This window comes from Neopelma chrysocephalum, unplaced genomic scaffold (genome assembly GCF_003984885.1).
Source record: "Neopelma chrysocephalum unplaced genomic scaffold, ASM398488v2 Primary Assembly neopelma1_63, whole genome shotgun sequence".
NCBI lineage: Eukaryota > Metazoa > Chordata > Aves > Passeriformes > Pipridae > Neopelma > Neopelma chrysocephalum.
Window position 1 is genome coordinate 826146 of NW_020897720.1, and position 283191 is coordinate 1109336.

Here is a 283191-nt window from a genome sequence, read left to right on the forward strand (position 1 = left end):
GATATCCTGGAGTTCCTTGAGGCACTGGAAGGGCTCCAAGGTCTCCCCAGAACCTTCTCTTTTCCAGGCTGAACCATGGAAGTTCTGGAGCAGAGCCTTGAAGATCCTGGGATAAATTAGCCAGGCTGACAGCTAAAAGCCTTTTGGTCCCAAAGGGAATTCAGTTCAAAGCATTTCTAAAAGGAACTTCTGAGCTTCCATACCCAAGTTGCCGTGTGTGTCAGGAGGAGACTCCCACCACATCAACCACAGCTTGTCCCTCTCCTGCTGCCACTCCCAGGCTTGGCTGTATCCAGATGCCAGGGCAACCATTGTCCCCTCCATCAAGAGACCAGATGGATCAGTATCCGCAGGAACACTTGTCAAGGAGCTCCTTCTGTGGGGTTTCAACCCAGGGGGAAGTGCCCTGGAAATGCCCTTTTTATTCTTGTCCCAGTCCTGCGGAGTTTGTGTCAGTGGAACCTGGGACATCACAACCAGGAAGAAAGTACATGGAACCATTCCCACATTAGTTTTGAAATTCTAGGTGACTCGAATAGATGAGTCTTACTATGAAATGATTGGGTTTCTTTCAATACTGGCACAGGCTACCCAGGGCAGTAGTGGAGTCCCCAACCTGGGGGGATTTAAAAGACATGTGGATGTGGCACTTGGGAGCCCCTGCTCCAAAGTGATTTCCCATTTCTGGAGTCCTTCGTGGGATGAATCCAATCCAGGACTGTCACAATTTTTAAACTTAACAGAAGTAACTTGTGAAGTGGCTTGCTCTTGTTCTCAGCTAAATGTGTTTAAAACTAAGTTGTTTCACACTGAGAAAGTGTGAAAACTTTTATTCTTTAAATAAAGCCAGGATTAGGGAGATTGGGCTTTTTTATTTTTATTTTTTAAATAAACAATGACAGGGCAGTCATGGAATGGTTAAACCTCCTCAAAGAGAAACAGCGGGAGCTTTTGGGGCAGAAATCAGTACTGGGAGCTTTAGGCAAGCCCTGAAGTCTTTGTGCCCGTATTCCCAGGACACCCTCCTATCAGGGAGTTGTAGAGAGGGAGAAGGTCCCCCCTGAGCCTCCTTTTCTTCAGGCTGAGCTCCCCCCACTCCCTCAGCTGCTCCTGGTGCTCCAGACCCTTCCTCAGCTCCATTCCCTTCTCTGGACACACTCCAGCCCCTTTGTGAGGGGCCCAGAACTGACCCTGGGACTTGAGATGTGGTCTCAGCAGTGCAGGGGACAGTCATGGGACCTGGAGGGGACCTGGAGGAGCTATTTAAGGCATTTTGAAAAGCTTATTTTCAAAGAAAATGGAGCATCTGAGATGCTCCAGCCCAAGAAAAAGATGGCTGAGGTCTGAAGCCATCAGTGATTCGGGGAGGAGGAAAGGGCTGGTTCATGTCCCTCCCAGCACAAGAACAGTGACACCCCAACCAACACCAGCCTGTGACAGCTCCAAAATGAGCAAAAATGGTTTCTCCACCCAACACTGATGATCCTTGTGGGCCCTTTCCAAGTCAGGATATTCCTGATTCTAGGAAGCTGCTTGGCTGAGCGAGTGAGAGACGATGTGTGCTTGGGAGCTGGAGGAAGCAGATCCTGCTGCCACCAGATTTTACCCAGCACACAGTGGCTCCTCACTGCACCAAAGACTGGCCTGGCTCACACACAGTATTGCAGAGCACTTTATTTTTGCTATTCTGTGTCAATAAAGCAGCCCCATCGCACAGGACCTTCTGGGGGACACTGTTGGTGCAACTGCAGCACTAAAAGCACCGACTGCAGCAGTTTTTAGCCAGGGGACTGAAAAAAAGGGACCAAAGCCACTTTTGACACCAGCCTGGCATCAGAACCCCATCCCTGCAGGTATCCCCAGTGAAAAGCTGTCACTGGGCACCCTGCCCTTGGGGTGGAGCCAGCAGCTCTACCTGCTCTTGCAGGGCAATGGAAAAAAAGGGGATTAAAGGAAGGAAGCGCTGCTGCTGTGCCCATCCTGAAGAGCTGGCTCTGTCGTGCTGCTGCCTGCCTTCACCCAGGGCATGCCAGGGAAAACAGGGTGTTCCTGGCCTGGCTTTTGGCTGGGGACATTCCATGTGCATCCAGCACCTGCTCTGACCACCTTCAGCCCCCACATTGGTGGCCCCAGCTCGTGGGGTCTGAAGGGATTAATCCCCCTCACACCTAAGGCATCTCATGCAGAGCAGCCCATGGGTCTCCAGGGGGTCAGAACTTCAAGCAGATTCGCAGCATCCTACTGATCTCAGTGAGGTCAGCAGTGTTTGTAGACTGCTTTACAAAGTGTCAGCTTCTGTACCCAACTAAACCTCAAGCAGGTGTCCACACCAGCCTGGTTGGAGATGCCTTGGCACTGGTCTGGGAAGGTCCTTGCTGGGTTTTTTTGTGCAGCTAAAATCTTTCAGTGTCACTCATGACTTCTTGTTCCCTCAGGCAGAGGGAAAACAGCAAACAGGGACAGAGGGAACTTCGATCAAGGCACTGTCTGGAAAAGCAAATTGTTGGCCAGAGCAGGGCAGGGAGGACAACGTGGGCAGTTCTGGTGCTGCCACTTCTTGTTGGCTGTGCAGGGGCACTGGGCAGCACTGGGTTCTCTGTTCCCAGGCGAGCTCAGATGTTGCAGGTGTCCCGAGGAGGCCACGGAGATGCTCCAAGGGCTGGAGCCCCTCTGCTCTGGAGCCAGGCTGGGAGAGCTGGGGGGGTTCCCCTGGAGAAGAGAAGGCTCCAGGGAGACCTGAGAGCCCCTTCTAGTGCTTAAAGGGGCTCCAGGAGAGCTGGAGAGGGACTGCGGACAAGAAATGGAGTGACAAGACAAGGGGGAATGGCTTCCCATTGACAGCAGGAAGGGTTAGATGGGATATTGGGAAGAAATTCTTCCCTGTGAGGGTGGTGAGGCCCTGGCACAGGTTGCCCAGAGAAGCTGTGGCTGCCCCATCCCTGGCAATGTCCAAGGCCAGGTTGGACAGGGCTTGGAGCAACCTGGGCTAGTGGAAGGTGTCCCTGCCCATGGCAGGGGGTGGAATGAGCTGAGCTTTGAAGTACCTTCCAGCCCAAACCATCCTGTAGTCTAAGATTCTGTGGAATCTTATTCCTGGAGTTTAGTCTCAGTTCTCAGACTGGACCCCACATCTTTGCTCTGAACAGAAGTGAAATAGGCAGAAATACTGCAGGTGTTGGTGCGTTGAAGGTAGAACCAAAAGCAAGAGGGAGGCTCTGTGGGCAGGAGAGCCACCAGCTGCTTGAAGTGACCTGCAAAAAGGAGTCTGGGAAGCCAGGCAGCCCCTCCACAGCACTGCAGAGCCAGACAGAGCAGGCTGTGCAAGACCAGCTGGAATGGGACAACCTTTCTCCCAGCGCCGGAGGAGGAAGTCATTCTCCTGGTGTTTTAGCCAACCTTTGTGTTGGCAAAGCAAATAACATGTTGGCTGTACCCACAGGCCCTCCTGGGGCTGGGAACACTGGACAGATGGTTTGCTGGGGTTTCTAAGGTTCCACCAAATCAAGCAGCTCACTGCCAGTCCCTCCAGGCTCCTGTTCCTTCCTCCCACCCTCTGGGTTTGAAAACGCTTGAATTGTGTCCAGGGAAAGGCAGTGGAGCTGGGGAAGGGTCTGGAGCACCATGAGAACTGAGGGAGCTGGGGGGGCTCAGCCTGGAGAAAAGGAGGCTCAGGGGGAACCTCCTTACTCTCTGCTACTCCCTGACAGGGGGGGGGAGCCGGGGGGTGGATGAGCTCTGCTCCCAGGGAACAAGGGACAGGACAAGGGGAAACAGCCTCAAGTTGTGTTGGGGGGGGTTAGGTTGGATATTGGGGAAAATTTCTTCATGGAAAGGGTGGTCAGGCACTGGCACAGCTGCCCAGGGCAGTGGTAGAGTCACCATCCCTGGAGGGATTTAAAAGCTGTGTGGATGTACCAGTTGGGGACATCATTTAATGGTGGCCTTGGCAGTGCTGGGTTAACGGTTGAACTTGATGGTCTCAAGGGTCTTTTCCAATCTAAGTGACTCTAATATTCTAATTAAATGTGACCTGTGGGCACATCTGAATCAAGATCCTTGTGCTGTGGGCCTGCAACAGCCTGGGGAGCCCCTGGCAATGTGGGTCTGTGGGGACTGTGAGGGTGTCGTGGTGCCCAGGGGCATTCCTGGGCAGAAAGCAACGGCACCCAGAGCACATTCTAGACAGTCACGCCCTTGCTCAGCCTGTATCCACCCAGTTTGGCTCCATGGAGGCTGCAGGTGACCATGCTGAGGGTTTTGCTGAAGTGAAAGTGCTCCCTCATCCTCACAGCCAGTTTTCCTGCCATTCCGGGTAGTCAGGTTGGTCAGGTGTGACGTGTCCTTTGTGAATCCCTGCTGACTGTTCCCTTCTCATCCTTCAGGTGCTTGGCACTGATTGCTGGGAGGATTTGTTCCCTCACCTTCCCAGGGACAGAGGTGACGTTGGGCAGGCTGTAGTTCACCTGCTGGAGCTGGGTGTGAGGTTTGCCCTCTCCCATTCAGCAGGAACATCCTGATTGCTACAACCTTCCAAAGAGATCAGAGAGGAGCCTTGTCAGGGCACCATCCACCTCCCTCAGCATCCTTGAGTGCATCCCACTCGCTCCTATGGGCTTGTGTATGTGTCCCCTAATCCATCTTCCTCCAGGATGGGAATGCCTCACCACTGCAGACTCCACCACTAGAACCAAGGAACTGGAAGGCTTGAGGGCATCCCTGGCTGCAGGAAGCCCCTGTGGTGTTGCCAGCGCCCATGGGCACTGCTTCCCAAGCCGGCATCTCCTGGAGGTGTGTGGAGTGGGGGGATCCAGGGCACTGTGAGTCACCCTCTCCTAGAAGGAATTTCATTCTGTTTTGCCCCTGGCAACCTGCTGTGTTGAATCAACACAATCTCTGAGATCTGCTGCCCTTAATAAATTAATCTCAAGAAATTCTGGTTTCCTTCCTCATTCCAGTTCATCTCAGGCCGTCCTGGCAGATACTTTGGGGCTTTCCAGGTGGAATAAACTCACGGATATCGAAACCTGCCACATCCACCCGGAGCTCCCCAAGTGCCTGGATTCCCGGTGGGCTGAGATTTTGCGGGTGCCCTGCGTGGGAGGCTTCTGGCGCACTCTGCAAACTGCCCACTGCTGCCACAGCTCCTTTCATTTTCACTTTCCTGGGCGTGGGAGCTTCAAAAGCCTCCGGGTCTGTGTCTGCAGCACCTCCGAGGGGAGCCACAGCTGCCCGGGCGGGAGCGCAGAGTCCCTTAACCCGCAGCCCAGGAAACCCAGCACGGCCCGCGCTGGGAGCTGGGAACCGCTCCGGTGAGTGCCAGTGGATCAGGGAGGGCTGGCACCGGTTTGGGAGCGGGGCGGCCAGCCAGGCTTGGCTCTGCCGGGCCCGTTTGGTCCCGAGGGACATCCCCGAGGGCGGGAAGCGTAGGGGAACCTCCCCAGCAGCCCGCGAAGTGTTGGGCGCTCTGGGGCTCTCCGGGGGAGCGCTGGATGCACCGCGCCTGACCCGCTCTCGCCCTCTCCCCGCAGTGCTGCGCTGGGGACGAGCCGGTGCCGACCCCCGTGTGTGGCGCGGATGTCCCGCGAGTGGCGGCGGCCGAGCCACCCCCGTGCCCCGCAGATCCCGCGGGCGCGGGGCGGGCGCGCTCAGCGCGCCGTGTACCTGCTGCTGGCGCTGTGCGCGGCCGCGCTCTACCTGGCCGGGGAGCCCCTCGTGCCCGCCGCCCGCAGCCTCACCTGCCACTTCGCCACCCTGCAGATCGGGGCGCTGCTCAAGGGCGCCTGCTACCTGGCGGAGGAGATCTTCCACCTCCAGTCCAGGTGAGCCATTGAGAGCGGGCGGGTCTGTCTGCCAAACTCCTGGGACTGCCCTGGAGGCAAGGGCATTGCGCCCTCCGGGTGCTGCGGGTTTGCTCTCTGTGGCAACGCTGTGCTGTGCCCTCCATCGCCCTCCTGCCTCTCTCATCTCTTCCTCTCTCTTCTCTCCCCCTCTCCCACCTGTCCAGCTCCCTGGTGTGCCCTTTCCCTGGGGAACAGATCCCGGCCCCAGCCTTTCCCCACCACCCAGTACTGCAGGGCAGGGGGCTGCTGTGTCCCTTTGCTGTCCAGGGTGACACACCATCTGCTCCCTCTGAGTCCCAGGGGTGCTGCACGGGACCCAAGCCCTCTCCTGGGGTGCACTGGGCAGGGTCCCCCAGGGCTCCCTGGCTCCGTACTGCCCTGTAAGATCGATGGCCTTGGCTGGGAGGTGGGATCATCCAGTGTCCCGTGGGCTGCAGATGCTGGGTGGGTGGCCACCAGCCTGACTCCTGTCTCCCTCTCCCACCCAGGCACCACGGCAGCTTCTGGCGGGCCCTGAGCACGTGCTTCCCCCCGCGCTGGCACGGGTCCATGCTGCTCCTCTGCGGCTCAGCCTACGTGGCTCTCCTCGGGGATGGGCAGCCCCTCGGCCTCCAACTCGGCCTGGCCAGCCTGTGCCAGCTCCTCATCCTCGCCCTGGGGCTCCAGGTAAGGCTCCAACACCTCCAGCCTGGCTGGTTTCCTGGGAGCCCTTCAGTGCTGAGCAGCTCTGGGGGCACATCCCCAGCTCTGTGTGGCCCCCGCATGCCCAGGCCACCCACAGGCAGCCTGGCAGAGGGAGGAACACCCTCAGCTCAGCCCTGCAGAGCTGATCTCCCTGGCCTCATGCTGCCACATGCATTGGCATGAGTGCCATGCTGCCTCCTAATGAGCACAGCCACTCCGGGGGGGCTGGCAGAGCCCCCCTGACACAAAAAACGGGGGTATTTTACATCTGTCAGTCAAGCTGGTGCTTGTGGGGAAAGCACAGCCTGTGTGTTCTCCAGAGGGTTAATTACCAGTGTGCTGTGGGGGCAGAGCCAAGCTCCACGTCCCTCTGCAGCTTTGGGAGGGCTCTGCTGTGCCCCTGCAGTGCTGGAAGGGGAGGGAGGTCACACAGGCTGCTTTGGGCACCTAAATGAACACGCAGAGCTGGCAGGGGCCACTGGGAATCCTGATGTCACTGGGATATCTCCTCTCCCATGCTGGGAGCACTGGGCAGACGCACAAGTTGCCCAGACACAGGATCCCAATGGATGGTGCAGCCAGGAAAATGCCCAGCTCACCCCCACCCCCTCCCTCCCAGCAGGGGCTGTGTGGGCTGTCAGGGGCTCTGTCCCACTGCCCAGTGTGGTGCTGGAAGGGGGCAGTGGAGTTGCTCACTCTCCCGACCTCACTGGAGTTCTCCAATCCCTGTGGAGAACTGACTGTCATGGAAGGGCCCAGGTGGCTCTTTCATCCTCTGGTCTGTCTGTCCTTCCCTCACAGAAGCCTTCAGCAGTGGAGGTGTCTGAGATGTCCGAGAGGTCCAAGCAGAACGTCGCCCATGGGCTGGCCTGGTCCTATTATGTTGGGTACCTAAAAATAGTCCTGCCACGTACGTAGCTGTTTCCCTGCATTCTCGTGCCTACAGATAGAAATAGCTCCTAATAACAATCCTCCCACTTTCACAGTGCTAGCAGGGAGATGGGGAGCAAGGCAGAAGGCAGCTGTACTCACACCAGACCCCTCTGCCTGATGTTCTCTTCCACCAGGGGTGAAAAAGTCCATGGAGGAATTCAGCAGCGCCAACCCCAACCTGCTGGTGTGCAGGAAGACCTGGAGGCTCCACATCTTGATCCCTCTGAGCTGTGATGTCTATGATGACCTGGAGAAAGCTGACAGCAACATCCAGTACCTGACAGACCTCAGTGAAACCACCATGGCCCGAGCTGGCACCAAAAGGAGGGTCTACAAACACAGCCTCTATGCAATCAGGGATGAAGAAAACCAGGTATAGTGAGAGCAGCATTGGGACCATTATCCCAAAGGTCTTCCTGGCCTCAGAAGTGGCTGTAAGGGCAGTGTTCCCTCTCCTATTAGACACTCCCAGCTTTCAGCAGGCTTCCATGGGATGGAGAGGTCCTGCTCCTGCACCCCTTCCTCCTGGCTGCCTCCTCCCAGGCTCAGCCCTTGCAGGGATGCTGGGCTCGCTTAACCCCTCCTGGAGTTGATTTAAGTCCAGAAAACTGAGGAGAAAAAATCAGATATGGGCTACAGAGCATCAATTCCCAGGGGATGAACGAGTGTTTCCCTGTGCTGTGGAGAGCTGCTTGGAAATGTCTGTGTGAGTCATTGTTTGGCTCCCTCCCTTTCCCCCAGTCACCTCTTTTCCAGGCTAGTGAGCCTTAAATCCCTCCATCTCACATTGCATCCATCTCCTTCCACATCTCCAGGCAGATGGGCTGTGCCCCTGCACCCTTGGAGGAGGGAACAGCCTGGTCCCACCCTGGCTGTGGATGGAGGTGAGGGCAGAGCAATGCTCCTCACCTGGGTGCCCCTGATCTGCCCTTTGAGGGGGGCTGAGCTCTGAGCTGCTGCTTTGAGAGCCTTGTCTGAGGGACCACAGAGCCTCCTCCTGGCCCTGCTCTGGGGAAAATACAGCCAGCAGTGGGATTTTCCCAGTGTTCCATCTGCCAGGCCCTGCTGAGTCACCCGGCCTCCTGGGAGCTCCAGCAGCTCCGAGCCTGGACCTAGCCTGGCCCATTGCATGTTCCCAGTAAAATCTGCCCCTCAGCTTCCTGCCCAGTCTCCCACAGCAACACACACACCCCTGGCACCTGCTCCAGGGCACGCTGCCAAGGCCAGGAGCTTCCTGCTACTCCACCTTTACCTGGGGATCCCGCCCCTCTTCCTTCTAAGTTATTTAAACTTCCCAGTTTACCCAGTGTAAGACTTACTGGTAACCCTGCTCCTCCTTGGAATGTTTATGGCCTTAACAAATCTCTCCTTGTTTGTTTGATCAGCCTCCCTGCAGCTGTGCATCCATCTTGCCCGTGTTTATCCTCTTCTCTGCCCTCCTGCTCTCCGTTAGGATGCTCAGACTTAGAATCATGGAATCACGGAATATCCTGAGCTGGAAGGGACCCACAAGGATCACCCAGTCCAACTCCTGGCCCTGCACAGGACACCCCAACAATCCTACCATGTGCCTCAGAGTGTTTTCCAAATGCTCCCTGAGCTCTGGTATCCTTGGGGCCGTGCCCACTGCCCTGGGGAGCCTGGTCAGTGCCCAACCAGCCTCTGGGGGAAGAACCTTTTCCTGAGATCCAACCTAAACCTGCCCTGACACAGCTCCAGCTGTTCCCTCAAGTCCTGTCACTGGTCACACAGAGCAGAGATTGGTGCTGCCTCTCCACTGCCCTTTGTCTGGCAGAAAAGCCACCAAGAAGGTGTGATCACAGGGAAGGGGTGTCTCTGTAGGGGACCAAATTCCCTGGGGAAAATCACCCTCCAGGCTGCAGGACAAAAGCCAGTGGCTGCACCGTGTGGGCAGAGGCAGCTCCCTGAGTCCACCTGGACCTGCCAGGCCAGTTGCTCTTTCCCTGCTCTGCACAGGGCAAGGGAACACTGGGACCAGACCGAGTGTTCCAGCTCAGAGCACCAGTGCAGGGCAGGCCAAGGAGCTGTGCAGGGGTCCTGAGGGCTCTGCCCAGAGCAAGTTCTCCCAACAGCCCTTTCCCAGGTCCCCCTGTCCCCATGCCTTTTCCTGCCGTCCCTGCAGCTCTGGCACTGTGCAGTGGAATATGCCACCCCCCTGCAGTCCCTCTACGCCATGTCCCAGGATGAGTGTGCTGCCTTCAGCCGGGAGGAGCGCCTGGAGCAGGCCAAGCTTTTCTACAGGACCTTGGAGGAGATCCTGCAGGGCTCCAAGGAGTGTGCGGGGACCTACCGGCTCATTGCCTACGAGGGTGAGTGAGGAGAAGGGTTGGGGTGTGCAGCACTTGCTCTGCCAGGCCTTGGGTGACCTCAGATCAGGACAAACAGGAGAAAGCAGGCAAGGTTTGAGCAGAGCTCGGCTGATCTCCCCACTCAGGGGGCCATGGGGGTCCCTGCTGCCATGGGAGGGAGGGGCTGCCTCACAGGGAACAGGAACATCCCCCAAGCACATCATCACCAGCCGGGTGAGGGAGGGGATTGTCCTGCTCTGCTCTGCCCTGGGGCAGCCTCACCTCGAGTGCTGGGGGCAGTTTTGGGCACCACAGTATGAGAAAGATCTAAAGCTCTTAGAGAGTGTCCAAAGGAGGGACATGAGGATGGGGAAGGGTCTGGAGGGGCCATACAAGGAGTGGCTGGGGGCACTTGGATTGTTCAGCTGGAGAGGAGGAGACTGAGGTCAGAGCTCACCAGGGTCTGCAGCTTCCTCATGAGGGGCAGCTCCATCTCTGCTCTCTGTGACCAGTGACAGGACCCAAGGGAACGACTGGAGCTGTGTCAAGGGAGGTTTAGGTTGGATGTCAGGAAAAGGTTCTTCCCCCAGAGGGTGGTTGGGCACTGAACAGGCTCCCCAGGGCAGTGGGCACAGCCCCAAGGCTGCCAGAGCTCCAGGAGTGTTTGGACAATGCTCTGAGGGACAGGGTGGGATTGTTGGGGTGTCCTGGGCAGGGCCCAGGGTTGGACTGATGGTCCTTGTGGGTCCCTTCCAACCCAGGATATTCCATGGTTCTATGATTCTAAGGACTTTTGCTGTGAGTCTGAGGAGTGTGGAGGGTGCTGGCAGTGCTAGTCAGCCCTGTTGAAGTCCCCAAAAGCACTGAGACGAGCTGTCTACCCCCAGGACAATAAGAACACTTCCTCAAGGATTAAAAACAGCAGACATCCAGGGGTAGGAGCAGCTCCCTTCCCTGCTGATGTTCCTGGGAGAAGTGGCTGGGGCTGTCGAGCCCTCCCCAGCAGTGGGACAAGTGTGTGCTGGCTCAGTGCCATTCCTCCTGACAGGGCATGGCAGGGAGCGAGGCTTTCCCTCCTTCCCATCTTCCTTTCATCTCCCATCTCCTCACCTCTGCCAGATGAGATCAGCATCTTGCTGAAATGAATATTGCTTGTATTTCAGAGGAATCTCAGTGCTCTCCCTGATGGGGAGAAGCATTTCCAATCCAATGAGGCAGTTCCCATCACAACAAGCATTACTGGGAATCCAGCACATAGTGCCTGTAATTTTACTCTCTTCCCTGCACTTTATGTTTTAATTTCTTCCTTCTGCCGTGCTGAAAGAGGGAAGTAAAGGCTGTATTTTGACTGTGCAGGAAATTCTGCATATTTTGGGGCATCTCCCAGACTCTGCTCCCTGCCCAAACCCCTGCCTGGGGCCGACCGGTGAAGGTGGGATTTGTCTTTCTTCTGTTCCAGAGCCAGGAGAAGAAGAGACCCACTTCTTGTCCAGAGAGATCCTGTGGCACCTGCGGCAGCAGCACCACGAGGAGTTCGCTGTGCACGAGGGGTCCCCCCTGTCCACCCCATCCACGGCCCTGGACTCAGCAGAGCTCAACCTGCAGATCAGTGTGTCAGACCTGCCCCAGCCGCTGAGGAGTGACGGCTTCTGACCCCCTGCCCAGCCCCTCAGTGCTGCCTCAGGGCTCTGCTCCATCTTCCCCAACCCCCTTCCCCTTCCGGCACATGCTGCCCATGGCAAAGACCCCCCAGCTCCCACTCAGACCTCCTGTGCGCTGTGGTTACTGGAGCAGCTGACTCAGGCCACAGCCCTGTGACATGCTTCCTGTTTTTTTCTACTGTTTTGTGTACAGCTCACATATTCATCTGTTGGTGTATTATTTTTTTTATATCTGCTTTGATTTGTGTTATATAAAGCATTTTTCTCTGGGACGAGTTGCAGCGTCCTAAATCTTGGGCATGATTTGCCCTTGGATAGGGAAAGGTTCTACTCCCACAGGGTGGTTGGGCACTGAACAGGCTCCCCAGGGCAGTGGTCATGGCCCCAAGGCTGCCAGAGATCAAGGAGTGTTTGGAAAATGCTCTCAGGGACAGGGTGGGATTGTCAGGGTGTCCTGGGCAAGGCCAGGAGTTGGACTGATGATCCTTGTGGGTCCCTTCCAGCTCAGGATATTCCATGATTCTGTGATACACTGTGGTGTGGCTGTGGAAATCCCAGCACAGACACATCCAGCCAGCGTGACCTGACCCATCATGTGGCTCCTGCCAGCACAAGGAGTGTGTGCAGGACTTCCAGGGTACCCTGATGGACCCTCTGCACAGCCCCACACAACATCCTCACATTCCACCCACCCGGGACAAGAGGAAATCAGGCCATGCTGCCACAGACAGTGGCAGAGCTGTGCCATGGTATAGCTTGGCAAGGACACGGAGCAGGGAGCACCCACTGCTCCATCCTCAGCTTCCCCTTCCGCCAAGAGCAGGAGGAGGGTCTTGGTGGCCAGTTCTGCCCCAGGAGGGCAGAGGAATAGGAGGCAGCTCAGTTGGCTTGTTACCCTCTGATTTTGCAACATCCCTACCCTTTGATCCTTCCCAGGACTTTGGCAAAGGATGAGGTCCCTTGGCAGGTCCCAGGTGCCTGCTCTCAGCCTGGACTTCCAGCACCAGGAATGTGACACAGCTGTGACCATCCTCTGGGATGGGCCAGGCATGGAGACCCTGGGGGACTGGGGAGCCCAGGGGCCCCAAGGAGGTGACCTGGCTGGGGATGGTGACAGTGCTGGGCCTGGCTCCCTCCCAGCTCCACTCTCAGCTTTGCCTGGAGCCAGACACACAAAAGCATCCTGGGGATGCTGCTGCCTCTGTGTACTGTGAGCCTCCAGCTGAGCCAGCTGCCCTGCCAGGGAAGGAGGGCAGAGCCAGGCACGGCTGTCGGGATCACAGCAGGGCACTGGATTTCCCTGTCACTCCAGGCCAAGGAGAAAGTGTGGCAGGTGCACTCAGGATGGGGAGATGCTGATGGGAAGGGCTGGTGGGTGCAGGCTGGGGCTGAGACTACAGCCCTGCTCCTGCCCTTGGCTGCCCAGCTCCTTTTAGAGTCACAGAATCATGGAATCATTAAGGTTGGAAAAGATCTCCATTCCCCCAGCACTGTCAAGCCCATCACTAACCCCTGCCCCAGGTGCCACATCCACATGTTTTTTGAACACTTCCAGGGACAGTGACCCCACCACCTCCCTGGGCAGCCTGTTCCAACACCTGACCACCCTTTGGGGGAAGAAGTTCTTCCCAATGTCCAACCTGAACCTCCCCCAGTGCAGCTTGAGGCCATTTCCCCTTGTCCTGTCCCTTGTTCCCTGGAAGCAGAGCCTGACCCCCACCTGGCTCCACTCTTCCCTCAGGGAGTTGCAGAGAGTGAGAAGGTCCCTCTGAGCCTCCTTTTCTCCAGGATGAGCCCCCCCAGCTCCCTCAGCTGCTCCTGGTGCTCCAGACCCTTCCCCAGCCCCGTACCCTTCCCTGGACACTCTTCAGCCTCTCAATGTCTTTCTTGAAGTGAGGGCCCCAGAACTGAACACAGAATTCCAGGTGCCTCAGCAATGCATCAGGGCTATATATGCAGAACGTCAGGGCTCCTCCATCTTCCATCCACGTGGCAGGACATGGTGGGAGATGCCTTTCCCCAGCTCCAGCCTAGTGAGCTTTCAGAGGAGATTTGGCTGCACACTGGCCCTGCTGGGAGTGGGAATTGGAACCCATTTCAGGATGCAGTAAAACCTTAATCTGCAGCCTAATCTCTGTTGCACTGCATCTGTGCAGCAGCCAAAAACGGCAGATGAGAGGGCTGTGAAGGGAGGGTTGGGACAGCAAAGGCCACTGTGAAGAGCCAGCGGGTTTGCAGGGGGACAGGGATCTTTGCTGGGGGAGAGGGAGACAGGACAGCAGGTGAGGGACCTCTGGCTTGTGGTAGGAGACACCCTGGGAGCAGGGAGAACACTGGGGTGTCAGTCCTGATCACCTGAGCAGCGTTCCCAAGGGCATGGAGCAAACACTGGGAGCACCTACTGAGATCCAAGGGGAATGCCTGGGATCAGGGCTGAGCTCAGCGACATGGGAATGGCCACGTGGGCAGCAAAGCCACCACAGTCCCCAGGGGCTCACACCTCCCAGCCCAGCGGGGATCCTCACTCCATGTCCTCTCTGGTGCCCTGCTCCCTTCCCATGGGGAAGCTCCTTATCTTGCTGGGCTGGAGGTGCTGATAAGCTCAGGCCATATTAGCAGGGGACAGGCTGAAAGACAGGCACCAGCCCCGAGGAAATGTGACAGCACAGCCTTGTTCCAGCAGCAGCAGAGCTGCCAGCAAAGGCTCAGCTCCTGCCACTGCTCAAGGGCACAGCCAGGGACAAGGTGAAAGGCTCTGCTGGCAGAGGGAGCTGCAGGATCAGAGGCAGGAAAACCAAACCTCAGGAGTGGCAGCTCGCTGCCCAAGCTGGCAAACACAGCATAACCAGTTTCTCCCTGAGCTTCCCAGCAGCACAAATAGCTCAGTTTTAGCTCTAACCTGACTCAGGACTCCCGGGTTGGAGGCAGATCCACCCCTGAGCCATGGGGAGCAGCAATGCCACCACACCTCAGCAGGGTGAGCTGGGCATGTCCCAGGGCCACCCCCACCCAGCAGCACCGGGCAGGTCCCGGCGGAGCAGGGAGGGAGGGTCACAGCCAGGATTAGCTGAGCCAGGCTCAGCAGGGCTGCACCTCCCTCCAGCAGGGCTGGGAACGGGCTCAGCTGGGATGCAGCAAGGACAGGGCTTCTCCCAGCCCTTCCTCACAGCTCAGCTGTTTTCCTACCAGGATTTGGTGGGATATAAAAGCCCAGCTCCATTCCGAGCCAAAGGCGACCAGGTTGTCCATCCTTTCTGAGGCACACTTGGGCCTTTTCTCCTTGGGGGTGACCAGAAACCCCAGGAACCCCCCAGTGACCCACCCATGAACCTGAAAAACTGACCTTCAGTTCAGAGAATCCCAAAATGGTTGGGGTTGGAAGAGCTTTACAGCCCATCCAGTTCCATGGGCAGGGACACCTTCCACTAACCCAGGTTGCTCCAAGCCCCGTCCAACCTGGACTTGGACGCTTCCAGGGATGGGGCAGCCACAGCTTCTCTGGGCAACCTGTGCCAGGGCCTTCCCCCCCTCACAATATTCCTTCCCAATATCCAATATAAACCTGCCCTCTGTCATGTTGTCCTGCAGGAACTGCTGGTGAGGCTGGTTCACCTCTGGAGGGGAGAGCAGGGACTGTTCCAGGGCTCTGCTGCCCTCAGGTGTTGTTTTTTACTGATATCCAAAACTTCCAAGTCAGCCTTGCACTAAGGGGCACTTCTCAAGTGTTGTGGTTGTGCTCCAAAAAAAGGCCTTTGCACGTGCATCAATTTATTTTATTTTATTTTTACCTTTCATGTAGTAAAAATCCTGCTTGAAGAGTGGGTGAGGAGCTGGAAGGTTCCAGTGCACACCTGCCCCTGAATAAAATTTGGAATCTGCAAAGCAAGGAAACAGCAGCTCAGCACTCAGCCTTCAGCAGTGGTTGGACCTAAACTGGCTACTAATTAATATTAATATTCATTTTATTAATATTAATGTTTCTGCTTTGGGCTGCACCTGTCACTGCCTCCTCAGCCCCTTTGCTTTTCTCTTCCCAGTGCTCAGTTGGAGCAGGATAACACACCCCAGGAATGTATCTAAATTAAGTTGCAGAGTTGCCTGACAGCCCAGAAACCTTCAGAGCCGCGTGGGTGCTGCTGTAGGACCCACAAGGGTAACACACACATAACCCGCAAAATCCCAGGGTTTAATTAAACTGTGCCAAGCACCTCCTTGGCTACCTAATAAATAATTTAAAGCCATTACATGTTGCAGGGTCACCATTGAAAGGGCTTGTTTGACTCATTACAGAGCTCTCAACATTCCATTAACCCTTATATAACATTCCATTAACCATTACTTCTTCCTAAGCAATTTACACCACTCCCCGCACCTCGAGGCTCAGCAGGAGGGTCTCTGCGATAAAGCCGAGGTTAGAAAGGACCTCAAAGTCTCTTCAGTTCCAACCCCTCCTGCCATGGGCAGGGACATCTTCCAGTAGACCAGGTTGCTCCAAGCCTTATCCAACCAGGCCTTGAATCTCTCCAGTAAACGCCCTCTAATAAACACCAACTCTGCCTTGATCTCCTCTGAGGTAAAAGGGAATTTACACCCCCTTGAGCGGCCCCGCCGTGTCCCGCACAGAGGGGGAGCCTTGGGAAAGTGGGAGACGCTCCTCCATCCCCAGGCACCCCCCGGGATGCCCCGACCGCAGTGAGGGGCGGCTGCGAGATCCACTATCCCTCCCCGAGGCAGCCCCGGAGCCCTCCGTGTCGCGCGGGGTCGGGTCGGGACGACCGCAGCTGAGTCCTCTCAGGGGGAGGTGCCTCAACATGGCGCCGGGCGGGCGGGCGGGGGAAGAAGCGCCACGTGATCCCGCGCCGCCCAATCAGCGGCAGGCACCGCCGGCAGGGCGGGAAAGGGAGGTGTCACGTGCCCCCATCAGCCAATCAGCGGCGGCGGCGGAGAGGGGGAGGTGTCACGTGTGCCTCGCGGCAGCCAATGGGCGGCGGGTGGCGGCGGCGCCAAGATGGCGGACGATAAGGTGAGCGGGGTGGACCGGGGCTGAGGGGCCGCGGGGCTTCCTCCGGCAGGGCCAGGAATCATCTCTGTGTCTCCCGCAGGACTCGCTGCCCAAGCTCAAGGACCTCGCCTTCCTCAAGGGGCAGCTAGAGAGCCTGCAGCGCAGGGTGGAGGACGAGGTGCAGGCCGGCGTGGGGCAGGTAACGCGCGGGTTCGCGGCGCTCCCTCTGAGGGGGCGAAAACAAACCCTGGGGAAAAACAACTCGCCCTGTGTCTCCCCCGCCATCTCGCCTCACTGTGCCTTCCCCCCCCGCAGGACGGATCCCTGCTGGCATCGCCCTTCCTCAAAGGCTTCCTAGCGGGGTACGTGGTGGCCAAGCTCCGGTTTTCTGCCGTCCTGGGTTTCGTGGCCGGCACCTGCACCGGGATTTACGCCGCCCAGAACTACGCCGTGCCCAACGTCGAGAAGACGATTCGGGACTATATGAACGCGCTGAAAAAAGGTCGGGACTAGCGCGGAGGAGCCCGGAGGCAGCAGGGACTGCGGGAACGGTGCTCCTCGGGCAGCGGGCACAGAGCAGACCCGGGGCTCCCGGAGGCACGTCACCCGCACCCTTCTTTTCCCTGGAAAAGGGCTTTGCACCGCAGCACTGCGGCACTCAGGGGCTGTGATGGGTGTGCACGGGGCATCACGGCGGTGGTGAGCACTCTACTAACCCACAAGGGGGCACCGAGGGGCTGCCAGCTGCCTTTTCCCCTCACCCTCACCTCCCCCGTGTGGACTGAGGGGCTGCTGTGCCCTGCCACCTGCTGTGCCCTGCCACCTGCTGTGCCCTGCCACCCACGCTGGGCCCTGGGAACGTCCTCTGTGTGGCTCCCCAGAAAGGCTTTGTAGTTCTCCTAAGGAGAGGCAGCGCCCAGGTCTCCTCCTGCACCACAAATGTAGCAGGGAACATCCTGCTTGAGTCAGGCTCATTAAATCCTTGGTTATTTGGTCTCTTCTTCGGTGTTGCAGGGTGACAGTCTTGTCTGGCCTGTCTGCACTGACAGCTGGAAATGGGAATGCTTGGGAATGCTGCCGAGGGGCCGCTCCGGAGGGGGCTGTGGGCGCTGATGCTGCTGCTGTCTGTGGCCATCTACGGCTCCCACGCCCCCCTCCTGACCCTGTGCAAGGTGGACGGGGCCATCCCCTTCAGCTCCACGTCGGTGGTGGTGCTGGTGGAGCTCACCAAGCTGGCACTGTCCCTGCTGTCCCTGCTGGGGGAGCCGCCGGTGCCCGCCGCGTCCTGGCATCACGCCGCGCCCTTCGCCCTCTCGGCCCTGCTCTACGCCGCCAACAACAACCTGGTGGTGCACATGCAGCTCTTCATGGACCCCAGCACCTTCCAGGTGCTCAGCAACCTGAAGATCCTGAGCACGGCGCTGCTCCACAGCCTCCTGCTGCGCCGGCGCCTGGGGCCGCGCCGCTGGCTGGCCCTGCTGCTGCTGCTGGGGGCCGGGGTGTGCTACAGCTGGGGGGGGCTCCGGGGGCACGGCGTTCCCGGCGGGATGCGCCTGCACGTCACGCCCGTGGGGCTGGTGCTGCTCTGCGTGTACTGCCTCATATCAGGCCTGTCTGCTGTCTACACTGAAGCCATCCTGAAGGCGCAGCCGCTGCCCCTCAGCCTCCAGAACGTCTTCCTCTACTTCTTCGGGGTCCTGCTCAACCTGGCAGGCTCCCTGTGGAGCGGAGCTGAGGGCGGGTTCCTGCGGGGCTTCTCCCCGTGGGTGCTGCTGGTGGTGCTCGGCCAGGCCCTCAACGGCCTCATCATGTCGGTGGTGATGAAGCACAGCAGCAACATCACCAGGCTCTTCATCATCTCCTGCTCCATCCTGGTCAATGCCCTGCTCTCCGTCGCCCTGTTTGACCTGCAGCTCACTCTGCTCTTCTTCGTGGCCGTGGCGTGCATCGGCCTCGCTGTGCACCTCTATTATGGAGTCACGTAGCCACTGCCTCCCTCCCGCGTGTCCAGGCAGCCCCAACCCTTCCTCAGGGCTGGGATTGTTGCTGCTGGGCGCCTGCACAGCTCCAAGGACCCCTGGACAAGGAGTGCTCTGTCCCTGCTTCCAGGGGGAAGCTGGGCCCTGCTCCAGCCCAGCCAAGCTCAGTGCCACGGGGTTCCCATGGGATCAGGTGTGCCCAGCCTCAGGGTGGGTCCTGAGCCCTGTGTGGGTGCCTCATAGTTTCAGGCTGGGCCAGGGGAGGTTTAGGTTGGCCCAGGGAAGTGGTGGAGTCCCCATTTCTGGAGGTGTCCAAGAAATGACTGGATGTGACACTCGGTGCTCTGGTCTGGTTGACAAGGTGGTGGTCAGTCACAGGTTAGACTCTATGATCTTGGAGGTCTTTTCCAACCTCAGTGATTCTGGGATTCTGTGTCCCATGTCCTCAAGCTGCTTCTCCACACCACAGTGGCCTGGGAGTGATTGGCTCTGCCAGCACACTCTACCAGCCCAGAGTGGCACTGGTGCCATTTTGGCTCCCATGGATGCTGCTTCCCCCCTCCCCATTCCTGGTGCTGCTTCCTGGGGCCTCTCCCACTTCCACAGTTTTCCAGCCCAGCTCCTGGCTGAAGCCCTGCTGTCCTCAGGTCCCGCTTCCCCTCCTTGGGCACAGTGTCTGTGTGGAACAGACAGGGAAGGGGACATGTGGGAACTGTTTCACCTGCTCCCAAAAGGGAGACACCTGGATTTGTACGGAATTCTTGGCAGGCAGAACACACCCGGGGTATTAAAGCTGCAATTCAACAGCATCTGTGTGTCTGTCCCTTGTGTCTGTCCTGTGTCTGCCCTCCCTGCAGGAAGGGGTCTGTGTCCCTTGGGAGAGGTTTGGGGGCTGGAGGTGTGTCCAAGCCTGGTGACAGTCATGGGTGAGGGGCACCTGCTTTATTCCACATGGTCCCAGCTGGGGGTTGCCAGTCAAGTGCCTGGCACAGAGCAGTTTTCCCTCCCTGGGGCACGTTTCCTCAGAGAGCAGCAGCTGGAGGGGAGGGGCAAGAGGGGAGGTTGTGCCCGGGGTAACCGCTGGGGCTGGTGACCCTCGTGCTGCCAGGCCAGCTGTCCCCACGCCCTGGGAGGTGGCTCAGGGGGTCTGTGTGGTGGCATCCGCCAGGCACCGCTGTCTGGCCTCCCGCGGGTGCCGGCTGTGCTCGGCGAGCTCCAGGGTGTCCCGGAGCAGCTCCTGCAGCAGCGCCCGGTGCCGGCGCTCCAGCGCCTCCCGCTGCTCCCCCGCCAGGCGCCGCTGGTCCCGCAGCACCTGCGGGATGCCCGGGCTGTCTGGCACGGCCCTGGCATCGCCGGGAGATGAGTGCCCAGCCCTCCCTGCTCACCTGCAGCAGGTGCTGCCTGCAGCCCTGCAGCTCCCGCTGGTGATTCCGCAGCAGGGCCTCCAGGTCCCACTCGGCCGCCTCCCGCTCCCGCAGCGCTGCCTCCAGGCTCAGCCCCAGCACGGCCACCTCCTGCTGCCAGCGCGCTGTGTCCCACTGCAGGGGACAGGGACAAGGGCAGGGCAGCTCTGGGGTGTCCCTGCTCCCTGGGGCTGCCCTCGGGAGAGCGGCACCAGGGCAGGAGACCCGAGGGCAGGGTGTTGGGGTGTGGCTGTGCCCACCTCCCCGCTGTGCTCCTGGGCTGGCCCGACCCCGGCCCCAAGCTCCTGCTGGAGGTGCCGGCAGTGCCGAGCCCGCAGCCGCTGCCGCTCTGCCCTGGCCAGGGCATGCTGGACCTCCAGGGATGGGCATGGCTGGCACTGGCTTCCTACCTGGCACAGAGTGGAGCGGGCTGGGATGGCACCGGAATCCAGTGCTGCCAGTGCGGAGCACTGTGGGCACTGCACAGGGGCCCCATGAGCTCCCACTCACCGTGTCACCCCCAGGCCGTGGCCGTGGCTGTGGCATTTCACTCTGGGACAGTTCCTCCAGCAGCTCCTGCCCTGCACTGGCTGGAGCTCTGCTGTCCCCTCCCTGGCTGCTCCTGCTGTCACCCTGTCCTGCATGGGCACAGGGGAGGAGGATGAGTGTGATGTGGAGGCTGAAGAAAGCCATTCAAATGGAGGAGGGAGGCCTTTCCCACCCTGTAGAGCCATGCTCCGTGCCCACATATCCGCCACCCAGGTGTGGGATGCGTGTCTGGCCCCGTGCTCCAGACCTTCTGGCTCCAGGGTGACACTGGTCTGGGACCCAGGCTGGCCTGGTGCTGTATTCCCTGCAGAGACCTGGTCCTGTGGGAGCAGGACAAGATGTTACAGGGACACAACCATGACTCAGGGTTTCTCCTGCACCTGGGCTGTCCCCGGGTGAGGGGGCCTGGCCTGATCTCTGCCCACCTTGGCACTGGGCTGATGCATCTCACTTGACCGGAGCACCTCAGCCACCGCCTGCTTCTTCTCCCACCTTTGACTCTTCAGCACCTGGAAAAGGGGGCTGGGGGTCCTTGCTGGGATGCTGCAGACCTCCAGGCCTGGCACAGCTCCTGGGACACATCCCACCCCTCCATCTCACCTCCTGGGCAGCCCCAGCCCCTGCTCTCAGTGCCTGACAAGGGCCTTGGCACCAGGATGAAGCCCAGACCTCACCCGAGCAGGAATCGGTGCCATCCTGGTCCCACATGGATCCAGGGGTGTTCCCCCACCTGCAGCTCCCTCAGGGCTCTCCGCAGCTGGGCCACAGCTGTCCTCTGCTCTGGGAGGGCAGTTCCAGCCAGGAGCTCCATCCGCAGCCCTCGGATCTCCCTCCGGCGCGCCGTGATCTCCTCTGCAGGGTCCCAGAGTGTGGCGGAGATGGTCTTGGCCAGCCCCTTCACCCTCTCAGCCAGCCCCAGGGCTCCCAGGATCTCCTCCCTGGAGGTGTCTGGGAGAGCAGCAAGCCCTGGGTAGGGGCCATGGGGGACACCAGCACGGGAGGTTCTGGTACAATGGGGATGAGTGGAGCCGGTGTCCAGCTTCCAATGACCACCAGGTGTTCCTGAGACCGAGTGCCAGGCATGGGGCGGGATGGGGGGAAACATCAGGGAGGGGGCACCCCGAAGTGTGTCCCTGTCCCAGGGGCTACCTGGCAGTGACACACACAGCAGCAGGAACGTCAGGCTGTTCCCCTCCAGCAGCCGCTCCACAATCCAGGGCTGGCAGCCTGTGTCAGGTTCCCTGCACGTGGGGTGAGAGACACCCTGGGATGGCACTGGCATCCATGTGCCAGGCAGGCTGAGCCCCAACCCACAGGAGCCCAAGGATGGGTTGGTCACAGTGGGAGGGAGCCCACATCCCCAAGGGGAGGTGACAACCCCTTTGGCTCCCAGCCATGGGCTCCCTCTGGGGTGTCGGAGTCTCTCCTGCTTCACCTCGAGGTATGGAATCCCCGCAGCTCACAGCAGGCACACGGGGAGCTGGAGGGGGACACGGCTCAGTCCCGGTACGTACAGCCTGGGGCAGGGCCCCGTGGCCCCTGGGGACACCAGGATCCTGAGGGCCGAGCGCTGGCACCTGCCAGCCTCCAGCTCCCGCTCCACGGTGAGAGTGAAGAGGCTGCCGGCCCTGGGGAGAGGCCAGTGTGGGAGCAGAGCTTCCAGAGCCACCCCAGCACCCCACGGCCCAATCCTTCCCTGCCAAATCCCTCACCCCTGCACTGAGCGCCCGTCTGCGAGGGGCTGCCGTGCACACCCCTGGAACAGCGCTGGGATGGCAGCCAGCCCCCTGGCATAGGCACTGATGGCAGCTTGGGCATCGGGCACGGCGATTTCCGTGGCCTCCTCCACCATCCTGGAAGCAGAGGGGGACAATAGTGAGCGAGGAGGGCCATGTCCACCCACCCCCTGCATGCCCTGGGGGATATGTGCTCCCTGGGCACCGTGTTCCCTGCCCAGCCCCACCCATTGAGGTTCCAGCCCCACCCATTGGGGTTCCAGCTCTCCAGGAGTACCTGCCCAGCCACAGGGCATCAGGTACCTACAGGCCCAGGGGTGTGACATCCATCACTTGCAGGGCTCGGCCATCAGGACGGAGCAGGTCCCAGGCTTTGTCGTGGGTGCTGACCTGGAAAGGGGAGCTGTGTAGGGCAGGGGGGCAGGAAAAGGGGGCTGCTGGCATCCTGCACTCCCCAGGGGCCTGGGCTGCTCATGGCTGTGCACAGGTGAGGGCTGAGAAGGGCTGATCTTGTGGTCACTCTCAGCTTCTCTGTCCCTGGGGCCAGGGAAGGGCAGAGCCCTGGGAACGCCCTGTGTGGAGCTTGGCAGGTCCCTGGCAGCATCCCAGAGCCAAAGGGCAGGTCCCAGCAGGGTGGCAGGAGCTGGCATCACTGCTGTGCCAATCAAAGTCACACAGAGGGACCTTCAGGCCACAGGGATCAGTGACTGGCAGAAAAACCTCAGCCATGAGATGGGCAGGAAGGGGTTTGAGGGCTCCCCTTATCCCACTAGGCTGCTGGAGCCTGGGAGACACTCCATGGGCAGTCAAGGCTTCCCACACCTAGCAGGTCCTGGAAAGAGGTGAGAAAACCTGGGATCCAAAGATCTCCAGCTCCTGGTCACCCTCAGGATGAAGGTACTGGATGTATGTAATAAATACTATAATATATAATATATATAATGTAATACATGCCCTTGGCACAGCAGGGTCTGGGCAGCGGCAGAGAGCAAATTGGACCCTCATTCCATGACATCCTACCTTGCTCCTGCCATACCTGGACCAGGCTGACTGTCTGCAGGCTCTGTGTGTCATCCCCCAAGGCCTCCAGTTCTTGGAAGATGGTGTCAATCACCTGGGGACAAGCCGGGAGCTGTTGGTCTTACACCAGGCAGGATCGGGGCCTGTTGGGTGATCCAGGAGCCCAGCACAGCTGTGCTGTCACCCCTCCCTGTCACCTCTCCCCTGGGCCCTCACCTGCCAGAGGACACTCTGGAAGGGCAGCTGTGTCCCAGGGCCGTGGGGGTCCCACAACAGCAGGGACACGCTGTAGCCAAGGGGAACCAGGGCCAGCTGCGGTCTTGCCAACTCCAGGACCTTCTCCTGGTAGGAGGGACGTATCCAGCAGAGCAGGGATGGCATGGCACAGAGGGCATTGGCATGGATCAGGGCAGGGCAACACATGATGTGGCACAGGTATCCCAGCACAGGTATCCCAGTATGGATGGCATGGCGTGGATGCACAGCATGGCATGGATGGCATGGCATGGCACCACACCAAGAGGGAACAGGGAAAGGATGAGAAACACCCACAGAGCCCCCCATGGGACCAAGCCCCATGTCCCAGCAGTGCCTGTGACCTCTGAGGAGGAGGGAGTGCCGCTGGGTGTCCCAGCCCATGGCTTGGGCCAGCATGTCCCTGGCACAGAAGGACTTGGGGCTCACAGTACCTGTCCTGCATCCAGGCGGAAAACACCATCGACAGCCAAGCTGCTCTCCTGGCACAAGGGATAATGTTCAGCTTTCCCCCATCCCAGCACGACCAGTGCAAGGTAAAGGAGGAACTGGGCACACTGGGATGGAGATGGCAGGTGTGGGACAGAGGGCCTGGCTCGGGCAGGGATGAGGGGAGACCCCCTCCCTTCCCCTGCTGTGTGGGAACCCCCAGGAGCCCTCAGGGGTGTAAGGCAGGACCAGCCCAAGACCTCAGCACCCTGCAGGGTCCCAGGAGTAGCAGGTGGTGGGACAGAGCCCTCTGCTCCCACCTGGTCCCCCAGATCCCCTCAGACCCTGGATGTCCCTGTACCTGGGGCACGTCCCTGTCCCTCCCACTCTCACCTGGGGCTCCTTCCCAGCGAAGAGGAGCTGCAGGGTGTCCTCCATGCCATCTGCCCAGCTCTCCCCCGGCCCTGAAAACACTGAGTGTGGGGTAGGGTGGGCGTTACCCCCACCTGCCCCTGCTAAGTCCTGCTCTCCTTGCAGCCTGGGGGCTTCACATCATTCCTGAGCTCTCCCACTATGGCTCAGAGCCACCAGGGTGGGGAGGACACTCCCTTCCCATCAGCCCAGGCCAGGCCCACCAGCATGGCCAGTGGTCCCAGTGCCACCACGGCTGTGGCTGCCACCCTGGTCCCCTGTTCTCTGCTGTAGGGGTTCAGGTGAAGGATCTGGGATGTCCTGAGCTCTACCTGCTGCCTGGTGGAGCCCCACGGCTGCTCGCACGCTGACATCCTGCTTGGCCTGCTGGGATAGAGGGGAATGATCCAGGGATGGAGGGGGAATGATCCAGGTCCTGCCCCACGCACTCAGCACCCACCAGGAGCTGGATGAGCCCCTGGGAGCTGAGCAGCCCCTGGCCACACCACACCAAAATCAGGGGACAGATCGCTCCAAACTGCCCTGGGATGTCCCCCACCATGGCACTCACCTCCCCGGTGTCCATGGGCACCTCAGCAGGAGCAGCAGCAGCTGCTGTTTTGGCCAGGGGATGGAGTTACACAGGGTGATATCCTGTTCTCTTGCATTATTGATGGGAGTCAGGTACAGCCATGTGGGCAGAGCCAGGCCCAGCCTGGAGGCACCGTGTTCCAGAGGCTGAGCCCTGCTGGCCAAGGGATCAGCAGGACCACGGGAGGCAAGTGGGTGCCTGGAGCCACTCACACCATTGGTGTGCTCCTGACTCCAAGAGGGACATCTCTGCAAGTCATGGATGGGAGATGAGGGACCTTGGGCTGTCATGAAGGTTTTCTAGGCACAGAAAGTGACCACAAACCACAGAAACACATTTACTGGAGATGAGTAAAAGCAAGAGAGCACAAAAGGAAACATCAAAGCTGAGGGTCTCCGTGGTCTGTGGAAACACAGATGGGGGGAGACAGGAGAGAGGTCCCAGGACATCCCCACCCCTCCTTTTGGACAGGACCAGGCACGATGAGGAGATGCACATGGATCCCTCCATTCACCACCATTCCCTGTGCAGAAGAAGACCAGAGCCCTGCCGCCCCAAAACCCCCCTCACCTGTGCCTCAGGCGTGAGGGTGATGCCAGGTGGACACAGATGGAACAGGCAGCACTGGGAGCTCCATCAGGAGCAGTGCTGGGGGCATGTTGGGACTTGGGCAGTTGGAGTTGGCCCCAGGGAAAACCTCCTTGGGAGGGTGCAGCCCTGGGACAGAGCATGGCATGGGGCTTTGAGGGGTTCCCCAGAACTTGGCTGGGCAAAGCCACAGCAGGATAATACTGTGGGTGCCTGGACCCCAGGCCCTGTTCAGCCACTCTCCTGCTCTAGCCTTGGATCTTCCCACATTCTGGTTTCCCCCCATTCCCAGCCAGCCCAGCCCATGTTTGCTCACAGGTCCCATGTACCTGTGCCCAAACAGAACAGAGAGGGAAGGACACAGAAAATACCCAGGAACTTTACCCCAGAAAATAGCCAGGACCTTAATGAGAAGGCAGGACAGGTCAAGGGGATGAAGAGCAGGGCTTGGCCAGGTGAGCCCTGCCAACCTGCAACCAGCCCCTTCTTTTAACAAGGGCCTGGAGGAACATGACAAGGGGGAATGGCTTCACACTGCCAGAGGGCAGGGTTAGATGGGATATTGGGAAGGAATTCTTCCCTATGAGGGTGGTGAGGTCCTGGCACAGGTTGTCCAGAGAAACTGTGGCTGCCCCATCTCTGAAAGTGTCCAAGGCCAGGTAAGAGGGGGCTTGGAGCAACCTGGGCTAGTGGAAGGTGTCCCTGCCCACAGCAGGGGGTTGAATGAGATGAGCTTTAAGATCCCTTCCAACCCAAACCATCCTGTGATTCTATGATTCCCCCAATCCCCATTTTCCCATGCCTTTCCCTTCCCCAGTCAACCCCTCCTTTTGTTCCTTCCCATAAGCATTCCCCATTGTCCTGCATTCCTCTGCTCTCCCTCAGCACCCCATAATCAATTTTCTCTTTACTACGAGATATTCTCTGCATAACCCAGAACAAACCCATTTTCCTCTTTTCACAAAAAGTTTCTGGTTCAACGTCTCCAAGGTCACACCAGAGGGACGTGTCCATCCATGCCTCCAGAGCTGGGGTCTTGGCTGCTCCTCCTCATTGGCATTTGTGTGTGTGGGCGTTTAATTTAGTCAGTTTTTTTCTTTGTGGGTTTTCTCCTGTGCTGAAGAGCAGCAAAGCAGCATCCTCACAAGCCAAACATCCTGGCCCAGGCACAGCCCCAGGTGAGGAGATGGAGGACCAGCAGAGGGGCCACAGAGGCTCCAAGGATGGCTGGATGGGGTATTACAAGGTGTTGTGGGGGTCTGGGCAGGGAACACCAGACCCCAGAGAGTTTTGGGGCATCTGAGTGCCGCCAGTGGGAATACAATGGAGCTGAATTCTTCTTATCCGGGGCAGGTGGCATCACAGGGGCAATGGGGACATGTTTGGGCATAGGGAGCTGGAGGTGGCCACAAGGGAGGGTACAGCCCTGGGACAGAGCATGGCACGGGGCTTTGAGTGAGGGGTGCCCCAAAACCTGGCTGGGCAAAGGCACAGCGGGATAACATTCCACAGGGCAGCCCTGGCTGGGGACACCGAGAGAGCCCCTCACTCGGGGGGCCTGTGAGCCTTCCCTTGGAGCTCCTGTTGGGAAGCACTGCTGGGAAGGCTCCGACATCTCACCCTGTGGCAGGGCCTGACCCTGAGCAGGCAGAGGGCCCCTGCCAGGCCCAGCAGGGCCAGGGCCACGCAGAGCGGGGCGACCACGGCGGCGCGGCGACACCGCAGCACCGACACCGGCACGGCCACCACCTGCCAGCCCTGGTAGCCCGGCGGGGACTGGCACGTGTAGTCCTGTGGCCAGCCCTGCCCCAGGTGCCCCGTGGCTGCCAGTGCCTGCAGCCCCCCAGCCCCGGAGCACGAGCAGCTGAAGGGGTTGTTGGCCGCAGTCACGTTCTGCAGACGCCCCAGGAGCGTCACCTCATCCCACGGCAGCTCTGTGATGGAATTGTTGTCCAGGTGGAGGGTGTCCAGCACGGGGTAATTCCTGAGGGAGGGGACGGCCTGCAACAGGTTTTGGCTCAGGAAGAGCTTCTTCAGGGAGCTGAGGGAGATGTCCACGGCATGGAGGTGGTTGTGGCTCATGTCCAGCACCTCCAGGTTGGGAGGCAGAGGTGTCAGCACTTCCTCCAAGCCAGTGTGGGACAGGTTAAAGATCCGGAGGGATGCTGGCCACTGGCAGGAGGAGGATGGGTCTGCCATGAGCTTGTTCTGGCTGAGATTGAGGTTCTGGAGCCCCTGCAGTAGCTGCACCCCCTCACACACACTGTGGTAGGACGTCAGGTTGTTGTGCTGCAGACTCAGCACCTGGAGCTGAGGGAAAGCTCCCTGGCAGAAGGCAGGTGTCAGGCTCTCATCCCCGAGGCTGTTTTGTGCCAGGTCCAGGGTGTGCAGAGCTCTGAACACCTTTCCAATGGCACAGGGCAGGCTGGTAACACTGGAGCTGGTGACAGCCAGCTCCTGCAGCGTCTCCAGCCACGTGCTCAGGCTGGAGAAGGCCTGTTCATTGCCCATCAGCGGGGCAGATGTCACGTTGTTGAAGCTCAGGGACAATATGGGCAAGCTCTGGCCGTCCATTTCATGCCAGTCACCTGTGCCCTGGAAAACACAGCTGTCAAACACCAGCTCCTTCACGTGGGTGTAGGAGAAGAACCTCAGCACGCGGGCCAGGAGGATCTCAGGCACCAGCACATCAGCAATAATTACTTTCTGGATGATAAGGGAGCCCAGAGTCTCAATGGCAGAGTCGTCCAGGTCCCTGATGGGGAAGGCTATGTATTTCTCCACATCTCCCCCCCGAAACTCCACCACAGTTGCAGCGAGGCACTGGATAAGGCTGCCCGCAGTCTCCTCGGACAGGTTGTAGCACACACAGCGCTCCTGAGTGCGGTTGAAGTAACATCTGTTTCTTCTGCCTTCTGCCCCCAACAGCCCCAGCCCCAGGAGGAGCAGAACAGCCACAGTCATGGTGAACAACCTGAAGACGAGGGGGAATGGTGAACAGCAGGTGAGGGGACTTGCGGGACTTCCATCCTGGCTTGGGCAGATTCTGCCCTGCAGAGCCACCCCTTGGGGACATGGCACTGCCCTCATTGCTCCTGCACACCCCATGGGCACCCACCTGGCTACCGAGGGCTACCTGACTGGCTATGTGACTCAGGGCAACACTCAGACCAGCAGCCAACACCCAGGAGCTACACCCGTGCCACCCTCTCTGTGGCAGGGAGTCGGTGGCACTGGTCCCATCCCACCCCAAAAGCAGGGTAGCTCCTGAGGCTCTGCACTGTCCTGCCTGGGCTGCCTTGCTGCAGGCTCCTGCTCCTAAGTGACCAGAAATGCCATGGAATGGGGAGAAACTAGAAATGCCGAGTTACGGACAGGGAAGCCAGATATGTCAGTCTGACCATGGGATGGGAGAGCCCCAGCTCTGCTTGTTCCTGTCTAATCTGGGGCAGGAAATTGCAACAGAGGGCTTCATGGTTTCCCTCTTTTCACCCAGTGATTTGATCATCACCAGCCCCCAAAGAGATGGTGGAAAATGACCTCTGAGGGTCCCTGTAGGTCCCTGTCAGCACCAGGCACTGCTGACAGGAGATTCTGGTCACCAGATTGCAAAAAAAGCAGCAAGCAAAGATTAAAGGCTCCTGAAAATGTGCTGACTCAGCTGTGTAGTCGTGGGGGGTCTTTGGGGGTCCCCAGTACAGCCTCCTGCTTCTAGCAGGTCTGTGCCGGCACCAGCCCCGATCAGCCACAGCTTTTTTTGGCCACATCCCAAAATCCTCCAAGGATGGATCCCTCCCTACCTCTCTGTGTTGCGGGGCTGCACCACCCTCCCGGGGAGAAAATCTCCTCCAGCACCTGCACCAAGCCCCCCTCACTTTGGGGGGCAGCGGGATCGAGGGTGAGTTTGTCCAGTGACTCACCAGCCGGCTCAGAAACGTTTCCTTCCCTCACGTCTGCTTCCTCTAACCGCTGCCAAATCCAGGGCTGAGGTGCCAGACACTCCAAGTTCTCAGCTCTCTCCGGCACCTGATCTTCCCCTGCCTCGGGCCGGATGAGCCCCCGGTGCCCGCGGGGGTGTTCCAGCCGCCGATGGCGCTCCCGCAGCCCGCGGTTGGACCCACGCGGTCGGGACTGACAAACACCCCGGGGCTGGGTCCCGGGCACTGCCCCTGCGCCCTCGGCGTGACTTCCTGACAGGGCAGCGCCAGACGGGCCACGGGAAGCAATGCGCCGTGAGGCAGCCGCCCAAATCACCTCGGCTTCGCTGCCCCGCGGCCGCGGGTTGGGCAGGGCTGTGCTCCGAGTGCCAGCGCTGTTCACTTTCCTAGCAAGGGGCACGGAGCAGAGTGTGGTCAGCATTCCTGAAAGACAGTCTCAGGACCAGCCCTTTCCTTCCAGATGCTCTGGGATCGCTGTGCCTCAGAGCCCACTGGCAGTGAAGAAGGGTACAGGACTGTCATAGCTGGCATCCAGACCATCCCCAGGGTTGTTCCATGTAGGATGGGGATGGGACCAGCTCCATGCTGTACAGGACACTCCCTCACCCAAGACAAGCTGGCAACTTGGCCAGGGAACTTGTATCACTTGCCCTGTGCTCTTCTGGCAGCTGGTGGCTGTGCCTGCTCCAAGGGGTTAAGACTGAAGACCACCAGGCATTTGGAAAGATCCAGGAGTGTTCAAGACACAACTGGATGTGGCACTCAGTGCTCTGGTCTGATTGAGAAGGTGGTGATTGGTGAAAGGTTGGACTCGATGATCTTGGAGTTCTTTTCCAACCTCAGTGATTCTGGGATTCTGTGATCTCTCAGGAATTTTTTCTTTCCCAGGGATTTCTCTGCCTGTGTTGGATTCAGAAAGGGCTTCAGGAAGGTAACAAAACTGCATGGTTGGACGCTGCCATTCCCAGTTTGTTGTTGGTAATGTGGCATAACACATTAGTGCCGCAACAGTTGGGGCTGGAGCTGCCTGTCCCACGCTCTCTGGCACTCCTGTGCAGAGGGATTCAGCAATTCCATGATTCCTCTTCTCCGTCCTTGGGTTCCATGAAAATCCTCCACACAGGAAGGATGTGGAGCTGCTGGAGCGAGTCCAGAGGAGACCACGGAGATGCTCCAAGGGCTGGAGCCCCTCTGCTCTGGAGCCAGGCTGGGAGAGCTGGGGGTGTTCACCTGAGCAAGAGAAGGTTCCAGGGAGACCTTAGAGCCCCTTCTGGTGCCTCAAGGAGCTCCAGGGGAGCTGGAGAGGGACTGTGGACAAGGGATGGAGGGACAGGACAAGGGGAAATGGCTTCCCATCGACAGAGGGCAGAGTTAGATGGGATATTGGGAAGGAATTCCTGGCTATGAGAGTGGCGAGGTCCTGGCACAGGTTGCCCAGAGAAGCTGTGTCTGCCCCATCCCTGGAAGTGTCCAAGGCCAGGCTGGACGGGGCTTGGAGCAGCCTGGGATAGTGAAAGGTGTCCCTGCCCATGGCAGGGGGTGGCATGAGATGAGCTTTAATGTCCCTTTTATCCCAAACCATTGTGTTATTCCATCAAACTGCTGCTGTGTGCGCCGTGGAAAAATCACTGCTGCCCTCTGAGCTCCCTTCACTGCCCCTTTTGGCAGCTCTGTCAGCTCTGGCCGGGGCTGGTACCTTTAATTTCTGGCCATCAGCTGCAAATTCCCCAAACGTCTTCCTGAGGAAGCACGAGCTCCTCTACCCCTCGGCCACCACCACCACCACGGTGGAAGATTCCAGGGCCCCGAGACGCGTTAGTTCGCATTTCTGGTGAATCTTTGGGCTTTTTTTGGCCTCAGCACAGACATCCCACCCAGCAACACACAGCTCCCCGTGCCCGGGGCGGGCTGGGGGGCCGGGTTCCGCATCTCCCCGCCCCCGGACCGCCCCGGGCCTTTTCCTCCTGCTCCTCCTCCTGCTCCTCCTCCTTCTCCTCCTCCTTCCCGATGTGGGGCCGGCGGCGGGGCCGGCGCGGCGCCGGGCGCGGTGCGGAGGAGCTGCGGGCCCGGCGGCGGGAGCGAGAGGCAGGTCAGGGAGGGTTTGTGGGTTCCCACGTGGGTGGGAGGGACGCCCCAGCTCAGCCTTGTCCCCTTAGACCCTCCCGCTCCGTCCGGCCGCGCATCCCGCGGTGCGCGCAGTGATGGCACCGCTGGGTCCTGCCCGCTCGGGGAAGCGTTTTACAGCTTAAAAATTTATTCCCGCCAACAATTCCCCATTTCTTCAGCCATCCTGCCGCGGTTTGGGTTTTCCGAGATCCCGCCCGTGTCTCAGACGGGATAAAAGGAGGCTCAGGGGGGACCTTCTCGCTCTCTACAACTCCCTGACGGGAGGGTGGAACCGGACGGGGGTCTGGTCCCAGGGAACGAGCGACGGGACAAGACAAGAGAAAACGGCCTCAAATTACACCAGAGGGTGTTTTGGTTGGGTATTAGGGAAAATTTCATCACCGAAAGGGTGGTCAGGCATTGGAAGGGGCTGCCCAGGGCAGTGGTGGAGTCACCATGCCTGGACTTGTTCTCAAAAAACAAGTAGACATGGTCCTTGGGCCGTGTTCAGCTGCTGGGTATTCAGCTGGAATACCGGGTGGTATTCAGCTGGAGGCTGAACTTGACGATCTTGCAGGTCTTTTCCAACCTTACTGGTTCTATGATCCTTCGTAAAAGCAGCCTCGGGTCCCTGCTGCTGGTCCTTGCAGCTTTGTCCCGCACCTGTCCTGCCCATTATCCCAGCTGTGGATTCGCACATCCCTCCCAGGCCTGCACAGAGAGGAACAGACAGTTTCTCCCTGGGTTAAAGGAGGAATAAGGGGCTCTTGGGCGGGATGGAAAAGCATCCTGCCCTAGGTGGGTGGTGACGGGTCCTGATCCGATTGCAGCTCTCAGGAAAGCCCGGCGGGAGGAGCAGTTGGTCAGCAAGCGGCTTCTGCGGGAGGACAGCGCGGCAGAGGAGGGGGGACAGGATGGAGCAGACGCCGTGCCGGACCCACTCTCAGAGGATGAGGTGAAGAACATGACGTTCTCTGTGGTGATGGGGGTCTCAGGGGTCTTCCCCAGCCTCAGCAGGTGAAGGAGGCTGGGCAGGGGTGGCTTTGGGAATGTTTCTGAGTCGCTGCCAGACACAGTAAGGTTCTCTGTGCCCATCTTTATGCCCTGGGTTCCTTTGCCTCCAGGATTAATGAGATGAAATCTTAATGCTGGTACTGCTGGAAGCTCACCTATGTTTTGATTCTGTGGCCAGGTCCTCGAGCTGCTTAGAGCCGTGCAGAGGGGCTCGGAGGACAGGAAGGGATCGCTCGGCCGCCTCCGCCGGGCTCTGCAGAACGAGGAGACTCAGCAGAAGTTTGTCAGGTCAGCCCGGCTCTGGTGTGGCTGTTACCACGTCCCGAGGGGCCCTTTGTCCTGGTGGCTGGGTGGGTGAGAGCAGGGTGGGAGGTGACAGCAGCCTTTGGGTCCCACCAGGCTGGACGGCAGCATCCGGACGCTGACGGGGCTGTTCACCAGCAGCTTGGCCGACATGCAGCTGGAGGCAGCCCGATGTCTGCACGAGCTGTCCCACTCCAGTGACCCCACTGTGGCTGAGGCCTGTCTGCCCGTGACCTCCTACCTCCTCACGTACCTGTCGGGACACAGCGTGGAGTTCACGGTGAGATCCGTGTTTTGGCACCAGAGGATCCTTTGGTAACAGGTGGTATTGACCTCTCTTGGCCAAACCTGGCTCACATGGGAGTGCTGGTGGGAAGGGGCCTTCTGGAAAGCCTCTGGTCCAACATTCCCCTTGGAGCAGAACTGTTCCCAGTGCCCAAGTGTTACAATCCACTCCTGAAGGTGTGGTAACTGAGGTTCTTGTTAATGATAGACCCCTTGGGTGGAATTAGAGTGAAACGACACTGAATGACTGGGGTTTGTTTATATATATATATATATATATATACATGGCAGGTTTATTTTAGAACAATTTGAGGGCAATGCAAAGGAGGTATGTAGATGTTTTGGTTATTAGCTATACAAATATAACAATATAAAAGCATAAAGATATCACTTAAGAAAATATATAAGGAAAAGAAAATAAAAATAAGAGTAGATAGGGGAGAGGAAAGATGTCACCCCCAGTGGATCCAGTGACGAGACTTGACTGTTGCAATTTCAATGCCCTCCAAAGTGGAAGTGATCAGATCCCAACCTGAGCCAGACAGAAAAAGAACCAACTGAAGCTGACACAGCTGGGAATGGGGTGGCTGGAGAGTCCAGCAGTATCTGTGTGTCTGAATTCAGCTCTGCCCTCCTCGGAGGAGGGTGTGGGACCTGAGCCTTGCTGGCTGCCCAGGGGAGCATAGACAGGGTCACTGCTCTGGTGTGTTGCAGGAGCTGTGTTTGTACACACTGGGGAACCTCGTAGTAGAAAGTGAAGCTGTGAGGAAGCAACTTCTGCCTCAGGGCATCATTCCGGTGCTGGCATCCTGCATCCAGGTGGGTGAAACAGCTCAGCCACACTTCTCCTGCCCTGCCCTAGAGAGACTTCTCTGGCTGACAGCCCCGAGTGAGCAGCCCTCTTACCAGCCCTGGCGGTGGGCACAGACCCCTCTGCAGGAAGCTGTTCCCTCGAGTGTGAGAGTCACTCCTGGGCTCTCCTGCACTCCATTTTTGGGGCTCAGCTCAACTCCTTGTGCTCCTCTCCAGCTGAATCTCTCCCACCCAGTGGCTTGCTGATACAGTCTGTAACACAGGATGCTGTAGGCCTCTCCCCTCTGCCTGGTTTGGGGCTGTGCTTTGCAGGTCTGCATTTGGGCTCCTGGACCCCTACAGCCACAGCCCAGAGAGTGTGGGGAGGGGGATGGCTCAGCTTTGGTGTGGCCACAGGTTCCTGTGTCCCTCCCAGTGCCCTCTGTGCCCCCTGTCCTCCAGGCACAGTGGGACTGTGCTGCTCAGTTGCTGGGTTGGGTCTGGCACTGTGGGCCCCCGGCTCTGCCAGGAGGGATCAACTCTGTTCTGTTTGATTGCAGTCCCCACATGAGGCTGTGCTGGAAGGTGTGGGTTATGTGCTCTCACAGCTCCTCCAAGCCAAGGAATCACCCATGGAGATCATCCCGTGAGTCTGAGTCCTGCACCTCTGAATCCTGCACCAGGATGGGCCCTGGGGCTCAGTGTGGTATTTGTGTACCAGCAACATGGGACCTTTCCCATCCCAGTGATGTTAATAGTCTAGGGCAGAATTCCACCAGAACTGTGGGGGTTTGGATGCAGATTATGGCACAGGGCTTGGCTCCTTTCCCTCAGCCTCATCCAAGCAGACAGCTGTGGTATTTTGGTGAAAGCCAGTGTGGAGCAGGGGGGGCTTGCAGGGAAATTGTGGCTGTGTTCCTTCTGCAAAGGAAAAGATCAGATTGACAGCCCTCAGTGCCAAAAATATGACCTCAGCCAAGGCATCCTGAGTGCCCCCAGGCCCTGCCATGGACAGGGAGAGCCCAAGGCTGCAGCCCTTGGCTGAGAGTCTCTTCCAGGTGTTTATTTGGAGCATGTGGCTCCCGGTGCAGGGTGTGGCATCTCCCTGCTCGGTGACCAGGTCAGTGTCTCCCTGTCGATGTCTGTCCTACCTGTGCCTCCATTGACTCTGCTTTCTGACCCCAGGCAGGTCCTGGACTCTGTCCTCCCCCAGCACATGCTTCGCCTCGTGTGCTCCGGCCTCAAGGCTGGGCTGGGAGCAGCCGTGGAGTTTGCCTGGTGTCTCCACTACATCATTTGTAGGTAAACGTGCTTTTCTCCTCGTTTTGAGTTCCCCAGAGGCAGCCAAACAGAGGCATGAAGGCTCATGGTCCTGTGAGGGCACTGGATTTCCTCCTCTTGCCCTTTTCCCTTGGGAAAGCAATTCCTCTGCCATCCTGGGTATCCCTGCCCTCATATCTGAGCACGCGTGGGCTGTTTGCAGGATCACTGAGTTCCTTTACGGGGTGGTAATGGGTGATAAACCTGAGGAGGCTCTTTCTGGTCCTGTAAAGTGCCCCCAGATCTCCTCCCCATGTCTGGAGTTGTCCCCCACGCTTCCCAAAGCAAGCTCCCTGAATCCTCACACTTCTGGGCTTGGCTCAGTGCCACTCATCCAGGCTGGTTGTGCCAGCAATCCCTGCCTGCCACCAGAGACAAGGAGTGTGGAGGTACTCAAAGAAGAGTTGGGGCTGTTGCTTCCAGGCCCGTACAGATAATTCCAGTGAATCTGATTTTTATGGGCTTTTAAACATTCTCATAAGCTCAGAAAAAACCCTGCTATTGCAACATGAAATAAGCCCTGTGATGGTTCAGGAGGGTGCTCTGAATTTCCAGGCCCTGTTGTTTGGCAAGGGGCTGTGGCAATTTTCCTTCTCCAAGCTCCAAGAGCCACCCCACTGTCCCTCCCCTTTGCAGGCACAAATCCAACACGGTGCTGCTGGCGCTGGGGGCTGTGCCCGCCCTCACCTCGCTCCTGCTCGACCTGGCTTCTGAAATCCCCCAGGATGCTCCCGAGGGCCTGGAGCTGGTGAGAGGCGGGCAGGGTGCTGGCTCTTCCCGGGATTGCTGTTCCTGGGTCCAGCTGAAGGGCTGTGTGTGTCGCTCTGTCCGTCACAGCTCGTGTGCCCCGTGCTGCGGTGTCTCAGCAACCTGTTGGCAGAGACGGGCTGCCAGGTGCGGGACGAGCGCCTGCTCATCGCCCTGTTCCTCCTCCTGCAGTGCTTCCTCCAGCAGCACCCATTCCTGGTCCAGGAGTGCCTGTGGCTGCTGAACAACCTCACGGGTGAGTGTCCCCTGGCACAGCCAGAGCACTGCTGGGACCTGCCCTGGTTTTACTGACACATCCCTTCTCGGCCCCCTCAGCGGACGATCCCTTCCTCTGCTCTGCTCTGCTCTCCCTGGACCTGCTCCCGGCCCTGCTGCAGCTCCTGCAGTGCTCCCAGATGGCCACTGTGTTGGTAAGACTTCACCTCGTGCTAGGAACAGTGGGGAAGCGTTGGAGGGTCCAGCTGACAGTGCTGGAGTTGGAGGGTGGATGGGGTGGTAGGGACAGCTTGGCAGAAGGTCTCCTGTTGTGACAGTCGCCAGCCACCTCCCCTGAAGCCAATCCAGCTGTATTTACCCCTGGCAGAGCCTTGTCCCAGCACAAGAACAGTTCCAAGGGAGGTGCTAACTTGGAGTGAGCTGGGGAAGGCTCTGGAGGACCCCAAAGCTTTAGAAGGCTTGGGGGGACATGCTGCCGAGGGGTGGGTGGCACAGCTGGGTCTGGCTGGCACGGGCATGAACAGTGCCTTGGGGTGGGCATGGAAAGGGCTTGTAAAGAGCACTGAAAATCCAGGGGGTTGGTGGGCACATGGCTTTGGGCGAGCACCTGTCAGGACAAAAAAAGCTGGAAAGAGACTTTGGACAAAGGTCTGGAGGGACAGGACAAGGGGGAATGGCTTCACACTGCCAGGGGGCAGGGTTGGATGGGATATTGGCAAGGAATCCTTCTCTGTGAGGGTGGTGAGGCCCTGGCACAGGTTGCCCAGAGAAGCTGTGGCTGCCCCATCCCTGGAAGTGTCCAAGGCCAGGCTGGACGGGGCTTGGAGCAACCTGGGATAGTGGAAAGTGGCTCTGCCCATGGCAGGGGTGTGGAACTGGATGACCTTTAATGTCCCTTCCAACCCAAACCATGCTGTGATTCCATGCCATGGGAGTTGTTCCCAGCCCTCCCCAGCCTGTCAGGAATCTGCCCCCGAGGTGTTCCCTGCTCCGTGCAGGTGCTGACTGTGCTGTGCAATATCGCGGACAAGGGACCGTTCCAGTGCCAGCGGCTGCTCCAACAGCCCGTCCTGCCCCTGCTCCTGCCCATCCTCGCCCTGCCCGACCCTGAGACCCTGGGGCAGTGCCTGGAGCTGCTGCACCTCCTCTTCCTGCACTGCCCACAGGTGAGAGCTGGGGGGGGCTCCAGGGCACAATAAAGGGTCAAGGAATTCTTATTGTGGGGGTTATTATTACGGAAGGAGGATGATTATTATAGTTTAAAAAATGCTGCCCTCAGTCACTGCCACACTACCCCCCATCCCTCAGCACTTCCCTGCCCAAAGGGAAATTGTGATGCAGAGGGTGGAAGCCCTTCTTGTGTCTCTGGGAAGTTCCTTTTCATCAACCAGGACTGGGGTTTGGGCAGGTTGTTTGTACCCTCTGGGGTTATTACGGGTGGATTCTTTTTATTCCACTGTGGTTGCTTCATTTAGTGAAGACCACAGGAAGAAATTCTTGGCTGTGAGGGTGGGGAGGCCCTGGCACAGGTTGTCCAGAGAAGCTGTGGCTGCCCCAGCCCTGGAAGTGTCCAAGGCTGGGTTAATCAGGGCTTGGAGCAGCCTGGGCTAGTGGAAGGTGTCCCTGCCCATGGCAGGGGGTGGAACAAGATGGTTTTTAAGATCCTTCCCAACCAACCATCAGCATGGTGGGATTTACCTGGCTTGGGAATGTGGTGTCCTTGAGGGCTGTGGGGAGTTCCTCCAGCCCTGTTCCCTGGGCTGTGGTGGCTGTGGGCAGACATGATCAGCTGTAGCCCCTGGCCAGCTCTCACCCCTCTCCTCTGGCACAGGCTGCTGCTGATTTCACCAGGCAAGGTGGGCACCAAGCCCTGGAGCAGCACCAGAGCACCCCAGAGCTGCAGGAGCGGGCACAGGCTCTGCTGGACATGGTCAGGCAGCCCCTGGGAGCCCCCAGTCCCTGCCACACCACACTGCCTGCCTTCTCCTAGGCCTTGCCACCTCCCTGCCCTCCCCTATGCTCCAAAGGGGAATAAACTGTCTGTCCACCCTGTGCCCAGCTTCCCGAGGGCTGCTCAGGGCTCTGGCTGCAGGGGAGTGCTGGTCCTTGTCACCACCCCAGAGCCACCAGCCCAGTGCCCCCCCAGAGCCTGGAGAGGAGCAGAGCTGAGCTGCTGCTGGTGCCAGGGAGGGTGTGAAGGGCTGGATCAGCCATTCCTTTGGGCTTCCAGCCATCACATGAAGCTCAGGGTAAGCACGTTGTGTTTATGGATTGATAAGTTAAAGATACATGTTTGACATTAAAGATCATCAGTCAAGTCTCCAGCACGTGTGTATTCACTGTCTGTCCTCATGCTTGGCTTTTCACAACACTCTCCAGGGCCTTGGCCACATCATCCACCGTCAGGTTGTTCAGTGGGATGCTCTTCTCCTTCCCAAACTCTGTGGGAAACATAAAGGTGAGATGGAGGAGATATGTTGGCCCTTTTCTGGTGCCAGGGCAACCCAAATCCTGCCTTGGGCTTCCCCAGTATCACAGTCCAGGCTCCCACCAGCACCCTTTCAGATCTACCACTCCCCAATGTCCCCCTCTGTGCCCAAGTTGTCATTGCCACCTTCTCCTTATTCTCCTCCTTTCCCTTGGAGACAAGACAAAGGAGCCAAACACCTTTCCCTGCCTCGTTTTGTTAACTTTGGCTGGGCAGAGACACATCCCAGAGCAACCTTTCAGCCTGCTCCCAGCAAAGTGCTCACCAGCACCTCAGTAAAACAGTCTGAAAAACTCCCTGTTCCTACAGCAGCCCCAGCCCAGGGCTCCATTTCCCTGCAAGTCACACACAGACAAGAGACTCCACTGGTCCATATGTTCAGTCCAGGAAATTTGTGCTTAAAGAGTCATTGCATCTCTTCAAAGGAAAGTTTCTAAATTGTTTTGGTCAAGCCCAAATGGCTTTTGGAATAAAACAAAGCCTTTACAGAAGGGCTTTTCTACTCCTTCCTTGGTGTTTCACTGACAATCCAGTGTAAATAAAGGAAAACCAGCCAAATTTTTGTGCAGTGAAGGGTGGGGGATCACAGCCACAGGCTGGAAACTACCAAAGGGCCCTTTTCTGCCTCCCCCCAGGCCACTTCCCTGAAGTGAATCCCTCTCCTGTCCAGAGGGCTCCCTCTCCACCAACGTCCTTCACTGTAACCCCTGAACCCCCACTGCTGTATCCCATGGGAATTCCTCCCTGTGAGGGTGGTGAGGCCATGGCACAGGTTACCCAGAGAAGCTGTGGCTGCCCCATCGCTGGAAGTGTCCAAGACCAGGCTGGACGAGGCTTGGAGCAACCTGATCTTGTGGAAGGTGTCCCTGCCCATGGCAGGGAGTGGAACAAGATGGTTTTTAAGGTCCTTCCAACTTAAACCATCTTGTGATTCTATGATTTTCCTCATCCCCATTTTCCCATGCCTTTCCCTTCCCAACCAACCTCCTCCCTTTGAGCGCTTCCCATAAACATTCACGGCCTTTAAGTCCCTTCCAACCCAAACCATTCCATGACGATTCCATGACTCTCTGGCTCCCCGCAGGTGCCTCCTCCCGGCGGGCACCCCACACTCACCGTACCGCGCCCAGAGCTTGGGCTGGACACCAGAGCACTCTCGGATGAGGATGGGGAAGTCGGGGTTCGCCTTCTTCAAGGTCACATAGTGCTTCTCGATGAACTCCCTGCGGGGGGAAGGAGGAGCGGCGGGTCCCCGGCGCTCAACCCGGGGGTCCCCCGGCTGAACGGGACCCCCCAGCGGAGCACCCCGAACCCCATTCCCGGCTGTCCCCCAGTCCCCGCGCTGACCTGACGCCCTGGCTGCCGGCGGAGCGCTGGCACAGGTGGATGCGGAGCTCCCGCAGCCTGACGCCCAGCCCGCCCCCGATGCCCCTCACCGCGGCTGCCGCCATCTTGTTCTGCCCTCACAACAACACGAGGGGGCGGGACCGCGGGGCTCCTCTGCCAATCGCAACGCTCGCCGCGCCGCGCGGGCCAATGGGAGCGGCGGCCACGGGAGCGCCGACCAATGGGAGTGGGTGGCGTAGAGTGCGCCGGGAGGGCAGCGCAGGGCAGAGGGGACGCGGAGCAGGGCCGGGACAGAGAGCGGCGAGCGCAGCGATGCCGGACCGCGACAGTGAGTGCGGGACACCGGGAACACCGCGACACACCCGGGAACACCGCGACACACCCGCGACGGGACACCCGGCCCTCGCGCGGGGGGTGCTGCGGTGCGCGGGGCGGGGCGGCCCGGTGTGAGGGGGAGCGGTGTAGGCCCAGCCCGGGCTGCGGGAGCGGGGGGACTCTCGAGGGGTCGGGGGGACCCCGGGCTGGTGCGAGGGACCCCCCTGGGGGGGGACGGGGTGCAGAGATTGCCAGGAAGGGACCTCCGGGGGTGAGGAGATCCCCGGGGCGCGGACCGGGGGCGCGGTGGGGCTGACGCCGCGGTGCGCTCGGGGCGGGGGTGTCGGGTGTTTTTGGGGGCGCGGGGGATGGGACACCCCTGGGAGGGCGCGGAGCCGCGGAGGTTGGGGCGGGGGGTGTCGCAGTGGCACCGGGACGCCTTTGTCCCGAGCACAAGCGGCAGCGGGCTGGGATCCACTCGGAGCTGCGGGTGGACACTGCTCCCGTCCCCGCTCCTGGGCCGGGTGGGTGGGCAGAGGGGTCGGTGCCACGTAGGCACTGTCTGAGCTCTCTCTCTCCCGTTCCTCAGATGAGCCGTTTTCCAACCCCCTGGCCCCTGATGGCCACGATGTGGATGACTCGCACTCCTTCCACCAGTGAGTACAGCTCTGGGGCACTGGGTAGCGCTGGGGTGGGACTGGGCCAGCACTATGAGACCCCAGCCCGATGCCCATCTAGAAGCCGGGATTCACTGGTGCACCCCATCCTTCAGACCCCATGCCCATCTGTACCACACAGGACCTGCTGGCAAACCCACTGCCTCCGTGGAAGCTGTCCTGCGCCAAAGCTCTTTGGGAATGATGGTTTCTGTTGCCTCTCTCCCTTGCAGATCCAAACTGACCAATGAAGACTTCAGGAAGCTCCTCATGACCCCGCGGGCTGCGCCGACATCTGCGCCACCGTCCAAATCTCGCCACCATGAGTGAGTAGGACTGTTTTACAGGACCATGGGACAATCTAGGCTTGCTTTCCTGCTTTCCCTCTGGGGCTCCATGCTCAGGTCATCCTCTCCCATGCACTCTGCAGTGGAGTATCTACAGGGGGTTTTCCTGATGAGTGTGTGAAGTGGGGAAGCACGTGGGTCAGGGCTGCTGTCAAAACCAGAATGAAGTTCATGGCTGTTAAGACACTTTGTGCAGGAGGCAGATTTGGTTTTTGTTTGGTGAAAATCAGTGCTTTCCCCTCCTCTCCCTGCTGCAGAGTGGAATTAGGAAGAAATTAGGGAGAGGGACTGTGCTTTTCCATCTTGGAGCTCCTCAGTGCCGTTCTGGGTCTGAGGGACTGTTCTCTCCACCTGCCATCCTTGTGGCTCTGCAGAATACACATGTGTTTTCTCACCCTTTTCCAGGATGCCCCGGGAGTACAACGAGGATGAAGATCCAGCTGCTCGCAGGAGGAAGAAGAAAAGGTAAATGGGAAAAGCATTGTATCAGGACTTGTCATTATACATCGTGTCCCTCCCATGGAAGGAGCTTCTGAGCTCTTGAGCTCCTAAAGAGGGATTATTTTGGAGCTTTGGAGAAGAGCTCAGCTTGAGGGCCTGTCACTGCTTGTGGGAACAGCTGTGGGAGGACAGCAGCAGGATGAGGGTGAAGCTTCACCTCCAGAAGAAGCAGAAGAGGCTCTGTGGGTGTCTGGTAGAGGAGGGAAGTGGTGGGGCATGGGTAGTGGTCACTGTGTCCTTTAGGGCACGTCTGCACAACAGGACTGTGCTGGACTCCTTCTCTTTGGAAGGGAAAGTGGAACTGCTCTTTAGTTGGCCTCAGTACAGCACTTTCCTCTTGCCTGGTGTCCTCCATGCACATTGTATCCCGTGGCAGTTTAGTGTGGGTTTGGGGAGGGTGTTGGGATCAGGACAGACACGTGGGGCCTCAGAGGCTGTTATCTGACCCCAAAAACATGAACGTGTCACTCTTAACCTGGAGGCGTTTCCCACCCCCAGCTACTATGCAAAGCTGCGGCAGCAGGAGATCGAGCGCGAGAGGGAACTGGCCGAGAAGTACCGGGACCGAGCCAAGGAGAGGAGGGATGGAGTGAACAAGGACTACGAGGAGACGGAGCTGATCAGCACCACGGCCAACTACAGGGCTGTGGGGCCCACGGCCGAGGCGTACGTGAGCTGTGGTGGGGCCTGGGCTCGCCAGCCTGATCCTTAACTGGCTTCTAACTGGCTCCATTCTCACTGCCCAGGGATAAATCTGCTGCGGAGAAGAGGAGACAGTTGATCCAGGAGTCCAAGTTCTTGGGTGGTGACATGGAGCACACTCACTTGGTGAAGGGTCTGGACTTTGCGCTGTTGCAGAAGGTGAGCGCAGACACCACCAGGCTGTTCTTCTGCCCTGCCCTCTCCCACAGGCAGAGGCTGGTAGTTCCATTTCCAGGTGCTTTGATCTTGGCAGTTTGGATTTCCCTTCGTGGGAAGGGTTGCTGAAGGGTCTGGGCGCTGGTGGCAGTGTCTGGGGTTGGCTGTAATGCGTGGATGTTCTGCACATCCAGGTACGGGCTGAGATCGCCAGCAAGGAGAAGGAGGAGGAAGAAATGATGGAGAAGCCCCAGAAAGAGACTAAGTGAGTGGCTGAGGACTTTGGACTCCTCAAAAAGGATTTTGCAGCTGCCTCCCAGAGAGGAGGAGGCAGGAGAGGCGTTTGCTTGGCTTAACACTTTTGGTTTCTGTTTTCATTCAGGAAAGATGAAGATCCTGAGAACAAAATTGAATTTAAGACCCGGCTGGGTAAGACTGTGTGGGTGTGGCTGTTCCCCACCTTTTGTTGTGCCATGAATGTGGGAAAAATCCTGGAGGGTGAATGGAGGAATGAAAACCTTTAGTCATTGGAGGGGGAGGAGTCCTGGATTTGAGGGCTGTAGGAAGTGTGTCGCTTAGGAGGCGATTCTGGTGTTGCTGATAAACTGAACGTGCTCCATGGGCTTGTCCGCTGCTCTCCCACACTTTTCCTTGCTCTCCAGGCCGCAACATCTACCGCATTCTGTTCAAGAGCAAGACCTACGAGCGGAATGAGCTGTTCCTGCCAGGCAGGATGGCCTACGTGGTGGATCTGGACGATGAGTACGCCGACACTGACATCCCAACCACACTGATCCGCAGCAAGGCCGACTGCCCCACCATGGAGGTACCCAGCTGGCCTCAGCCTGCCTTGCCTCACTGGTCTGAATAGGCCAGAGCAGGTTTATCCAGAGGGGGGTCCCTGCCAAGGGAGCAGGATGCTTCCTCGTGGATTTGCCTTTCAGGCACAGACCACCCTGACTACCAACGACATTGTCATCAGCAAGCTCACGCAGATCCTCTCCTACCTCAGGCAGGGCACCCGCAACAAGAAGCTCAAGAAGAAGGACAAAGGTACGAGCTGAAGGGAACTGAATAGGAGGACTTCAGTGCTTGGAGCAGAACCTGAGGGAATGAGACGTGTTTTGGGGTGTGCCGTTCCCTTGCTCCGTGAGCCAGTGGGCTTGGAGAACAGCACTTCCTGAGCACTGTGTCCTGAAGGACAGGCTGCTGGGAAATGACAGCTGTGAGGGTGCCTTGTGCTGCTCTGAACTTCCTGGGGAAGGTCTAGTTCCCTAGGAAATGTCCCCTGTTGGGGAGGGGCGCAATGGTTTCCTGAGGGGGCTGAGTATGATGTGGTGACATCCTCCAGGCCTGCCGCTCCAGGGGTTTGGAACCTGGACTGGGGACAGGGAAGCAGCAGATGACGTGCCTCTCACTGCTGTTGTGTCCTTGCAGGGAAGCTGGATGAGAAGAAGCCTCCTGAAGCTGATATGAAGTAAGTGTCACCCTGCCCACAGGCTTTGGGGTCACAGCTCTCTGCCTTAGGGAATGTCTTTTTGGCCCACCACGTTTGGAGAGGGCTGGGTTTGGAGCTGCTGGACCTGCAGTTTGTAGGACAAGGCTGTAGGAGGCAAGCACTGGTTTGGATTTTGGGCTTGAGGCAGGCGGGGACTGTTGCTCTGGACTACAAGATGGAGATCCAGCAGCAGAAGAGAACAGAAATACAGCGATACCTCTGACATATGTGGAAGCCGGTTCCACATCTGCTGTCCCTAGCTCTCGGTGCTGGTGCTTTGTGCTCTGTTACCAGGTTCCAGGTCACAGGGAGGTGACTGTGGCCTCTCCTCCTGCAGCACCCATAACCCCAGGCTCTTTCCCACTTGTAGCATCTTTGAAGACATTGGGGATTATGTGCCCTCCACTGCCAAAATGCCACGGGACAAGGAACGGGAGAGGTACCGGGAGAGAGAGCGTGACAGGGACCGGGAGCGCGACCGGGACCGAGAGCGCGACCGGGACCGGGAGAGAGACAGGGAGCGGGACCGAGAGAGGGAGGAGGAGAAGAAGAGGCACAGCTACTTTGAGAAGCCCAAGGCTGATGATGAGGTAACTTCTGCTCAGGAAGGACAGTCCCACCTGAGCTCTGCCCTTTGAGGAGTGGGGCTGTGGGGCTGTGGGGTTGCCCTGAGGGCTTTGGGTGCCCCTACACATGACAGTGTCAGCTCTTGCTGAGCTCTGTCTGTCCCCAGGGGTTGGTGGGTGGCTGAGTGTTTGTCCTGTCTCTCAGCAATTGAGGCAGGACTAGCACAAACCTTGTAGTGTTTGTGGTTCAGCTCTGAGGGCTTGGAACAGAGTCTGAAAGCAGAGCTGCACATCAGGCAGCACTGTCACTCGCCTGCCTTCAGCCCTCCTGGGTCACATTGTGTCTCTCTCTTCTTTGCAGCCCACAGACATCGACAAAGGTGAGTAAAGTGGTGTGGACACCTGAAAGACGTTGTACAGGGTTGGAGATTTCAGAACTGCTGTGACAGAGGGAATTGCCTGCTGTGAGGCCTCTGGGGTGAAGAATCTTGTGCGTGTGGACTGTGCAGAGGAGTCCTGTAAGCTGAGGAGGATTCCAGGGAGAAGGCTCCAGGCAGAGCTCATTGCAGCCTTCCAGCGCCTAAAGGGGGTTTATAATAAAGAGGGAGAGTGGCTTTTTCTTGGACAGAGAAGTAATAGGACAAGGGGGAATGGTCTTAAACTAAAAGATGAGAGATTTAGGTTAGATATTAGGAAGAAATTCTTCCCTGTGAGGGTGGTGATGCCCTGGCACAGGTTGCCCAGAGAAGCTGTGGATGTCGCAGCCCTGGAAGTGTCCAAGGCCAGGTTGGATGGGGCTTGGAGCAAGCTGGGCTAGTGGAAAGTGTCCCTGCCCGTGGCAAGGGGAGAACAAGATGTCTTTAAGGTCCCCTCCACCCCAACCGCTCTAACATTCCAAGTGTCCTGTGATCAGACTGGTTTGCTGCTGCTGTCCTACCTCACTTGCAGCCTGTCCTGCCTGCTACCCTGTCCCATGGAGGTTCTGCCCAGCTCCATGTGTATTGCAGTGACCTGTTCCTCCCCCTGAATTTAACCTGCTGCTCTCTCTACCCCAGGACCTGGCTCAGCCAAGGAGCTCATCAAGTCCATCAACGAGAAGTTTGCTGGAGCTGCTGGCTGGGAAGGAGCAGAGGCATATCCTTTACTGTCCATGCCAGCCTGCCTGGGTGTGGGCCCAGGCTGCCCTTGCAGGCAGGCCCTGCCCCTGCACGGCTGTGGGACTGTCTTGCCTCACCTGGGAGCAGGGAAATGCTGCCCAAACCTTGCTGCTCCTACACCAAACATGAGCTCTGCACCCTCCGATTTGGCAGTGTTGGGGCAGGAGGTGGTTTTCCAGCTGGCTGTGCTCAGCCTATAGCTGTAGGGCTTGTGGTGGTGCTTTCCTTAACTATTGTCACCTTGAAGAAGCCAGAGGACAAGAAGCAGCTGGGAGACTTCTTTGGCATGTCCAACAGCTATGCCGAGTGCTACCCTGCCACGTAAGGAACAGCGGGAGGCTGCGGGGTGGGAGTGGGGTGTGTAAAGGGGATCAGGGTGTGTGGGGGGGCTGCTGTTCTCTGGCAGCAAGAACTTGAACATCAGCCCCACTGTTTGTTGGGGGAGCAGGCCTGGCCTTGTCTGTGGTTACAGTTGACTGTTAAAATGTTCCCCCAGTCTTTGGTTCTGGCAGACCTGGCCTTTTCTTAGCTGCTCCCTGCTGTACATAGCTGCTCAGAGCTGCAGCCCCTCACAGCCTGGGAGAGGCTGAAGTGGCTGGGAATCTGAATTCTCAGGTAATCCATCTGGAGCTCTGGCCTCTCTCAATGGAAGAGGAACAGCTTTCAGCCTGTAGAGTCATCCTGGGAGCATTGGAGTGCTCTGTGGTACAGCTCACCTGCGAGACTTGCAGCCCTGGGGGTTCTTCTCTCTGATCCAGGAACTGAGTGCATTTGGTCTGAGGCCGCAAGACAGGGCTCCCACCAGCTCAAAGGTCCTGATCTATGTCCCATGGACCCACTTTAAACCCTTTCCTTGCTTTTTCCTTCCCAGAATGGATGATATGGCTGTGGACAGTGATGAAGAGGTGGACTACAGCAAAATGGATCAGGTATTTTGTCACCAGCCTTTAGAAGCAGCCAGCAAACTGGGTACTAGTGCTGGCTGAGAGGATCCCATGGGAGAGAGAAAGCCCTGGAGCTGGGTGTTGAATGTCTCCTGCCTGGAGCTTTTCAGGGAGGGGATCCAGAGCCAAGGCTGGTGGGAGGTTGAGCTTGTGGCTGGGCACATAGGGCTGTGTCAGACACCCTGACCAGCAGCCACTGAGGAGCTGCTCTGAGTTGTTCTCTCCCTGCAGGGTAACAAGAAGGGGCCTCTGGGCCGCTGGGACTTCGACACACAGGAGGAGTACAGCGAGTACATGAACAACAAGGAGGCTCTGCCCAAGTGAGTGCAGCCTATGGGAAGGGCCACCCTCTGTGGGTGGGGTGGCCATGCTGGCCAAACCTGGGTGCTGGGGGAGCTTAAACAAGATGGGTGTGCCTTGGTGAGGCCCTGAGGAGGAGCGGTGGGTCCAGGGCCTGCTGATTTGTCTTTGCTCTTAGAATCACTTTTGAGGACTCCCGCCCTGATTTCAGGGGCCAAAGCCAGGTCTGGAGTATGTGTTTATGGCTGGGGAGATGCATCCTTTTCTCTGGCAGGCTGTGAATTCCCTGCAAGCACTGAGCTGTCCTGCTCCTTCCCCAGGGCAGCGTTCCAGTACGGGATCAAGATGTCTGAGGGGCGCAAAACCCGCCGCTTCAAGGAGACGAATGACAAGGCAGAGCTGGACCGGCAGTGGAAGAAGATCAGCGCGGTGAGTGCCTGGTGCTGGGGCCTGGGGACTTAATCCACAAACTGCCAGTGTAGCCCAGGACAGCTCCCAGCTAGTCCTGCCCTCACTGTCCCAGTCATGGCACTGGGACACTGCTGGAGTGTGTGTGCAGCAGGGCCAGCTCTCGAGCAGTTGGATTTGCTCCTTGCAAGAGCATCAGCCAAATACTTTGGGCTTCAGTCAGGGGTTTTTTGCTCTGGGCTGTGCAGCAGGTGAATGTACCCAAATTATAAGTTTGGAGCCATCCAAAGGGGCTTGGAGGGGACAGACCATGTTTGGTGGCTCCCTGTTTGCCAGCTGGCAGAGCTGGGGGTTGTCCTGGGAGGGTGAGCTGGCCAATGGGCACCCCAAGAGTATGGGATGGGATGGACAACATGAAAACAGATGGTCTGTGGTGGCCAAAAAGGAGCAAAGGGGGAACAAGCTGCTCCGCTCAGCTCGCTCTGGGCTGGATCCAGTGATCTGGGTGTATCTGGGACCCTCCAGCCCCTCTGCTGAGGTTGTGAACAGCCACATTCCCTGAGGGTAATGGCACTTTGTGCTTTCTCTGCAGATCATCGAGAAGAGGAAGAAGTTGGAGGCTGATGGGTCAGTACAGTTGTGTCTCCTCAGGGCTCAGCTGCAGGGGCCCTCTTGGGGCCCCCTCACCCTTCTGTGGGGTGAAACTGTGGTCCCTGGTGCTGAACTCTGGATGGGAGGGTGATAGAGCTGCCTGCCCTGCACCCTCACCACCTTCCTGCCCCTCTCTGTCTTCCAGGGTTGAAGTGAAACGTCCCAAGTACTGATGTCTCCAGCATATCCTCCTCCCATTCCTGGAAGCCCATCCTGCTGGGTGCTGTTCCCAGAAGTGTCCTGGTGTGCTCTCCTTGCCCCACACACCGTCCACTTTCTGCTCTGGGCTGGGGGGCTCTCCCCTCTCTCCACTCTTTGCTGTAGAGCCTGTGCAGTGTAAATGTTGTACCCTTAATAAAGTTACAATAAGTTTGCATGAGCCTCTGTTTGTGTGGGCAGGAGAAGGTGCCTGGGCTGGGCTCGGAGTAGCAGGGATGCCAGGACTTCTTTTCCACCTACCAGGCACTCTGGGGGCTGACAGGGCAAACCCTGGCTAAGGGTATTTATTGTGGGAGACTTTTGGGGTGGGGGGCAGCACCCCTGGATAAAATTAACAGGTTAAGCCTATCTGGGGGCAATAGTCCCAGCTGAACATCCTGTGCCTCAGTGCAGGGAGAGGAAAGGGGACCTTCAACAGGAGTACAGAAAGTGCAAGGGCCTGAAGCAGGGGATGTGCAAGCTGCCCTGACAGCTGCTAGGGGTGGCTGTGGGTGGGTGTGATGGGGCCAGCACCAGGCAAAGCTTGTCCCCACCATGCAGGGCCAGCAGGGAGCTGGGATGGCCCCTCTGGACAAGGGCAGGGGTGTTGATGGTGGCCCCTGGCTGGGCTGGGGCCCCTCGGGCTGTGAAAGGAACCAAAGTGCCCCTGGGACGCAGCGGCAGGAGGCCCGTGGTGTGAACTGGGGAACCCGTGGGACTCCCATTGGTGAACAGTAAAAAAAGGAGGCGGAGGAGGCGAGTCCTGCTGAAATGGGGCCACAAGGGCCCACGGGCTGGAACTCGCCGGGGGGTGCCGGCCACAGCCTGGGCCGGCGATACCCCGAGCTGGTGACACCCCGAACCGGTGACATCCCGCAGTCCCGCCGGGCCGGGGCCGGTCCAAGGAGCGCTGGAGGAATGCAGGCGGTCCTACATAAGCAAAGAGGCGGTGTTATGCAAACGAGGGGCGTGGACATGCAAATCACATGGTGCCATGGCGGCCGCCATGGAGGAGGTGAGCACGCGTGGGGCTGCGGGACCCCGATGCCCCTGAGCCCCACGGCCCCGGTCCCACGGCCCCGCTGCCCCCAGGACTCCTCGGAGGAGCCGGCGGCGCGGGAGCCGCGGCTGCGGGACACCCCCGAGGACATCTGCTTCGAGGCCACGGCCAACGCCATCGCCCTGCACCCGGAGCGGCCGCTGCTCGCCGCGGGGGACGTGGATGGCGATGTGTACCTGTGAGTGGGGCCGGGGGCGTGGGGAGGGGTCCCGGCCCTGGGCACCGCTAGGCACCGCCCGCGGCTCCCGGCGAGCACTCCCCGTGCCCGCAGGTACTCGTACTCCTGCACCGAGGGGGAGAACCGGCAGCTTTGGTCCTCGGGGCATCACCTCAAGTCGTGCCGGGACGTGGCGTTCTCCCAGGACGGGCAGAGTGAGTGCGGGGCGCGTGGGGCGGCACGGGGGGCACGGCGGGGCTGGGGGCACTGACGGGGCTCCCCAGAGCTTTTCACCGTGTCCAAGGACAAGTCCATCCACATCCTGACGGTGGAGGAGGGACGGCTGGAAACGCGCTTTCCCAAAGCCCACGGGTAAGTCCGCACAGGCGGCTCATCCTGGGCCCTTCCCTTCCCTGCCGGAGGCGGGCAGGCAGAGCCCGGAGCGTTGTTCCCGGTGCTCCGGGAACCGTTATCCCGCTGTGTGATCCATGACCGTGGGCTCTCTGCAGCTCGGCCCTCAACTGTGTGCTGCCCATCGACCACCACGTCTTTGCCACGGGCGATGACGGCGGGGCGGTGAAGGTGTGGGACCTGCGCAGGGGCGATGCCATCCTGGAGGCCCGGCAGCAGGAGGAATACATCAGTGCCATGGCCGTGGATGGCAACGGGAAGATCCTGCTCACCGCCAGGTACCTGGGGTCGGGCTCCCGGTGTCCGCTGGGGGCAGCGCCCTGTGCTGTGTCCCCTGCTCACAGTGTGTCCCTTCCGCAGCGGGGATGGCACCCTGGGCGTGTACAACGTGAAGAGGCGGCGCTTTGACCTGCTCTCGGAGCCGCAGAACGGGGACCTGACGTCCGTGGTGCTGCTGAAGGTTGGCGCTGTCCCCTGACACGGAGCAGGATCCCATGGATGCATGTCCATGCTCTGAGTTTCTTGTTCTGCCTCACGTGCCCAGAGGGGGAGGAAAGTGGCGTGTGGCTCCAGTGAGGGCACCATTTACCTCTTCAACTGGGACGGGTTTGGGGCCGCCAGCGACCGCTTTGCGCTGAGGGCAGAGTCCATCGACTGCATGGTGCCCATCACGGACAGCATCGTGTGTGTGGGGTCCCTGGACGGGGTCATCAGGTCAGGGGGAGTGGAGAGACGGGGTGGGGTGGGATGGAGAGGGATGGGGAGGTGTGGGATGGGGAGGAATTGTGGAGAGGTGGGATGGAGATGGGGTGGGATGGGAAGGGATTTTGGGGAGTGGGATGGGGAGGGAAGGGGGTGGAATGGAGATGGGGTGAGGGGATTGCAATGGACATGGGGTGGGACAGGGAGGGGGTGGGATGACATGGAGAGGGATTGTGGGGGGTGGGATGGGATGGGGAGGAGTGGGGAGGAATTGGGGGTGGGATAGGTTGTGATGGGATGGGGATAGGATGGGAAGGGGGTGGGATGGGATGGAGAGAGATTGTGGGGAGTGGGATGGAGATGGGGAGGTGCAGGATGGGGATGGGGTGGGAGGGGATAGGGAGGCTGTATGACGGGCTCAGCCCTGCCCAGCACACAGGTCGCGGGGGGGAGACGGGCCCGTGGTGCCCCATTTCCCCCCGCCCGGCCCTCACCTCGTCCCGCGGTGCCAGGGCCGTGAACGTGCTGCCGAACCGCGTGGTGGGGAGCGTGGGGCAGCACCTGGGCGAGCCCATCGAGCAGCTGGCCCTGGGGCCGGGCGGGACCCTCCTGGCCAGCAGCGCCCACGACCAGAAGGTGAAGTTCTGGGACGTGTCCGCGCTGCGCTCGCTGGTGGTCGACGACTATCGCCGCAAGAAGAAGCGGGGCGGGCCGCTGCGGGCCCTCAGCAGCAAGGCGTTTGGCAGCGGGGAGGATTTCTTCGCCGACCTGCGCGACGAGCCCGAGGAGGCGGCGGCGGGGGGAGGCGACGGCGACAGCGACAGTGACTGAGCGGCCCCGCGCCGGGGGAGCCGCCCCCTCAGCGCTGCCGCCCCGCCCGCCGCGGGGGCGGGGCTTCACGCGGCCCCTCCGCACGGCGCGGCCAATCAGATCCGCGGTTTCCGGGAGTGCCCGCCCACGGGGCGGGGCCAAGCGTGTATCCTACAGCGTTGGTGGGCGGGGCGCGGGCGTTCTGATTGGCTGCGAGAGCTGCCACTCAAGTTGGGCGGTGGGCGGTATCTTAAAGGAGCAGAGGGGACTGGGCGGGACAGGACAGGACAGGACAGGACAGGACAGGACAGGACAGGACAGGACAGGACAGGACAGGACAGGACAGGACAGGACAGGACAGGACAGGACAGGACAGTGTTGCCCCGCAGTGGCTCCCTGGTACAGCCGCAGTTTTGGGGTTCGGAGGCCCCTGTGCGAGGAGCCCCGGGGATGGCCCCAGATTGGGGGGCAAGTTTGGGCTGGTGTGGCTGAGGGTCCCGAGGGTCCCGAGGGAGGGGGTGTGTGCCTTGACATAGGAGGGACCTGCTGGGTGTCCTTGGGAGGGGGGAACATGGCTGGGGTGAGAGGGACTGGGGGGGACGTGAGCCCTGGTGGAAGGGGTGGAGGGTCATGATGGGGATCTCTGGTGGATGAGGGGGCTCTGAGATGTGGGGGGGTGACAGGGATGGGGTTTCCTGGTGGATGGGAAGGCTCTGAGATGGGGGGGGATGTGGATGGGGGTCCCTGGTGGGAGTGACTCAGGGGAGGGGGTCACCACAAAGTCCCTGGTGTGGGTGATCCAGGGATGGGGGACATGGCTTAGGGTCCCTAGTGGAGGGGGCTTGGGGGGGAAAGTGTCATGATTGAAGATCCCTGCTGGATGGGGTGACTTTGAGATATGGGGGGTATATGGCTGGGTACCCCTGGTGGGGATGCAGCTCGGGGGGGAGGGGGTGGTAATTCTCGGGTTTGCTGGCATATTTGGGGCTCCTGGGATGGGGGGGAGGGGGGAAAGGGTGAGGCAGGACAATTCTCACGAGTGAGGGGCTGACCTGGGGTCCTGGGGTGCCTGGGCTGGGCAAAACAGGTCCCTCCCTTTCCTGCCCTGCTGTCCCCGGCAGCAATTAGCCCTTGTTAACTAATTTAGACATCATCTCTGTTACAAATAAACCCAGTGCCTTTCACTTCCCAGCGCCTTGTGCCCGTGGTTTGACTCTGCCTCGGCAGGTGAGGGTCCTGGCCCAGGAGGGCCAGACAGACCTCCAGGGAGTACAAACAGGCACCTAAGGGTGCACCAGGAGGCTCTTGGAGGATCCTGGGGGTCTCCAAAAGAAAGGAGGATGGAGTTTGGGTGCTGCCAAAGGGGCTTGGTAGGTTCAGATGTGCATCACAATGTGCCGTGAGTGGGGAGGGTTGGGGGCAGAGGGACCAGGACCACCCCCAGAACTGGAATCTGACTGCACCTGAGGCTGCACCTGCTGGGATGGGACTGGACAAGGCCAGAGGTGCTGCTGGAGCTGGGGGAGCTGTCGCTGAAAATCAGGAACGAATCTCGTTAATACCAATGTAGGAACAGGCATTGCTTTACTGCCTTGCTGGAATATGGCCCTGGATGCACAGTGGATACAGGTACTACCCTATTAGCCAGGATATAAAATTATTCACAAGAGTGTTACAATTTGTTACTTAAGGCGGCCACAGAGCCCCAGAAATCTGTTGGGCCTCTTGACTGATTCTCTCAGCGTTCCACTAAATGTTAGTTCTGTGTAACTGGCAATGCAGTGACCTGGAGGATCCACGACCCCTGGAACAGACACAGACCCTCAAGAAAGGACAGAGAGTCCCCCAAGATGGATATGGAACCCTCCAGGATGGACACTGGACCCCTCAGGACACACAGAGGGACACCCTGGGACAGCTCTGGGACCCCACCCCGGGGCACAGACCCCCACTGTCCCTCCTGGGCCGGGGAGAAGCAGCACAGCACCATCGTGTCCTGGGTCTCCCACCACCCTCGTGCCCCATTCGGGATTCATCTGCCTGGAGCTGGGCTGGGAATTCAGGAAAGGCTTCAAGGACTGGTCTGGCCCCACCATCACTGCACACACCCTGCAGTGAGTGGGGCCTTGGAAGGATTCAGGGGGAGCCAGGACCCCCAGCAGCCACCTCTCCCATCCCACTCAGGGGGGTGGTGGAATTCAGCCTGGAGACCCCTGGCCTCACTGTCTGTGTGCCAGGACTGCACCAGCACGGGGGACCCCCCCCAAAGTGGGGGTGTGAGGGGACCCTCTCTGGTTTGATGAGCAGCCCACCGGGCTGTGGAGGCTCCAAATCCCACCCCATCCTTTTCCCTGCCCTTGCTGCTGTGGGGGGAGAGCACCAAGGTACACTGGACAGGCAGGGAGCCGAGGATGCGGGAGGGAAAGATGACGTGACACAGCTGGTACTTCCTAGAATTCTTTAATTCCAAATGAACAACATGTGGCTGTTGGAGGAACAACATTCCTCCCAGTCCTGAGGAATCATTCATGGACAGCTGGGAATGACCACAGCTGCTTCCTGGACACGGTGCAACAGCAAACAGCCCGCAGGCACTCCCTTGGACAGCAGCTCCTCTAGCCCATGGAACGTCCGTGGGCACCACGATGGTCCCTGTGTGTGGCCTTGTCCTCACCTCGTCCACACGTCCACCATGCTGGCATCCCACACTGGCATCCTTTCCCAGCAGCTGCTGCTCCTCCAGGACATGCACTGGGCTCCTCCACCTCAGCATAAACCAATGTAAAACAAGACAAACTGGGCAGAAAAACCAACATGCCCAAAACAATGCAGAAGCTGGCTGGGGACAGGGCGGCTGCTGGGGACCAGGACAGCAGCCCTGATCCTCCAGATCCAGCTCCAAAACCGATGCAAACAATCCCAAAGAAAAGCTGGAACAGGGCTGGGGCCCCAGCAGGGCTCGGACACGGCTGGCAGCACTGCAGCCGGTGACTCAGGCTCAGTTGTGGCTCCGGCAGAGCAGCTCCCTATGCCAGCTGGGACCCTGCCGTGGAGAGGGGAGTGTCAGGCTCTGCTCTCACCCCAAACCCTCCTCTTGCACCCTCTGCTTCCAACCAGGAATCCCACCCGGAGCTCAGAGCCAGCAGGGTCCCGTCTAGCAGGGGATAGACAGTGTTTCAGCCCTGCCTACCAGGCTGGGTCCTCCCCCCAGACACACACTCCACACTCCCAGGAGACACTCCGGGACTTTGGGAAAGGTGGGGGGTTGGCACAGACACGACGTGAGGACTCACCAAAGGCTCACCTAACATACGGAGCATGTGCAGCGCCACTGCAGCCTTGGCCTCCTCGTGCCTGCTCTGGCTCTGCCCATCCTGCCGGACCCACGTGAACCCACTGAAGGGCATGGGGTACCCCGGGATCTGCACCTGGTACCAGAACAGCAGCCACCCATTGGGGTTCACCTGGACGCACTTGGTGAGGAACAAGGGCGTCCCCAGGCGCTGCCTCCTGCACGGGGTGTTCAGGTGGTCCAACATGTTCTGCACCGCTGGAGGCAGGGCCAGTGGCTTGGGCACTGCCAGGCTCTTGTCCTCCTGCACCTGGCTGGATGGTGGCCTCTCTTCCCACAGCTGCAGCTTCTGCTTCAGGTCAGGGTGCAGCCACTCCACCCTCATCCCCGATCCCCTGAGCCTCAGGTTCCCTGCGAGAGACAGGACATGCTCACCTGCCCTGCAGCATCACCCCATCCCACCCCTCAGCATCTGCTGCAGTGATCCCCAGGATTTTAGGGGCAGCCTGGCTTTAGGGACAAGGTGCAAGATGCCAAAACCAAATGCTTCTCATCTGGGGCACAAACGGGTACAAAACAGGACTTTGGCGGTCTAAGGTCCCAGCTGAATGTCTGGGAAAGGTGTCCCAGTGCAATCATGGGACGGAGCTCTGAGGGGGTAGGGCAGCTCCATCAGGAGGGTTTAAGGGACACTGAGGGGTTGGGCAGCTCCATTGGGAGGGTTTAATAACTTGGTCAACACTCTGGATATTCTGGAATGGCACTGGTGATGTTCCCCCTCTGAGCAGGCAACTTTCTGAAGACCTCCAGCAGCCTCTTCATCCCACCACCACTAGGACTTGTAGATCCAAGGGATCAACCACACCAAGAGCAGCTGGTATCCCACAAGACACAAGAGGTGTCTCAAGGCTGAAGTTACCTCGCAGCCAAGCCTGGAGGTGGGATCAACCCTTCCTCAGGGACACCAGGAAGCCCAGCCCCAGCTGCATCCCACGGCATCACTCACCTTCCATCAGGGTTTTCTTGGCCAGGGCAGCAGCCTGGTGCGAGCTGTACTTGAGCACAGCGAGCTTGGCCTGTCTCTGGCGGGGGCTGGCGTGCAGGGTGACGCTGAGGACGCCCTCGGTGGCCCTCTGCAGCGTGGCCTCCAGCTCCTGCTGGCTCACCGAGGCGGCCAGGCCGTCCACGCTCAGCTCCCGCTTCTGCGTGCTCCAGCACACCACGATGGCGCAGCCCTGGCGCACCTGGTAGCGGTTGAGGGCGGCGATGGCGTCCCTGGCGCCGCGCTGGCTGCTGTACTTGGCGTAGGCGAAGCCCCGGTTGAGCCCGCTGAAGGTCATCATGAGGCGGAACTCGTAGAGCTTCCCCACGCTCTGGAAGAGCGGGATCAGGACGTCCTCGTACAAGTCCTGCGGCAGCTTCCCGATGTACACCTCGGTGCCGGCGGGCGGCGGGTCGCCCACCCAGCCTGCGGGCACACGGCCAGGGGGGCCCGTGGGGAGAGCTGCTGTGCCCACGGGGCACCAGGGCGCCAAGCTGCCACCCTCACATACCTGGGGATGGCCCCCCCTCACATACCTGGGGATGGCCTCCCCTCACATACCTGGGGATGACCCCCCCCTCACATACCTGGGGATGGCCTCCCCTCACATACCTGGGGGTGGCCCCCCGTAGCGCCGCTGCCCGTTGATCTGCACCAGCTCGATGCCGGTCTCCTTCTCCCAGGCGAGCAGGGATGTCTTTCTGTCCTGGTTGATGCTGTTGGTCCACGTCTGAGGGGGGAGATGATTGTCAGAGCGAAATGTTTCCAACCTCCCAGCTGGGAGCATCCCAACCCCAGGAGGGAACAGCCAACCCGGTGCCAGCCAGCGTGTGGTGGAGAAAATGAACCCCTCTGCTCTCAGGAAACTGGTGAGAGCAACACTGCCCATCCCAAGGACGGCCCTGCCCACTGTCCCAGCCTGCTCCACATGACTCAGTCCAGCAACTTCGTTTAGACCCCAAGGTCACCAACAGTCCCCTACAGCCCTCCAAGGGCTTGGGAAGCCACACAGGCAGCAGCTGGTGCTGCAAGAGGGAGCTGGAGCACAGAGCCAAGGTAACCCACTGCATCATAGCAGATTTAAACTGAAAGAGAGTAGGTTACATTGGATATTGGGAAGAAATTCTTCCCTGTGAGGGTGGTGAGGTCCTGGCACAGGTTGATCAGAGAAGCTGTGGCTGCCCCATCCCTGGAAGTGTCCAAGGCCAGGTTGGACAGGGCTTGGAGCAACCTGGGCTAGTGGAAGGTGTCCCTGCCCATGGCAGGGGGTGGAATGAGCTGAGCTTTAAGGTCCCTTCCAACCCAAACCATTCCATGATTCTGTGTTTCTGTGAAATCCCAGACAGACAGGCCCAGAAAGCAAACTCTCTTCTCCCAGCATCCCCTCAGGCTTCTGAGAACATTAAGGAGAGTCTGGAGACACCACGGCTACGACACACTGTGACCTGAGAAATGTTCATTAGGCCTTGCCTTGACAAACAGCACCTGGGATAAGCTCCTTTTGAGCTTATCAGAAACAATGTGTTCCCAGGAACTGGTGCTGTCTAACAAACAGCCTTGGAAACTTGGAAACATATTTTTCTTGCCTGAATAACAACTGAAATGGAATAATATTTTTGTTATCAAACTTTCAAAGAAGGATAGTGACCTGAATTGGGGCCAGGATGGAAAATTCCTATGACTAAAGCCCACTCTCTGTTGGCCCTATAAACCGTGGTCCAAAGTGAGACCCTTTGAGCTCTCCTGGACTACAGGGATCTACTTTAAACCTTATGACTCAACAGCAGGATCCTCCATATTCCTGTTTATCCTTACCCTTTTCTATCATTTTCTCCCTACTCCCAATCTCCACACAGACAGTTTTTGGGGTTATTTTGGTTTGGACTGATTGATTTTGAATTTTTGTTTGCTTTTTCTCGGTGTCCTTTAACCACCTGGTAAGTAGTAGAGTGAATGTTGCCAACAAACTTTGTCATGCTGTTTTATATTAAATTTAGATTATATTAAACCTGTTTTTGCCAAAGCTTTTGCTGGTGATTCTTAAGCAACCTTAAAACACTCATTCACAACACATAGTCAGCAGGATGGCAAGTGATGTCACTGACTACTTACAAAAGCATGGAATAAGTCCAAATCCTAAATTCTCTGATGAATTACAATGGCTATGGGAACTTTAGGATATTGGAGAAAACATGTACCTGGATTTTCTATCATTGCTCACCCACTGTAGTCACTGTTACAAAAGGGAAAATGGTGGAACTCATAACATGAGGAGAACACGAGTCAAGACCTTAATACTGGAATTAAAAACCGTCTCAATCACTGGGACCAGTGCACCCCAAAATCCCATTACAGCAGAATGGGGTTTTGCAGAGCATGGGACCTTCTGTGACCTGTTTCAAACTGGGCCTGAGGGACCAAAGAGACCTTTACTATTCAGTTTCCCTACATTTGAAGTGACAGAATAGAAATATTCTAATGGAAAAAGAGACCTTCTTCTCTAATCCAAGCAGCAAAACAAGCTTAGAAAAATACACAAGGAACAGCCTGCACAAACCAGAGGACAATTTAATTGGCTGGAATATATTTTAAAGGGCTCTGCTCCCCCAGAAGGAGTTGCACAAAGCTCTACAGTCAGGAAATTAATTCCTACCTAAAGGCAGTTGCAAAAGGAATGGAATTAACAGAAGGACCTACTAAAGTTTCTAAATTACAAATAACTATAAATGCACATCCATTGGCATTAAAACAACCTTTTAAACCCTCACCAATTTTAGGTGCACCTCCCCTCACTGAGGGGATGCCAACAGAAGATAGTTGGTTCACTGATGCCTCAGCAAAAAGGGTAAATGGTAAATGACAATACAAGGCTGTTGCATTAAACATCAACACAAACAAACAACAGAAGAAGGTGAAGGGATGAGTAGGAGGGTTAAGAGCAGTTTTTCTAACAGCTCAGAACGGAGCAAAAATGATCTGTGTGGGCTCCTGTGCTGTTTGGGCTGGTGCCACACAGTGGCTCTGCCAGTGGGAATCCCTGAATTGGGAATTAAACAGATCTCCCATTTGGAGATCTCAAGACTGGCAAATATTATTGAATATAGCCAGGAAAACACTGTTCAAGATAGGGTGGGTTAAATCCCATGCCAAGGATAACAAACCAGCCATAAACTGGAATCAAAAGGTTGGTGGATTAACTAAAATCAGGGAGATAAAGACAGAAGACTCCCTAAATCAGAAATGGTATCAACTGGGAGAATGGTTACATCAGAAATTTGGCCACACTGATGAAGAAGCCATTTATTTTGCTGCACAGAGCAAAGGGTGGACCCTAAACAGGAAAACTTGTGACACTGTTCTCACAGAATGTCCTCAGTGTAAATTAGAATTATAATTAGATCTAATATAATTAGAATTATAATTAGCATCACCCCCAACACATTAGGAAAAGAAAAGCTTTATGATCTCCAAGGCAAATGGATTCTATGGGGCCACTCAGGCCCTCTGCAGGACACAATCCACCCTCCCAGGGGGAGAAGGAGTCTCTGGCCTGCTCATGGTACCCAAAGGCCAGGATGGGAACTGTCACTTTGGTTATGAGGTCTCCTGATTCTATCCCAAGTGATAATGGCTCACATTTCTCATGTAAAGAGGTGCATGAATAGGCCAGGATTGGGATGAATTCAAAGAAAGAATTCAGTGGATATTCTACATCCCATATTGCCCCCAGGCAAACAGAATCACAGAAAGGGCCAATAGCCTATTGAAAAAGAGCACGGGACTGAGTGGGACCAGAGCACTTCAGCGACTCCATAATGGATGTGGAGTCACATGGAGCCCCAGTGACATCAGGTGCTCCTCCTTCCATTAAAAGGGAACATCAGACAGCATTGCAACCAGGAAAACCTGTTATGGTAAAATTACCCCAAATTGGACCGGTGCCTCTGACTTTGACTAAACCTTGTGGCCCACTTGCTTGGGAAGCTCCTGACAGCAGCGGTACAAAACACAGGATTAGCGCATGGTGGAATTTCCCTTCTTTTTAATGGGGTAACCTGTTTGGGCCAACCCCACCCTGACTTGTATTATTTTACTTTTTAGGAGCTCCACTTAATAGCATGAATTTGGCAGAGGGAAATATAACCATAATATGTGAAACACAACCTCCAACCAAAGAAAGGGATATTTACTTACTCAGTTTGCAATTAGTTGAGGGTAAGTGGGCTAATATATATTGGCACAACAAAAACTAACTGACACCTCACAATGCTCCTCCCAGGCTCCTGAAATATATCAGCCAGCAACAAGTGCTATTTAGTCCTTCACGGTCCCTCAAACGAGTGGAATGATGAATGCAGGGTAATATCGCAATTAAACCTGCCTGCTCACCATTCCTGTCTGCATCCTACATTGTCATGGATGGTCCCTCAGCTCCCCAAAACCATCAAGGACAGATGTGACTGGTATTAAACAGCAGGGATGCTGAAGTCCCAGCAATCAAAATAAACTCAGTAACAAGTGATTTCTTACAAGCATTAGGAACTAACCAATGGCCTTTATAGATACAGAATGGGAAAGGACTGATGGAAAGGGTCACTTGCTAACGCTGAATGCCAAGAGGTCGGGGCACCTCCCCATCCAAGGGGTTTCATCTTTCCTGAAGATCAGAAACCACCTTTGGATGAGGGTGAGGACTCATACGGGGGAACAGGCGGTGAGAGGGGGATGAACGACCAGCCCCGCTACCCCGCGGGGAGCTTCGTGGCCCGGCTGTGTGGCTCCCGCGACGGGTCCCAGCACAGGAACACCCCTGTCCCGGCCCGGGGGGCTGCGTGGGCTGCGGGGAGAGGCAGGACCCGGCTCTCCCCCCCGAGCACCCGGTGATAACGGGGCTGCCCCGCACCCCGCCGGCACCGGCTCACCCCGGGGGAAGGTGTGGGATACGACGATTCTGGGACCAGGACTGGAGCCCATCCCCTCTGAGCTCCCAGCCAGGGCTCGGGGGCTCCTGTCCCCGCGGGAAAGGTCACCCCGGGGTGAGCTGTACCCGCACCGCGCTCCCCCCGCCCGCCGCGGTCCCGGCCGCCCCGACGGCGCCCACCTTCGCCTCCATCGCCGCCGCCCGTGCTGTTGCTCCCGCCGTTTCCCTACACCTGGCCTGGGGTCTGAGAGGGCACAGCACCGCCCTCCCGCTCCGCTCCACCCCGGACGGGCCTGGGGGTCTTGCCTTCCCTGTCCCTCCCTCCCCGCTTGCCCTTCCTTTCCCTGCCTTTCCCTCCTTTGCCATGCCTACCTTTTCTACTTGTACTCAAGGCAAGGCAAGGCGGGGGCTAAGGGGAAGGCAAGGAGTTCCTGCAAGAGGTACAGCAGCACCACCGAACGTCATAACAGAATCATCAGCCCAGTCATTAGACCCCAGATAAAAATGTCCCAAAAAGATACTCCGGGTTTGAAACTATTCACATTGACAGCTTGGAAGGCTTCTTGCTGCTTCTTCCAGTACCTACTAAGAAAGACTAATTTTGGCGGGTCAGAAACATCTGCTATGAAGAAATCATTCAAAAAATTTCCCGATGCGCAGGAGAGTGCATTGCCCTAAATCTCTGCTGCGTAATAAAACGAGGATTAAGAGCATAGGTGTGTGTGAGAGACACGGAAATATTAGTGACACCAAACTCCAAACAAATTGGCCGATTGTGGCGTCGAATCTGAGAGCTGGGACAGTTTTATCGCGCTGATGATCTCTTCGCCTCCCCAGGAAGGTCGCGTTCGCACAGGACGTTCACATTTACAGTAGTTATCATCCCATCTGATGGGCCATGAGTGCTGCCAGTGAGGGGCAGTGCAAAACTCCCCTCCCCGCCTCCTAAACCCAAACGTAGATTAACCAGCTAAACTTTGCGTTTCGTGGGCCTTCTCCCGTCCCCGGTACATCGAGACTGTGACCATCACTTCGACACACAGACATCGAAATTACAATCAAGTGTCCTCACTGGGTACACATGCGGTGAGATTTTTCGACTCTTATCCTCCCTCTTTCTTTTCCTTATACATTTTCTCAAGTGTTATTTTTATATGTTTATATTGTTGCATTACTATAGCTAATAACCGAAGTGGCTGCATACCTGCTTTCCACTGCAACCAAATTGTTCTAAAATAAACCCTACAAATTTATATATTATATAAATTTATATATTGATAAAGATTGGTTGTGCAGTGCTGTTTCACTCCAATCCTACCCAAGGGATCTATTAACAAGAACCTGGGTTACCCTCATCTTCAGGGACAGTGTAGTAGCCTTACTTATTTCTAGCAGAGGAATTCAGCCCCACTGTCCAGGACCTCAAAGAACAATTCCAAACCCTTCACAACACTGTCACTTGCTGGGCTATACTGAATTATTCCATATTGCCCCTTATACAGGCTCTGCATCTTCTCTAACATTCCACAATCCAAACGCACAATCCAAAACAGCTTTTGTGTTTCCTTGCTGAGCTCCTGCAAGTAACAGATCAGCTCTCGAAGCTCTTGCAATGAGGAGAGATCAACAAACAGCCTGTAGGATTCACTTTGGAAGGAGGCATAAGGATGGTGCAGATCAATGTGATCCCAAAAGTCTTCAGACTGCTTCATTATTCCTGCTTTTCTTCATAGAAAAACATGAAGAAGCAATACCATGGGATCTTCGAGGTCCGGATAATGACCAATATCTCACAGAACTGTGGAAAGAGGGAAAAAAAATAATACTATAAACCTTGAAGTACAGACACATCAAAAAAACATACCAAATAAATGTAAATTGAATACAAAATTATAATTATAATAATAATTAAAAAAAAAAGTTTAAAAGTTTTGTCCTTTCTCCTTAGGGAGAAAAAAAATGGCTTGTCCAGCCAGTCTGCCTCGAGTTGTCCTTTATATTTCTAAGGATAAGCTGTTTAGCTACACCACCATCTTGGTAAAAATCCAAGAAAAAGTGGAAAGGGAAATTAATGATTCACATGCACAAGGCAAAAATTCACTAGTGATCCAGATTCGAAAGGATGTGAAGAAACACACCTGGATTACCTTAAAAAATGGTGCCTTCAAGTGGAAATCCACATTAGCAATGTGCCTATTTGTGCACTGCTGCTATAAAATGTAATTAGGCTTTTGAATATCTTGACCAATAACTGATTATTCCAAGAAATTAGTAGCTCTTACCCTTCTATCTAACACCCTCTTGCTTTTCTGAAATGTATCTCAGCAAACCAAAACGCTTCCACTAGATGGCAAAATGAGACTGAATCTTCTACATGATCTCAAATTTTATTCACGGGGTGAAGATAAAAGAGAAATACATTAATATATTTGTATCGATTTTATTTCTCTGATATTTATTTGGACAACAGTAACAGTTGCAGGTATTCTACCACATGAAAGGGGATTTCCATTTTCCATTCGTCCATTTTAAAGCATCTTTGGAATCTTGCAACATTCACAATTAGGCAGGATTTCTCTTTTTCCTCATGCTCACCCTGATTAGATAAAGGTTTATAACTTCCTTCATAGAAATTTTCAGTTCATATCTTTTAATACCAAACCAGATTTTTTTTTCACTTCTCAAACCACCTGAAAGAGTAAACAGATGGTGCAGAAAACAAGTTCCCCCCTGTACTGACCCATCAGTTCGTACCACACGTGCCTGTCTCGGCGAAGCTTAATTGTTAAAACTGAGCCCAGAGCCATAAGCACTGTCTAAGGCTCTCATTCTGATTAGTAATTGCATGAAGAAGTTAATGAAGTGAACTGAAAAAGTGTTTTTCAGCTGATGCTGGACAATAGCTGTTTTTGTCTAAAGGGAAAAAATAACTCTGTAATCAGGATTATATGGCTCCCCCAACTGATTAAGTTACTAAATGTGGCAGAATATTTTCAAGACAAAGAGCCGACTGACACTGTTAATATATTCATTTTTTGGAGGGTCAAAACACACCCATCCAACATCTCCAGAAGCCAAGCCCAGCACAGTTGTACCCAGAGCACACACGTGAGCACAGACAGACAGGGCTTGTGTGACCCATCAGGGCATCTTGGACATGACCCTTCAGTCATGTTATGTCAGTAAGAGGGAGGTAGAAGAATCAAGACATTTGACAAAATCAATTCTGCATCACATGAAGTTGAGTTGTGTGTTTGCTGCACAATAGTTCAGGAAGGAGCATAAAACAGTTTCAGGTTTTGCCCATATAAAAAGTCTTTTTCTTATTCCTATTTCTAGTCCTCAGAATGAATAAATTCTGGAGATGCCCTTTCTCTAGTTCTCCTCTCATTCAGAGATTGAAAATGCGCCCTGTCCAGAGCTCTAAATGGCAGTTTTTTCATGCTTCCAACTTAATAGTCTACCATGATTTGTTAATTCCAAAATTAAGCCTCTCTCCTGATTTTGGCAACTTTAAAAAATGTGTTCTGAATCAATGTGCTTATAGATTATAAATGGTGTTTAGATGAACAGCTCCCTGTATTGAAGACTGCAGGTGTTTTGCATTTTGCCTCTCTGAATGTGAGAGGTTTGTGATCACCAGAACTTCACAATCCAGCGGTGAGCAGAGATGTCCAACAGAACATTGAGAAAGAAAATCTGCTCCCAGAACCTCAGCTCAGTGACATCTGCACCCTTCTATAACAAAACCAAACAAAACTCAACCAACTAACCAAACTGTGTGAAAGAAAAAATAATTATAATAAAGAGCTGTTCTGTTTCTTCCCAGACTTGGTGTCTTATATCTGGTTCACACAAATGTCCAGGAGCTCAAAGGCTTTATTGAACCTGGATAAATTAAAGAGTAAGAGTGATATGGGATGGGAAACAAGTGAGAGTTCTGCAGAACAGTTAAAAAAAGGCAGTTGTAGGAAATTTTCAGAACACACAGTTCAGACACTTCAGTGTCTGTCTTCACATTTCTTTCAGTGTCACACCTTGCTATTTATAAATCACTTATAATAAAGCTACCTGAAACTAACGTCTAAATATCACAGTTTGTTACACTATACAGGGGATAACAGTCAAATAGGAAGAAACACATAAAAAGTGCTCAACTTTCTCTGGAAAATGTAATTTTAATTCTGAAAGTTTAAATCTGAAACATGAAGTAGTTCATGACCCATCAGCCAGTAGAGAACAGAAAAAAAACTCAAACCCAAATAAATCAAAATAAACAAAAAGACCCCACAAACAAATTAAAAAAAAAAAAGAAAAAAAAGGAAAAAAGAAAAAAAAAGAAAAAAACCCCCTTCAGTTACTGAAAAGCAACAGAAACAAACTTCTTAACACCAATTTGTGGATGTTAAAAAGGGCATTTTTCTTTATTCAGCATGCTGGAGGTTTGGAGAAGAGCTCCTCTAATCAAATGACAGATGAACAGGGCTTTCTATTACACATCCTCTCTACATATTCATTAGATATTCTTACTCCCTTAACACATATTAATTAGTTCATTTACAGTCCTTCTGAGCTGTCAGTGGCTGTACTGGCAACTCCTAATGGCAGATCCACAGTGGACATTTTCCAACCATCCTGAGAAATGCCCACAATTCTCTTCCCCTTTGTGGCTGGGGTTGAGGGATTGTTTCTTTCTGTTCCCATCCCAGCTTCCGTTGTCCCTGGAGGGTTTGGAAACCCGGGTAAGTTACTGTGCTCTCGACTACCCACGCTCGGGGTTTTGATACCCTGTATCCACTCAAACCCGAGGGAATTCAACAGTGCCACAGTCTGATCCCAACGCTGCTGTTTAGTTTCAGTGGCTGCCAAAATGTCATCCACCTACTGTAACAAGGTTCCACCAGGTTTTGAGTTCTCCAGTTCTTTTGCCAATTGATTTCCAAATATTATGGGCCTCTTTTACCCCCCCACCCCCACCCCCACCCTGTGGGAGGACCATTCGAGTCAACTGTTTTTTCCTCCCTGTGTTTGGGTTTTCCCATTCAAAAGCAAAAAGCTCTGGACTTTCAGAACTCAAAGGGATACTGATAAAGGCATTTTTCAAATCTAATACTGTGAACCACTTTAGTGTCCAACATAATCTGTATGTTACCCATCAATATCTGCTCTTCCAAAAACCTCCTCCTAGTTTTAACAACCATTTCTTTCTCCATACTATCAAACAACACCTCTAACATGGCATCGATATCCTTCTAGTCCAGATCCTGGGTTTTAATCATCATTTTGAATGCTTTTGCCATTTAGTTTGGGTTATTTCATGGAGGGGAAGCCACTACCACCCCTCCTTGTCTGGCTCTAGTTCTTCCTGCAACCAGACTGAAATTCTCTCTCTGACACATTCTCTCTACCTTTTCTTCTAGATGTGCAAAATCTGCCTCTTCACACGCCAGTTCCCTTGCAAGATTGGTTTCTGCATCTTGATTATCTGTTCCCCCACCCAACCTGCGAGGGGGGCCAACCATGAGATCTGAGTCGTCCTCCTTATCAGGGAGATGTTTAGAACAAATTTTTCCTATGCCACGCATTGAAAAACAACATTTTAGCTGCTTCCGTTGATTCTCCTTTTCCAGGGCTCACACCAATGGGTCTGAGGGGGCTGGATTCACACCACGATGTTGCTGCCCTTCCAGATGGTTCTGCAAAGTGAAAACTGTATCAGCATCCATAACCTCATCCCACTTTGGTTCCCACCTTAAAAACAGCATTAATTGTAACAATGTGTGTTATAATTCAATGTTCCATAATGGCTACCTTTGATTACAACACTTAATTCATTTCTCCCTGGTAGCTGTTCCCCAGGAGGTCCATCAGTCTTCCTAAAATGCAGCCAAGTGGGGACTTTTTCAAAATGTCCCCTTCGGATTGTCCACTACTCATCTCTGAACAGCAGACCCAAAACATTACAGTACAGAAACAAATACAAATGCAAAACAATATTGATCGATAAAACAAAGCCAAACCAAATAACCCACCCAATGCGCTAGAAAATCCACGTCTTGTATGGGCAGGATTCCCAAAAAAATGCCTTATTATCAGCTGGGATCTTACCTGCATCCCAGACTGGTCCGGGGAGCTGTGGTCTTCTCCAGGAAAGTCCTGGTGCTGGCAGGAAGATCCAGAGATCCCTCGGATCCGTGGGAAGTCGGGCAGGGCTGTCCTATCTGGGAGGCCAAAAATGATACCAGCAGAAACAAACTTCTTAATGCCAATTCGTGGATGTTAAAAAGGGAATTCTTCTTTATTCAGCGTGCGGGATGTTCGGAGGAGAGCTCTTCTAATAAAACATGCCAAGTGACAGACAGACAGAGCTGTTTATTACACACATCTTTACATATTCATTAGATATTCTGGCTTCCTTTATACATAATCATTAGGTTTTTTACATAGCCACACCCCTGGAAGTCCTTCTTTAGTTGTCTTCATCGTCTTGACCTCAGTTCTTGAGCAGGTACAGCATCGTTGTGTCCCACTACCCAAAACTGTTAAGTTTGTTCTTTATTTTATCTTGTTCTCTATTTTTATCTTTATTTAGTTGACATCATCTTTGTTTGAGTACATCCCTACCAAATTTTCTAGGACTTCTCTAAGATTACATTGTTCCTTGTTTGAACATTCCGGGATACTGCGAGTAAAGGTTCTATTTCTTCTATCAGTTACCACAGTTCATTTTCTCAAAACAGTTCTGGTTCAGTTGTTCTCCCTGGATTCAAACCTGCTTCTGCCTCCTCTCTCTTGTAAAAAATTACACATATGCTTTGGGAAATAAACCATCTAAAGTATAAATATAAAATATTTATCTGGTTCTTTCATAACATGATAACAAAAAAGTAAACAATATTTAGTAATTGATGATGAATTTCCCTTGAGATTGACATGCATTTTTTTTTTGTTTTAAATCCTGGTATTTTGAAACAAAAACAATTATTTTCATGTAATGAAGAATCATTAGGAAGAAACAGCAACCCTGCATTTTGAAAAAGTCATATTTCACCTGGAAATTCGATCATAGAGGAAGAGCACACATACAAATCAGAGTCTACCCAAAGTGTTAAAACATTAAACAGGAACAAATTACTTATATTATCTTCCTCTGTATTACTGTTGGCATTATGGTCATCTCTATCCTTGAATCCAGTGGTGGCCCAATGAATTCATCACCTTCATCATCATCATCACCAGTATCCTCAGCTGGACCTTTAACAGAACTCTGGGATTGCTGGAAGTCCATTCATAGTACAATACAGGTGTACAATTTAAAATATATGCAAAATCCATGTTTCTGAGAAAAAATATCTCCTATTATGAATACACTGCATTTTGAACACAAAAATTTGAAAAGCATGGGATGTTCAAGAATTCAGCTCCTTGGAAAATCTGAGCCGGTCACAGAGAGGAACATAAATATTGAAAACTAAACTAATATTAAAAACAAAACTGTACCCCAGGCGATGTTGGTTACCAGCAGCTTGTTTTCCTCCGAGACATCTATTTTCTGATCTGTGAAATTCGCTCTCAAAAACTTTCAGGATTGGCAAAATCTTTACCCGTGAAGGTCTGAAATGAGCACTTCAATGTAAAAGCAGTTGAAGCTTTTTTTCTTTGTCTTAGCATTGCAAAATCACAAATGCTTTGCTTGTTGGTCAGTAAGATGTTGAAATATTTAGAGAATTGGAAATATCCTACTGGGATCAGAATCCACTCTGAGTTTGTGTATGGACAAGATGCTCTGCAACTGCAACATTCCCTCCACGAGCCTTCCTTGTGATGGGTACAATGGCCAAAATCCCACCTTGTTGGCCAGTTTACAGCGTAACTCTGCAAGTTCTGTAGAGTTGGCTTTGTTTGGGTTAAAACAACTACCTGTTTAAATAAAAAGATCATTTACAATCCGAATGTCAGAGCCGATAAGCTGTTCATGGGTATCCATAGCTCATTTGATGAACATAACAAAAAATGGGCTGAGTTAAAATAATCATAATTTCTTTAGGTGTAAGAATAGGTGGATATACTTGAAATACCACTTTTTATAAAACTTTGATGAAATAAAAATTGCCATTTTTATTGCTGTTCAGTTGTCTTTGCTGCAAAAGAACAGTTTTGGGGTTTTTTGGGTTGCTTGAATAAACATGTACCGAACAAAACCCCCACCAGAAAATAAAAGAAGGCAAAGCAGATGGAAGGCAAAGCCTGCTATGGAAGCACTGAATGGGAATACCTTGGGCTTCAGCTCCATCTGGGAATAGCAGCTCCCAGGGATGCTGGTTTCCAGCAGAGCACAGCCCAATTCTGAGGGACACAGGAGTGTCAGGGGCCAGTTGGGAGCTAAAGCAGGAGCTTTATGGCAAAAGGGAGCTGGGCCAGTGCAAGAGAGCCCTGGGGGTAACTGGAGCCTTGCAGGCCCAAGGTCTTGCCAACTGCCCCCTTGGCAGAGTCTTTCTTGGAGCTGGCAGGAGGAATCCTGTTCTTTGTGCCGGGTGGGGAGGATCAGAGCAGTTAGTCCAGACTAAGGGGTGTGGTTTTAACTTTCTTCATCTTCACCCTTAACTCTGTCAAACTTACACACTCAATTCCAAAGCCAGTGTGTTCACTGGTGGAGTTCTGTGCCTGGCAAATCCTGTATTAGCAGAGAAGTCTCATATCCAAAATCCAACATCCTTTCCAGCTGTGCTTTTGTCCCCTTCAGTGTCACAGCACAGCTGGCACTGGATGAACTGAGCTGAGCTGCACTGGCCAGCCCGGACTCCGGGCAGGAGAATTCCTCAGTCCACAGTTCCTCCTTCTCAAGCTTTCCTTGGGAGCACAGCCTTTCATGGGTCACGAGAGCAGCTCATTGCTGTCCCCCAAAGTCACCAAGTTTGCCTCCTTTTTCCTTCCCTCATCTCCAGCTTCCCTTTCTCACACCAAGCAAAGGGTTTTTTCAGTCTTTCCTCAGTAGACGCCTTTGCTGAGGTTTGCTGGGAGTTCCCTGCATTTTTTGGCAGCATCTTTAGACGAACTAGACACATTATGACATTTATGACCCCAACAGAGTGAATGTACCCGAGAAAACAATACTCTTTTTAGAATATCTCTAAATACTTACCTTATTTTTACAGCAAATAGTGGGGAACGGACATATAACCTGAGTTATTCTAGAAAAATAAACCATTCTGAAAGCTGTTCAAAGCAAGCCCTTGGCTCCACTTAGGGGCAGAACACCACCAGGAAGAGGTGAGAGAAAATGAGAAACATTGTTGCTGTTTGAAGGCAGCAGAATGTGAGCAGTGTGAATTTCCCCCCTGTGTTGCCTAAAATGGTTTGACTCTCACATTTTCAATCATCACTCACCAGACCATCACTGCATCAAAAGAACTGTACCATTGGCAGCTGCTGTTGAAGAGACACATTTTTTATGTGAAGGTTGTGCCACTGCAGGGTATAAAATGCCTTTAAAACACCAACTTTGTAAAAAGAGTGAAAAAAAAGGTCCCAGTGGAAATGTATGCACCTGATAACAGCTGTAATATCAATGTTTCTCAGCATTTGAAAATCTAAGAGTTTAAAATCCACCTGAGGAGATTGCCAACTGAATTATATAACAAATTATATTATAGAACGGACGTGTCTTGTGCTGCCTGTTTACTGTGCGTTCGTTTCTTGAAATATAAAATTGAACTCCTAAGATTCAAAGCATGTGATCAGTCCCGGCAGACAGTTAGGATTTCCCCCTCTGAAATGTGTCTAATCATCACCAAATTTCTGCATGTGTCCTGTCAAAGCTGACATTCTGCCCCAGGAACCCTCAGTGGCCCTGTTTGTTGGCTGGGGTTCATTTATTTGCCCCTGTGCTCAAGTCTACCTGTCCTCCTCCAAACAAATCACATGTGGTGGCTTCCCAGACATCCTCCCTTACCCTCCTACCCAAATCTGACTAAAGATTCTGGCACAAGTGTGGACGTTCAGCTGTTTCTCTCTTGATGTCTGTTCTCAGGGAGCAGCAGTGTTGAAATTGCCTCTCCAGGCCGAGGGGGAAACAGGAACATCTGAGACAACATTATAACTCTGGAGGTAACAGCAGTGACTCTGAAGGGAGAAAGAGGAATAATAAACAAGTGGGAAGAGTGAACAGAGGAGCAAATAAAAGAGAAAAGAGCAGTCTGGTTGGGATTGGGGGTCGTGACTCATGCGTGGTGAGTTGAACAACATTTTCCATTGGCATCTTCAAACACACACATAGGCTGGAAGTGCAGTTTAAAGTGGTTACACTGATCTGGGAGTATCGCTGCAAATTCAGATGTAGGGGTGTTTCAAGTGGTGTTTGCTCAGCAAGACTGTGTTGGCCACCACATCTGATGTGTTTGTAACATTACAAAAGAAGTTGTAGAGAAAGACAGAGCTCAAGTGCATGTGCAGCTGGGCTGTGCAAGCTGCATGGAGTCTGCATGTGGCTGTAATGTACTCACGGGGCACAGACAGGATCCAAGCAAACCATAAGAGGAGATGCATGTGCTAGAACTTCTGTGTTAGCTGCTCTCTAGACTAAATTGACTTTAGAGGTGACTGTTTTTCTCCTTGCTCAGCATCAGAATAAACAATGCTGCAATTCTCCTGTAACGTCACTAGAATAAATTTTGGCCAGGCTTATATTTTATATTAGTACAAATTATACTCCTCCTCGTGGAGGACAACTGAGAGAGAGAGACCAACCCATCTCAGAGCAAGGTATTCTGCTTTCAAGTTTGCCTGTGGAGAAAAAAGACTTTTTCATTGCTGGCTGTGAGCACACGTGGCTGAGAGAGGCTTTTGAACTGCTGGGACAGTCCTGCCTTTCCCCCACCCTCTCCCCAGGTTGCCTCTGGTTTCTTCCCCCACTTGGGGAATTGGGACTTTGTTTTGTTTCTTCTGAAAGTTTTTGATTGCACCATTTGTTGTTTATTCACATTTTGATAATAAAAAGCTGTTTCTTTTCCTTTTCCACACTTCCACCCGAAGTGTCTTAGTTTCTGAGTTGTAATCTTGTTGAACTAAGACAATTTGGGATAGAAATCAGATTAAAGGTAATGAAACACTGTATTAGAATGAACAATTAGAAATTATAGCACGGGCTTCTTCCTGTCCCTGTGCTGTAAGAAACTTGTCTCTCTGTGAAATGCAGAGGATGTGTTGGGATGTCTCAGATGGAATCGTGTAACCTCCCCTTCACCACTGCTGACAATGCACCAGGAGAGCAACTTCTCCTTCCAGGATTCTTTGACACAAGTTCATTTAGTCCTGTTTCATCCCCAAACCTGGAGGTGATGATATTTCTGTGATACTGTCAGGACACACCTCAGATGGTTCACATCACTTTAAATAAGAACCCAGAAAACACAGATGTGTTACGTGTTTGATAAGTGCTACACTGCTGGGAAGAGCTGGGACCAGAATTTCTCCAGAAATAGAAGTAAACTGCTTTATATCCGCCCGTGGATTTCAGAAGGAAAGCTCTTATATTGAATACCATGAAGACTTGTAGATCTGATCTCAAATATGTGCATTCATATGCAACACAGTTGCAGACTACAGACCCAGGATTAGAAGGCCCTCAGGGGCTGGAGACAAGGGAGCTTCTAATGAGCATTTCATTGATCACTAGAGAAAGAAGAGAAACTTTCCAGTGTTTTAGGACTATGCACCTATTGTAACTAATACAGGGCACAGATTATCACCTTTTGTGCAGGCTAATGGAGCACTTGTCGGTAGTGACCCAAGAGGGGTTCTCACCATCACAAGAAGAAAAGGCAGAATGGATATTCTGTTTTTTAAAACCAGGCCTGTTGTAATTACTCAATGTAATCTCACCAAAGGGGCCTCCTGACAGGAAGGTGCCTGAATTGGCTGTACATGACAGATGAAAGTCTTTCGTGTCCCTCTGGTAATATTATGGTTTTGTGGAGTCTTTTTCAGGCACAGAAATGCTCACAAGAGGTAGCTGAAAAATGAAGCATTGGAACAATGGCAATGTAATAATTTTTCATCTAAACGTGTCCATTTTTTTTTGTTTCGCTGAGTGATTCCTCAATTGAAGGAATTCTGACCATAATTCCATGATTCATGAATTCCTCCTGTGCAACTCCAACAATAACCTTTTATTGCAGTACAAATCAAAGAAAGATACTGGACACTTCAGGTAGTGAGGTAAATAGAAGAAGTTTCTCTTAAGTGAACATTTTCTTCTTTGGAGGGGTAAACTTGCACAGGGAGTAACCCAGGTCCATGCAGATAATACAATATTTTTATGCTGTTCAGAGTCTGTAAATAAAAGAACATTTATATATGCAATCACAAGCACACAGGGTCCATAGGAGCTGACTTATATGTAGCAGGCAGAACATTCTCACCACTTTGCTGTGCTTCCTTGTTTACTTATTTATACTCAGAGAAAGGAAGTGGTGAGGCTGACTGGCTGCAACTTTTCTGAGAAGAGACCATTTTGTGTCAGAGGAAGCAGCATCTCTCTCTGGAACCTCCTAACAACGGAGCTCTGAAGCAGAAAGAGCAGGTCTTGGACAGAACCAGCTGGGCAAGGAACTCCTGGACAGGCTGGAAGGGCTCACACAGAGGGAATCCATGGCTGTTTCATTGATAGCACTGCTATGAACACTCTCTGACCACCCGGAGGAGGAAAAACTCACCATGGACCTGCGGAACATTCCCTACCGCTCGGACGTGCTGACCTGGAACGCGGATGACTTGGCAGAGTATTTTAGGACGGTGAGTTTAACTGGGTTTTGTCTTCATGTGACCGAGGAGGAAGCTCCTGTGACATTGTCTGTGCCAGATTTAGGTATTTTACAGCGGGCACAGCTGGCAGCCACACTGAAAGCAAAACCGCCGTCAAATAAAAAGCTGAGCCAAACTGGGCAGTGAAATCTATAAATGAAGCTTGAAAGCGCTTTTTAAATTGGGTATAAGAGAAACTGGTGGCTTTACAACCAGGCCTGTTGTAATTACTCAATGTTATCTTGCCAAAGGGACCTCCTGATAGGAAGGTGCCTGAATTGGCTGTACATGACAGATGAAAGTCTCTCGTGTCCCTCTGATAATATTGATAATATTTGCAGCTATGTTATTACTTGTTGGTGTAACATTAACAGCTGTGGAAGGCTTTAAGGTGTGAAGATTACAAGTTTTCTGTAATGATTTTCAGAAGAGAGCTTTTTTTTTCCCCGAATTGCTCCATGTCACAAATGAGCCTCAATGTCTTTGCTAATGGCATCCACGGCTGGACTTGTAAAACCTGGGACACTTTGGGCTTCATTTTGAGATCACGGGAAGTTTATTTTTTCAGCAGCTCCTATAACTCTATAAAGAGAGTTTTATTTGGGGGAGTTGAGGCAAGTTTGACACTAGAATGCAAAACTGAAGCAGATCAAACACAGAGAAGTAAAACTGCCAGCTACTTACAAACCCCTAATTTTAGCGGGCAGGGGTTGGTGGCACAGGAAAGTGAAACCAAAAACTGGAGATGGAACAGATGAGATCATTATCAACAGGTAACTACAGACAAATACGAAAAACATTACAACTCTGATGCAGTGAGGGGGGTTCTATCCCCATTTCCAAGAAATTAAGAAGGGAAGTGGCTTCCTGAAAGAGCTGATCTTGATATTCTGAACAGAGATAAATGGGTTAACTGTCAGTTCTACCATAAGTGAATGTACGTGGTTACATTTATTGTTTAGTATCTGTCTTCTACTCATTGAGATAACCCCCAGGATAGAGATAATCTTGGCATTCCACATTTGGAGAAGTGAATCAGGGCACAAGCTGCTTTAAATCATCTTGAAATCTGGGAAAGACAACAGTGTCAGCCTAATTCAGCCTAATTCACCTCTCATAAGTGACCAGATCTCCCCTGATAAACTCATATAATTTCCTTTACACATATCACTAAAATTGCTCAAAGACCAGGATTCAGCTCCAAGAGGGAAAAGTATTTTTTTCTCCTTCTCAAATAAGCTAATTGTGGAATAATATTCAAAGGACAATCACCTTCCAATTTTCTGTCACCTGACATGATTTACTCATGACACAGGGTACAGTTTTCATCAATTCATTGTTGGCTTACACCTTCACACGAGCAAAATTCAGCCAGCACACACCAGGAATTTATGTGACAATACTGTGATGTATTAGGGCATGAATAAAGTCCTCACTATCTGTCAAATACAAATTCTTCATTCTTATCAATATTAACATCTAATTCATGATTCTAGGTGTGTTAACTTAAAGCCTGTGTTAAATCAAACCATGCATTCAAAAGAGGGAAGAACCAACAGACCCCAAAATTTTCAAATAATGTCAAAAGTCTTTAATTTCTTCTCTTTTTCCTTCCCTTTTTTTTTTTTAGAAAAAGCAAAAATGTTCCTATTTGGAATATTCCAAAGGTTATTTTTAATAGCTAAACAGTATTTTCCATCAATTGGCTTAAGAATGAGTTTAAGTCTCAGTCCCAAGTGTTGCAGTTGCTCCCCCTGCACAGACTTGTGCTGACAATGCCATGACAGTGCTTATTGTATGAAAGAAATAGTGCTTATTGTAGGAAAGAAATTACTCACAGGTTTAAATCCTCAGCCTGCACAAAATCTTAATCTGTATCCTAAAATATTTAGCAGAGTTGGCTCTTAAAACTATTCTCTGCTGTTTAGATGTTTTCAGGATCCATTCTCACACCAAGATTACTCCTTAAAAAGATAAATTTGGATAGAACTACGAAAGGACAACGTTCCCTGTAAGATGTTCTCTGCTTTAGGGGAATTATCCGAGCAGCACAGGATCATTTGTAAAACTTTCACTGACTAAAGTTTCAGGCAGGACAAGGGCCATTCTTCTGCCTCGAAGCCTCCAAAAATCACTTTGTCTGCCTGCTCTTTGGGTTCCTTCTGCTTTGAACCCGATCAACTTGAAATGGAAAAATGCATTCTAGCCAGATCAAAAATAGTGGTTGTGTTCTTATATTGTGCTGTTACTGTTCAAATAAAGAAAAAAAAACCAAAACTTAAGACATCTACTGGAAATGTTTAAAGCTACATGATCAACTTGTACATGACCAGCTTCTAAAATGCCCTCGTCCTAAATGTTACTGTAAAACAATATTGTGGAAAAGCTTCCCAAATATTATAAATAATTTCCAGGATTAACAAGTGGGACTTCCATCTGGAATTGGAGGCTTTTCAATCACAACAGTGAATTCTGTGACTGGGATCAGGCCTTTAGTATTCCAGGTTTTTGCTGTACTTCCTGTTTTCTGCAACTGCTCATCCCCATCAGTACCAAAATATCCATTTTCTAAATATTTCTTTGGGCCAGGCGACTGTGAGGTGGTTGGTAAATGTGAGGAATTACATCTTCCTAAATGGACGAAAATCCTCAAGTCCGCTGAAGAATCTCTGCCATAAAAATCCGTGTTTGTGGAACCAAATGAGCCATTTAGAAAGGTTGTAACACACAGAAGGGTAACTTGAAGCATCTACTCAAAGCCAGACGTATAATTAAGTGTCTTAGTTGATACTTACAATTAAGGGTGCAATAATCATCTTCTTTCCATTGACAGTTAAAGTATAAGGACTGTGAGAAAGTCGTAAGAAAGCACAGCATAAATGGACCAAGGTTTCTGGTAAGTGGAGTTATAAAATTCCTTCCTGTAAAATCCCAATCAAGTGACTGTTTTGTCTCCTCCCTATTTTGCATTGGCAGATACAGAGCACTCATCTCCCAGGTGGTTACTGAGCTGGAAATTTGGGAAGTAAATTCTTTTGCTAAAATCAGCCAGACATCTTGCTTTAAATATGGAAAGCTGGCAACCCAAGCATGTTGTTCAATATGCATATTTTTTAGTATTTTTCAAACTGACAAGTTTTAAAACCATAACCTTGTCTTGAATTCATCTATTCCTTTATAGGAAGTTCTTGTTTTCAAATATTAACTACAGAAACCCCACATTTGTTCATTGTCCTCTCATACCAAAGAAGACAAAGCCCCGTTCAGAATGACTGGCCTTGCATTGTAATCACTCCTTCATTCCTCTGGAGATAAAATTAGATTTCTTCTGTAGTAATACACAAAATCAATGAAGTTGAAGAGCATCAAAACCAGTAATCAAAGACCCAGGGGGTTTAAATCAACATTGTCCCATTGTGAATCAATGTGTGATTAGAAACTTATCGTTGCCAGTTAAAAAGATGGAAAGAACCAGACTATCCCCATGTTCCAAAGAGAATTTGTGAAGCTTTTAATTAACTAAAAAAACCACTGAATCAACTAAATCCAAAGTTTTCACAAGGCCTGAATGTGCCCTAAAGGTGAAGCTGCTCATGCTGGAAGAAGAGAGGGGGTGACTGTGCAGGAGTATCAGCAAAGCTCTGGAACATCCAGTCGGGAGTGATCTCAATCCCACTGCTGTGTGATTGAAGAAACACTCCCCCCCTCCCCATTCCAGTTTCTAAAAAGATTTTTCTCAGGCTGCCAAGGAGTCCAAGGAGTTTTCCAGCTACATGTCTTGATGTTATAGATCTTAGAACAAAACTCCAGCTAATGGTTCTCTATTTTAAAATTTACAGTTTTCCCCTGAAACTTTGCAATCGTGCACAACCTTTTCTGATTTCACTACACAGACATGAAATATTTCAATATATCTACTTCTGAAGTCACTTAAATATTATATGAATGGTAATTAATGATTTTTTATATGCAAACTTCTGTAAGTCTCAGGGTGTTCCATGAGCAATTTTGTGATGTGTACCATGTGTTTCCTTTTCAGAACATGTCTGAAAACGACATTCAGAAATTTCCCAAACTCAGAGTGCCGTAAGTAAACCCAAACCACTTCAACATTTAAAATTATTTTAGCTGGTTTGCAGTGAAAACTCCTAGGAAATATCAGGCAAATGATTTGCAAGTGATTGGTCGGAGGCCTGTTTATTGGAGTGTGCTGAGAGAAAAAGCAGAATATTCCAAAATACAAGGAGTGTTGTCATGACTGCTCAAGCACGATGATACCATACAAAAAGGTTGTCTGGGAGATGTTCAAAAGAACTTGTGCATCAATTCTTTGACTGAGAGCAACTACACAAAGGTTGAAGTTTTCTTGCAAGCATTCCCTTTGAAGTGTGATTTAACTGTTCGCTGCTTAACTGTTGACTTTAACTCAAAGGGAAAAAAACAAGTCAGGCACTGTCCACAAGAGCTGAGGAGTTCAAAGGGTTTTCATCATGTGGTTTTGTTTTAGGTAGGTGTTAAAGATAAATCAGTCTGGAACATGTGATTGGGTGTTAAACAGCTTTCCTCAGCTCCATTAGGCCTTGAGGAAGTTCTCGATTCATATGAGCAGCTTTCAGAATTTCATGGAAGTTACTAAATGAAGAACAGTAATCTCATTAAGCCAGTACTCAGAAATACAGAAATCAGCTTCTCATATTTCATGGTGAAAAAAACAAAGGGGGTTATTTTGCTGTGAGTTCTCTGCTATATATTTAAGCTGGAGGTCAGAAGGTTCCTGACCATGAGACACCTGGAGCTCTTCATGGTCTTCTAAAGAAACAAGGAGGTAAAAAAAAAAAGGCAATTCAAGCTTTTCTAACATAGCTGTTTCTTTGTTGCTCGTTTTTGATCAGACAGGGAAGGACTTGAACTTGAGAGCCTCAAATATCACAAGTTTCTTAAAATCAGATCCATATTTTCACACGACAAATATCCCAATAACAGGGATTGGTGGTGGTTGATGTGTTAGGAAGAGGGTCCAGATGTCATGAAAAAAAATTATCTGATATCTCAGAATTTTTCAACTCACTGTCAATTAAAAGCAACATTTAACAATGTTACTGATACTGAGAGACCAGATTGTGAAAAACTCATTTTACCCTCCTGTAAAGCACATTGCTTGTAATTCTCTGATATCTTGTCCCTCCTTAACAGTCCTTTGGCAAAATTGCCTGGTGTTCTTATTGTTTGAGCTTATAATTTTGAGAACTTTTGGTGATTTCCTTTCTAATTCCTGAGTCAAAAGTGGTCAGTGGGTGTTCTAATAAACCCCCCCACACAAGAGATATTATTGCCATAGGTGAAGAGATAAAATGAGATCCATCAATGTGGAGTTTCTCCTATCTCCTCATCTATCCCAACAATGCTTTGAAAATTCAATTTTCCCAGTCCATTTATCTTGTAGGTGTAAATGAACAGCCTTTTCTAGTCAGGTTTTTTGGGTTTCTCAATGAGAACTTGAAAGAATAAGAGCTTTAAAAGAAGAGTGAAGCTTGGTGCACAACTTGAGGAACTGAATAAATAAGTAAATCATTAAATATGAATGAAAGCTCTGGAACTAAGGTCCCTGTTCTCAGATTTCTCCACACTTACAAGCAAGGAAAAAAATCCTCTAGATTATTGTGAATATACCTGCAAAAAGGATGGTGTCATGTGGGGTCCTCCATATAAAACCACTGTTTAAAACAAGACTTTAGAGCTGTAATAGGGAAGAGAACTGTTTCCCACAAAAAAACCCCAAACAAAACAACAACAAGAAAACCAACAACAGTGATAACAACAACAACAGTACCACCAAGAAAAAACAAACAAACAAAAAAACAATCTAAAAGGGGAAAAAACCCCAAGCCACCAAAACTCAAACCAAAACCCCAGGATAAAATTCATGGGTAGAAGAACCTGCCATTTATTTTACCATTAATTTCATTACTTCGGATCCTCCCCATTCTCACCCAAACACAAAGTCCTTGCTGCTGATTTCCACTAGAACATATTCACAGTTTTCTTTTCTGTCATAATACAAACCTCAGCTAGGAGGAAGAGTTTTCCTACAAGCTGAAAGAGCATCAGCATATTGTAGTTACAGAGCCTGATATTTAACAGCAGTGCCGAAATCTGAGCGTATTCTGCAAAAAAGCTTAATTTAAATAGCAAATGTTACACTCCCTGTGCTGGCCAGTGAGGAAATGAATAAAAGGTCCTTGTAGAAGAGGTTGTTCCTGTAACTTTAGCAGGGTTTGACTGAGCTGCAGGGATGAGAACAGAACCCAGCGCTGCAGCCATGCAAGGTTTGCAAACCACAACCTCCCTCTGCACAGACCTCCCGAGCTGGGTGTGCAGCTTTAATAGAAAATTTTGAGCAAACCTACTGCTCAGGTCTTGAATAACACTGTGTCATTATTTGGGGATGATTCTGTGGCTTTTAAGGAGACAAAGTAGCTAGGGGTTGTCATTACAAAGTATGACAGGTCATTTCCTGAAGCTAATTAAAAAACTCCACAGTCTTCTGTTATTACTAAGAGACTTATTAAAGCCCTGTTGGGGGTGCACATCTTCATAAAAGTTTTGGCTTATTTTTAAAAAATGAAATGAAGCAAAGAAAAAGATTTAAGCACTATTTGGAAAATTAAAATCCTTAAAAAGTTTAGAATTCTCCATTAAAAGGTCTGAACTCTTTGTAGAAAAGTTTGCTAAGAAAATCAGTATTTTAATAGCATTTGGTTAAAAGACACACCTGAAGCCTCACAAACAACACACATTGTCCTGAAAGAGTGAGAGGGACACTGGTTAAACTGGGAAGGGATTTGGCATATTCCACACAGAGCAGGCACTGAATATCTGCCCTAAGCTTTAAATGAAACTCAGACCTAATTGTGAGGGTGTTACCAACATTTTGATAATAAATCTAATGAAACAAGAAGCCAATATACAGCTTAAGAGACACATGGACTTTTCCTGTTGCTCATTAACACTATTGGCAGTCACAGAGGGTCATAAAGGTTTTCAACTTGTGGATAACAAATGTGAGTCTTGAAAAATATTCTGAAGCTCATTCAGAATTCAACAGAATGTGCCTTGCTTAATGTGGTCAGAATTAACGAAGAAGAAAAAGCAAAGATCTCATTAAAAATTAAAAATAATGCTGGTGGTTGGCTGATATATGATATAAACACTGAAGTTGGTCTTTGCCACTCTATTGTTTCCTGTCTTAGAGAAAAAAATTTCCAGGTTTTCAGGAGGTCAAGGCAGGCTGTTGATGCCTTTGACTGTTCTGTGTCAAGCTGCTGGTGAACCTGAGATTTGGAATTTTCAGCCTTGCTCAGAAAGCCATAGGCCATAACACCCAAACTATATCCCATAGCACTCAAAACTGTATCCCATAGCACACAAAACTATATCCCACAGCTCTCAAAATTATATCCCACAGCTCTCCTGAAAACTTCCAGTAACAGGAAGAGCATCATTGCACTCCTGGCATGTGCCAGCTCAGTCAGTGAGCTGAGCTCTGAGTGGGACACATTCAGAGCCTACAAACATTGCACAGCCTCAAAGTTGTTCTACTTTCAGAAGAGTCAAAGTGCAAATCAAAAAATTAAGGAATCTGTGCGGCCTTTCTCTTTTTAAATGTGTGCACACATTCCCTCAGTTGGGATGCCAAAGGCTGTTGCAAGGTTTAGAACATAACTGATAATCAGTTTTAAAGCCAATATAACGTGTTGCATCTGCCTAACAGACTCTTCTCAAAAGCCAAAACGAAGACTTTTATCACCAACTAAGCTCTTGACAGGGCTCAATATGCAACTATGCAACTTCCTGGCCCTGAGGAGTTTGTATTCCATCTCTCCTACCCATCTTAAATCCTTTATCCCAACACATGTAGAGTGGATGCTACTCCTGACACCAGGATCTGCAGTTAAGTGCACAAAAGCCATTTTTGGAGGGCAGCTTTGGGGGCTGGCTGTGTGGGTTTCTTTAAACTTCAACTTCCTGCCAGTTTTAAGTTTAGCAACTGGTGGAGGAGGTAGAAAGAGAAAGAGAAGTCTGAGTAACATTTTCTGCAAGTGCTGTTGCCTTATCCTCTCCCATCATCCACTCCCACAGCTCGGAGAGCACTGTGGTTTTGGTACTTCCTTCCCCCCATGGCGACACACTCAGTGCCCCAACCTCCTGTAATAATGTTACTTGTGAAGTGTCACCCTCCTAAAATTCTCCTCCTTCTAATAACCCCTCTGAGCCATTGCTTTGGAGCATTTCAAATAAACTTGAAGTTGTATTTTAAGTAGCAAATGATTATTTTTTTTTAAAACGAGCAAGTTTTTGCTGTCGCCTTTTCCTCGAAAACCAGTTGGTGTAAACTCCCACAGCAGGCAGTCCAGGTTTAGTCCAGAAAGCTTCCAAAGACTCAGCTCTTATTCACACCCAGGGAAGTCTGAACTAAAAGAATTATTAGCTCTAAAAGCATTGATCTTCATTTTATTTCTTCAGCTAAAAACCCCCTAAATATAATGAAAGATCCTTCCTCTACCTCTTCTACAAGACAGAATAAGCCACCCACAAGTTCCATAATGCCCTTCTTGACCAAAGCACTGGTGCACACAGAGCACTGCTCACCCCAGAACATTTCCTGATGGTTCACCCAGAATTTATTATTCACACAGCAACTTCCTCATCCCCTGCAGCAGAAGGAAATTCCTCGTGCAGAGCAGAGCTGGTTCCATGGCAAAGAAGAGCAAGAGGAGCCCTGTGTCTATAACCTGGCATTTTTCTTGCTTTATACAATTTGCTTGGGTAGCAATGTAAGATTTAGACAGTTGTAATCCTTCTGAAATTATTAACACTTGTACTTGTGTGCATTTCAAAAGGGGCAAGTAGGACAATATTGGCTTCAAATCAGATGATTGCAAAGCACTGCCTTAAAAAACAACCCCAAACATTATTCCTCTGTATTTTCATACTTGGGTCCTTCAGTACATATCCTCAGTTTCTCATCCTCCTCTGCCTCCTTTTCAGACCTGAAATGGTTTGGGTTTATTGGTTTGTTTTTAGCATTACATTGCTTGAAAGCTTGTCTTCCTCCTGTCCCAGCCCAGAAGAGCAGTTACACATGAAAGATGCACAAATTAGGTCATTTGGAAAAAAACTAGGGGGCTGTTATTGCTGAGTAGCAAAACAAGTCAGAAAAGGAGAAGAAAAACAAAATAGAGTGGAAACTGCCTGGCCATAAACAAATATTTTACAATGTTGATATCAAGTTTGATTGACCCAATCTGAGACGTTGGGAAAGAATTCTACATTAAGAATTAAGTTAGGATTTTACAGAATTCAGAACCTGAGGCAAACAGACATGTTAAGTTCCAGATTTTTTTTCATACTGCTTTTATTTCCACAATTACTGTCTCTGACAGACCTAAACAACATTTTTAACCACTTGTACGTAAACAATCTGCTCTGGTTGTCACAGGACTTTCTTGGTCAGACGTTCCTCAAACAAAGAAATAAGGAGAACTGAGAATCAGAGCGTGCCTCATCACAAACTTTCTTAGAAGCAGAATAATCAAAGAGGAAAACTTCTTTACTGTCCTCTCAGTGGAGATAATCCTGTGAATCTCAGCAATGACTGTCCTGTACCCTCAGAGACTCTCTCAGGGACTCATTTAATATCAGAATTCCCAATCCTAGATATCTGGGCTGGCTGTGGGTGCCTGGAGGGATCCTGGATTAAGTATAACTTGGTTGCAGAGGAAGGAACACAAAAAGACTAGAGAGGACACAGGGTATATTTAATCCCTAGTTTTGTAACCACAAGCTCTGTTTCCTGAAGTATTACTGATTTTTCCACACAAAATCCGACAGATGCCGTGGCCATTATTTCAAGCCATGTTCTAGTGTCTGTAACACCCAGAGATTCTAAGGCTTCCTGGGTTTAATGTTAATTTTTAAACATGACACAGCAAAATGGGGTTTTATCTGGGTAAAAAAAGTCTAATTTTCAATTGAATGTGCTGTGGTGCAACTTTGCAATAAGATGGTAAAGTCAGTGTTCTTACCACATAATAAACAATTTAGTTTTAATTCAGTAAACACTGAGGGAAAGCAGCTGAGAAAATGACTTGGCTGCTTTGACAAGTGACAGGTTTCAAGGAGTTTTTTTAAACTGTTTTTGTGTTTCTTTTAAATAGAATCGTAAGTAAATTAAGTCAAGAAATAAACAGAAATGAAGGGAGGCTCTCTTTCCTTCCAAAATGGTAAGTAAAACAATTCAGTTTTCTTTTCCAAAGCTTTCAGATAGATTTTTTATTATATAAAATAAAGCTCTGTTTAGTTAATATCAGTTGTGAAGAAAAGCAAAACCTGAGCCCATGAACACCTCAGGTACTTCTGCCCTGTCCAGAACAAGTGACATGCACATTTCATACAATTTTCCACCCCGAGCACATCAATCTTTAGGAAGCCTACAAAGTCCAGACACATATTATTGCACTAATAAATCATCATTAATGCATTTCACAGACTACACATCACTACAATTTTTAATTCTTAATGACTTGTCACTGAATAAAATATTCCTGCAATAGAAAAGGAGCAAAAATTGCAAGAACATTGCATGAGAAAAGAACAATTATGTTCCTACACGATGAAAACCCAAGTCCAGTCTACATAACACAGTTTTGCATTGTCTTATCACATGATTTTACACCTTTCCATTAACTGGAGTCCAAAACTTTAATTGAAAACCATAAAAACATTTGTCAGTGTTACAAATATTTGTGAACTTGACTTTCAACACCTTGATCTGAATTAGTGAAAAAAGCTTCTATTTTCAGGACTGGGCCCCTGATAAATGTATTTACTGAGTCTGTTTTCTTCAAAGCACTTGACCTCTGACTTGAATTCTTTTCCAGAGAGTTTAGTTACATTAGGTTCCTGTATGCGAAATATGAAATAATGTGGTTTTGGTATTTTGAACAGACTTAAACTTGTCTAGATAAGCTTCATTCTACTGTTATAGCTAAATATTATAAAAATAAAAACATCAAATATTCGAGAATTGTAAATAGAAGGAATTTATTTTTTTGTGTCTTTGTTGTAGGGCCCAAACACAAAAAAGTCCTGAAAACCCAGGTAAGTGTGTACTGGCAGAGAGCCTCTGACAACAAAAAGTGTTAAAAAATTTTAAACAAAAAGTTTTTAAAACATTAAGTTAATACTTTCAGGGCAGAGTCAGTTGAGGGCAGTGGGGGTGGGAGCCAAAAATCCAAAACAACAAATAGAAATATGAGAGCATAAAGAAGATTAAGAAAAGATTAAGGAGTAGATACAGGAGAACAAGGAAGAAAAAGTGCTTTTAAGAAGAAAAGGTGGTGAAGCAAGGCCAAGCAGAGACATTTAAAGGAGAATGCCCAAACCGTCTTTCTTTAACCCAATGCTCAGTCTCAGTGTTTATATATTTCTTTTCCAACACCTCTGCCCCTGCCCTTACTCCCAGCAGGACACACTAGTAGAGAGGGAAACTGAAATTAAAAAGTCTTCTGCTCTGAGAGCTAAAATAGTCCTAAACAAAGGGATGGACAGGAAGCTGAACAGGAGCCAGAGTGTGCCCAGGTGGCCAAGAAGGCCAATGGATCCTGGCCTGGCTCAGGAACAGTGTGGCCAACAGGTCCAAGGAAGTGATTCTTCCCCTGGACTCAGCACTGGTGAGGTCACACCTCGAGTGCCGTGTCCAGTTCAGGAAGGACATTGAAGTTCTGGAGCAGGTCCAGAGAAGAGCAACAAGGCTGGGGAAAGGACTGGAGCACAAGTCCTATGAGGAGAGGCTGAGGGAGCTGGGGCTGTTCAGCCTGGAGAAGAGGAGGCTCAGGGGAGACCTCCTCACTCTCTACAACTCCCTGACAGGAGGGGGGAGCCAGGTGGGGGTTGGTCTCTTTTCCCAGGCAACTCTCAGCAAGATAAGAGGGCTCAGGGTCTTCAGCTGTGCCAGGGGAGGTTTAGGTTGGATATTAGGAAGAATTTCTTTGCAGAGACGGTAACCAGACATTGGAATGGGCTGCCCAGGGAAGTGGTGGATTCTCCGCCCCTGGAGGTTTTTAAGATGAGACTGGATGTGGCATCAGTGCCATGGGCTGGGAACCACGGTGGGGTTGGATCAAGGGTTGGACTTGATGATCTCGGAGGTCCCTTCCAACCCAGCTGATTCTATGATTCTATGATTCTCTCATTCTCTCATTCTATGATAAGAAGCCTGGGCTCATTCTGAAGGCGTTCTGTTTCAAATTGTATTTAAAGCTGGAAGTGCAGGACAAACTTGAAGTGCCAGCACACGAATCATCTCCCCCAAGGGGGGCTTTGCTCTTGGTTTGCAATTGGTGTCATTCCCAGCACCCTCCATGGCTGCTGGGCTGCCTTTGAAACACCAGCTCGTTCCCGTGACGTTGCACTGATGTTCAGAGCTCACCTGGGGCTCCTTGTGTCCTTTTTTTGGTCGAGTTATTCCATCTTCCTGCACACTAAGAAGTCTGTGCTTCTGCTTCTTCCCGCAGGGTACGCTCAGGATGATGGGGGCTGGTCTTCATTCGTGAGTATTGGCACTGACAAACCCCCCTGGTTCAATGCCTTGGCTGCTCAGCTCCCACAGATCCCCCCCCCCCCCAAATTTTATTTACCTATTTCAAGCTCTTAAAAGAGGTGGCCAGCAAAAGAAATGTTGCTGTGTTTTTCAGTGGCAAATATGTGCCATTTAATTCTTTATAGAGTTGATTTGCTGATGAATAATTTGTTTTAATCCAAGTAGACTGCAAAAGTTCCTTTTGCCTCTTGGCATTTTAGCAAACATCATTACACCTCAGCTGTTGATGCACAGGCTGGGTTCATGAAGATCTCTAAAGTTAACCAGTGCTAATTTTTTTTAGAAAATGGAGAGGCATTTAAAAAAAACCCAAACCACTCGTTACTCAGTTCACAGGAGATTTGCTGCTATTTTAGGAGCACAGAAGATAAAAGTATCATCCTACAGAGCACTTGGGCTCTGTGCCAACACAGAGGGCTCTGGAAATTTCAGCCAAGACACCAATGGAGTGGTTTTTTCTGGTGGGCACAGATATGTGCACTGACCACACTGGCACAGTGATCTCACGAGCTCCTGCAAGTCCCACCGAGCTGGTTTGGGTCTGGCCGGTGGAGGACACCAAAACCCAAATCAAAGACCTCATTTTTCCTGAAGCGTTTTTAAAAGCTGGGTTGCAGGCTGTAGAATACGTGTTAGTCAGTAAGAATGGACATCAACAGGCATCAGCTGCTGCTCCAGTGTGTTTTTGGGAACACTGGATCGTTTGCTGGTGCTTTGTCCCCAAACAAAGGCACTGTGCATTTCCCTGAGCTCTCACCTTATCCTGACCCTCCACTGCACTGGTATAAAATGATATTTGTGTCCTTTCTGAAGCTGTTCAGTGCTCCCTCCACTAGTATCAGTGTTGCCTCCTTTCCCCATTTTCTTTAAATGCAATTTTTCCCCTCAAACTCGTTGTAAAACCTTGAGATCCTCCAGAGGGAAAAATACACAGGGAAAGGCCACAAGGAAACCGCCCTGAAGTGTTCAGTGCTCTGTTCCAGCCCCACTTTTTATGCTCATTTGCCAGGAGGATGATGATGATGATGACTATGAAAGCCCTGATGAAGACCAGGAGAAGGAAGACGAGGCTGACTATGAATCCCCAACAGAAGAACCTGGGGAAGCAGAACATGACAGTGATGGCTACGAGCCCCCTCCATCCAACAATGATGAAGCCCATCACAATGTCATATTTCCTGCCAAGTCACTTCCAAGCAACACTGATTATATAGGTAATTACTGAAAATAAAGTGCTGTCGATGATTTGTAAATTCTGTTTTCACACGTTACCAGCCACGTTTTGGGTGATTGGTCGTGGGATGTAGAAGGTTTCGTGGAAGGTGCAAACCTGCCATTGGGACTGGCTGGTGTTTCACACAGTCACTGAGCTGCAGGACATGGCAATAATACTGTGGGCAACAGACTGGCAGAGGAGTCACCAGCACAGGGACAGATGGGCCTGTAACTCCCATCATAAAACAGCTGCCAATGACATCCTACAGCAATGTCTTTATGATCTACTGAGCAACCAGGTCCTTGCAAGGGCTCTTTGCCCTAAAGATCTAATGACTATTAAATGACCAAAGTCTGTGTAGGTGTTTAGTTTGGGATTTTTGTTTTCTTTAGACAGACCTTCAACAACCAGATCATCACATCAGCCTCCAGTGCCACCCCAGAGACCTGGCCCATCCCCAGGACCAGCCCCATTTGGGGCAAGAGGTGCTTCTGTATGTTCTTTTCTTAATGTTTTACCTATTTCCCATGCCAGTAACTTTTTAAATGTCCAAGTGTAATGCCATTTTTAATCAGCAACTGTACATAGAGGGAGAATTTCAGCCATCAAAACAGATTTGAACTCTGTTCCAGGGTGACCATTTTTCCAAGAAATTAAATTTCATGGGACAAATATATTAAATTAATAGGGTAGTATATTATATTATTTGGATGTTTCCTACACTGGAAATTTATATCTACTTGTGAATGTCTTTAACATATAAATTATATATTTGTAAGAGATGCCTCTCTGTTTCTTTAGTGACATTTGTAAATTAAAAAAAAAGGTTAATTCTTTCCAAGCTATTCATCCAGCAGTTGTCTAATTGAATTAAGACCACATAAAAGGGTAGGAGACTGTTTAATGAGAACCTGGATGACCCAGATTTGTCTCCTTTTATTTATTTTGCTGCTGTGAATCCTTCAAAACTGAAAGCTCTTGTGCTGTTCACAGCTGGCACTATAATAGGTTCAATGTTTGCCAGGACAGATGTACATTAGACCTACTATGTACACAAGGTAATTCTAGGATGTGATAGAAGGATTTTTGGTCTGACCCAGTGACATAGTTCATATGTAGAAAACACAGAGGACTATTGAGTGTCCTGAGCCCTCAAAAGTGTCCTAAATTGAGGCTGAGGATGAGCTTTGGAAGGCAGGTGTCTGGAGAAATCCAGGTTTGGCTGCTGACAACAAAATGCTGTTTCATCCCAGCTCTCCCAGGAGCAGAGAACAGCCCGTTCTCCCCCTGCCTCAGTCACCAGTCAGTGACTTATTACATATTTCTCCTCTTCAAATGTGCATCCACTCGTTTCAACACATTTACAAAACCAACACCTGCTGCACTGGAGGGGCAAACCCACAGCAGTGGTGTTGAAGCTCCTGTTTCTTTCCTTTGGCAATAAACACGATCCTCCCCCAAAATACAGCCCACTGGAGTATTCCCTGTGAGGCAAAACAGGTGGAAGCAATTCTGCATCCAACAAGAAGCCAAGCACGTGGGGCATTCCTCAGGAGAGCCCCTGGCTCTGTCCTTCCCCTGTGAGCTGGGATCTGCTGTGCTGCACAGGCACAGGGATGGGCAGCTGTGTGTGCTGGGTTAACACACTGAAACTAAAACAGAAAGGTGAGGACGCATTTTAACCACGTGTGAAATATCTGTTTCAGCTGCCAGCTTTCCCTCCTCCACCAAGCAACAACGACCTGGGGAGAGACAGGAATATGAAGCCTTTGAAATGTAAGTAGAGCTGGTGGGCTTCGCTCCTGCCTCCATCTCCTCACTTCCACTCACTCCTACTCTCACATAGAAGTCTCTCTTGTTATTCTAAGTCACACCAGTTCATGGCTGCACAAAATAAAGATATATTAACCTATCCCAGCCTGTTGTCTCACACAGCTGTTGTGTTTTAGCCCCAGCTCCTTCTATAGACAGAAGCACAAAGCCCTCCCTGGACCGTCTTGCTCCCCCATTTGAAAGAGAGAGCCCAGCAGCAGGTCAGTATTTGTTTTACTAATATCAATGTGATTGTTTTAATTATTGAAAATTATCACTTTGAATATAATTGATGCAAAACAACAAGGCTCAACCAGATGGACTCTAATCCACTCCCAGGCAAGGTAATCTGTTTGTGGATAAATGTTGTGAGCAGGACTTGTAAAGTGGGGGAGAAATTGTATTTAGAAAACAGCAACCCAGGGTCAGACAGGTGAACAGAAAGACTTGATGAGATCCCTGTGCAATAAAGGTTTGAGGTGACACTTAAGTGAATGAACAAGGAGATATTTAGTAGGTTAAAGGAGAATAGAGAGCTAACTCTGCACACACTGCTGGGTGTAATGTGGCAACAGACAAAAGCATGCTGAGAACTAGTAAGACTTAGAGGAAAAATTACATTTGTTTCAGACCTGAAAACCACATTGTACAAAGAATCTGAAGATATGACTCTATGATTTTTATTTATTATCTAAACTCTTTCATCGGTTTTATAATGGCTGAAAAGTATCCAGTAATTCAAAGCTGAACCCCAGCAAATATGATTGTAAAACATGCCACCTTGAAAATGGTTAAATATGCCTTTAAAAAGAGATATTGCAATTTTGCCATCACTCACAAAGCCAGAATATTTTTCTGCTTTACATCTCAGGAGGCTGAGGGCTTCAGCTTGCAAAATTAACTTCCAATATATTCAAAACTCACTGGTTTCATAGACAGCTTGATTAGTTAACTTTCATTTTTTCTAATTGTAAGCTTTTACTGTTTTCAGGGAAGAAGCCAAGTGTTCCTGAAAAGGTAAGATTTTTTTTGTTGTTGTTGTGCTTATTGATGTTTTTTGCCCGTTTTGACACACTTACACATTCAACTTCTCCTTGTTGTTTCCCAGCCTCTGGTTTCACAGCTAAGGTAAGACTTTTTCCTCTAGAAATGGTCCTTTCAGTGCCAGTATTCCCCAGTTATTTCTCAATAAGCAGTTTTTGCCTTTATTTCATCATCTTGCTCCTGCTTTAGGTCCCTGGGGGAACAGCTGGCAATGATGCCCAAACCTCCTGTCCCACCAAGTGACAGATATGAAAGAGGAAACCCCCCTCCCTTAAGGAAGCAAAGCCCTGGAAAGTAAGTGCTCATTTCACTGAAATTTAATGAAGGATAAATCAAAGTTAACAAAGATATGGACAAGCAACACAGGGTGGTACAATGTACAGGTCCTGCCTGACAGCAGGGGCTGGGGATATTGAAGATTTTGGTTGATGAATGTGTTAAACTGCAGGGAAGTGTGAATGCAGGAAAACCTCCCTCTCCAGTCCTGTCTGGAACAGCCCCATCACACGGGGCAGGACTCACTGCCAAGCTGGGCAAAGAAATCTCTGATCCCTGTTTTTTTAACACCAGCTCAGGTTCTTGCTCTAGGGAAAGTTATTTCACGAGTTCTGTTGCTGGAGGTTTTTTAGGGTGTTAGAAAAAGAAAGCTTTAATTTCCTCCCACTGATTTAATTAGCCTGCAAACCTCCTTCTTAATAGCCAGTCACATTCTCCAGCAGAACTAGATCATTCTCCAGCATTTTCTGGATAAACTGGAGGCTGGGCACTTGGACCGAGCCTAAAACAAGTTAAGAAAGTAATTGAGATCTGCTGATCAGCCAGGATAATTTATCAGAGAAACAAAGATAAAAATGAGGTCATTTATCAGAGAAACAAAGCCTGGAAAGCTCCAGCAATGTTGCCAGGTGTTATAAGTGGGTTCAAGACTTGAAGACTAATGTTTCATCATTGCAAAAACTAGTTTTAAGCTCTAATCTCATAATCAATGCATCAGTTTTCCTTGTCGATAGACTCAAGTTGGGCTAAGGACAAGCATAAGGTTTAGATTAGGGCTGAAATTAGAATTTTAGATATCTTCATGAGAAAAAAAAGGTTTGGCATTCACTGGGCCTTTCAAACTTACTATAAATTCATATTCTAGTTGAAAATATGGCCTGATGCACACAAATGAACGGGGTTGTGTTCCACCTGTGACGAGTGTTTTGTTTTCATTTCAGGCAGAGTTGGCCACCACACAAAAAAAATGAAGTAAGTGTAGTCTCAAAGCATATATTTAAAACTATATGGACTCCAATAAAATTAAGTGCCTGTATTAACTAATAATTCTGGACAAGGTAAACTTGTTTCTTTTATCAGTTGTAAAGAACACTCCTGGATCTTTCACAGCACACGGAGTGTTTTCAAACAGTTCTTCTGTGTCAAGCTCATATTCCCTGAGTACTTTATCTTAGATAAGGGAAGAATAAAACCAGATTTTTTTTTTTTTATATAACATGGGAGAAGTGATTTTGCTTGCACTAAATCTGGGGGTTTGGGGGTTTTGTTCAGCTTAAGGTGACCTGAAAGTTTCACTCTCAGATAACTCTTGAGAGCCTGTACTTGGAGGAATGAGGAAAGTTTGTATCTGCTGAGAGTTTCTGAGTGCTTTGGGTCAAGAGCCATTATGGGACATCCACCACATTACTTATTTGTAAACAATTAATTAATTAATGCAAGACCTTTAACAATTATTTGGTGTTGCAAGTATTACAGTCCTTGTATAACCAAAATCCACCAACATCCAGGTTTTGTTTTGTAAAATATTCCTAAGAACTCTGCTGCAATATGTAGCTAATGTTTATTTTCTTTTGGCTCCCCAGGAAGAAGAAGACAGTAAGTATTTCTACAGTGATTTTTCAAGCTTAAGGTCTTTCTTTGCCTTAGTTTTATTAAAAAAAATTATCTCAGAGTTGTTGCTTTAGAGCCATTTCAAAAGTCAGGTTGTGTCTGGTGCCACTCTCTGTGTGATGTTATTCACTTTGATGAGCAGAAGCAGAACTTCTTTCATGTAACAACAGTATTTATAATGCCAAATTCTAGAGTTCAGTTGGCAAAGTGACTCCATAAGAGAAGCAGAGGATTTGACCAGGTCTCTGTGAATTATCAGAGCCTCTGAGCCTCCATAAGAAATCTGAGCTGTGCAGAGCCCAGTTACCTGTTCCCTCTTGCTGGAAGTTCAGGTCTGAGGCCACTGCAGAAGGAAAATGTTTTATTTCATGCCGGGAGAAATCTCACAAAGGAATGGGGTTCAAAAGGTGACTCAAATCTGCTATTTAGAAGCAGTGTAGCAGAGAACACTTGGTTATGCACCGCCTTCAGCTCTGCTGCAGGGAAAGCACCTGAATTGTGGCTTATCCAAAACAGAAGTTAGGGAATGTAAGTGTTGCTCAAGCCCGTGCCAGTTTATTTTTCGTTTTAATACTCAATTTTAAGCTCAGCTGACCATCTGAGTTTCCAGCCTGTCACTAACACATCACAGGCTGTTTACAGGCTCTTTACTCCGTGATGTTTATCCAATTAAGCAGCAGTTATGGGACAGAATTTCTTCATTTAAGAATGTCCCCCAGAAGATTTCAGTTCCCTTCTCTCCCTCTCCACAGCTGCACCCCCGAGAGCAGCAGTGCCACAGCTGTGCCTGCCCCCCTACAGCTCCAGCTCCCTCCTGGCCAAACCTCTCAAACCTCCACCCAAGCCAGGATCCAACAGCCTGCCTGGGGCAGACAGGTTGGTTTCACCCTTGTTTTTTTATTCCTCTTGGATCTCAATCCCTTGGGAATCCAGCAAATAACAGAGTGTGTGGAGCTTCAGGGATCCCAAGCACCCAAGGCAACCATGTGGAGTAGTTCCTTCCTTAGGCTGTATCCAGTAAAACAGCCCAAATTCGCACAGAAATACCCCAAAATAGACCCAAATCCACACAGAATCACCCCCAAAATGTCCCTGAAGATCCCAAAATATTCCTAAATTCCTCAAATCCGTCAAAATCCCACGAAAATCAATCAAAATCCAGGCATATACCACCAAAATCCATGGAAAATCACCCAGAATCCTCATAAAATCATCCCCAAAATACCTCCAAATTCCCCAAAATTCAGTCGAAGTCCAGTTAAAATCCCAGTAAAATAGCCCAAAATAACACTGAAGTTCCCCCAAATTGACCCAAATCCACACAGAATCACCCCCAAAATATTCCAAAATATTCCTAAATTCCTCAAATCCAACAAAATCAGCAAAAATCCACACACATACCACCAAGATTCATAAAAAGTCACCCAAAATCCACAAATATACCACCAAAATCCGTCAAATTCACCCCAAATCCACACGAAATCATCCCCAAAATATCTCAAAATTCCTCTCAATTTTATGTCAAGGAAATATTTTAGTGCCCACACGGATTCTTGAGACATCTCTCCCTTATGGATCTGCAGGATCCATAGGAATGAGAAGCCCTTTTGGGAAGGGCTTTCTACAAAAAATGCTCCATGGTTTTCTCCAAAACCATGCAGGGTGTAGGTCAAAGAGGCCCTGCACAGTCCAGGAGTCCAAGTGCTAAAGCTGTGACCACTAATTCATTTCAGAACTAAAAAACCCACAACCTCAGTCATCTGGAATTGAATCAGAAAGAATTTCACCACCCCTTTACTAAGTGTTATCCTAATGGTTGATAATTCCTATTTAAAATTGTGAACCTGGCTTCAAATTTTTTCCTATTTTCAGCTTACAAATATTTGATTGCTCTGTCTTCATTTGCTAGATGGAGGAGCCCTTAATTAAATTTCGATTCCTGATAATCTGAATTCTGGGAGTCTTAGACTTTGCTGAGTTATCCTGGGCTCCTTGAGTCCACGTCTGACGCATATTTTCTAATCTCTGTATTTTTTTAATGGCTCTTTGATGAATTCCTCCCATTTACCATCATTCTCTGGAACTGCTGACAGCCCAGCAGAACAAATATTGCAGTAGCAATAGCCAGGTCGTATGCAAATGGAACTGTTCCTGTGATGAACACTTCTGGTTATATTCAAAGAACGTGCCAAGCATTGCTGCAGTAGAGGCCCCCATTTGACAGAGTCTCTCCCATTAATCAAGCCATGATGGGGTGTTTTTGTTCTGCAAACATAATTAGCATTTTCATCTCAGAGCCTTTTCGACAGCCCATTTAAGCAGAAGAGAAACATGAACTGTAAAGGACAAAGAGTGCAGGTTGTTTGTCCCCAGTTAGGTGAAGAAACAAAAATAATAACAAACATTGAAGATTGGGGCTCCGTTTTGAGAAGTTTTGGGTGTGGGCTGAGGTTGGCAGGGAACTCTGGGTATCATCTGGCCCAAGCCCCAGCCCAAGCAAGGTCACCTTGACCAGGGAGCCACGTCCAGACGGTGTTTGAGTGTCTCCAAGACCGAGGGCTCCTCAGCTTTCTTGGCAACCTGCTCCAGTGCCTGGTTGCCCTCAGGGTGAAGTGTTTCCTGTTCAGAGGGAGCCTCTGGAGTTTCAGTTTGTGCCCACGGCCTCTGTCTCACCACTGGGCACCACTGACCAGAGCCTGGCTCTCCTTTCAGATATTTATGAGCATTAACAAGATCCCTCCCAGGCCTTCTCTTTTCCAGGCTGAACAGCCCCACCTCCCTCAGCCTTTCCTCACATGTGGGATGCTCCAGTCCTTTTTGTTGCTGGCCCTTCCCAGCCTGCAACATTAATGAGAAATGGCATTTTTATCAACAATGTTGATGAATAGTTTTAGAAAAGCCACAAAAAAAAATGACTCTGTTACCCCTGGCTATTTATCAAGGTGTTCCCTGTGCTTCCTGCTTTAAGGGAATAAAGGAGATATTCCCTGAGAAAGCTCAACAAGCTGGAGTACTTTTCTGCATTGATCCTGATCCAAAAGTCTTAGTGGCCATTACTGATTCCCTCTACCTTATTCCCAGATCTGAGCTCCAAGTAAACTTCAAGGTGGATCCACTTACCCAGAGAAGATTGAAAAACCAAAATGAGGAAGGAGAAAACTTTCCTCATCCTGCACGCGTCATTCTGTAAAACAGGCACAAAGTCCCAATCAGATGTTCAGAGCACAGAAAGGTTGCATAGAAATGTATTTATACTGACTACTTTTGTTTTTTAAACAGTGCTAGAAACCTGTCTTCGACTGGCTCACTACCACCTCGCTTACATCCAGGTCTGTATCCTGCATTCCTTCTTTTTTTTCTGTAAGAACAGGACTGAAAGTTGAAAGGTGGTTTCAGTGATTTCAGTGCAGTTAATATATAATATTTTTTTTTCTGTGGATGTTTCTGGTTGGGCTGTGAACAGAAAACTATCAAGTTCCTGAAAGGCATCTTGTGAAACTTACTTGGTCTTTAGGGGTTTTTTCCCCCCACAAAGCTTGGGTTCCCTGCCTGGTTAAACCAGTGTCACAATTTGATACAACCACCTTTTTCAGTCCAGCAAACAGCACTGAGAGCTGAGGTGTGCTAATACTCTCACAAAAGGGAGAAAACACTTTCCATGTGAAAACACTGCTTATTTATCTCGTAATAACAAGTAAAAAATAAAGAAAACTTAGAAATCGATGGTTTTGCAGGTAATTTTTCACGTATGGTAAGAGCTGCCAATGTCCTACAGTGACAGTTTTTACTTTCTAATTGCTAAGAAGGCAAGGATTGCAAAGAGACAATGTTACTTCTGTCTCTAAAGAAACCAAGATGCTCTCAACTGAGTAACTGTGGTACAGAAACTAAAAAGGTGTCACTTCTATTTCAAGTTCATCTGGTCTTATGGAAATGCAAGAGTTCATAAAGGTCCCTGTGCACCGGGGGTGAAATTAGGCAGAGCACGTGGTGCTGATGGAGAAGCCTGAATCTGATTTCAAATTAATCCCAAACATCTAAGCACCAGGGTGATGTAAACTTTTCATGCCCTATAAAACCAAGATCCTGCACAGATGAAATTATTCTCCTGGCTTGAACGGTTTTTTTTTTCTATTTTTGTATCTTTGAAGGCAACAACAGCAGATCCCCCTCAAGAGGCCCAGCTGATGTGAGACCTCCACTGCCAATTCCCGGCAGACAGACTGTCCACCAAACAAACCCGGAGGAAGACGAGGTACAAAACATCACAAACACTGTTAAACACAGCAAATTCTCTGCTTTGGAGAGAGAACATCTTTCAGAGTTGTTTTTCTGGGCAGTAGTCGTTCTCAGGTTGCCAGTAAGTGCTTTCAGTTTTCTTTTCTGGGTCAAATTTCAACGCCTTGTTTTGTCTTCACCGAGAAAAACAACAACACAGAACAAAATCAGAAAAACACTTGTTTGCTGGGTTACTTGTTTGGCACAATTGCCTTCAACTAATATTACATATTCAGTTCTCCTCCCACAAAAGTTTGGTGAGCAAACAACTCAGCTTTGTAAGTGCATTTTTATTTCACATTTCTTTAAATAGAACAAGTTGAGAACAAACTCCTGGTCATAACACTGCTGGACAACCATACTTGTTATATTCACAGGATTTACAGCGTTACTGTCTCAGATGATGGTTAAAAAATGAAAAAAAATGAATTTAAAAACAAACAAACAAACAAAAAAAGGCAAAGGATGCCAGTGTCCAGGTGGACAAAAGAGAAAATGCCATTTAAAATATCGTACTGAAAATATTTGTTTATTTGGCTTAATTGCAGGTGTATTATAGCCAGGTCTGCAATATTTTCAAATTTATCAAAGTGAGCAAATAATTTCAAATCCTTCAGTGCCACTTCACCAGACTGTAACAAATACCCTGAAACTCGAACCTTCAGAGATTCTGCACATAAACCCAAACATCCCTCATGCTGAGATTTCTCTCTGCTTCCTTGTGTGTTGCTCAAACTACAGACTCAGTCACTGACAGCTGATTTTGTCTTTTCTCCTCTCCCCCAAACCATCCCTTAGGGCTCCCTGAACAACGAGTGGTACGTGGCCTTTGTGAGCCGGCCCGAGGCAGAGGCAGCTCTTCGGAAAATCAACAAGGTACTCTGGGAATGGCAGGTGTGGGAAATATCCCTCTATTGAAATTTAAAAAGATGGCCTAAACTTAGGAAACAAAGAAACAAGGAAGAATTTATTCAATGCATTGGGTCTTTCTCTCACTGAGTTTCTGGGGAAAAAGACCCCTTCGGTTTAAATTTTGTACATTTTATAGGTTCACAAAATCCCACCCTTTTCAGATAAGTTTTAATGTATTCATCTTTACCTAAAAAGGTTTCTTGTCTCTGAAAAGGGGCTTTCCCTTTTTCCCAATTGGTTGCAAGCCATCTCCTGTTAAAGGTGATGGATCTTTCTTTGTTCTTAGCCCAAAGAGAAAAGGAACCTCATGTACAAAATGGCCCCAAAGGATTTAATTTTTAAGAATTTTCTCGTTTCCCTTATGCCGCCGAAAGAGACCCTGATACCCAAGTTCAGGTCTTGGATCTTGGATATCTTACAACTTCACGATACGCTGATTTATATAAAAAACTGTATTTTTATTTCTCATGCAGGGGATCCTCCCACTCCCTCACTGGGTGTCCTTGTGCTCCCATGGGAGGTCAATAAAACAAAGAGGTTGCAGCACCAATGTAGGTGCTCAGAGTGAAGGATTCATCTCCAGTCTTTCCCCATAGAAAAGTTTCACACCTGATCTAAACCACCCACAAAGGCTGTTGTTTGCCAAAATCCAAGAGAACAAATTATGTGTCTCCAGAAAGCGGTTTGACCTCGCCTGTCTTAGGAGGAGTGACTTGTTCTCTGGAAATAGTTTTCTGTCATCAGTGAGGAGTTTGTCCCAAATTCCAATATTTAGGCAGCTTGAATTATAAGATCCCGCCCTTTCCTAGGCCATACTGACCAGCAAAATGAAGCACAGATTCAGACAGATGAAACCCAGGCTTATCTGTGCATGTGGAGATAAATTAAAATTATGAATATAAATGAAATAATATGCCATCACTGGGGGAGATGTGGTTACTCCACAGCACTTGCCGTGAGCTGAGGGTGACGTACAACATTCCAACACTTGGATTAAAGGCTCAGCTTGTGGGATCACATTCAGTGCCCTTAAAAAAGGGATTTCAATGGAAGACTTGTCAAGCCAGATCTGAAACGAAGAGAAGCAGAGAGAGAGTGGTACAGTATCACTGCCTTTGCCTAAATTACACAGCCACTATCATTATTTTAGGCTGTAAATGCATCACATAGGAACCTTGACTGGCACTCGGCAGAAATGAACTTCTTTTCTGGTTAATGTGATGTCAGGTCTGGCCTTTGATATTTTACTTCCTCCTTTAACGGAATCTCTCCGTCATAGAACATCCTTCCTTCCTTTCCTAAAAATCTGCTTTTGTAACGGGCAGGAAGCGTTAAGTAGCAAATTTGCAAGACAACACATTTGATGAATGACTTAAACTCTGTCACAGCAGCTTCTCTTAGCAGAAGGAAAAAGATTTCAGAAAGAAAAAACACTTAGAAGGGGTGCTCTAGTTAAGGTCGTGATCAAACCCAGGAGTGACTTCTCTTTGTCATCTGCCATTTTTCAATCTTTCAGGATGGAACATTCCTGGTGAGAGACAGCTCAAGGAAAACTGTCACTCACCCATATGTGCTGATGGTGCTGTACAGGGACAAAGTGTACAACATCCAGATCCGTTACCAGGAGCAGGAGCACTTGTATCTGTTAGGAACTGGCTTAAAAGGAAAAGAGGTACCGTGTATTTTTCACACTAATTCTCTTCATTGTGAAGGATCTCCTCTCTTATTCCTAACTGTCAGGTTTTCCTGGGATGGAATTCTTAGAGTTATTCCTGGTAGAATATTGCTAGTGCTGGAAGTAAAATCAGGTTCTCCTGTTTGCACTCAGGGGATGAAGAGATAACTTAGAATTACGGCCATTAGAGATCCACATCCCTGGTTAGGGAATGTTTATTTTCCACTGATACACCAGATGAGGGGAATAAATACAGAGCTGAGAGCAAATCCATACCTGCCAACTTTCCTTTGCTCCCAGAGTGGTGGCTCAGCTGCACCAGCAGCTCTGTGTGGATTTAACTGGCACCAGTGAGCCCAGTGACCCTCACGCTGCAGTTCTGATTGAGCCAAAACACTCTGAATTTATCTCTTTCAACTTCCAATACAGTCATCACATCAAGCAGAATGACAACAACATGTATTAAACAGACTGCACGAATTAATTATAGCTTGTACACACAGTTATTGAGCTACAGATGATGGCAGGAATGAGAACAGTTGATCTGACAGTATTTACTGGACCTTCTATATTTTTTGTAAGACTGCTAAATATTTAGAGTTTAAAAAACCTCTTTTGGTTGTACTCCTTACTAATAATTCTGACATTTCTGCCATAGCCGTCTCATTTTTTCCATCCCACAGGATTTTTCTTCTGTGGCAGATATCATTGACCACTTCCAAAGGACACCCCTTCTTCTGATTGATGGAAAAGACAGAGGTTCCAGAAACCAGTGCATGTTAAAATATGCTGCAGGACATATTTAAATAAGATCTTAATGAAGATCACACATTGTATTGAAGCCTAGTGAAGTTTGTAAACTTGAAGATACTTCCTTTTTCAGCAAACTAAAATCATGAAGTCATTAAAAATCATTTCATTTCAAGGAAAAAGGATTATGTTATTTTTTAATTATGCCTTTAAATGCAGTATGCTTTAAATGTGATTTTCCTATGATGTGTTTGTTACTGTTCACTAATCATACAGTACCTGAGAATTTTTTATTTTCCAAGATGTGTATATCCTCTTGAAATTATTTCCACACCAAATTAGAGGATCCAGGAATAAATATGCATACAAACCTCTGCTGTCATAGGAGAATAAAAACGTTAAGCTCTTTTTTTGGATGAGAACTGCAGCAGCAATTATGTTACTTCAAGTGATACGAGGTAGACCCAAACCTTGCCAAAGCTGAGGAGTGGACAAAAGACAATAGAAGCGTATTTATTCCCCAATAAATCCAACCATGTCCACTTCTGTGAAAAGGCTGTGGCTCCAGCCTGGATCTGAAGGGCACACAGGTTTCAGTGACACCAAAAGTCTCTCCCACCCCAGATGTGCAGGTGCCTGTTGGGGTTTGTGTCTGGGTTACTTGGGTGTGAAACTGGATTTTTCACAGTTTTCTGGAGAACTTGTGCACCTGCAGACACCACTTTCTGCCACACCACTGAGGATTCCAGGCTTTATCCCACACACTGGAATTATGGATCTCCTGGCATCCTCTAACCTGACTCAGAACAAGCTTTTCCCCTGTAACACAGACCTTCCTTTGGTTGTGTCTTCCTGATTAAATCCAGCAACTGCTTTTTACTGGAAGCACATCCACGAGTTTATCACGTCATCATGTGATTCCTGACTGGCAGAACACACCCAAAGCTCTTAGAAACCATAAGCAGCAGCCTAAACTTAGTTCCTCTTACACCACTGCCCTCTGTTGTACTGTGTTTTTTAAAAAAATATAACATTCTCAGATCTAAAATATAACCTGCAACTGATGACCATTGAAGCACCAAGAGTTTTCCCCTCACCTTTGTTAAGTGGGATTTATCCAACTCCTTGCCTCAGTTTTCTGATAACTTTTGTGTTCTGACAACCTTGGTTTGATATGGTAGATTTGTCACATGTTTTTTCCTTTAAAGCCATTTGTGTCTTGAAACACTGGAACCGAAATTCAAGGTAGACAAATACTTCCCATACAACCTGTAGAGTTTCTCAGACATAACAATCAGATTTCACAAACAGTTTAAATAGATGTATTTTGTAAATGTTATCTGCCTTTCTAAAATATTTAGAATTCAAAGTTAGTGAATTTCGTTTCCATGCAGCCGTGGGTCCAAAAATAAAAATGAAAAATAACATTTGAAAAATTCTTCAGCTGCAAAAAGCTGTTTCTGGCTCAATATTTTTTAATCTGGTGAAAGGAGAATCAGTTCTAATCTATGTTTTTTAAAAAATGCTAAAATTGAGAACAACATCTCCCATATTACCACTGACTGTGAATTGGTGGCTGTAATTTTATTCCACTGCACTGCCTTGAAAAATATGGCTTAAGAAACTTAGAAATACCTCCTGCAGAATTGTGTTTTATCAATTTAAAATCATCTCACAAATGAAAGAGAAACGAAATTTATACCAGCATAACCAATTCTAGCACTGCACGTTTTTTCCAGTAGAATAAATCACAGTTTTATTACTCAGATAAATATATCTGGTAAAAGAAAAAAAAATACACCAAACGTTCAAACACTCAAAGATGTCCACAAGTAAAGTGTGATTGAATATTAATTGGAATGAACTACATGAAAAGAGTGGCTGCTCAAATTTTGGGCCAGGGAGATTTCAGGGTGGAGTATTTAGGCCCTTTTTTTGTAACCAAGTGCATTAGGGAGTCACGACAGAAACTAAAACCAAAAGTACTTTTGGTTTTCCAGTAATCTGCTCTCTGGCACTTTTTTTCAGAACAAGGAAGGCAGCTCAAATGCCCAGTTGCAGTTCCTCTTTCACTGACTGTTTCTTATCCAGTTTTCCAGAGCACAACTGAGACAAAGAGGAATGACTTGACTTGAAGGAATTTCAAATCTTAGGTGCTGGTCCAACATGTCTTTGTTTAACAGGAGACAACCACACTGAAAAACTTCATGCCCAGTTTCCCAGCCTTTCTAATTAATTATATCAGTCTTTCCAGCCCTGGTGGGCTTGTTTGGGCAATGTGGGCTAAAAAAACCCCTCAAAATCAGTAATCTGCTTATGGCTTTTTCCACTCCACATTTTCTGTTTAAAATAAAAATAGTCTGAGTGTAGGAAACCATAGTATCATTGTACAGCTCAACCTTCAGTCTTTTGAGGGAAGAGGAAGAAAAGAAGAAGAAGGAGAAGAAGGAGAAGAAAGAGTAGAAGGAGAAGAGAAAAAAGAGGAAGAAGAGGCAGAAAAAGAAGAAGAAAAAAAAGAAAAAGAAAAAAAAGAAAAAGAAAAAGAGAAGAAGAAAAAGAAAGAGGAAAAGAAAAAAAGAAGAAGAAAAAGAAAGAGGAAAAGAAAAAGGAAATAAAAAGAAACTTCAGCAGTATTAATAGAAGACAACACAAGAAAATGGATGTTTAATCTGTCAAACTCCACGTCTTTTCTTCAGCTTCTCTTAAGTCTTTGGCCTTTATAGGATGGTTGAAGTTAAGAATAAGGTCACAAAGCAGGAGCTGGCTTTCCACTGAAAGACAAAGGGCAGTTTATCAGCACGGTGTTTACGGAATGGGAGATGCTCAGCGAAGGGCATCTGCAGAAAGCACTTTTTGAAGTGTTCGTCTATCAACTCATTCACAGATTTAATGGGTTGCCTTGTTTTGTTTACTCCAAGACATTTAAATTAAGATTAGTACTACTTGTATTAGAAGACTACCAGTGTTTCTGCAAATGAATGACTTCTGACTATGCAACAGGTGTTTGCCGTGGTTAATTCACCTGATTCTATTGCTACAGGTAACTACTGCTTAATTACTCTGAAGATTCTATTGCTACATGTAACTACTGCTTCATTAACTTGTCCAAACACAAGCAAATCTCTTGTTTCATTACGTGAAAACTGTTGCACCACAAAAGAAACTGATCCCTTCACAACTCTTAGAACGCCTTAAACACCCTCTCGTGTAACTGGGTGATGAAGGCAGAGTTACCATTCAGCTTCTTCAGCTCGCTGGACATTCTGTCAACACTTTTAATTGCAGCCTCGAGGTTAAACTGCCCCGCAGCAGCAGCGGTTTTGGTGCCCTGTATGAAAGAGGAACAAAACATAACTGGCAGGGTTCATAAACTCATTGAAATAGCCACGAAATTGTTTTCTTTGATTTTCTTAATTAATATTTTTACTAAAACTTCCCCTGTTTTATAATTATCCACTTAGATATGGCAAATTGCAACTGTGGCAGGCAGGTACCAAACACTCAGGGGAGGGGGGTTTTTCTGTCACTTTTTTTTTTTACAAACAGCTGCAATGAAATGAGTCCTGGCTACAATTTCCTGTCCTCACCAATATTTGTTTCGGTTTTGTTTTTTGACCTTTTTCCCGCAGAATCAAAATTGAGTCCAGTAATATCATCAGCCACAAGATGGAGCTGATGTGACATCAATGTGCATAAGGAAATGGTCACTATTAGCACTGAGTGTTAATGAACCTGCCACAACCTGCCCAGAAACATTGGTGTCTGTGCAGGTAATTAGTTTCTAATCAACATCTTTTTGCTTACTTTGGAAATCACATTCCCTCCCTTTAACATTTACTTAAAACCCAACCAAAATCTAGAGACAATTAAGACTAGAAACAGTTTGAATTAAGTATAATTTGAATTTTCAAATTTAAAAACCTTTTAAGGTTTTTTTTCCCTTAGGAAAAATATGAAAGAGAAATGCACATATTGTGTTTTCTGGCCTAGTTATAAGCTCTTTATTTATCATTCAGAAATTCTAAAAGTAAAGTCTGGGAAAACTCTGGGTGATCCATAAATAACGTTCACTATGTGGAACACCCCAGCATGTTGAGAAATATGACTAAATGAATTACCATACATTTAACATTGATTCTTTGTCTGAGCCCCTCTTCCCTTCACACAGTGGCTTTATGTTGAGTTCATCAGCCAAGGCCAAAGATCCTAAAAACACAACCCTCAAATTATTAAGGATTAATGCATATAATATATATTTGTATATATCTCATGTAAAAATACATAATAGCATTTGAAAACTATAATGATTAGACCTCATTTCCATTAGTGTTTTTTGAAAGTAGAGTCTAAGAGGTGAAACAGTTTTAATTCTTCTTGAGGAAGAATAAGAATCTTGGATTTTATTTATTTTACTTTCTTTTTGAGACAGCATTTCAGAATGTTTTAAGAGTTAAACAAGAAGTCACTAATAGTGAATAAGCCTGTATATAATGATGAAGCAATCCTCAAACATATGCCTTTTTTTTAATTGAAAGCTTTCTGAGAGACTTAAAAAGACAGTGAAATTGTTTTCTAATATCAATTTATGGAAGGAAAAGCTGAAGCACAAACGAAAAGTAGTCAAGTGTTGACTGTGATGGGGCATCTCCCCCAGGCCACACTGTGATCTGAGATTCTTTAAGTGACCTTAAAACACTGTCTGCTGGTCAGTGACAGAGCTGAGATTAAATACCAGATCCCTGGGCTCTTTCTTCCCCCATTCTTCCTGCTCCTCTCTCCTCACGGATCAGGACACCCTCAGGTGAGCTGAAGTGTGTGATCTCACTAGAGAGCTGTTTCAACACTGAAAAAAAGGGAGAAAATGGGGTCGTTATTACACCCTGGGATGTGTTTTCAGAATAGGCACAATGAAATGATAAAGACTGTGCTCAGCAACAGGGCAGACACTGAGCCCCTCTGGGAGTGCCCCCCAAATGTCCCACAGTGAGGGCACAGCTCATTTGGGCTCCCTTGAGGATGAAGCCCCTGCCCGGGGGCACCAGCTTTGATGTCCCCCTGAGCTGAGACAACCCCAGAAATCTTGAGGGTTTCCCTGCTCCCAGGCTGCCCTTCCAAGCAGCAGAGCAGAAGGGGTGTCCTGCTGGAATGCCAGAATCAGAGATAGCAGTGGCAGGTCCTTCCCAGGCTGCTCAGGCTGTGCTGACACAGCTGCCCCCTGTCCTGGGGGTGCTCCATGGGCAGGTCCCTGTGCCGAGAGCCAGAGCCAGGGGCACCAGTCCCCGCATGGCACACGGGCACAGAGCCCTCAGCTCCAGGGGCTGCTGCCCTGGGCCTTCCAGGTGTCACCTACAGGGATGTTCTGACTGTTCCTGAAGCACAGCCAGGCCCTCTGAGCACCCCATTCCCTGGCAGGAAATATCCCAGGACACCAGAAACTTCAGGGGGATTTTGGTGCTTCTCTCCTGATGCCACGGAGCCATCTGAGCTGTCCCTGAGGAAACCACCACAGCCCCTCATCATGTCTCTGCTGCTCCTTTCCCCACACACTCTTCCCCTGCTCCTGTGTGTGGTCCCTCCCACAGGAGACAGTCCTCCAAAACTTCTCCAACATGTAAAATGGTTTATGTTGGAAGGAACCATGGAGGTAATCTGGTTCCAAGCCCCTGGTCATGGGAAGGGACACCTTCCACTGCACCAGGTTGCTCCGAGCCCCGTCCAGCCTGGTCTTGAGCACTTCCAGGTGCTGGTGGGGTCTGCAGGCAGCAGCCACACAGCCCTTTCCACCAGCAGTGAGGACACAGCTGTCACCACAGCCTGGTTGTGCCCTGGCTCTTTCCTGGCAGGCACTGGGCCAAGCTGGTCCCTCCAGTTTGGAACAGCCCCCTGGTCTGGGGCAGGCAGGAGCCACCTGGGCAGGGGGATGTGCAGACCCCACACATGGGCAGCCCAAAGGCTTCACTGCCTGATGTTCATCAGCAGGGAAAGCCCCGTGGTGTGTCCCTCTTCCAGCACCTCGGGGGTCAATAGGTCGCAGGAGCCCTGGAGGAGTTATGATTTTAGGAGTGGGAGGTGAAATGTAACCACAAATGTTGCAAGGGCTGAAGAAGAAATGGAGAAGAGAGGGCTGAGGTGTCAGGGGGGTGGGGAATGGTGCATGAATTTCCTCTTGTCCTTTGAGAGCTCATTGCATGTTGCAGCAACTAATTTGTAAATAGTCGGTTCCTTTTTGTCATCAACTTAAATTTACATGGAGCAAATTTACATGGTTGATGATGAGCAAAGCTCAGATCATGAACCTCAGTTCAAGGAAGACAAGAGAGGCACTTTGCTAGACAGATTTATCAATTTAGGCTGTGTCCAAACACACAGTCAAACACTGCCCTCAGATGCACATACCTGACTTGAGTTCAAACCAACAAAACCTGCTAACTAATGAGCTGGACTTGGGAACTGCTCATTTCTTCCCCAGTGTGTGCCCTGCAGTATTTAAAGCCAGGGACACCAAGCATGGGAATGACAGTCAGCACTTTTCTTTAATTTACTGAAACCACATTTCCTGCTGCTCAGAATTCATCTGTATTTTGAATTCGCTGTTTGGCCCCAGTGGAGAAGGAGTTCCCAGTACCTCAGAGGAGAGTGGAATGACTTGGATGTGCAGTAGAGAGCAGATGGGCAGAGGAGTCAGCTGCCTACCATTTACTGACTCTGCCATTCTCTATCTTTTCATGGTGTACTTTCATAACAAATTCTTCTTTAAAAGTGAGCATTCTACGTGTATTGGTTCATGACTGTGGGGGAAGCTGAATTGCAACTCTGGTTAAGCACAATTAAACTGTGATTCAAAAAGAAAACATGATGTGCTGCTCAGATTGTGGGGCTTTCTGGAGATGAGAAACACGGAGGAGGAAACACTTCACATCTGCACTAATTCCTGTACTCTCAGTCTACAACCTCTTGCAGGACCCCAGGGCAAACAATTTGAATGTGCCCTTCCTGTGTGCCCCTAAAGAAAAAGTCCAGCAGAACCTGGTGATTTTGTGGGTAGAAAACTAAAGTATAGCTGCATACAAAAGAACACGCAATATATCTTCTCTGTATAGAAGAATCTACAAAGGTATATATAAATATAGGTACAAAAAAGTAAAATGGTAACCAGAAAGTTCCTGAAAACATTGGTGTCATTTTCTTCACTAACCTGTAAAGCAGAATGCTTCAACTGATAAGCCCCTGTTTATGTAAGTTTAGTTTCTACACTGTTTTTTTCTACATCCTATAAATAATCTTTTGCATCGTACTTAACTGCAGAAGGAAAACAGAACATTGAAATGACCAGAAAAATTATATTTAAGATACGTACAGTAAACTGAGTTGCCAGAACTAATTGGACAAATCAAAGAGAGAGGGTCTCAAAAGCAAGGCCTTTCTAAAAACAATCTTCAATAATGTGAGATATTAACAAGCAAGAAGACCAAAAGTGCAGGAAGTTGACTGTACGTGGTGTTTTCTTTTAAGAAGAAAAAAAAAGGGAGTGAGAGATATTTAATTTCTGCAGTCAAATTTACTTGGCACTGAAATACTTTCTGGGTTACTTTATAAGGTAATATTTCAAATTGAAAGGTGAAATTAATAGTGTGAATTATTGAGTTACACCTCTGAGAGGAGTGTTCTCAGCAGTGTTGCCAACAATTTCATATCAGCCTGTCAGTTATGAGCTGTAGTTTCAGCTTTCCCTGAAATAAACCCCCAGGTTTATGTGCAAAGATACACAGAGGTGAAGCTGAAGAAGTGAAGTTCTCTTTAATCACAGGCTGCTCCAACACACAAACAGCTCTGCCCCCGGAGGCTTTCGGAGAACACACTTGGTTATGGTCAGGCACCTTTATGGATGTCAGATAAAGACAGAATTACTGCCAAACCAGTTCTCTAAGGAGGAGAAAAAATTGGGAAGACTAGAAAAGTATTTGAGGATGTGAAATTAGGATTATGATGCGAACCAGCAAGCACTGCAGGCAACTAAAACACGGCAGATCACTTTAGAGAACTGCCTTCCTCAGCTCTGCAGCAAAATTACTCTGACTACAATTTCAGGCAAAATAAAATAGTTAAATACACAACCACTGAACAGAAGGGTTTCAAAACAAAGGATATACAAGATTATTTTCCTGTATAATCCCAGATGAAGTAGAAAGACAGAGATCATGATCTCATGTTGTATCTTATGATTACAAAGATGTTTTAAAGAAAATGTTCTAAAGGGAAGTAGAAAAAAAAATCTACTGACTTCAAAGTCAAACAATATTTTAATATCTATTAATAAACATCAAGAAAGTTAATTAATCTATTAATAAACATTAATAGAGTCTGTCTTTTAAGGAAGTCATATTTACAACAGGAGATGAGATATAAGGAACTCACAGAATCATCAAGGTTGGAAGAGACCTTCAAGATCATCTAATCCAACCATCAACTCAGCACCACCATAATCACCCCTAAACCATGTCCCCAGGTGCCATATAAACGTCTACTGAAAATATTACCATTTGCTGTTATTTTGAAAGCTTTATCTTTCATAAAAATGTCCTAGTGGGTCTAATAGGAGAGTTTGAAGTTTCAAGGTATGTTATTAAACTTTCACAAGAAAAACTCTGACAAAAGGGAAAATGATTTTTTACCATTGCTTCAGTATGAAAACTGTTAATCCAGATTGCAAGGAAAGTCAAGCAGAAACCAAACCAATACACAGAGAAATCACTCATCCTCGACATGTGACAGTTATTTCTGATAAAATAATGTATTTCATAAGCCTTAGAGCACGGGCTGGGTTTTGAGCAATGAAAACTGGTAAATGCTGACGGCCAAAAAAAAAAGCTGACCAGATCATGGTACAAAGAGAGTAAAACAAAAGCCAGAATTTGTCTTTAAAAGTTACAATCCAAGTTGAGACAAAGAGTGACAGGTAGAAAAGATTGCTAAGAAATGGACTTGCCTTAATACACGCTCAGGAAATAGGAAGAGTAAACCCTGGGTTAAAATGCATATTTGTGACATAGTATAATGAGTGAAACTCGTTTGCTTGGGGAGTTTTTAGCCAGAAAACGTCAGGAAATTATGCAACACACAATGTTACATTGCAATACCTCATGTTACATGTTACAGCATGTAATACTTCTTTGAGACTCTTTAAATAATAGTTGATTAGGACAATATTAACCCCTCTCATGTTGCACCGACAGAAGGAAAGCCATGCAGCCTTTCACAGCCGAGAGGCAATTAAGAAACTGATACAAAACCCCTAAATACCGCTGAGCCCATGCAAAATCCTGCCCTTAATTTAGTAAGGGCTCGCCTGCACACTTTGCTTTGCTGATTTCCGCGGGCAGAGGGTGTCAGGCTCGGAGACACAACTCATTGCTCTCCCTTTGAGATACTGAGTTTCATTCCAGCAGCCCCTGAACAGCAACGCTGTTGCTCCCTGCAGCAGGCAGAGAACAAATTCCCGGAGGGGAAGACAAACAGAGCCCTGTTTTCTTCTCTCTCTTGCCCAGCAAATATTTTCCTGCTCTGTTTTCCGAGATCCCACAACAGCAGGTTTTGACATCTCGGATGTTCTTGTCTTCTGCTTGTTGGCAGGGGCAGTTTAAATTCCAACGCTGAACCTACAAGGTGCTTCCTTTTGCTCTAAAATGTATTTCTGAAAGTTATTTTTAAGCAATAAGCAACATAAACTTATGCTTTGCAGATACTCTGGAAGGACTCCACTTGGTAATCTGGAAAGTTCTTTTATGCGGCAATAGGTTTTAAACTGTAATTTTATTAAATGTATTATTTAATTATATGACATGTTAAAGATGTGAATATTCAATAACTGAAGACAAGTGCCTGTATAATGCTAATAGAGATGGAATTGTGTGCTGAAACTGGTTAGTTGGTACGAATAACTTTTATGCAAAAATAAAGGCATATTTCCAGCAGCTGTTTCATTTATAACATTTGTGCTGTTCAGGTTTTTTAGTGAAGTCAGGTAACTGGGTGGTGAATTTTTAAAAAAATGAACAGTAAATATCAATTAAGTTGTGGTGGGATAATTTGGGAAATTAATCATAAATGTTATCCTTAGTGGAACTTTGGGAGATTTACTGGTATTTTTGCTTTCTTCATGGTCCATGTATCACGGAAAGGGACAGCTACTGATGAAAGCTTGGCAGGCAAAGTCTGAGCCAATGGAATTGGAAACACAGCTACTCTTGCAGGGGTTTTTAAAGTGAAATTCAGATCCATTCATGAGCTGAGTGGAAGATTTTCAAGAAGTATTTAGAAATTCTTCATGCTTTTTGGATTTCACAATAAAAGCAATTTCTGATGCCATCAAATATTTTCCCACTGATAGTAAAACCGCTGAAATGACACAGGACTTGAAGCAACTGTGAACGTTTACTCCATTATCAGCTACCCAGAACCACAGAACTATATCTGCTTTTAGCTCTTAACTGCACTCACATCTTCTTCCCTACATCCTGTCACACACCAAATGCCATTCAGGAAGATTTTGCTCATCCACCCAGGAAAAGTGAGTTCATAAAGCAAGGAATTGTGAAATTGTCTCCAGATCCTACCGGTGATTCCAGATTGCCTCTTGGAAAACCCTGAGCCCTTTTGATTGAGATGGTATTACTTAACAGCTCTGGTTTTATAGATATTTCCCCACTGCCATTTTATCTCTCTGCCTTTTCACAGCAGTAACAGCCCAGTGCCTGAAATACTGCAGGGAGATATAAGGGAGAGTGTTTCTATCAGTATGTCAAGTTTATCATTTGCTACACAGCAAATTATCCCTTCCTAATTTAAATTCATTTAACACTGTAAACTGTAATGGTTAGAGACAAGATGTAGATATCACAGCTTCTATTAGCTGCTTCTATTGTAATTATCTACATTATTTTTCATTTGCCAGCTTGCATACATTACTACACAAAACACCCTATCAGCATTAGAGGTATAGAAATGAGAATTGAACAAAAGAGTAACATTCTGCTCTGGGAAATGTTATTATCATTGTGAAATTACAGGCTTGATTACTTTTGTTGCTTTATTAGAAGGTTGCTTTTTGGATTAACTCATGAAATGGCCAGGAGGAGGCACAACAAAACACCCTGAACCAATTCCTACCTCAGCTGTTCAACTTGGCATTTCCCTGTAACTAAGGCTTTTCATAAGTTGGCTTTCTGGAATAAAATAAAATAAAAGTCTTAATTTTTGCAACAACCTTCATACTATGTAAACACAACTGTGTCACAAATTCCACTGTCAGCATTAAAATCTGAAAGCTGGAGTGGCAGAAGCAGAGCAAGAGAGAAGCCACTAGATGCCCTCCTTCCCACAGCCAAGATGTGTTAGGCAAAGTTAAGAGGAAAGCGGCATCGAGCTTGCTGAAGAGTCTGCTGGTTTAGTCCAAATGTTAACATGACAAGTATGTAATAGATGTCAGATAATTAATGCCACTGCCTTAATAGCATCTTGTCTTAGCTCATCCTGTAATCCTGGGGGAGGCTGTGGCGGAGGAAGGAAAGCACACGCCCACAGGAGCTGCTCCCACGCTGTGCTGTCAGTGCTTATCCCTCACAGTGCCACCCATGGCAGGGAATTCAGGCCCAGCCAAACAACCCCAAAGGAAGCCTTTTCCTTTCTGTTCACCACAGTGGCAGCTGGGAGAGCTGGATCTCCCCTTGCTGAAGTTGTCTTTGACTCCAGCTTTTGCATTTCTCTGGTGGAAAATCTCCTGTTCACGTCCCCTGGCTGTGTCTGTGCCTGCACAGACCCTATCAGGTGTGTACCTGGCTGAGCTGCCTTGTTCATGAAGTTAAGTTCTGAAATAAAGAAGTAAACTGAAATACTGGCATTTGATCAGATTCTTTTAGCAGAAGAGAGAATGTGTGAAGCCAATTATTTCAACTGGAGTTTGACAGTCTTTCAAATCTGAACGAGACCACTCTGGAGTAACTGTGACCTAAATTAAAGAGTTATTAGCTGTGATCACTTTGTGCAGCTACTGGACATCAAAACCTGTCACAGTCCTTAGAGGGATTTAACAGACATGGAGATGTGGCATTTGGGGACACGGTTTAGTGGTGGCCTTGGTAGTGCTGGGATAATGGTTGGGCTTGATGATCTTTGAGGTCTTTTCCTTCCTAAATAATTCTATTATTTTATGTCTTCAGAAATGGGAAGTGAGGCCTTTCTCCCCCTTTCTTCACCAAACTTGGTTTATAGCTAAGAAATTAAAAATAATGTTAAAATTATATTCTTTTCAGGGTCTGTCCTGCTCAAATTAACTTTACATAGATACGACTGCTTTCATTTTTTTTCTAATAAAAATTATTTAAACTGTACACTGAAACTGTACAAGAAAAAGAAAAATAACCCAAAACTCCTCAAAAGGACAAAAATGGGAATTTGGAAGACTGCTTCAGGAACCAGTCCGACAATTGATAATTTCTCTTGTAAACTCTAAATAGGTGAAATCTCTAATGACATTACTAGACTTCTTTAGAACGACAAAGAAATTATTTTATGACAAATCAGGCACAAAAATGTCTATAGTTACATACAATCCCCACTTCTGAGCATTCTGGTATATTAGCACTGACATAACCAGAGAAACGGTGTGCAATCCTTTTTTATTGTGTCCATTTTTCAACAAGTTTGGAAGTTAGACAAATCATAAAAAGGGTCAGGTAATTTGATTATCAGACGGGTGCATCGTACAGATACACTCAAATTGCATCATAGCACAAAGCAATGGGAGGTGCTTCCTTTTCCCAAATAAGGCAGGAGGCGGCTTTAAAGGGTCATAAAGGAAGTCTGTCCTAAGAGTTTCAAATGGTATGAACAAGAAATAACACCATATATAAATTTTACTGAGTAGAATGTGAAATGAAGCTGTCCAGAGTCAGCAACACTGGCAATACACTTGCCCTGCAAATCCAGGCACCCCTTCAGTGCCCTCACCTCCTTGTACCCCCGCACATGATGCACCTGCATATCATTCCAGCAGGATAAGAAGCAGATTCCAGCCATCACCAGGTAATGTCAACTGTCCCTTTGCTCTCTGGGACTGTGGCAGCTGTGTGGTGACTCAGGTAAACTCAAAAAAATGTTTCCTGTGGGATTCCAATGAAGTCACTACAGAGTGACATCAATAAAAGCTTCCATAAAGCCTTTTCTTGGGTTTCAGCAAACCCAGAAGTAATTAATACTTACACACTGCACCTACTACCCTCATTACAGATAGTCTAAAATCCAGATTTTGTGGATTCTGTGCAGAATTGCATATTATATGAATGCTTGCAAACAGAATATCCTATTCCAGACCAGCAGATGCTTTAGTGACCCCTCAGCAGGAGACAAAACCGTTTCCTGGACCTTCATAAACTTACTTGGTGAGGCTTTCTCCTTTGGCATCTCAGGTATAATTTCTGGAAGTGTGATTAAATACTGAAATACAGGGGTGCTCTCTTTGCTCTATATTACAGCCAGGTTGGTCTTGCTTCCCAAAATTACCTTACTCAGTTACAACCAGCAGTAGCAGCAATGCCTGGACAGGGTCAGTCAGCCTTGCAGACAGCACAGCACAAACATCTTAAGACACAAAAACATCCTTCCTACAGGGAATTGTGGGCTCAGCCAGAAACAACATGTTTACAAAGCACTGAATTAGGCTCTGGACACACCAAGGAAATAAAAACGGCCCATTGGAAGTGGATCTCTGCAAGCTAATTTAACAGAAGGTTATTTTTGTTCCTTTCTTCCTTAAGAACTTGAGGAATTTGATATGAAACAGTTAGTTTAACTTTGGAGAATTCCTGGACATTCGCAGATAACATTACTTGACAGGTATTACACCCATTTCCTAATCCATTCACTTTATTCCCTTGCACAGTCCTCAGAAGGAATGAAAATAAAGCAGATTATTTCTTAACACCTAATACTGCTTAATATCTCTTTTGACACGTCTGGGACATGTAAATCGTTATAAATTTCCTTCTAAAGTTAAATGAGATATACTGAAATTAAAATGGAAACGCTAAGAATGTTCTGACATTAATTGCCAATTTATGTATAATATTGCAAGTTTTTTGCTGCTGGGAATTGTAAGTCCTAACTCTAAATGAGGAACCTATGAAACTGAAAACTTCTTTGCGTGTGTAAATATTTACCTTTTCCGCACGAAATTATCTCAATATTTTATTCTCCAACTCCCTCCTGTAATTTTCATCTGAATTAGTGTTGCACAGAGACATTTACTTTTGAATTTACACTCTTGCAGTGGAAATTTTAAGAAAAATGAGCAGCTACAAATCAGACTGTTCACTGCTGTCAGGCTCCTTGTTTGTGGTTGTAATGAATCAGCAGGTTTTGCTACAGAACTGCAGAGGTTACTGTGCCTCAGATTAGATTTTCCGTGTCCCTGGCTGTACCATCACACCTTTCTTTATATTTTACCAGTTTTTTGTCCTATCATGTTCTCACACAGGTGAGAGAGAGGCCAAAAAAGCCAGTGGTTGAATTAGGAAATGGTCCAAGAAGCCACAAAATCTCTTGACTGGAAGAATTAGGGAAACTAGTTCCTATCTCTGGGTGGAGGCCTGGACTCAGAGTGGGTCCCAGACTTCAGCCTGGGCTTTGCCTACAAAAACAGACCTAGAGGGATCCTAAGGAGCTGTCCCTGAACTAAATCCATGAGAGCACAAAAATGGTGTTCAATCAGAAGCACAAGATTTTCCTTTTTTAGCTTTGTGCTAGTGAAGATTTGAATACAGCAAAAATTTTGGCCTTTAAGGGCCAAAGTACTTTGTCATTCCGGCAACTGGGCAGTTAAAATCTGTGTGTGTCCCTGAAATCAAGGGAAAAAGAAAGGAGGGAGAACAAGTATCACAGAATAACAGGGATCTGATCAAATAATTACTTTTGTCTGGTACGTATCCCTTAGTAACACACATAAATAATCTTTATGCCTTATCATATGATCATAACTTGTGATCTTTGCTACCTTGGCTGATACCAAGAACCGAGCACTGAACTTCAGGATCATTTCAGCTTCTGCTTTATGCTCATCACTTTATCTCCTGTCAGCAGCCACACGCTCTCCTGATTCCACCTTATTCCTCACAGGAAGCAATGAGCCTCCACTGAAAGTCATGAGAACATTTATTTTCCGAAGAAATGATGACATTTTACTGCCCAAGCTTTTTAGAACACCCAGCTTGTATTGCTCCAGTGGCTGCTTTTTATAGCTTCCTCCTCTAGCAAGAACTTTCAATGTAAATGTTTGAGAAAAACACAAAAACCAGTAAAGGGAGGAATTTACAAATGTAAAAGCCTCCTCTGACTTGTTTTAATCATCATATCTCATCAGAGGAATGTGTGTTGAGTATATATAAAAAATCCTAGCCCCTCCTGTACATCAATATTTGGTGAAGCAAAAATTCATCAGCTCTCTAATACTCAATGTTTAATTACCTACTAGTTGGATTTTCCCTCAAGAAGTCCACCTTCTAACCATCATAAGTTTGTTTTTGATAACTGTACCACTGGAAAAAAAGCCTATAAATGCCCCAAAAATATCCACAAGTACAATTATGTAGTTAGTCCAAAATAAAGTCAATTTACTTCACCAAAATGATTCATGCAAGGTTGTTTTTATTACTTCATTCTCAACAGTTTCTCTGACACAAAGGTTTCCCAGCTGGTGAGCATTGCTGGGTAGCATGGCCTGGGTCACTTTTTGGAAGGGCTGCCAGAAGTAACTTTGGTGTCATTATTCATTAGTACTTTGATCACATTAGCGAGGATTTGTTGGCAACAGTTGGTGCAATAAAATACATTTTAAATGCTTTTGCTGTAGAGTCTGCTGTGCCTAATCAGACTGGCACTGCCCGCTGTTGAGAAGTGTTGCATGATTCACCACTTTGCCCAGGCACTCTCAGTTGATTAAATCGCTCTTTCCTTGCTGCTGGGCAGCAGAACTGGCAGCAGCGAAGCGTCTTTAATATTCCGTGTAGTGCAGCTCTAGAGCTCTTGGAATACATAAGTCCAAATTTTGGTTTAAAAGCTCTCTAAATTTGATTTTACTTGGCTGCAAATAGGCAACCTGAAGATGAGCAGGTAAAATATTACAGCTGATGCAGAAGACATTTAAATTTCCACCTCTCAATGTTCTCCAGCCTGAGGTGAAGTTTGACTGCGAGTGAGAGTCACTGGTGCAGTCACGCCTCATCCCCCTGCAGAGCTGCCAGAATAGTGAGTCTACCACTGGTAATCCAGGGATACAGGATCCAGCAGCTGGAAAAGGGACATTCAGTCACTTCAAATAAAGCTCTGTACACCTGTCAGATGCTTAAAATTTTGGGACAGTGCAAACAGTTCATGCTGTGAACGGTAACCTGATTAATAGGCCTATTAACAACGCACTGAATTGTTTTTGGAAGGGATAAATCTGAGTAATATGATTATTAACAATTAGCTATTCTGTTGTTCCTATTCATTTTCCAAGCCTTAATGGTGTGAGCAGTAAATGGAAGCACTCTGGAGTGAGTTGTTTACCTGTTGGTTGGACTGTATCTGACACTATTCACTCCAACCCTGATGTGGATAACTATTCAAGCAATGAGAATTTGGGCCAGAAACATGAGCATGGCAGTTTGGCTCACTGTGACTCTAACACAGGAAAGAAAATGGGATAATCTGATTTGTGTATTTAAACTTTTCCAGGGCTTTCAGGGCAAAATTTAAAATTTTTCAGGGATTGTGTTCCTGTGTAAGGAAAGCAATCCATTTATTCCAGTGTTCTGCCTTTTTTTTTTTTTTGCAGGCTCACAGTAGTGATTTTTCCCTCTGTGTCCTCAATAAAGAAAACAAAGAAGAATGAGAGGTAGGTATTGTCTTTTGTGGCAGCAGCAGAAGTTAATTACACTCTTAAAACTTCTTTATATCAATGAATCCAAGCTACTTAAGGCAAAATGAAGCCTCCTGTAAAGCAAGATCACCACCTGAAATGAACTATATCAAGAGCATATTTCCTCATCCAACAAACTACCCCTTAAAATTGGAATAATGTCAGCTCTTTGTACATTAATATAAATTTCCCCTGTATGTTTGTTCCCTGCAAAACCAGCATGTAAATATGTGAGCATGGATTCTGTGCTTTTGCATCACTGATAGGGTGAATTACTCCAAGCGAGATTTTCACTGTAGTGTCTTTATATGATTTGCAAGCTGAGAAGAACTCAGTGTAGTTCTTGAATCTCAAGCTGACAGGGATCCAATGGTGTGGCTGGGGAGCTGGTGGGACAAGCAGCCAGGATTCCTGTGGCACAGTAAGGACAGAAGCCCAGATTGCCATTTGAGACTCATTTTTACACATTTACACTTCATCAGAATTAACCTTATGTATCAAAACCTCACTTAAAACACTATTTCCTTTTGTTCCCAATCCTATCCACGTGTTTTGATATAGCCAGTACTAAAACATTTCCATGATATAAGCAAGGGTGTGTTTACTGTCAGCACTAATGCATTTAATATTTCCCAGGAACGAACTCATTAAATGTGAAACCAATCCCAGGAGCTTCCCAAACTGCTACAATCAGGAACAGTAACCCACGACTCCCAGCAAGGGGCACTGTGTCACTAAATGTCCCTCACCACCTATTCTACACTAAAAAAAAAGTTATCGTGCAAGTCATCTATTTAGCATGAAACTTGGAACCACAAACACATCTTTTGTCAACTTTAGAGGAAGGGAATCACTTTTATTAATGTATTTCTGCTTATTTTATTCCTCGGTCAACATCTTGTTAGGTGTAGGGCTCACAAATTGACTAAATTAAGATATGCTTTTGAAAAATGAGATGGAATTTACTTATTCACAAATGCTTGGATATTTCAGAGGGAAATAGAGGTGTATAGACAAAGGATGAAATATATAAAGGATTTGCTATCCAGAAACTGGGGGGGACACTGGAAGGTGTTTGGAGACAGGATTCAATTTAAAGTTTAAGTGTGATATGCAGGGAAGTAACAAATCCTTTGCATGCTAAACAAAAACAACATGAGGAGATGTTCAGCAGATCCTGCTTTAGGGAGTCTGAAAACAAGAGTAAGGACAAACCTGAACCAGTGTGTTATCATGAAAAGAATTCCCGTGGAGATGTTGGTCTTTTCCAAGGCTAAGAAGTGAAAAAGAAAAACTTTGGTCTTCCAAATGAGAGATTTTCCAAGAAGGCAGAAAAATTAAAAGGAAGGCATATTTAATAACAATCAGTGGGCAAACAAAATGCTTGGTGACTGCTGAAACTTGGCCAATGTGTAGATGGTTTTTCCAAATCAGAGGACACACTTCAAGGACAGCAACATCATCAACCTTAACAAACCTTCAGGTAGAACAAGGTCGTCAGCAGGAGCACACCAGTTCAGTGCTGGTGTGGAGCTGAAGTCTTATCTCCCAGTTCTTACCTTATATTATCTCCAGGGTCGTGTGCAGTGCAATCAGATCCAAGCTCCTCTCCTTTATAGCAGTTCTTTGTTCCAGATAAAAATTGTCATGAGAACTTAGAATGAGTCATGGAATAGTTTGGGGTAGAAGGACCTTAAAGCTCATCTTATTCTACCCCCTTGCCATGGGCAGGGACACCTTCCACTAGCCCAGGTTGCTCCAAGCCCCGTCCAACCTGACCTTGGACACTTCCAGGGCTGGGGCAGCCACAGCTTCTCTGGGCAACCTGTGCCAGGGCCTCCCCACCCTCACAGAGAAAAATTTCCTCCTAAAGTTTCAGAAGTTTCTGGAAAACATGGTTCTCTTATTTTTACACTACAATTTCTTCTTTTCCTTGTGATGTTCCCTGGCTGGTTTTCCTGTATTTTTGTAAAGATATTTGTAAGAAAACATTGTAGGAGGACCTAATCTCTGTGTGTCTTATTTAATGAATTGAAGAATCTGAGGTTTACTCTGAAGAGTAAATGAGTATTTTAAACCAACCAGAGTTAAAAACAGTAGTTCAACACAGTTCAGCTGTAGTAGTTAAACTAGTGGTTAAACTGTAGTAGTTAAACTCCAGCAGTTAAGCACAGCAGAATTCAGGGGCACTTGCCCACACATCAGCTGGGAAAGGAACTATGCCCTTATTTCTTCAAGCATTTGAAATATTTTAATCTTTCTAACCATTTTGCTTTCGAAACAAGGAAGATGCAAGAAGTCAAACAACTGTCCTCTTACCTGTGTTAGTCTGAGCAGCCAACCAGTGTCCAAAGGTTGTTTAGGTCTCAACAATGAGGGGACCAGGCAGCTGTGGAATCCTTTGCAAAGGCATAATGCAGAAGCAATGTTTGACAGTAACTCCTAACATACCTCCTACCTGGTGTAGAGCACTCCCTTCCCTGCTCTGCTTTTGCTATCATGTGCAACTCTACTACCAGGAGTCACTCAGCCACCCCCAAGATTTCTTTGCTGCCTTGTCTGAGCATTTTTCCACATATTTAACTTGGGATAGGAAAAAAGGCCATGTCTTGGATGGATATAATTTCTTCTCCAAAGGTCATTATGGTTCATTTCCTTCTGCCTGTAACTCTGTGGTGTGGTCACAGCTGAGGTGACAACTGGGCAGAGTGGAAGGGTTGCAGGAGGAAGTGACTCTCACAGCTTTTTCAGTAGTCAAAATTTGGTCAGGCCTGGGCCTGAAAGACTGATTGGGTGAGGAAGCAGAAGACTGTGGCTGCTCTATAAAAGAGAAAACTTTTTATGAGATATTCTTTTTCTTTCTCTCCTCTCTATTTTTAAGCATTATGGGAGGCTTAGTCTGGATTTCTGACATCCTCCTAATTTAGGATGCCCAGATGAGGAGTTTCCATCCATTGTACCAGGAAACTTCCATACTCTGTGTTCAGGAAGTACTTCCATAGTTTCAGGGTTATAGCAACCCTTGCAGAGCTATTTCTGAGCTGTGTTCTGACCTACACTGCAGAAGTACCATCACAAACCAATTTAAGGGGTTGCTGTTAATGAATTAAGGCACAGTAAGTGGGTGGCTGTTACACTGATTTTTGTTCAGCTGTTTCTATTTACAGGAATACATGACAGAGAATGCCAATTTTTCTGTTGTTTATTTTGTAGCTCTCTGTACTACATAAACTCAAAGGAATGAGAATATGCTCTATAATTTTCTCATGCTCAGCTCTAACCAAATCCCAGACATTCAGAAGAAAACCTCAAAAACAGCAGGGGGAAATCTAAAGTTTCTCAGCTCTTTCCTCATCTCAGAGACATAACCTGATGTGAATTTGTGACGCAGGTTAATTCAGGAACTCTTACTCATCAGGATTTGTCACTGCAGCTCAGTTGCCCTATGACTCTTTCGGAAGACTATAATTTCTTTTTCATTGCAAATGGATTGCCTGGGATAAATACCTGCCTCTTATTTTGTAGGCAGAGAAGGTCAATAACAACCTTTATAGGATCTCTCCATAAAAGGCGACAATAAATAACAGTTTAACCTCTAATCTATATTAACAGACTGCCTTTATTTATTGTTTGAGTTGTGTGAAGACAAAGACAGGTAATCCAAAAGGAGCAGCTAATGACCTTCTTTTACAAGAATGTAGATACCAGTGGGCAAAAACCATTTCAGCTTCAGCATCAAGCACGGGGCTATTTTGCAAAGAAACACTGCGTGTTAGTTGTTGAAACTTTTTCTTGCATTCCCCGAAACAAATGACACTATTCCGAATATTTTAAATGAAGTCTTTCGTGTTGACAATGCTAATATTATATTTTAAAATAGATTTGCCTTTGTGTTTTTCTGTCATTTTTTATTGCATTTTATAAATCCCAGAGCAGGGATCCACCAAGCTCACTTTGAGAAAGCCCTGGGATTTCTTGGGATAGCATCAGGCACTGACACAGGTGATCATATGGCATTTCAATATTGTTTTCCTGGCTGAATTGGTGGGGAAGTTATTTCAATCAGAATTGTGAATCTGAGTTTGGAGTACCAGTCAGGAAGGTTAATTTTAAGGGGTTTTAAAAATAGAATTATTTTGTGCAAATAATTTTCATAGGTACATATTCCTAATGCAACATAATCTTAAATTATTTTAATATAATTAGTGCATTAAATCTAGAAAATCATGGGAAAGATGGGAAGGGGGGCAAGAAAATAACTTTATTAATACTTGTAACTCTGGGATTTAGCCACTCTGGCATTTGGGGGACAGATTAGGAAATTACTAACAAACATTATTTTTAAGGGATAGTTATGCACATTTTCTGTTCTATCTAAGAAATATTTCCTAATGGATGAAGATACGTATGTAATTAAGTTGTTTTTACTTACTTTTGTGTTTTAGCAATGCACAAGACAGATAGCTGGAAAATGCTCTTCAACCTTAAATCACGTACCTAGAAATAAGAAGTTAATTTTTATTTACAGAAGTACTAATCCACATCTGCTCGTTATTTAATTTGTTCTTGAAATCTATTCCTTTTGTTTAAAAATACTTTAAAAGCTCATTTGATTCATTTTTTAGTCTCGTTTTTCACTGAGTGAAAGAATCAATTTCTAGATGATTTTTTTTTCTTCCTATTCCTACTTTATGAAGCCTATTTGTAACATGAAGCAAAAATCTCTCACACACAAAGTGGCAGCTGCAGAAGGTGTATTAGAGTTGTGATAATGGGAGAGGTGTTTCCTGAGGGTAGAGAACAGAAGTTTTAGCACAGTTTGTCTCATGTTAGTGTAGGAAATATGAAAAGGAAGCCAAAACAGTGCCAGGAGTGGAAGATTTTAATTTTCTTTTCAGCTACTGAAGGATTTTGATCTGTAAATGTACAGATCGTGGTTTTCAGGTTTACTCTGATTAATAAGAAATTATGACCCATCTTGGCACTGTGGGAAATGTCAGTGGTGCTTTTTGAAAAGGAGGCCTTGGAAGCACACTGACCTTCCAAAACAGAGTCACCCCAAATTGCCAGTCTGATTTTCTTCTGCTGTTGGTTCTGCAGTTGAGCTTTCTGATTCTCCCATTTCCAATCTCTGCAGATCCACTCTAATAAACTCTCTTACTTGGAACAATGAGGTCAAGCATAATTCAAATCCTGAATTAACTGCAAATCTGGCAATAGAAAAATTGCTTTAGTACTATAACAGGATTTTCAATGTAAATATATTGCATTAATGATAAAGTTCAATTAAATGAAAGAAATGGATATTGTAAGGACTGACAAATGCAAGCCACCATTGTACCTGTAAGACTAATTAAATGTGTGCACCATAAGAACCGTGTGGAGATGGAACACTGGTGCCTTTGAGAGCTACATACAACTGCTTTCATAAATATTTTAACTCAATTTTGGACAAACAGTCAACTGGGAGAACCTTAGGAGAAGACATAGGTCCTTCTTGCAATGTTGTTTTTAATATGACAAGTATTTGACTTCATTGTGATTGAAATTGTGAAGCCTTTCTACCAACTGGATTTACTGCAAGACTGTTGTACTATTTCTTTGAACTTTAAAACAGAAGGAGAACAGGTTTCAAATCTTAGCAGCAGCCAGATAAGTCCAACCTTAATTGTCATATACAAGTAATATCAATATGGAACAATTTTAGGGCTTTGTGGCTGTGAGGACCTTGGTGCCAACATGTGGCTCAGAGGAACACACAAGGAGTTGAGCTGTGAATCCAGGACAATATTCCTGTATTTCTGCTCAGTAATTATTCTTAGTTGCAATGAAAAAAAAAGTGTTGCTATTTTCCTATTCTTTTAATAGGGAAAGGGCTTTTTTGGTGAAAAATACTACTTTGTACATAGACAAGGGAATTCCAATAATTATTGGATGTTTAGCAACAGGGAAGACCATTGAGGTGTCTTTTTGTTGCAAGTACATAAATCCCATAAATATGGAAAATATACCCCTGTGGGAAACAAAAAAAGTGGCATATTTTCATTATGCCAAACAACTTTCTTTACAACTTTCAAAAAATATTTTGACAATATAATGCTTTATAAGGCATTTTATAAGGCTGATTCAAACTAGTTCCTTTTCTTAAATGAACCCCTTGTAGCAATTAGGAAGTTAAGGAATGTGAGGCCAGATGGTTTTTTCTCTGTATTAATCCTTTTGTGTCATTGCTGGTGAAGGGAGTTAACTACAGGCAGGCTTTAGCTGCTGTGGTTTCATACATACAGCACACACTTCCATTTGTCACATCATATGACAGCTGGAAACAACAATATAATTGCTCAACATATCCAGAACAGATAACAACAGATCATGGCTAAACTCTGCTCTCCTCTAAGTTAAAGTCAAGGAGAGCCACATATTTGGATTTAAGTGCAAATTCAAACCTTTGAATTTAGCTCATCTTTCTTCTAAGTAATTCTGGCAAATGTATTTTCTTTAATGGTTCTTCTCAAGCAGAAATAGATCCAGAAATCCAAACTGACTCATGAAGGGAAGGCAAAATTTTGCTTACAATGTTTTAAAATTAAATTGAAGATTTCCTGATTATCAGAGACATTTCCAAAAATACTGAAGAATTCTGTTTGGTGATATAAAAATATTTATCTTGCTTTTAGCTCAACTGTCTTTCATAGATATTTATCTGAAACTTTGGTTAAATTTGCAGTCCCTAAGGCAGTCAAAGAAAGTACTGAAAAGTGTTAAGGATTAGGTAATACAACATTAGACATAACCTTAATTTTCTTTCAAGGTCATTAGAATTTTTATGTTGCCTTTTTTATTTTATTTCCTTATATTTTAATGTTTCTTTATTTGAAATTAATTATAATATTTGATATATTTAGCATACACTACTGGAAAAGGTCATCTGCTCTCTGTGTTGATGGGGTTCTTTTGTCACACAAGCAATGTTAATAATGCTGATCCTAAAAACAAATGGTTTCAAAAATTGAATTGGGAATAAATCTGAGTATGTGTTCAGGTTTCCACTTATATGTTACAGTATTGGCTAATCAGGTACCAGTGGAGCTTCTGCACTACAAGCCATCAACTATTTTGACCTGAGCCTTCACACAAAGTATTAATTTACTTTGCTGCATGGCAGAACAGTTGTGCTGTCACACAGAGCTGCTGTGCTCTGCACTAGAAAAAAGTGGGACAGAAATTTCAGCAGAAGCAGAATTTAAATGTCTGGCTTGTCATTTGGTTCAGCAGCACCTTTGTACCTCTGGTATGTGAAATATGTTTTTAGCTCTTTAGACAAAAACTGACATTTGGTTTTGCTGCGAAGGCTCGGCAAGGGAAAGGCACGTTGGAAGGGTCACTTGTGTTAATGCAGAGGAGTCTGAGGCTCAGTGGACACAACTGAGCCACAGAAATGAAGATAAAGCAAATAAGAGTGTTTAACCCATGTGCTGTTTCTGCCAAAACAAGGGATAGGGACACTTTTCTCCGTACAAAACACTCACCCTTTTTTGTTCAGCAACCAGAGCAACTTTTCCAACATACTGCTGGTTTATTTTCCAAGTTATGCAAGTTCCCAAGGACCCATCATTGGTACACACAGGGTCATAAGAGCACAGTCTGGCTTCACAGTCCATTGAAAATGAGCCTAAATATCTACAGAATATTTTTAATACTTATAAAGTTTTATAAAAATACCATTAACCAATTCAAGTTGCATCCTTCTGGAAAGGCAGACAAGTGCTCTGACCTGGTTTTATACATTTATTTATCCACTTTCTTTTCCTCCCAATTAAGTGGAATCCACACTGTTCTCCTTTGCTTTTGGAAGCTGCCAAAATATGAAGTGATCTCTGAGAAGACAATGAACATCACGCAGCAAAACCTGAACAAAGTTCTATCCTATTTCATGGAGTACTAAGTCTAGTAGGTTTTGAACTTCCAAAATTTAAGATACATCTGATAAGAGAACCTATTTAAACACCAAAGGCCAGTTTTGCTGGATTCAACATATAAATATTATATTCCTCAAAAACACTGAAAGGTATAAATTTTGCACTTATCAATGTAAAAATCAGATTTCCTTAAAAACAGATGAACTCCAAACGTCTTTATCATTACCATGCTGGTATTTTCCATTATTTGCATTTGCTAGCAACCTTTTTGTCCTTCCAGGAGAGAACACTTGTGCTTATTTACACAAAATAAAGACAGCTTCACTTTCTAAGTTCAATATTTTGGGCAAGCAATAATATACCAGTGTGCAGGCCAGTCTTAGCAGGAAATAATCCCAGTGCTGATCACAATGAGATGACTCGTGGTATCAGCTCATTTGGAGAAGTTTAGTAAACATGTTATCTCCAGCACAGGTCTGATGTAATGTTTATGAGTTCAGTCTGCCCTGTTTTGCCATTGTTGGTGATACCCTTGTTACCAAAACAGCCCCAAAGTCTTTTCTTCATCATAACCTTCAGAAGGTCACATACAGATGATGTTTCATCATTTGAACCATATGTTTAAAGAGAAATCCCTCATGCTGTCAGAACACTTTCCTGAATTTAAGCCTTTGAATCTTATTTATAATGAAGCTTGAACAACTTGATCCTGCAGAAAGCTTTTAGCTGATAATCTGATCTTTATGTAAGTAGGTTCCATTTTGCCTAAATGGTGAATATGTCAACTTGTATGGTGGATTATTTGTGTCTAAATAATGAATATGTCAAGCTGTATGGTGGATTATCTATCTGACTGCAAATGCTTACTTAACACTATGGTTAGATGGCCATCTATATTTGTTAACATAAGGACCAACACATGTCCTCCAGGACACCTGAGTTAAGTCTGACTTATAATCACAGAGGGAAAAATTTGTGGAGAGTCAGTTAGAAGGAAAGAGTAAAAACCATGCAGTCTGTATAACACATTTTATCAAGGTTCTGGAAAGGCATCAGGTTTGTTAGCACTCTTTTGACACTCAATACATTTTCTGTTTCAAACAGTGCCTTTAAAGTGCTTAAATTGTAACTACGATCATGTCACAGACACTTTTCTCCCTTTAATTTCTGGTCTTGTGGACGATCAGTTTAACTGAGTTTGGTCTAATCCTGACACCCCCAACAACAGGAGGGATTTGCAGGCTGCAGTGATTCCATCTCCTCTGTGCTGGTGGGAGGGTCTCTGCTTATGTGTCACCATCTAGAACTTCATGAGGAACGCTGCTGAGGCCACGGAAAATCAACCCAGCTCCTCAGTTCTCAGCTGAGCTGGGTCAGTGTTTGTAGCTGTTTGTAACAATGTTCCTTTAATCCTTTTTCTTCACCTTTAGTAAGAAGTTATAACTGAATATGCACATCTGATGGATAAGGGAGTACAATTTGCAGTTATTTCCAGGGTAAATCAACACTTAAAGTTTTTCAGCACATATATGTACAGGATATTTATTATATGGAAACTCACAGCTACAGCTCTCACACCTCGGTGTCACAGGGCAAGTTCTCTATTCAAGATCTTCTCAGCAACTTCTCTAAATACCTCCTCAGCCAGAAACTTCTTTCCAAGATGGTCTTTTTCAGATTGTTCAAATATCTTCTAATTTTTCCTGCCTTTTGCTTGTGGTTAATGTCCTTAGGAATTTCCTTCATTATTTCACCAGGAGGATGCCCGTGAGAGCTTCAGGGACAACACCCAACACTTTTTATTTGCTGTGTACTTCATCTTTTATCATTTTTGTCTCAGCTGCTTCAAAGTAGAGGATCCAGGTCTGTGTGTAAAACTACTGAACTTAGCTCTGTGTCTGAGATCTGAAAGGGTCAGAGTTGTGCCCCTTCAGAAGCAATGAGTCTACAGTAGGAGAATGAAACCAGGCAAAAGAATTGCTCCATTGCCAAGAAACAGGATCTGAGATGATAAATTAAATAACTGACTATTATTAATTACACTTATCTGAGGATTACTATAGCAGTAATTACACTAATCCGTAAGGATTTCTATGTACCAAAATCTTATCTTAAACAAAGGCATAAAAACAGTTACATAAGAAGTTCCAGTAATGTAACACTGGCAGCTTTCAAGCCTACAGTGTCTGCAGACACTTCTACCAATAAGACCTCCAAAATATGTGACAAACCCAGATAATCTGCTGAAGTCACTTTACATTCTCAATTTTCAGGTCTCTAAGAAGTCAGGACCAAGACAAGTGAAAAGACATGACAGATCAGGCAGGAAAACTGCTGCAGAGTCACATGGCCTTGAGGAACAAGCCATGGCTGTTCTGCTTTAGGGAAAGGAAGGAGACTGTCCTCAGCTAAGCTCTTTCCACATGGAAAAGCTTTGTTTGTGAAAAATAACAGTGTCAGTAAATGGGATTAATTTTCAAGAAGAAATTTATGCTTTTTATATCAGTAGACCTGCTTTTCAAATTATTTCTAAATACATTATTCCATATTTGAAATAAAATTCAGTCAAGCTCTTGGGGTCTTTTGGGTTTGGCTGTTTTGTGGGGGTTTTGCCTGGTTGAAGGCCTTATCAGGTATAGGCTGATCTGGAAATCAGCATTTGATCATTTAAAAGTAAATGTTTGGCTTTCCATCAGGCAAGCAGTGGAAAATGGAGTTCTTTTTCATAGTCAGCTATAAACACTTCTAGTTCCTTTTTTACTTGGCTTTTTGCTTATTTGTAGTGGTGCTTATTCATCCTGTGTGCCAATTATTACAGAGAGAATACAAGAATTCTTGAAAATATGTATGAGGAAGTACAGTATGGAGGGCTTGGAAATTTCACATACAAAAAGACTGGCTAAGGAATATTTATACTTACTCTTGAAAAAAGAAATACATGGACTATTGCCTATTTTTCAGGAATTTTACAAGATACCAGAAAAGGGCATTGGTTTTCTTTTTATATGATATTAAAAATACACACTCCTTCTATATTTAGTAACACTAATCCCTGTAATGGGGATGGTTTTGAGGTTCATTGGCATCAGTCATTCCATAGATATTTGCTCAGTGAAGTACAATTACAAGTTTCTAGTCAGGGCTGGCAGGATGGGGATGCACTACAGGAATCCAGGATTCCTGTTTGAGCAGCTGGAATGGAAATTCATAGTGCAAAGCTGGCATTCGTTTTGGCATTGCCATTCCAACTGCCAGTCATTCCCACCTCATTGCCAGCCAAGTGCTGTGTGCCAAGCATGGCACAGGCTGGAAGGAGCTTCACCAAACACTGCCCTGGCTCTGAGTCCTGCTCCTGGTGACACAGCTCAGTCTTGGAAGGAGGGACAGACAGTAAATGTTCCAAAACTGCATGGACAAATGGGAACCTTTGCCTCTGGTCAAGGCAGCAGAAGCTCTGTCAGACTTTCTACCAGCAGAAATCACTCCCAGCACACCTCTGCTTGTAGCTGCTGTCATTTATCTTCTCTAGGAACCCCTTGGAATAGCACAAGCACAGTGGAGCAGGAGAGAAGACAGATGGCTAAAATGTCTTCTCATATCCTGTCAAATCCAAGCCTTACAGTGGCACAGAAATACGTGGCACCCAACCAGCTCCTTCCTCTCTCGTTCCAGTCTGTTTGTCTCTGATGAACACACTGTGCTATAAATTGATTCCCAGAGCAACGAATGAAAAATGAGCAATTAGGCAACGTACTTCACCTAACCCTATTCCCACCACTGTCCAGCTGAGCTCATGTGAAACAAATCATTTAAGAGAGACTATTAGACAGAGTCACTCCAGTGACTTTTCTTCTCTAATGTTAAAAACACCCCAACTATCAGACTCAATTTCTGTCAGTCTTCCTCCTCTTTACAGCACTTGCTCTAACCACTTGCAATTGCTGTTTTGCCAATATAGACACATTTAGTTCTCTTAAGAAATCACTTCAAATGAGACACTGCAGACGGGAGAAACCACCAGGCAGCCAAATCTCTGCGGCAGAGGATGTGTCAGTCATTGTGCTCCTTCCCACCCTGGAGGGGAGCAGGACCATGCCTGTCTCATGCAAGGGAGCTGGTCAATGCCTGAGTATTGGAGACATGATTCTTCCCATTCTGCAAATTGTTTCTGTGTTCAAATCTAACTACAACAACGTTTGTAGGAAAGCAACCCTACTTCTACTCCCAGCCATTGGCACTTCTGCACATGATCCTCTAGATCTTTTGAGGAGTTCAGGGGGAGAAATGAAATCATTTGCAAGGACTTAGATGCTCAGTTCCTTTTGGAACATCCAAAACACATAGAGGGCTTTGAAATGCTCATGCCTAAGCTGATAATTTCCATAAGAAAAAAAAATTCATTAAAATGTCCTTTTTTTTTACAGTAACTGCATAAAAAACCCCAACCCCCAAACACCCTCAAGAGGGCAGCATGGGATTTCAAGATTCACCTTACTAATGCCTTGGCATAACAACAGGCTCTAATGACAGCATGGAATTAATGCTGTAAACATTAATTATAAAAAAAAAAAAGGCAAAAAATAAGGTAAGTCCATCTCAGTATCATTAGCTGAGCTGCCCATTGCTGCTGTTCATGTAGCACCACATGGCTCCCAGCAGCAGGGGATGCAGGACTGCAGTTTCCATGGCAGTTCTTGCTTAACCAATACCCACTATGAGCAATCTGTTCAAAATTGTGATAGCCCTGTGTCCAGGGAAAGGAAGAGTCTAGTTCTAGGATGATGAAATTCTTGCCTGCTTTCCAGTGGTACATAGAAATTTGGGATTAGAGGTACACTGACTGCAAGGTGATCCCACTTGTAACTGAGTACAGTTGACTTTTATGGCACTGCATCATTTTATCCTGTCATCTTAAAAGATTTTTTCCCTCTCACTGCTTCTCTTGGAGGACCATTTCAGATTTTCTTTGCTCTGACTGACCTTATATAAAAATTCTAGTGTTAAAAATTCGAGTTATTCTTAGCCAATTTATATCTCCTGGTTTTTGTGTCAACATTATCAGTTGGACCCTACACTGCTTATGTTTTGTTCAATTAAACATGTTTCTATCTTTCATGCTATGATGAAATCTTCCAATTCCTTGATCATTTTAATGATCATTTTAATTAATGATCATTTTAATTAATCTCCTTCCCCGAGCAAAGATGACAGACAATAATTCCACGTGAACAATCTCTAATTCACTGTCCTTAATACTTCTTCATGTGTATTGGAAATTCATCAGGTCACCACATGTGCCTTTTTGAGCTCTAATGAGTTAGGGATGGCAATGGTATCATGTGTTTTGAAGACTTGGAGGAGGAATAAACTTGGGAATTAGTTGGAATTAGCTGCAGGTACAGCCTCCAATTCTGCCATCACAGTGCAACAGGCCAGGACAAACAAGACACATCTCCTGTATCTCGTTTTAGAATGGTGATAATATTCACCCATGCTACTGTGTAACTGATACCATGACTACAAAACTATATAGAAATATAATACATACCATATGTCTTAATAGGATACTTTTCATCTCACCAAAGTAGTGGATCTGCTGTAATTCCCACAGTGATGTCCAAGGGCAACTAAGTGTTTTGATACTGATACATCACTCCATAACCCACAGTACTTCATGTACTATGATAACTCCTTTTTTCTATTGAATTTTCCAAACTAAACCCTCTCTCATTCCAGGATAATGCCTTCTGTAATGGTTCTTTAAATTGATGTGACCAGTTTCATCATAAATCCTGTGTACTAAGGAGAAAATGTTTAGCAACACTTCTATGACTACTGCTTCTCAACATCTTACTCCCAGATGTAGTGCATTGCAAAATAAAAACTAATTTCTTCCTGATTTTTTGCAGGTATTTGTATTGTTGTTGATGGTTTGGGGTTTGTTTCGGAGAAAGCATTTGACCTGAAACACAGAGGACTACTCCTGTCATCAGAAAAGTGCCCAGTGAGATAATCCACAGCATTTCTCCTATAGTCAGGATCTCACAGATGATATCCATCCCAAATGTATCGAATCTTCCCAAATTATTTGTGCTCAGCACTGTGTGTTTTGATACTACAGCAAATTATCTATGGCTGTTCTCCCTGGGAACATGAAAGAACACTCTGTGAAACAACACAACATCCAGACTATTTTCAAGCTCATTTCATCCATCAGAACTTTACACTGCCTCTTCTCTTTCTAAGGAGGAGTTTGTCCTGGTCTCCTACATTTTATTGGGGGAATCTGTTTTAAGACTTCTGCATCTAAAATAACAATCCTATTAGATACCCTTGATTTTACAAGGTTCCTTCACACATTTCATCAGCGATTTGATGTGAAATAAAGCAAACACAAAAAAGCTTCTGGACTGATTCACCTCAGAGCTGAAAAGAGATAAAACACACCTGACTTAAAAAAGGAACTATATTTTCATAGCTGACCTATACAAATGGGCTCTGCAGTTACATAATTCCTAGGAATTTATAAGTAGCACTTCTACATACCTGGATCACTGATTCATTCTGTTATTATTTAATGCTCCTGCTACATATAAAGTATGGACTGTGCAGATGCAACCTACAGCCTTGCTGACATTTAGCTGACCCCTCTCAGGTTCTGATCAGAAATCAGCTTCCTTGCAAAGGAGCACACTCACATCTATGGACTACTTCTGGCAGCTTTTTTTTCTAGTTGAGAAAGGAAAACAGAAACCATAACAGGCTGTGACTCTTCAGAATAAATCCCTGGCTCAGACCTGCAACACTAGAACAGCTCTACTGGTCTGGCTCCAGGAAGCTGGGGAAACTTCAGCTGGAAAAGTTTCTTTTTTTCAGGCTGATCTCAATATTTCATTGGCCAGGTACACAGCAATATTCAGGTACCCAAAGGAGTACATATTATGCTGTTTGCACACTTCCGTTATGGTACAAAAAACAATGGAGGTGGGATTACCCACTACTTGTTTATCCTGTTGAGAAGTCTGCCATGAGCTTAGTCCTGCACTTCTTTCACTTTCCAGACTCCTCCTGAATCAGATTCAGGGTGTGACCATTTTATGTTGGACGAAGGCAGGTTGTCAAGAGGGTCCCTGAATCTCTTCCCCAAACCCCAAATCTGGAGAAGGTTAAAGGAGATGGAAATCTGCTTTGACACTTACCAGATGGAAAAGCTTAAAACTGTATCCTCTGAAAAGAAACAGTAGAAAGACACATTTCTAATTACATTTTCCTCCATCCCCAACACAGGTACTGTACCAAGATTACTGTTTCCTGAGGGCTGGATACACATTCAGCCTTCCCAGATGGAAAATGCAAAGTACTTTCTCCTCGGGATGTCCTGTTTCAAACCTGCATTGGAAGTAGCACAAAGCCAAATCAGCCCCTTGTTTTCATGCTTCATCCCAGGTGTCTGGACTGTACATCCACCTGCACCCTCCTGCTCCCCAAGCTTTACTTGACTGGACTGTTGATTTTGTTGGCACTTAGCAGGTTTTACATTGCATTATTTATTACCTTGAGAAAAATTAAAGGATCTTTACTGAAAAAAACATTAAGTAAGCCAACAAGAAGAAGAAGACGACTTTTCCACGCATATATTCCATGACTTCCTTTATATTTTTATATATATATGTTTTGATCTGAGAGCTCAGCTAAGTCATTTAGTAATGTCTTCTGTCATCTTTAAAGTCTTTTTGGTATTCTTGTTGGGTAAAATTAACTCAAACAGAAGGTTTGCATATGATGAACAAGATCTTTGGCTGGTGGGTGAAAGAGATAATAAACAGCTTTTGCACTCTGCCTTCCAAAGGCTGAAAGCACCAATTCAGGCCAAAACACTCCAATTATGAGAGCACATTGGAAAAGGAGCCGAAGAGAGGTGGGCTCTAAAAGAGATATCATAGGGCAAAACAATACAGATTAACAAATTTATGTAGGAGTCCTGTTTCTAGCATGTGTTAAGATTTCTATCATCACTGATGTTAATAATTGACATGCAGTACAGTGGGAGTTAGATAACAGCAGGAAGGTTCAGGCCAGAACTCATTTCATTTTCCAGAGTTGTGAGACACTGGGGAGTGGGGAAATGCAGAATCATTTCAGAGATGATCTTGCTTCACTGCTTTACACATCGAGGAACTTTATACTGTCCAGAAAGATTTGTGCTTGTGTCACGCAACAGGACGTGTTCTTCAGAGAGCTGAAAGGAACAGGAAGTTAATTCTGTGTTCATGAAAGTGAGGAATTAATAGCAAAGCCTTGAGTCAGATACAAGCTGCATGGGTATTGTGCAAGCCTCATCACACAGCACTGCCATCTCAGCCCAATTTATGATCTGGAACACAGCAACTTTTACAGCTTTTTGCTGGAACTGCAACTTGCACCAAAGCACACAAGGATTGTATAAATACAAGGGAAAGATGTAGAAGCTCCAAATTTCTTTTACTCTTTCACCTGGCTCAAGTATAAGCTGGACAAATTCGGATGACACACTGCACCTCCAGATTCTGCAGGTCACATTGCCACTGTTTAATTCAGGGTTTAAATACAGTCCCTCTATATTCCCTGAACTCAGAATGTACATGGAAGCCAACATTAGCTTTCTAGCACAAGTAAATACAATTAAATGAGTAGGATCAACTTGAGCATGGGCATGATCTGTGTGTTCATGTGGGCAGACCATGTTTTAATTTTAATTTTCACCATCATATCTGATTGGGGCAACATTTTTATTGGCCTCACAGAGTGCCAGAAAATCTCAGCCCATGAGATCAGTGTGCTCTGTGTACAACTTGAAAGCCCCCAGAATTCAGGAATTGCTTATCTTTACCCTGCCAGAGTCCCTGATTCCTGGTTCATACCACCAAAAGCCAGCTCAAACCAGAGGAGAATCTACTTCACGAACCAACGAGCGGCAATCGCTCTGATTTGTCCCGTATGTTCTTATCTTACAGTTTGCCATTAATCACCACCCTGGCAATCAAACACTGAGGTATTTGTACATTCTCTTTGAAAACCCATCTCAATTTCCTTTTACTTGAACTGCCCTGTCCTTTGCCACACCTCTCGGTGCATCAATGTGCACAGCACACGGTGGATATACCCGAGGAGTCTGGTGACTCACCCCACAGGGAACACGGGCACCAGGGAAAGATATGGGATTGAAAAGTGTGATGCGATTAAACACAGAGGGCTGTCTGTTCATTAGCAAATAGCCACATTTGCATGGTGAAGATAGTTATAGGATCATGACTACCATGACTGAAGGTCAGGTTCTGTTCTCAGAAACGTGAAATTCTCCTCAGTGTGTGACCATGTCAGCTACATGAGTACCAAGTCTGTTCTAGGCACCAAAATCCAGGAAAATTGTAAATCTAATTCCATCTATTTGGTGTATATATAATATATAAAATATACACATTTTTGATGCATGTTAGCTTAGCCTTTGTGGCTGTTGAAATCTGGCTTATTCTCTTCTATCTGGAGGGATTTTGTTCTTTGCAAAGAGGCCATTTGGGAGAGGCTGATTTTATGGGAACAGCAGGGCACATGAATTGGTCTCCTATCTAACGTTTATAGGGAAGGTTTCCTTGGTTTCAGCACAGCTCCCAGGTACAGTTGAAGGTACAGTTTCTCTGTGCTGCCATTAAGCTTAGAGTACTTGGGTTTTAGAACAAACATCTTAGATTCCCAAAGCCATCCTTGTCCCTAATCATACAACCTGCAGGGATTGCTCTGTTCCCTCCCTTGCATCATGATGGGTTTGTATCTATTGGTTTTAGTACTGAAATGTTTCTGCCACTCTGTGATGGGTTTCCACTATGAATGAATAAATTTATTTTGCAAATATGAAGAGATTGCTAGGCTGATGTGTCTGAAGGACAGCCACATTATTGCTTGAAATAGTCTCTGCCCATTTACATTTTCAGTCTTACATTTATGCATCACTTGTGTTAATGTGGTGGGTAATGCCTCTTCTCCTGAACCAATATGAGGACTGAGCTCTGAGTCTGCAAAACTTGCATTATGAAGTAAGGAAAATGAACTAACTAATACTTTATTCAAAGTTTTACCGGCAGATTTTCTGTCCCGATGATTTAACTGTTATTTACACTGAAACCAACACGCAGGATGATTGTAGCCCATGACTCCCAAGGGAGCAGCCACGGAATTTTTGCATTCTGCACGATGTTATGGGTTGGCAACTGCTCCTGTGTGCTACACAGATCACTTCAATCCCCTGTGTTTACCCTACAAACAAGAAAGTGCTCCACACTGTTGTGCTAAAGAAAACAGCTGAAATCTAAAGCGGCTCAGTCCTGTTCAAGCTGTCCCCAGACACACTGCCTTCCACGAGGCTTTGTTTCCATTGCTTTGGCAATGAAAGCTGGCAGCAGATGCCACACTTGTACCCAGCACATTAATCACTGAAAGAAAACAGTATTTCTGCAGCTCTGGCAATTTCTGTACGACACATAAATAAGGCTTCCTGCTTTCCTGTTAACCCTGTACTGGATGTAGGATCCCCTAAAGCACTTGATTTCTTTGCAATGGTGTATTTCTGCTCTAGGAGCGTGTGCCTGGTGTGGATTTAATTAAGATCTGAAAGCATCCATCTGGTGTCTAATTCAGAATTTAACTTGTGGCAATAAGCACAAACACTGTGTGACAGGTGCCGGGATGTTTCTGAGAAATAAAATGCAATCTTGGTGCTGGTTTTCACAGAACAGTGGTAAGAACAACAACATCCTGGTAGGACTGATTTCTGGCATTCCTAGCTACACCCCAGCACTCCCAAAACTATGTGCTGAGTGCCTGTAGGGCACCAGGGATTTCCTGGTGTTTGTGCCATATATGCCCTTCACAGATGCATGACCGCTGGCACTCATCTTCTTACAGGGGGACATGAGAGGGGTGTAAGTGCAGAGCCCTCCAGAGATCTAACCAGCCCTCCAACAGGCCTTTTCTTCTTCCCACTCCTCCTTTATGTTTTTTTTTTTATTAGTGGTTCTCTTGAGACAACTTTCTCCCTTGAGAACAAGCTCCCCTGTTCTGTCACTGTTGTGACAGAAACTGCTTCCAGCTCCATTCTGTACCTGAGAGCTCCAAAAATGTGGGTTCATTGCACTATTCATTTGTGCCACGCAGCACATGGCACACTGTAGAGACCTCTCCAGAAGGCAGGATGGCATTGTTTCAGTGGGTAATGGGTGTTAAACCAGTGTTAACAAATCACCTGCTCTTCAGCCAAGCTGCATTATTGCAGATGATAATCACAATATTTATATTGTTGTATCCCCACAGTGAAAGCTTTGGCTGTGTTTCCGAGGAAGAAAAGTAAATCAGAGGAGTGCAGTTCATGCTGTGGAAGTACCAATCCATGACCGAGGGAGCCATCAAATACAGGCCTTTTTAAAACATTTTACTGATCAAATAACCCATTATTCATTTATAATTACTTTATCTCCTGCAATGGAAAAAAAATCCCTGAAGTCAATCTATCAAACTCAGAGGAGACATCAGTGATGGATGGAATCCTCCTTGTGATTCTATTATTTACACTCCAGGTGGCACAGAAGGATGGACCTGCCTGGTCACCAAGTCAGTTGGGCTGCAGAATTACAGAAAATTGTTGGTAAGAGCTGGGTATAACAAAAGAGATGAATAGCAGTCCTTGGGGTAGGGTTTGCACATCCTAGTCTACAAACAATACATTACCACAGAAATCTCTATTTTAAGAGATTTAAAGAGATACAGAATATTTTAGTGTGTTGAATTAGGCATACCTTTTTTCCCCCCTCCAAACCTAGTTTTCAAATTGCTTTTTGCCTAAAACAGGTGTTTTCTAGTAAGAATAGACTCATCCCGTGTGATGTCTCCCTGAATTTCTGTGCAATTTCTAAGTTCATTATTCTCTCTGCCTTTCTCCCTTTCTTTCTTTCTCTCTTTCAGCTTTTCCTTTAATGAAGGTATTTACAGCTAGGAAACTCCATTCTTGGTGGAATCCACTTAGAGTTAAAATACAGGGTAGCTGCATCAGTAAATATGTGAGAGTGTGACTATATTCCTTAGGAGCTGCAGCTGCAGTGCTGCCAGGTTACCAGGGGCTATAACTGTGAGATGATTTTGCTGACTCGTATGTGTCAAAATAGCAAATCACCAAATAGAAGTCAGCAAAAATAATAATAAATGAAATAACAGTAAGGAACGGCCAGGACAAAAGTTACCTACCCAACCATCACTAGCATTTGCTTTTGCTGCAGATCACATCCACAGGAGCTGTCACTGTTCTTGTGTTCTACAACATTTTGGAATGTGTGGCTGAATCCAAACCCACCAACACCTGACTGCTTCTGTAACTCAGTGCTTTATAACAATATCCAACTTCTGAATGCCCTTTAAAAGAAATAGTGCCTTGAACCTTTTATACTATAACCCCCAGGCAGCAAACTGAAACACCAGTCAATTTGTAATTAGAACATAGATCAGAATTATTTTTTTATGCATAACATGATACCAAAATCCTGAGTTTGCTGCCATTTACATTAAATCTCATTCTTCCTGACCCTTTCCCTGAACATGGATGCTGGCATGCACTTCAGAGGCTGCCTGTGTACAGAGGAATTAAGAACAATGAGTCAGCCTTTCTGCTTTAATAAGAAAAGAAAGAAACTTGTAAAAACAGTGGAGTGATTTTTAGTGTATCAGACAAGGTTATCCAAATAAAATACAATAGCCCTGTGATTTCATAAAGCCAATTACATCTAAATAACCACACGCAGAGGTGCGAGCTGTTCTTTGCCAGTTACTCATTAACCAATCTTCATTAATCATAAAAAATTGTTTTACATGATTCTGGATTCTATAACTGCAATCTCCCAATCAGTGTTTTGCTCAGGTGGCCTTGGTCCAGCTCCCATCCCTTCTTCCCTTGCTAAGATATTTTGCAATAGCAGCTGATGAGTGAAAGGTACAGAAAGAGGTTTGTGCTACACATGAAATCTTCTGCAGATTAATCTCGATATTTTGGGAGTTAATCTTAAATTTTATAATTGGATACAAGAAAAGTTTTCATTTACCAACGAACAAATCAAAAGATATTTTATATACTTGTCATCAGAATATTTACAGCAGTTCATTACCCTTGGGAATGTCTTTTATAACACTTTCCAGGCTAAGTGCAAAATGGAAACAAATTATAAAATGAACTAAATGTATTTCGTTTGTTACAAGGACTGACAAACAGAACTCAGTCAAAACAAAAATCAAGGCTGTTTCCCCGCTTTTCAGACATAATTGAATCATACCGCAGAATAAATGGAAAAAATATTAATATTAAAAACACAGGAATCAAAACTCAATCCTGTGAATCCAATACTATTTTATCTGTAGCAGCCACCATTCCAACTCTGTGCTAGGTTTTGTTCCTTTCAGTCACATGATGTTATTCAGAGTAGAAGTTGACTCATCAACCTAATTGACTTGTATCAATCACTAATCACTTTGCATTAACACTTTTAATGAACTTCCAGTCAGGTGGTGATTTCAGTAATCCTTTCCCTGGAGCTATTGTGGCAATCACACTTGGCAGCTCCAATGTGTTCCTCAAACCCAACACTTGAAGCCTAAAAACTTAAAGACGACCTTTTCCTCTTTTCCCAAAGTGGGAATGGTAGAAGCTCAGCCTCAGAGGTTGCTTAAATCCTGCCCTTCTGCTCTGTGCCCACAGCTTGGTGCTGGCTGCTCTTAACCTTGCAGAGGGGCACAGAAAACACGATGTTATCTCCCAGGCAGGAGGTCTGGCGAGCTGCTTTTGGGAGGCAAAACCAAACCAGTGCTCTGTGGATTGGCCAGCAGGACACTGGGGAATATAAAGCTGGGGTGGGCCCTCCCCATGCCCCAGTATATCAAGGTTTAAGCTCCATTGACCCCAGTATAGAGGCCTTAGTCAAGATTTTTCATGCCTCAGAGAGCAGGACAGCTGCTAAACTTTCTTTAATAAGGGTTTTATAGCTGGGGAAGCTGAACAGGAATTAGCTGAAAGGAGATGACTAACTTCTGGCCTTATTAAGCAGCAATCTATTATAACTCCAGCTGTAACATTGTTTTGCTCTAACATGAATGAGGAATGTTGGTTTAAGTGATTTAGCCAAGTCACTGAGGCTGTTTCAGTCATTCCCTGCATTTTCTCTTGCCTTATGGGTTTGCTTTGTATTCAGGAAGCCAAATGCACTGTGATCAGTCTCAGCAGAAAGTCCTACATTTCCTATTTCCCATCGAGTCAAACAGATCTTCCCGGGACTGAGTGGCAATATGGTCTTTATAAAGCTCACCTTTGGATTTCATAGCTTTTTATTTTGAATGAAATAAATTCCCTATTACCTTATTGAGCCCGTGTTGGCACAGAATATCCTGTTAAAGAAACCACAGGTGATGAAAAGTGGCCACACTGTGGAATCTCAGTAAAGTGGCACTGAAGATACTTCAACAGAATATATTTTAGCTTTGCAGACCAATTTTATTGTAGTAGAGTGCAAAAAATTCTTTTATTAAAGATCAGTTTATTCTTTTTAAGTGACATGTCTGGTCTTACTATAACTCTTACAGGAATAGTCATATAGCAATCATGACTCAGTATTTAGGTAACACTATTTCCACAGCATCATACAACTACTGTTTTCTAAAAAAATGCTAGTTTTTTACTCTAGCTAAAGCTTTCAGGCATACATACCTAAATTTCATCTCAGGTGCTAATGAAATATTTAATCTTAAGCACCTATAGAATAGAATGGAAAGTTTGGGGTTTTTCTGAAAGACCTGAGCATCATCAACTGCTTTAATTACATTCTGCCTCCTTATCTTACCCCCAATGAAGATAGAAAAAAACAACTTTAATTTTTATGGGGAGATTCTTGTTGTAAAAGGAACCCCTTCTTGATGAGAGATGGTGTATAATAAATAATCATAGGTTTGTTAAAGATTATGAATGACAACCAAAACAGACAGGAAAATAATCTTCCATTTGAAGCTGCAGCAAATTCTCACAAACCTGAAAGACAGACATTCATCTAAGAATATCCAAGGAAAATTTCACTCTGACAACAACAGTAAGACACCAGAACTATCATTATTTATAACTTCATCCTTTCTGATTTCAACCAACTCCAACTGGAGTTTTGGAGGACTAAGAAGCCTTATTGCTTCTTAGGTACAGCACTGTGCCTTTGAGGGATTTGAAGCTCAAGTGCCTCAGTTTGGAAGCCGTGAGTGCTGTGCCAGCCCTTGAAGCCTCTAATGTGATCCCAGCTCCTGTCCCACCTGTCTCTGCAGGTGTTGCACAGCTTTATTCTTGCAAGAATTCAAGCAAAAGAGCCCTGCTATTCCTCCCACTAACCAGGAGACTGAGTAGTCCCTGCTGAGGCAGAACAGGAAAAGTAGTTCTTTTTCAAAATGAGACATTTTCACTGTGAGAAGGAGGGCCAGGTGATCAGGTTATGCACAGGAATCACACCCATGTGTTAAATCATGAGGCACCTGACTCCTGAGGGAACAGGACTGCCAAGCATTTCTCATGTTAGCTTAAAGCTTTTATCCATTGCCAGGGGTACACTCCAAACTGCAGCAGTGCATTGTCTCCTTTTTACCTTTCCCTTCCTCCTTTCTACCTTTCCCTTCCTCCTTTTTACCTTTCCCTTCCTCCTTTTCCTACACAAAGACAGATGAGGCATCAAGCTAAGCAGGTTATTTCCAGCTGGCACCCACAGCAAGGGAACAAATCTAACTATTGCACAGCAAATATGTGCTTTGAAGGCTCAGGAGTCTGGAACTGTGGAATTATGAAGAGCAGCCAGAATGTGTTGAATATATTTGATCATCTGCATTTACATTTACCTCCCATCTCAGCTCTGAAAGGTTGTTGCTCACCTCATTTCATCTCATCTCTGCTGCCCCCACAGGGGGAGAAGGGATCCCATGAATTGCATGGCAGTGCAAGATGATGTCCCACTCAGCAGCAACTCGACAACAAGACTTGGAAGTTCATCACATCTCCGTTTCTCTAAGGCATTAAATCTCCTCATGTACCAGAGCCAGTCTTACTATTTTCTTAGTAACTGCCTCAAAGATTCCATTCAGGCCACAAAGTCAAAAATCTTCCAAAATCTGCCTGTGATGAAAGTACATAAATCTTCCACTTGCAAACTGCTCATTAAGACTATTCCCACCCTTGGCAGAATGTACTGATGGTGAATAGTGGGTCAAAAAGCTAATTGCCCTGCAGTCCTTTTACTGTCCTTAATGATTACTGAGAGTCCGGAAATGAGAGCAAAAAAAGTATTTCATTCTTTATTCAACATGAAATCATCTTGATTTATATTCCTGAAAAATTAATAAAATGCCTCTGAGACAGACCATCTCTGCTGCCAGGCTTACACAATGTATCTGCTTTATCTGCTGACCTGTGCAGAAATGTAAGAGAGAATAAAACTTCTGCTTTCAGGGCTGCATTTACTGTAAATTTCCATTCTTCCAGGAAAATTCGGACAGACAAATTTAGCAGCTCAGGTCTGACTTAAAGGGCACTTAGCTGTTGTTTGTTCCACTAATGCTTTTGGGAAAGGCCTGACAGTTGGATTTGGTGCCAGGACTGAAGACACACACAGGGCCTATGCAAGATGCTGGAAAAGCACAGAAAAGATTTCTTTCCCTTAAGCTTTCCCTATAAACTATCCCCTCATGCCTATAAATCAAATCCTCCTGAGCTCACACCAAAGCAGCAACCCAGGTGTTCCTTCCATACCAGAGTTCCTCTTTCCACAAATCCCAGCACCATCCCATGCAGGCAACAGCACTTGCTTTCCTGGACAAAACTTAATTGGGTGTTGTCAGATTTACCCAATTCAGCCAAACAAACAGCATCTCAATTACCCTGTACTTTGTTACATGCCACAAATATTCAATTCAAACCAGCCCAAACTCTTGGTTATTCTTGGTGATGATGGCACAGACTTCACCACCAGTCACAGAATAAATGCCATAGTTAATAGGGGGCAAGGGAGGGGAAAAGTAGAATGTGCTGTTCAGGCTTTAAAACTTTAGGTACATTTTCTTAGCAAACCATTCATTTATTGTCCTACTTTATTCTGTTTCCTTATGATCTTACTTTTCTCTCATGTGAAACTCTGTTCTGTCCTACCAAAGAGGAAGAATTCTCAAGAATACCCACAGAGTTTAGGAAGCAGACTTACATCCAGGGTAATATTAACACAAGTGTGAGAAGTCACCATGTTTCTAAGAGGGCAGAATGATCACTCTCAGATCATTTTAATCCTCCCTCATGTCAAAAAAGTGAAGGAGGATGAAACATGAGCTCTGGGAGACTGGAGTTACTGCTTGACTGGAGAAAGCATCTCCCATCACCATCCTCACCACTCCTGTATTACTGATAATTATTTTTAGATTTAGAAGCAATCCTTGTTTATCACTATCCTCTCCACTCCTGTATTACTGATAATTATTTTCAGATTTAGAAACAATCCTTGTTTATTGATTTTCAAATAACCACTGAATAAGGTAATCAGCAGGCCAGAACACCACTGACAGTGCAAAGGAAGTCAAGCACCACCTTTTGTACCCTTGCCTTTATAAAGCCTTAGCCCTTAAAGCTGAAAATGCTATTTACTGCTCTGCTATGTAACAGCTGTGTTGGTAAGTTAGAATTTTCATGCAACGAAAATCCTAAACAGAACCAAAATAAAAGGACAATTGGAAAGCAGTTAATGAGCAATGAACTTCTCTTACTTTACTACAAAGGTCTTGAAAAGTTGTCCTTCCACTTGCTCACAAATCCAGATGCTCACATCTGCACAAGGCACGCACAAGTTGAGCCTGTGTTTGCAGATCAGTTCAATACTGCACAACCTTTATTAGTGAGATGGTGAAATGTCTTTGCAGACCTGTCTGTGACACACTTCAGAAGCAGCTGAAATAGGTTTCTGGTTGCCAGCAGGCTTATCTTTTATCTTTTACCTCTGAATAACACAGCAGAGACTCTATTTAACCTGCATTTTTTCACGGTGTGATCTTTTAGGGACAATTTTGGGCAGCAATGATATAAAGCAAATTCTTCTGTCTTTTTCATTCCTCTAAAATAAACACACTCTCTCCTGGGAGCTTATCTGGAAGCTTGAAATGGAGCTAATGCCTATCTCAGGAGAAAATCCAAACTGCACAACAAAATGCATGTGCAGAAGGCTCTGAGCATCCTCACTCTGGTGCTTTATTCAAATAATCGAAATGAAAAATCTTTGAAATCTTCCTCAAGCACCTGCACTAACAAATCCTGCACATGCATTGGTATCAACAGATCACACAACTGCTTCAGGTGCACCATCAGATGGATACATTTTTCTCTTCCTGTATGAAGGAGGGGTTTCAGAGAGGGCTCCATGCACAGCTGTGTACCTTGGCCAGCTCTGCCCTGTGTGTGAGCATCACTCCTGGGACCTCCCAGTGTCCCACAGGCCTCGCTGGGTCAGCAAAGTCTCAGAACATGGAGTGATCCCCAAAGAGCAAACACTGACTGCATATTTAATGTTTCCAGTACCTCATGGAAGTTCAAACCCTTTCACAAACTTCTGTCAGAATTTTGCTCTATTTTCATCATCCTACAGCCAGGACAAACCCATGACTGATGCTCCACTTGAATGAGGCAACACAGAGTGCTGGGTGGGAGACAAATTCCTTTCCTGGGAAGGTGCCTGGGATATTTTTTCAGAGTTTTCTAACAATTAAATAAACTTTTTTCAAAAGCACAGTAAGCCTGTAAGTACCCCTGAACTTGAATACAACAAAAAGCCAAACTTCAAAGTGTCCTTTCCATGTTTCAGAAATATTTAATTGGATACAAACTGTATAATTGATAATATATATGTTTTCATTTCCAAGACTTGCACAGACATTACAAAAGCGCAGAAGTTCAGCTGTGCCAAATCAAAATTCCGAACTCTGGACCATTTAATCAGTTAATTGATTTTCAGTTTGCCCAATTTCAAGTTTCTTCTGTCTAAAGGAAGATGCAATTCTGACTCTATTAGTTCATTATGCTGTAAATCAGAGAAAGAAGAAATAGAAAAGACCAGCAGGAGAAGGAAACATTATCAAGTTCGACAGGAACGTTCAATAAATTTTTTCCCAACATCCTGTTCAATATCATTTCAGTAATAAGAGTGAAATAAATTCTAGACATTTTGTTCTTTAAGTGAAATGTTACCATTTTGTTTTTCTAAAAATGATTCAAACAGAAATGAAAGAATAGCTGCCAGAAGTTCTTTATTAACAAAGACCCCCTAAGGGAGGATAAAAAACCGACACATCCAAGCTCCTGGCATTTATTATCATAACTCCTGTCAAGAAAGGAACAAATTGTTCAGCTGTATTGCATAAGTTTTCAATACAGAATCCATAAAATGTAATTCATGGAATAAACCTCTTGGCAACTGCTTTCTAGTTAAGTACAACTGCTTTATTTCCAGATTGGTGATCTTGTTTTGGAGGTAATTACATTTTAAAATTATGCCTTTTCTCAATATTACTTTGAAATGTCCCTTTTGTAATAGATCAGTACATAGAACCAGGCTTCTCAGTTCTTCTGATAAAAACTTTGATCAATATTTAATTATTTTAGTTACTCTCAATTAAAGGGCCTCATATTCTGGAGTTTCATACCAACTTTCACTGTGGTTGTGATTCCTCTGAGCCTTTTGTTAACACCCCAAACACAACAAAACAGATTATCAGATTTTTCCTTTTTAGGCTTTTTTTAACAAGAATTCTTCCTTGTCCTAAACTGCTGACAAAAACCAAAATAAAATAAAATAAAATGCTAAGCAGAAAATATGTTGTTTATCAGAAATGCTGGATAGAAAATACAAACACACTACCATCTGCAAAAATATCCTGCTAGAGCCCAAGGATACTGAAACAGCAGCCATCAGATAGGTCTGCAGGGCAAAAGAGCCTTGATGTTCACGTAGGATCATGGAATAGATCCTGGTCATTCCAGCTGAGAGACTGACCCCTCTTGTGGCCCTTCATCTTCACTGGAGATCGCTGCTCCTCACCCCTATGTCAAATATTTACAGAAAAAAAGAACCAGTTTGTGAACTATAAAGTTGTGGTAATCACTGAATAAATGTATAACTAGAGAAAATAGAGGGGTATTTGTTTTATTTAACTAAAAATCCAAACAGCCATTGGGGTCTCCAGTCCTGAGTGGAGATAACTCACATTTCCGGCCACGCCGGAAAACGTGTGGAACACAAGATGTGACTTGAAATCTTATCTGGCTTCCACTGACTGCAGGGATGGCTTTAACTAGGGTAGGGAAGGCTCCTTAAAGTCTCTCTTCTAAAACATGAATGCTCAGCTTACTCCTCCCAGGCTGAATAGAGCACTATTACAACACTGTTTGGACAGCCCGTGGAGCTTTAGTGACAACACACCGGGCAAGAAAAGGAGCTGTTAGCAAGGAGAAAAATCGTTCGGCCCACTTTCCTTCTACTCCTTTTAAGTCTCAGGCAAAAAAAAAGCTGGCCAAGTACAGACAGTGTGACATATGCTGATGGTGGGGGTCATTGATGGTCTCATGATGCAGTAATGGGAAGACAAAGAATCCAGCTCTTCTCACTCTGAGAATGAGACAGGTCATGTTTTCAAGATGGTTATGAAAGGACAGATAAGTTGAGAACAAGCTGTAAAGAAATCTAGAAATACCTTTTTCAAGCAAAGGCCCTAATTATCTTGCCACGATCCCAGTTCTCAGGATATAGGGACAAAAGTGCTGCTGAAGGCAGCATCAGGTGGTTTCTGCTTCCCAAAACTTAGTGCACCCCCTCAGAAATAGGAGCATAACTACAGAATACATGGGACTTAGTCAGAATTAATCCACAGCACTAAATTCAAGGAAGTTACCATTTCAAATGTGCTTTTTCATTAAAGATTTGAGCATTTCTTAGTATTAAGCAGGACAGCGAGATCCAGTTTCTTCTTCCCAGCTCTCCAGTGCCGTATGTGAGTAACACCAACCTCATAATTATCCCTTATTATATGTTTTTGACCCTTTTCATGACCTCTTCTCTGCTTCTTCAGAAATTTTCTTTTAAAATTGCTGATCTCGCTGAAAGCCTTGATGTTGCACTGTGTTCTCCTGTCCCAAATCTTTGCTTTGGCTCTCCAGTTTTCTCTCTGATGAAGATTCAATCATGTCACTGTTTGCTTTGCTGTCAGCTACTTGGACTGGCCGTGAGCATATTGGACTCCCTTAACCGCAGAGGAAGCAACTGGAAACCCGTCAGGGTTAATGGTGCACGGGCTGGTGATTTCACTCCCTGCTCTCCCAAAGGCAGCGGGAGAGTCCTGCAGCCTGACCTTCCAGGGAGAGGGAGGGAAGGAGGAGGTCTGGCTGAGGGAGCCAGGCACGCTCCTGTGTTTTCAGTAAACACTGCCTGGAAAATGGGGCTGCTTTATAGCCCAGATTAGAGACTAAGATAGATAGCAGCTGGCTGGGATGGAGCAGCCCTCTGAGGGGAACTGCAGGGTTCACTCGGGCAGGAATGTGCCAGGAATCAGGCAGAAGTTGCTGCAGAGAAATGCAAAGCAACGGTGGTTTTGCTGAAGGTTGTAGCAGGGGCAGAGAATTAAATTAATGACATCCTCTGCTGCCACCAAAGCCGTGCAGCTGCTCAGCCACTGCACAAAGCTTCCTTACTGCTCTCCAGCTCAGCTGAGGGATCTGAGGCACCTGAGCCTCATTCACTGTGGATTCAACTCCCTCTCTAAAAATTATTTGTGAGAGCTTACATGTTCTGGTGACTGCAGCTCATCCAGGAGAGCCTAGATTACCACAGACACTGTTAGGGGTGTGTTTAAAGCAGTTCCCAGCTGTTTGCTGTGAGGCTACATTGCTCAGAGTGTTGGAACTCGCTGGTTCAAAGCTTGTTGAAAAAGTCTGCACGTAATTCCTGCTGTCACCCCTGTGAAAAGAGCCCAACCCTAACCAATTTGTGTCCAAAAAAGAGCAATAGGGAAGACATTTCCAGGCAAGACACTGCAAAGCAGTGAAGGCTGTGCCTAAAGAGGTGACCCAAGTGGAAGCGTGGGTGCCAATGGCACAAGTACAGGACATGTCCTGCAGGGCATGTCCTCTTCGTGGAACATTATCTCAGGGCACCTGATCACTTGCTGCCTTGAACTCAGGTTTATTTTGGGAATTTGCTCATTTAAGTCACTTCCTTAGTTCATCATTTGCAAAATTAGATTGTATTGTGTAAGAATGCTGAGAGGATAAAATCAATTAATGATTCTGAGATATTCAACTGGAGTGGTGGTGCAGTGGGTCACCTAGTTAGACAGGGATTAAAGATGTGTGAATCAGGGTCTTTTTCAGCTAGTTCCAATAAATACCTTTTTCTTACTTTACTTAGTTACTTTAATCCTATAAAAGCTACATGAAAGTAAGAAAAGCTGTGATTCACACTTTTCCTCTTTTCCTCCCTTCCCTGATTTTCTGGCTAATGTACCATCAAATATCAAGACATCTAGAACGAAGCAGCTGCTTCATTCAACCACGGATTCAATGCTCTTATTGACTTCTCAAGATGGTTATTGAAATAATTTCAGAGAATACTGGTCTACTGTTTTGCCACTTTTTAAAAAAAAACCAACTTCTGGACCAGTGTTGTTAAAATAGCCCAGCACTCCTATTTTTCCTGAATTTTAAAAATTCTGAGTGAATGCTTGGTGCATCTGGCAAGACTGGAAAAGCAAAATGGTTTTCAACTTCTTTTTCTTTTATTTCACATTGCACTGCAGCCACACTGCATTCTTCTCTCTAGGGCCAGTATGTAACACACCCTCACACTTGCTATCCCCAGGAATAAAGCTTTTGAATGCAATAGAATCTGTGTGAGTTTAAATTCCTTTACAGCATGGACCCCAAACACAGTCTGGCTCTTAGTGTAGGAATCACAAAGGGAATTTGATTTTCTTTTGCTTGTTTTTGTCATTTTCATAACAAAAAACTAACTTTATATGCGGGGTCAGATACAACATACTGGTCAGTTAAGGCATCCAAAACCTAAATTCAGTCAGGAATCTTGTAACTGGGACACCGGCTATTGGATTTCACCTTTCAATAACCACACCAGTCTTTATGGCTCCTGCACTCCTAGAAGTCAAGGCACTACCCACCTACTGTGATTTTGAGCAATAACAGAATAACAATTCCCATCTTTTAATGTCATATGACAGAAGTACCCTATATGAGGTGGGTGCTTAGAAGACAGTTGTTTGCTTGAATAAAAAGGAAGTACAATTACTTTGAAACTTAAATTTGAAAAAGACTGAGTAATGAATGATGTTTTCAATGAGTAGCAGAAATGCAGCCATAGCCCAGTTCTCACTGTGTGGAACAAACCACTGCATCCACAAATATCTGCTTTTGATTTGGGGGAATCATGGCTCTGCTTCCCAAGGCATTGACTATCATAGAACCATTTAGACTGAAAAAAACCCTTAAGATCATTAAATCCAACCATTAACTCAACACTACCAAGTTCACCACTAAATCACGTCCCTAGGTGCCACACATCTTTCAAGTCCATTTTATAACTACAAAAGAAGACTTTTCACTGAGGAAATAAAGTCTTCCAGATGGAATATTCTATGTTTAATCCCTCAGGTAACCAGTAAGTTTATAAGTTACAGTTAAACATTCAGTATATTTTGTCAGGATAGAAACGTGAATGTGAAGATTTTTTTGCCTGGTTTGAGAAGAAGGTTTTGGAAAGCATGCAGGACTAGCTGGGTAAATATAATTACTACATATGGAGCAGAAAAAATAATAATTTCCAGGATCCTTAGGCACATGTGGGTATAGGGAGTCACAGAGGATTATGATTTCCTTCTTTCTGAATTCATAAAGGCAACATTTCACTGCAAAGAAAGCTCTGTTCATGGATTGATTTTAAAGGAAATAGCCTGGAGGTTGCTCTAATCCTGCCAGGGGGATTCAGTACAATAAGTCTCAGATTCCCAGCACTGGATAGGCAGCAGTGAGACAACAGGGGGAGCAGGTGGGGTCAGTGGGAGACACAGTCTCCAGTGGATGGATGGGGCAGGTCCTCAGCTACTCTAAATAGAGGGGCTCCAGTGCTTTCCCTGCAGTCTGATCCCCTGGTTACACCCTGTATGTTCGTGGGAGAGGGAGAGCTTACAACCCATTTCCCCAGCATTTCAGTTCTCCATCCTGCTGCTTTTCCCAGAAAGCTTTTACCACTTATATGAAATGCTGGAGTGTATCTGTATCTCTGAGATGTCTCATTTTCCTTAATGCTTGTAGCTAACTGAAATATTAAATACATAAAGTGCCAGCCTCTTATTATTTAAAGCCTAAATTAGGATAATTACCATAATTAAGACAAATGCTTTTTTCAGTGTATTATGTCTTAGCTTTTCCTGAAGGCAGATTCATTATCTGCAGGCCAGCTTTTATCTAACAGTGAAAGCATTATTGAAATTGGTACCATTAAAGTTCATCGAGACAGGAGCATCACCACTTACCTGAATATTACTGATTTCTCCACTGATTGTCTGGGTGAACAGATTTGGGGCACATTAGAAAGATCAAGTATTAATTAAAAAGAAAAGGTGAAACAGCTCAGCCCACAGTGGGTGACACAGTAAAACCATTCCAGCAGCACAAGCAGAATTTTAATTCCTGCTGTTTTAAGTGCATATATATCTATTTAAATGCATATTTCTTTGATGGTTGCTTTTAGTTTTGGTTGGAGGAGAGCAAAATTCTATGATTCTATGAAAGCTGCACTGGAAACATCAAAAGAAAATTACAGAAATTGTTAACACAGATTGAAAATGGTCAAAGCCATGAAGTCAAATCTCACTATGTTTCCAGTTTGGAATTTACTTATAAAAAAGAGGAACAAAAGAGCACACATAGACATTTTTTAACTAGCCAAGTGGGATACTAATATGAGATTTACTGCACAATCTTCCTCACTGAGAGTACTCAAGCCCACCTTGAGATGTACTGAGGCCTGGCCTTGATGGCCATGGGTATGGGGGTACTTTGCTCATGTTTCTCAGCTTCCAAGATAAATAGAATTAATTCAAAGCATGAAGTTCTGATGGGCTGCCCTCCGAAGCAGAATAACCACAAGGACACACTACACATCACTACTGGAGCTGCAGCACAAACCTCTACACCCAGAGCCACTGCTGGGGCTCATTTTGGAGTTACCAGCTCCCTGGAGCACCTGCAACCATCGGGACACAATCTGACAGCTTTCAGCCTTCTGAGAAAATAAAGTCCAATTCAACTCTTCTTTTCAGTTGGTAGCTCATATCACAGTGTGCACTCATAAAAGCAGTGCTATTTCATTAAAATATAATGCCCAATTTATGGGAGCAGCAATATAAACTTTACTGCATGTTTTATTGTTACATAGCATTCCTTGCAAAAAGGGCATCTCAGTCCCTCTTTGTGCTTCTGGGAAGGTTGCTTTCCTGTAAGATCAGTCTGGCAATGAGCACACCTCAGGATGCCATTTTCCTTAATATAAGAAAGTCCTTTTTATGTTCCACTACGTGTTTTCTACTTCATAAAAAGCCCAAGGGCCCTCTCAGAGGCCCAGACAATGCACTGTAGGGAAAAAAGGGAGGTGTGGGGCAGAACATACCAGAGGATAGGGTGGAGTCACTGCATTGCCCCTGTCCCCACACACTTCCAAGACTTCCAGGTTCCCAGACCACACATTTCTTGTGAACAATTCCCCATTCTTACCACCACTAAACCTTTTGAGTCTTCTCTGGCAAACCTGAGCCTTGGCAATCAGATACTCAGAGAGGATCAACTCTGGCACCAAAACTGGCCTTCAGACTTTCAAAAAATTTCATCACCAGGCTAAAATTCAGGGTCTTTATTTGCTGCATTTTGCTGCAAGCTGAAAACCCAGACTCCACTCTTGCTGGCTGCCCACAGTCACAGTGGCTGCCCACTGTCAAATCTGTCCTTACAAATTAGTTCTTATCAGGAGTCAGACCACAGGCAGAAAGTTCAAGTGGGGTCTCTGTGATCTGGATATCTGGTTTCCATTTTTAGGAGTAAAAGCCATTAAAGTATCCTACCCTTATTTTCTTTTCCTCTTTGGTGAGTTTGTGGTATGCCAGGAATGCCAGCTGTTCATTTAATACCACTCATTACTCTATGTAGACCATATTTCTTTCACCTACCACATGACTAAAAAGCTCTCTGCAAGCTGATAGTGCAGAGCAGAACCTTTCCATGGCAAATGGTGCTGTGCACAGAAGGGCTGGTTTTCTGCTACACATGATTGATCTTTGTGGCAGTCACTTTGTTGGTCCACCTAGAATTATGGTTCACAGATTGTTCATTTCTGGGAACTGAAAGAGTTTTTTAAGCAATATAAAGATTCTCAACTGTCCAAGGCAATTTTCCTGTCCTAACTGCTGGAGTAGCCAAAGCCCTATCACCTTTTCTAGAAGATCAGGAATGAGCATCTTTAATAAAACTCACTATACATGCAAAGCTGGGTTTGACAGACTTTATCATAAATTACCTTAAATCTCTCTTATATTTGTGTAAGAGTCCTTTAGCCCAGCAGACAATTATTTGACTGCTCCTTTTCCACTGTGGACAACCAAAACACCAGCTCTCATGATTCCACTACTTATCCCAACAGGGTCTACTCAGCACAGCTGTTCAAACATTTGTTAAATCACTGCCCAGCAAACAACAATCTGGTGCAGAATGCCTGTTCCTCATTTCAACTTAACCATAGCAATATTTGGCATGCACTAAAAAACATATGCTGCATTCACAGAAAAAAACCCCATTTCATCTTAATCAAGAGCAGCCTGCGAGTCTCAGAGGATACTGGAAAGTTCCACAGGTAAGCAGGGTCTTAAAAGCTATGAAAGATGAATAGATTCATTCATTCTGAAACCTAATTCCTAAGAATGTGCATATAGAAGTTCAAACAATCTGACTTCACACTTTGGTGCCCAAAGGCTGGGCCTGATTCTGAATCTATTATTTTATTTTCTATGTATTGTAGCAGAATCAACTATCCTTTAAAAATACCTGGGATCTGTTGAGATGTACACTCAGCAAACAGGGAAAAGAATGCCCAGCACTAACACATTAATGTGAGCTGAGAGGCATGAAGTGACTCGCTGAAAGAAAATCAACTACGGAGTCAGGGAGCAAAATTCAAATTTTCTGAATTCATGTCCAAGGCCCTGGACCCTTCTGGGTTCCCAAACATGTCCTGATCTCCTACAAAATCTTATTACTGCATCCTTAAAGTTTAGACAAGCAAATTTGAAAAGTTTGTCCTGATTACTGAGCTGTGAGTAAAGAAATATTTCCTTCCCTGCTTCTCTCCCTTTCCTGCAGGGATCTTAGCAAGAACTTTATGAATTAAGCAAGAAAAGAGACCACCACCTTAACTTCCTGATGCCTATTTCTCTGCTCCTGCTCCAGGACTGCAGAGTCACACTGTACCTCCTGGAATTTGCCAGGAGTGATGTAATGAGCAGCCAAGCCCACCCAGAGCTGAGGCTGCAAACACACAGGGAGCCTTCAAACAGTTTTAGACGAGCTGCTGCTTGGCAAAATATCAGAGCCCTGTTGCAATTCTACACACAGGTGAAAGCTGAAGAATCCACACAGCCTGTTCCCTTGCAAAGATGTGCTCAACCTCATGGATAAGGAACTGGTGCAGCCTGCTAATAATCCAAGGAAAAATGTGGATGCCTTCAGCAGGCAGCACAGGACTGCAGCTCCCTGCTCAGGACTGCTCTGACTGCACACTCCGTGTCTTTGGAGAGTCCTTCCCTGCTTGTTTCCCTCTTTAGAGAATTCCATCTTCTCCTTATAACCTTATTATCAACTGAAACTTCCAAATCTTTCCACCTTTCTGTCTCCCTCTCTGAGAAGAGCACAAGGCACTGTGTTCATATTTTTTAACACTGGATGAGGCTGCATTTGCTACTTGCGTCAAATGTGTTTGTTTTCCTCAGTGGATCTCTCAGCTACCAGGGTTTGCAACCATCAAACAGCACCTCTCACTTAGGCAGGAATAAAATAATAAGCACCACTTCTAAAACAGGAAACTTATTTCCTATAATTCTCTTAAGCCCTTTCCTCTCAAAAAGCCTGTAACTCTCAAGGCAGTCAGTTGTTTTACTTTAATGTGATGCACAGTGACATAAAACATGTCATGTTAGGATTGGTGTAGACACAATAGGGTGTTCTTTGTGTTTTACATGTTCTCACATGACGTAGAAACCAAAATATAAATGTTATATTTTCTTTTTTTATCAAGCATTTGCAAAAAAAATGCATAAACCTTTCAAGAGAGCTTTTTTCCACTGTAGTGTTCTGAACCACAGGATCTGTCTTATTTGTTCAGGACGTGCCACTGAACACAGGGAGATCCCTCTTTTAAGTGAGGCTGTTTCATGGTGAAAGGGTTGGAGCAAAAAGCCTCTTGAGGTGTCATAAAATGTATTAAAATTAATATATTACAACTTAAAAAACTGAGTTGCATATTTATTAATAAAGGTTGCCTCTTCTACAAGATAAGATATTAATAAAGGAGATTTCACAGCTTGTTCTCTTTCCAAACCTCACACAGAATGGACAGTTGGAAAACTAGGCCTCACTGGACTGTGAGATTACCCTGCAAAAGTATACAGAGAGATAACTTTGGCTTGAAAAGCCAAACCCCACTCCAAGGAGTTGGAACAGAAATGGTCATCATGAACTTCTGGGTCTAACCCTCCCTGAGGCACCAGGCAAGAACTGCAAAGGGGTTGGAGGGAGATTCCATTTGATCAGAATGAAGATTTTTAAGTTTTGACCTTTGCTGCTAAATCTCAGGGAAATGTTAAATGATGTATAATGCCTGGTCCTGCATCAAGACAGGCCCTGTGAAATGTTTTACTGATCCCTGGGGGTTTAGGATGCAATCATCAAGCTCTCTGTTTCAGTGTTAAAATCAGATATTAAGAGTCTAGGGAAAAAGAAAGTTTAAGATCTTCAAGTAAAGGACTATGTTGAATCCTAACGGACTATTAATGCACCAGTCCAAATGCAAAAATTACATGTGAGAGGAGAGTTTTCAGCAGTTTAATCAGAATTATGAATCCCAGTGAAGGAAAAAATAGTTTAAGTGCTACCGGACAAATGAATGATAGCAAATCATACCTGTATGAAAGTTCAATTTCTCAATGTTTAAGAGCTCTTTCATCTTGCTAATTGGGAACTCTAGCTCTCAAAATCTGCAAGAAAAGTTAAATACAAGAGAAGAATGCAGAAGAGACTTAACTCAGGAAAGCTGAGGAAGCCCAGGAATCCAGCCTAGCTGTTATGTAAACTTGGGTTCAGCTTGGCTTCTGCAGCTTTAAATAGAATCTATAAACTAACAAACCCCCTACAATCAAAAGGAGCTCAAATTATGCTTTTTAAATCAGCATTTACTCTGTGCTCACTCTCTGGCTGCTTTACCACACCCACCTTCACCGGGGAAGTGCTGATGTCATGGATTTTTTTAAAGCCTTTCTCATAAAAAGATAACTTCTGTAAAATCTCTGTGGTTGAACCATGTTCCAAGACAGAAGGTAAAAGTCTAAAGCAAAGCCTCAGCTCTCCTAAGCCAAGCACAATTCTCTCAGGTAGCTGTGCTGTGTTTACAGCCAGGCTGTGGGGAAGGTTTCAGCAAAGCTCACTGGTACCTCCAGAAGGAAAGCACCTGTGCCCCTTCTGCATCCTCCAGCCACAACCAGTGAGCCAAATGTCACAGGAGTTCCTTTGGGTTCTTTTATTTAGTCTAATCAGATATGGCTGTGTTGGTTTCTCCCATCATAATATTCCACCTGGAGCTGAAGTATTCAGCATTCCCTGGACAGTATCACTGCTCCTTCAACTTGGACATAAAGTTACTGATTTTGCAGAATTTCTGATGAAAGCACAGTATTCCTAAAGTATAAGTTCCTGAAAATAGATATGACAACTGTTGTATACAACCCCTGAAATCATATATGAGACACTGTAAACAGGGGTTTGAAACACAATCATTCCTGAGGGATGGACACCACAAGGAAGTAGAATTCCTGGGTTAATGAGAGTCTTTGGGAAGCAGATCTGCTACACCAGGAGCTCTGCCCAGAGCAAAACACCTCAGAGACATGGAGGTGGTGAAGACATCACTGAACAGTCAGTGTGTCACCAACAGGAAGATTTCCCAAGCAGGCTTGAGGGAATAACCTGGTGAAAGCCTGAATGCCCCGGGTTTGTTTTGTGCTCTGAAGGAGCTGGTTTTCAGGTAATAATAAGAGTATTTCACAGTGCTGCAAGAGGGCTGTGCCAATCAAATAATTGCTCCATTGTTTTGCTGCTGCTTTCCAGTCCCTATCCAACACCTGCAGGTCCAGTCTGACAGTTTTGTATTGAAACAAGAGAGCACTTTGCCGGAGCACGTTGCTGTTTGGGGGGGTTTTGTTGTTATTGGGGTTTTTTTGGTTCTTTTTCCTCTGTACTGGTTCTGCCAAGGAGTGCTAAGGGTCCCTTCTCTTGAGGAGCACTGTAGAATATCTGTTTATGAGAGTGGAGCCTGATATCAAAGAAAGGTTAATCTTTTAACCAGAAACATTTATAAGTAGCAGTGAATGCATGAATTTATTCTGTTCAGAACTCAGAGTATCTTCACTCCAAAAGTACATTTCAAATTTTGTCTACAACAATGTAGACTATTTCAATAGGTTATGTACTATTTTATTTTTCAGTTAAAGTCCCCAAAAAAGAATTTAAAATGTATTCTCTTTTCACCCGTTGCTATGGGTTTTAAGTGCTTAATGTATTGAAAATTCCACTTTGGCAAATTAGTTCCAGCTTTAGTTTAGAAAATGAAGAATGCAGCCACAGCACAGGACTAGCTTGATTTAGGCATAAGGAATAAAGCAGGATTTATTTGGCTATGAGCATAAAAGAATAGTCTTTTTAATGAAATAATTGGGTTTGTACCTGTAGCTAATGTTCCTGTAACAATGCTAATTAACCCACTGTTGAGTTTTAATAATTTGGTAATTTCAAAGTGCTTCTGGAACTGCAAGTATGCGAGTAAATAGGGGAGATGAGCTTCACGCTAGGAGGGCAGATTGTTTATTAGATGTAAATGTGTAGGTGGGAAGATATAAACAAGCCAAAAATGCTTTGGATAGATACTTGTTGCTGTATTTTTCCTTTTAAAATTTACTTTCTGTTTATACTACTTTCCCTCATAGGAAGTCAGAGCATTTTTCAAATATCAAAATTAATTTTAAAATTCTGTTTCTAGGACTGGATTCCCATATGAGCACATTCCAGAGACCTCCAACACAGTTGCTAGAAATAGCACTGCAGAGGCAAAAATGTAGCTGTGTAGAATTGGTATTTTTGAGCATTTAGGCTGTTCTCTCTCACTGGAATTTACTGTGACTAAATTCTTTTGAACTGTTTCAAAATTATAAACCATACAATATAGTATTTATCTGTGAAAATAAAAGAAGATTAGACATGGCCCCTTTTAAGAGCAGAGTGCCATCCATGACCTCTTACAGCTTTTTATAGAGCTATTTATTCAGTTTACAGTGTGTATTTTGAGTGTATACACAGCATAAGAATTAGATCTCTTGAGTGATACAACTTTGTTCTGAGGACTAAAGGAACGTGATATTGGAAGTTCTCTATGAACTGTCTGAAAAAGTTTTCCCTACAAGTTTTGGGGGGGGGGAACTAAACAGAAAAATGGGTAAATGCAGTTTGGGTGTCGGCAAAGACCAAGTCTATATAGCCTTTTATATTTCAAAATCTCTATTTATCTAGAAACTTTATTTCTCAACCTCTAGTTTGCATGGCTTTGACAAGCCTCATTCACACCATATGCAAATACTGAATGTGTTACTGTTAGGAGTAACATGAGACGATTTATTATTCATTTGATCAGATGAATCTGTCAATTCCAGATGCCAGTAGTTTTGAATTATATCAATATTTGCATTACCAGTAACTGGGAGCCAGTTAAGCAGGGAGTTAGTTTAGATTTATGGAGGGCTATTAGAGGGGGTTTAGTATTTTGCATATTTAACCTGAGCTCCTTTAGGATATCTAAGGACACTGCTGAATTTTTGCTTTTCCCTTGATCGCTTTTGGCCACTGTTGGAGGCAGAACAATGAGCTGGATGTGCCACCAGTCTGACTCCATACAGCTTATTACATATTCTGCATGTATTTCACATGTAAAGAGCAGATCAGGTATTTACAGCCTGTATTACCCAGACTCTGCTTCACACTGAATATCCTCCATTCTCCAAACCAGGACTGTAGTTAGACAAGAATTGTTAAACAGCTAAATTAGTTGAAAGTATGGGCTGAATCACTGTTGCCTCTCCAAGCACAGCACTTTTATCTTGGCTTAGAAGTATCTTCTACTTATTTTTCTGATCTTCTACTTATTTTTTGATAAATTCACAAAAGCATGAGGCAGTTGTAGCCAAGCCAATGCCATAACGAGCATTCCCAGAGCAGCAGGAGCGAGCCCAAGGAGCTGCAGAGCTGTGACCGAGCTCAGAGTGATGCTGGTGGCAGGACAGCCCCAACCTGGGATCAGCTACACCCCTGAAAGCCCCACTGCATTCCCATAAACACTCTTTGTGTTCTTTCCATTAACCGTCCATTTTCAAGTTGAAAACCATGAACATGCATCCTTGGAACATTCAATTTGGGAAATTGGGAAAGTGTGTTCGTCTCCTCTGGCTCCTTTTTTCTCTATGTTCTTCCTTCCTAAGGCCTCAGCATTTCACAGCCACTGAAGAATCCAAAGAATGCCATTAACCAAGATACCACCCTGCTAATTAAAACTAAATACTTGTTCTGAAAGAATTCCATAGGAAATCTCAAGTCTTACAGACAGAAATTCCTTTTAAAGCCAAAATATTAAAGCTTTGTGTTTTCCAGGTGATGTCTCAACTTCTTCTTTTTTTTTGCCTTTGCACTCTTTCCCAATAATTATTCCATCACAATCATAAGACTGTATCATTATTTTTTAATGCTTATAAACCCCAGTTTTCAAGTTTTAGTCTCAAGAGCTTATTCTCTGCTTGCTGGGCTGCTTTTAGAGTGTGTCTGTACCTGCCTTTATCACAGGGGAGAGAAAAGGAGAAGGGGAAGAAGGGAAGAAAGGATTAAATAGTGTGGTGGATGAAATAGATTGCTGGAATTTATGTTCACTTGGGACAAGAAAAGATATGTTAGTGGCTGAAAAAGGAGGAAAACCCACCAAGATTAGCCCCCAAACACTTCTAATTGAAAAGCACATATTTTCTATAATTTTATATTTTTCTGGACAGACAGATAAAAACTGCAGCTCAGGTTTGTTCTCTGCGAGTTGTCACATATAAAGACTTCTTCACAAAGAAATCTGTTTAGTACCCCAGGAGTGGCAGGAAATCAAAAAAGCCTTTTGGCTACCAGCAGTGAAAATACTGCTACATTCACCCCGAGAAACAAATGTAGGCACAACATCTACACGTAAATATTTCAGGAACCCTGCAAATCTAAGCCATTGTTAATGTTAGAAGGAAAAACTTACTATATATGTCATAAAACTCCACTTCCCCCAATAGAAAAGACCCAAACAGCTCAGAAGTTGAGCACAACTTGCTCAGATACATCTGGTTTTCCTCCCTTCCATCACAGACAGATGGAGTTTCAAGCAGTCCAGCTCAAGGCAACCCCACAAGATCAAGCAGATTTCTTGCACTGATTTTCAGTGTATCTCTGTGCTTTTGGACAGAAATGTCTTATTCTCTCCATTATAATTCTTCAAAATGTGTCGTGTCACTTCCAATAAACATGCACACTCCACTTTCCCTCATATCCTCACCCCAAAGAGATTAAACTATTACCATCATTAACCACTTTATGAAATTTGTATCCTACAGTCCTATATTGAGACTTGTATTGCTGCTTATAAGCACAATACACAAATGTTATGGCTATCTGAATATAAATATCTTTCTCTGTAGAGGAAAATAAATTGATAAATACAACCATATTTGATTTCTCCAGTTCTGTGGATTGCCACAGAAGTTCCAATTCTCAAGGCTTCTCCAAACTTGTTTAAGACTTTACAGAAGGAGTTTGTGAAATAACTAAGCCCGGAGCTCAGAAACGGCATCTCATTTCACAAATGTTTGAAATGCTCTCATTTAACACTTTTTGAAATTAAATAGTGCAGGCTTTCAGGTCTGCAACATCTTGTCCTAATTTGCAATGCAAAGTTTTACAAAAAGCTTAATGGAATTTAAGGCTTTTTTTTTTTTTTAATCCAGAGAATCATCCTTCAAGGCTCTCAGAGACTGGCCCTGGCATCAAAAAAGGAGGCTGAAGTACTTAATTTATGTTAAATACCATATGTCAGGGCAGTTTAAGACAGAGGAAACTTGCTGCTCATCATCACAGTAGAAAATGGTTTGCAGCACTGCCCTTACAGAGACACTGGCACCATCCTTCCTGTGTAACAAATCGCTTTACACTGTGGGAACATGGCTTTTCAGAAGATGTGCATTTGGTTTTTTGCATCAAAATGAGAAATGTCTAGTGTACTGTTACGCCTTTTTAGTAGATACATTAAGATTTAATCATACAGCTGAGACAATGACTTCTTTGCTTGCTAGTGATTAATGTTGAAACAGCAAAAGAAGGAAATATGGTTTAAGATTCTTTTTCCTGTATTGTCAAATACAGAACTCTGCTGATCTGACTGTTACCACAGTGCTGTAGGTGACACTGCTGCAAAATACAAGGAATTTTTGTCGTTCTTGTTGGTTGTTTGGGCTTTTTGTTTGTGTTTTTGTTTTGGTTTGGTTTTATTTGTTTGGGTGGGGGTTTTTTGTGTGTGTATGGGGTGTTCTTTGTTTGTTTTGGGTCACCAAGTTTTCAAAATATCTAGTTTGTGCAGACCGAGAGCACTGAGATTCCTATACAACTAGGTTAGGATTTATATATGCGTATATATATATATGTATGTATGTGTATATATATATGTATGTATATATATATGTATGTATGTGTATATATATGTATGTATGTATATATGTATGTATGTGTATATATATGTATATATATGTATGTATATATGTATATATGTATATATATATGTGTGTGTATATATATATATGTATGTATAGACATAGACATAGACACTGAGATTCCACATATAACAAGGGTTTGGATTATGAATTTCAATTTAATTTCTGGTTTCTCAGCATTGAGAGCTGCCTGTACAGCCTATGAAGCTATTTGGTACTATCACAAGATTTTCAATCCAAATTCAAACCTGGAGCTCTAAAAAGCAGAGATACGCACTTTTGTTTAAGAAGAATGTAAAATTCTGCACCTGACAAGCACTGCTCAACTCCCCCTAAGCTCCCCCAGAGCAAAGCCCCCCCCGCTTTCGCTCGCTCTTGCTCTATAAAAGTGAACAGTGAATAATTCAAACGTTTCATTAATTTTGTAGGAACGGGATAATGTTAAACTGGTACAAGTGTACAGCCTGAAGTGCCGGGCGTGGGTGCAGCACTGAAGGCTTGGCTGAGGTTGGAATTCCCCTCGGGGGAGCTTCCCGATCCCTAAGCAGGGTTTGGGAGGGGAGCAAGGACAGCGCCTGGAGGGAGCCTCCCACACCTGCCAGGGAATACCCGCACAGGAAGGCAGAGGCAGCTCGGGGATAACCCAGAACAATCTGCCCAGCCTTGTGCCAGCGGCACGAGCATCTTTGTCCTTTCCCCCCCCCGTTCGATAACCGCGCCATCGCCTGGGGCACGAAGGGTGGGTGGGTGTGAGGAGCGGGACCCCGGGAGGGGCAGGGCTGGCTCTGTACCTCGGCACACACAGCGACTGCCTTCCTTCCTGCTTCCAAACGGGGAACGGGCCGCTCTGGGGGTCCCGGGCGGCTCTGGGGATCCCGGGCAGCTCCTCAGCCCGCGGGCAGGGACGGGCCGGGAAGGCGGGAAGCGCTGAGGGGGCTCGGAGGGAAGCGCTGAGGGGAAGCGCTGAGGGCACGGCCGGGCCGATGGCGGCTCTGGGGGCACCACCGGCCCCGCAGCCTCGGTGTCCCCGCTGGTCTCACCCCTCCTGCGGCTGCAGGAGCCGCCAGTGCCGGCCCCGGGCAGGGACACACACCAGGGAACGTCCCCGGCTCAGGGACTGACAGGCACTGCAGGCTCTTGGTCTGACTTTGCTCTGAAACTGCGGTGGCAGAGGTACCAGAACCCTCCTGCAAATCTGTTCTAAGTGCTGGCTACTCTTGCTGTTATTTATGTGTACATAAACACACACACACACACACACACACACATATGTATATATATCAATGTCAGCTCTTGGTCTGACTTTGCTTTGAAATTACAGTGGCAGAGATACTAGAACCTTTCTGAAAATCTATTCTAGGTTTTGACTACTGTTGTTAATCTCTCTCTCTCTCTATATATATATCTATATATATGTGTGTGTGTGTTTGTATGTATACACACACACACACATATATATGTATATATACAGATTTATCTATCTATCTATCTATCTATCTCAGCTCTTAGTCTGACTTTGCTTTAAAACTACAGTGACGGAGATACCAGAACCTTCCTGAAAATCTATTCTAGGTGTTTGCTACTCTTCTTATTTCCATATAAAAATAAATAAATAAATAAATAAATAAATCTGTATCTATATGTATATCTCTATATATACACACATATACATATATATATATATGAGAGGAGACACAGATGACTTATTTTGAGAGTTCAGTCTCTGAAGAACAGTGCCTGAAGACTGTGTTTCAGGTGAGACCTTACCTGTGTGCCCTCATTTCCACCTCCAAACTCGCAAGGTTTGAAGTCTGTCCCCACAGCCCCTGTGGTCCCACAGCCCTCACTGGGCACTCACTGCTGTGCTGTTGTGACGGTGACGGTGCCCTGCGAGGAGAAGGCAGTTAAACTGGTTTTTGACATGACTTTTTATCCTGACAAATTCAGGTTAGCTGTGACTTACCTTAAAGTTCCTTGTCATAACCTACAATGAGGTGTGTCAGGTTTTATTAATTTACTGATTCATCTTAGTACAACCTAAGCAGCTCTTTTTTAGTTTCTCGTATTTGATCTTCATATTTTCTACTGAGAAAAAAATTACCAAGCTTTTGATCACAAAACATAACCAAAGACCAGATTGGTAGGCTTTGAACAAGAGAACCTCTTTCAGGGAGATCAATGTCTTTCTACTGCTATTGACACAGTTGTCCCATTCATAAACACACACTTGTCCCTTTCATAAATACACATTTGCCCAATTCATAAACACACACTTGTCCATTTCATAAATACACATTTGCCCAATTCATAAATACATACTTGTCCATTTCATAAATACACATTTGTCCAATTCATAAATAAACACCCACCAATTTTGTTACATCCCGTTCTTCAGCACAACTTCAGCAGCTGTAAGGCCACTTTGCTGTAGTAGAAATACTGACTGGACAACAAACTGATTAAAAATGTATATAAGGATCTTATGGAAAACAGAGGTTTTCCAGGGAGGATGCCATGAAGGACAGCAAGAGTGATCTAGGCCATAAGGGAGGGACTGGACTTTCTCCACCACGTAATATCAGATGCAAAAAAATATAAGCAGACTTAATATGTAAAATGGGTGAACTGTTCACAGCATTGAAATGAGGGAAATCTGAGCTGCTGGAACAAATGGCGTCGTGGAGACTCTGCAGTGGAGGCTGAATCAATTCTTGGACCAGAGCTGGCTGGTAACAGGGGAATAACTGAAATTTTACTTTTATATGTTTATAGTAATTATATGCAAAATTGTGATTTATGAGAATGCTGCAGTGTTTATTGCCTATCTCCAACTGAGCCTTACAGATCCTGTTGAGAATATAATAAAATGTAACATTTTTTCCTGTGCAACAAACACTAACTAGGAAGCAATTTTAATTTAAAGGCAGCTAAGGTCTTGCTGTTTATAATTGCTAACAGACAATGACTAAGTGTACCGTGTCTATGAATGAGAGATTAAAATTAATGATAATGAAGATGATTAAAATAACAATAATAAAAGGATTGCTTTTCATTACATGACACACTTAGCACAAATGAACACATCCTTAAATAGACTTTACATGTTTAACTACCTATTTCAGTTCCTAAGTAGGTAGCACTTGAAGTGATATTTAAAAATATAAAAAATATTATTTGTGTGTTTGTAAAAGTAACTCAGGTTAAATCTTCGGCAAATTTTTGATTTTGAAGTGATTTCAGTGCATAGGAGAGTCGCAGGACTGATGAAAATAGCTATGACTATCTGCACAAATACAGATTAGATCTAGAAAAAACAGCTACACTCTTGGAATTCCAGTGTCTATGTAAAGCAGTTAGGATTGACTGGAATTTTTGGGGTCTGATTTCCCTCAAAAATAACAAGTGTTTCATTTCTCAACTATATCAGTAACACAATTTATCATTGTTTCATAAGATCAGTGTTTCAGGCGCATGTGCTGGATGTGGTCCTTGTTCCACCTCATGAGGTCTCCTGTCCACATCGTCCTGCATCCTCTGCCTGCCATCCCAGTCCACCACAGCACCGTTTGATTTTCAACAATTAACTTTCTCCCCTATCATTCCTGGTTCCTGTAATTTTATGTTTTGTTCTGTTTTAAAATTACAGAGCATAACACATCTACTCTCTGTTGAAGACTTGATGCCAACTTCTTGCAAGCTTACAGATGGTCTTGATGGAGGACCTATTGTTGAAATACTACTATTTTAGTACCTTATTGTCCTTACTCTACTACTCCTTGTAAATTATCCAAACTCTTTACTGAGGGAAAGTCAACGTTTGAGTTGTTCCCATACATGGCAGAAGGAAGAAAAGCTTAAGAAAGGCTAAAAGAAGATTAAAGGTGGCATTTATTTGTAATAACTTCCCTGGATATACTTCCCTCAAAGTCATTTTTAGAGAAGAGAAAAAGGAGAGACTTAAAGGAGACACTTGAAAGGAGAGTTAAATAAAACCAGCAAGACACTTGGGTTTAAGGCATATCAGTGCAAAGGACCAGAGGGAAGTCACCAATCAGTGATTTTTCTCGTTATTCCTGATCTGCAGCAACCTCAATGTCTGTTGTTTAGTCCAAACATTTCAAAGTCAGACTGTATTTGTCCTGAAATACTAATTTATTTATATTTTAAATGAATGTCTTTCTCAACACTCCCACACAAAACTCAAACATTTGCAGTCATGGAGCTATTTCTGCCCTACCTAAATTGAATAATGTGTTAGAAAAACCCCAACTGTTTAGCAATTGTTGACGTCTGTCATTTCTGTTCTACTTAGAATTCTATTCTACTTAGAATCTTTCTAAGTAAAATTCTTATTGACTTTACCTTTAGGTTTGTCCCTGTGTGCTCTCCTGTAACTGATGGTGGAGGAAAGGAAGTTCCAAAGACTGACTACGCTGAAATTCATTGGAGATGATTCATCAATACTTTGGAAATTTGGACACATGTTGGGCCAGTTTTGATTTGTCTTGAAGAAGTCAGTCCACCACAAAACCATGCTGACCAAAGAAGAAAAAACAATCCTAAAACCACAATAAAAAAAGCACTTTGTCTTTTCACTTCAGACTTAATTTTGTGATATGGAGTTGATATGATGACCCCATATTAAGTAGAACCACTGCCTTAGACAGTGAGCTTTGCAAACTTGTTTGTAAGTACAATTCATGACCCATTTTTCTCCTTCTTAGCTCTGCTTTTGGGTAAAGGTCTCTTCTGGTACTATTGGGAAAAAAAGTTTTCAGTGCTACAGAGGATGTGTCCTTCATGTTGCTACATGAAGGACATCAATGACACAAGGTAAAAAGGCCACAGCCACCAAAAAACACCCAAAACCCCCCACTCCAAACCAAACAAAAAAAGCCATTAAGCTTTGCCACAGAATAAAATTATCTTTTGCTTTACAACAATCCAATGTACCTTGTGGAATGGGAACAATGTATCTCGGAGAGATAACGACTCAAATGACTCATTTTCTTTATAGCAGTGGTAGTAATTGAAATGCCTCAATGCAACGAACTACTGTTTTGATTAAGGCCTAGGTTACCTTGGCCTGTCTGATAACTTCTACCAAAGGGATAATTTTCATAAAAAATCTGGCTTTTAATCAGAAGTTTTCAACCGCCTCCTGGCTGCCTCCTCCTGGGTATAGCCACTTGGATCAGCACAGGAAGCAAATCCACTCTGCAGGAAGGATTCAAGCTCCTAGTTCTCTACTGTCACCCCATCCCCTCACAGCTTGTTGGGTGGCAGAATGGACACCTGACCAACACCAAATCTCAAAATTCATCTCAGAGACAGCCTGCTGTCTAGAGAAGGCAAACTCAGACTCAGAGTCTCTCGAGCTTTCACAGACTGGTTTCTAGAACATTCATTTGACTGAGTTTCCTCTGTACCAGATGAGCCAAATAAAAACTTCTTGTCAGTCAGTAAATATTTAATTTAAATTTTGTTGTCAAACTCACTGGATGTGACTGGAAAATGAAACTGGAAGAATTATCTATTATGCTTAAAAACGCAGTTTGAGGATACTATGTGGAATATAAATGATGTTCCACGTTTAATGAATGACCTGAAACAACTTTTCAGAGGAGTATGAGAAGAACAGAGAAAAACCTGTGCCTGTCTATGTTGTTTGGGTATCCCAGAGAGAACAGCCACTAGATTAGAGCAGCATTCCTGAAGTGGCTCTCCCTCCCCTCACTACTGGAAGGTGGCACAAAGAAGTGTGGAAGGGACCCAGAGCAAATGTCATCCTGTATTGATGCACTGGCTGTGCAAGGGTTATGGAGCTCTCCAAAATTCCCGTGTGGATGCTTTGGGCAAGCTCAGCTTTCTGAGCTTTCCTTGTCCCCTGGGCTCTGATCTGTGCTTATCAACTGTCTGCTCACAGATATGAACTTTAGCTTTGACTGGCACTTCACCTTGTGTCACCTCTGGGTAGTTGAGACAAATCACCCTCCTCCTGCCCTGGCTGCATTCCCTAACCCAGTGCTATCTCCCTGGGCTCCACGTGCTCCAGCAGTGCCCTGAGGCAGGATTAGGCCATTTGTTTATATATAAACATGTGGCACACTCCTCCTGTACAAGTGTTTGTTTTTGCATAGCTGGCAGATAACAGGGCTGTAAATTTTATTGCTAAATATTATAAACAGAGATCTATGGCTTTGCCCCCCAAGAATTGTGGTTTGGGCCAGATTCTGAGCAATCTTTTACCAATTTTTTTACCTGTGACTTAGCCAGGCATGACATTAGAGTGAAACTCTAATAGCACTGACATTACAGGGGGGTATTTTTTAACATATTATATAAGCAGTTAAAAATATATTAGGTGATTTTTCAGCAAGATGCAAAAGTCAATGCTTAAAATAACATATTTATTTCCATAATTTTCTATTTAATTCCTTATTATATATATCCATACTGTATAATGAACACAACATTTTTCTGACTGTTTTATGAGAACAATTATTTCTGGTTTTCTCTATTCTGTACATTACTGGGTCATGTCTTTTTCCTGAAAATATCTCTACCTAAATGACTATTAACACTTATTTTTCCCCATTGGTTTTCTTTCCAGAGAGTCAGAATTTATCACCACAGAGAGCAGCTATTGCTGCATGGATCCTGCTCCACCTTGCCTCAATTTGCTCAGGATTTTATGAGTTCAGTTCAGTTTGTATCTTTGGACACCATGAGACCCCTTTTGACACATTTCCTTTCCATTAACAGCACATATGGGAAGGGGGCATCATGTGCTTCTTTGCACATTATTATGAGTAGAGGCTTTAATACCCACAATAATTTCAATTCAAATATGCCTTCTGAAGAATCCATTTCAAGAAGGAACAAAATGTAAAACTGAACACAAAAAATATTAACTTCAGAATGGCTTTAGGTGGTTCAGTCAATATTAAACTGATGAAAATAATCTAAACAGACGTAAATTATTTCACAACACAATTATATGGATTTATATAGAGATTTTCAAGATGCAAAAAATGGATAACTGTTTAGTTCTTCGTGCTTCACTGTAATTTTCTGCATTTTAAGACTATTAATATGCATGATCCTACCTTTCTGTGCTTGGATTCTTAGGTTTCATGTGCTGTTTAAGGCTGCAGTGGCATAAAGGTTTATTTTATTTGTATGTACAGCGTCTTCACTTGCTAGTACTTACAAGCTCTGCTCTTACAGAAGTGTTACAAATTGCAAGGTAATAATTAATTCAGTCACAAACTATGTGCCACAGAGGCAGGAAAATTGCAAATGCAGTTACATTTGTATCACCAACTCAGCCCCCTGAAAGCCTCTTTATAAATGTGCATCAACATGTGAGGAGTGCCCTAACAGAGTTTAGCTGTTCCATAGCTCTTCTGCTTTTTATCTTACATTTACTGTGTGAAACATGTTGAATTAAAACTGGTTTCTTGTAAAGCTCACCTGTTATACCTTGGCAGATGTGGGGTGCCCCTCTTTACCAGCACTAATCACGATTAACAAACTGCAGAAAGATCAGTGCTCTTCAAATTCTGGTCCCTTTTGAGAGTGTTTTTTACCTAAATAATGACAGACGCAGAAAGTTAAAGAGCAGACGGCTCCTGCTGACTCTAAAAGTCTGTATAATGAGGTTAAAAATATATATACGCGTTTTGTAATGGAAAGACTGCGATTGTAACTTTTTAAAGAGCCATCACAATTCAGGCTGTTCAGTGGAAAGGTGTGTTAACTCCTTCCTGCAGAAACGCAAGGAGGGTTTATTGTTTCCTTAGGGGGCTGCAGCAAGATATAATCACACAGACAGAATAAGGGTCTGGGGCAAGGTGGGATGAGGATGTTTCCACTGCCACCCTTGATTGCAGGATAGGGAGCTGCACTGTGTTAGAGTTTTAAACCAAGTATAATAACCCAGGTATGCTGTGTCCTTGTCCTCTCTGTGCCTTGCAGCTCTCATGGTAAAACTGCTGCCCAGGATAAAGGGATTTTAAAGTCTCATAAATGGCAGAAATAAAGATGCAGACCTTAGGGGATGTGTTTGGAGGTAATAGGGTCTCAGAACTGGGTCAGAACTGGGCATGACATTGAAATCTCAAGATTTCTAGAACAGTCCCTATAAGTGGAAAAGTCATTGAGAATTGTTCTTTTAGACTGTTGGTCTTGCAAAGTGTTTAGATAGTAAATAGTTCATAGGAAAATCAAAAGGCTTAATGAATGAATGAATGAATTTGAGTTCTTCAGAAGAACAGTATCATGTAAGTGAACATATACCCACTATTAAGCAGAATCCACAGCATTAGTGAGCTGGTTTTTGTGGTATCTTTTGGAACTGAAATAATCTTTCAGAGGAGTCTTCAAACCACAGTTTGTCTTTGCCTCTCCCAGAAGGAATCCTTACTGTTCAGAATGGCTGTTAGCATTACATGTCAAATTTACACATCTCAAAACGGATATTGCAGGCTCATTTCTCTTCAACACACACTCAAATCATGAATGAAGCAGAAACAGTATTTTCATATCAGCAGAATATTCTCCTGTGATCCTGCTACTCCCATTGATGCCATACAAACCCTGAGGTACCACATTCCTCTGTACTGCCAATAAAAGGTTAATCTGACACAGAACTATTGTTTGTATTTCTGGGAAATTCAAAACAAAATTTAGCTCCTCCAAGCTCTTTACTATATCCAATTTTATGTTACTTATGTTATGCAATGGTCCCAGCTCCAACTGATGTCAGTAAAACCTCAGTCTTCTGCTGGTGATGACCTTGAATCTTTCTAGATATTAAGCAGAAGAAAATAATGACTTTCCCAAGTAAATCTCTTGAACAGATAAGAGAAGCCCAATCTGGGCCTTTTAAAAGACACTCTACCCTAAGAAAAATCCCTTATTCTCACCTTAACTTCAAACTTCACTCGTGCAGGCTGTGTCAACTCCCTGCCTCACCTCAGATATGTCCATTCATTCCAAACCTCAGTTTTCAAATGAACAAAATGCAAATAAACGCATCATTTGCAGGAGACTGATGCTTTGCAGGGAAGCCTAATGAAGACAATTTTGTAACCCATATTCCTCCCTTTGGAAGCAAAATGTACACTGAACACAGAGGAAAATATCAGATGTATTTAATACATATAGAATTATTCTCTGTCATGTATTAGCATTGTTCAAATGTGAGTGTAAAGCAGAGAGAACACCAAGTTTGTAAAGCCAATCCATGTAATTAGGTAATTTCTGTGAGAGTTTAATTGTTCTTACTGCAGTTTTACCAGGCAAACGGAATTTTGTGGATTTCTTTTCCTTACCTGAGCTGTGCTGCCAAGTTCAGACCTCCTCTTGCTTCAGTCCCCTTCGGTACAAGCCAGGCAGGAACCTCTAGAAAAAGAAATACAAATAATTTTGTAAGATATTAAGGAAAAACTTGTGTATTCGGGCAAAAGGCCGGAATGTCTGTGAGGGTTTCATGGTGCCTTCTGCCTGCCCTCTCCTGGGAGGGAAGCACAGACTGACAACAGATTTCAAATGTGAATAGTGGCTTTCTTAGCATTTCAAAATTAAATAACTGGTAAAAAACTTCTAAAAAACCTGAAACGTCTGGCAGAGTTTTGAAGGTCGCTCTCTGCAATATCAGACAAATTACTCCTGTGTCCTAAGTGTGGGAAATTTTGGAAAAAGCAGTCCAAGAACTCTGTGATGAAAAGCGGGTTTTCAGGTGCATTTTTTAGGGAGTAATTTAAAAGAAGGAGAATTTTTTTTTCTTTTCAACTGTGGAAGTAAACAAAGCATGTTATTGATTAAAGAGGGTGACTTGGATCAGGGGCTGTAGTCACTACAATGGACTCCATCTGGAGACACCTCCGAGGGCCATTTGAATTATTGGAGCAGGAGCAGACAGGCTCCAGCTAAATTTAGCCTACAACAAACACAATTAGTGGAACACTAAAGATTCCCAGGCTCTAGAGCTCTGCAGAAGCTCCAGCCAACTCCAGTGGATGTCGGTGAATGTTTCATTGTGTGTGATACAAACAGACACATTCACTTGACTTCACAAGTTTATCTCAAATTTGTAATGCAGCTTCAGCTACGCTGTGAGTTAACAACCAGCAATTGGCAAAAGCAGTAAATTTGGACCCTTTACACCAACTCTGATGCAGTTCCATAAGCAACCTTTAAAACTGGGCTGTTCCCGTGTTTGTATTTAATTACACGTGCAGTTAATTTTGGTTGTTAATTTGTGCATGGCCCATTTTCTCTGTTCTGTCAATGTAATTATCCCATTCTCGTAAAAATAACTGTCAAGTCCAAAGTGCCTGTGTCTCCTTTTCAGCCCCAGTGTGCATCTACAGTATTTGGTTAAAGCTCACAGAGACCCAGAGGAGAGGGTGAATCTTGAGTTTTAGCTGCTCTGCTCTCAGGTGTGAACCCTGATTCAGTGTAAATTGGACTTCTCTGTTCATCAGCTTTGAGAAAAAACAGTGAGCAAGAATTATCCTGTTGAAAGTTATGTAACAAAGCCCATCTCCCTTCCCCTAACACACACCTCTTTTTAAAACTCTGAGGATTTGGAACAGTTTGGAATTTTCATATATTTTTTTTCCTTGGAATATAAGACGAAATTGTACCATAGAGCAGTTTGCTCAGCTACAGAACTAGTCTGGAATTATGTGAGGCCATGGGTGAAACTTTGTGACAGAAGCCTTGGTGGCAATTTTAGTTTAAGTAGTTCCTGAGTTATTTTCCAGCCCCTGATTGCTCAGTTTAACCCTCGCTGAATAAAATACTGCTCCTGCCCTTAAATCCTCCAGCTTTTTATAGGAATGTGTGCAGCAGTCAACAGAGACAGGGTAAAATACAGACCACTCTTGTTTTTTGGTTCAGGTTGTTGTTTTTTCCTTGCTGGGAAAACATTGAGTTCAACAAGTATATTTTGGGGGCAATATATTGAGGCTTAAAACTCAATTTTCACAAAACTTCAGGAGTACTTAAAGGTTGGCACTTGCTTTACCTGATATGATTCAGATTTGCAGAATTTTTTGCACATAGTACCCAGACCTGTGTGTTTTCTCCACACAACTGTCCACTGAAACCTAATATCAAACTTTTTTATAAGCTTCAGGTGAAAATTTCCTTTACAAATATAATCTGCAAACCCAAACTAGTTGGCAGATGAATAACCTAAATATTGTAAAAATACAGCAATAAAGCAGACAGCTTTACTATTAGTTCATGGAGATAAGAATAATAACACCCCACCACCCAAGGAACTCTCAAAGTCATGCAGAAACCACTGTAACACTGAAATTCACAATTTACAGGAGACACTGTGTCAAAAAACTCAAAACTTGGAAAATTCTGGAGTTGCAGACTTTTTGTTTGCTTTCCACACTGCAGGGTTTAGGCAGCCCTTTCTCTGTCATGTTTGTTGGTGTTACTTCCCCACTATTTGGCACAACAGGACACCAACCTGTCCCACCTGGCAGCAAGGCAATAAGAGCAGTATTAAGGGATTAATCTGACCACAACTGGCTTCTGTTGCCCTCATGTTCCAGAATTTTCATGTTTCTATCACTGCATTTCTAACTTCGCTTTTGTGTAAGTAGACCTGACCTGTGCTGTCCACAGTCTGCTTGACTGCTTCATTTTCATATTATCAGTTATGATCAACACGTTTTTTTCCCCAGCTATGACCTTATTTTTCCCCTCTGTGCAGGGCTAGGAATGCTAAATACACTTCCATAGAGGGGGGGAAAAAAAAAGTCCTGATTGGCAACATTATGGGGACTTTCAGTCTCTTAGAACTACCTTACTGACTTGGCAGGAGATAAAAGACCAGACCTCTTTGCATATTTATTTGCATAAATGCTATCTTCAAAAATTGCACAAAGTTGCAATATTTGCTTTAATGCTAATATCCAAAATTGATTGAATTTACAATATTTGCTTTATATAACACTCTATGTGAAAACCAGAAATAGCACGTTGCAAGCAAACCTGCAGATGACTTATATTGTCTTATCCTTGCCTGAGGGTAGAAGATTACAAGTTCTTTGGCTGCATCTATTTTATGCCAAAGTGGTTTAAACATATTGAGGGTTACACGTGGTATACCGGGAAAACAATGGCTGCTGTGCATGCTTGTTTAGCACATAGCTACTTAAGATGGAAACAAGATCAGATAAACTCAAATCTGAAGACCTTCTTGCTCCATAACTATCCAAGGTTAGCTCATATTTATCACTTCCAAGCAGAACAGGAGATGACATTGTGGTCTTGGAAAAATGCTCATGTTCTGTGAGCTTTGCATTTTTGCTTAGAACAAATCTGGGATCAATAAAATGCTTAAACCAAACAAGAAGTGAACATCACCTGTTTACTAACAAGGCCGCATGTAAGGTGACATAAATGTTAAAATAGTCTCGGTAAATAAGAGCTTTTTGAGCTGTAACTCTGTTTGATGTCTATTATGGTTCTATGAGTGCCAAAGGAGAAACAATTACCTAAGTTCTGACAACCTGTGATTTTAGAACACACAAGACTAACCCTGTAACAACCCAGCAAGTTTTCTATAGGGGACAAGAAAAGTGTCAGATAAATCTTTCTCTAAAAATTTCCTGTTATAGAGAGGGAGAGTGATGATGTATTTGATAGAAATTAGTAAGGATCATGTAGCATCCCAAAAACCAGTAGTTTTCAATACTTGCGTTTGCATGCAGGATGCATGTTTGTTCACCATCTAAGTGGAATTCAGTCCATATGAAGAGGCATATATATCCTTTAACATGCATGTTTGCATTGTCAACCTGAGAGATTGCATAGGAGTGAACCCAATAATGTTAGATGAAAAATAATGCTCATTTTACCAACTGTTAAAGTATGTGTACCTAATTTAACTCAAAGAAAGATATGTGATAAGTCCAGTTTATTAATATTAATTTTAACTCATCTGGTAGAATTTTGTGATTGAGGTATTTCCTATTAAAATATGTAATATCATACAAAAACCCCAAACCAAATCAATCCAACAAAAAAAACCCCAACCTGAAAACATTTTCAGCCTTGTGAAAATGTTATCTGCTTCACTGCAGAAGGGAAATCATCATGCAAGTTTAAGGGTTAAAGGAATCTGAGGATCCCAAAGACATCCTAAGTCTGACCAAGGAACACTTTTCCCAGGAGAAATCCTCAGACCTGAGCTAAATAGGGCTGTTCACAGTTGTGCCAGGCCTAGGGTAGGGTAGAGAAGGATCTTGGAATGCCCTCATTGCTGAAGCCACACTGATCCCCACAAAGCAACAGACAGTGAAACTGAATAAATATCAAACCCCTCATCCTTTCTGCTCCCATACAAAAGTTGTGTTCAACTGGTTTGGTTTTTTTAATAACAGTAAGACCTGTGATTAGAGATCTGCCCACTTGTAATACAGTAAAATACAAGTCTGTCTTGTGGGCATGAAGTTTAGGTTGAGTTAGATGATGACATTATCAGCATTAAATAACCAGGTTCCCAGTCCACAATGAAAAAAGATATCCCTTTACCTTCTTTGAACTTCTTGCATTCTTAGCATTCTTTCCATAAATCATTTAATAGCTGCCCTATTCATAGGAAAATGTATTGCTGAAGTTAAACAGTGGGTTTTTGCCTTCCACTCTCATTGGAGAGAAGCATAATAAATTACACCTGATTTGCATGCAGGTTTGCATACACAAAACTCCTGTCAAGAACCAGCAAACAATAATCTGCTCATGTCAGAACACATTGTACAAACAACAGCATCAAAGAGCTGCTGAGCTGTGAGGAACATGAGTATAACCCTGCTGCTCTGAGTTACTGAGACTTCACCTCCCAAATCGACAGCTCTGAAAGGCAACAAAAAGAAATAAACTCAGCATCTTTGTATCTCTCATTATGCTCCAGTCCAAACAACCTCCATCCTGACTCCAGGGAAATTCTGAGTCCCAGATGAACCTGTATGGAGAATGTATAAAGTATGAAAAGGTTTCCCTGATGACACAAGTCACTTTTCCATGTGCTGCCTGGAAGCATCCATCAGTTCAGGTGCTGGGCAGTGCAGGATGAGCTACTCTGAAATTATCAGCATTACAATACAAACACATCGCTCCTGCACTTGGTGGCTTTGCAGGAATAAAGTGTGTCACTAGTCCAGCTGTCATAGGTCACCTACACACAGTTTTAAACATGGGAAAAACTCTGCTGATGTGTCATGTAGTTCCCGCAGAGCTTCTGACAGCTCTCCATGCCCAGTCTGATGCTGACCCCTGTTTACTGCCTGCTTACCTGACTCACCTTCTGCAACCTGCCAGAGGAACAGAAGAGAACTAATAATTGTAACTCATCATGGGTGAGAAAGAGGCAGCAGGACAGAGTTTTGGCTGCAAAGGACAGAAGGAGAGGAGCAGGAACAGTTCAGGGCAGTTCCCTGACCAAAGCATATCTAACGTGGGGAATGCTGCTGGCGGGTTTTGTCACAGAGGGAAAGCACCTTTTAATGAATTTAAAAAGGCAAGTGCAGAAAGCTTCTGTCATCCCAGGGTTTGGGTGCTCCATTTAGATTGCCCCTGAAACGTTTAGTGGAAGTGAAGAACCACTTCTACATTAAGAAACTGTGCAGCAGCCTCCACTATTTGTTTTGGCAACCATTTCTATTTAAAATGCACTCAGCTTATGCACTGCATGAACTGTCTATTTTCCTGTGAGCAAAAGGCATGCACAGAGTTCCCTGGCCTGTGGTTCTGGGAGTGTAGGAGCTGAGGGAGCTGATTTTGCACCACCTTCTGTACTTCCCCTTGTGATTTTGACTCTTTTTGTGTGAACGTGCTGCCTACTCCCTGCAGGTCTGATTGGTTTCAATTTATTATGACAATCCTACATGCCCACAATAACATTTAAATCATTCACATTCCCCACTTCATCTGCCACTGAACTACTTGCACCTGGTATGAAATGGATGTTTGAGAGCTGAGAGCAGTTTTAAGCACATAAAGTTAATAAGAACAGCTCCTAAACTTAAATTTGAAACCCAGCCAGAGAGCTACAACACTGTTAGGGAAATTAAGATATGGCAAGGACAATATAAATAATTCAATTACGTGGATCAAAACCTTCTAACTGATATAAAAGTTATTGGGTACTTAGTTATATGGTTTTCTAGCAATTTAGTATTGCATCACTGTCTGCTCATGCTGATCTTTTTGACCTAGAGAAGAATGTGTAACTGTAATTCCTCCTTTGCTGTGGTTGTCAGAGATGCAATTCCATGGGATTAAAAGCGTCATGGGTATATCTGTCCTGGCAGAAGAGTTATCATTGTGCAGAATATCAAGCCTAAGAGCCCCAGTCTCAGCAACTACTTTGCTGCTTTGACTTCAGAGGAGCAGGCCAGGAACTCTCCCATACCCTGTGCTAAACCTGAGACTAAAAAACCAACTGTAAGGGAATGACAACAATTAGAGAGACAGGTGGGGGACAGACACAAATAATTTCAGAAAGAATATAAGGATTGTGGCATGTTTATAATTATTCATAAGCCTAATCTTGAGATTTGAGTCAGGTCATGCTGTTCAGCTGTTCTCTTGATTTTTCCAGTGATGGTAATAGATGAAAAAAGGGATAAAAGATCAGATCGACTCTGTCTTGACTTTTTTTGCTAGGAATTCAAACCCAAGCAGTTAGATGCCCTGCCTGATTCATGGGCATGCTAAAAATAGAGATACCTAATGTCAGTGGGAGACATAAAATTGTAAACTCAGAAACGTGTGGCTGTAAAATTGCTGGAGGAAGAACAGAAAAAGGTAGAGCAAAAGAAGTTGAAAATAAGATCTTTATTGATGTAAAATGGGATTATGAACATGTTCTGCTGCACACACTCACACCCTACAAGTGCTTTAGAGACCTGTAAAGATTCTTCAGCTCCCCATTCATGCAGTTTCTGCTACTACAAATAAAAAAATCAAGTGTGAGACTTCCACATCCCATATTCTATCCTAGATTTTGGTAAGGACTTACCATGCAATGGGTTCGATTTTTGCTCATCTGATGGTCGTTTCTGACAAAAGACAGCAATTTTCTCTCTGAGCAGAGAAAGATTTCAGTGGGTGGGGAAGCACTTTAGAGGGTTGTCCTGTTATATGAAGACCTTTGTAAAAGAAAAATCAGGAAAATCAATCTATAATTAGTCTATTAGGCCCCAATCCAGCAAACCAGTGTGTCCTTGCAGAGGCCTTCTGAAGCCAAGGAGCACTGAGAGGGTTCTGGTGCCCCCATGTTGGCACTTTTCAGGGTGAGACACATCAGTCAATGTTGTTTTACAGACAAGGAGCTGAGCCTACAGTTTCAGATTAAATAGGGGGGAGCTGGGGGTCTTGAAACTTTGCAAGAGCTCTTAATAAGAGAAGATTTTTTTCAGGAATCTTTGTCAAAGGAAAAAGAAATAGTTTTTTACCAGTTAACTTAAATAGAAAATTATTAAAGTGAGAAAGCAGGTGAGAAATTAGGATTAGCTACTTCTAGAATTGGCTTAAATTGCCACCTCCCTTCTAGAATATTAGCAATGACTATTATATGCTGCACAAGGCTAAAAACACTTCACTGCAAAGACATTTGCAGAGGAAAGCTTTTAGGATTTAAAAAGAATCAAACCCAAGCTGAGGTAAAGCACAATTTGCACTGCAATTCAGCCAACACAAGGCAAGCAAAAATTCATTTTAGGGAGGAATTCTGAAAATTAATTTGCACAGAATGTCAGCAGGCAGGATATTGGGCAAGTGCACTCAGGAAGGGTTGTTTGGGTAGATCAAAGCCCTTACTGCCTTACAACTAGAAAATTTAGGCGTCTTTCTGTCCAGGTGGTGACAGCCCTGAGATTTCCAGGCCGTGACAAGTATCATCTGAGATGTACTGACCAGCAATCCCTCCAGGACTCCAGCAGTACAGGCTCTGGCAGCTGTCAGCACTTACAGCAGGGAAATCCAGAGGTTCCAAGAAGTGTCCAGCAGGCTCTGGGCTCACACTTCACAGACCCTGAGGTGTGGGTGCTTAGGCAAAAAATCACATAGGTTCAGGGCAGCCCTTTCCAAGCTCCATTAGAGGCAGTTGTAAGGATTGCTGCAAAGTTCCATAAACTGGCAGAGTTAGGAACTGGCAAACCTAGTGGGAAGAAGGTAATTATTTTCCTCCCCTGGGAATGCTTTCACGTGAAGCAACAAAGAAACTATTGACACTGCTAAACAGTGAAGAATTTCATAATGTGTCCCATTATGAGAGAAAGGTGAGTGCATTGTAATTCAGAATGAATCTGGCAAAGTCCCCATTGCTATTTATGGGAGAAGTAAATACTGTGAGGGCTGAAATGTGACTTTCCTTCACAGACACCTCTACCACACCTCTTGGTGTCATCTTTGAACAAATTGTAACACTTAAGCTCCCATCAGTTTATCATCTGGAAGGGCAGGCATTTGGAATTTTGCAGTTAAATACAAACCTTTAAGCCTCGTGGCTTAAATTTGTGGAGTTGGGGTTTTAACTGGACTGCTGGGGCACAAAGGACCCAGAAAACTCCATGGTCTCAGCTAAAGCAGATCCTATTATTGCAGGACTCCATGTTTGCAACTAATCCCATGATCAGGTGGAACAACCCTGAGGCTGTGACACAAGGGATCTCTGTCTGCCCAGGGCTCTGCTGTGAAGCCCCAAATTGCTCCTCTGCCTGGTACTCGAGCCAAGGTTGGAGAGTCCCAGACTCCACAGCTGCAGGCCCAGGACACAGAACCAGGAAACTGTGGAATAGGAACCCAGGGAAGGTGTTTCTAATGAGATCAGTGACAGTGAAGCTGCCCCAGGGATTCAGCAGCAACATACCTCAGATATAATGTAGGAACTCATTACTCATATATCATTAATCAAGACACACTTGCCTGCAAGTGGAACCTTCTAATATTTGCAGATTCACTATGATAGAAGGAAAGCAAGTAGTAACCTATTCTATTCACTTTAGGGCTGGATGTGTTTGGGGTAAGATGGGAGCAGCCTGTCAGAGTTAACATTTAAACCAGGAACAAATAATTGCAGAGTCATGAAGCACAGTGTCCACAGTGGTATGTGAAGGCAGCTGCATCTCAACACAGAACACACTCTAAGGATGAAATAATCAATCAAGGATCTTAACAGACAAAAATTTCAGAGTTCTTGGAGCCCAAATTCTCTTTTCAAGCAGCACCAGTCACTAAATATGTCTGTAAAACAGACTATAGGTCTGCAAATATCAGTGATGTTTTAAATGTATTTTAGTTACTAGTCCTACTTTACTGGCTTGTTGAATAGCATACTTAAAACCAAAAATCAACTTAAAACAAACCAACAAACAAAAAGCCATCCTAACCCCATACTTTGATCATATTGGTAAAATACATAACTAGGAGCATTACCTTTGACAGAGCAGAGCTGCTGCTCAGATAAGAATAGTTGTTAAATTTTCCTGTCATGCAGTAGCTCCAGGAACGTATTGACACATCTGGTTATCAAAACCAATTGTCCCTGAAAAACAAAACATACAGATGAAGAAGAGTGCTCCTCACTTTTTTCATTGCAATGTAATTCTGTTTTGAGGAGAAATAGAATTACATCTCATGCCATCATCTGTCCACTCCTCCTTGAACAGCAGCTGATGTGCCAAGCCAGGGGAATGGTTGCAGGGGAACCAATTGACTGGTGCTCAGGGAACCCACTGGAAAACTTACCTTTGCCTGTGGTGAACTGGCATTTTGGCAGCAATTCCTCATTGTGCATAAGCCAAAAGTGGTGTTTGGTTGACAGCATCTGGGAAGCAACGAGACACAAACTCTTGTCCTTTTGCACACCTGTGTTGAGCCCTGTTATTTTTTGGGACTGGGAACTAGGGAAGTCAAGCAAATTGCTGAGTGACAAAGGAGTTGCTTTTTACTGTGTGCTGATTTAGCAACATCATTCTTCTTACTGTATTTCCCACCTTATTTCTCCCCACACTTTTGCTCTGTAGGTCCATAATAGAACATTTTCCGTTTCAGCACTAAAGAAAACAGTCCCTTTCAGTTTTGTGAAGCATATACTCCACAGGAAATATATTTCTAGGCAATTTGTTGTATGTCTGCTGAATCCAGGGCATGAGGTCAATGACTGAACACATTTGTCACTGTAACACGAGCAAGTCTCTATAACAAATGCTGCCACTGCTGAGTTGCAGGACACATTAGAGCCCACCTGCCAGGCTGGGGTTCTGCAAAGGGGTTGTAAAATTCTGAGGGCAGGAGCTACAGCTCAGAGCTCAGCTCTTCAGAGACACTTAGTGATGGCACAAGGACACCACCAGAAAGTCATTTTCTTTTTTTCTTAAGCACAAATATCAGCAATGCAGGTAGGCTTCAACTGCCAAGTGAGAGCTTATTATAGTGGGTCCAAAACTATGAATAATCATAGCAACCATGATAGTGAAAAACTTTAAGCATAAAAAAATCAAATGATGAATAAGAACACAGAAAAGATTGCAGTCATATTGGCTAATGAACACGTAAAAATTTGGTCTGGTTTCTGAAATTTTAAGTGATTCTGTGACTTTCTGTGGCTGTTAAAGTGCTCTTCCTCACACAAATTGCTCAATCAAACTATTAAGGAGACTTTAAAGATGTAAGTAGTACGGTACACACACACACAGGTACACACTCTTCTATACAAATGCTTTATTAAAAATGTTTCTGGGGTGGCCTGTAACAAAACTATACCCTTGTAGCATTAAAAAAATCAAGGTAAAATGGTATCTATTACAATGTATTAATGTTTTCTATCACTCAAAAAGTCTGGTCAGTGGCCAGATGTGAACAGTTAAATTTGATGTCCATGTATGCTGCAGTTTATCCAGTTACAGATATTACTCTACATAAATGTGGAATTTCAGTCAAGTCTTGGTTTAGAAAAACTTCATATATATTTTAAAAATTTTTTATGGCTACAGTATTGTGTAGGAAAAATAAGCATTATTTCTAATATTTACACGAGCACAAACAGTACAGACTTTTACAAAATGACAAAAAAATACAGTACAGAGACTTTTTACAATATCTGCAATTCATACTTGGAAAGATCCAGCCTTTGGAATTGAAACCCAGAGACAGTTAAACTCTTACCTCCTTTTTCTTCTTCTCTCCCCCTCAGTTCGTTACTCAGTAGAAATGATTAATGTAAAATATTGAGATAGAGCAAATGTGGTTTCTTCTTGGAAAACACATGTATTAAATATATATATGGAGAGAGAGAGATGTAGTCAGGACAGATCCTGTTTCCCTTATGTGAATAGATTTGCATGTGTAAGGAAAAAATTGACCCTGTAATTAGAATTGAAAGCACTAAGATCTGCACCAGCAGAAGACAATTCCACTGCATTTTGTCATGTTTCCCTCCAGCTTCAATATTCCTGTTGTGTCCATGGTGATGTTACTTTCCTTCACAACCACATCTCCCCTGGGGCTGGAAGGGGGTCAGACTTTAGGCAGTGTCTGCACTGGTGTGAGAGACGCCCAAAGACAGCCCTCACCATTCAAGTGGTGTTTGTTACTCACTAGACAGCAGTTTTTATTCTGGATCCTTCACAGCTCTGACCAAGTAAGAGCTTGCTAAGCATGTCTAGTACAGGCAGCCTATACTGGCAACAGAGGATATTCAAAGATCCAACTACATTTCTCTGAGCACTTTAAAAAGCAGAGCAGTGTCAGTGCCATGCCAGAAAGAGCTTCCTGCCTAAGGCAAACAGGAACTTCTCAAGGACATCTGTAGAGGACCCTGGTTGGCAGCAGCACAATCAGTGTCTGAGGAGAACTTTTCACTGTTCTTGCTGTTATGATCCCTGATTTCTCACGTGGAGCTGCCAAATGTGGAGTGTTTGTGATTTCAGTGAGTACCACAAGCTTGTGGCTGTCAGAAGGAAGGGTGCAGAGGGTCCTAGAGACAACAGGCTAATGCTAATCACCTGCCCACGGGTCACTTCCTCTCATAAATAACTACACTTTAGCATCTTAGAATTCTTAATTTAAACCTCTGTCCCTTCCCTGGAATACAGTGTGTTGTTTGTGCTGAGACTGCTGTAAAAATGGGTGTTAAACTGGTTGAGCACAGAGTTGCTGTGGCCAAGGTGAGGGGAAGGCATGGAATTGGACCACTCTCCCACCCCGTGGCTGGGGATACTGGAGAGGGGGGAGTAGGAATTAAAGCCTCCCATGTTCTGTCCCATCTTGTCAATGGGTTCAGAGCTGAGTCCCAGGGTCCCCGAGCGGCCCCCCGAGCTGGAGCTGCTCACAAAGGCCGTCATGCTGGAGAGGAAGTTACCCAGACACGGGCTACTGGACGAGGGAGGGGGAGACTCCTTCTCAGGGGAGTTGTCAGTCCCAGGGGGTGAATTTTCCAAGATATCCTGGTGCTCTGCAGCTTTGGGGCTGCCAGTCAGGGTGCTGTCCTCTGATTTCTCAGCTCCAAGCGTGGCAGCACTTGCCTCAATGTCAGATTTCCTCTTCCTCTTCCTGCGAAAGTTCCCGTTGTCAAACATCTTTTCACAGTTTGGGTCCAGAGTCCAGTAGTTCCCTTTTCCTGTCAAAGAGAATGAAAGTACATTTTTAGTATAAAAATATGCACACAAACAGAAAACAGCAGTCATCTAGGGCTTTACAGTGTTTCTCTCACAGAAACTGAACAATTGCATGAGCAAAAGATATATTTTTTAGTCATTAAAAACCAGAAGTCTGTTGAATTCTGAAAAAAAAAATAAAATAAAGTTTTGGGCTGTATTCTTTAGCCCTGACTCTTTACACATGTAAAACTACAAGTGGAGCCACTAGGAGGACTTTTTGTTTTGTTTTCTTGGTGAGGGAAGGATGTTTTCAGTATACAGTTGGTCTTCTGAATTTATGGCAGAGAATAATCAAATCCCATACTGGGCTGTTCCTTCAGATTCAGTGGGGGAGGATAGATTTCTAATAACATAAAACCAGATTTTTGGCCCTCTGTTGCAGCATCACTGAGTGTGTTTTAAATGCTCCCAATGGTTCTTAGCAGCTATTGACAGAAAACAATAAATAATGGAATATCTGACAGCATATCAGCCAAGGGGTTGGAAATGGCAGAGGTGTGATTCCAAGGAAAGCACTATTTGCAACAAACGAAATGAAAGCAGCCTGCTCTCCTCTGGAAAATCAATATTGACTCCCTAAAGCTATTGGATTTCTTTGACAAATCTGAATTTGCCTTATCCCCTTTCCATCAAATCCCGGTTAAGTTTGACTGAAGTCATGCATTACACCAAACGGGTCCTGAATGTGCCTTGCCCAGTTGGAATGCTCCATTGAGCATCTGGGAAGACCCAGAGCAGGACAGAATTCCCTTCCCCTCAGAGATTTCACAGCAACACTAATTCACCCCTGAATTACACACAGCTGCCTTCTAGCTCAGAACTCTGCAAACAGAAGTGCTACTCTGTGTTTGTCCTCAATCCAGGCTGCTATTAAGTGCTTCCTTACACTCTTAAGGGTGGCTCATCACACTCTCTTTACAATTGGGCATTTTTAGATCGATCAAGTTTAATTAGAGGGGAGAGAGAAGAGGGGAGAGAGCTGTACCTGGATCATCTTCATCTCGAGGCACCTTCTTGAAGCAGTCATTGAGGGACAGGTTGTGCCGGATGGAGTTCTGCCAGCCAGCTTTGCTCTTGTTGTAGAAGGGGAAGTTGTCAGCCACGTACTGGTAGATCTGGCTCAGAGTCAGCCTCTTGTCAGGAGCCCCGTGGATTGCCATGGCAATGAGGGCAGAGTAGGAGTAGGGTGGTCTGACCAACTTCATGAGCTCCTCTTGGGACGGCAGAGGCAGCCAGCCAAGGTCAGTGCCCCCCAGGCCGTGCATGTTGGGCAGGAGCTGCCTCTGCATGCCATAGGACTGAGGAATGAAGGGACTGCCGTTGGATCCCGGCAGGTAGGGCGGGGGGGTCATGGAGGGGCCGTTCAGCCACAGGTAGGGGTTGGGAGTGGTGCCGTAATCCGTCGTCTCGAAGGTGCTCGGCCGCTGCGGGCTGGGGACGTTCTGTGGATGGAAGAAGTTCTCATAGTAGATGTTCATCTCTGGAGGCTCCTGACCAATATTTGGGAACTGTGGGCTGCAGCGTGGTGGGGAGTGGGTCTGTGGGTCGAAGAAGCTCATGCTCCAGCCCGGGCGGGAGGTTGTGACACACCTGTGCTAGTGCTCTTTCCCGGACAGGTGCATCACCTGTACCCTGCCCTAGCTACTTATGCACCTGTAAATGTTTCAGCCCGGAGCTGCAGGCTCCACCCCACAGCCCTGAGTGGCTGCAGATGAGGACGATATCCTTTTTGGAATGCTGGCAGTCCCGGGCAGTCATCGATGTCACATCAACCAAATGGGAAAGTTACAACTGGTTATCTTCTCACATGAATGAAGGAATTTTCCACTAATGTCATACACATAAAGAAAGCCTAAGGTGCCTTGAAGTTAAAACTCATCAGAGATCCTCCTCTTCCTACCTTTCACAGTGAAGCTTTAACATTTAGTATTTTTTTTTAATTAAAAAAAGGCATTTTGTGCTGCTGTTAGTAACAGCTCAGAATGCAAAAGCCATTGTCACTAGTCAATGAAACAGGAGGGATATATATGCTTTAAAAAAAAGAGAAAAGAAAAGAGAAAAGAAAAGAAAAAAGAAAAGGTCAGATCTTTTCCTTTTGTAACTTTAATTGCAGACTTGCTTGTACTTCCCCCTAGGCAATCACAGTACTACAGGCAAACTCTGTAGCTGGTTACTCACGTGAGTAATCTTACTGATAGAAAGGGAATTAACTCCCTAAAGTAAGGATTAATCTTCTGAGAAAAAAGAAATTCAGCTTAATCATCAAACCTTTCTTTAAAGCTTAAATTGGTGAACTGAGATGGGAAATCATTATGTGCTGCTTCCTCTTTGCTGCAGGATTGGTGCAGAGAGCTCATAAAACTTCTTAGCACAATTTCCAAACAGGAAAGCTGTGGCAGTGTTTGGCTCCTCTCAGCTAAGTTCCAATAACTTCATTTGTAGCCATACAGACAAAAGTTGATTCTTTAAAATCAGGTAAGAAGGAAAAAAATTCTGTCCCCTTTTTTGACTTGGAGAAGTACTTAGTGCCTCACATGGCACCTTGTGTGTTGGAAGGAGGAAAAGGCAGAGCTGCAATGTCACCACCCCCTGTCTCAGGGGGACAGCTCTTCACTGCATGGAGTTAAACCCATTTGCAGTGATATTTGCACATTTTTTCTGTGATTAAGGCACATCCATACATTTAGAACTTGACTCAACCATAGCACCATACCATTACAGGAGGTCCTGGTGTGACAGGGCCTTTCAAGTAGCTCTTGTCCTATAATTTCTGCAGAAAATGAGTTTTGACCCGTGGGTCTGAATTCCTGGCTGCACCAAAGATGTTCTTCCTTTGTTCACACATTTATGTTACTCTTCTGTGCTGCAGCAGCACCACCAAGTTCCCTCTTCCTAAACAGTAATGATTCAGCAATGTCAGGTCCATATTGTTGTCGCTTCAAAAGGTATGAAAAAAATTCCACTGGAAATACTACTGAAATATTGAGTACAGTGACAACACTGGCCAATTTGCCAGCTCGGAAATGCAGCTCTACAGCTGTTATTTTAAAAATACATGTCTTCCCTGCACAGAAAATCATTTGTGCTACAACAAACAAGTTGCTACTTTAATTTGAATGACTGAGAGCTCAGAGTTTGTGCAGAGACACACATTAAACAGACAACAGTTAAGTGGAACATACTGGGACTGGCTTATTTTCTAAGTGACAACTGCTGCGCTAGAGGTGACTTAAACAAAAACAAAAACGAAAAAAAAAGATTTATTTTTCAGGAACTAATAATTTGAGTACCTCCTTCCTCAAGGAACCTCTCTGAAATAATTTTTTTCTCCGTGGGAATCTGAGTTACAATCATGCAAAAAGCTGCTAGAACAACACTGCCTACAGTTTCCTAATTAACTTCCTAACATATGGATATATTTTAGAATTATATGTGTAGTCCTGCAAATTTTGTTGCAAATATTGTTACAATTATTGCTAATAATCCCCCCATTATTTACAGAAGAGTCCATGGAAAAAAACTTTTAGGAAATGCTCACATGAATATAAACACTTTTACGACGGACTAAGGCCCAGAATATAGTGAGAAAAGTAAACATAATGAATTTTTCACTGCTCAGCAAATTACATTTTTGCCAAAGAAACCCTTGAAAACAAGAAAAACTTGTAAATTTATTCCAAGAAGTAAAAATTCAGCTGACTGCATCGTGGACTTTGATGAGTGACATCTAAATACTTATTCCCTGAGGTGCTCAGCGTGCACAGGCACAGTCAAAATACACTGAAGTGGATGCTGAGTGAGCACAGGCTTTGAAAATATCCCAGGCTACCTCTTACAAAGGGGAAAAGCATTAATTCTGCAGCCAGAGACTGATGAAGGTTGTAAAATATCCCCTGCAAATTAATCTTTATGAAGTTTTGGTGCAGTGCACCTGAGCAAGGTCAGCTGAGCGTGCCGAGGATGCACAGCACTGCCAGCCCTCCCTGGGGTGACACCTGAGCAGTGTCACACACAGCTAAGCAAAGCAAGGACTGAGGTGAAGAATGGCAAGTGCTGCTTTTACAGCAAGGAAGTGCAAAGACACCTGTGGGCTTCTGCCTCCGAGCTGGGAAAGGGAGGGCAAAGGTCTGATCCCTCCCTGGCACAGCTTCCAGCAGAGACACGATCCAACAGCACTTGCCTTCCAACTGGCTGGGCCTGATTTCCTCAGAGCAGAGTATAAACAGTGCCAGTAAAAAGGCACTTTGTGAGTGCTCTGGGCACACCTTGGTGCTGCAGGATCAGTACAGAACACAATCCTGGGCAGCACTTGTGGGGCAGATGCTCCTCTGGAGGCTGGAAGGCAGCAAGGAGGGAATAAACCTTGCTCAAGTTGTGATGGGCTGGTCAGAACTGGAGTTAACTGAACACTGCCATGGGGTCCTCACCACGGAGACTTCTCTCCTTGGCAGGGCTGGAAGAAGGCAGCAATCCCAGAAGTGGAGAAAGGAAAAATGGTGAAGCTTCCACAGAAAGAGGCTGGGAAAAGGTGATGTGCTGACCAAGCTGAGCTAACAGATCACTTTTAGGGCTGAAAAAATCTGCAAATAAAATTATGCTGGAGATATACTTTAATTATTGTTACTTCCAAATGCACTGGGTTCAGTGGGGTCTGGTCTGACTGTGCAGGATGCATCATGATTTTAGCATTTCTTTTTGCTCCAGCACACTCCTGCACAGCCCTGGGTGCATGTCTCCCCCAGCTGCAAGTCTGATCAGCCAGAGATTGTTGGCAAACCAAAGACTGTCAACAACTCTTGAGTTATTCAAATATTTGCTCCTCTCAATTCCTTAAGTGAAGCTCCAAAATCTACAAGGTTGAGGATGAGTCCCTGCAGAATCATTGCTTTCCATAAGTTTCTTGGGTCAGCTCCCATATACCCCTCTACTCCAGCCAACAGTAATATTTCTTCACAGTGACTGCCTTTTTAGAAGGGAAAAGGTAATTATCTGAAATCTTGGGTTATGAAAGTTTCAAATTTATTTCATTTCAACCAGGATTCCTCAGCATTTTCACTTACACACCAAAGTAACCTTTACATCCAGTGTTTCTGAAATGCAGTGAGAGGTGTGTACCCCCCAGCACAGTGGGAAGCAACACCACACAGAGTCAGAAAATAGAGAATAATATGGGGAACATTCTGTAGTGCTTTGGCTGAGATAGAGCAAACGACTTTCTTAATTGAATTTCCCAAAATGAGAAAGCAAAATAAAGCATGATACCTGCTAGTCCTACGAGCACCTTTAGGTCATTATGCTGTTTCACAGTGTTTTAGAGAACTTAGATCAATAAAGCAGCATTTCCTGCAGGATGCAGAGTACAGCAGAGCACAAACCCACTCTAATGGCTTAAACAAGTTCAAGATTTTTTGGTTGAAGATTTATCCTGGCAAATCTTATAACTCACCCCACATCACTTGTCCCTCACATGGGCAACATCAAGTACCCTGCATCCTGTACTTCAGCTGGTTAATCAGAAATTAAATTGACTGTTTACACTTGATTCAGATCGTGAAACTTGTTGCCAGATAATCCCATGGTGCAGAGTTCTCTTTCTGCTGAAGATGAATTTTAAGTTGTACTGACAACATTGTGTCCAGCCCCAATCCTGGTGTATTAGCACAGTTTAACACCCTGCTGAAGAAAAGTTCATACAAACTATTCATGTGGTCACAAAGAAGAGGGAAAAAGTGGTTTTGAAAGAGTTCACATACAAGTCAGTATAGCAAGCAACCCACCTTGTGTCCCAAACAATTCCCTGAATTCAGAAACAGCTCCATGTCCATCAATATGACAATTTCACATAATCTATGTCCTCAGTTTTTAAGTAGATTAGTTGTAGAAGTCTTCTTGTTTTATTCCAATAATCAGCTGCCCAGCACCTGCAAATTAAACCACACCATCAGAAGAAAGAAGGTGTAACAGGCAAAGCAATGTCATCTCAAGGACGTTACAAAAAGAAATGTAAAATACAGTGTTACAAAACAAGGGAGCGGAGCTTTATTTCTAGAAATGTAGGTTGAACATTAAATTAATGGAAAAGGCAATATCATTTGGACCTGTGCCATAAATGCTGCAATGCCAAAATGCCCTTAGACTTTTCAAGTCCTCCAGAACAAAATCACTGTGGATTTTTAAATCAACTTAATAACTGAGTTTTCAGAAGACTGTAAAACCTTGTAAGGGCTCGTGACTGCTTTCTGACCATGAGAACTATGACAACAAAAGTAGTCATAACTCCTGCCTCAACTAAGGCTTTCCACCATCTTGCCAACACATAATAAATGTGGGAGAGGGGATCAGGTGTCCCCTGAGTGATGTATTAGTCGTGACAGTCACAGGCAGGCAAGGAATCTCCAGCTTCTCTTTGGCTTCCTGTGGCTCCCATGGGATCTGCTGCACTTGGAGACACAGATACGCTCAGCCCTGGAAGGGAGGGACAGCTCAGGCTGAATCAGACAGTCTGTAACAAATCCTTCTCATGGCAGAAGCCAAAGTGTCCCTCTCAATTATAAGAAATTAATACGAATATAGATACTTAATCAATCATACAGCCTCACTGCTGTTGCAGCTTCCCAAATGCTTCCCTCTTTTGGATTATCTGCTTGCTCTTCTACACTAAACACTAAATGTTTGTTTATACTAGAAATCAACAGTGCTAAAATCAAATGAACTGCTGTATGAGCATCGATGTGTTTACCAAGGCAATTAATCTGCACACCTTTCCAAAACCCTTCAAGGTTTAAATTCTTGTGCATTTCAATGAAATTAATTAGTTCATTTCAATGCATTTCAATGATTTATAGAAAGAAAAAGTAGTAACGTGCTAATATTTCTGTTTCGGTCACATTTCAGTATCAAGGTATTTGCTGAGATGGATAAATTAGCTCCTCCCACTCCATGATTCAAATGGAAATCTGAAATTGAAAAGACATTTTAGAGCCAATGATTTTTCAGAAAACATGTCTTCCTTTTTTAAGGGAAAAAGAAAAGAAGGTTTTGTTCAGTGTTCCACAGCCTTTTGTACTCTTACAACACAAACACTGGGGGAAAATTAATTAGCAATTAAAACAGGCGAGTGAATTGGTGCAAATCAGCGCAGGGAACTCCTCTCTGGGCACACCCAGCCATACATAAACTTCGGGTTGTTTTAAAGTAACCAGGGTTTAACTGCACTAAACCAAGATAACCTGACCTGCGGAGAGGGTGATTTACAGAGCTGTGAATCCTTGCGCTTCCAGCTGCTCCGCTTTGGTTTTCCCGGTGTCCAGGCAGGGAGATCCCTCGCTGGAGTTCCACGATATGGGCAAAGTATCGCGACTGGTCATCGCCCCCTCGTGACGATCTGTGGAAATGTGTGGATTTAGTGCAGCCCTGCCCTGGGGAACAGTCACATCTCCTGTCCCGGTGCGATCCAGGTGTCCCCGGGGCAATATCACCTGGATCTGGGCTGTAGCTCTGGGATCTGTAAAAATAACCCATGGGACAAGTAAACATTTTAAATGTTTCGCATTAGAATCCTTCATTTGCTTTGGAAATCTGTGTGGAAATTCTGGTGCATTTAGAGATTTATGTTGGGGTTTTTTTAGATTTGTTTCCTTTACTTTTTTTATTTCCCAGTTCTGATCTCTAATAGTCCTCTTTTCCTGCCTTGTGAAAGAAGTCTAAATGCAGCTGTTAAGAAAGAATTTTACAAGTTAATGCATTGTCCATTATTGACTGTGTCTAAGCAACTGAAGGAAAGACTTCCCATTCCTCAGTATTTGTACAATCCAGGTATCCAACCATAACGAGCTATAGTTTAAAATAAAATACAATATTCCAGGTTAAAAGGGCTGCATCTAAAGCTATTCTATCCAGGGTTGTTTTCTCATCTATAAAACATACAACCAAACATTCTGAAGAAATTCTTCTCTCAAATATATATCAAACATGGAGTGTGTTCAAGACATTTTCTAGTTATAAGATTCCTACTAGCTCACCTAGATAAGCTGCTTTTTGGCTTTATTTGGCTGCCAGCCTGCCAGCTCAGGGCACAGATACTTTGAGTGATTGTTTCCTGCTCCCCATTACCTTTCCTGTGCTTTTTGAATCGATCACCATTTAAACCCATGGTAACACCCCTAACAGCCACCTACCACGAGCTGAACTAATTCAAGTGATGGGAAGGCCCATTTTGTGTTAACTAAGAATCAGAGATTATTCACAGCTCTCACGTGAACCTGGTGTTAAATGCAGGATGAATACCCACACATAATGGGGTATCTGGAGCTGCAGAATGCATTGATACACGTGACAAATCCTTAACACAGACATTTACAGCACAGACACTCACAGTGGATCCCAGGAAAGATCCCTCCTGGCACAGAGAAGCTCTCTGCTATCCTGGAAGACACAGAGCTATGTCAAAAAAAGGATAATTCTATCCAAACCCCAATCAGAACAAACTGTCCTCACTTTAAAACCACTATCAAATTTACCTAACATTTTAAAGTTTATGAAATCCGTGGCCTACCCGGGGTTTGTTTGCAGAGCAATTATTCGTTTACGGTGTTAATCTTTAGCACACACTGCAGCACGGTGGCAAATCAGAACAGAAATCACACCCCGAGTCAATAAAGGACAACTCCTCTCCTCACCCCACAGCAGTAAATAGTGCCAGTGCTGAAGTCCTTACAGCTGAGGGCAGCCCCTGGAACGTTGCTCAATGTTCCCCCTCAAAAGGACCTCGAATGCCTAAAAGCAAGTAGGAACTCAGTTCTGGGAGGGAAATATGAATAATTTCTATGCTAGTGACTACTCCAGGCATCCAGGATAGGAGATGGCTGCAAGCTCTTTCCATGGAGGCTTCCATATTCCTCGGGAAAAAAAAAAAGATGTATATAAAAAGATGGACAAATTCACATGCAAAAATTATTGAGGGAAATGATCCTTAAACTGTTTGTTTTGCCTCCCTCCTCAGAAAGGATTTTAAAAATTTGGCTTTAAATTGCCTGAGTTTTCTTGATTTCTACATGAGAAAGGTCCCGTGTTTGGTTAAGTTATTCCTTTTCTCTTCCCACACTCTGGAGAATTGACTTGTGCTTTTGTTTTAAACAAAATGCCCTAAGTGAACAATTCCCATTGATGTTGGCATATACTGAGCCAGCCTTTGGGATAAATGTTCCATCTGTTAAATAGATTTGTACTGAAACAACATTAAAAAAAAGGTTCTTTTGGTATTTTCATGATAGTTAAGCTAAAATCCTTGAAAACAGAAGAGGAAGTTAACATAGAGAATTGTGTGGTTGGATGGCTTTAGACACAGCTCCTGGACCTCAGCTGACTTAAACATAAACCAGATTAAATAACAAACAAACCTGCTTTCTCATTCCTGCCTTGCTAATTGAAAACCATGTTTAGCAGCTCTTCTTGTTTTGAAGTGCCCTCATCCCATGACCAGGGTGAAACAGCCCTACCCTTGAGCTCGAGGAGCTTTTAATGATTTAAGCTGTATCATTACTTCAAAAATGCTCCTGCATAGTCAGCAGCTTTGATTCAGAATCTGTCCAGTTGTAAGAACAACAAAATACTTATGGATTTAGCCCAGCCCAAAGCAGAAATCCATACTCGTTAGTGCAATCGATATGAGCTCATCGTGGCTCTGGGCATGGACCAGACTGTGGGATTTACCAGCTGTGGAGCTGCTGAGACACTTCACATTCAAACTGATTAAGTCAAATCAATCAAAGGCCACTTCAGTGTCTCAGCAGTTTGCCATCATTCCAAGTGTTTTATTTCCACACACCCGAACTGATCGTGAATAAAAGAGTCTGCTCCAGCACTGCCACCAGCGCTGAACAAACACCACCAAAGCCATGAATATCAAACGGGTTAAAGAGGTTCTCAGTCTCTGAATGAATTTTGTCCTTGAAAATCCAGTAACTTCATTAACATGACACAAAAGCATCGACCTGTCCATCCAATCCCCCGCTTTTCTAAGAGCTGCGGACAAGTGCTTGGCACGGGTTTATCGCTTTTTGCCAGCTCAGGTGATTGCCTGCCTTTCAAGCAGTTCTTACAGTAAAAGAGCTGCTGCCTTAGGACACTCAGTAGAACATTGTAGCTGGTGCTAAAACATCCTCATTGACTCTCGGGATACTCTATGTCCTCCAGACTGACTGAAACTTTCCACTGTTATTCCATTACAGCTTCCTTCTATCAACTAGAAACAGACCAGAAAACTCTTAATTTACAATTCTGCACTTCTGAAATTATGAACAAAGCCAATCTTCTCTCTTTCCTGTACACTGTGGTGTCTCAAGACAGAGAGACAGAATCTAGTTTAATGAGTCCTTAAAGAAAGAGCAGGAACTTGATGAAAAAAATTTGGGAACTAGAGAAAAAACCAAAAGCCAGACCAAATAATACCAACAAGGAAAATGAAAACAGAAATCCAACGGTGCCTAATGTGTCTATGGACTCCTCACAGAATAACCATTGTGGCACCAAAAAACCCCACAGAGGTTTGGGACTAGATAATCTTTAGGGTCTTTTCCAACCCAAACCATAATTCTACTCATTCACAATTTCTGTTGTCTAATAAAGAAGATTACAGGTGTGTGTGATACAGATAAAAGTTCAATGTCGAGCAGTACCTGAGCAGGTACACAAGTCTATCACACATTAATTGCCAGTCCAGGAACAATGTGTTCCTGAGGTCTGTAAAATCTTTAATAAAACTCTCCTTCCTCCTCAGAAACTTGATCCTTATTGACTCAGACTCTGAACACCTTCCTATAGCTCACACCAGCTAATTTTTATAGAAATATTAAGGGAATTAAATTCCCTGCCAAAATGAACAGTTAAGTCATAATTCCATAATGAGGATTTAGTATCACTACATGGCACAACCAAGGGCAGGCTGGATACCCAGGGCAGATAAGGACACTCCTGAGGATCCTGATGTGGGTGAATGCCAATATTTGCTGTCTGTGAGCAGACCTTGTGCTGCACTGACACAGCAGCTCTCCTGGAGCTGGACCAGCATCCTTGACGTGGTGTTGCACTCCATGAGAGATTCCCAGGTACCTGAGTCTGTCCAAAACTCAGACATCTGCCTAAACTGAACGTGCACTGTGCAGCTTAAATGCATCTTGTGGTGTCTCAGCTCCCTGCAGGGCAGCACATCCAACCTCAGCTGCAAAGCAGCTTTCCTACCCCCAGCGAACTCATCATTAATTACTCACACGACCCAATTATTACTCTGTGCCACACAACAGAAATCCAGACTGTCAATGTCCAGCCTATTGGAAACATGGAAGAGAAGGGAAATAAGTAACACAGAAAGCACATGAGAACATTACAGTTTTTTTCCTGACTTGCACAGTGAGAGGTGGCAGGGCTGTACAGATCTCAACTGAAGCCACCCCTACTTCAGTAATTCCCTTCAACAGCATCCTGGAGTAAATTCCTGCCCTCTGTGCTTCACCTTAAAGGATGTGAAATGTTCTGTGCCACCTAAGCAGACCTTCCTCTGCACACATGAACTAAAGGCCTGTTGAGCTTGTGACAGAAATGACATTTTTAACCAAACTTTGCCAGATTGCCATACTGGCAGTTTATTATCCCAGGGCATCAATTGTCCTTCATGCTACATTGTTTATTTGGACTAAATGTCAGCATCCACACTTTTTGGAAGCCGTTTCTGACAGCTATTTTTAATTAATTTTGGTTTTCTGAATTTGGTTTTCCTGGTTGATTTTCATAATTTCAGGCTTGAAACTTGGGCTGGCAAGTAGAGGCCAATCTGTGGCGTGGGACAACTAATACAATTTTTGCTGATATTTAGCAAGTTAAGTGCAAATCTAAACCCTCCATCAAAAACTGTACTAAAACCTGAGCAGAACACAAGCATAAATCATGAACCACTGGTTTAACACTCCACACCAAACTTCCTTGGGACACTGTGCTCCTGCCTTCCTGGTATTGGTTTCTGGGCTCTCACCTCACTCCCATTTTTCATACTTTTTTATTTTGAGTCACACTATTCAATAACAATTCATAATAACAGCTTGAGGTAAAACTCTTATTTTTCCACTCACCTCCAAACAAAGCTGCAAGATACAATGCAAAAGTTAACCTTTGACAGGTATTTCAACAGAGAATAAACAGGTGCTAAATCATCCTTTTCTTACTCATTCTCAACAGAACCATCTCTTTTCTTTCGAAGTGTTTTTTATGTGTGTGTGTGTGATATCTTCCAGGTACCTGCAAATAATACTGAAGGCCAGCTTTGGTACCCTCTCTCCTCTTCCCTCAGATGTTAAACACACACACCTCAACCTCTCACTTTCTCCAACTCACAGACAACCTCCTCTATTAAACAGTGGGGTTTTCCCTGGAAAACCTTGTTCCTCCTCTGTGCCTCCTCAGCAGAAGGGTCAAGTTGCTGTGAAAAGCAAATGAAACACAAAGTCTGTCAGTATTCATGCCAAACTCTGTAGCTGGTGTTAGAACTGGACCCATTTTGCTGTCTGTGGTTGTTCTGGTGAAAAATATTTCTCGGTGCAGTGTTCATTCCAATGGGGAATATTTCAAACCTCTCACAGAAAACAATCACTGCTCCTGTCAACAGCTTCACTCTGACAACTTGCAAAGAGAATCTAAATTCATAAAGTTAATTATTCACTCTGAAAGTAAGTGTTGATAGAAATACTTAGGCTTGGAACAAACTGCAGATGTCTTTCCATTGGTTCAAACCCTCAGCAAGGAATAACTTCAACCTCTTTGCCTTTCCTGTATCCATATAAATGGCAGCAAGGCCAGTCTCCCCCATCCACAACACTATACGTGGTCATATTTTATTTACTTTATAGAGACCAATGTAGGTGTCTGAAACATAAAGGGATGAGGGAAGGAAATCAATTATTCATCTTTTAGAAACCCCTCTATTTGGATAACTTACCTGCCTGTCAAAAGAACTGACAGGTAATAAGATGCTGACCTACAGTGCTGTGGAGCTTCACACCACTGAAGCATCATCTTCCAACTCTACTTTAGGAGTTGGGAAGAGAGAACTTGGACTCACAGAATTCCATGTCAGCAAGAAACCATTACCTTTTACAGAATGATACCTAGAGGTTTCAGGGAGAAAGGTTCAAGGCAAATACAACAGACTTTCAACATTTTATTGAACAGTAGAAAACGCAGCTTTTGTTCATCATACTGCTGGATGTAATGTCAATTTGTACATGTCTAAATAAACTCTTGCACTAGTTTTCAACACTAGAGCTGCTATTCTGAAAATAACTCAGGCATGTGGTGTCACAGCCTTGGGAAAGATTGAGGATACAGGGCAGTGTGCTGGGAGCAGCAGAGGGATCTGGGGGCTGGAAACCCAGATACAGCCACGGGGTAAATTGTCAGGGTAAATTTTGTGCTGAGCCATCTGTTGCCTTGACTACACTGCCAGAGAGTGTAAAGAGAGCTGGAGTGTGTCTGTACAAGCTACAGAAACCCATGGCTCCCCTGCTCTTTGGGAAGGGCACATCTTCCTCATGTCACACCGAGGGCATTGCAGTTGGCCTTTCAGCACATCTCACTGCCCAGGAACAGGGTTTGTCCTCGGGGAACACACCAGTCCCTTTGACCTGGATAACCAGAGGCTCAATAACCTTCTGTCCCACATCCCAGTGGACACATCCTGCAGTATTTTCTTCAAATGTTATTCCTGTATCTGTATCACAAGTGTCAGAGCCCGTGAGTGCTGTTCATATTCTCCATGAGCCACCAGTGCCTTTCTTTAGAGTAGATGGTGCTCTAAAATAGAATGTATGTCTGTATATATATTTTCAGCTGAGCAGTGGCCTTGTAATGCAATGAATCACAGGTCTGTAGATGAAGGTTTGAAATGGTGCTCCACAGACTGCTTTCCATCTTCCAGGACTCTGGAAATGCGCTGCAAAGGAACACAAGCAGATTGCCATGAGTTCAAGTGGCTCTGTATTGATGTAGTAATGCACATATTAATTACCAGCTTGTGGCTTTAAGTTGTAGCTTAAAAAAAAAAAAAAGGCCTTGACCAAATCCTGGATGTTTTAAATCATTTCCCTATTCTGCAAAACCTTCAACCTGTGTTTAAACCTGTCCACATGATTCCAAGCATGCTATGAAGCACCTCATAAATGAATTTTTAGCTTTAGTTAGTCCTTTTTCCATCAGGTAGGAAAGGACATTCTGTCCTCTGTATTTTATGTGCTATTTAGGTTTAAAAGTGAGTGGATGAGATCATGCTGCAAAGCTGTAACTCCTGGGTCTGAAAAGAGCAAGTGATAAATTGAATGTAAGTGAAATACTATAGACTTCAAATTAATGGGTTATTCTTGTTCCTACCAGAAAAATATGATTATGAGCACATTTAAATGCAGGTTTTCCCAAATATTGCTCTATGGTCCCTGAAGGCACTATCAATTTATTTATTTATTTATTTTTAAAGACTGCAGAAAGTAATGGATGAAAATGAAACCTATTCCCTAGAGCAAAAAAAAAAAATTTAAAAATGTTTTGTTTTGAAAGATCAGCAGAGTTGATGTGAAAAATATTATAAGCATCCCAGACAATTAAATTAAATAGAAGCTGTATGAGGAGTGGGTGAAGTCAGCTCAGCCTGGAGAAGAGGAGGCTGAGGGGAGACCTGACTGGGGTCTTCAACATCCTCATGGAGGGAAGAGGAGGGGCAGGTGCTGATCTCTGTGTTACAGGACCCGAGGGAATGGCTGGAGCTGTGTCAGGGGAGGTTTAGGTTGGAGCTCAGGAAAAGGTTCTTCCCCCAGAGGGTGGTTGGGCACTGACCAGGCTCCCCAGGGCAGTGGGCACAGCCCCAAGGCTCCCAGAGCTCCAGGAGTGTTTGGACAACCTTCTCAGGGACAGGGTGGGATTGTTGGGGTGTCCTGGGCAGGGCCAGGAGTTGGACTGGATAATCCCTGTGGGTCCCTTCCAGCTCAGGATATTCTGTGATTCTGTGAAATGTCACCCTCCCACTACCTGAAAAAACAGGAAAACTTTCAAATTCTGAATCTTAATAGCTGCACTGAATATACTTTTTCTTTTTTTTTTTTTCCTTTTGGCTGTCAAACACAACGTTAAATTCAACAGTTTTAATTTTGTGTCATTCCCACAGAAACCAGCAAAAGGTCCCCCCTTTTAAAGGAAAGCTGCCTGTCCTGAGCAACACTGGGGGCTCCTGCGTGAGCCAGTTCCTGGTTTCAAAGAAGCATCTCTGAGCTCAGGAACCGGCTCACAGGAGCATGTTTGTGCTGTGCTGAGCTCCCTGCGGTCCCAGCGCCCCGTGCCCGGGGCCGTCACATCCCACCGGGAATCCCATCGGGAATCGCCGCTTCCCGCCTGTGCCGGCACCGCGGGCCACGCGCGCCCTCTCGTGGTGTAGCCGCGGAACTGCACAGGGATGCACATCCCTGCATCCCTACATCCCTGCATCCCTACATCCCTGCATTCCTAAATCCCTGCATCCCTAAATCCCTGCATCCCTGCATCCCCGCATCCCTGCATCTCTGCATCCCCGCATCCCTACATCCCTGCATCCCTGCATCCCCGCATCCCTGCATCCCTACATCCCTAAATCCCTGCATCCCTACATCCCTAAATCCCTGCATCCCTAAATCCCTGCATCCCTAAATCCCTGCATCCCTGCATCCCCGCATCCCTGCATCCCCACATCCCTGCATTCCTAAATCCCTGCATCCCTGCATCCCCGCATCCCTGCATCTCTGCATCCCCGCATCCCTACATCCCTGGATCCCTGCATCCCTGCATCCCTAAATCCTTAAATCCCTACATCCCTGCATCCCTGCATCCCTGCATCCCTAAATCCCTGCATCCTTGCATCCCTAAATCCCTGCATCCCTACATCCCTACCCCAGAAAGCTCTGCCACAGCCAGTTTGCCTTCCACGCTGAGCTTCCACCCCGCTCTCTGACGACAACAATAAAAACAAAGAAGCAAAGTTTGACTGACGATCCTACGTTATCTTAAAAATGCTTAATTTTCATAGCAAAGAATTTTTGAACGCTTTTGTTTTGTTGTTGTTTTTCCTTAAACACACAGGACCTACCATTGTTTTAAATAACTGGTTCACTTTCTTCTTTTTGAAGGTTTTCTTGTCAGGCTCTGAGGTGGAAGGGAACACTGGTTGGCTCAGCCTGTGTGAGGGAATAGTTTCATCGGGTGCCACTGTGCTGATGGACAGAGTTAGTCCTTGGAACAGAAACATGTTGGGTGCACAAAACAAAACCAAACAAGAAGAGTCAGAGCGTAAGGCAAAGCAGAACTGAAAATAATGCATTCGCTACAAAAAAAAAAAAGAGGCATTTTTAATCTAACTATATCCTTAGAATACAAAAATAAGTAACAGGGAAACACTAAACTTCATTAGATTGAAACTGAATAGTGGGAAAAACCCAAAAACCAATCTGGCCAAAGAATTAAAAATAGATAAATACATGACAAAGAAGTGGTCTTGTTGTGTTGTGCTAAACATCTATTTCAGACCTCTAAAAAGAGAGGGACAGTGAGGGGAAGAGGTGAAGTGCAGGCTAAGGAATGGGATGTGCTGTGGAAGAAGGGGGTAAAGGATACAGGGCTTGTTTTCTCTGCACCCTGGACAAGAGAGAAGCTCCACCTTCAGTCACACTTTCCCCTTTTCTCTCATCCCACCATCCATCTGTCCAGTGGGCAGTTATGTTATCTTGTTTCCCCTTCCTCCTGCTGTGAGGGAGGTTTATGGGATTCCTCTCCAACTTCAAAAGCAGAAGTAGAAACCCTACCATGGGACAACCTTTGGGGATGTTCATCTGCCAAAACAAAGCACTGAGCGTTTCTTCCTTCCTGTTCCTGCCCTCAGCTGTGAGCCCTTGTTCCTGCACATGAGACCTTGCCAGGCAGGGACCATGAATGACCCTTTACTCTTTCACAGGCAGGGGGAATGTCCACACTGCACAAGGAAGGAAATTCAGAGCTCCAGAAGCGACACTTGGGGAATTTTCCCGTTGCATGGGCAGCACAGTGCTCCTGGGCAGTTGTGGCAGCCCAGCCTCACCCACAGCACACACTTTCACTGTGTTCCTTGTCCCAGAGGAGCGTGGGGGGAACTGCCTGCCCTGCTGGGAGCAAACCCTGGATTGCTTTTTTCTGGACACCAGATCAAGAATTGCAGAACTCTCACCCCAGGGAGAGCAGCTTACCTGGGATTGTTGGCATAGAACGACTGACAGTGCTCATCTGCTTGAGGACAGATGTTTTCTGAGGGGCCACCACGTGATCTGAGAGGTTGGTGTCACTCATGAACTCGTATTTCCTTGACAGCTGTTTAATAAAATAATAATAAAAAAGACATTAATGATTAACTGAGAGTTAGGTCCAGGTATAATACTATGTACTAGCTAAAAACATGCAATAATTTTGCAGGTAATTTATAGGCAGATAAATACTTCTCATTCTACATAAGAAAAGAATTATTCTAAAAAAGCTACAGAAGTAATCTGGAACTGTAGGATGGCATTCCTACCCTATTTTTGCCATAATACCATCAGACAGCTCTGAGTGTGATCTGCAAAGATAAATGAAGTTCTGAAAACATCTTTCCCCATTGCATTAACATTTCCAGCTTGGATGCTGTGAGCAAAAGAAGATCCTGTGACTCAATATTCCATGAAATCCACACAGTGTCTGTGTTATCTAACTGAATCAAAAGCCAAAGGTGTTGCTTGGTTTTGTATATCAGTGTATCTTGGGTTTGTATATCAATGTATCTTGGGTTTGTATATCAATATATTTTGGGTTTGTATATCAATGTATCTTGGTTTTGTATATCAATGTATTTTGGGTTAGTATATTAATATATTTTGGATTTGTATATCAATGCTTCTCAGAGCATGACTGTGCTTTACATCTCTCTTTTGCATGAGGACATTTAGTGTGAGACAACCATAATCTTCCAGAAATTCCTTCTTGCTTCCCCAAAGAACCTTGGCTTCCTACTCACTTCATTTCCCCTTTGAGATTCCTTCAAAAAATTTGTGATCAAACTATTTATGCTCCCTCCATTTAATTCAACAACCTTTTACTGTCTGACTTTTGAATTGTGACAGGATTTGATCCACAAGCCCTGTATAGTTATTTGTTTATTTGATTAATTATTTATTCATTTTATACAACAATTATTTGCTTATTTATTTCTATACTAAAAGAAAATTTTCCTGAGAATTAAGCTCTCTCTTTATATATATATATACACATACATTCATATATACATATATATACATATACATATATATACACACATATATATATACACATAAACATATATATATATAAAGGCACAGCGTTAAGTTATTTAAGTCCTCTTAATTATCCAGCAGAGCAATAAAAGCACTGAGATGATGTATGGAGTGAGAGATGCCAGTGCTTCCAAACTCCAGGCTGGCACATTTAAGGAGCAGTGTTTGCAATCTTGCAGTTTCTGAACAGCTGCCTGTTCCCTAACAGGGTACAAACTGTCCAGGGCTCATCACTTCCCAAATAGCCCTGACTGTGAGAGCTGCCCTGAGATGTCAGCACAGCCAATTGCCTCTCCACAGGAGAGCCACTTTAACCCTCCCAGCACAGTCTTAAACTAACTAAGCCTCAGAATTCGCAGCTTCAGAGCTGTGTTATCTGTCACCATCAGCAAGCAGAGGTGTTCTGATTTCCCCCCCTTGCAGGTGCCATTCAGGGCAGGGCAGATCATCTCTGCATCCTGCACATTTCCCCAGACAGCTGGAGTTCTGTGGGATATATTTTACTGGAGTAATGTCCTTTTTTTTTTTAATGGATTATAAAATTATACTCTAAATTGGCAACATACACATTTCATGCCAGAGATAGAGAGATCAGGTGCTGTCTTCTCATCAGCAAACACCACACTGCTTCTTTTTGTTCTTTTTTTGGACTTTCTCATCTTGACTTCAGGATGAGGATTAATTGGTGGAGCAGTCTCCTCTGATTCTGCTTTCCCTTGCTTTGGTAGCAATGCTTCCAGATCAAAGCTGCAGGAACAAAAGAAAAAAAGCTCAAGTTGGGGAGTGATATTTTAAAAGCCACTGCTGCTCTGATGTCATTTCCCCATGAAATATAAATGCAGGTCATCCTCTCCTTCGACTTTCTGTGCAGCCTGGCAAAAAGTCTAGGATGTGCTTCAGCTGGCAACTGTAGATACAAATAAGATGCCTTCAGGCAGTGAGACATCATCTTAAAATGTTGCAAAGAATGTAAAATATTAAAACTAGCTCAAATCCCTTTTTAAAGATCTGTGCATTAGCTTAAGAACTAAACTAAGCAGAGTTAGAGCTCACATGGCAAGTTGATGTGTGGTGATGATGGTGCTGAAAGCAAGACATGCTATTTTGGTTTGAAAAGGACCAAAGTGGAACAGAGTATTGCTATTTATTGCCACGTTTTAAATGCATCCTCCTATTTATGTCACCATATTGGATAAGAATGCACATACTCAGTGATTAAAAACCTACTCCCTCCTCTTCCTCTAGTTTTTAAAAGTTTAAAAATTGAGCTATTCCTCATTAAAAAACCCCATGAAATTGGTGCTGGTTTTACTCCCTTCTCTGTTGATGCAATTAGCCTTTTAAATGTGAACTTATTTTACAACATAAAAATTGACAAATCAAGTAGTGTGGTGAATTTGTTGACCTGTGCTTCCTAGAAACAAATTAGCACCATGACAATTCAAAATAGGTGCACGATGTAGCTGCTTAAATGGACTTGTCTGGTTCTGTGGGAGGTGTCCTTTGTCACAGGCACAGGGCTGGCAGAGCATGTTTGCAGCACACAAATCGTGTTTGGCAGCTCCACCCTCCTGGAGTGGAGGCTGAAGGGTTGGAAGAGCAACCTGGGCATCTCAGGGTGTAAAAAATGTTTAAAAATGAACTGGTCAAACATGCAAGAACAGAGGGGTGTCTTAAGAAGAAAACACTTCCATGTTAGGCTCATACATCACAGGGCTTTTAACAAGTGAACTGCCCAAAAAGGTAGATCAGATGTTTAAAAAAAAAAAATCATAATCAAACACTGCTTGACAAGATCAGTTTTATATGTACCTTGTTTGGGAAGAAGTTCTGTGTGCTCAAAAAATAATTTATAAAGTGAACGAAACTGTGGATGAAGAAGCTGATCAATACCCTATAACTGTTCTCTCAGACTTAAAATCTCTGTTTCCCAGTGCTGCAGTTAAAGCATATTAGGCAGAGCCTTTTACATCACTACAGGCTTTACTAAAAGTCCAAGTTTGTAAAGAGGTTGTTCTCCTTTCCTTCACATTTTACAAACAAAAAGATGGTAATTAAGTTAAAAGCCGTATAAAGAGAAACTTGCAATAAAACCCCAGATCCTTGTAAATTTTTGAAAAGCAATTTTTAAAATACTTGTTTTCTGAAAAAGAATTGCTGCTTTTTTTTTTTTTCAGTGAGAGCTGAGTATATTTCGTGCATTAAGGTTGAAACACTGCAGCTCTAAGCTTGGAAGAAGTGAGAGCTACAGTTAAATAATTGTGGCATAGTCTGAAAAGACTGCTGGTGGTCTTTTAAAAAATCTTTTCGTTTAATCTCATAAAACTTATAAGACAGGACTGAAAAGAAAAATAGCATTGCATTCATAACCAACCTTTCTGAAGCAGGTTTTCTGGGAGTGCTGCACTCTGAATTCATGGAAGACAGTGAAATGATGGATAACTGACGGTAGGATCTCAGCATTGACCTCGGCCTTCCCACTCTCTTGTCATCAAAATCCGGCTGCAGGATGGGAAAGAGAAACACATTGTACCAAACAACTTTGGGTGAACCTCCTTTTATCCCTTTGCAGCAGGTCTTGAAAATCCTACATATGTTTTAACACTTGTCATGAGAGAGATTATTTACTGCCATGAGTTACTGTGATTGTATCTTCTGTCTGGATGCATGTTTACTCTTCAGACCTCCCAAACTCAATTCACAGACTACATCCTCTGCAAAATTTCAAATAGGGTTTTGTTGGTTTTTTTGTTTTGTTTTTGTTTTTGTTTTTGTTTTTGTTTTTTTAAGTTCTGAAGGGTTCAAGTATGAGGGAATATTGCTAATTGTGGATTATTGCAAGGATGGGGCATGGGAGTGAAAACAAAAATCAGACTGAGATAAATATAGAGAATTTTCATCATACAGGTGTATAACAAGCACAATATCTAGGTTAGAAACTTGCTATTCCCCCCCCCCCATAAGAGAAGAATTAAATCCTGTTATAAAATTATCAATGCTGAAAGCAACAATATAAAATAAATTCCAAAGAAACCAGTGTTTAATCACAAAACCCAGGCAACATCGTTCCTGCTAGGCTGCACAAGCTCAGATAGACTATTTTATTCAAGAATTGTCTGGGGGGTTTGTGCTCAGAAGTCATCCTTCAATTCTCAGATATCTCAGTTTGGTCTCAACTAATATTTATAGTATTATACCCATGACAGGTTTTACTTCACAACACAGCTGGAAGTGGCTGGCACAGGGAGACATCAATTGCAGATCAAAGCCCTAAACCACTAAGAAAAGTTACCAAGAGAACAGACATGAGAATTTGCTTTTACTTCCTTAATAAGGCTGAAAAGACTGCAATTTTAATACTCAAAATACTCCAAATCTTCCAGAATGAGGAATATTTGATGTACCAGAGAATTGAATCAAATCTTGGACTACAAAACTCAGCTCCTGCTGCCTTCAGTCCACAAGAAAATATATATATATATATATATATTTTAGAACAAGATGTGTATTAAATAAAGAGAAATTGAGGTAGAGGTTAAAAGGAGAGCAGTACCAGTTCTCTGGTTCCATATTGTTTTTCCACTTTGACTTTTAAATGCTTGAAACATTCCTCCATCCTGTCATGGAAAGGACGAAGCTTGTCAGAAACTCTTCTTTCATGGATTTTAATTCCAGCCCCAAGGAAAGGTATCTTAAGAGAAAGAAAAAAAAAAAAGAAGAATAAAAGTGAGACTGTTAAATTGAGTCCAACAACCTCCCTGGCTCCACTTAAAGTACCTGCTGAGTCAGCTGCAAAACTCCTCCTGTGACTGGCACATGGATTTGTCTGTTGAGCTCAGCTTTGAGCAACAACTACAAGATGGAAAGGGCTCATGAAAAATGGGTTTGTTCAGCAAATCTCTGAAAAATCTTGGCTGCCTCATAGTGACTGTTTCCTCTCCTCTGTGTGTTTTGATGTTGATCTCATGTGAGACTAAACACACCGGTATTTCTTAGAAAAATCATTCTCCTTTGTCAGAAGCAATGGCTTGTTTAGCAATTAAAAAATTAATAAACTTTCTAACCCCTTTTCCTTGGCTGTTATCTTGCTACCATCACCTTTGCCATGGTGGTAATGTGGTTATATCCAGTTAAAACCAACCCAAATATCAAAGATATCAGACAGCAGACTTTGATGTGCTGTTTTATTAATAATAAGCACATTCTGAAAGTGAAACTTTGTAAAGTTTTGTTACCTTTCAGCCTTTGAAGATGACAACTTGTGAGACCTGTGCAAAATACTTTTAGCTACCCTTCTGCCACTGACCTTTTCTAACTGCTTTACTATTAACTTCTAGTGATTTTGCAGCAATGTTTGGGCTTTTTTGTAAAATCCACTTGGATTTCATGGTTCCTTTTTGTGTTCTGACCCCACAAATACTATGAACATTGTATACATTGGTCCCTCCATCGACCTGATTGTATTTTATGGAATTTCAAGTTCAATATAACTTCTAAAAACATGGTATTAAAGTCCATCTATTACAGAGAGATGTTTGTCCCCTTTAGAGGGATTTACAGGGATAGATAGAAATTACCACTTAATTTCCTAATGCCAGCTGGTGTTATAGTCAATCTACACCACTAATCCACCGAGTACTTCTGCTGGTCAGAAAGCAGCAACACACAGAGCCTTCAGTGGGCAAGGACCCAGGAGAAAGCTGTGAAGGTTGGAAACTTAAACTGATAACCAAGCTGTGAGGAATCACAATGAAACAGGAGGAAACTTCAAAAACCTTGAGAAAACAGTGCAAAACAAATCCATTAAAGCTATTTGGAAGGTTCACTTCAAAGCTGAGAGAGGAATAAATGGTTAATTTTTGCTGTTTCTCATCCATGAAGCAGAACCATGGAATCACTGAACAGTTTGGGTTGGAAGTGTCCTTGAAAGGTCATCTAGTCCAACCCCCTGCAAGGAGCAGGGACACTTTCGACTAGGTCAGGGAGCTTAGAAATATCTTGAGCCATTCATTTCTGAGAGGAAAATTCCAGATGAACCCTCATTGTTTCTTAACATCCCCCAGGCCCATTCATTTATACAGCAAACAGTTCTTTCTCATGTAAATCATCTATATTTCACAGGACTCAGCAGTTTGTGGCTTCTTAACAAACTACCTCTGGGCCAAAATGCAAACCTGTTCTCTCACACTCATTCATTTTGCCATATATTGATGGCAATGATTCCTATTTTGGACTAGATAATGGAAATAGAATTGATAATTTCTGAGGTCATGTATTGCTCTGCTCCATTATCATAACAAAGAGGTAGGTCAATGAAAAGAGCCCTTTTCCCTTGAATCTCTGCAAAAATAGAGGTTTTTCTGCTACCACCTCCCATGGGTGCATTGAGGACAAAAGGATTGGTTGTCTTATCACGTCTCCACTACCTATAAAATAATAAATAGTAAACCCAAATAACCTCAGTGCTGCTACATGGGCAGAATATCCAACTTTGCTCTGGAGATGCAGCTTAAAAGTATTTACTAATGGTCTTCCTTGCTATTTGTCACACAAAAGACACGGAGCAGCAATCCTGGAGAGTCACTGAGCATGAAAGTAATTCCTGAGAACAGCTAACACTCCATTAAAGTTTCTAATGCAAAAAACCTGCCACAAACAACAACAGATACTCAATTCTAGAAAAGAGTTGTTTCCCAAGAGAGGTTCTGACATTTGCCAATGCTTGTTTTCCCAGCAATTCATGACATTGTTGTGACTTTTGCCATGCTCTCCCTTTTGTCTCCAGGAATACAACCTGAGTTTGAAATCCTGGCCCTTTTAGCCATAAATGTAGCCCTCTCTGTGTGTGGCTTTTGATAAACCATTCCAAATGATGTGTTCTACAAGTGCCTTTCTGACCTAATGTTCACCCAGAACTAGGCAGGAAGTTTGTAACAAGAATTTTCTCTTTCTTCTACCCCTCCCTGCTTTGGGAAACAGGGAAAAAATAAAAGTGAAAATGGATATAAATGCTGTGTTCCCCTGCTAGAAAGGAAGGGAACAAAGGAATAGCTGATGAAGCCTCAGTAGTGGCTGCTGTCAGTGAGAAGTTACCTGCCAAGCAATCAGATCTTTGAGTCTATTCAGCTTTTCTTGATCCTCTGGATGGTCTCTGGCATATTCTTCTGTAAAGAAAGCCTTAGACAAAACAAAAAAAAAATAATTCAGCCCATCATTTTGACAGGTAAAGAAATGAGAGTCAATCACTGAGCCCAGCTGGTGATCATAATATTGGCCATCAAATAAGAGAGACACAGCCATGCTCTTCAGCCAGATGCTGCTGCTGATAATTCCTCACTCTGTCAGCTGGGAGAGGAGGTGCTCTTCTGTTAAAATGTTTTCAGTCTTTATCCAACATCTCTGAGTTTGAGACTCTTATTATGAAACCCAATTACTGTTTCTTTTGTTAAGCTTGCAGTGAAAGTAAAAAGGCACAGGTTTGGAGTATCATGATTTACATCAACTAATTCTGAGCTTCAGTTACTCTGGTTTGCATTCAAAGACAGAGGTGACCAGGAAATGAGGATAAGAGGATCTCTTGATTGATGGATTAATTATGGCTTTCACATTCCCCATCCATATTGCACTGCCACTATAAACACAAGGTGTAGGAGAATTATGAAATGATGTATCTGAATATGTTCTTTGCATCGACTTAGAAGCTCTTACCTTCTCATATTTAGCAAAGCCACCCATAACAGCTGGATCTACAATTCCATTCAGAAGCATGGAAAGTGGATTGATGGGAAGGTTCTCATCACTCTGGTACTGGTTAATCATCATCAGAATTTTTTCATTTGTCGTGGACATAGTCTCAATAGCGTTCTCTAAAGGACTAATTACAGCCTGTAAAGAAACAAAAGGCTTCTAAGGCTCATACAGTTTTATAAAACTCCATGAACAACAGTTCAGCAAACCAACATAGATTTGCTCAATTCTCTTAGGTCTTGATGGTGAGACTGTAAATCAGACACAGGATATATTGATCCTGTTAGCAGAACGATAAAACCTAAGTAATAACAGGTTTGTTTGGATAAAAATAAGTAAAAAAATAGCCTCGTGTGATAATTTTGCTAAGAATTTCGTACATGGGGATTCAATAGATGTTTTATGGGCTCTTAGCACGTTAACACATGTTAGTACACACCAGTGTCGTGGAGACGACTTCGAACCAGCGCAGAATCCCGGGAAGTTTGTAGGCCGTGACAAAGGAAGTTCTCTCGATCCACATGGACTGTGAGGAAAACAGAGCGGGAGAAAAATCACACTTTAATCTTTTCTGCCTTCTGAGACACCAGAGTGAAATGAATGTGGATGGAAAACACATGCATATTTTTGCATAAAAAGACACCGCGACATTAATCTAGCGCGGCAACTTGCAGGAATAATTTTTCTGGTTTCAGATTAGGTCATCTTCAGGCACAAAGCCTGCACAAAGCAGAGGAAAAAAGAAAATTACCCTTGAATATTTTAGTGTCTATTGCTATTTTTGCCATTACAGATGGAATGACTGGGACTAAATGACCTGCTCCTGCCTCTACCCAGATTATATTTCTTCCCTCCACGTTCAAAAGGTATTTCTGCAATTAAAAGCAGTAGTAGCCCAATTATTTCTACAAGTAAAAGCAGTAATAGCCCAATAACAACTTGCTAGCATTCTGACTTTTTTAGTTCCTTTCATTTTCCTTTTCTGAACAAGACAGGCTGTTGGTATTTTAAAATAATTTAGTTCATTTACTGCTCCTTATTTTACAGTATCAGCTCAGCTAAGCTGCCAGAACTGAAAACCACAACAAATGCAATAAAGTCATCCTCCAAATATCCCAATTTCCACCTGCATGTGGTCTGTTGTCATCAGCAATGAAAGCATCAATGATGTAATTTTTGGAAAACCATTTCAAAGTATATTCATAAATAGGTTCAAAACTCTCTAGTTTGCAAAGGAAGCCAAGGGGCATCAAGAGTCTTGATAACACAGAGCAATTCTGGGGTGCCAGGGTAGTATTTGCATCTGAAACCTTAATTTAACAGCAGGTAAGAAGCTCCTTTATATGGAAATTTTGACACTGCTAATCAGCACACACAGAACTGATATTGTACATTTTGGAAAGAAATGGCTTTTCCCATCAGATGACACAAGCACAGCTTTAGCCATAAAGGTTGGATGGCTTTTCAGAACAAACTGTAAAATATCAGATACCCGTAAAATGAAAATATAGACACTTCCCACAATTTTATGCACAACCCTGAAAAGTAATTTATGATGGTGTAGATTCCTCAGCATATTTGAACAAGGAAGACTATTCCTCAGCATTGCACCATTAGTCAGGGCAGGAAAAATGACACAGGCAGTTCTCTAGTCTGTCAGGATCTCACAGGACTGATGAAAGCAGACAACATACACCTCATCACCAAGCTGGCAGCTGATAAAAGTGTTGTAAACTAAAAGCAGCAAAGCATTTGATATTTATTTACATGTCACCTCGTTTCATAATGAAAGTCTGTACCAGAAATGTTACTGCTTAACACAAACATGTTGGATGTGCTTAAGTACATAACGTTTACCTGCAATTGAAAAAGTGGTGCATTGTTAAGTACACAGGAGTTATGCTCAAATAAAGAGTCTTGCATTTGTTTTTATGAACCAGATCCTAAATTCAGGGTGTCTATAATGAGTAACCTGGGCTAAAGAAGGATCTAGGATCAAAATTCACAGTTACCAGAACTACATCCATCACCTTGTCATTAATTTACTTACAGCAAATTCATTTTCAGGGTCAACAGATCCTTTTCTGACTGGCCTTGAATAGTGGAACCGCTGCACGTTGTTGGACTTGTAAAAACTGGAAGGTTTAAAAAACACTTTTGTAAAATACAGAACCTGGAAATTAATGGATTTTGCTATAGCAGTGAAATATTTCATTTTGAGTCAGTTGAATTTTTAATTAAAAGCAAATTTACTGCTCCGAAAAAAAGTACTTCACTGAAAACTCAGGAGGAAACTACTTCATCTATAAATCACGGTCAACACACAATATTTTACAATTATTAAGCTTCAGCTTGTGACTGGGTGTATTTTCTGGGTAAAAAACCCTCCAGAACTTCCAGATTAATGTTCAAACCTACAGAAGAAGGACTAGAAGAGATTTTTCCTCTCCTGAACTCTTGTTCTGGCACAGGCCCTGCTTGTTGGCTTATCAGGGAGCATAATGTTGTTCAAGATAACGGACTGAACAGTGCAGATATCTCCACCTGGACTGGATCACAAGTGTTTTTTCATCCACAACACAACAAATCAGTTTAATCATATCCCTGCTCACAATGCAGAACAATATTTATTCAATAAAATAAACAAATGAAGCCATTAATGACACTTTTCTTTGTGATAGATAAGAAAATGTATATTGTAGAGGGGGACACCAATGTAAAGAATGTCTTGCAAAGTCCTGTTATAATCTATTCTATTCAGCTAATGATTTTTCTCCATCACTGTGAGCACATATTTTCACTGAACTTGTAACCACTTGGTTTTTAACACTGAGTAATTTGAAAGAACAGGGACTGAGGAGTTTTAACTGAGTATTTTGCTGTCCACAGAAAAGTCTCTCCCTTTGGGTTTTGGGGTTTTTCTTAAAAACTAATTAAATTTAAAGCCATTTTAAGTAAAAGCTAATTTTGCAGAGAAAAAAAAATAAATCTTAGTAATCTCTTATAATAAAAATGAGCCATGTTTTGGAAGCCCAGAGAAGCAAACAAACAGAGAAGCCCCAAACAGCTGAGCTAAGCAAACCATGGTGTGTTAGTTCATAGGAACCCATGATTTGTGACCCAAAGAGCTCAGATTATCTTCATCAGTAAAGAAAGAAACTGGAAAATGCTGCCACACTGAGTCAGGTCACTTCATACAGTTCCATCTGAAAGGACAGATATTTTGAAGCTCTTTGATAGAATAAATGCACTGCCATCAACTAATGTAACTAACAATGTAATGGCCAATAAAGTACACTCGTAACAGTAAATCCCCAAGAGCAGATGGAATCAGCAGTTTGGTTGAATTCTGCAGCTGAGACAAACCATTACAAAATCTCCCATCTGAGCAGAGATTCTGCTTTATGTGGAGCACTTCACCACATAAAACTGTCACCAGCTCAAAGTGGGGCTGCCACTTCTCTGAAATCCAGTCCAACAGGACCACATTTAGAATCTGCCTTTCAGTCACTGATTTAAAAATGAATCAAGTTGAAATTGGGACCACAGTTTGTTGTGGGGTTTTTTGGGTTGTTTTGTTTGTTTTTTAAGGGGGAATGTTTGTTTGTTTGTTTGTTTGTTTTTAAATCCTGTAGCACAAGACCTTGTGCTTGTATCTGCTTTACTTAGGTGCACGTGAGGAGGGGATTCTTATTTTTCCACCCTGAGTCAGCTGCAACTTCAGTAAAGATTCTCCAGAGAAGGCTGCAGGCAAAGGTGACAGCTGGTTTGGACACAGCTGTTAGCCACTCTGTTCTCAGAATACTTTGGACAATTCATTTCCTTTATTCCTTTACAAAAGCTTGTCCGCAATGCCAATGGAAACAATTTGCCACCATGCATTTTGCACTTGGCAAGACAAGCCATAACAAGATTCTGTTGCACAAGAGCCTTCAACTCAACCACTCTCGTTGCCAGGGACCTCTCAGACCCCTCTCTCCATCACTTGTCTAAGAAGATGTGTTGAAAACTCAATAACTTCCACCCAAAGCAGAGATTCCACCTCCCTGCCCTGGAACCAGAAGTTATTTCTTCAGTGGTAGGTGGGTAAATGTTCTTTCATGGAATTCCTTGGGAATATACCTAGGACAGACTGGACAGAGCCCTGAGCAACCTGGTCTGGTTGAGGATGTCCCTGCTCGTTGCAGAGGAGTTGGACTAAATGGCCTCTAAAAGTCCCTTCCCACACAAATGATTCTATGAATACGTAACTCAGCAAATTAAGGCAATAAAAACTCTAAGATTCATTGGCAAAATAATGGTTTTCAATTTAGGAATATGGTCTAACTCTCATTATACATCTATTACAGAAATCCACTTACTTTATAATTTGATCAGGTACTGCCTTATTTTTGAATCTGGGCTGCTCCTCCAGGACTGGCTGCACTGTAAAACATTGGATATCTGAAATTGTGGAAGTTAAGGGCATGTTATTAACAGCTGAAACACTGCAGGCTGCAGGGGAAATAAAAATAAAAATAATAATAATAAAAAAAGACATTTCCTGATAAAAAATCTGCAGTGTTCAGGGTTTCATTTGTGGAGTTTCCTTAGCCAAAAAAGGAAAAATCTGTCAGTAGTAACCAGTGAATATGTATTAATATTAACTTTGAACATATTTTTATTATTTACTGAGCTTGAATATCTGCAGCTGAATTTATCACACTGACTCATTCATTAAATTTTAAAGCTCAGCCAACTTACAAAAATAACATCAACGACATGTGATGTTAACAGTTTCACTGTTTAGCTCTAGGCTTGCATAAAGTCATGATGGTTAACATTTCATCTTTGAAATCTGTAATGGAACAGCCCTTTTACTTGAGATTTCCTTTTCCTATGGAAGTGCTATTTTTTAAATCTGACTACTGTATTTGTAAGTAAATACATCTCATTCTTACATATTTCAGCACATTTGACTCATGCCCCCTGGGTAGATTCTGTAGCTTTTTCTTCAGTGCAGAACCAGTGTGTATCTGCTGTTAGTTGAGATTAGAGGAGCAAATTCTACCTTAAAGACTGAAACATGTGATCCCCAAAACAACCAATTAGTTAAGACACAACACAGTCTTAGGAGAGTTTGGCTTTCAAGCTTAATGTACTGTTTTAGATAAACCTGTAATACTCCCACTTCAGTCCCAACAGTGTTGAAAGAAAGCAATATTCCCTTTCTCTTCCAGAAGGTTCCACCAAAATAGATTCAAAAGAACATGTGAAGTGTCACAACATTACCTCGGAAACTAATAAAGGAAAATCAACATGTGAAGACAAATGTCCAAGACAATGAGGTGATCTCATATCTGCTCAGTCAGTAATGATTTAAATTAGGAAAAAAACCCCATGATCAGAGTTCTTGTAAACAAGAATAATTTGGGGCATCCTAAAAGTTGGTTAACAATGTTTAGGAGTTAATTTTCCCAGGAAAATTTCCAAGAGTGACTTAAGGTATATTTACATTGCCAAGAAATACAGGTGGTCCCCAAGTGTGGTTCCAGTCAGGGCAATGTTCAAGGAAGACATGAATTTCACACCAAGGGACAACAGCTAAGAATGTGAGCTGAGAGAGAAGTTGCTGTTTTTAAACTCGGCCAGTTCAAGTGTGTGTCACTGGTTTTGCCATTTGAAGAAAATAAAAGGTAAACCATATATGAACTTCAATGAATTTTCTTCCCTGAAAGGGTTGTCAAGCCCTGGCACAGCTGCCCAGGGCAGTGGTTGAGTCACCATCCCTGGAGGGATTTAAAAAACTTGTACATGTGGCACTTGGGGACATGGTTTAGTGGCGAAAAAGGTTTATGGTTAGAATCAATCTTTAGGGTTTTTTCCAACCTAAATGATTCTCTGATGAATGAAAGAGACAGACTCCTTAGGACTGTGAGAAAAACAAGGGCTGACATCTTAGAACAAGCCACAAAAGACATGAAGGACATATAAGTAAAACTGCAAACAGAGCTGCCACGTTAATAAACTTCCACTCTTTTTAGGAAATTACTGTTTCACCCAGACAAATTTCTGCTAAACCCAAGGTTTCTCCAACCCCCTCTTCCTTCTGTTTTCAAGGATACATTGCCCAGGAGAGTTTTTCACATCCTCCCCGGGAGCTGCCGTGGTGTTCATCTCCTCTGCGCTGGGGAACTGGCTCATCAGCTGCGCCTGGAAATCCTCCCTCCTCTCATATTCCTTCCCACGATAGATGAACACTTTGTTCTGCAAGGCATAAAGAGCTCATTTCTGGGGCTCTGTGATGCTGAGGCAGAAGTTCGAGATTCATGGTTATCAGCACAAACACACAATGCTCTCCAGATTTTGGAATGAGCGTTGCTGTTTTCTGAATATGAATCAACCACGAAGCCAAACACCGCTTTGACCAGGTGCTGGAATGCAGCACTGACTCTCCAGAGACCCTGGTCTCAAAGTTTTATTATTCAGAGAACAGTAACACTGGTGTAATACTAATATAGTTCACTATTTTTTCCAGGGTTTCTAAGGCAGCTTTGGCTTTTAAACGTGGGAAAGCAGGGTCTCTTGTTGCTTTTCAAGTGTGAAGAAAGCTACCCTGTTCATCGTTCTGTGTAAGGATTACTTTTTTAACAAGAAAACATCAAATATTCAGGTTAGTTTTATGCTCTGAGCTCATGCACTACTGTGATTTAAACAAAGCAATGACCTTTTAAAAAACTAAATAAATTCCAGTTGTGCATGACAGGTTTCTTGAAAAAGCAGACCTTTTGGAGTCCTGATTTCTCTTATGGTAGTCAAAAATGGAGAAAAGTAAGGAAAACACAGTAGATTCAGTATATGTTGAACAAAGCTAGTTCAAATTTACCATAATTGTCCTAGGATAGAAACAAGCTGTTGCCATTCAGGAAAAAACTAAGAGCAATACAAGACAGTTGGTATGAACATGTCAGCTCAGTGCATGTTAGAGATCAAAAAAGCAGTGTTAGCATTAGTTATCATGAGGAAAACAGGAAAACAAAATAAGAAACACGAATATCACACTGACCAAATTCATAGTGTATTCACATTTCAAATCCTATACACACTTCTTGTCCTGCCAGCTCATGAACCAGAATTGGATAGTGAGGGAGCCAGAATGTTACAGGTATTTCCATTGCAGCTGAGAGGCAACAGAAAGCTGAAACTCCTGTCAGTTCATGGTGAAGAGCACTAAAAATACCAGCCATGAGTGAAACAGAATTTTGGATTTAGTTTGAACACAAGTTAATGACATTCTACTACTTATCAACCCCCTGTGTGGAGACTCCTCTGAGAAATATGTGCCCATAAGAAATTACATCATATTGCTGCATTTAGCTCTCCTCTACCTCCTTCACCACATTATATATCTTTAGTTTCCACTATCAAACTAAGAAAGAAGCAACATAAAAGCATCTGAAAACATTTCATGCATATTCTTACAAGTAGCAATTCAGATTTTATCTGCAGTCCTGCATCCAAGCAACAGGAAATCCAGGGAAAATATCTCCAGAGACTCACTTGCATTAGTAGAGTGCACTTGTATGTTTAGAAGCACATGAAAATAGGGGGAAAAAAGTAGGAATTTAAACAAGTTTACCCGTAGAAATGTGGGGAATCCTTGGCCATAATACCCAACAGCAAAATAGTCTGGCTTGGGTCTCAGAATTTTCATGATGTTTTCATAGAACTTTGCTTGCTGAATCTGAAAGCAAAACCAACTGTAATTACTTGTTTTGGGAGGTTTTATCTATTAATTTTTAACCTCTACAGCAATTATCAGTTGAAAAGCTACAGCCATAATCAGCACACACAGGACACTGCTGAGGGACATTAAATATTGTTTACATTTAAATGCAAATATAGCAAGTAGATAAATGTGTATAGCTTCAACTTTAATATCTGATCTCAGGCTTATCCTTGATTTAGTAGTGTGAGAAGAGAAAAGCAAACACCAAAGTCACACTTGGCCACTGGTAACATTACTGAAACAATACATTTGGAAAAATCCCTGGCCTCAAATATTTCCCGAGGTTTGGCTAAACTCAAATTCTTGTCCAAGCCTCATATGAAGGGCACACACCACGGAAAGGGCTCAGAATGATTTCTGCCATAAGGTACCATTTAGGTGTTATGTTCGTGAGAATGCAGCACTGCAACTTAAGTGGAACTGACAAAACTAATGCTTTTTATTTTATGATAAAAGCAGAATTTGTTGGGAGAGCAATGGAAGCTTTCTTTTCAAACAATCCTGCTCAGGAACATCATGGTTTGATTCCCATGGTTTCTTTGTGGAAGATTCAGGGATATCTATTGTATGAGCCCTGAACATTTGTTAAAAATCACGCAAGCATGGAATATGGGGAGTAGGAAAAAGAAGGTGTGGGGGGGACAGGATTCTTTTTAGATTAATTCAATTTTAATGAAAATAAATAACCGAACATTTTATCTTCCTTCAAAATCTTACTTCTAGCCTTTGGACCTAGTTCTAGTTCCTTGTGCTGTGATATTTTCCCACTCCTGATTAGGATAGAATTCTTCAGGCTTGTCAAGATTCAAGTTGCTAAAATTTAAAGGAAAATTTTGGAGAAAAAGTTTGTCTAGGTGCTTTTTCTACCTTAAAGCAGTACAGAGGCCTCCAAACCTTGTTATATTTCTTTTAAACATGGCCTTTAAACTGCTCTAACTGTTTATTTAATCTACAGAAATTCAAAATGCCTCAATAAACAGATTTCCATGCAACTTTAATCAACAGGTCTTTGCTGTTCTCTCTTTTACCATTGGACTGTTACAGTGAAACAGCAACTCTTCATCAAATAGATTAAAAATCTGTTGTAGATAACAAGCTCATAGGCAGCTCTGTCATTTGATAACTCAAAAGTATTAATTTCTGTGATTGAATTAATTTGAAGACCTGTATATAATCTTACCAGGTTTTGACTTAGAAGTTCATAGTCGAAAACTTCCTTTTCATATTGCTCTGCAAGCTCCTTGCATAAAGATATGGCTTCTTCCCACATCTGCAATGCAACCACACATTCAAAATGTAAATCCAGCACCAACAAACAAGTTTTTAATGCATCACAGTTTAACTACACTTTTATTGATTATGCTCTCTTTAAAGTGCAGTCATTTATTAACTGCACATTTAGAGTGGAGGACTCGAGGCAATCATAAACTTTAGGAAAGCAGATTAATGTGAAAAAATAAAAGTGTTTTATGATTCATTACAGGAAGGAATAAGTAAACCTACTTTATTCTTAGAATAAGAATCATATAAGATATATTAAGAAGAGTAAATCACTAAGGTGATAACACCCAGAACACACCCCAGCACAGAGATGAGGGGACTGACACCTGTCACTCCTTGAAACACCATTTTATAAAACATCCTGCAGTGTCCACAGCTCTAAGTACCTTGCACATGACAGCTCTCCCAGTCAGCTAAAAACTAAGTCTTAAATTGCCACTTGCCCAGAGCAGCAGCTTCTTTCTTTCCACACAATTTAAGGGTTGCCTCTGACAAGGACCGTGAGGAGCTGCAGGGCTGCACTGGAAAGACCAGGACAGCTTTTCTCGTCTGATGTGGGCACTTCATATAAGCAGCACAAAAGTGGTTTTAAAGCAGCTACAAACTCCCTTTCTTGAGGATATTTCTCAAGTTCTGTCAGGTTTCTCACCTACCCAGAATAAAGGAGACAAAGGGCTTTCTGAGCACGACTCTCTGCTGATTTGAGGACATTGGGGGTCACACACATCAGGCCTGTTTCCAAACATGTGCTCCCAGGTCAGGTATTTCTTAACCTGGCCCGTGGGTTCAGCTGCTGCAAACCTCCCCTGATGTACCTGAGGAGACCCTGAACACTGGGTGCTGTAGACCAGAAATCATGAGGATTTGGTTTTCTTGGCACGGTGGGTGGGCACTGCTACACACTGTAGTTGCTTTAGATACCAACACAAAACCCTGATGTCAGGGTTGACAGCAAGCCTGTCAGCAGCCTGGCATTTATCAACAAAGCAGTGGACATAAACCAGATTACAGTATACCCCTGAAAGGAGGAGAACACAGCATGCAGAGGAATGTGGACAACTTTCAGAAAGGAAGAGGATGGAGGACAGAAATGGACTTCCTGTACTTTCTGCAAGTCATCATGACTCCATAGAAGCTGTGTCAGCATGAGTTTACTATTTTTCAGCCAATCCTGATTTATTTATACACGAAGACACTAATGGTAGACTGACATGGATATGGCCTGATGTGTGTGTACATGAAAATACCAATAAGTAAGCTGACAAGTGTATGACCTGATCTATGTGTACCAATAGTAGGATGACATGTATATAGCCTGATGTATGTTTATATGAAAGTACCAATAGTAAGTTGACATGTATGTTGTGTTAAAAGTGTAAATGACTGCAGCCTGGTTCAATGAAGATCCTTCTTGCTGTCCTGTCCCTGCTTTGAAAGAAGATTCTATGTCACATTGGCCATCCTGACTTTACCAGCAACACCCTGAGGCACCAAAAATTTCTACCTTCTGAATTATAGGAAGGGCTTCTTCTCAAGAAGAACTAATGAATTGCCTTCTCTCTTCTCTTCGTACCTTTGGCCGCAGCTGAATAAGACATAATGACTTAAAGGTCTTATTGGATCATGAGGTTAATTATCCAGCACTGCAGAATTTTTCCCTGCTTTCTTTCTTTGTTTTATTTCCAAAAATCTCTTGTACTGACAGGTAATTTTATTAACAGTTGGGGTTTTTTAACGTTGAACTAAACCAAGGTACTGAACATCAAACTGCTACATTTTAGGTTTGGAATACAATCCTTAGTTTTCTCTGAAAAAATATGTCCATTTTGAACTGTCTGGCTTTCTTGGAGATAAGGACTAGAATGGTCTAGAAATGGAATCTGTGTAGTCCATATTCTTTTCCTGGTAAAGGTAAGTACATTCAACATTTTTTATTGCATTTTATTAGTGCCTGGCAAAAATGCATGTGACAATGTGTTGAAACATTAGCCCTCTTCCTTTGTGAATGTGGTTATTGAAAGAACATGTTCCTATGGGAACAGAGATTCTCTGGGAATAAGCCTTCAGGACACAGTTTTTACTTGACCCACATTTCAAAGAAGCTTTTCTACACAAACACTTCATACAGGGCACATTCATCCAACAGTACTATCCAGAGTAGCACAGCAAAGAGAGATTTGGCAGGGGAGGAACTCTGCAGACCTACCTTTCCTTTGTCAAAGTACTCTATGATCTTTTCATACAAATTCTCTTTCAAGTGTCGATAGGTCTGCGAGCACTGGAACTCTGTTGACATGACTTGGGGTGCACACTGTTCATCTGACCACTGGGAACAAGAACACATCAAAAACCCCATGATTTTGGAGCTCAGCCTTTCAACCTCCCACCAGGTCTGGTTCCCTGGGTTCTTCTAAGTGTTTTCTTCCCAAGCCTCTTTTATCCATCCACAGAGAAACTGGGAAAGACACTCAGAATGTATTCACTACCTCTTCAGCCAAGTGCTGTATTTCATGTGATAGCCAGGACCAGACAGAACATTTAAAAACCTGTGTTCCTTCCTTCCCCCTGCCTCCCCCTCAAAAAAAATTAAGATAAAAATCTGTGTGAGAAAAGTAGTTAATTCTGTTTCACTGGTGTCATCTTCACTGACTTGGTTTTCATTTTTTGCATTAAAATATTTCTCATACTAATATTTTTGTTTACAACAATACATAATGTATTTCTATGATCAGGAAAAATTAAAATGAAGTCTAAGCAAAATAGCACTTTGGAAAGCCAAGTGTACATGGTTCTGCACTAAAAAAAAATTTCACTAAGTAATCTCAGATTTTTGCTGAAGAACATTTAAATTTGGAATAGAAATTCCAAATGGAAATTCCATTTGTAATGGAAATGCATCTTACTGACCATTTCTATTCATAATGTCAGCTACAATGAGAACAAACATTAGTTGTAGTGAAAGGCAATTACCAGCTACAAAAGAAAGCCAACATAACTTGATAGTGTGACCCGTATTCTTTAAAATTAAAAGTTAAATGTCCCTCTGTGACAGCTGGAACAAATTGTGTTTAATTGTCATAATTGTTACATTTAGGTTAGTAAGAAATGAGCAAAATGAACACCACAAAATGTTCTCACTATAAAGAAAAACTATTCTTGCTACAATATTTAGCTCTAGAAATATATGGCTCAACAGCCTATTGAAAATATTTCAATAATTAATATTAATTTTGTATGACCTACTGCAGTATTTTTAAGTAGAAACTTGAATACCCCTATGGAAAATAATTAATATGCAGTAAGTCTGAGATTAAGGCAGTCACTTTAATATATAAATTTGAAAACTGTGAAAGCTTAATTATATATTGAGTTTAGAAGATCTAACCTTCAAGAGCCACGTATGGAGCAGAAGGGTATATGCTGCTTCCGTGTAATTCTCACAATCTAAATGAAGATCTCGCAATTTATACAAATACCTGAGGGAGGAGAGAGCAAGAATTAGGCTGGGTATTGGCATGACTGGAATACTGAGTGCCAAAATGTTCTAGATAAGAAGAAACTCCACAGATGTCCCACAGTCACTGCCCAGAGAGACTTCAAGGACACTGAGGGGGGTTAAAGCTCTGTGCATTTGTCCAGACTTTTCTGTGTTCTTTTGTTCACAAACTTTGGGCACAAAGGGAAGAGAAAGAGCCACCCTCCTTCTATGAACTGCTGTCAGCTCCACCTTGAAGAGGAGGAACTATCAGACTCAAGGTCTAAGACAGCTCTGAGTCCACTATTCCTGGACTGTTAAGACAGTTGCCTTTCTCTGTAGCACTTCCCACATATATATCTGAAACCACAACAGATAACACAGGGTAAAGGAGAAAATGGAAAATACCAGCCCAGAAAGGCAGAGCCAGTCCCTGTACAGCTTGGGAGGAGAGTTGTTCTAAGCTAAACATTCCCAGTGTTCTCCTTGATCCCTAGGGTGGCATTGCCAGCACAACCACTGCCCATCATGGGACTCAGGCTACACATCTCCAGCAGTCAGAATGGAAAAGTGCATCCCATCCTCTGTGTTTTGGGACACAGGAGCTCCAACACTTTGTTGTAGCAGTTCAAGGCATTCCCATTCCCAGTTGTCATCCCAGCAGAAAATGTTTCCCCCTCAGCAACGCCCACAGAGGGAGAGTTATTCCCCCAGGCCACTCCAGCTCACAGCTCCGGGTTTAGCTCTGAGTCACCTCATTTTTGGGGTGCTGGGCTTTGTTCTGCACATTTCACAGAAGGACAGGAGAGGCAGGAAATGAGGAGTTTTGAAACAACAAGATCTGCTGCAGCTTACGTGTAAAACTCTTGGAGACAGTGAGAGGCCATATCACATGTGAAAGAATTGCCAGTGCAGCTTTAGCTCTCCCAGAAAATGCCTCCCCAGTAACCCTGCTGGGTGTAGTGCTGCATATTGGAAGAGACTGGGTTATTCTACAAAACTTGAATGCTTTCTCTGCCATTTTAAATGTAGGATACACTCTCTCTCAAATCTCAAATCTAGCTGCATTTCTTTAATTTTAAACAATAAACAATGAATGTTGAGTGATTTGATCAACTAGAAGTTAGAAAAAAATGCTGCTGCTGAGTACACATCATAGATTCCAAATTGCTGGAGGCTAAACAAACAGTGCAGTGAGAATACAAATGAGGCCAGGGCTACCACAGAGTCACTGAGGATGGTAAACTAATATTAAGCACAGAAATTCAAGCACAACAATAAAATCAGAATTCACAAGAAAATACTGTTGCCCTCTCCAAAAGAGATCTAACAGAACAGCTGTCATACCTGATGTACATCTCTTCACGGTTGATGTCCTTGTAGAAATTCTAGGGACACAAAAATTTAAGTTATCTCCTAATATATTTTAATAAAACAAAAGAAAAATATAGATATAAATGTATATGCTGAGGTTTTGCTTTTCTTGCTCATTGCACAGCCTAAGAAATAGATTATTTACAGACTATGTGAAGTTTAAACCTGGAACTACTACGTCAATTAATATTTTAATTAGTTATATGTATGTGTTATTATATATAAATAGATATACTTCTAGTTCTTTAACAAAATCATTAGTGAAAGTTTTGCTGTAGAAGAAGAAAATATACTTATCCAAATGCGTTAACATAACAAACCACATACTCTGGCAGAACCTCATGGCCAGAAAAGCTGCTATGTGTTGAAGCAGACATGTAGCACTGTAAATACCCAGCATTGTTGTGCAATACCTCTAAAAGGGGCCAATTCCAGGAATAAAGCCCATTATTTTGTCACCATAACGTGTTTGTAGGTGTACAAGTTGCTAAGGCTGTGCAAAATGTATGACCAGAATTGTCTCCTGAAGAGTTGTGGGAATTTATACCACATTGAGCAGCAACTACTGAGGAACAGAGTATGTGAGTGCAACACTTTAAAGGTGATGGAGGTTCCTCCTCAGCTCTGAGGAGTTCCCTGGGGCAGGAATCTTTGTATGACATATCCTTATTACAAAAGAGGAATGGAAAAAACCCACAGGACCAGATCGGAGACTCAAACCTTCTTGGCACCTCACTGAGAGTGTCCCGAGGTTTCTTCCCCACATTTAAAAACTGTTGAGTTGCTGAAGCTGCAAGTGGGTTAGTTCCTCAAGCCCAACTTGAATGTGGCAAAAACCCACTGGCATGTTAAACCCATCAAAAGGTACAGGTATGTGAGCAGTATAATTCCTGATTCACCCACAGAACACAGGGACAAGAAGGAAGGATATTGAGGTCCTGGAGCAGGTCCAGAGGAGGGCAACTAGGCTGGGGAAGGGACTCAAGCACAAGTCCTATGAGGAGAGGCTGAGGGAGCTGGGGCTGTTCAGCCTGGAGAAGAGGAGGCTCAGGGGAGACCTCCTCACTCTCTACAACTCCCTGACAGGAGGGGGGAGCCAGGTGGGGGTTGGTCTCTTCCCAGGCAACTCTCAGCAAGACAAGAGGGCTCGGTCTTAAGCTGTGCCAGGGGAGGTTTAGGTTGGATATTAGGAAGAATTTCTTTCCAGAGAGGGTAATCAGGCATTGGAATGGGCTGCCCAGGGAAGTGGTGGATTCTCTGTCCCTGGAGGTTTTTAAGATAAGACTGGATGTGGCATCAGTGCCATGGGCTGGGAACCGCAGCACTAGTGGATCAAGGGTTGGACTTGATGATATCGGAGGTCCCTTCCAACCCAGCTGATTCTATGATTCTATGAAAACCAAAGAAGTGAGGGGATGTTGCTTTCAGACCTATGGATGCATCCATGCAAATAGATATAAAACCCTCTTGCTTCAGGATTCATGTCACTACTGAGCGTTGTCACTCACTGCTGTCGCCAGGAAGATTTGCCTTCACCTTATTAAAGGGATTCTGAGGCTTTCCCTCTCCTCACCCAAGGATGCCAGGAGGGAACCTACCAGCAGGTTCACGGTGCAGCTCATGCGGTTGTCCTTGCTCTCGTCGTTCATCACGGTCCTGTAGTCCAGCAGCTTCTCCAGGAGGCCTTTAACGAGGCTGACAAACCTTTCCACCAAGTCAGAAATGCCAGGGTGCTCCTGGGCACAGTCCTTAAGGCTGCAAACGCAAAAAATGTTGGTACAATTCTGTGAAAATCAGGGACCCGTCAACCGAAAAACTGTTTGGACCTGAAGGCAAAGACTGAGGTGGGGTTAAATCAACTGCAGAATGCACTGGAAATTCCCTTTCTGAGTTGGTAATTTAGATATCCAGATGACAAGTGGCATATAAATCAAATATAAAAAAGAGAAACATTTATTTTTCCTGTCTGAAAATGATGTTGAATTCAAGGGTATGCCCACAACTTCAGGACAGAGCAACTTACATCGGTGTTATCACAAACTCCAGTCTCTGGAATGCCACACTATTGCAACAAACAACATTGCAAAATATTGTAATAAACACTGTACCTTACTCTCCTCAACATAAAATGCAACCTATTCCTTCTTTTTGTATAGTTACATGTGAGTAGAAATTTCAAACTAACAAAATTTACAGTTTTAGGCTAAAAAAGACATTTACTAACAAGGCCTCACCAGAGTAATTTGCCCTTGAGAAATAAGGAAAACCAAACAATCAACTTTCCACAGATTGAAAAGAGCAGCTCGATCTCTTTTGATAAAAATAGGGGAAAATGGGTTTTATAGAATGGCATCATCAGATTGAATTGACATTAACAAGACATTAGCATATACTGTTTCTACAAAGTGCTAAAGTGATTTAGGAGTAGATATTTCACTTTATTATCAGAGCTTTGTTTTAAAAGTTTAACTATTTGAACACCAGGAAGTGATTACCAGCATCTCACTAAGGATTATTTTCTTTCTTTACTTGAGAGCTTGTTTCCTCTGCTTAACATCCTGGTTTTCCACTGGGATTCTCTCTGACAAACTGCATTTTATACATATATATTTATATACACACATATATACATATATTTTCACGTATATATTATAGATGCATGCATTGGATCTGGCAGAGATGCAGTTCATTTTCCCCAAGGCAGCCCTGCTTTATATTGGTAGCTGGGAAGGTTCTGACCTCTTAGTACTTAATTATCAATTGTGATATTCAACTCATATCAACTGAATATCAAACATCATTGTTTTCAAGACACCCAGGTAAAAAATTAGCTTATTACTAATCTTTAAGTACGCTACTAAAAAATTATAAAGTGTGATGTTTTAATTAATTGTAGAAATTTTTTTTTACTCCTCATAATTCTTTAAACCTTCTTCAGAAAATACATATTTATATTAAGTTCAGTTGCAAAGAAATCCTGGAAACTCTAACCTAGAATGGAGCCAGGCTCAAAGTTCCAACTTAAGCAAAGTAAAACCAGCACCTCAAGTTTATTCCTTGGATTGTACAACTCCAGTGGAGTTATTTTGCTGACACAGAGGGAGGGTGTACACGGGTGTCTGAAAGAACATTTATATTGTACAAGATGTGGTGAACAGAGGCTGACAGATAAAACCCAAACACTTTAATTGCTGCTGTCTAATTAGTCTGAAACAACAGTAGAAATATTTAAATAAGTAACTGAAATATGCCTTAAATACACTACAAATTGAAGGTAAATAATAAATACTGAAGAACTGACAACTGACAGAAAGGTTGGAGCTTGTTAAATTACATTTGTGGGAAAGTAGGAAATCCTCAGAACCATGTAGGAATATTATACAGGAAAAGTGGTTGTTTTATGTATGTGAGATCAGAAACAGGGTGAAACACTAACAGAGGAAAAGCACAGTCACCATTCAAGTGGTTGTTAGGAATTTTTGCCACAGGTTCCCCTGGAGTGACAGCAAGCAAGGCAGACCTCTGAACATCCCCTGAGTGCACAATGAACACCAGACATCACATTTCTTTCCAGTACAAGTAGAAAAACATTGACATAACCCACAAGCTATTGCTGGGTCTCACCCAGGACATAACACATAACTCCAGTCACCAAAGAAAGGTGAACTGGAGTGCACATAAAGAAGAACTACAAAAAGAACAGGAGAGAGGAACACCTGTCTCTTGAGGGAAGATTTAAAAAATGTATTGCTCAGCTTTGTACAGTAATCTCAATAAAAAGGACCATAAAACTTCAAGAATTTTTCTCCCCAGAAAGGAGAAAGAAATCTTTGATTTTTTGAACAGAGCTTGAAAAAAAATAAAAGATTTAAAATAAAAAATATTTTTAAATAAAGATCAAGAAAACAACTGAATAACATGGGGGAACTGGAGAGCTGCCAAATGTTGTTTTCTGTTGTGCCTATATTAGTAACTAAAACATGCCAAAATTCATTTTCTGAGCCTGAGGACAAGTGGCATGGCACCACAGAGCTACATTCTTCTGCATTTCCCCAAAAAGGGCAGCCCTGTGTCCTCTGCCCATTGCAAACAGCCTCTCACCTGTCCTAGATTATCCCAGATTCTCCTCCTCGGTGTTGTCTGGGACAGCACTCACCAGCACAGCTCAGAACCCCACCTGGGGCACACTAACAGTTAGGACCAGGGACAAATGCTTAATTAAACTTCTGCTGAACCTATTAATTTCTTGGGAATCAGCAATTTCCCAGCAACCCACAAGTGTGGGTGAATGTTGGTCCCACAGGTGACCGCCAGCACACCAGACAGTCACTGACTGCTGCTCCATGTCTGCATCCAGGTGGCACTGGAACTGTGCAGGAATGCAGTTATGGGAAATCAGCTGATGAAAATAGGAACAAATGAATAAATGGGGAGCCCAGTTTAACTGGGTTTCCAGAAGGTGACAGAGGCATGACACTGAGAAAAGCAAGTAAAGCACTTTAAAATGCCTTATTAGTGTAAATAAAAACTATTACAGAGAAGAAATTAGCTCTATCCTGGCTGAAACGGGGACAATAGGCTATAAAGAAAAGTGTGTAAAGACTAATAGTGGGGAGAATATTTGATTATGCTTGAAAGCTGTATATAGAAATGCAGGTCAGGTATAATTTCTTCATAAATTAGCTAAAGCATGAAATAATGAAAAGCAACTAGAAAAATCATTTTGATGAGCAAAACTACTATTCAAACCAGGTGTACTGAAGCACTGTGCTGTTTCCATTCCTTTGATGAAAAAAAAGTTGCTGAGATTTTACTTTAAGTGAGGTTATCAACCTGTTAACTGGGAATAATAACATAAAAACATATTATTAAGGCATTTATTCTTATGCTCTACTTACATGGACTCAAACAACTGCATGTAGTGTTCATCCCCTCGTCCTCCTTCCACCTCGTGATCCAACTTCAGAATGATTTCATTTTCAAACTAACAAAGAAAGAAAAAATCAAACCACTCAGCAGCTATCCAGAGGTCAAATGCATTTCAACGTGGCATGGAAAATGTACCTCTGTAGAGTTATGTTATATATTTGTACACGTGAACACACTGAGAGGCACAGAGAAAGCGTTAGTGGAGACCTACAGTGAAATAAAGCTCTGTTGCTTTACATCTAATTATCTAATTATTAAGAGCTCTGTAAAAATGACAGCATTCATTACTGTGCTAACACAGCAACTTTGCACGTTCTTCTTTCATACAGAATTTCACACAGTTGTCCTACATGAATAATTCTGTTTCTCCCTGGAGAATTTCTGTGTAATTGAGAGCTTTGGCAGACTGGGATCCAGATCATCCTGTCAGAGAACAGGAAACCTTTCACAGTTGAAAGAATTACTGTAGTATTTTATGCGAGGTACTTTCAGATAACTGCAATGCACGATTTTTTACCTTACTTCAATATATCCTCAGCGAAAGGTTCAGCCCAAGGCTACAGAGATGAAAACAGTCCTTCCCCTTAGAACACCAAACAGGTCACACATGTTTCCAGATGTGTTGTGGAAGGGACAACTCCTTCAGTTGTGAAGAAACATGACATTCTAACTGCAAACATGTTGCTACCGGACCTTCCTTCAGGTAGGTCATGATTAAAACTCTCCACCCAGAAAAACTACTCAGCATTTTTCAAGAACAAAGGCCAAACATTCCCCACTGTTCTCCAGCATCCAACCCAGATCTACTGTCCATCCTGATGCTGCAAACTGCTCTTTTACAGAACACTGGAGTGGGTGTTGCTCCTTCCAAGGAGCTTTGAAACAGCATCTTGAGCAGGCAGACTTTGACACTCCTCACACAGAGAGCAAAAGCCTGGGTGCAGAGAAGCTGGCAGAGCACATACATTCCTCTCTTCTCTGGAAGGGGCAGGGAGGAAGGAGCCACTTCCACCACTTCATATTCCTCAAACCAAGTCGAAACAACAAAACCAAAACCACAGCACTGAATGCGTGGAAACAAAATTGTTCATGTGATCGTAATGAAGCCCCAGACAGATGAGCTTCAAACAGAGGGAGTTAAACACATCCAGGGGGTCAATGTGACACGGGATCCTGGATCCAAGTTGTGCATACACCACACCATGGCACAGATAGGCCCCTTCTCCAGCCCAGCACCAGGGACAGCACAGCTTCAGGTGAGTGAGGAGGAAAGAACTGCTCATGAAAACGTGAATAGAGCTGTTCTAGATGGACATGGAATGGTTCAAACCTTTGATGAAGGGGAAAATTGAGAAAATACTTTGCTATTTATCACCCAGTGAGATGCCTCCATAGAAAAGGTCATTGCTGAGGGTGAATTTGAAGACCTGTGCATGAGGAACATCAACAGCAGCACTGAGCAATCCAGGATTTGAGCAGAAATCAGCAGTAAATGTGGTGCACTGAACTCCCCACTGCTCCTCAAGAGACCTCATGACTTCAGATCTCAGAGTGTCAATTTAAGAACCACTTCCCATAATGTTCTCAGAGAAAACTATAAATTGTTCAGTAGAAACATCAAGCCCGTTTTCTGATTTGAGTAGAAGGACTTCTACATTAGCACTATTTCTTAATTATTTTGATAGAAGTGTCAAATAAGAAAGGGCCTTATTTTTTCTGTAGAGCCCAAAAAGGATTTTGGTTTGTTTTTCAACTCTTGGTCCTGTTACTTGCAGGTTTTGCTGTCTCTGTAATTAGAATACAAATTAAAGATTGCCTGTGGAACAGTACATACTGTACTAATACTAGAGAATAAAGAGCTATCATTGAAAAATAGCTTAACAGGAAAAATAAAATTACTCTGTCTGGTGCAGACAGAAAAAGAAGTTTAAAGGGCTCTGAATTAATTCCTATGTGTGAACAGCATGTGTATTAGTGTTTATATATGTATTAGTAAAGTGGGTAACATAAGTGCACGGCAGTTTCAGGACAAGGAAATATTAAACAAAAACACCCAATCCATCCATTTTCTAGAGCTGAAGCCTGTGGATTTACTGCAGTAAGACAGAAATCTGTGAATTTAGTGCAACTCAAGCACCAGTTAAAAACTGCCCACCTCTTAAATCCTTCCTTGTACTTATTCAGGAGGTAGAGAATTGATTACTTCTCGAACAGGCAATAATTTCACTTTGCTGGATCTGAACAAAAAAACTCTTTCTAAGCATCTTTCCTGCAGTTTCTCAACAAGCTGCAAAAAAAAGAATCAGTTGCTTGGATCAAAACAAGTAAAAAAGCTGGCAGAAATATAGAATTGAGTTTTAGTGTTTCTCTGCCAAAATTAAGCCCTGGAATTAAACACTCCCCTAACTTAACCAGAGCATGCCTAAGTGTCATTGGCACCAATTGAGCTTTAAACTGCTTATCTGTCTAATAGATCCAAGGAATCTGCAGAGCTCTGAGCACACCTCAATACCAAACCAGGAGCAAGTCCATGCTTTCCACATGGAAGCACCAGGCCACACAAATTTGCTGCTGGGATGATCTCACGACCTGCTGAAATCTTTCTGCATAACAAAGTTTCAAGAACTGGGAGCCAGAAATCAGGCTATTTACAGCAATGATAAATCACGGGCACCAGGGGGGCTTGCTGAGATAAAACACTTATTTAGTAACCTGGGAGAGCTCTGAGCTCAGAGAGACAGGACACTGCATCAGGAGCACTAGGAATGAGCATCTGTCCTCCAACAAATCTGTGAGTCCCAGAACATCCCCTCAGCCAGCACTATTTCCTGACAGTCCCACAGCAGTCAGGAAGGAAAGCAAACACAACAAACTTCCCCAGATGGCTCCAGCAATTGGCAGAACCCACGAGAGATCCTCAACTGAAAAACCCAAACACAAACAGAGCGACTTATTTGAACAAAAATATAAACACAGATGAATTAATCTTCCCTAAGCCAAGTAAAATCTGTAACTTAAATCCTTGTTTATTTCAATGATATTTTCATTTACTCTGCAAAGAGCTAATTTTTTTTTTAAGTTTGATTTTTTTTGTGTGCTTGTTTGCTTATTTGTTTTGTTTTTTTTTAAAGCAATCATTTTAAAGCTCTTGGCCTCAGATTACAGTTAGAACAAAGAGCACGAGGTTGCTTGATGAGATGTGTTTTGCTTTCTGAAGCCTTAATAAAATGCACACCCTGATCCTTCTGGGAAAGGTGGGTCACCAATATTTGGAGGATGGGGCTCCTTTAACACCACATGTCCAACACATGAACAATGAGCTTCCCTTTATATATGAAGGAGAAAGGGATGTATTTGTTGGACTAATTCTATCCACAGGCACAGAAAATAACTTGGATAAACTGCCTTTCCAAGATTCCTCACTCTCTGAGCTCATGACAGACAGAACCCTGATGGCTAAAATTAGTAGGTAATAATGACTCCCTCTCTACATCTTCAATTAAAGTTAAAATTATAAACTTACATAACAGTGCTTGGAGTGAATGGAAGCTACATGTGCAAAGCAGAAGAAGGGATTGAAAGAAAATGTCTGACTGTGTCAAACACCTACGTATGGATTCCAACCTGTTAAACATATTTGTATAACATGTCATTCTTAAGATAACCACAGGTGGAATTTTGCTTTTCTCTGTGTGCCCCCCCCAAAACAGAGCCCTGTCCTGGTGCTGGCCCAGCACAGGCCCATGAAACATTAACAGAAACAATCATTTTGGGAAAGGTTATTAAATCATGTGGGAGGCACCAGACAAGCTCTGGTTCCAGTGCTGGTACAGGCTCAGCTCATAAAGATGTTTCTGTTTGTGAATTTTTTTTCCCCCTCTCTCTCATTAGAGAGGATTAGATTAGAAATAAATTATTTATTTCTAAAGTTCTGCAAAATTGTGTTTTAACTGAATGTCATTCTGGGCTCTTGAGTGCCACAGGCACTCTGGAAATAACATGTCATTCTCAAAATTTTATACTAAAGCTTTCAGAAAATATCCTTTATGCTCTAAATGTCAATTTGCATATACAAATTGTGCACTAGCAAAAGCTAGAGTTTGTGTGTTTGTGCCTCCAATAATCATCCATTCTTATTAATTATTTGCTCATTTTAATGAAGATAACAAGAATTTTAAACCATAAATCTTAATGTGTTTTTCCTTTAAAATATATGTTTTCAAAAACTTACCGGAAGGGCTAAACTTACAGAGTCAAGTTTATTTATCTTAATTAACTCATCCATGGGAAAGGAGAGAATAAAACTCACAATTCCTGGCCAGTAAATGATTTGCAATTCCTAAAGCAGAACATTAGAATCTAATGAGATTATGAAATAGTTAATGATAAAAACTATCTCTTTACTCTTAAACTGCAGTAAAATGTCCTTGTTCCTTGGCCCTGTAAAATACCACCTGAAACTTATTTATATTGGCCTGAGAGGTTGATTTAAGGGTCACTGAAATGTCTGGCACCTCCCAGGCTCCCAAGCTGCTGCTCCCGTTAATCGGGCAGTTTGACTGATGAGTTCCCGGGATTTCTGCTCTGCACAGATCCCTGGGTCTCTCCCAAGGGATGAGGTATAAGCCATGAGCAGGAAAACATTTTTAAGACAGCAAATATAGGACTACCAGGACACGGAGGGAACAGATGCACAGAGGCAAAGTGGTTTTTAATCTTGGCTTTGAACCAAAAGCTTTGCGCTGTGGAACACAGACCAAAATGGAAATTCCATCTGCTCATTTGTTCCACACTTGGTTGACACAGAAATGCCCCAAATGATTTAAAGTATTAAACATAGCTGGGTACACGAGATATTTATATTTACATGTGTCTGAAATGATGCCTTTTTGTTTGTCACTTGCCCTTACACAGATTGGTTTGAGTTGATTATTTGCGTAACTACAAAGCCTGAATATTCAATGGAAAATGTACTGGGGAAATTTACTCTGAAACACAGAATAAGGTGAGTCCCTGCCCAAAGAGCCTGATGAGAATGGAGATGTCAGATAGGGAAGAAACCAATGGGTACTCACTGCCCAGGTAGGCACAGCAAGCAATGACAGGAGATTTAGATTAAAATTCCAAGTGCCCTCTCCCACCATCCCTATTTCTATTCCATCAATCAAAAATATTTCATACTTGTGATTTAAACATTCTTTTTTCTTTTCAAAATGACTGCAGAGAACACTTCAGGAGTGTCAGTTTTTCACAGTGGTCATTTTTCTCACAATAAATATTTAGAAAAGTTAGAGTTCCCTGGGAAATGTGATAATGTAGAATTAACTATTCATTACTACTTCTGTGATGTATGCTGTACTAAATGCTGGACATTTTGGCTTATCAATATCTCACAAGGAAGGGGCATAAGGAAAAATTTAGATTACAGAGGATCCCCAGAGGTCATTTAATTCTACCTCCTACTTAACAAATGTAAGTCTTGTTGCTCAGAAGCTTTTTCAGTAAAACTCTGAAAATTTGGATTAAGATCCTGCAACCTCTCTGGGGCCCTATTGCAGTGTCTTATTGCTGTCATTGCAACAAAAGTTATACTTGAGTCCAACTAAATCACTCTGGAGAGCCCACACTTGCTGCACAAAGCCATTCCTTTGGTTCTTAATACTCAGGATTTGACTTTCTGGGAGCAGAAAAGCCCACATGACACACATTTAACCAGAAATACCGAGCACATGATATTTTAATGCCTTTTCACACGGAGTGTTTTTACTTACCTTTTTGAATTCTGCTGTCCTCTGATATTCACACAGCATCATGTCAAAGAAAATTGGGATCGTGGCCTTTCGGAGTTCAACTTCTGGAATGAGAGTCATTTCCAAGATGGGTCCGACCATCCCAGGAATAAAGCAGATTTTGTTCTGGCCTGAAGCAAAATGACAAATTGGATATTTGAGTTGAAAAAAAGTACTTTTAGGAAAGCACGTAGAACATGCAATCATTTAAAGCACTGTTTAAGTCATTTGTGTTGGTAAAGTCTTACAACTCAGTCACTCCTGTCTGCTGGGAGAATGTGAATGGACACTGTCTCCTTCCAAAGTGGCAGAATTCAGTGCCAGGAATGGGCATGAACACCAGCTAAGTTGACATTTTTCAGTGAACACTTCAGTTTTTCAGCTTTTGACATCTCCTTATAAATATTTAGAGTAGAAAGTAATAAATAAACCTGAGAGCTCCCCAAATTCTATCAGTAGGAGAGATCCACACAGTAATGCCATGCTCTGTAACCTTTCTGGCTTATGAAGGAGAAAACCATTACTTGCTTTCACTTCTGAATAACATCAGACATTGCAACCAATAAATCAAACCAAGCAATGCATCAGAATTGCAGTAAATAGAAGTGATCAGCCACAAGATTGTCTGGAAACTTGTCAATTCAAGTGTATTTCTATTTCTGAAACCAGATGACAGTCACCTGCTGTTGGGCCAGCTCGGAACTGTGAGATTTTAAAAAGCATAAGTCATTAGTTCTTAGCAATTCCCCTGTAGAACTCTCCCAGTTTTCCTTCGTGCCCCACAATTCAGTAGTGCCCCAGCTGGGCTGGTCCATTTTTTCTGTGGCTTTCACAGAAACTAATTGAGGTTGACAAGGCTCAGAAGGTCTGACCACTCCCACATGTAAGTAGGACCAGCCTCCACATTTATTTGGGGTCGGTTTGGGGTTGGGCTCTTGCTTCTTGAGGGTCCTTTCTCCTTTGGCTGCAGGCAACAGATCCCTCCAGCACCCAGAGATGAGGCTCTTCCCACCCCTCCTGAGCCAGACTCACAGCCTGACTCATCCCAGGGCACTTCAAAGAACAACAAACCCATTTTCTCCTGGCTTCAAGAAGGCTTTTCCTATTAAGAAAAACTGAGAGATTTACTTTCTACTAAACTATAACTGTTCTTCCCTTCTGGCTCCACGCTCCAGGGCTGGCCTCTGCCAGTGCTCCCTAGCAGGGGGGGTCACCCTCCATATGCTTGCCCAGACCATTCAGCATTTGTCCCCTTGTCCCAGAGCTGCTTCCCTGTCATCCATTTCTTTGGTACTGTGTACACGGAGCAAGGTGTCATTTAAATTGACCACATCAGCCACCAACACCATTTCTTATTATTCATCCAGCAGGAAGAAATGTCCTACCCCACGCTGGTATCTGAATATTTCCTTCAGATAATGACTGAACAGTCCTTGAAGTTGTACCCGTTGTGCTTCTGACCCCCACTTGCCACCTGCAGTCATCACCTCCACTCCTTCTGTTCCCCACAGAACTCTCTTGTAGCACAATTGTTGGATCAGCTGCCAACAAGCACCCAAATCTGCAAAAAAACCTTAACCAGGTCCAAGATGTTCTTCAAATGCTGCTCTGCTGTGGAGCAGACCAGCAGCAAACTCAATAACCTGTGCAAGAACGTCAATACTGCCTGAAGCTTCTCAGGAGATAAATATATTCTCATAAACAATTGTGACAAGACTTGTTCCATAACTAAGTATTCTGAGTCTGATGTTCCTCTCTTGTGAGTGCCACATTGATTTTCCACACAGTTGCCACACAAAAGTTTTCCAAGATAAAACAAATATCCTACAGAAGTTCAGTTAATAAGAAACGATCCCAAAGGAGTTAATGAGAAACTCTCAAAGGAGGAGCAGCAGAACGTGGCTGGACAGGAAATATAAAAACACTTTGGAATTTTAATCTAAACAGATTCTGAGTCCCCTAAATTCTGGAACTGTAGGTTCAGGCTGAGCAAGAACCTTCCCAGGGAAAATCTATCCAGTCTCAATTTCCACAAAATAAGGTTTCTGAAATCTGATTTCAGGCACGTTTGAAATCTGAGAGAAGGTTGTTCTCTTACAGATAAAAAACTGGCAGTAGTCAAATGGTCTCTCATGACAGTTCCAAGCTTAATCACAGGAGTGAAAACATATGTTAACTTCAAATAGCAGAAATATTTACAAAAGCACTTCATGTCGGATATTTTTCAATGAATCAAGAAATATGAGACAGATTCAGTGGTCCAAGTACTCACCAAGTTTGTACCACATGTCACGGATGGCAAAGCCAATTAAACGCCTCATATCTCCATATCTAGGAAAAAAGAAATACAAAAGGTACTTTTGTCATTACCTTTCTTATCATTTTGCTACAAAATTAAAGATATAAATGAAATATACATTTTTGCTTACTTGTTCTGGATTTTGTTGTATTTTGCATGGGAGAAGTTCTCCAGTTGTAGTGAATCTTGGGTAATAAAAGCCACAGCCAAATGAAAGTAGTTGTTCCACAGCTGTAAATTGAATATAAGGAAATTATAATAATTTTGAGGAAAGCAGGAATAATATTAAATGATGCATAATGCAGAATAATTTATGAAACCAAACTATGCAAGCTATATGAGATTTCTATATTGTGCAAAGATGTACATCATTAGTATTATGCAATTAGCAGAAAAGCAAGAAAGATGAATTTTAATAACCACTACTACACATTTGCTTTTAATAACAGAGCAGCTGAATAAATATTGCTAAAAAAAGATCCACAGGAGATTCATTAGCCAACAACATTAAACCCTGAACCAAGGCAGGACTGGGGAAACACATTAACACTGGTGAATCTTAACTTGGAGCTAAAGGCACCACTGTAATTACACTGCATTTGAGCACCACTTCAAAAAGCATCTACTGTCTCTTCTTTGGATTCTAATTCAACCAGCATTTGTATGAAATTCCAATATAGTTTGTGAAGAGCTCTCTACATGAAAGAAGGACAAAATACATCCCTAAATGACTATTGATGTCATGTGCTTGAAGAAGATGAAACCCTCTCTCACTTCCAGCACAGAATCCTTCGTTCCTCAAAGCAAATTACTTGTTCTCCAGACAATCAAAGTATTTCTCACATGCTAAAGATGGAATGGGAAAAGAGAAACTTCACTAGAAAACATGAATTTAAGGAAGGAAATACTATTTTGAAAAGCTTCTAAGCAGTCAGCAACAGCTTCAGACACTTAAAGACGTGGCTCTATCTGAATAATAGTGGTAGGTGTCATAGAGAGATATAAAGGCAATGGTACATATATTTAGTGGTAATTTAAAGGATTGAAACAAAACTTGTAACAGAGCTCTTCATTTTGTATGGTCCAATACAACCCGGGGTTGGGAACCCACACTGGAAATATGATGTTCCATCAAAAACCAGAGTGACCTCTGTCCTTTATAGCCTGGAAACCTCTAGTGTGCAAATAACCAGGAAAAACAGAGACTGACACAAAACCACACATGGAACCACAGACACTTCCTAAAGGAATTATTGTCTATAATGTGTAGAAGATCCTGCAGTTAATTTATTCCTCCCTTTGAGGTTCAACCAAAGCTCTCCTGAGCAGAGCTGATAATTTCAAAGCTGGCCCTGCTGCAAACACACCAACTCAATACCATCCTCATTCAGGGCCTTTTTCACCAGCATAAATGTTATTTATGCCCTGAAAGGCCTCCTTTCCTCTCTTACCAAATATTTTAAATTATTATTTTGACCAGTATAGAGTTCTCAGCCCCTGAGAAGCTGTTTTTTGAGGTGCAGGGCACTCACTTGGCACGTGTCAATTATACCAGTAAAATGGAAAATTTCTCAAATCATTCTAGATTATAGAGAGAAAAATGAAGCCTTACTACTAAAGATACTGGTCTATTTATTCACTTAATAGCTCCAAGTACAGTGGCACCTTTGTCAGAGACACGCACTATAAACTCAATAACCTGATTTATGAAATACATTTCCTTTTGTCCTCAGAGTACCCCAAAATGGCTGAAAAAATAGGATCCTTTGTATTTCAATAGCATGTTCAAATTAAGGACTTGCAAGCTTTGAAGTACCAGAACTAACTTTAAAACCTTGTGAGGCCAAATAGTCTCTCAAAGGTAAAACCAGATAGAACCAGATTTTAAAAATGTAAAAAACTATCCTTACGAGACCCGTTTTGTTTTCCCTTAAGCCCACACTAACATTCCAAGATGTTCTGGACGTGTGCCCAATCGGAAAATGTGGAATTGATTTAGTAAGAAATTTCCAGGCATCTCACAAAGAGGAGGTTTGGTAATTATCCTGAAAAATCATCCCTAAAAAAAGGCTGTTGCCTCCTCCTTCACACACCTCTGAAACCAAGACTTTAAGGCCACCCTGTAGCCAGTGCCCCACAGATACCTTTGCCTAGGGTTTTTTTTTGGTAATGTAGGAGAAACATGAAGTCTTTGTAAGCCTTTTGAATTTCTGACAAATCTCTGCAGATGCAAAAGAAACTCAAGCATATCCTAAAAACAGACAAGATGACAGTTTTGTTTTTTTTTTTTCTTGAAATATTATAGTGAAAGCAAGCTCAGCCCCTGGAGACCAGCAGCCATAACACATTTCAGCTGGATACTGGGTTCATTAGTTTGATTCTGGAGAAAAATGACACTTATAAACTTCCTGCAAGTATGCAGAATTCCAAACTATATGTAGTTAGCACAGCTATAGAGCAAGGTTAGCCAGAAACAACCTTTTGGAACCTCTGAACCACATAAGAAATGATAAACTGATTTCTAGGATATATGGCATCCTCAATATGTGAGGCCTTCACTTCAGGAATGATCTCTTTCATATACTGGAATACATTTATTTGTGACTTAAAACTAAATAACTTATAAGAAACACATATTTATTTTCACTATTTTTGTGAGCCTTTTGAGTTAGCCACTGCTTATGTTTGCTTACAGCTAAGATATATTAATATAAAAAAATAGAGAGTGGGAAATCAAATTTTAATTCATGATTTAGAAAATAAGACAATATGCTTTGCACTATTCAGACTCTCTTTAGTCCAGTAGCAGCTTTTTAAATAGGTGTATTTAGGGAACTGTTGGAAGGTTTGCAGAGCTTTTATTCACGGAAAAAGTAAAGTATCTGCTTGACTTGTGATTTTAAGTCTCTTATGAAGACTATGAGGGTACTACAATTCTTTCCAAGGCTCTCCTTATTTACTCTAACATTGTTTAGCTTACTCAGAGCCTGCAGCTATTTGACAAGTCATGAATAAAAGAGCATTTAATGCATCCCCTTGAACTGCAAGGTGCAGTGTTGAACTACAACGTCCCTGGTTGTTTGATAACACTTTGGAACACACAGAACTGCCACGGGAAGGAGCTGGAATAAAAGCTCCACATTAAACTGCTGCTCTCCCATTTGAGAGAGGCAGAGCAGAGCTTGATAAAACTTTGACAGACACGTGTTCTTTAAAGGCTGTGTGGTTTTGGCAGCCTGCACACTGTGATGTCCTTCAGACCTCTGATATCTGCTTGTAAAAATTACTAAAAAAGTGATCAAGGGCTACAGAAATCATAGCTTATAAATGGGTTGTTAATAAACTAATAGAGCCTAAGTGAGATTACATCAAGGATCTGAGAGTTTCCAACAGGGGTATTTGCTAAAAATAAATGTTAAGTTTGTCAGGAGAAACATCTTTCCCTATGATTCAAAAATCTTAATTAACATTATACATATATATATATATATATTTGCAAAGTCACCCATTTTGAAAGTATGAATTTTTAAATGAAACAAGTGAAGAAAAAGCTCTACATTTCATACTTGGGAACAGTGTAACTGAGTGTGAACTGAATGTTTTATCTTTCTTTTTGCTATTATCTTTTAAACTCTTCCTGTGTAACCCCTTGTGTGGCTGCTCTGTAGCTATTTGTGACCAAGGGGTTTTGTGTTGAGGACCAAGAGACCAACCCCAAACAGTTTTTAGCACAATGAGCCTGAACATTCATGTGCAGCAGAGGGGAATCACCTAAAACAGTCTGCAAGTTGGGAGATTAACTGTAAAATACGAACCTCAAGAAATCAAGAAGGCAAAGCCTTGAACTTTATTGTAAGAGTGCAACAGAATCACTTTTCAAACTATACCTTGTCAGTGTATTCTCTATCTATTTCTATAGTGACAAATCCTGAACCAAAACCTGTATTTACATTTTAATAACAACTTCATGAATGTGAAAACAACAGACATTTTTATCTAAAGGAAACCAAACATGGTAAAATGTGTGACCCAATGTTTAAGTTACAAGGAATGATTTTGAGCAACCTAAAAAAGCCTGAATCTTAATTAAAAATTATTTCAGAGGAAATGAATAAAAATAAAGAAATAAAGGTAGACTTTTCAGGGAAGTCTACAAGTTAAAAATGAATTCTAAGTGCTGAATACTCCAGGAGTCAAACAAAGTTAAGCTTTTTCTGTCCTACATACTGACATTGTAAAGGCTCCATGCACTGTATCCAAGACTGACTTTCTGAATGCACATGGCTGGCTAAGACAAAAATTTAGTTTTCTGCTTGCCAGTCCTGACAGAATCACAGGACAAAATACTCTGTTTGGGTGCCTGATCATAAATAATCAAAGAATGATTCTCATGTCCTATCAAAGACGGCCTAATCCTGCCCCACTCAAACCAACAGCCCACCTGGTGCTGATGCACAGGGCCAGACAGGGCTCTTCAGACCTGCACATGCCAGCTGGACCCAGCTGAAAACCCTCAATACTTACTTGGACTTCAAAATTCATATTCTCCAAAAACTTCTGGTTCATCGTCTCCGCAAATTTATTGATGGCTCTCAAGAACACCCTGGAAAAGCAAAGCAATGATACAGATAAATGAATGGAACCCCTGGGAGTCGATTCCAAACAGAGGTGATGTTGGTGGAGGTACATTTAGCACTGAACACCCAAAGGCAGCAAAGTTCCCACATGGTTCAATTCTGTGCCATGGCACGGGATTTATAGCCTGTCACCCATACAGAAAAAATGACACACACAGTTGTCAGAGAGTTTCTCTGTCTCTGTTGCAGAAGTCAGACAATAGAATTTCTTCCCTCTGCTTCACACCACACTGCATTCCTGAGACAACAGAGCAATTCTTTCAAACACATTGTTCTCTGCTGACAAAACCAAATCATTTCCAAGGGTGTCATTGCCTCCTCCCCGTGGGTTTGACAGCTCAAAGAGTTCCTGTGCTCACATGATTAGTTAGGAGCTGCCACTGCATTTTTCCCAATTTAAAGACATAAAGTGCAGCTTTTCAGGTTTCTCACAGGTGATGAGGGCAGGACAGCACCTCTGCCCACCTTCCTCCTCAGGCTGATTAGAAAAACACATTCAAGTCTGAGTTACTAGACAGTTATTTCCTCCAAGAGGAAGAGCATTATCATTACCCCTCTAGCCTGAAAAGCAGCACCTATTTAAGCTCTTGATTAATGCAGCGTGATTAAGCCATGCTTCTAAAGCTAATTTCTTTGTCTGACTCCCCACAGGACATTTGTAAAACAAAAATCAATTGTATCTCTAAATATTTATAAAGTTTATTTTAATAATTCAGTTGTTTTCAAAATTGTAAATTGACTGAATGTGATCCATTTGCCTCTGCTTCATAGGAGAGCATATTTTTTAAAACTATTAAGTGGAAATATTTCTATACCAAACACTGTGGGGGCAAACAAGGAAAACCCAATCCTAAATGTTCAAATATAGTGACTGGCTGTCAACTAGCTATTCCCAATCTGGAAAAAGATCCAATAGTTATAACAGCCAGGTCCAGAAACCCCCAAGTAACGTCAGAGAAAGCAATAATTCTATAATTAGAACTCTTAGAAAAAGATTAAGAGAGTGCAGGATATCCATGTGTTATTGTCAAAGGAATGCTGCATCCTTGGGTCAGATTCTTTGTGGTGCCCCACCTCACAAAGATAAACAGGTACAAAAAGGAAGAAGAGAGAAGAAAACAATCAAATAAATGTGGCACAGAAATGATCCAGCACATTTAATGGGTTTCCTCAGTCAGGGGGCACTCGGTGACTGAGGAGGGAGGTGGCAGGATCTATAAAATCGAAAGTGCTGTGGAGATGAGAGACTGAGTGTTCCCAGCTTCCCAGAGGAGCATCAGAGGGCACTGAACACAATTAGAATGTGCATTCAAAATCAGCGAAACCAGGGCTTATGCTCATCTTGCTCAACTCTGCAACTCATTGCTACAGGATGCTGTGAATGCCCAAATTTTATACTGGCTTAAAAGTGATTAAACACTTCAAAGACAAAACTGAAGGGAGGATGATGGAATGCCTTTGGGTCACTGGGGGCTGGCAGAACACAGCAAACATGTTATTCCTTCCCAGCTCTCTTGTTATGCTCATCCCCAGACAGCAGTGTCTGAGCCACGACAGAAAAAGAACAGGCAGGGAAATGAATTTTGGTCTCGCCACAAAAAAAAAAAAAAAAAATCTGAAGGCATAATTCAGTTTCTTAATGAGGGAGGTAAAGCAAAAGTTCAGCTTTTGGCAGGTTTCTGCCAGGAAATCCCACTGAGCAATCACCCAGAGGAGCTCCCTGCTTCATTAGAGCCTCAGACCGACTGCAGTGAAACCCCTTGTTATGGGTGAGGTTCTCCAGGAGGAAAAAACTCCTTGCAAGAACTTAAAGATTTTCTTTTCATCCACATACCATTCCTCTGTATTGCTGATGTGATCAAGGAAATAAAGGAATTCATACACAGTGTCACATCCTGACAAGTCCTTTTTGTTCATGTGACCAGAGGGACACACAGGAGCTGGCACTGGGAGGTTCCAGAGTTCCAAGGGTGCTGTGTCACTCCACTGCATCATCCCACACATCCAGCTGAGCTTCCTCTCAGTGGTCCAGGGTACACTGATCTCAACTAACACTAGCTCAGCTAATCCTGCCAGCTGAATGAAGGGGCTGATCTGTGAAAAGCCGTGTCATCAAATTACCTCAAGCTCAAGAAATCTGATTTTGCTCATTGCTGTCCTTGCAGGCTGTGACAGCTCTGCTGAACAACCTCTGTGCACTCACAGAACTTCCCTGTGCACCCCCTGCTCTTTCCCAGACTATTAGACCTGCTCTTCCACCTTTTATGTGATTAGATCTTATTGTGGAAAATGTAATTTCTGCTGCAAACTATCCCACACTGCCCACAAGAAAATAAACACATTCTTTCCTAACGCTCCACTCACACTGGCACATTTATCTCCTCAAAGTTGCCTGATGCTGGACACAAACAGCTTAAGATGTTGCAGGAAAAGGGGATTCTAAAAAGAGTGGTCTGCTTTAGGCAGCCCAAAAAACCACCCAGTGAGGCAGAATCACAGACACCCACGTGTTACTCTGTGTCATCATCCTCATCGCTCTTCCCAACAGCAGTTTTAGGGCAAGGCTTTTTTAGTGGTGTGTCTTTCTTGTAGCACTGTATTGCTCTGCATCCTTTAATTTACAAGTTCTTCAGCTCCAGCTGCTCAGAGAGGAGCATTTCTCTTCACTCATGAAGTCTTTGCTTGGAGTAGGAGGAGGGTCCTCCGTTTCTGAGGCTTCTTTTACTTCCCAAACTCTGTGTTTTCACTACTCCAACACTTCTGGTGAAACATGTCACCTAAATATCCCATTTGGGAGACTCTGGGATGGTGCATTAAAAAAATCCCACACTTTTAGGTACTTTACTCTTAGCATGGAAGTATCATGAAAGATATAGTAACTTAACATCATAGCTTACACACTCATGAATTTATTAGTGCACATCTATTTTATAATACGAACATATTCCTGTGTGTCTTACCTTAAAATTTTTGTGAAGAACTTGTGGTTTAATGTTAACCATACATAAAAAGCCTCAAGAACATACTGAGGTATTTATTGCCCAGTAAAATTTACTGATAATATTAAAAATATTTACAGATTTCTATACAATATAATTATATGTAAGCTGTCTTCTGTAAATATCCCTTTCCCTCTCACAGATATTTTTGTCTGACAGACTGGAATGACATATTTTCAGGAGCATGCAATATTTCCAGGCTGTCAAGTTCCAAACATTTTCATGCATCTGTATTTTGCCTAAAGGGTGTATCTATTCCTGTCATTGGAAGTCTCTTAGGCAGTAAGTTTGAATTCTATTCCCGGCTCCTGCCAATGCCATGTGTCCTGCCTCAGTGATTTCCTTTCTATGTGCCTCAGTCTCCCCTTTCACCAAAAAGGGGCATTAATTAAGTAGCCACAAGTATGAAACTAAACAGGTGTTTATAAAATAGTTGGAGATTTTCATGAAAACAAGAGAAAATATAATTTTAATTTTTACTGACATCATATCAACATTGAATCTAGGAAGAGAGAGATAAAGGCATTTGACTGGTTGTGATTATTCATAACATCAGTTATCAATTATAAGTGACATAATGGAGAAGATAGAGATAGAAAAGAGATGGCAAGAGTGTCCCAGAGCAGCTCAGAAGAGCACAATTTGTCCTTTCTGACTGCAGGAGAAGTGATTGAGGCAAACTACTGAAAAGGATTATCTTGTCCCAGTGTAAAATAACTGAATTTCCCTTGTTTCTGGAACAGAACATTGGAGTTTACCTTTCCTCTCAGCTCAGGGATTGCTGCAGATCTTTGTTTTGCAATATTGTACTGAACTGGACTGACTAAAGCACAGGATCATTTCTCACACAGAAAATATCATTCCATTATTTTTTCCATTTAATGTTCATGTTTTCCTTTAATTTTAATCATCACACAGGACTACAAATAGGTTCTTCTGGGTATTTAATCATAACTTTTCTACACTCACTTAATATGAAATTAATTTCTCATCAACTTAAATAATTGTGATCTGAAAGTTTTGAAATTCCATCACCCTCAATAACTCCCATGATATATCCTGACTTTATGGAGATTGATGCTTCTAATGTACAGTTCATACTAAACTCTTGGGCCTGAAGATTCATGGATGATCTTCAAAGCCCAAAATCTCTGGACTAAATCTGAGTATAAAAAGACAGGGTTTTGGCTTAGGACAGCCAGAGAATTGCCATGGTTCAACTGCTCTTATTTGCTTTATCTTTCTGATTTTCCTGCTGCTTCTACTTTACTTTATTGTGCTGTCTGAGATATTTTTTACAAATTCTGGCCTGAAAGAAAGGCCAATTAATAGAATCCTGTGCAACTGTACTTAGTTTCAAACACTTAGGTGCCTGTTCTAAACAAGGATAGAAAGGTACCACAAGTAACAGGCAGAAATAATTTTTGACAGGCAAAAAATAATCCATAAGTCACCTCAAAATAAGGATCTGATTCCTAATTGATTCTCCTTCAAACAAAATAAAACAGAGATGGAGCAAGGAAAGAATTCTGTATCCATAAACGACATGTGGATCAAAGTAGGATTTCAAGGCTATTCCTTGCAAGATGATGACTCTCTGTTTAACAGTAAAATAGGTCTGCACATTGTCCTTGCTTTTGAAGTGTAAATAGGAGATAAACCTAAACTGCAGATCTGGAACTTCAAGTTATTTTTAGCAAACTAGTTAGAATTGGTGCATCAGCTCCTTGCAGCATAAAACAAGAGATGATTACAGTAAAAAAACCCAAACCCCAACCAAACCCCCCCAAAACCCAACCAACCAAACCCTTAAATTCACATGGAATGTTCTTAGGTGGCTTTGCAAAAACTGGCCTGTTCTTGCACCTTGTTCCAAACACAGAACACTTCTGGGGCCACAAAATTATTTTGGAAAAGTTGCATAAATCAGATACAGAGTCAGAAACCTTTCCAAAATCAGGGGAAAAATATGCCTTTCCTCAGACCCTTACACATGAATTCTTTTTAGAGCAGTGGCCCAACACCAGTGAGATGCTTTTCAAAGTCTTTTCAGGTTCACATGAGTAAGATCTGGGAGTTCATTGCCACAGCTTTGAGGTGAGTAACCCACATACTGAGGTGAAGGCTGAATTAATTCACTCAGGTATTTATGAGCATCAACTCAACCTCATGTTTGCTGTGTCTGCTAAAGCTGTGACTGCACTGATGTAATGGCAGGTGGAAAAAATGAATCAAGTACAAACTTCTACTGGATAATCAGGCACAGAAAAACAAAGATAAGGTTTAAAAGAATGTGTTTCCTGTGTTGTGAAACCTCTTACTGAAAGAAACCATTAAAATGTTGGCATATATTTTGGGTTGTGTTTTTTTTTTTCTTAATTCATATCAGATAACCAATGAGTTTTTACAACTCAGAACTCCTTCCCACAAACCCCAAGTGCTTTTCCTTCACACAGTTTGGTCCACAAATTCAAGTCAGAAGGAGTTACATTAACTTCAGCTTGGCAAGTGTTTTTTGCAATCCCCAAAGCTGATCAATCAGCACTTGCATCCTCTACTTGAGCAGATGAGGAATATGAGGGAAGTTCTTTCAAAGCCTGGGTGATGTACTGACTATTATTTTTGAAGATCTTCTCTGAGTTCTGATAGACATTGTTTGGCCACTATGCCAATTCTAGGAGATCTGGAGCAGGAATAGCAGAGCCAAAATAATACTCCCACGTAATTTATGTTGATTTATTAGTAGTGTCCTCATAAAACTCTGTGCAGAACATACCTGATGGGTATTTTAACATAAAGCAAACACAAGAGAAAAGCAACTGAAGTCAAATTATTCTCTTGTAGGCTTCTGTCACCTTTTCTCTTCCTTCTTATGTACCAAGCCAGAGGAAGGTACGTTACATAAAGAGAAAATTCAAAAGTGGGTCACACCCAATCCCCAATGTTGATCATTGTCCAGGACTGAAACCCTGATCAGCAACTCTGAACTAATGATGGAAGATGAAAAATACACAAAAGAGGGATCAGACAAGCAATCAATCAGTGTGACAGAAGAGATTAAAAACTCACAGGTACTATATCTCAGTACCAACAGAGAGCAGCAGGAGAAAGCCTCAGAAAGCAGGATAAAAGATAATAATAAAATCTTTACAAAGCAACAGCAGAAATTATCTCCTAATCACACGGCGAGCAATCATTGATTTAGAAAGGAAGGACAATGCAAGATGGAAACAATATTTAAAAACCTTATGGCTACATGAAACCTAGTTATTAAGAGCACAATAATGGCAACACTTAGAAAGCAATACCACTTCCATGGTAACTGGAAAAATATGGCCAGTGGTGCAAAGAAAGCAGTATAATTTAACCATATTTCTCCCTTGTGTCACCTCAGTTTCACTACAGGCTGAAGAATAATTTTTTGTACCATCCATATTGAATTCTAATGATAAAGTGATTGTCATTTTCCCACATTTTTTTTCAATGTACACCCAGAGTGTAATCCAGCGTGGTCAGGAAATAACTGCTTCAAAATATCTGCTCTCCCTCTACTCTTGCCTCAATTATAAATTGTTTATGTACAATTCATTTTCCCTATTAGCATGATTTGAAAATTTACCTTGAACATTGTGCCAAGCATCCAAACTACTGCATTCCATAATGTGTCAGAGTTAGTTTGACAGCAGCACCAATGAAATCCTAGGGAAAGACAGGAATGTGCAAAGTCTTTGTGCCACACAAGTGAAGTCTCCCTGGGAGATCTCTTGACTTGGCCAAAAGCTCTGTATGTAGCTTTTCCTTCAGCATCTACCTCAACTACTCTTTAAAGACTTCTTAGCTCTCATTTAGGAATCAAAATGCATTGTCAGAACTGCATATTAGATACATATTTACCTCAAGCTCCTGAAAATGTGGTATTTTGTGGGGTTTAAGGGACTTCATAACTTGAAAATATACATAAAAAAGCTTATTTGGGCTCTAAGTAACTGACCCTGAAAGGTACTCGCAGTAATTTTTCTTATGTTGTGAGGTTCCTCTCACTTTGGTCTCCTTTGTTTTTTAAGCATCACCAATTTTTTGCAAAGTAGAATTATTCTGAATTAAAGAAAAAATTAAAATCACATGCTGTCTCCAGTGCCAGATCAAGTCTGGGAATAAGACACAAAGCTGAAACCAAGTTCTTAAAAGATGAATGTAATGATTTAATGTGGTTATATCAGGATACCACACACTAATAAACTCCCACGGCTTCATTTTTGAAGGAGGTTTGAATTCATATTGTGAAATTACTTCTCCATTCTTCCATTGACTTTTGTTTTTCACCTGCTGGCAGTAATTCACCATTCATATCATGTTTGTGTATCATTTCCATATCATTTAGTGTATATTTCTCTATATCTAAGAATGGTGCAGGGGTGATACTTTGGTAAATATATTTTCATGGGTATTTCTAGGGACTACTCACAAATCGAGGGATTAGAATTGGAGAATTACATGAAATTAGTGTGGATAACCAACCTCTTATCTTTCCTTTCTTTTTTTTCCTTCTCCCCTCCCTCCCCCAGTTGCTCTGTATTTTATTCATAATCTCACCATAAAACTTTAAAAGTAAAGTGCAATTTGGGCTTTGCTTTTCCTTTCCCCTGTTCCATAAGCTTTCTGTGCTTGAAACCCCTTCACTAAATCTGCTTTATGGCTCAACACAATCCATGTGCTCCCGATTTTTCAGATATTCATGTTGAAAATATTTAGTGAGTGAGACCTTTTCTCTAGAATACATAATTTCTTTACTTTTAGGAAAGCCTGGCTTTTTCTGAAGCTAAGAAAATAATCTGTAATTACAGGTACCTATGAATCTGCCTCTTGTCTAATCACTGCTCATGTGAGCTCACCACTTCCCACCCAAACTGCCTCAATACAGAAGAAGTTGCATTGAATCAGCAGATTATGCCTTTTAAAAGAGGTCATTATGCAGCAAATGCGTAATACACCACCAGCAGGGTTATATTGTGATGCTGCTGTTTAAAAACATGAAAATAACGATTCAAAATAATGTTAAATATGAGAAAATAGCATATATTTGACTTCCTGAAAATCTTGTATGATATGACAGGCTGGTCAAAGTTAATCAGAAAGGGGGAACATAGAAAAATTCTCAATTGCATTTACAACATTTGAAGGAAATGATGAATACTGAATTTTCAGTCTTTTCTGTGGTGACACAGAACAGTTTGTGTGGGTAACTCTTCATCTTTTTCTTTTACTAATTTGCACATATGTTGTACAGAAGGGAAAATACTCCTCATTGTCTTAACACCCATATGTTTTACTAAAATTAAAATGCTTGAAGGCATAGAAAAAGTATTTTATAGCAGCCACATAGCAAAGAACCTGAAAGGTTTTTGTATGAAGGTCAAAGTGGTAGCTGGGAAAGTAACAGTTTATTTTACTGACTTTTTGAGAACATCAGGTTACCAAGATGGTTTTGTTTTGTGTTGAGTTGCTCTCGCCACTGGAGCCTTTTCTTTTAGTTCAGAAACCTCGTATCCAAGGAGCAGGAGCATCCCAGCAGTTGATAGCAGGAAAAATGAGATACTCTGCAGTGGGAGTGGGAATGGGATATCTCACAGCATGTTTTCTCTCTGCATTTTAGATAAAAGCCTAAATAAATGACTGCAGTCAGAACCTAACAGGCATCCACTGTGTACCACGACCATGATGTGCAACTGCCTCTCTTGCTGGGAGGATTATCTGCTGCAGCCACTGCATAATTAAGTGTTTGGATTCTTGGGAAGCAGATAATTCCACGACATGGATAACAACGGGCACCACGCAGAGCTGGTGCAGAATAAGCATCTTGTAGTGGTTGGTGCTAAAAAGATGCACGGGCTGGAAAAGCAGAGTTCCACGGGGCAGAGTCAGGCAGCTGCAGGTGGAAGGATAATATTGAGCTCCTGGAGCAGGTCCAGAGGAGAGCAACGAGCCTGGGGAAGGGACTCAAGCACAAGTCCTATGAGGAGAGGCTGAGGGAGCTGGGGCTGTTCAGCCTGGAGAAGAGGAGGCTCAGGGGAGACCTCATCATCTACAACTACCCGAAATGAGGCTGTAGCCAGGTGGGGGTTGGTCTCTTTTCCAGGCAACTCTCAGCAAGACAAGAGGGCTCGGTCTCAAGTTGTGTCAGGGGGGGTTTAGGTTGGATATTAGGAAGAATTTCTTTCCAGAGAGGGTAACCAGACATTGGAATGGGCTGCCCAGGGAAGGGGTGGATTCTCCGTCCCTGGAGGTTTTTAAGAAGAGACTGGATGTGGCATCAGTGCCATGGGCTGGGAACCACAGCGGGGTTGGATCAAGGGTTGGACTTGATGATCTCAGAGGTCCCTTCCAACCCAGCTGATTCTATGTTTCTATGAAGGGTTGCTCTCTGCCAGGCCTGGGGCTCACAGCAAAGCATTTGCTCACTCACACACATCAGACACAGCTGGAAGTGCAGCTCTCCGAGGGAGTAAATTTACAGCCCACAGTGAAACAACTGCCTCTTCTCCTCATCTGCCTCGTTCTGTTCTTCCAGGACCAACCTTCTGCCCTTTTCCCCATTGCAAGCACTGACTGTGCAGAGACTGAGAAAGGCAACGAGGAAACAGAGTAACCTGGATGTGATGGAGCAGAGGTACCAATTTGAGAGCACTGAGGAAACAGAGTAATTTGGATTTAATGGAAAGGAGATACAAAGTTAAGAACACTGAGCAAACCAAATAATCCAGAGTTAAATGAAGGGAGATAGGAATTTGAGAGCACTGAGGAAACTGTAACCTGGATGTAATGGAAAGATGATACAAATTTAAGAACACTGAGGCACTAGATACCAAATACCCCAGTATGGAAAATAAATAAATAAATAAATTTCCCTCTGGAAGAGACTTTATGCTGACAGGGAAACTGTATTTCAGCAAAGATATCTTTAGTCTCATAGCAAAACCAAACTGTTCAAGGACACAACCTATTACTAAACTTTCACTACACCCTATTACTAAACACAGTTAAAGTAGTGACTACACAGTAAAAACTGTTTGAATTTATTAAAATACTTCATATACCCTTTTGTGCAAGTGTGCATAAAGGAATGTTTTTATTAGACATTTATACTTGCTGTTTAAAATATTTTTTCATACATTAAATTTGCAAAGTTCTGCAATATGCCCTAAGCCTGTGTGTAAATGTGTTCTGCCCACCTGAAAATTCAAGCCCTTATGAAAACAACTGCATTCCTGTCAAGGATGTTTAAGTCAGTCAAAAGTTGCAGAGGAAATTGAGATCAAAGAAAAGAGTTACTTGTATGCAGCAGATCAGCCTTCAAAATTCAGCCTTATTTGTGCAGAATAAACTGCAACACCATCACCCAACCTTGGTTACATAAGTGAATTTTAATTTCCAATACATCTTTGAAAAAGAAAGGTAAAACTAACCCAAACTACTCATTTGGGGGTTGTGTTGGGGTTTCTTTTTTGGAAATATGACAATCTTTCATTTCTACCTACAGATGAACAGTGAGAAGCAGTTCTAATACTTTAATTATTTTGAGGTTTTTCTCTCTTACAACTTGAAATCATAGAATCACAGAATGGTTTGGGTTGGGAGGGACCTTAAAGCTCACCTCGTTCCACCCCCTGCCACAGGCAAGGAGACCTTCCACTGGACCAGGTTGCTCCAAGTCCTGTCCAACCTGGTATTTAACCTTTCCAGGAAAATGTTTCTCTTCAAAGGTTGTGCTCAGAAATATGCACAGTGTGGAAACCATGTATTTCAGAAGTCATGTTTCACAGGGTCATTCACAGATGTGCTATGAAAAAAACCTCAAAACAACCCAAAACCCAGCCCTGCAATCCCTACTGTCCTTTCCTTAAACAGAAATCTCTGCAGTCCCTTGCCAGGCAAAGCAGAACTTATTTTGCCTCTCTTTGCTGCCTGGCAGGACCAGGATACCAAGAGAAACCCCAGTGTGAGAACTGCTGAGGTACCTGGGGGTGCAGGAGACACTGGTTAGAAACCAGAGTGGGTTTTGCTGAATTATTAATGATGCTCCAACATAAGAACCAGGTTTTGAGGGTGTTATAAAGCATTTAATCAGCAAGTAAGAAGCTATTTTTAGTAAATATAATGAAGGAAAATTGACAACAATTCCAGCTCTTTTGCCAAATACCCGCAGTGCTAAAGCTTTCAAGTTAAGACTTAAAAAGCGCTGGGGAAGACTTGACTCTGACAGATGTCTGAGAACACTCAGATACACAGGTAATGAAAACATATTTTAGAAAAAGCCAAACTCCTGATGTTAGAAAATACCCTACAGTGTTATCTCACAGGAGCTTTTCAGCAAGTAGGAACCGACCTTGAAATGAACTGGTGAAACACTGTTTCCTTTCATTTTTAAGTGCCTAAATATAATGTGGACAAGGCTCAAAAAAACAAGTCAAACGGACACACAATCAAAGTGCTTACCAAGGCCACTTCAGACTGGACACAGACCAAACTGATACCAGGTACCAATTATGATAAGATCGAATACTTTCAGACTCTGTGTAAGCAATTTCCATTTCAAATCCCAGAGAAAGAGAAGAAAGGGATTTGAATACTTTCCTTTTATTTGCTCACCCCACTAACTCTTCTTTTACTCAGCAAATCTGACTCCTCATGCACTTCATGTTGACAATAAGACACGTGAATTTCCTGGGAGGAATTATGTAACTCTAAATTAAAATTATTATAAACAGCTGAAGGATAAACTGACTACATGGTGTTACCTAAACCAGAAAGCATTTCCCCACAAATGCCATGTTCCTAGGAATTACTGCTTTAAATAAGTTAATAACCAATATCTAAGTGTCATGAGTGGAATAAAGTGCATATACAAGCAGTAGCAACTAGTAAGAAGTGTGCAGTAAGCAACCTTAATTAGAACAAAAGTTAATTAAATCTGCCATGGAGGATCACAAAAATAACACTGACTTTATCTCCTCATGACCTAAATGATGATATTGCTGTTTCCCAAAGTGTTCTACCCCACCTAGCATGGCACAAAATAATGTTCTTTCCATCTTGCTGTTATTGGAAGAGAAAAACAAACCCAAACCAAGAAAAAAAAAGGTATTTTATTCCCTTTTTCATTCTCTGTTGCACATTGAACACTGTCTGTCCAGTGGGACTAGTACACACAGCCTCTGCCTCATCCAAATGGGCTTTGGGAATCAGAGCATGCTCTAAAAGCAAACAGCAAGTTATTTAGAATAGTGATTTAAAGTAATTAGAGTGAAATAGTTCTATCCTGGTAGAGGCAAAACTCGTCTAAGTAAGTTCGCTCAATTAAGCTTCTTTCATCTCACCCACCTCAGTTCCTCCTGGACATGAATGTTTCCATTCTCCCTTCCTCTGGACACTGTAAGAAGTCATTCTCTCACTCTTTGCCCCTTATCTATGCCAGACACTTAAATTTTAGTTGAAATATCCCTGATGTCATTCATGCACTGTCTTTAGTCCAATATGACAGTAATGAGAGTGACCTGCTCGACAAACAGCACCAAACCTGCAGTGCTGGTTTTGCTCTTCCCTTTCCTCTGCCTCTCCATAAATGCACAAATTTTACATCTCTGTGCTGCAGTAAATCCTACTGCAAAACTCCCCCGGCGCCCACTGGCCTTGCAAGCTCCAAAACACAGGAGATGCTGCAGGGGGTGCTCCCAGGCTTTGCTGAATGCCCAGAGAGCTCATCCTGTCACTGGCCAGGTGACTCAGGAAATGTGCCCACAGCCCTAAAGAAGCTTTTTGCAAAATCAGAAAGTGGAGACTCGAGGTAAAACACCTCCCCCAGAGTGTAAAAAGGTCTGCATGGAGCCTCCTGCTCACAACAGGGGAATTAAGAATGCAAAACCTGTGCTGTGCTGACACTGTGTTTGGTTTCTTGTTTTGTTTTTTTTTTAATTTTCTTTTCTTCTCTTGGTTTTATTATAAGAGACCCAAGTCGGATCCCTTGTGACTTTTTCTCTGCTACTTCCATGGTTTGGAGTAAAGAATGTTAACAAGAAAAACTTAGAAATCTAAATTAGTCTTCAATTTATTTCATAGAACATTTGTTCCCTCAAAAAACACCTGAACAAAGAAAAAAAAACAACCCAAAATTCCTATAAAGACTGATAAAACTCCTCCTCCCTAGTTGTTGATATAACATAAAATTAAGATACGAAAGTAAGATCAATAACTCATTTCCTCATGCATTTTTTAAGAACTGCAACATAATCAAGGAGTATAAACAGTGCCAAGTCATTTTAGGTGTTTACAGAAGAGCTGTTAAATAGGATCTAAATAATGGTTTTTTTAATGCTGACTTTTTTTTTTACATGGGATGAGGCTCAGAGCAACAAAACCTGCCTGGACCAATCTGTCCCACACAGTTCAGAGTCATTAGGACATCTACAGTCCCACAAAGGGATTTTTATTGTCAGCACCTGAGGCAATAAAGAAACCACCAAATGAAGCCTCAAGCCCCAAAGACATATTCTTTGAACATGGACAGACAGTTCCCACCCCTATAGACTAAAATAATCCTATACTTGTGGCTATTACAAATGTCAACAGCATTTTCTAGACCAGAGAAACAGTTTTACATATGAAAGGTTTGAGGTGCTTCCATGTGCCAGGTCGTTTAGGACTAAATTGAGTAATCCTTGCTACATTAAAAATAATTGCAAATCTCAGCAGCAGCAACATAAGAATGTGCACTGAGTTAGATTTTACCTTGTAGGCCAAAGACTGGCTCAGACAGAAGAATAAGTGGGATGAAACTGCTGTAATTTATAAATGAAAACATCCAGCACCAGATCTGCACCTCCCCAGCTCAGAGGAGGGGTCAGTGATCCCTCTGCATGAGCTTCAGTGTAGTGATGAAACGAGGCTTGGGCACCTGAGGCATCCCAGGGGGTCATCAGCTTCCTTAAGTATCCTCTGTCCTCTCCTTTTTTACATCATAAAACTGGGAGAGTAAAATTACAGACCTGTGGCATTGCAAACAAACAGCACGTGTGCACTTCTAAGTGAATTGAAACCTATGTACCTTTGAGACCTAATTCTTAGACCAGTCTCTCTGGGACTTCTAGAAAGCCCAATGTTACCATCATTTCTACAAAACTAAAACAATGATAGTGCAGGTGACTGTCAACAGAAATCTTGCTCCAAAAAAAATGTATTCACTTCATAATCTAATCCACCATCTAACTCAGAGCGTTTCTTTGAGAAGAAGAAGCTCAGTTGTAAAGGTAACATCCAAATAAATTAAGAAATGTAAATTAAGTGATTCTACCCCCCATCCAGATTCCTTTCAGTGAGATTTTTAGCCATGATTTCCATGAAGTATGAAGAGGAGGAAATCCAGCAAAGAAAAATAAAATTTCACAAGGGAAGTTGGTCCCATGCTCGTGGCTATTTTTTATATCATTTCTCCTACACACACAGATGATTGTAAAAACTTCTATGTGTTTAAATATTGAGGAAACTTTTCCTCACCTGCCACTTCCCCAAGTAAACAAATTGAACTAACTTTGCTTAGAGCAGCCGTGTTGTTGGCTTTGCATTCTCAGTCCAAATCTCTTTTTCTTTCACTGTTACAGACTAGAGACACAAAAAGAATGAAATCAGTACCTCAGAAGGTCCAGGAACAATTATTATGAGATAAACTCTCTCATAGTCCATCCTGTACCTTATCTACTCACCTTCCCTTGTTGCCAAAACATTTATTTCTAGCTGATGCCCATAATTAGCAAGAAAACTCACACCTCAAGGAAGAACATTTCCTCCCTCTTCAAACAAGCAATATTTAAAGCTACTCTGAAGGAATCCATCTGTGAAAAGCTGTCCCAAGCCATCTGTCCAAAACCATTATCAATGATGGAGGTGCATAAAGGTCACTTTTCTTTCCTATCCAGTATCACATGATATGAAAATGAAAATAAGCTCATATGATGGCAAAATCTACATGACATGAAACTTTGGTTGTGCTACTTGCAACCTGAACAGCAAGACAAGAGCAGTCCTGTGGCAGAACAGAGATCATACAATAATTTGAGTGTCCCACCATCATTTATAGCTGTGGGTGAAGCTGTACAACCTGCACAGTTTATGTCCGTAAGATAATCCTGTAGTGGATTTTATAGTATGAGGTACTCACAGACAGCTCTCATGGAGCAGATAACTCCTGTTTCAGTGCCATCTGCATCTGCAGAGGGAATATACCTGAGTTTGGAGTAATCAATCATGATGAAACCCCAAATTATCCCTAGTACAGCAATACATTCCCTCAGTGATGTGAACTACAGCAAACACCATCAACCTCCTCCTGCAAATAGTGTGTGGCACCCAAAGATTTGGTCTTTATCATCAGACCTTTTAGCAACCCATAATGGTTCAGATATTTGATATTTTTGGCACCCTAATGAATTTGCTGACATATTAGTGGGGACATTCTCATCTTGTGCAATTGGACATGTAAGACTCACCTGACCTTTGACAGCTTGGCTTCTGCTGACTGTCAACATTAAGGCCAGCTATGTACTTCCACTTTACTGTTAAATACAACTTTTTTTTCTTTCCATTGTAAGTAGACTTAAAACACAGGCAACAAGCTATCTAATTGATTATCAGCACATTATTTCAGATGAACTTCTTGGCATCCCCCAAACTGGAATGACAGAACAGTCTTAGACTGCACTGCAAAGCTTTTTGTAAGACATGAAGTGATTCAATTTGCAAAAGGATGTGGAATGTGAGCTCTGCTCCTCCATCCCCATTTTACCTGTTCTGCACCATGCTCATTGCCATCCAGTCCGAAGGGTAAACGTTCTTCCCAATGAGATCTTTGAACATTATGAATGTTTCCATCAAGAAGTCCTAGAATAACAAAATATTGTCAGTCTGTGGCCGTGGAAAACACAGTTTCTGCTCCACTTTGCTCTCAGTGAAGCCAATAGAAGAATTCTTGGTGATACCAGTAAGGCCAAGATTGGAACTGCAGTCTTACAGAACAGGACTCTCAGAAATGAAATGTCTCCAAGTCAAAGCTAAAAGTCATTACATTGAAGTCATTACCTTGGGATCTTAAGAAAATGAAGGCAGAGAGGAATTGAAGAAGCTGTAATAAACAACTAAAAGTTTGGAGTAAAATTGTTGAATTTTTTTTTATGAATTAAGAAAACAACCTCACTAGGCATAAAGAATAAACAGATTTGAAAAACACCAGATTTTTTTTTATTTTAGTCCACATTTAGCATTCCAGTTATGGCACCACTCTGACTTCAAGAAAGAGGGGAAAGTGGTCAGTTCTTGACAACTGCAAGTAGTGCCTCCATGGACAAACTGTCCAGGATTGGACTGATGGTGCAATCAAAACATTTGCCAGTAGCCCGACTTACTTCAGAGTTATGTCAGGAGTATAAAAAGACAGACATAAGACTATGGAAACCTCCCAGAACACAGTGACCCCTGGCACAAACTAGAATGTACCCCAAGTATCAATAAATTATGCTGTAAACAACTGACATGAAAGGATGCACTGCAAGAATAGGGAATTTACTGCATTTATCTTACAACATTATCCAGAGTAGGAGTAGACACAACAGTGAAAATGAAAAGTGGAAATGAGTGAAGTGGGAGGGAGGGTTCAACTAGTTGAGGACTGATTTTGTTGGGGTTTTTTGTTGGTTTGGGTTTTTCCCTCCACAGAACAGTTCAGCACAAGGATCCCATGACTTATTCTTGATCATTACATCACTACCTCGGTGCCAGGGTCAACAGGAGACATTTGGGTCCTTCCAACATTTACAAAGTCATCCAATGTCACCATTAGAAGAGGGAGGGAACACAATGACACAGAGACAGAAAATGTACAGAAACAGAATTCATACTAGGAAGAATCAAATAGGATACTCCACAAAAATACCCCTGCTTTTTCACAGGAAATTAAATACTTAGAATTAGTACTCACCACTAGTTCTGAGCTTGTCTGAAAAGTTTCAATGTACACTGAATAATGCTGGTCACTCATCTGGTTCAGGATGGCTGTCATGCATGCCACAAAATGACTCTGAAAGCAAACCAGACACAAATCAACACAGGTGGATCACTTATGGTGTTGGACTGTACTCTTTCTGAGGCTGGAGTACTCAAAATGACTGATAAATCCATTTACGTGTGCAAAAATAAATAACATTCAAGCTTTTGCAAACCCAAATAAAAGAAATATGATAAGAACTTGAAAAAGGTCATTCAGAAGCTGCCCTGCCACATGGAAACACACTTTGTGACAAGAAAACTTTATATATAATAAAATATAAATTTATATATAATAAAGTACAACTCAGTATCACCTTAAGACTGCTAAAAAGCACATGAAGTTGTCTAGGAGTCTTCCCTTACAAATTCATAGGAAGAAAATATGTTAGCATCAAAATTTTCTAATCATTCTAAAAGCACACGATATTGACAGCAAGAAATGCCATTTTTTGCATTCTGCAGGTGTTTAAGCAGCTATTACAGAACTCTCAAACTTCCATATAATACTATGACCTTCATAACTCAAAACTTCTTTCGAATCCCTCAAAAGGAAACATTTTATTTTCCCGAAGTCCTGAAGTCAAAATGCCGAAATCCACAACGTGATTTGTAATCCTGTGTTTTCATGTAATTTACTGAAAGCCACAAAGAAATTTCTCTCCCAACAATAACAGCAATGATTTGAAATTTTCCTATCAGATGGTGAAGAATCCTCCTTATTGGAAGAATCCTCCTTATTGACGCCTTTTAAATTGCTGAAGTTTTAAAAGTGACCCTGATTTAAACGCTTTGACTTTGTTCTAACGAGACGATGAAGTTGAGTGTGTAAAATAACGTTCTAGATTTCCTTGAATCTTTTCACTGTGGTGGGTCAGAACTGATCCCAGGGGCTCAGCAGCCCCTCTGAGCAGAATTTGGTTTCCCCCTGGTGCTGCTTAGAGTCTCTATTTGACTCTGGTTCCCTTTATCCCTCTGTTACATCAGGGACACGTTACCAGGTCTCGGCTGCACTGTCGCACCCAACCATTTTGTCCCCACTCCAGAGGAGGGAATCGTTCCTTCCTCAGCTCCAGGCTGTGACCACTAGAGGTCTTGTTCTTCCCTCCATGAGCTGCTGTTCGGTTCGTGCTGCCTGTTTTTTATTTATTTATTCCTACGTGAGCAGACCCAGCACACTTCTTGCATACAACCGGTGAAAATTACAACCTAAAGGACCTAAAATACCTTCTTTTGGAGTAACAGTAATGCCAGTGAGAGCCTTGCCTACTTTTTTAAGGCTAAGAAGACACATTTTCTGCAGGTAACCCAAAAGCTTTTCAGGTAAGAAATCGTGTGTTCTCGGGTACTGATGCTCTTCTAAAAAGCAATGCTGGGTTTCCCGCAGTAGTAGTTCACTTTTACAGTTCTGGAGCAGACAAATCTATTCTGTGATGTTCAATGCATAGCTGAGAGGAATAATGAATTGCAAGGGATTCAGTGCTGAAATTGTGTGGGGGTTTTCTTCTCATGCCTTGATTTTTAAAAAAGATAACCAGCAGAAGTTAGAGAATTGCCATGAAAAGCAGCTTGTATTTTCAGTAGTTAAGCATTCACCACTGAATGCCTTTCTAGACTCAGGTTAAAAAATCACTGGTAGAAATAAGTAGCATTTTTTCATGAGCATTGAATGGATGTATTATGTTGCTTAAAGGTACACAGACTTTAAGAAGGTTATTTCCTTTGTTAAAACCAACTTCGAAAAATGTGTCTATATGTGTGATTATGGTACAGCATGAATGCCTGTTCTTAGTGACTGGGTAAGGTGATTTAAAAATTAACAGATTATAGCATGCCTTGAAAATAAGCAGAGACCACCTATTGCTGTGATTGCACCCAAGCTGTCAAATTCACCTCAGTGGGGCTGAATGGTACACAAAAAAAAGTGACAGTAAAGATGATTTGCTACGAAAACTTCTTCCATCATTTCCACATAACTGTAAAGCAGGAAAATACACAACTACAGTTTGATCTTGAGGCATTTTCTCGCCAGCAATCTCAACTATCAGAAATCAGCTGCTAGCATCTTTATAGGTTAAAAGCTTGCCCCTCCCTCCTAATCCCCGAACACGAGCAAGAAAGATTCACTTCTCAGAGGCAGACTCGGATCTCTGAAGTGCCCTCTCCCCTCCTCCCTCCCTCCCAGCATTGCCATTCTCACTGGCAGAACTTAAGGGTAATAGAGGGTTCTTCACAGCTGTGATCAGATCTGCAAATATCTCTGGGTGTTCACTGAAATTCTCCTCTGTGGTTTAAGTGCCTCTCAATGGAATGTGCAAAGAGCATGAACTGCTTGTAAATGCAGTAAGTTCTGCCCAAGAACCAGCTCTCACACTTGGATCAGCTGCAGGTTCACTGGACAGACAGAAGAAATTCAGAGTCACACCACAAACTAATGCTTATGTTTAAAAACTTATTAAGTCAAGCATTGGACGTAGGGATTGAATGGTGTAACAGGGAAGGCAGACAAGGTGAAGTTCAGGTGGAATCCTAACAAGTCATTTCAGCTGTGCTTTGGCTTGTTAGGATTTATCCTGTGAATTACAGCAGAAAATGTTGATTAGAACTAGGTCAAATGCATAAAAAATAAATGTATAAAAATAAACACTTGACTGCTGAGACAATGCAAAGAGAAGCAAGTCAGCACTACTATGAAGAGATTTAATAAAATATGTTTTTCAACTTGAAAACATTCATTTCTATTGAAATACAAAAGAACCCAGAACAGAAACAGCGCTGAATTCTATTTTTTAAATAATAGATAGTTCTCTGACAGCCTTTCAAAAATCTGTAAAGAAATAAGGAAATCAACAGTATGAACTTCAGCCAGGAGTAAAGAGGTAGTCAAGTGAAAGTGAGAGGGGAAAACATGTCACGAGACATTCAAACCCTCTGTCCACTTAAAAAAAAAAGATAATATTGAAATGAACTAAAATGCTGCCTTTACTATAAACACTGCAAAGTGGGGGGTAAGGCAAAAGAAATTCTATTTTGGTGGAGTGTATACGAAGTACAGCAAAAGGAATCCCAGATTGATCCTGTAACACAAACAGGGCTCCCTAAGGTCAAGCAGGAAGAAGGTGGAATCTCTTCCACGGCTGCAAAAGTGCAGATCAGCTGTGGGTGCAACATTTTCAGGAAAAGAAACAGCTGAGGCACATCAGGGGGATGTGAGTAAGATGCCAAACTTCAACACCTAGCAACTAAAGCACACTCTGCAAAGGCACATGGTGACAGGTTGCCGTAGTAACTTCAAATAGAGGACAAGGAGGAGGCAAATGCACGAGAAAAACAACAGGAATAACATGGAATGAAGCTGCTTTTTTATTTTAATCTAATAGAAGTGTTTCAGTGGCTGCAGGGTGGGCAATGATCGTGCTGGAAGTTCTGGAAGGACTTAGGAGGATTTTTATTTCATGAGGGCACTTAAGTGACATTTATCCACTTTACCAATGCAGAGCACAAGTGTAAATACATAACCACATGTACAGCATTAAAAAAACAAAATAAGAACATGAATCATTCCTAATAATCCAAAGACTTGAAGGCCAAGATGATGTAGTTAATTTTATATTCCCTCTTGAGCAGAATATTGGATGTTTTTGAAATGTTCATTTTACTCTCACAACTGCTGTAAGGTGAGAGGACTCTTTGCAGAGCACCTCATAATCTACACTCACTAATGATGGTCTATATTAACTAAAGCACAGTTTTCTGTAGTGGGCAAAGAAACTTATCCAAACAATCCAATGTTTTTGAGGTGTTTGCAGCAATTATACTACATAGATTGGATTTCATCCTGAACTCCCTTTCAGGTTAAGCCAGAAGTTTCAAAATTCATCGTATGTTAGTGACAGAAATTGTAAAAATTATGCACATGAAAAGTGTGTCCAAGAATTTCCACGGGCCAAATAGTTTTCTCTTTTTTGCTTTGGTTTTTTTGTTCAGAAACAAGTTCAAAAATCTTTCCGGAGGAAGGTTGATAAATATGTCATCTTGAATGTAATTAAAGAAAAACTAACCAATCAACTATTTCAATCTAATGTTAAAAATCATCGATATTTATGTTGGACCACAAACACATTATTGGGAAGGTCTCAAAAAATCCTGTCTTCACAGAATCATTGAGTCATCACATCTGTTTAGTGTCATGGGCTACAGAGCAACACAATTGCAAAAAAAGCATGGCAGATGCTCAGTGATGCCACAAAGAACCACAGCAGCTTGAAGCCATAGTTGCTCAGAAAACCCCATTAAACCTGGAGAACTGTGGCATATGCAGAGCTTGAAACAAACATCTTGATCATATTATGGAAACACTACACAATTCAGGTCTGACAGGAAAAAACAAGCAGAGTTTGAAGGGAATTGCTAATGTAGTAGTTCTGTTGCCTCTCCAGAAATAGATGTCTCTGCCAATGCCTGAGCTGTCCTAAAATGTGCTGTTTCTGCAAAGGCACAAATACACAAACATTGGGAGAGGCTGCTGTGCAACAACCTCGTGTGTTCCTCACGTGTGAAGTGGGAAAGAGCTCCTCATCCATCCAGACTTGGAGCTTGCCAATGAACACACCTCACTAATGATTAATTTACAATAACATTCAGCAGGTCTGAGTTTTTAATTTTCCATTTATACACTCGTGTAGTTCATTGGTTCTCTCTCCTTGTGTTTCATAGCTGAGTGAACAGGAGCTCATTCCATCCCTCACTGACAGCTTTGGATTTCTGACTGAAAACCTGCTGGGTTGTTTTAGGTGGTTCTACTATTTTCTTTACATTCATATGATTTAGCTAAAAGGATGTAAAACCATAAAACCAGCAGCCTACAAGATAGAATAATACAGAACAATTTTGTAACACAATGAAATAGTAACAGCAGCTGCTCTGTAGGATTTTAAGACATGTTACAAGTTAGACAAGCAAGACAATTTCAATATTATTTCATTTAAGACTTTTCCACATGTAGATAAAAGCAGTAATATAACAGTTACGAGTATGGCACAAAAGAACCTTGATTTTCTTGGGATATATCCTTTACCATCTATTTTTGGTGTATTTTTAACTTCACACTCATTTCCCAGCAATATTCCAAAAAAATATATTTTTCATTCTCTGTTCTGTTTTTGCTGCTGCTGAGTTTTGTTGTTTGGTTGGTTTTGTGCCATAAACTCCAGAACTTCTGCTCCTGTCTCTGGCTGGGATGAACACTCTGTAATTTGTTTACCTTGTGCTCAGGTCTGTGTTCAAACACAGTTCTGTAATTTACTGCTTCTCCCATAATATTAACTTCGTGTTCATCTTCGAGGTGCATGAACCAATAAATGATGGATAGCATTATTAGAATGAGGTTAGGAGGCAATCACCTGGCATGAGCAACCATTGCTTGGAAGCTGAACTGGCTTGTCCTGAGCACAGTTATCCAAAAATGAGCTGTTTTACCTCCTCTCTTACCCACTGCTGTCACACTCCTGAGCTCAGCTCTGCTGGATCAGATGAAATCTTCCATCCTGGCCTTCAGGTATCTGTGCAGCTTCTTCCCTCCTCCTCTGCAATCCACTAATTGCTTCCCCATAATTACTTGAGCTATTTTCCAGACAGGTCCCACAGGCCAGGAGGAGCTTCCTGCCCTGGTACATGACATATCCACTGGGAAACTCGAGAATCCTGGTGCTGTTAGACTGCTTATTTCCAAAATTCCTCGTTCAAAGTGCTATTCCATTGCTCTGATGCCACTTAACTTGAGAGGGACACTCAAGTGACTTGTCCTGCCAAGTGTCCCAGTGCACTCATTCCCACGCTGGAGATAATGCAGTCAGTATTCCATGGAAACAATGGAACTACACACACAAAATACAGGCAAATAATAAGATTAAAAGTACTATCCATGGTTTATTTACTGTAGCAAAGATTGACCAATCTCTTGTATTTAGAAGGACTGGAAACCAATGTGGGAATTTGCAGGAAGGGATGCAGTGGCTGGGAGGAAGGAGTTCCCTGGCTGGAGGGACAAGATTTAAGAGCAGGAAATGACCCAGACTGCAGAGCAAAACACATCAGCTGCAAGGGACACCAGCACCGGGTCAAAAAGTGCAGAACTGGGCAATTTAAACTCATGGAAGTGCAGTAAACATCATTTATTTCTAAGCCATATATTTTAAATTTACACGTATTGTGAAGATGAATGTCTTGAGTGATGATTCACTTCCTTAAAACTAAACAGAGCCACCTCCTGTATTCCCAGAACTAAGCCATTCTATTTGATTTTGCTCTTTTTTCAGCTGCACTCACTGAAGACAGAAAAATTAAATTAAATTTCAGCTACCTGATCAGAGATGAGACTAATATAATATATTTGTGAATGGTTAAAACAAAGCTTTATCACAATAGTTCTGCTTAAAACTGCTGAAAGTCATAACATTCCTCTTACTTTTAAATTGATCTTACAAAGAAAATAAGGCCCAATAAAAATCATTTTCAAACAACTCACATCCATTATACTAACAAATCTGCCCACTGTGTTTGTTTAGGATTGATTAACAGCAAGTAGAGACTGACAGAACAGCTTTATTTTGTATCTGAATTATTTTTCGAATTTAAATTACATCCAATAGGGGTTTATATTGGGCTTTTAATTCTTATGTAACAGTGGGCTCCACTCTTAAGCTTGATAAAAATCTTGGAGTCTAGTTAGTGTGGTAAGGGGCTAAAAAACAAACTTCATAGCAAAAAAAAATTCTTCTAAAATAGTGAGTTTTTCATATTGAATCTGGGGTAAGTTGTTTAGTGGAAAGCATAGGGAATACTCAGTGAAAGAATACTCCGAGGAAACACATGTATAAACATGAAGGGATAAAAATCCAATAATTACAGAAAGTCCTGCTGGTGGATATTCCACAAACCACTATGAAATGTGCCTCCTCCTTAGGAGTGGATCTCTTTAAGGGGTCACTTAAGTAAGATGTCCCAGTTGATTCAGTCTCATTTTTAATGTAACAGAAACAAATCATCTTGAAACTGTAATAACACAGAGAGAAACTTCCCAAGTATCATTGTCTGCACCAGTAATTTGTGCATATGCTAAACTCTTTTAGGGAGATTCTGTCATATTAACACATTATCCTGGGCTCTGGTAGAAGAAATGCTCCTTTAATAACTTTGTGCACCAGCCCAATGAAAGCTGGATTTATTCTGTACTTACAAGAAAACTAGAATGAAGATGGGAGGTGACATTTCTTTGAGTACCTAAATCAGGGATTATTTTAGTGCTTGGTTTTTCTTCCTTTTTTTTTTAAATGAGAAATACAGAAACCAGTCAAAAGCCTGTAAAAAGTACGGTCATTAGTAGAGGAGATGAACAACCTCCTAATTACGCAGTTAAGGATACATATATCACCATATACACACACAAAACACTCTGGTAGAAGCACAGGAGAGAAAATAAGTAACAGTCACAGCTCAAGTTAATAAAGAAAACTGCTAGATTTTGAATAGGACCTTGTTTTTCTTAATGCAAATGCTACACTTACCAAATACTTGGAATTAATTTTTAAATAAATTACTGCTTTTGACTGCAGTGTTTGGGGAACTGGCTTCATTTGTATGTTCTCAACAGTTCTAAAACTGTACCTACTTGGGGAGCTGCTAAATTGGACTCTGGGGCAGCTCCCTGGAGCTGGGACAACAGTTTTGCCAGTGAAGAGAAAGGTACATGGAATTCCAGAGGGCCCTGACTTGTGCTCCATCAGGAGCGTGACTGCCCCTTGCTTGCTCCATGATTGCAATCCAGGAGCCTCAAACCCTAAAAACTGCAAAAGGATAGGACTGAACTCCTGTTCCTGGTTGTTCTCCCAACCCATCCCATTGCTCACAGGTGACACCTCTGCTACCCTGGCATGAAACCCTTCTGACAGCAAATGATGTCCTTATTCTGAAATTCAACTTACCTCCCCTAGGAAAACCCCAAACATAAATCCTCCTCAGAATAATTGGTTATTATCCCAACAGGTCTTCCCAAACACAAACTGGGTTTCAAACAGTTTCCAGCAATTTTACAACCACAGTCATGAAAATATGATGCAGCTCCATGTCATCTGACCATCTGAACTCCTTCAGAGGATGACAACTATATGCCAAAAAGACACTTCTTTGTGTTGTTTTACTGCCAAAATATTCAGGGCTATTTGCAGAGATTTATTTTTCCTAATCACTAAACTAGGATTTGATCCAAATAGATTGCCTTGCTAACAAACCAGGGTGCTAACACATTCTCCTGAACAGAGCAAACAAAATAATGAGTGTAAACACATGTTAGTGAAGTGCATTCCTAGCAGAAAACAAACAAAATCAGGATCACACCCATATATGAGCAGACTTATGAGTCAGAGGGCCAGAGAAATGGCATATACAGAAAATATAATTTGTTATGTCTCTGATATTTAGTGTATGCATCTCCTAAACTTACAAGCCTCTTATTTTTACGATTAGTCACTGCAATACAGAGTGTGTGGGAGCATCAGTATATATCTAACAACACATATAGGTTATGATTAGAACTATTACAACCTACACTTCAACTATATTTTCCATATTAATAGTATGGATTTAATAGCAGTTTCAGAGCTGTGCTACTGAAGCTCTTCATAAAAGCTTATTAGATCATGGTTGGTAGAATCATCCTTATTATACCCCTCCTCTGAAGTGATACCTGTTTATAAAGAAAGTAATTTTTTGTGTTTTTACTTCTATAGAACTGAAGGACTGAACAAGCATTTGGTAGATGCTGTAACATCAGATATTCAAAAGAATTTTTAATATATTTTAATATATATTTTTAATGATATCTTGGTGACATAATAAACAAATTCTTTTCCTGTGTAATTCAGCATAAACCCATTAAGCTGAATGTTACATTTCAGCTTCCTAAACCTGGATCTCACTATTTATTTGTTTGGTTCCTGGTCAAAGACTCTCCAAACTATTGGCTGCAACATTACAATATTAAGGCAAGAGTCTGGAAAGCTGGAGGGACTAGAATCAAATTTCCCATTTGGATCATTATCAGTTTTCAAGGCATGTCTATTAAGAAGAAAAAAAAAAAGGAACTAGTCCTGCTCAGTTTTTATTTTAAAGGATGCTACAAAGATTTTTTTATCTTAAACCAGGACTTCCTGGACTGCAGGGCTTAGTGCCAGGAATCCACTAATGTAGACTATTTTTTCTTAAATATCTTTCCTAAAATAAAGATGTTTTTCTCATAGAATTTCTTATATTTAGAAAAGATGTTGCAAAAAGAGCATTTACTACTATATCAAGGTCATTTATCTTGTTTTTTAAAGTGGCACTGTAGTCACATAAGTTAACAGTGTCTTTTATTTAATCTCTCCTTGGTACAACATCTTGACCTCAAAGCTTGTTAAATACAACAAACATTAAAATATTTAAGTAATTTTTTGCAAATAGTTACGAATCCCTTATTAAAAAAAAAAATCAAAAAAGTTTACAGTCAAACAAGAGAAGAAATAACACTGCACATATGTTGCTGCCAAATGAAGAAGGCAAGGGAGAAGGAAGAAAATTGAAATACAGCAACAGTAGCTCCTTATCCCTTCCAGATTATCATAAAAGTCTAAATAACAGTGCTGCAATTCCAGGGTTCCAGGACATTAGGTCGGCCTTAGCAGGTTGTAGAGCTCAAGGCACAGATGCTCTGGAAGAACAGAGCATTCAGGCATGAAAACAGAAAACCAAGAATGTGTTCACCAGGATTTTGGAGGAGAGAAAAAAAAGAACTTGCACTCTGTTATATTCTAGAAGACACTATTCAGGATTTCAAAGCAGTGTGTAGGGAGGAGGCTCTTTGGTGGCAAAGCAACTGAAGAAAATAACTGTACAGGGTATGGACAGTGGGCAGAGTGGGTTACCCTGGGCACTGCCAGCAACTGGGAAAATCCAAATGTAACCCCTCTTCAAATGCATTTCTCCCCTGCTGGCTCCAGTCCTTTACCAGGAGTGACTCCCTGGCAAAGGTTTGGGCACATCAGCATTTCAGGCTAAAGGAGGAAACAATGGGGGGTGTCCTGGGGACACGCAAAGTGTATGAAATAAGCTTTGTTAGTCTGCTAGCAGAAATCTTAATTATTGCAACAGAAATCACTGTGGTTTTCTGGAATCTATTCCCAAAACAGGTAATACCAGGAACACAAACGTCTCTATCAATGTATGAAATTTATTTTTTTTTTAAAAAAAGGGAAAGGATGCTCCCACTGAACTAGGTCAATTCCTGTTACACAAGGGTACACACACCCTCAGGCTACCAGTCAGGCAGCCTTATATTCCTGCCTCACGAGTCTTTTTGTGAATTTAGGGGAATAACAAAGCAATCTTGACAGATTACACCCAGTGACATTTCTGTGGGTTCTACCAATATTTTAAAGTGTGTTGTTGGGTTTTTTTTTAATTTGACTGGACAAAAAACCAAAAACAAAACCAAAAACAAATAAAACAAAGAAAAACTGAAAACACACCTAATTTTATTCTGTTAACACACTGATAATCCTAACCCAAGCTTCTCTAACAGATGCTTGGTTGCCTGGCCTGCTCAGCTTTGTGGCAAGGTACTCATTTGTTTTCTTGTTTAACTTTGTCTGGAAAACATTGGGGAAATACACTTCCAGTCGTGTCTGGAACGAGACACCAACCACACCTTCCTGCTTCATGTTTTATCTGCCTTCTAAATGACACGACCACATTTCAGTATTTTCCTTAAACCACACTGCTGCTTACCCAAATTAAACCTGAAGCTACTCCCAAGGAGACCTTTTACAGTGAAATTATTCTTTAAAACAAAAAACAGTGCAATCTTCTGAAAATAACCTCATTGCAGAGCCACTAGGGCAACACACTGCTCATATGGCATAATGAAGGAGGGAAGGAACTTCTATAAAATTGCTGATATTACACTAACAGGCCCCAGGAGAACACTCCAGGGATGCAAAAAAGAAGAAAGGTCATCTTTGTTCCTGAGACTCTGGAGCAGGGCAGGCCATATTCAAATTATGCAACTACTTTAGAGATTGCTCTTCTCTTCTCCAACTCGCTAGAGATGATAAAAATCACATAAAAGGCTTAATTACTCAGGCCATTCTGCATTATTGTGCTTAGAAGAGGATCAGAAAGCACAGGGAAAGTGATTTTAAGGGAATATGTATCTGCTTTTGTGGTGAACTTATGTATTACTTTCTGAGGATTTCACATATTTCACAACATATGAGGAACTAAAGTTTCTATTAATTTGTAGAGAATGCTGCATATGTTTTATCTTCCTGTCTCCTTGTGGAAAAACAATTTCAGAATACCAAATTATCTTGAAGATACTTATTTCCATGCAGTTTTTCAGTCAGGCTTATTGCAGTTCCCATATATAACTCCTGGACTTCTCCAAAATGCCAAGCTGAGTAAAGACTGAGTAACAAATGCCCCAACACTGAGTGACAAGCAAGTGCCACACAGCTCAGGACACTGCAGATTTATCAGACACATCTATCAATTACTAACTTCTCTGACTCTCGAAACATAACTTCATAAGCTAAAAATAAAATTTGAATTTATACAAGACATAAAATCAGGTATTAAGAAATATGAGAAAAGGCAAAGGAACAGGCAGGCTTTTGGTTTGCCCTTGACATCACTGGGACAATTGTTTGTGTTGTTCATTTGTTCAGCAAGGTTCAGAGCCCTTGGTGTGCCCACAGATGTTCATCTTGCCTCTGGTGACTCCATCATTAAAGATCATTAAAGGGTCACCTCCCACCCTCTGTGGGGTCATCTCAGAAACTCAACCAGGTTAAGCATCACCTTTCCCAGGAGGACAGTGAAATGTTTACACTCCTGTGATTTATGGTTTTTTAAACCTTTGCTTTTTGGACACACTTCAGGACAGACTGGGCACAAGATTCATCTGACTCTACATGCACCCAGCAGGAGATGTTTATTTATATGATACTTTAGTATGTTATAAGATGTTTCTCATTCTCAACACATTAGGGTATCATCATCTCACTTTTTCTGCCACTGTAATGAATTACTTTCAGATATGATATTAAATTTATTATCTCACCACATGCACTATTTTATCCCCTAAGATGGAGTTGCACAGAATTCCATCCTCTGTTTCCATGAGCAGTGATGTGCCAAAGACCCCCAGCCACTGAATCTCAGCCCTTAACTTGGGAGTGTTGTGACATCTCCAATAATAATCTCTAACTGCTGAGTCTCCATTTCTTTACACTAAGAATTTATGTATTCAAGAAATTATTCACATTCATATTTCTTTGATATTAAGAAATAGAGAATATTATCAAGATTAAGAGCTGAATATACCAAAGCAATTAGTTACAAGGCTGACAGAACAACTGTAAAGTCACTCTTCTTGTTTTGGGGTTTTTACCATATCACCCTAAGTCCCTCATACATCAAGGGCATTTGGGTTTCAGATAAGAGTCCAGTCCCTATGTAATTCAGACTCTTTTCAACTTGCTTCATGAAAAAATAAACAAGATTTGGATAAAGAAGAAACACATATTTTCTTTCTAAATACCAAGAAAGAAGTTGTTTGGCATCTTTTTGAACACTCTTTATTCCCACATTCCTCAGTGCCTGTCAGTACTGAGACAATTTTAACTTTCCTAACCTGTCCCAAGCCAGCAGTAACCAGCAAAAAAAACCGATAAAAATATTAATAATGTAAAATAATGCTACACATGATAATAATGTTATAACTTGAAAAGTGTGAAGAACAAATTAGCCAGTTGTTTGTCTTACCCCAGTGGGGCAAGATTTGATTGATTTTTCATTCTATTGCTTTGAAGAAAAAAACAGTATCTAGCCATAAACATATTAATAATATAATAATGCTACACACAATAATAACGCTGTAACTTAGACAGGGTGTCTCTGTCAAAGCATGAGCTGCAGAGGAGCTTTCTCTTGATGCCTGGGGCTCCCAGCATGGGGAGTGGTGCAAAGTTTGGAGAGCAATTGTAAGGCTACATTATTTTTCAGGCTATAAATAATTAACTGAAGTGGGCTCCTTCCACATCCTCTCCTCACAAACAGCAAAGCTTTTCAAAAGCAATTCTTCTCCCCCTTTAGAAAAGGTAGTAGGCAGTCAGTAACGACGCTACAATTCATTTTTAAAGGCACCTGCTCTGCAAAATAATAATCTGTGCACCTCACAAACAGCATTAAACTGCAGAGCATTAAAATATACAGGACAGAAGTGGTGTATAAAATGACAGAATAAAGTCACAGAGAATTATACATAAGCTGGTGAGCCAGACTGAAAACATGACTGAAAAAAATGACTTTCATAATGCTCAGAAAGGAGACTAAACCTGCAGCTGTTCTCGTGGATTTAAAGAGAAGTATTGCAGACACAAGCACAGCTAAATACACCTGTGTTGTCCCTTCCCATTATTTATTTGCAACATGAAGCAACATTAAATAGACAATCATGATACTGAGGGTTGTGTTTTTACCAAATACTTGTAAGTCTTATAAATCCTAACTTTGAGTTTCCTTAATTCCTTCACTATGGACAATATGAAATAGAATAAAATTTTCAACTGCAAAGTCAAAGGAAGGGAACAAACATGACAAAAGGCTTCTTGATCATGTAATTCTCATCTATTTAATTATAATCCCCCAAAATACCTGTCTCCAGCATCACCAAGCTGGTATATTTTGATGTAAAATTACTTATAGCAGGAAGTTTTAAAAGCAGAGGTTTCTCTCTCTCTCTACTCCTCACCAGTCCCTCTCCAGAATGGATAACTGACAGGCTGAGGATAAAATAACACAGAACTCACACAAAACCTGCACTACCAACCTTATTGCCAACTGTACCACTGCCTCATTTTGCAAACATTCCAAGAGCAGACATGCCAATGCATTACTGACTTAGCAGACTACACTGCAAAATCCCAAAGCCTGAGGAAAAGCTCCCTGTGATGCTGCAAAGCAGCCCTGGTCACAACTGAGAACAGATTTTCTCCGAGGAGTCCTCAGCTCATCATATCCCAGCCTCCTTTCTCCCTCCACCTGCAGCTGCTCCCCCCAGAAGTTGGGAGCTGGTGGGAAGTGTCACTCTCTGCGTCCGCCCTGCCAAAGCCAATAAACATAATTCCAGTCTCTCCAGCACTTACTGTCAGCCAGTTTCTGGTAACCCAGTCTAAGCTGCAGTAACTCAATTCCCCCACACCGAAAATGTTTTTCAAAACTGGCATCTGGGAAGAGGGACAGCGAGGGACGTTCAGCTGAGCACACAAAGCACACCTCAGGAGGATGAAATACTGGCCTGAAGGAACACGGGTAAAAAAAGCCTCAAGATGCAGGTTTGAAATTTGAAATTCCAGCCCTGTTACCGTGATGGGATCTGGCCCAATCCTTCCACACAGGGTTCAATATTTCCGTAGGAAACACAGAAGCCACGGGAGAAGGTGTTTCAGCAAGATCCTGGCGTGGTTTCCTCTCTCACTGTCTCCCAATATATCCAGCCTTGTGATACAAGTGAGAGTAACAGTTGACTCCTTACATTTACTGAATACTCCCACATACTAAAGTGGCAAAAAAAAGAAGTTATAGAGAATGATAACTGCAAACTCAGTGCTTGCAGGGCAGCACACACAGCTGCAGCACAGCACACTGCTGAACACCCTGGGACTCAGCTCTGCCATGTCATTCTTGCTCTGAAGTGATAAATTGATTAGAAAAAAAAAGAAAACAAAGCAGAAAAAAGTTAAGGGGCTGCAGCAAGTACAATCAAAAGTCGGTTTTCAGGAGTAAATGAATATTGTAATGATGAAAACAACTCAAGTGTAGAAATCACAGTCTTCAGCGAGTGTATTGTTCTGGTTTTAAATGTTTTTTCCTGTAGCAGGGTCTCATCAGGAGAAAGGGGGTGGGCAGTGGCAACCTGTCACCCAGGAACCACACAAATGCAGCTTTGAAGTTTGCTGTTCAGGAAAAATACTAAGTTTGGCTGTTCTACCAGGCATAGTTATAACTGAAAACCCAAGAGGAAGTTCAAAAGGTCAGTTTTATGAACTAATCCACCTGTAACCAAACTGCTGAGGCCTCTGTCACACCCCCACAGATGTGCAAACTTGCCTAGGCACAGGCTACCTATAGAACTGCATCACATATATATCTTTTAGCATTTTCTAAAGCCTAAATATAAACCCAGAGCAATCCAAGGTGTAAGACGTGTCCATACTGTGGCACAAACATCAAGTACTTAGCAGTGTTTTTTCAAACTGCTAAGAAACAGCACTGAAATTTTGTGATATGAACCAGCTCTTTGGACACTCTCCAGCTCCCCAACCTGTCACGTTGGATAACTTCCATCCCCCTGGAGACATTCAAGCAGTTCTTCAAGAGAAATTTCTCAGTTTTAAGTACACTTGTCTTTGCAAACTAACACTGAAAAAAAATGCAGCTTGTGCACTATATATAAATGTGTGACTGAAATACTTTCCTCTTAAGTGAATAAAGAGTTGTATCTTGCCTCCTGACACTAAACCTTGCATGAACAATTTCCAATGCCTGCTCCAGAAGAAATACTGAGATAACAATGTTTTCTAATCCATGAAGCCTTTCTTCCTGGAACAGCCAATGGAATGTATCGTCTTTTCAAAGGAAAAGAACTTTTATTTTTATTAAAGTAGAATAAATGAATTTTGAGTATCATAGTTCTGAAAGTTGTACTGAGAAGTAAGATCATCATGGCTTTATCTTTCAGTGCATCTTCAGCACTTCATGCAGAATGGCATTGCATCATCTCAGTCAAATTATAGGCAAACCACACTCAATTTCATTCCTAAAACTTGCTTAGCTAAGTCCATTTTTCTGCTGCAGTAAACATCACAGCATCTTCTCTACCCAGCCTCACCAACCTGAAGTAATTTTCAAATCTCGCTATAAAATTAACCAGAGTCAAAACCCTATAATCTCTGCCATCACTGAAATGTTCCCTTTTTGGGGACAGAAGCTTACACATCCTACCCTGTATTCCTTATCTGTGTATATCCTCCCCAGTCACCTGGATCCCACCTGGAGTTGGCTCACAAAGCAGGATTTGTAAAAAAGTTCACGCCTTTTTCTTCAGTCCTTGTTTCTCAGGTAAACTCAAGGAAAGCTCCTTCAGCACTAACCAAACCAGTGTTGTGGGGAAGGTCTGAGCACAGAGAGGAACATGCAAAGAGCTCCTCTGTGGCCCGGAGCAGCATCAGAACCAGGAATTCTGTGTGTGCCCAATTAGAGCAAGTGATAGAAGAATATTGCACAAGGCAAGCTGTGCACTGGAGAAAACTCCAGACACAAAACTGTGCTACACCAATTATTCCATCTCATAATAAACATATTTACCTTCATAAAATGTGCTTTATTCTGTGGGACCCAAAGCAATAAGACTCCTTGTGATCAACGACCGGTCCCTGGACACAGAGGCCACTTAAAAACCTCTCTCAGCAGGTTCATCTTTCCTGTTCCCTGCCAGCTCTTTCCTGTGTATCACAATAAGCTGCACATTTGCACTTCTGGGGGACTGATTTTACTTTATAGGCTCTGCATCTGTCATGCATTTTCATCTGAAAATATTCCTCCTTGCAGCTCACCAGTAACTTTCAGCACATTTCCATCCATTTCCCTCGGCAGGAAGGCAGGAAAAGGGAAAAAGAGAGAATTTTCACCATCATCCTGTTCTAATAGTTTCAAATCCATCTCTAGCACTTCATGCTAGCAGGTGATTTGTGTTTCACTGCAGTCTCCAGGGATTTCAGAAACGTATCTAAACTTATCCTCAACATCTCTCACTGTTTTGAGGAGTAAAACCAACATGAGTTTTATAAAAAGAAGAGATATGGCCAAATTAATCAACTTGGCCAACAGCTACTGCTGAAGTTTCTGGTGGAGACAGAAAATGAACTGGAAGTAAAGCAAATCCAAACCAATGTCCTAGAGCCTTAATTCAGACTTGTTAACTAAAAAAGTCACATTTCAGACACCGGTTTTTCCTTGTGAAAAGCAGGGGTGAACCTGCCCGTGGAATGAGAGCTTGAGCACACAGATCACAAGGGCCCCAACACGTGCAGCCTCTTTGTCCCAACAATATTTTAGGAATACTGGGAAGATTTGCAATGTGAATGGGAAGTGACAGTCAAATAAATTCCTTAGAAACTGAGGATCATGATTCTCCCACCTAGGAAACCATAATTAAATACATCAAGCTGGCTCTCTGAACTGAAAATGTCCATCTAGCTGCACATCATAGAAAATCTATATTATCCAGGATGAGACACAAATCAGATATGACAGAAAACTGCTGAGTCTGAATATGTTATCTTACAGTTATTACAGCTCTGTCAGCTCTCATAGAATCAAAAAAGTTTGGGTTGGGAGAGACCTTAAAGATCACCTTGTTCCAACCCTCTGCCATTGAGGGACTTGGGAAATTCAAAGTGCAGATGCTCAGAAGTAGAAGGAAAATTACATGAATCATCTTCCTGTTGAAAGTCCTCACAAAATGCTTTTACCTACTGACATTTAATGAAGAGCATCTGCTCAAGCATTTCTTTTTTTCAAGAAGTACTGGCCTTAAAACACGTATAAAGAAACTCCAAAATACTACAAATACGTCACGCTCACTATAAGGAAAAACACTTATTTCCTGAGCAAACCAGTCAAATAGAAAATTAAGGGAACTGACTGCAGGTGAATGAGTTTGAAAGCCACATCAAATATTTAACTTTTTCCACAAACTGCAGAAAATGCCCATAACTGCCACTCTCACACATCTGCACTCCTCCAAAATCCCCACTGTCCTTTGCTGCATGGTTTTCCACTTCATGCAATTCCCCAGAATCTCCATTTATCCTTACCAGCTGCACTCCTCTACCCACAGCTTCAGTCATTAGACTGAAATATGAACCAAGAAATGTGTTTGACTCTCTTGAAGAAATCAGGAAGGCAGAGGCAGGAAAGATGGGAGAATAATTATAAAGAAAAACAATTTGTTGTCAAATTCCTCCTGCCTGGCAGTCTAACTGAGCTGTGTGTGCATTTCTAGGAACTCAAACCCACAGTCCTCAGGTTGGAAAACCAGTTCCATTGTTGTTTGAAGGGGCAGGATTTGGCCTTGGGTCTTTTCCAAGCAATTCATTAATTACAGGTACACTGGAGCAAAACTAAGTTTCCACTGAAGAGTAACTGCCACCATTAAGAGATGTGTGCACAAAGCAGGGAGAGACTTTAAAAGGCAAGATTTGCTTTAACAGTATCAGCCAAGCCTAAAAGTCACAAATGCAGCAATATCAGTCAGATTGACATCCTCGAAACGTGGAAAAGCAAAGCTTGAAATGTCCTCATGCATCAGGAATGGGAAGGGATGGGGAGGAAGAGGCTGCAGAGCTGGATGTGAGGCCGTGGAACCACAGCACACATTGAACCCCAGGAAATTCCTGCTGCCCAAACTGTTACTGTTATTACAAGACATCAATTCAAAACTCACTTATGCTTTTTGTTATGAGTGACTGAAGTTAAATTAATACATTGAAAGCATTTCTATAAAATGGAACCTCAGGATTTTTCATACTTTGCTCTCTGTGAAATAATGAGCAAAACAAGGCCTGTAAATTGCTGTGCCAGAAAAGAGTGAGGAATTAGTTCCTGGGCAAGGGAAAATGTTATTTAAACCGAGTAATTGGCAATGTTACACTGATTTGTTAACTCAAGCACAGACACCTATAACTCATTGAAATTCACCAGTCTGGGTTTTCAATCCAAATATTTGAGCATTCCTACCCATGTATTTTCTACTTCAGCTTGATTTAATATAAATAACAGCATCAAAACTTTCATTATGATTTGTCTGAACTCCAGATTATTGGATGCCAAGGAAGCTGAAAACCAACAGAGTTAAAATAGCAATTTGCAAATTAAGAATGCAGGAATCTCACTCACATGCCTCTGCAGCCAAAGGAGAGAGCTCTCATAAAACCCTTAAGGGCTTTTTACTTGTATTTAAAACACAAAGGATTAGCTTTCTAAAGCTTCTTTCTGAATTTAATTGGGCAAGTATAAGTTTCAAAGTAGTCCATCTGCCTGGAGCACAGCAGCTGTGGTGGGAAGTGGAGAATGCTACTGCAATATTTGGATAAATTCTCAAACAAAACTGTAAAAAGTCTCCAGTAATTAGTGGATGATATGAGAATTCAGAACTTGGCAGTGGAATGTTATTTGCAGAAACTGTTGGACTTGTTTATTGTGATACTTGTTTCCAATGCACAAACACTGCAGTGATTTCAGTACTTAATTCTTGCATATCATCAAAGTAAAATTTGGTGTTAATGCACATATTGATTCCCTCAATATTTAATGTGACATTTCTCTCCGCGGAGAAATAATCCAACACTCATTTTCTTCTAAAACTTTATAATAGAATAATATCACATTACTACTTTGCTTAAATTATATTACAGTGCCTAAATGTTACATGATGCTCCAGAACAGTTTGCTATATCCTGTAACAAGATCTTTCCCACTGCACCCATCTCATCAGTTCTCCTAAATTAAATATGGTAGAGTCTGTTTAATGCTTAAAACCTTAAATAAAAGGTTCTGAGCTAATGGAAGTGCTAAGGCTAATGAAACGACCAGTGAATTAACAGGGAACAGAGTTAATGGTAAATTAGCACTATGTTGAGAATTTAGCCCCAACCTTGAAAATCACTGTAATCCTGGAACCGAACTCTGTTGGATTCTTAAAAATCTCATAGAATATATCCCATATTTTGCATAAATTTCTCCTCTTATCCCTATTCTGTTCTGGCAACCAGATTCAGATTTAGTTTAACTTATTAAAAATACAGGAAAAATATTTGATATTCAGGTACATCCCACGTGTGAGTTCTGAAAGTGAGCTGTTAAAATCTGCTACTGGTCCAGTACTACTCATTGCACATCCTGAACCAGGGCTCAGACTCTTCTAGAATGATTGGGGATAGAAGAATTCACATTTCTGAGGAAGTCTATCACACATGTAATACATAGTCACTGTGACTATGTTACTGTCCTGACTGATTTTCAGAAATGGAAGATTTAGTGGCCATTCAAAATATTCAACATTTGTTTTTCCATGACGAGCCCTGGCCAAATGTGCAAACCAGAGCTGTCTAGCCCAGTCTCCTGCACACAAACTGAGTATATTGGTACATGTATGTGTTTGATTTTTCATCCATAACAGGATTAAATGGCCATTTTCAAATCTAAGTTTTAAAATCTGTATCTGAGGTCAGATTCAGGCCTGTGATATTTTATATCCGTTGGATAAAAATATATAAATATTTTTTGTGCTTTGTATTGCATATGAAAAAAACTTTAGGTGCCTCAAAATTATAATACATTTTTCAGTTTCTATACAAGTATCTCATTCCCAAAGTTACAGAACCACTGCAGATGAAAATTTGTTGGGAGACAGCAGAAAAAAATTACCCTGTTTGCCAGTTTGTTCAGCTACAGCTGTTGTCTTTTAATTTTCAGGAAACATTTTCTGTTGTTCTGCATTTGCTGGTTATTTGGTCTGGACCTCTCTTCTGATGCCAAAGTATTCACAGAATTGAACTGACAGAACTGAACCAGCCCCTTGGATATGATTGGCCTTGTATTTGCAAGAACTGCAGTAGCTACACATCAATAACTTCTCCCACTGAACCCCACTGGATGCTGGATTTTCCCCTGGTCAGAAGTGGTTACATTTTGTTTAACTGTTTGAGAAGATTAGTTTCAACTGGAACATTAAAAAGATGGCTGAAGAAGAAAAACTATCTCTAAAGAAAGCACTTCAGTTTGGTATAAAGGGATATATTCCAGCAGTAAATCTATGCATCAGAAATGAAAATGCCCCCCAAAGTTATTATGCTTCTTGTTTAGACAACATGCAAATAAAGCATATCTGACTGGTCCATCATAAAAAAGCTGGATCACTAATGGAGAGCTGCTGCCAAACAAGAAACACCAGGAAAGCCATAGACTCAACCTTACCTTTAAATTAGTTAACCATAAGTGTAACAGCCTATTGCAGCTTTGTAATACAAAGATCATGTTAGCTTCAGACACCAGGATTTCTGCATTCCCTGGCTACAAGAAATCTTTCCGTAAATTTTCTATTTAATTTCTTTATCTGAGTGTTTGGTCTAATCAGCAATCAAATTTGAACGAAGATCCCTAAGGAGAGCACGTCAGTGAAAAGTATACGGGATAACAAAGAGCAGAATGATCAGCCCCAGGATTAAAGTGTTAATTCAAATCTTGGGAACGATCTTAACATGCGGGTCAAATGACAAATGAAATGGGTCGCAAGGAAACACGTTACTTACAGACTCTAAACTGTGATTCAATGGCCCAGCAAACCATGAAAATGCGCCCAGTGCTCCTGAAAAGGAACAGCCTAGACTCTGCAGACTTCCTGAGGCACCCCCAGCACCGCAGGACCAAATCCCAGCAAGTGCGGTTCAAGGATGATGGGGTAAGCACCAAGGCAGAGCTGGAGGCTCATCCTGCCCGAGACGTGGCTTTTCCAACTGGAAAACCAGAGATCTTTAGGGATCACGATTTTTTGCTAACTCGCTCTCCAACTTTTCCAACAAGGGCTCAGAAGGGGCTTCGGAATATCGCCATACAAACATCTCCCAGCCTCAGGAAACACTGCCCGGTTTTTAAGAGGAAGAAGCTGACAGTAAGTAAATCATTAACAGAGATGCCAACAGAGCCTGCACATCCCATCCAGCTAAATGGCAGCCTCTGTGAACAGGACATCATGTCTGCAGATCTCTGTTACCTGAGGATAACAAACCATGTGGAGGACGGATGCAGGAACAGTGAGGGGGACGGGCAGTTGAGTCAAAGAGCACCAAAAGCACAAAGCAACGGGCCCATCTACTCAGATGATTCCTCAGCGTCAGAGAAGACAACTGCGTCCACACAGGTGCCTGAATACATACACGTGAGCTTTCCACAGGACAGAAATGTTTCCATGGATGCACCAGACACAGCCATGGATCCAAGTCATTCCCTGCACTCCTCTACTGTCACCCACGGCACTGAAAGCAATGAGAACAGCACACTGTCCTCTGAGCCTGAAAGAGCAGAGCCTTGCCTAAACAATTCTGCCAACTGCAGGGAATGTGATCCCCATCCTGCTGCTTGGGAAGTGGGGAAAAGTGATTCTGTAGCCAGCAGAGATGCCAGCAGCAAGGAAAGCGCTCCATTGTCACCTCCATCAAATCACAGCTCATCTCCCTGTTCCCTCAGAGACTGTCACCAGGCAGGAGAGCACAAACCAGATTCCAGCTGTGTGACATTACCAGGTGATCACACACCCACGGCAGCGACCAGCAGTGACCCACCAAAACCTGCTCTGGCATGTGAGCCTGAAATCCAGAAGAATTCCAGCCAGTCAGATGCTGCCCAGTGTAACAGCTGTTCAGAAGGATTTCACACCAAGTCTTCTCCGCCAAGGAATGAAATCAAACCGCAAACCAACCAAGAGATTAGTGAAATAAATCAAATTCACTTGGCACATGGCGAACTCTGTGCCCTCCAAGGCAGGCTGCAGTCTGTAGAGGAATCCTTGCAGTCCAACCAGGAGAAGATTAAAGTCCTTTTGAATGTAATCCAAGACCTGGAAAAATCCAGAGCACTGAGTGAAGGGTATGGTGCATTTTTAATATTAGTAATTCATTAGAAGTGTAAAGTAGATGTTAGCATTCTTTTAACCTTTGCTCCTGAAAAATATACCTCTTCTGATGTTTAAAGATGAGTTTGCAGAAAAGGCATCTTACACCCTTTTTATGGTAATTGGGCCTCAACAGAGAAAAAAGTCTCTTAATAGTTTGGCTTTAGCTGCCACTGCCTTTACTAATTTCAGTGAGACACAGCTTAACAACTCCCTTTCTCATTTAGATTGATGGTGTTTGATATGAAGCCACTGACACCTGAAAATTATCAGTCTCCAGCTGACTAAAATCTGAATGCAGGAGAACATCAAAGCCCAAGAGTCCAATGTACTCCAGCAGTGTAACCCGTGGCAAAGTCAGACACACACTTAGCACCCAGGCAGCCCTAGAGCTGACACAGTTGATATCACAAAAGCCACTCTCCTGCTCTGTAAATCATTACTATAAATCATTACTGCCTCCAAAAACAAGCAGAAGGAATAGTGGTTAGAGAACAGCATCTGCTGTTTGGGACCACACTGCTGGTTATGTTTCATGACACCACCAACAGCAGAGCTGCTTCAAGGGAATGCCTTGGGAATAGGGGAAGCCACAATGCCAAGTGAACTTGGAGAGATTCAGTGGGTCAGGAAGATTTCATGGGAAGCAGAGGGAGGTGCTTGAAAAGGATTAGAACTAAGGACACAGAGGGAGTAAAGACTCTTGGGAAGAACTCACTTCAGAATCTCAGATTTCAGAACTCTGCTTTCTGCAGCTCAGTGATAATGAGTGACCTGTATTTATGTCACTAGCTAAGGCTGCCAGCAGTATTTATACACTTATTTATGCATTATAAATAACAGTAATACTATAAATCCAACTAAGGTCTAAAGAATGGACACCTTCATAGGTTAAAATAGAATTCTAAATATTTCTATACTCAAACCAGGTTTCAGAATATCCTAATCAGGCTTTCCACACCATTAACAGCATCTCCCACTTACAGTAAATGCAACTTGACAGTTCTGTCTGGTTATAATGTAGTATATCCATCAAATAACTTATCTTTGAAAAACTCGTAGATAAATCTGTCAAAGTATTAAGATAATAAAGGTTCCATTTTAATTTATTTTTTAAAGATAAAACAACATGAAGTCTATGTTATCACGAATAATTTTATCCTCAGCACAGGCAGCTTAGGCATGTAGAATAATCACTTATGCCCAACTGCTTTGTGAATCAAACAGCACCCTCAATTTTAAAATCAGATCATGTGTATCAATAGTATTTACTGATTAAAATTAATGAATAAATCAGATAATATTCCACATTTCCACCAACTGTGCAAACATCACAGGAAGGCTGCACTGAGGGTTTTGGGTTCAAGTCGTATAGAAATAGCACAGAGCACAACCCTGCCTTGTTCACATCACCCAGCATTAGGTCTTTGCATTTGTTCTCATGTGCCCCAACTTTCTTACAACTTTTGCAGAAAAACAAAGAAAAATCCATTTGGAAGAATTCCTTCCTTTACAAAGTATTTTAGTTGGTAATTAAAGTTAACTTCTTCCATTTGTGATGAATAACTATCCAATTCACACTCCAAATATGAATTTACACTCACTAAAAAATTTAAAATAATAGAAATCTAGTTAGCATGTTGTTTTACTCCATACAGATTACCTTTTTTATCTGGAAACATTAACCACTAATGCCCACCTGGCTGTTAAAGTGAAAACCCTTCTATTAGCTTCCACTGGGCCCACATAAATTGTTATTCCATACAAAATCTTCTCCCATACAGCTCAGTTCCAGCTATCCTCTCCCTGAAGCTTGTTCCATATGATTTTCTACCAACAACTTTCTAACAACACAACAGACAAAATCAAATACTGAAAGCAAAAATGCAAAGAACATTTATAGCACCCCAGAACCCAAAAGTTCAGGTAAGAGGCAAGATTTGAGGCAGGGACCCAAGTCTGTGTCCAGCTTAAGCAATCACTTCTCTATTGTATTCTTCATCCAACTACCACCTGGAGTGTGCTTCCTTAAGAAATGACAGGAAAGAATCCCCCCACCTTCTCCCCTACATAGAGTTCTGGATGAGAGACTGCACAAGTTCCAATTACAAATCCAGGTTTCCATTTGAAAATCTGACTATAGCAAAGATTAATTTGCAGGGAAGCACAGTCAAATTATCCAGCAACATTTATAATCCATTTCTTTTAAGTTACCACAAGGTTGAAAGGAAAAAATCTGTGAAATACCTTGAAATTTAACACTGGGATTCAATGAGAAGCTTCAATCCATCTTGCCAGAATCATCCAGCAGTGACAGTGAACATTCCAAGTTGTATAGATGTATAGATGCACAGGGAGAACTTCCATTTTAATTCCAAAACAATCAGGAACTTATTTTGGTACCAACTGTTCTCTCCTAATCCAAATAAAACTTGTTAAATATGAGTTACTCATCCTTCAGACTAAATGAACCACCAAATTTGAACTGTTTCTAACAGTTTGATAAAACAACAGTTTGATAAAAATAATTCAGCTCCGGTTGGTGTTAAGTATAAAAATCCCTTTTCTTTTGTTCTCAACACTCCAAATTTATATGCTATGAGCAGTAGAAATCTGACTCAATAAGGAAACACAAGAAGAGGAAAGACTGGAAAGCATAAGGGCAAAGATCAGACTGATTCACCAAAACCATGGATTTTTAAACACTTTAAAGTGGGTTTGTAAGAAACAGTTGCACGTCTAAGTGTTTTCATAACAAATATTCATGCAAGAACCAACAAACAGAATCCTAAAACAGCCCGAGGTGGGAAAGATGCAAGACAAGAATCACGGGGTTTGTGTTTTTTAAAGCAACCTTCTAACTTAGAATTTGACACCAGAATTTTTAGTAAGGATGATGGAAGTGGTGAATTTTTGTTCATAAAAGGTTCAGAGACCTGTTGCTGTATCCATAAATACACTTTACACGAGTTGCTGTCTCTTACAGGCGTAACTTCTACCACACTGGGCAAGACCTGAACAACTGCAGCACCTGCCAGAACACCGCCTGCATCATCTACAGGTACTTCCCTCCTTCCCACAGTTCTGCATGGGCTGGATCTCCCTCCAGTTGAACAACACAATGTTTTGCTCGCAGCTATAAAATGCCTCAGCTATGACTAATCCAGTTTTTAACAGAACACCAAGTGGTGTGTATGAGGTATTTCTTTTTGTTTCCCAAGCAGAAAACAATTGATATTGGTGTTGGCTGAGAATTCGAATAGAAACTCCCCACTAAGGTTTCACAGCATTCTTACTTGTGCTTTGAAAACCTCTGATGCCATTTCTGACGATGAAATTCCTCTGTTTGTTGCATTTTTAAAGCTGGGATTTCTGTAACACATCTAAGATCTTGAAAAAGATAAACACTCAGCTCTCCAAATGCCAGTGAGCTACAGCTACAGTTCACAAAAATTAAACTCCCACACTTCTCACTTCTGTAGCTATTTGTTATTAATTTAAGAGAGTGCAATTTGACTAAAAAAAACGTTGCAGCACTGTGTCCTGGAAGCTGTACATGTTTCAAACACTACGTCTGTAAAAACACACTGTAAGAGCCTCCAGCTCCCCAGTTATCCACCCAAAACCAGCAGGTACGAAGTCTTGGTTGTACTCTGCATGTGGCTTGTCCACTCAGCAAGGGATTTTATAAGGCTTCCTCTAATTTATAAACACTATCTCATCTCTGCAGCCTCAGTTATGAGGCAGAGAACCCAAATCTTGGGTTACTTGACTATATTTACAAAAATAAATGGTAAGAGAATTTCTCTTTTAGGTTGAAACCTTTTCCTTTATTTCAAAGAGCATGGCAGACCATTATCTTTGCCAGTTTGCAAGCAATATAACTTTAATTTTTTTTAAGGGATACAAGGAATAGAAAACATGGAAGTGTTTTTCACACCACATCTTCTACATGAGCCAAATTTGTTAAAGAATTTAATAAACTGAACAAAGCACTGGAAACTGTTGTTCAACACCCAACTCAGCCAGGTACTGATGTCCTAAACCTCTGGCAATGAAATCCCAAAGTAACCAAGACATCATAAATTAAACACCACAACTCCTCTGAGACAAAGCTGTTCATCTTCTTCACAGCCCACTGGGAAGTAATTTCCACGGTGGAAGTAACGTGACTTATCCAAGAGCATAGAGTGCATCTGTATAAAAAGGAAGATCCAAGACAAAGCAGATTTCCTTTGCTTGGTCATCATCTCTGAACAAAAAAATCTCTGTGTATATGATTGGACTAGACACGAACAGGTCACTCTCTAGAAATTATGTACAAACTACCCTTTAGCACAGGCTGAAGAATAAACCATGCTGGTTATCTTGTGGTTTTAAGTTTCAATGCAGGAAAAGTCCTGAACAAGTGGCACAATTATCCAAAGAAAAGAGGAAATAAGAAAACACTGATGTGCCTTTTTTATTTCCTGGGTAGTTTGTAATGATAATGGTGTCTGAAGGTTTTGCAGGGCAATGATTAGTAGAACATGTAGAGAACACTGTTGCTCTAAAAAGTTTCTAGTTTTAAGAGAGAAACAGGAGACAGTGAGGGAACAACAGTTTTCACTTTACAGAAATGTTCCACAAGATGAGGTTATGAAAAAAGTATTCTGAGTGACTAACATTTGAATTTAGACAACATTCTAAGAAGAATTATCAGTGTTTGCCCTAGACAAACTCATGTAATTTTTTTATATTTTATGTAGCCTAAAGGTCCTTGCAAGTATTTTTCCCCTAACGCAGCGCCACTGTTTTCATTAATTATAGAATCAAATGTTTTATCTTGCTCCCAGTTTTCCTGCTCCTAAAGAACCCAGCTCTTCAGTGATGCAGGATGTGGGGTTGCTGTCACTGAACCATCTTTATCACACACATTTTAAGCAGTCCCTGAGTCAAACAATGCACTAATCTCATATAAATCCCAGTGTGGATT

At 44.0% G+C, this 283191-nt stretch overlaps 14 protein-coding genes and 1 long non-coding RNA gene across 21 annotated transcripts in view; 9 read left to right on the top strand and 6 right to left on the bottom strand.

Annotated features, from left to right (window-relative positions):
* Positions 1 to 5564: 5564 nt before the first annotated feature.
* Positions 5565 to 11692, top strand: TMEM173 (transmembrane protein 173). 3 transcript variants are annotated; one of them, XM_027682356.1, is made up of 6 exons: positions 5565 to 5819; positions 6329 to 6506; positions 7326 to 7434; positions 7592 to 7830; positions 9601 to 9787; positions 11226 to 11692. In XM_027682356.1, exons 1-6 carry the CDS (start codon positions 5575 to 5577, stop codon positions 11417 to 11419), a joined length of 1152 nt encoding a protein of 383 aa, XP_027538157.1. In that variant the 5' UTR covers positions 5565 to 5574; the 3' UTR covers positions 11420 to 11692. The 3 variants fall into 3 exon arrangements, with proteins under 3 accessions (XP_027538157.1, XP_027538158.1, XP_027538159.1); XM_027682357.1 differs by having other exon boundaries at positions 7329 to 7434; XM_027682358.1 differs by lacking the exon at positions 9601 to 9787.
* Positions 11693 to 16373: 4681 nt separating this feature from the next.
* Positions 16374 to 17429, top strand: LOC113967087 (SLC35A4 upstream open reading frame protein). The gene is made up of 3 exons (XM_027682363.1): positions 16374 to 16450; positions 16530 to 16628; positions 16745 to 17429. The coding sequence occupies exons 1-3, from the start codon at positions 16436 to 16438 to the stop codon at positions 16940 to 16942; spliced, it is 312 nt and encodes a 103-aa protein (XP_027538164.1). The 5' UTR covers positions 16374 to 16435; the 3' UTR covers positions 16943 to 17429.
* A 43-nt stretch (positions 17430 to 17472) lies between these two features.
* SLC35A4 (solute carrier family 35 member A4) lies at positions 17473 to 45428 on the top strand. The gene is made up of 2 exons (XM_027682362.1): positions 17473 to 18678; positions 45391 to 45428. Exon 1 carries the CDS (start codon positions 17485 to 17487, stop codon positions 18412 to 18414), a length of 930 nt encoding a protein of 309 aa, XP_027538163.1. The 5' UTR covers positions 17473 to 17484; the 3' UTR covers positions 18415 to 18678; positions 45391 to 45428.
* Positions 20723 to 29513, bottom strand: LOC113967297. Its single transcript, XM_027682803.1, has 12 exons — positions 29312 to 29513; positions 27012 to 28365; positions 24544 to 24595; positions 24194 to 24273; positions 23333 to 23458; positions 23133 to 23210; positions 22404 to 22486; positions 22073 to 22213; positions 21875 to 21988; positions 21510 to 21601; positions 21091 to 21308; positions 20723 to 20869 (listed from the first exon to the last, which is right to left on the bottom strand). Exons 2-12 carry the CDS (start codon positions 28353 to 28355, stop codon positions 20723 to 20725), a joined length of 2475 nt encoding a protein of 824 aa, XP_027538604.1. The 5' UTR covers positions 28356 to 28365; positions 29312 to 29513.
* Positions 31322 to 38457, top strand: TMCO6 (transmembrane and coiled-coil domains 6). The gene is made up of 12 exons (XM_027682361.1): positions 31322 to 31418; positions 32266 to 32390; positions 32628 to 32737; positions 32849 to 33032; positions 33752 to 33856; positions 34390 to 34475; positions 35015 to 35131; positions 35786 to 35897; positions 35987 to 36152; positions 36233 to 36327; positions 37132 to 37299; positions 37965 to 38457. Exons 1-12 carry the CDS (start codon positions 31337 to 31339, stop codon positions 38121 to 38123), a joined length of 1509 nt encoding a protein of 502 aa, XP_027538162.1. The 5' UTR covers positions 31322 to 31336; the 3' UTR covers positions 38124 to 38457.
* NDUFA2 (NADH:ubiquinone oxidoreductase subunit A2) lies at positions 38378 to 40113 on the bottom strand. The gene is made up of 3 exons (XM_027682364.1): positions 39969 to 40113; positions 39738 to 39844; positions 38378 to 38574 (listed from the first exon to the last, which is right to left on the bottom strand). Exons 1-3 carry the CDS (start codon positions 40070 to 40072, stop codon positions 38483 to 38485), a joined length of 303 nt encoding a protein of 100 aa, XP_027538165.1. The 5' UTR covers positions 40073 to 40113; the 3' UTR covers positions 38378 to 38482.
* IK (IK cytokine) lies at positions 40203 to 48543 on the top strand. Its single transcript, XM_027682353.1, has 20 exons — positions 40203 to 40296; positions 40873 to 40939; positions 41173 to 41265; positions 41692 to 41751; positions 42286 to 42453; positions 42534 to 42648; positions 42840 to 42910; positions 43028 to 43074; positions 43308 to 43471; positions 43590 to 43698; positions 44083 to 44122; positions 44514 to 44733; positions 45071 to 45089; positions 45765 to 45843; positions 46107 to 46187; positions 46738 to 46795; positions 47042 to 47130; positions 47431 to 47539; positions 48111 to 48145; positions 48315 to 48543. The coding sequence occupies exons 1-20, from the start codon at positions 40281 to 40283 to the stop codon at positions 48340 to 48342; spliced, it is 1668 nt and encodes a 555-aa protein (XP_027538154.1). The 5' UTR covers positions 40203 to 40280; the 3' UTR covers positions 48343 to 48543.
* Positions 48544 to 49343: 800 nt separating this feature from the next.
* WDR55 (WD repeat domain 55) lies at positions 49344 to 51566 on the top strand. Its single transcript, XM_027682359.1, has 8 exons — positions 49344 to 49382; positions 49460 to 49605; positions 49699 to 49799; positions 49869 to 49956; positions 50094 to 50273; positions 50356 to 50455; positions 50540 to 50709; positions 51210 to 51566. The coding sequence occupies exons 1-8, from the start codon at positions 49362 to 49364 to the stop codon at positions 51526 to 51528; spliced, it is 1125 nt and encodes a 374-aa protein (XP_027538160.1). The 5' UTR covers positions 49344 to 49361; the 3' UTR covers positions 51529 to 51566.
* A 681-nt stretch (positions 51567 to 52247) lies between these two features.
* On the top strand, positions 52248 to 67844 carry LOC113967089. Its single transcript, XR_003534091.1, has 3 exons — positions 52248 to 52412; positions 64431 to 64434; positions 67832 to 67844. It is a non-coding gene; the product is annotated as an uncharacterized LOC113967089 (long non-coding RNA).
* On the bottom strand, positions 53960 to 56787 carry DND1 (DND microRNA-mediated repression inhibitor 1). Of its 2 annotated transcripts, none has more exons than XM_027682355.1 (4): positions 56454 to 56787; positions 55806 to 56267; positions 54812 to 55210; positions 53960 to 54550 (listed from the first exon to the last, which is right to left on the bottom strand). In XM_027682355.1, exons 1-4 carry the CDS (start codon positions 56728 to 56730, stop codon positions 54534 to 54536), a joined length of 1155 nt encoding a protein of 384 aa, XP_027538156.1. In that variant the 5' UTR covers positions 56731 to 56787; the 3' UTR covers positions 53960 to 54533. The 2 variants fall into 2 exon arrangements, with proteins under 2 accessions (XP_027538156.1, XP_027538155.1); XM_027682354.1 differs by having other exon boundaries at positions 54801 to 55210.
* Positions 67845 to 72224: 4380 nt separating the features above from the next.
* LCP2 (lymphocyte cytosolic protein 2) lies at positions 72225 to 101195 on the top strand. Its single transcript, XM_027682874.1, has 22 exons — positions 72225 to 72244; positions 73221 to 73554; positions 76397 to 76459; positions 77603 to 77649; positions 83781 to 83846; positions 84692 to 84723; positions 86139 to 86173; positions 87234 to 87438; positions 87833 to 87933; positions 89147 to 89216; positions 89390 to 89473; positions 90244 to 90269; positions 90361 to 90380; positions 90486 to 90590; positions 91514 to 91544; positions 92156 to 92168; positions 92936 to 93059; positions 95463 to 95512; positions 96335 to 96438; positions 97260 to 97337; positions 98890 to 99045; positions 99732 to 101195. Exons 2-22 carry the CDS (start codon positions 73477 to 73479, stop codon positions 99852 to 99854), a joined length of 1611 nt encoding a protein of 536 aa, XP_027538675.1. The 5' UTR covers positions 72225 to 72244; positions 73221 to 73476; the 3' UTR covers positions 99855 to 101195.
* A 1182-nt stretch (positions 101196 to 102377) lies between these two features.
* Positions 102378 to 160957, bottom strand: CUNH5orf58 (chromosome unknown C5orf58 homolog). Of its 2 annotated transcripts, XM_027682879.1 has the most exons (7): positions 160728 to 160957; positions 121182 to 121246; positions 119069 to 119148; positions 104531 to 104641; positions 103922 to 104004; positions 103033 to 103126; positions 102378 to 102569 (listed from the first exon to the last, which is right to left on the bottom strand). In XM_027682879.1, the coding sequence occupies exons 4-7, from the start codon at positions 104556 to 104558 to the stop codon at positions 102463 to 102465; spliced, it is 312 nt and encodes a 103-aa protein (XP_027538680.1). In that variant the 5' UTR covers positions 104559 to 104641; positions 119069 to 119148; positions 121182 to 121246; positions 160728 to 160957; the 3' UTR covers positions 102378 to 102462. The 2 variants fall into 2 exon arrangements, with proteins under 2 accessions (XP_027538680.1, XP_027538679.1); XM_027682878.1 differs by lacking the exon at positions 119069 to 119148.
* Positions 160958 to 179687: 18730 nt separating this feature from the next.
* FOXI1 (forkhead box I1) lies at positions 179688 to 183326 on the bottom strand. The gene is made up of 2 exons (XM_027682971.1): positions 182620 to 183326; positions 179688 to 181594 (listed from the first exon to the last, which is right to left on the bottom strand). The coding sequence occupies exons 1-2, from the start codon at positions 183191 to 183193 to the stop codon at positions 181041 to 181043; spliced, it is 1128 nt and encodes a 375-aa protein (XP_027538772.1). The 5' UTR covers positions 183194 to 183326; the 3' UTR covers positions 179688 to 181040.
* Positions 183327 to 194856: 11530 nt separating this feature from the next.
* DOCK2 (dedicator of cytokinesis 2) overlaps positions 194857 to 283191 on the bottom strand; it is a 164339-nt gene continuing 76004 nt past the window's right edge. Inside the window, exons 28-52 of one of the 2 annotated variants that reach the window (XM_027682715.1) lie at positions 255327 to 255425; positions 254139 to 254233; positions 238195 to 238273; positions 233801 to 233901; positions 233644 to 233702; positions 231354 to 231502; positions 225552 to 225637; positions 222252 to 222408; positions 220627 to 220667; positions 219190 to 219280; positions 218011 to 218130; positions 215704 to 215793; positions 214374 to 214478; positions 212860 to 213001; positions 211117 to 211198; positions 208806 to 208890; positions 207195 to 207281; positions 206717 to 206893; positions 206102 to 206185; positions 203562 to 203699; positions 202383 to 202510; positions 200575 to 200755; positions 198914 to 199034; positions 197785 to 197927; positions 194857 to 195612 (exon numbers count right to left, since the gene is read on the bottom strand). In XM_027682715.1, the coding sequence (XP_027538516.1) occupies positions 195538 to 195612; positions 197785 to 197927; positions 198914 to 199034; positions 200575 to 200755; positions 202383 to 202510; positions 203562 to 203699; positions 206102 to 206185; positions 206717 to 206893; positions 207195 to 207281; positions 208806 to 208890; positions 211117 to 211198; positions 212860 to 213001; positions 214374 to 214478; positions 215704 to 215793; positions 218011 to 218130; positions 219190 to 219280; positions 220627 to 220667; positions 222252 to 222408; positions 225552 to 225637; positions 231354 to 231502; positions 233644 to 233702; positions 233801 to 233901; positions 238195 to 238273; positions 254139 to 254233; positions 255327 to 255425 (2715 nt within the window). In that variant the 3' untranslated portion in view covers positions 194857 to 195537. The remainder of the gene's footprint in view (positions 195613 to 197784; positions 197928 to 198913; positions 199035 to 200574; positions 200756 to 202382; positions 202511 to 203561; positions 203700 to 206101; positions 206186 to 206716; positions 206894 to 207194; positions 207282 to 208805; positions 208891 to 211116; positions 211199 to 212859; positions 213002 to 214373; positions 214479 to 215703; positions 215794 to 218010; positions 218131 to 219189; positions 219281 to 220626; positions 220668 to 222251; positions 222409 to 225551; positions 225638 to 231353; positions 231503 to 233643; positions 233703 to 233800; positions 233902 to 238194; positions 238274 to 254138; positions 254234 to 255326; positions 255426 to 283191) is intronic. The other variant, XM_027682716.1, reaches the window with a different exon arrangement.
* The window catches only part of INSYN2B (inhibitory synaptic factor family member 2B), a 30104-nt gene continuing 3345 nt past the window's right edge, over positions 256433 to 283191 (top strand). Inside the window, exons 1-4 of one of the 2 annotated variants that reach the window (XM_027682718.1) lie at positions 256444 to 256515; positions 256637 to 256714; positions 276023 to 278191; positions 281203 to 281277. In XM_027682718.1, coding sequence (XP_027538519.1) covers positions 276819 to 278191; positions 281203 to 281277 — 1448 coding nt within the window. In that variant the 5' untranslated portion in view covers positions 256444 to 256515; positions 256637 to 256714; positions 276023 to 276818. Of the gene's footprint in view, positions 256715 to 276022; positions 278192 to 281202; positions 281278 to 283191 lie in introns of both variants that reach the window. The other variant, XM_027682719.1, reaches the window with a different exon arrangement.

Excerpts from the sequence above, each read along its gene's own strand:
- NDUFA2 (XM_027682364.1), bottom strand. The coding sequence starts at position 40,072 with ATGGCGGCAGCCGCGGTGAGGGGCATCGGGGGCGGGCTGGGCGTCAGG. Across the intron at positions 39,845-39,968 it reads GCCGGCAGCCAGGGCGTCAG|GGAGTTCATCGAGAAGCACT; the intron begins GTCAGCGCGGGG and ends TTCCCCCCGCAG. Across the intron at positions 38,575-39,737 it reads CAAGCTCTGGGCGCGGTACG|AGTTTGGGAAGGAGAAGAGC; the intron begins GTGAGTGTGGGG and ends TGTTTCCCACAG.
- TMEM173 (XM_027682356.1), top strand. The coding sequence starts at position 5,575 with ATGTCCCGCGAGTGGCGGCGGCCGAGCCACCCCCGTGCCCCGCAGATC. Across the intron at positions 5,820-6,328 it reads ATCTTCCACCTCCAGTCCAG|GCACCACGGCAGCTTCTGGC; the intron begins GTGAGCCATTGA and ends TCTCCCACCCAG. Across the intron at positions 7,435-7,591 it reads CCTAAAAATAGTCCTGCCAC|GGGTGAAAAAGTCCATGGAG; the intron begins GTACGTAGCTGT and ends CTCTTCCACCAG.
- IK (XM_027682353.1), top strand. Across the intron at positions 41,752-42,285 it reads CGCAGGAGGAAGAAGAAAAG|CTACTATGCAAAGCTGCGGC; the intron begins GTAAATGGGAAA and ends TCCCACCCCCAG. Across the intron at positions 46,796-47,041 it reads ACTACAGCAAAATGGATCAG|GGTAACAAGAAGGGGCCTCT; the intron begins GTATTTTGTCAC and ends CTCTCCCTGCAG.
- TMCO6 (XM_027682361.1), top strand. The coding sequence starts at position 31,337 with ATGTGGGGCCGGCGGCGGGGCCGGCGCGGCGCCGGGCGCGGTGCGGAG. Across the intron at positions 32,391-32,627 it reads ACCCACTCTCAGAGGATGAG|GTCCTCGAGCTGCTTAGAGC; the intron begins GTGAAGAACATG and ends TTCTGTGGCCAG. Across the intron at positions 36,328-37,131 it reads CCCAGATGGCCACTGTGTTG|GTGCTGACTGTGCTGTGCAA; the intron begins GTAAGACTTCAC and ends TGCTCCGTGCAG.
- DND1 (XM_027682354.1), bottom strand. The coding sequence starts at position 56,730 with ATGGGCAGTGTTGCTCTCACCAGTTTCCTGAGAGCAGAGGGGTTCATT. Across the intron at positions 55,211-55,805 it reads CAAGAAAACCCTGATGGAAG|GGAACCTGAGGCTCAGGGGA; the intron begins GTGAGTGATGCC and ends TGTCTCTCGCAG. Across the intron at positions 54,551-54,800 it reads GTATGTTAGGTGAGCCTTTG|GGTCCCAGCTGGCATAGGGA; the intron begins GTGAGTCCTCAC and ends TCTCCACGGCAG.
- LCP2 (XM_027682874.1), top strand. The coding sequence starts at position 73,477 with ATGGACCTGCGGAACATTCCCTACCGCTCGGACGTGCTGACCTGGAAC. Across the intron at positions 87,934-89,146 it reads TTGGGGCAAGAGGTGCTTCT|CTGCCAGCTTTCCCTCCTCC; the intron begins GTATGTTCTTTT and ends TATCTGTTTCAG. Across the intron at positions 89,217-89,389 it reads GAATATGAAGCCTTTGAAAT|CCCCAGCTCCTTCTATAGAC; the intron begins GTAAGTAGAGCT and ends GTTGTGTTTTAG.
- FOXI1 (XM_027682971.1), bottom strand. The coding sequence starts at position 183,193 with ATGAGCTTCTTCGACCCACAGACCCACTCCCCACCACGCTGCAGCCCA. Across the intron at positions 181,595-182,619 it reads TCGAGATGAAGATGATCCAG|GAAAAGGGAACTACTGGACT; the intron begins GTACAGCTCTCT and ends TCTCTTTGACAG.
- CUNH5orf58 (XM_027682878.1), bottom strand. Across the intron at positions 104,005-104,530 it reads AGAAAGAGCCCAGGGATCTG|GATCTTTGGCCTTGGCTGAT; the intron begins GTATTTAATCTC and ends TTGTGTTTTTAG. Across the intron at positions 103,127-103,921 it reads ACAAAGAATCAATGTTAAAT|GGCACCAAAACCGCTGCTGC; the intron begins GTATGGTAATTC and ends TCTTTCATACAG.
- SLC35A4 (XM_027682362.1), top strand. The coding sequence starts at position 17,485 with ATGGGAATGCTTGGGAATGCTGCCGAGGGGCCGCTCCGGAGGGGGCTG.
- WDR55 (XM_027682359.1), top strand. The coding sequence starts at position 49,362 with ATGGCGGCCGCCATGGAGGAG. Across the intron at positions 49,800-49,868 it reads GTTCTCCCAGGACGGGCAGA|AGCTTTTCACCGTGTCCAAG; the intron begins GTGAGTGCGGGG and ends GGGGCTCCCCAG. Across the intron at positions 50,710-51,209 it reads TCCCTGGACGGGGTCATCAG|GGCCGTGAACGTGCTGCCGA; the intron begins GTCAGGGGGAGT and ends CCGCGGTGCCAG.
- LOC113967087 (XM_027682363.1), top strand. Across the intron at positions 16,629-16,744 it reads TGCAGGCCGGCGTGGGGCAG|GACGGATCCCTGCTGGCATC; the intron begins GTAACGCGCGGG and ends CCCCCCCCGCAG.
- LOC113967297 (XM_027682803.1), bottom strand. The coding sequence starts at position 28,355 with ATGACTGTGGCTGTTCTGCTCCTCCTGGGGCTGGGGCTGTTGGGGGCA. Across the intron at positions 22,214-22,403 it reads GATGTCACACCCCTGGGCCT|GATGGTGGAGGAGGCCACGG; the intron begins GTAGGTACCTGA and ends CTCTGCTTCCAG. Across the intron at positions 20,870-21,090 it reads GAGCCCTGAGGGAGCTGCAG|GTGCTGAAGAGTCAAAGGTG; the intron begins GTGGGGGAACAC and ends CCCCTTTTCCAG.